This window comes from Podarcis raffonei, chromosome 9 (assembly GCF_027172205.1).
Source record: "Podarcis raffonei isolate rPodRaf1 chromosome 9, rPodRaf1.pri, whole genome shotgun sequence".
In the NCBI taxonomy this organism is placed as follows: domain Eukaryota; kingdom Metazoa; phylum Chordata; class Lepidosauria; order Squamata; family Lacertidae; genus Podarcis; species Podarcis raffonei.
This window is the reverse complement of record NC_070610.1, coordinates 14,295,884-14,584,241: the sequence shown is the minus strand read 5'-3', so window position 1 is coordinate 14,584,241 and position 288,358 is coordinate 14,295,884. Positions and strand designations below refer to the sequence as shown.

Sequence of the window (288,358 nt, the reverse complement as noted above, 5' to 3'; positions counted from 1 at the left end):
TGTTTACTTTCCAATATTCACCGAGGACTGTGAGAACCACAAATAGCAAGACAGCTTCTCTTGATGCAATCTGTGTTTTCACATAATGACTTTCTCAAATTAAACTGAAATTAGGCACTAATTCTGTCAATTGCCAGAAACTGCAAATACCTAAGAAGTGGGACAGAATAGATGTCCTTACCAATAGGACTGTTAATGTGCCCCAATTCTAATGCAGAGGCCTTTGGATTATAGAATTGTAATTTAAAATGAAACCCAAAATTTCCCAAGTGATTTGATCAGTATTCCATGGCAGCAAATAGGAATCTGTTCCATTTTTAATAAGCAAGTGTCCCCAAAAGGGGGGGAAAGGCATTGCCTATTAAAAAATAAATAGAATCAAAATTGTCGTGGTTTCTTCATAGCGTTATTAGAAGGCAAAACTGTTTTTAATTCATGGGGATAATACTAAGTTTAATGTCCTACCATTTCAACATTTCTCTGCATTTATTATGAGTTTAACAGATTGCTTTTGCTTATCACTACTCTGTATGCATTAGAACTTTCACTTGTAACTTTTGCTAAAGTACTTTAATTAAAATGAGACTGTTTACATTTGTTTATGGCACATTAATATTCCAGTGTGCATAAAATTTTTACTAAATAATATTAAATAATTAAGAAGTCATGCATTATTTATTGGTCCTGAAGAGTTTCCTATAACAATGTAAACCATGGTGCTATTCAGTTATTGCAAAGTCAAGTTGGTGACAGAAAATGAATTTGCCTCATAAATGCAGAGCAAATGTAAAATGACTAGGAAAAAATAAGATAAAAATGACAATAGTGTTAAAATGTTCCCTAAAGGTAGCATGCCTTTGAATTCCAGAAAAATAAATGTGGAGTGCGGCAAAAAGAAGGAAAGCAAAACTGCACCTGTAAAACACCTGGTTTCTTGTCAGCATTTTATTCCAGAAAGCTGTGAAGTGTTTATTGAAAAGTACCATACCTTTGAGAAGCAACAATCATAACTTTCCGCAAGAGCATTCTGATGAGAAACCAGTTTTTGATGGAATCACAATTAGTGGTCATTAAGCCATTTTGTTCCAAAGACCTAGTTCATATGTTCAGCTGGAAAACTTACAAAATCCCATACTGCATAGGGTGGGAGATGTGAGAAATAAAGGGAGGAGTATGGGGAGGAGCCAGCTAAGAAAACCTAGTTTTCTCTCCGCCCTCCCAATGATTGCCTCTTCCATCCACATGGTTTTCTCCAACTCCTCCCTTGGGAAAAACCATGCAAAGTCTTCTTCCCAGGGGAGTTGGGGGTGTGGCAAAGATTCCCCCAATAAAAGGCGGAAGCAGCAATCTCTAAGCCAACGTTACAAACTGTACTGTGCATGTGTGTGTCTGTTGGTCAGTTGGACAATCTGTGTGTTTTTTACAAAAAAAATTATATACCACTTAATTGTAAACAATAAACACGTCATTAAGTGAAAAGAAATTGTACCGAGCTTTAAGCAAACGATGATGGCTTTAAAACTACAATCAATTCAATTCAAAATGCTCCATAGAGTTGATTAGACATTTATATTACAGTGGTACCTCGGGTTAAGAACTTAATCCGTTCTGGAGGTCCGTTCTTAACCTGAAACTATACTTAACTTGAAGCAGCACTTTAGCTAGTGGGGCCTCCCGCTGCTGCCGTGCAATTTCTGTTCTCATCCTGAAGCAAAGTTCTTAACCCAAGGTACTATTTCTGGGTTAGCAGAGTCTGTAACCTGAAGCATCTGTAACCCGAGATACCACTGTACTTGCAGATAGAAACCCAATTTACCAATCTGTCCATCTGTTGGGGATCCCGTGCTCTGCACACTCATTTCATGCTGTGATCATGAAAATTTGTTTTTTGCTTTTCTGGAAAGAGGTCACAAGACATGGATTTAATCTGGTAAAGTGATGCCATTTAATACTTGTTTTCTAGCCCCAATTCTGGAGCATGGAAACTCCAGAATACACACCCTCATTGGAAACATAACTCTTGCAGCTGATAGGCTGCAAATGGGTGAAAAGGTAACTTTTGAAAAGGGGGATACATTTTGAGACTCTGAGGTTCGTTTATGGAGGGTTGCGGAGGGAATAAAAAGGTTCTTTTTCTTCTTCCTTAATTAAGAATATTCTATTTTTATCCATAAAAGTTTTTAAAAGCACATAATTACCAAGTTTTAAACCTTTAAGTATTTTTATATAACTGTATATGTTTTATTTAAAGGAATTGTTATCTACTTAGCAAGAGAATATATTTTTTAAAATAGTTCACTGGAATTAATGGAAAGCAAAACCACTTGTATTAATAGTGATGTGTATGAAGGATTATCTTGTTTTGGATTACTGTGGGCAAAAGGTTTCTAAACCTCCACTGAAACTTTGAACCATAAAGCCCATTACATAACTGGCAAGCCATGCACTACACTGTGCACACAGCTAGCCCATAGAATAAAGAGCTGTTACCAGCAAAGCAATTGCTGGTGGGATGCATTCTATATCTGCCAAGTAAAACTGCACTTCCTGCAGAAGTCAGTCCATTCATGTGAAGAGTTGGCAAACTCTACACAAGAATGGGCTAACTCTCATGGTCATTTGGGATGCTTACATGGGCAAACACATTACCTGTGGCTATTGTCATATCTGTTTTAGCCCTAGCATATTTATACAGTGGTACCTCGAGTTACTTAAAAAGTAGAGACATCACCTTGCCAACAAAGGTCCGTATAGTAAAAGCTATGGTTTTCCCAGTAGTGATGTATGGAAGTGAGAGCTGGACCATAAAGAAGGCTGATCGCCAAAGAATTGATGCTTTTGAATTATGGTGCTGGAGGAGACTCTTGAGAGTCCCATGGACTGCAAGAAGATCAAACCTATCCATTCTTAAGGAAATCAGCCCTGAGTGCTCACTGGAAGGACAGATCCTGAAGCTGAGGCTCCAATACTTTGGCCACCTCATGAGAAGAGAAGACTCCCTGGAAAAGACCCTGATGTTGGGAAAGATGGAGGGCACAAGGAGAAGGGAACGACAGAGGACGAGATGGTTGGATAGTGTTCTTGAAGCTACCAGCATGAGTTTGACCAAACTGCGGGAGGCAGTGGAAGACAGAAGTGCTCTGGTCCATGGGGTCACGAAGAGTCGGACATGACTAAACGACTAAACAACAACAACCTCGAGTTACAAACGCCTCAGGTTACAAACTCTTCAGGTTACAAACTCTTCAGGTTACAATCTCTGCTAACCTGGAAGAGTTACCTCAAGTTGAGAACTTTGCCCCAGAATGAGAACGGAAAATGTGTGCTGGAGGCACAGCTGCAGCAAGAGGCCCCATTAGCAAAAGCACGCCTCTAGTTAAGAACAGTTTCAGGTTAAGAATGGACCTCCGGAATGAATTAAATTCATAACTAGAGGTACACTGTACAAGGAAGAAACACATGCCACTCCTACATCAGGCTATTTTATAGTATCAGGCCCAGCTGAATATATGAACTTGGAGGGAGGTGTTACAGTAAAAAATCTGTGAGCAGATGACAGTGCTCTGTCAGGGCAGTGTGTATGGAAATCCCGGGCTGCCCAGGTGACAAGACCAACCCTCTCAGTCTCACTGATGTGGTCCAAGGAAAGCAGAGCAATATGTTTGGCAGCAGCTTGGCTGCAGTAGTTGCGGGAGGGAGGCGTACGTACAAGGTGATGCAACCATCTTAGGGATGCCACTCCAGATTTGTGTAAACCTTACTTCTTAGCCTTTTCTTCTCCTGAAGATATCTTGCAAGGCAGTGGAGCTTTGGGATCAGATTTTTCCATCTCCTATATGGACTACCTTCCCAGGTTGATGAGCACCATTTGCTCCTCATTTCTCACTACAGCACATGCAGAAACCACCTTCCTTACCATTAGATGGGGACCATTAGCAGGGCTTTTTTTCAGTCAGAACTCACCAGAACTCAGGTGGGCGCCATTGCCATTACAGTGGTATCTCGGGTTAAGTACTTAATTCGTTCCGGAGGTCCATTCTTAACCTGAAACTGTTCTTAACCTGAAGCACCACTTTAGCTAATGGGGCCTCCTGCTGCTGCCGCGCAGCCAAAGCACGATTTCTCATCCTGAAGTAAAGTTCTTAACCCAAGGTACTATTTCTGGGTTAGTGGAGTCTGTAACCTGAAGCGTATGTAACCTGAAGCGTATATAACCTGAGGTACCACTGTATAAGAGAACAAGGGAGGCGTTCATGGTGAGTTCCGGCACCTCTTTTTCTAGAAAAAAATAGCACTGCACGTATGGCAAAACTTGCTCTCTGTTCATAGCAAAGTGCTATATCTGTTTCATGGGTTTCTACTTTTAAAAAAAATCCACACAGAAATGTGAGTCCATCCTTGTGCAGCATGAAACACAGAAATGGGGCAAAACTATTTTTGAATGATACATTCATCTGTGTTCCAGACCTGTGACAGTTGCCCTGGATCCCAATCTGTGCACTGGCAAATCTGTCAGTTTTGGCTTTTCTCACTTTTTCATTTTATCAGTTCTGCATGCATTTCTCCATATTTTCATTATCAGTTTATGGGTTGCTGTTGTTGTTGTTGTTAAGTCCTTATGGAAATTCATCCAAATTCTAGGCTGAATTTCTCTTAATACACATAATTTTGCAAATCTATTTCCCCCTGATGCAGTTTCGTATGTTATTTTCATTCACATATGCATTCTTATGCACACTTTACTTTAGTCTATGCATTTTTGCACATTAGACTTGAACGGAGAAGTAGATTGAAAAATTCAGGGAAGTGTGAATTTCGAAGGATGGCCCTGTTTCGGTTTGCCTATTCTTTCGGAAAGAGTAGATTTGATGAGCTCACCTTTAAATGTGAACGGAATTGAATTTATCTTGCATCAAAGGGTACCCCTGCTTGCTTCTTCCCTCCTAGGAAGGGAGTCTTCTGGATATATATTTTTTAATTTTCATTTTTTAAGGGGGAGGAAATAATTGGAACATGCCTAAACAGCAATTTGTAGTTGCTGGAGATCTCATTATGAACTGCTCTGAAGCGAAATGAGCAAAGGGTTCTTTGCTATCAGATGGCACAGTGCAAATGCAAGGCGGATGTTGGGGGTGTGACTTCTCTTCTGAAGCAACATTTGCACATTACAAACCTGGCAAGTTAGCTCATTAGGATTCATCTCTATATGAAATGAACATGTTTTGCATAAAGAGGGAAATGAATGAGTAAAAAGAGCTCATTACTGATTTCACAGGAATTGCTATGCAGGCTTTCAATGCAACCCACAAAAGCTTTTTATATAGCCTATCTTCCTTTGAAATTAATAAAGAGTCCATTCCTTTCATACTTAGGATTGTGAAGTAGTTGGAAGACAAAAGGCCCACTCTCCACCACACGCCTAATTGAACTTGGGAATAATGTCTGAGTTTCAAAACTTATGACACATGCAATATGCGTGGCAAGTCGTTATCATGAATAACCTCAAAACAAACATGGATACCAGTATTAGAAGGGTGAGGTAAGCTTGTATTACTCTCCTTATACTGTAGATGGGTATAATAATTAGCAGTGTGTCTCAAGGATGAAGATTCAGTTTATACCCCATTTCCGTGCTTTGGAAAGTGGTCTGGTTTCGCTGAAATTGCTTCAGAGCAGGGCTGACATATGCCACATCAGAAACAGAATATTGCTTCACAAAACTTTGAGTATTCCCATTAAATATCATTAGGAAATGACAGGTGAGGTGGCTACCCACTACCACTGACATTTTGGGCAACTCCTTAAAGGGGGCTTAATCACACCCCAGTCATTTTGAGGGCTGAATGGATGTTTGTCCAACGCAAGCCAAGAATGTTCACATACATTGCATTCAAAAAGTACACCAACTGTTTTGTGCCTGTGTACACATGTAACTGAGCTGTAGACTTGCACAGTTATTCACATGCAACGTTGGATGTTTGTGTGGTCTGTGTGCACCATAGTTGATCTGTATAAATCAATCAGTGTGCACTTTTTCACACAAACACTTGTACAAGTGTGGAGATAGCTTGCGCCTGTCTTTAGTACAGTGTGTGAACAAGCCGACTGAGGTCTCTGGCTTGTTTGAATTGTTGGCAGGGGGTGGGAAAATGACTTAATGGGAGCACAGTGTTATGAAAAAGGAGCAATGCAGCAGCGAGCTCCAGGTGGCTGGAAAGCCAAACAGGATGTTGATGTTTTGGGACTGTTCCGTGGGAACAAAGGAACAGTCTATTCACACCACTGAGCACCGGATGTTAGCTCAGAGTGTCACCTGACCTGTACTGGAAGTACATGGGTGGAGTTATTCTCTCTCTGCTGTTGATGTTAAGAGAGTGCAGACACATTTTCTCTGTACTGCTGGAAAGACAGGAATAAAGGCATGTAAATACATTTCTGTCTGTCTCTCTCCCTCCCTGGGAATGGTAGGGGAGGAGTGGTGTGTTCTTCTCACGTTGAGGAGGATCGCCGATTGAGATCTCGCCTTATCTTGCCGGGAGTCGCAGACGGGGACGTCAACAAGGAACTCAAACCGGGCACCTGGAGAGTGGCCAATTCCTCTGACTAAGGCTTGATTCCGACACACAGGACATTGCTTTCAAAGTGTCACTCCTTGCACCAAGCGTAATGGCTAGAATTTCACTGCCTACCAACCATTGCCTCTCCCCAGTAAGTCACTGAGGCATACCTGCCCTCACTTACTTGCTCTGGGTAGAAGAAAACCTTTGCATCCCTGAAAAACAGCTGGTAAGGAGAGATAACGTGCTTCTTCAACAAAGACTGCAACACCAAGCTACTAAACTCTAACCACCATCACCCAGCTGCTATAGCAAGCAGTAAGAAGAACTTGGTGATATTATTTCTTTATTTGCTTAGATGTATATGTGGCTTAATAAACGAATAAATAATGCATCCAAGCAGTTTACATGAATTAGTAAAACTATATATATATTTGAAAATACTGGCGATATTGAAGATTGAGTAGACGCAATAAACATTCTGAAATACAGATAATATCAGCAGAGTTAAAGAACAAATATGCACAACGTAATTACAGGTCTGGATAAGCTTGCCGAAGGAAAAGAACGTTCTTAGCAGGCATCAAAAACAACAGCCTGAGAGAACAAGGGATACTTAAGGCCTGAAGGAAGGCAGAAACCCAGTCCAGCAATCTCAGGCCATCAGCTCCCAAAGGGATGCTCAGCCAGTCTGAGAAAACGGTTGTTTTGAATTTTGTTTGTTCGCTTTCGCGGTTTCAAACTGCAAACTGCCTTAATAGCAGAGAGGTGGTGAGGGCATGCAGTAGGCAAATAGATTTAATCCATTCTCACTGCAACAGAAGTCTCCGCTGGCATCCAATGGGAGCTTCCGTTGAAATGCAAATAGCAGCTTGAAAGTTGGGGGTTTTGTCAGGATTGTAGGCAGGCGGGAAAGAGAAACACTGCCTCCTCAATCATCCCATGGTTACACAAAGTTTCTCAACTCCCATGGAGCTTCATTCACAGCCATGCCATGCATTGAAAGAACATTTAATGCATGTTTAAAACACATGGTTTCTCACAGAAAATCCTAAGAGCTCTAGTTTAACTTTCACATAGCTACAGTTCCTGACAGTCCCCATGATTTTGGGATGGATTATATGAATGACACCCAAGAGTCAATATGCTCACCATTTTGGAAACCTATGTGTGTGGGTTGGCAGTAAGTGTTGCTAGGGATTCCATGGCCCTTGCTTTTCCTGAAGTTGACACATTGATATTAATGTATCAATGGTTAAGGTGAGGGAGCATGTCAATGGTGGATTGGGAGAAGTATTGGATTTGAAAGATCCAATACTCTCCCATTCCTGCCAGACTGGAGAGGGGAATATATAACAACTCTGGAGTCTTTCCCAGACCATGACTTTGAGAACATAAGAAGCAGCTGGGAACAGAGGAGCTGAGGGATATTCTTAAAAAAACAATTGTATAATTTGTGTGTTCTTGTTTCTCAATTTGATCCTTTTACGTAGTTTTGTATGTTTTGTGTTATTTGATGCAATGTGATTTGCAAGGTCCCCTGGCTTTTGTAAGCACTCAAAGAAAATGCATACACAACTCCAATCACATCAGTTTTGAGCCTGACATGGAGATGTTTGTGCCTCCTTATGTGTGTTGTTCTAAAAATGCTTCCCATTTTCACTTAAATTCCTAATGGAGTGCTTTGGCAACATTTATGGGATTTTTATGGGAGGGAAAGGGGGAATCAAAGCTCCTGTATCTGTAATTAAAAGTCTAGAACTTGATTTCAGTGGTGTGCTACTCTTCAATGAAACGTTCAGGCAGAATCAATAGGCTTATTATGACCCATCATTCCTCTAGGACTCTCATTTGCCCCTGAGCTTTATATTGCCTTTCATTTCCCTCATGAGGTCAGTTCGTTCGCCATCATACACTTTTGCTCTGTGTACGAGCTGGAAAAGAGCTGTTACTATATATACCGCATGTGCTGTCATTTGCTTGCTCCCAGACTGCCTGTAGTATCCAGGCACCACACAATGGAACCAAGCGAGAAAGTTAGAAAAGGGATGTTTGGAAGAGAAATGAAGAGACATAGATCACAATTCTGGCTTAAAGGTCAGGAAGGATGAACAGGAAAGGTTTTCGCACAATAAGGGACACAGAAAAGTAGAAGAGGTGCAAAGCAGAGCAGCGTAAGCCATCCAGGTACATGTCTGTGTTCATTCACACTAACCCGTGCAAAAGCTCATGTCTCGTTATTTAAGAGATGTGTCTACTGCCCTTTGTCAAAAAGACAGCAGGGCAGTTTACAGCATAATGAATATAAACAACATAGTATAAATCCATATTATGTACTAATCTCAGGTGTAACTATAAAACAGAATACATTTTTAACAACAGCAGTGCTATGAAAAATGGGGAGGGGGGGAATCAGTGTCAACAGTCCTATACTTCTCTCTCTGCAAAAGTAGCCCTTAAACATTGCCCTCAGATAAAATCTTTGACATGTTTTGAAGATCGCAGTGGATGCGGGTGGCGCTGTGGGTTAAACCACAGAGTCTAGGACTTGCCGATCAGAAGGTTGGTGGTTCGAATCCCCATGACGGGGTGAGCTCCCGTTGCTCGGTCCCTGCTCCTGCCAACCTAGCAGTTCGAAAGCATGAAGTGCAAGTAGATAAATAGGTACCACTCCGGCGGGAAGGTAAATGGCGTTTCCGTGCACTGCTCTGGTTCGCCAGAAGCGGCTTAGTCATGCTGGCCACATGACCTGGAAGCTGTATGCCGGCTCCCTCGGCCAATAAAGTGAGATGAGTGCCGCAACCCCAGAATCAGCCACGACTGGACCTAATGGTCAGGGGTCCCTTTACCTTTACCTTAGATCGCAGTCTCTTGGAAGTTGGACATGCCTGATATATTCTACCAAGAATAGGGACAATTAACAATAAGTTTAAAAATATGCAAATATACAGTCAACAAAGTAATGATGGACCCATACTGAGGATGAGGGAAGCCCCAATATATGAAAGAGTTTTATTTTCTGTGTAAAAAATTCTTTGTATGTGAGGTGATTTGTTTTCTTTTTTGTTCTTTTGTGGTGGAGGGATTTAATACCTAAAATCAATACAGATTAAATTTCAAAAAAAGAAGAAGCAATACACACATACTGTACACTCATTTACAGACCCTCCCAGCACCCATCTGAGAATTTTCCTGTCCTCTCCCAAACTCTCAACCTGGGAGATCTCCAGTTCCCTGTCACTCATCTCCTATGTGCCACTTTAAGTGGGGTGCTGTCCCTGCTTTCCAGTGGTGGCAAGAAGGGGAGACAGGAAAGGGATAATTTGCAAGCTGCCTTTTTCGACTAAAGAGTAAGATTAATATTAAGCGGGGGAAACCCACTAGATAAATAAATAAAACCTTGCAGGTCTTTGGGGGTGGGGAGAATTTTATTTCTCACCCTGCTTTCCATGGGGAGTAGCAGAAGTGCAGATAAACAGGCAGTGCCAAATCTACTAGCTTCCATCTCTGATTTATTCTTTATACATACCTGCCAATTGCTAAGTTTTAAATATATATATATATATATTTCAGTTTGGCTTTAGTTATCGTGCACCCTTTATGCTTCTGAAATAGCCTTTGCTTTCCTCAACCCCGTCAATTCCCATGCCATCAGCTGCATTTTTTCCTGCCGATACAATGATTTTTGTTTAATGCTACCTGCATTTGAGGGGAGTGATTCATCATACTGCTAGGTAGCCATTAAGCTGGTACACAAGGGAATTCCACTGATCCATGTTGCTCCATAAAAAAAAAAGGCTGTAAAATAGCCAAGGAATACAGTACAAAAAGGAATTGTCCTGAAAGTATGCAGAGCAATTTGTAAACTATTCTGGGTTATTATTTTTAAATATCTAAATTACATTTCTTTCCCCCAAGCCATTCAGGAAATATGCAACTTCCTCTGAATCCCACTGATCAAGCTACAGGCTGACTATTGAAAATGCTATTCTCCTTGTGAGTTTAGGCAATAACAGAAGCAAATTTTCTTTGGGTTTACCTGCTGGTGATGCAATACATATTTCAGGAAATATGTGATTTCTCCCTTATTGAGGTTGTAGAGGTTTCAGAAGGAATTACCTCTGTTTTATTCCTTAGTCTATAAACTAAATGGAAATCTGTCAATTGCTGAATTTGGCTTTTTCCATCCATCATCAGAACAACAAAAGCTTCCCTCACACCCAAATGTATCTACCAAATCCTGTTACCAACAGCAACAGCTGAAAGCCATCATTACTTTTCATTTCAGAAGTGCATTGTTGTTTATTTTAAACAACATAAAATTACAGCATCTATGACATACATAGAAGATACACAAATAATAGAAACTGATGAATGCAAAAGGTACATCACACCGTTTATGCCACTACCCAAAAATGTACGTGAAATTTCTGTCTCTACCAGCTGAGGGTGTGTTTTTTGGCTGCTAAACTGTCTTATTAAAATGCAAATTTTGACCTTCCACCTAGTATTAACCAGAAGCTTGCCTCCCCTGAAATCCTTTGGGAAAGATATATTTTGAAAGAGAGGAATGATTATCTTGCCGGATTGCAAGTGTTTATTTTAATTTTCTTTCCTCCTGGCCTTTTTGGCATTTGAAGGTACTTCAGCAAAATAAATAGGAGAAACTAGTTTGGAACTGTCATCATTTCAAGAAGGGATGCTTAAAAATAGAAGTCAGAAGTCTAATGAGAACAGAGCGGTGCCCCTTCTCAACTCAGGGAACATTTTATTTCTGAGCAAATCCTAAGGGACAACTCAAAATAGCAGCGAGGGCTTTTCCTCCCCAGGGGTGGCAAGTTTATTTGAACTGGCTGAAATGCAAGGCAATGGCAGGAGGGACAATGAGCGTGCAGTCTTGTATGTGTGTCCATCATTTGGTGACCACAACATTCAAATATGCAATCACACACTGCTGAAGGAACTTTGGTTATCACTTCATATTGCTTTGAAATGTAATAGTTTTCAGTTGCCATAGGAAACACCAACAAGGCAATCCGCTTCATGTCTGCTCATCTGCACTGAATTCAGTGGTACTTATTTCCAGGTAAGTCTGTATGGGACTGCGCCCTTAAAGTTTTTCATTCTGCCTCTTTCCGTAAGTCTGCTGTATGGACAGTGTTATACTTACAGATGACACTGAAATGCTTCATTGTTCAGTTCAGAGGCTGAATCAGATCCTCTCGCCTTTGTTTCTCTCTGCCATCACTTTTCACAAGCCTCCAACTGCACTCAAACCATATACGGAAACAACCCTGACTACTGAGACTCTTGCTCTGTGCATCTGATGAAAGGAACTGTAGCTCATGAAATCTTGTGCCATTTAAAGTGCCACAAAGCTCTTGGTTGTATTTACTGCTGTAGTGCACTAACATGGCTACCCTTCTGGTGGTAACCATTGCAGAGCCTGCAGGCAACCTACAACTACAAAATAATTTATAATAATAATTTATTATTTATACCACAGCCGAGACACTCTGGGCTGCTCCCAACAGAATATTGGGACTCCCCTGTGTGAGTGCCTGAGGGCCCTGCTCTTGCCACTTACCACCTGGCCCGGATTTGATCTTTGGCGTCGGTATAGATGTGATCATGTTTCCTTTGATGAAGGTGCCATGGTCTGATCACTACGCTCTGAAAGCCAGGATTGACTTTCCACCCCCACCCTGCTTAGGTGGTGAGCCGATTTGGGTTCGCCCGCAGAGGCTGATGGACCCTGATAGATTCCGCCAAGCCTTGCGGGACCTTGCTCCCCCTGGCGACTCATTGACTGAGCTTTTTGAGGGCTGGAATATCCAGCTCCTGGCAGCAATCAATGAGATCGCACCTAAGCGCCCTCTGCGACCCCGCAGAAACCGGGCTCCCTGGTTTACCGAGGAGCTCCAGAAAATGAAGCAGGACCTCAGATGGCTAGAGTGAGTATGGCGGGGTGCCCGTGATGCAGCTTCAAGAACATCTTATAGGGTTTTTATGAAAACCTACGAGATGGTGGTGAAGGCTGCTAAGAAGTCTTACTTCTCGGCCTCCATTGCATCCACTAGCTCTCACCCAGCGCAATTATTTAGTATAATCAGGTCTTTAACGTCCCTTGAGGGACAGCCAAATTTAAATAACAATTTGACACACAGCTGTGAGGCATTTGCAAGCTTTTTTGCGGAGAAGGTCTTGTTGCTCCGCCATGACCTCCCTGCCAATTTGGATACAATAAAGGAACTGGAGGCCCCTCGACTGTCCTCGGGTCCAGTATTGGACCACTTTGACTTGATATCCCCAGCCAATGTGGACAGACTCCTCCGAGCTGGAAAGCCCACCACCTGTCCTCTCGACCCGTGCCTGTCTTGGCTGATTAGAGCATGTCCAGACGAGGTGTGGGCCCTCCTGGGGGGATATCATCAATTTGTCCCTTGGCACAGGAACATTCCCAGGGGAACTGAAGGAGGCAGTGGTGCGCCCGCTCTTAAAGAAAACATCATTAGATCCTTTAGATCTATCCAATTACCGCCCGGTTTCGAATCTTCCGTTCCTGGGTAAGGTGATTGAGAGAGCGGTTGCTGAACAGCTTGGTGGGTTTCTGGATGAAACATCGGCTCTGGATCCATTCCAGTCCGGCTTCCGTGCTGGTCATGGGACCGAGACGGCTCTGGTTGCCCTAACAGATGATCTTCGTAGACAGCTGGATTGAGGCGGGTCGGGGCTGCTGATTCTTCTAGATCTGTCAGCAGCTTTCGACATGGTCGATCACGAACTTCTGGACCACCGCCTTGCTGACGTGGGGATCCAGAGCACAGTCCTTCAATGGCTGCACTCGTTTCTCTCTGGTCGGGGACAGAGGGTGGCGCTTGGGGGGGAATTGTCATCGCACCACTCCTTGGTGTGTGGAGTACCTCAGGGTGCGATACTCTCCCCGATGCTTTGCAACATCTTTATGCGCCCCCTCGCCCAGCTTGTCCAGAGTTTTGGGCTGGGTTGCCATCAGTATGCCGATGACACCCAACTCTATCTGTTGATGGATGGCCATCCTGACTCGGCCCCAGACACACTGACCAAATGTTTGGAAGCTGTTGCTGGATGGTTACGTGGGAGCCGTAGCTAAATCCTTTGAAGCTAAATCCTTCAAAGACAGAGGTCCTGTGGCTGGGACGGGACGATATGGGATTGGGGGGGCAACTCCCATCTCTTGCGGGGGTGCAATTAGTGCCAGCACCGTCCGTTAAGAGTTTGGGTGTAATCTTTGACACCTCCCTTTCCATGGAGGCGCAGATTGCAGCTATAACAAAGGCGGCATTTTTCCATCTCTGCCAAGCTAAGCAGTTGGCTCCTTACCTCTCTCGCCCTGACCTAGCCACTGTGATCCATGCAATGGTCACCTCCAGACTGGATTATTGTAACTCGCTCTACATGGGGCTGCCCTTGAGACTGACCCAGAAACTCCAGCGGGTGCAGAATGCTGCAGCGAGACTCCTTACAGGGTCTTCACTGTGAGATCACATTCACCCGGTGCTATACCAGCTGCACTGGCTCCCAGTGGAGTACAGGATCAGGTTTAAGGTGCTGATTTTAACCTTTAAAGCCCTATACGGCCTAGGACCCTCGTACCTACAGGACCATTTCTCCTGGTATGCCCCACAGAGAAACTTACAGTCTTCAAATAAAAACATCTTGAAGGTCCCAGGCCACAGAGAAGTTAGGCTGGCCTCAACTAGATCCAGGGCTTTTTCAGCCGTGGCTCTGATCTGGTGGAACACTCTGTCACAAGAGACTAGGGAGCTGCGGGACTTGACATCTTTCCGCAGGGCCTGCAAGACAGAGCTGTTCCACCAGGCCTTTGGCCAGGACACAGTCTGACTCCCTCCCTCGCCAATCTTCGCAGAGCTCTGGCCCAATGGTTGGTAGTGGCTTGAATTAATCAATTTTATAATGAATGATTTTTAGAGTGTTGTTTGTGCTGTACTTTTGTACGGTTTTATTGTTGTTAGCCGCCCTGAGCCCAGCTTCGGCTGGGGAGAGGGATATAAATAAATTATTTTATTATTATTATTATTATTATTATTATTATTATTATTATTTTAAAATCACAAAAAAATCAAACACTTCCCTAAACAGGGTTGCCTTCAGATGTCTTCTAAAAGTCAGATAGCTGTTTATTTCCTTGACATTTTATGGGAGGGCGTTCCACAGGGCGGGTGCCACTACCAAGAAGGCCCCCTACCTGGTTCCCTGTAACCTCAATTCTCACAGTGAGGGAACTGCCATTAGCTGGTGGACCTCAAGTGTCTGGGCTGAACAATGGGGGTGGAGATGCTCCTTCAGGTATACTGGGCCGAGGCCGTTTAGGGCTTTAAAGGTTAACACCAACACTTTGAATTGTGCTCGGAAACATATCAGGAGCCAATGTAGGTCTTTCAGGACCAGTGTTATATGGTCTCAACGGCCACTCCCAGTCACCAGTCTTTCTGCCAAATTCTGGATTAGTTGCAGTTTCCAGGTCACCTTCAAAGGTACCCCCACATAGAGTGCATTGCAGTAGCCCAAGTGGGAGATAACTAGAGCATGCACCACTCTAGCAAGACAAGATAAACACATTTTAATTTGAAATTATATTATATATTGTGACTCCATCTCTCCCTCCCTCCCTCCCTCCCTCCTTTTACATGTTTTTATCCTTTTAAAAACAGGGACAATTAACACCCAATTTCTGACTTATGTTGGCAATATAAGAAAATAGCTTAACTGGGCAGGGGAATGAGTCATGAAATCAAATGTTGGCAGTACAGCCCCAAAGAAGTCTATGTTTTATGTTCTATAAAGAACTATGGGACATGGCCAAGTGTTTTGAACATTGGAAAAATGTCGACTTTATATGCACTGTTGCCAGTGTTTGGCATCCACAAATGCGTAATTCCAAGAGAAATCAGAATTTCTTTTGTGCAAATGAAAAATCAACATGGTCATTACTTTAAATGCCATTGGCTATCTGTCAGAAAGTTCATGAGAAGGTCTTCACAGAAAACTATAAAAACAACAGGATGATGATTCATTCACTTATTTATTCATATGCTGCTCTTCTACTAAAAAGTAACTAGAGAGGCATGCAACATAAAAATAAAACCTTATATGGTAATCGATAAAAAGTACAACCATTTTTTAAAGCGACAACAAACTACAACCGGCACAAGGAAGCCGAACGTGAATCTGATAGTAGCTGGAAGAAAAGATGTTGCATGTTAAAACTTGAAACCATAAGAAGAGCCTGCTGAATCATAATAATTTTAATATTTGTACCCCACCCATCTAACCAGGTTGCCTCAGCCATTCTATGCTTCCAACATATACAGAAACATAATAAAACATAAAACATTTCCCTATACAGGGCTCCCTACAGATGTCTTCTAAAGGTTGTATAGTTACTTATCTCCTTGACATCTGATGGGAGGGCATTCCACAGGGTGGGCACCACTACCAAGAAGGCCCTCTGCCTAGATCAGGCCAAATATATTCAGCATACTTTTCTCACAGTGGTCAAATAGATGCCTCTAGGAAACCTGCGAGGAACACTGAGCACAACAGCACTCTCCCCAGTCTGTGATTCCCAGAAACCATTATTCAGAAGTGTACTGCCTCTGATAGTGGAGACAAACAATAAACTATGTGTTACACATTAAACACCCATTGACATAAAAGCATCCTCAATTTCTGGTGGAAAACACACACAGAGAGCACTTTATTCTGACATTTCCTTACCTGATAATTTCCAACATCTACATGATCGTTCACAGGACATGAAAGCCTTTTCTGGAAAAGTAGCATAATCTACCAAAAAGTTAGTGCACATTTCTGCTGTTATGCACTTCCAGTGAAATCTGTTAGCAACCTCCTTAACCTACAGATTACAGGCATTTTGTGTCATAATTTAACATGGCAAAGTTTGGGGTAGTGTTCCAGCGTTGAGTTCTTTCCCACTATTTAAAATGTAGCACAACTATATACCGTATTTTTCGCTCTATAACACGCACCCGACCATAACACATACATAGTTTTTAGAGGAGGAAAACAAGAAAAAAAATATTCTAAACGAAACAGTGGATGTATGATTTTTGTGGTTCATGCTGTGGCCACAGACATGTGATCTGACGGTGAGTTTGGGGTAGCCCAATGCAAAAATCCTGAGGATCCATGTGGATCCATGCTTTGTAACCACGTTTTAAGTGGGGAGTGAAGGAAAAGCACTCAAGGGACAAGGAACACGCATGGGGTGGGTGGAGAAGGATGCTGTTAATAATGCAGAAGAGGCCTATAAGAGGAGAAGGCTCCTCTCCTCTCCCGCTTTGCTCCTTTAAAGCAAGCAGGCTCTCTGGCCCTCTCTCCTCCCCACTCAGCGGCTCTTCTCCCGCTTTGCTGTTTCAAAGCGAGCCACGGAGGAGGGAAGGAAGGGGAACCATGGATCCTCTGCTCACGACTGCAGCAGATCCCCCCGCCATCCGTAGGCATTCGCTCCATAACACGCACAGACATTTCCCCTTACTTTCTAGGAGGGAAAAAGAGAGTGTTATGGTGCAAAAAATACGGTATATATATGCAGTGGTACCTCGGGTTAAGTACTTAATTCGTTCCGGAGGTCCGTTCTTAACCTGAAACTGTTCTTAACCTGAAGCACCACTTTAGCTAATGGGGCCTCCCGCTGCTGCCGCACCACCGGAGCACATTTTCTGTTCTCATCCTGAAGCAAAGTTCTTCACCTGAGGTACTATTTCTGGGTTAGCGGAGTCTGTAACCTGAAGCGTATGTAACCTGAAGCGTATGTAACCTGAGGTACCACTGTGTGTGTGTGTATATATATATATATATATATATATATATGTATGTATGTATGTATGTATATCGGCATATAATAGGAAAACTTACACAATAATTCCCACATCTGAATGTACCCACAAAGAAGGAGAGGGCATTCTAGAGTTGGAGCATTGCCACAGAATAGGCTGTCCCTCTCATGCTAACCAGCTGAACCTTCCAGAACAGTACTGACAGCAGGCCTTCAACGTTGCTCTTAATTTCCATGCAGTTTTAGATAGGAGCACTCAATCTTTGAAGGGCTTTGAAGGCTAGAACCAGCACTTTGAACTGGGCAGTTGACATAAGACTGGGGTTACATGCTCTGACCCACAAGCACCAGACAGAAGTCAGGCTGCTGCATTTTGGACCAGCTGAAGTTTCCAGACTTATCTTCAAAGGCAGCCCCATGTAGAGTGCATTACAATAAGGCAGGATGGATGACTGAAACCAAGTCTATCTTCTCCAGGTTAGTTTCAAAGCTGACACAAGCTGAAGCTGTTAAAAGGCACTGATAGGAACTCGCATTACCAAAGGGTTCACGGGAAGCCATGGATCAAGGCAAATGACACACCTGCTTCTTAATGGGGAGTGCAACCCTACCCAGGACTGCTCCATTTAGATAACCAGTGTTCTTAACTAATAGTACTTGAACAGTATACTGACCTGAACAGAACACTAAATCTTGTGTTAGCCCAGCTAAGTGCATCAGACCAGGTAACATCTGAGATCTGAACCATGAAGATCTCAGCTGCTTCCAACGAAGGACCTTGGCATATACCGTATGTTAAAGTACCCCAACTCTGATGACAGCAGCACAGCTATTATTGGTCCAGAGATGGAAAGAAGACAAAGTCCTGACTGGAGATGAATGGCTGATAAAGATGAAGGACTATGCCGAAATGGCGAAAACGACTGGAAAGATTGGAAACCAAGACGGTAGAAATGTTTACAAGGAATGGGAAAAATTTATAAGTTACCTAAGAGAACACTGTAAAGGTAAAGGTAAAGGAACCCCTGACCATTAGGTCTAGTTGTGGTCGACTCTGGGGTTGCGGCGCTCATCTCATTTTATTGGGCAAGGGAGCTGGTGTACAGCTTCCGGGTCATGTGACCAGCATGACTAAGCTGCTTCTGGAGAACAAGAACAGCGCACGGAAATGCTGTTTACCTTCCCGCCGGAGCGGTACCTATTTATCTACTTGCACTTTGACGTGTTTTCAAAATGCTAAGTTGGCAGGAGCAGGGACCAAGCAACGGGAGCTCACCCCGTCGTGGGGATTCAAACTGCCGACCTTCTGATCGGCAAGTCCTAGGCTCTGTGGTTTAACCCACAGCACCACCTGCGGCCCACAGAATGTTGTAAACAACTGAAAACTTTGGCGGGATTATAACAACACTTGTAATGTAACAAGAACCAAGGTAAAAATGGGTTTTTAAGTAAAAATGAAGAAACTATGATGCAGTAGAAAGAGATTGACAATGGAACCCATGGAGGGGTGGAGGGAAGTCTAAGAATTCAGGGAATCCTATATGTTTATGATGCTTATTCGAATATAAATGTAAATTTAAAAATTGAAAATATATATATATTAAAAAATAAAAACAATAAAAAGTACCGCAACTCATGTGGTCCTCCTCATCCTCTACCTCTTTTGTAGCTTTAACCAAACAGGCTGCAAGTTCCATCTGAATGCTACCCATGTACATATTCCATTTCTGTAATAAATCTGACACCTGAGGACTCTGGCTTATTGTCTTGTTGCTTATTCCATGCCCTAGAAATACCAGGTTTTGCCATGGACCTTGGTTCCACCATATGTTCCAAGGGTGTCCATGTGTCCATATGAACATGTAGTATCTAACTACTCCCAGAAGCAATCTTGAGTCAAACCACCACGCACCACAATGGAACAGAGGCTGCGTAAGTTGCCATAACAACATGCAGTGCCACAATGCGTGGATTACTTTCTGTGCCTCCTACCCCAGCCATAGCAGGGAACTGTTTTGTGCCCCCTCAACACACACACATTGCCAGATCAGTGCTGCAGAGATGTTCATCCAAAACAGATCTGGAACCAAGATACAGGTTGGGAGAGAGGCTGGCAAACTGGAGCAATTGGGAAGGGAGCAGGAAGACAAGGGGATGGAAGAGTAGCCAACAAGTGGACATATTTTGATCAAACTAAGAGAAAACAAGCAAGGCTCTGGATATTTGTCTGGCTACACCCTTTGCCTTGTATACCTGAGGGAGCTTCTCCACCCCTATCGTTCAACCTGGACACTGAGGTCCAGCTCCAAGGACCTTCTGGAGGTTCCCTCACTGCGAGAAATGAAGTTACAGGGAACCAGGCAGAGGGCCTTCTTGGTAGTGCCCTGTGGAACGCCCTCCCACCAGGTGTCAAACAGATAAACATTCCAAAGACATCTGAAGGCATCCCTGTATCAGGAAGTTTTTAATGTTTTATGTTTTGCTGTGTTTTTTATTATGTTAGAGTGGCTGGCACAACCCTGTCAGATTGGTGGGGTATAAGTAATGCTGTATTGTCCCGAATAAAAGACACATCCACAAATAAGACACACCTTTAAAATTCGGGACTTATCTGCGGGTGCGGTCCACCTCCCAACACTACCGCCTCCAGGCACTCCCAGCACTACCTCCCCCAAGCCGGTGGGTGGGCTGCATGCCTGTGCTCCTGGGCTGCTTCCTAATGGGGAGCAGCACCACTTTGCCAGCAGCCTCCCCCCCTTCCCCCTTCCCCCTTGAGGGAGGCTTGGGAGACACGGTCGGGATGGGAGCAGTTGTTCTGCACCCCCAATGGCCCTTGTGTGCAGCTGATTCAGCAGCAATACCGTAAGGTCATGAATATAAGCCACACTTTAACTTTTCACAATTGGAATTTGGGGGGAGGGGAGTGTGGCTTATATTCAGGCCAATACAGTAACTACTACTACTACTACTACTACTACTACTACTACTACTACTACTACAGTCATACCTCATGTTACAGACGCTTCAGGTTACGTCTTTTCAGGTTGCGTCCTGCGGCGACCCGGAAGTACTGGAAAGGGTTACTTTCGGGTTTCACTGCTAGCGCATGTGCAAAAGCACTAAATCACGCGTCGCACACGCGCACAAGCGGCAAATCACACCATGCACCTGTGCAGATATGGTGCTTCAGGTTGCGCTCTTTTCAGGTTGCGAACGGGCCTCCGGAACGGATCCCGTTCTCACAGAGGTACTACTATCCAGGTAGTAATAATTACCTAGGCCTGACCTAGAGGCATTTATAGACTCAATGGGCTATCTGGGACTGGGATGAGCTACAGCTATGAGCATTAAGTGGCTCATTTTGGAATGCACAGACCAAGAAGCTCTTGGTTCAGGAACTACTTCCTTCTTGCACACATATCACTAGCTTTAGCCACACTATATTCTCCCTGGATTTCTTGGCCTCAGATATTTATGAACCACAGTAAACTACAGGAAGCTTCTCTGTCTATAGTTCTGGGCCCAATAACTGTTGTCATATTCCAACTGCACTTGCCAATGGAAATTACATGCTATTTATCACTGCTGAGCATAATATGCTATTTCTCAACCATCTCTGAGCTTCTTTCCATCACCAGAAATTCTCTCCCAAAAATGACTCTAGTGGGGTCTTCTCGTTGCCACTTCTCTTTAACAGATCATGCACGATTTTAATTAGGTAACCAAGTGTCTAGATGCATAATTTCTACTTAAAGAAAAAATATTGCATTTTGGGAAGCTTCATTCCCTTTCACTCTGAAGTTTCATGCTCTGTGTAATTTCTTTCCTATCAGGGCAATTCTGGATATGTGCCTATTATGGACCTTAGATGGCGCTGGTCAGCAAATAATTTTTAAAGGGGGATCAAGGTTATTGGCTCCGCTGTACCTCAGAAAAAAATACTTCTATCTTGTTGGGATTAAACCTCAATCTGTTAACCACCATCCATCCTCCATCCTGGCTAGCAGCCACTGAGACATTGCTCTGAATTTGAAATGCAGGGGGTTGTTTTGTAGACCTCCCATCTGAAAGAGACACGCAAAAACAATTGGCTGGGTCACACATGATGATAAGCCAAACCATGACTTACTGGGACCAGGTAAATGTGCATAATTTCAGGGGAAAGCTCCTAGCCGCTATGTCCCCCCCCCCAGTGTGCCAGTGTGGTGTAGTGGTTAAGAGCGGTAGTCTTGTAATCTGGGGAACTGGGTTCGCATCTCTGCTCCTCCACATGCAGCTGCTGGGTGACCTTGGGCTAGTCACACTTCTTTGAAGTCTCTCAGCCCCACTCACCTCACAGGGTGTCTGTTGTGGGGAAGGAAGGGAAAGGAGAATGTTAGCCGCTTTGAGACTCCTTCGGGTAGTGATAAAGCGGGATATCAAATCCAAACTCTTTTTCTCCTTCTCCTGGTCTCTCTGTCTCTCCTTCTGCACCACACCTTGTCTTCTGAATCTGGGCTTGTAATTAAGCTATCTCCACACTAACCATAATCTGTAGTCCACATTCATACGGTCCTGGGAAGCCATGGCTTCGCTTTCTGTGACATACAGACCAGATCAATGCGAAAGCCATTTGAGAGCTTGTACAAAATCCTAAAAATAGAGAATGCTGCTAAAGATCTCCAGCATTGTGCAAAAATGCCAATGTGATGTCAGATCATTGTAAGCGGCTCCAAAGGAAACCTTTTGCCAGATCCAGGAAAAGCAACGCAATTTTACAAAATAGTTACAAAAAATATAACTTCTGCGCCAGCAACAGGAGGTGATTCAGCTCGCTAGCTGGCAATAAAGGTTGTTTACCAGGTTCTGGACTCCTAATTGGGTTGTTGAGCTTGCTAAGTAGCAGCTGGTCTTTAATTAGTTGAAAAATTATTACCACTAAAAGTTGCCATCGAAAAAAAAGGAAAAGGAAAAGGAGGATATAATTAAAATGTTACAATCCATATGGTGAGACACTTATCTCCACTTGTCAATAGTTCTTGCTTTCCTTTCCCCTCCTCTTGCTCAGCATTAACAACAGTCAAAAGAGGCGATTTTGGTTTCTCTCTCTCTCTCTCTCTCTCTCTCTCTCTCTCTCTCTGATTTTTTGTCAGAGAAAATATGTAGCTCCAAAATACTAAATGCATTGAGAGACCAAAGCTCAGATATACTAACTCTCTGACTATGAAATTATCTGTGTTCCTAGCTTCTAAGTATGAAGTGGAATGATTAATGAGTCATCCCTGCTAGCATATCAAACATAAAGTACTATAATGGAGCATCAGAACCCTTTTGGAGGGGGGCGTTTTAACAAAAATTAAAGAAAAAAATAATATAGCCTAGACATTTCTGACTTTGGGACAGGAAGATGACATTGTGGATGAGCTGCTTTCAAGAATAAAATAAAACCATTTTTACAACAACAACCCGTGCCTACACTGCCATTAACAACATTAACAAATAAAATCCTATGTGAAGCAATTTACAACCATAAACAAACCATGTGAGGACCCAGGTGAGGCTGCAGAATCAGACCTAGAACAGTTTCTGTCAAACTGATGCCTTCCAAATATTGTCGGAATGCAACTGTCAACAGATAGTGTGGGATGTAAACACAGGAGCAGTCAATGACAACATTCCTAGAGTGTACATGTGAGAACATGGGGAGGGATGTCTGTCTAGCAAGCAGGTAAACTTCCTGGGGACGGACTTCCTCCGCATGTGACCAGAGGTGGGTGTGGCCTCACCTGTGCAGGTAATGACAAAAGCACAGGGCAGGCAGCCACTCTCTCTCTCTGTGCCATCTTCCTTCGATGAGGAAACATCTAAGGATGCTCTCTTGGCTCCCAGCCAAGAGAGGAGATAAGGACTATCTTGCTACAAGATAGATTCTAAATGTATTTTACCTTTTTAAGCCTGTGTGCCTTCTGGGATCATATTGTGAACAGAACGTGAGTAAACTCTTTTATACTTTTATGAAGACTGTGTCGTGTCTTGTATTTTAAGAGGGAACAAAAGGGGAAATTACCAGAGTAATTATTATAGAGGTTCTAGCGAACCTGTGCACACGTTGCCGTTGCGAACTTAAAGGGGAATGTCTATAAACTCTGCTGATATTTTGGGAACTTGTTAGCACAAGTTGGATAAGGATATAATTAGTCAATATATCCTCTCCTGCGCCCCAGAACATTCCCACAAAGGGTTATTGGGGCCCAGTATTGCACATTTCGAAAGGGATGCGGGTGGCGCTGTGGGTAAAAGCCTCAGCGCCTAGGGCTTGCCGATCGAAAGGTTGGTGGTTCGAATCCCCGCGGCGGGGTGCGCTCCCGCTGCTCGGTCCCAGCGCCTGCCAACCTAGCAGTTCGAAAGCACCCCCAGGTGCAAGTAGATAAATAGGGACCGCTTACTGGCGGGAAGGTAAACGGTGTTTCCGTGTGCTGCGCTGGCTAGCCAGATGCAGCTTTGTCACGCTGGCCACGTGACCCGGAAGTGTCTCCGGACAGCGCTGGCCCCCGGCCTCTTGAGTGAGATGGGCGCACAACCCCAGAGTCTGTCAAGACTGGCCCGTACGGGCAGGGGTACCTTTACCTTTACCTTTATTGCACATTTCTGCGTATTTTTGAAGGATTGCGTTGGATTGTGATTTTAAGTTGAGTAGTATTTTTCTGAGTTAACTTCCTGGTAAGCACATGGTCCTTTGTTCCATTGTGCAGTGGGGATTAAGCACTACCCCCCCCCTTCCCTCAGAGTTCACAGTGACCCAAGGCAGTGAAGAATTGTTTTGCATTTTGAGATTTTCGAGATTTTGATTTTAAAATTTTGAGAAATTTTGAAATTTTGAAGAATTTTGAAATTTTGAATAATTTTCAAATTTTTGGATTTTAAGATGGCTAGAGCAGCTTTTGATAGTGATGCAAAGCTAGGAATGCCTGTGCTGAATGAATACAATTTCATACACTGGAAGCAGCGCTTGATAGCATGTTTAGATTATAAGCACATTTTGGAAGCTTTAGAGCCTCAGCCTACAGGATCGTCTGAGGAGGATTTAGCCAAGATAAGTGCTTGGAAACGCATGAACAGCGAAGCTAGACACATAATTTTGAGTGGACTTCGTGATGAGCAGCTATCATTAATAAATAGTACAGATGATGCATCTCAAATCTTAAGAGATATTGAGCGCGTGTATGGAGAATCTAGCATAAACTGCTTCAGAAACTTGGTGTGTAAATTAACCAGAGTGAGGATGAATTCAAAAGAGGAATTCACAGAGCACATCAACAAGTTTACTGAGATTATTCAAAGAATTGATCTGACTCCCAAAGCTTTTGATGAAGATACAAAGATAGCATTTTTGTTATCATCACTTGGACCACGCTTTAGCGCATTTGTAAGTTTGATGGAACATAGACAAGGTCTGACTTTTAAAGACTTGATTGGTTATTTAAAAGAAGAATGCAGAGATAGAGCTGAATCTCCAGTGAGAAATGCTAGAAGCAAAGACAGCAGTTATGCATCTAGGCAATTTACAAAGATGAAAGAAATGCCTAAGAAAGTGATTTGTTTCAATTGTAACAAAGAAGGACACATTGCAAAGAATTGCAGGGCTCCTAAAGCAAAGAAACCCCACCCCTTTCAGCCAAAAGGAGAAAAGAAGGGGAAATGTGAATGCACATGGCTACTGCAAGAAAGGAATTTAGCTGTCCAGAATCGTGTAAATAAACGTAATAAATGGATTTTAGATTCAGGTGCCAGTTCGCATTTTTCATATAAAAAGGACTATTTTAATGAGATAAATGATGAAGAAGGATCTGAAATTGAAATTGCAGATGGGAACATTGTTAAAGCAAAAGGTGCAGGTTCCATGAGTCTGAAATGCAATATAAACAATGAATGCATTGAGAACACAATCTCTAGAGTTTTGTATGTTCCAGAGCTGAGCTGCAATTTAATCAGCATGTCCACTTTGGACAAGAAAGGTTTCCAGATCACATTTGGAAATGGAGAATGTAAAGTGACTAGAAATGGCAAAGTGTTTGCTCAAGCAAAGCTAATAAATGGTGTATATGAGCTTGATCTTTCAGAGAACCAGTCTGCAAAAGTGGCACATTCCAGCCAGAAGGATGAAGCAGATCTGGACCTATGGCACAGAAGGCTTGGACACAGAGACACCAGCGTCATTCTGGATCTACAGAAAAGAGATCTTGTAAGAGGTTTGCAGGTAAAGCAGAGCAACAAAGCTCCAGCAAAGTGCATAAGCTGTATTACTGAGAAGGCTGTAAAACCTTCATTTCCACGTTGTGCAGAACAAAGAAGCAATAAAGTGCTTGACATAGTGCACACTGACATATGTGGACCCATGAATGTTCCCTCACTGGGAAAGAATAGATACATTTTAATATTTCTGGATGACTTTTCAAGATTTTGTGTTGTATATTTCCTCAAAGAGAAGAGTGAGACAGTGGACAAGCTCCAGGAATACATTGCCATGGTCAAGAACAAATTCCAAAGAGCTCCAGCTGTGTTAATGAGCGACAATGGAGGTGAGTACTGCTCAAATGAAATGCAGGCTCTCCTGGCCAAGGAAGGAATTGCACACGTAACCACAATTCCTTACACACCACAGCAGAATGCCATAGCTGAGAGAAAGTTTAGATCCATTATGGACATGACAAGGTGCATGCTAAAGGATGCATGTTTGCCACAGAAGCTGTGGGCCGAAGGAGTATACACGTCGGTCTATTTGCAGAATAGACTGCCAACTAAAGGTGCAGAGCGCACACCATTTGAACTTTGGCATGGGAAAGCTCCCAATCTGTCGCACATACGTGTGTTTGGAAGTCCGTGCTACTTCCACGTGCCCAAGGAACACAGACACAAGCTTGACTCCAGGGCAAAAGCAGGTATCCTGGTGGGATATGCCTCTGGAGGCAAAGGATACAGAATTATGGACTTACAAACTGGTAAGACAAATGCATACCATGCGGTTTATTTTGATGAATATGGAAAAGTAGACACTAAGAACACTGTTGTGGATTCTTCAGATGAGTCAGAAAGGACTCAAGAGTTCGTATATTTCCCTTTTGAGACCCCACAAAGTACTAATCTGCCTTCGAGTGTTACAGCGCCCCCTACAGGCGACGCGCCAGAAGACGCAGAGGACCAGAACCCTGGCGGCACCAGAGACGAAGATGAGGACTCAGATGGGGACATGCCTGCGTTGGAGGAGGATGAGGAAGCTGATGTGGTCGCAGAACCAGAGGTCAGGCGCTCGTCCAGAACCAACAAAGGTGTCCCACCATTACGGTTGTCCTACTTTGCAGGGTCGGCGTTTCCACAGGAACCTTCCACTTGGGAAGAGATACAGGAGATGCCAGCTGCAGAAGCCAGTCTCTGGAGGAAGGCCGCACAGGAGGAGATGGATGCACTGCATCAGAACAAGACCTGGACACTCACTGAGCTGCCTCCCGGTAAGAAGGCCATTGGCAGTAAATGGGTTTTCAAGGTTAAGAAGGGGTCAGAAGGAGAAGTGCAGCGCTACAAAGCTAGACTTGTAGCACAGGGATTTTCACAGCGTTTTGGTGAAGACTATGATGAAGTTTTTGCACCAACCGTGAGGTACAGCAGCGTAAGAATGCTTTTAAGCATTGCGGCCACCAAGAAAATGAGGGTGAAACACATAGACATTGCTACCGCTTTTCTACATGGGCAGATTTCTGAAGAAATTTACATGAAACAGCCCAAAGGTTTTGTAAAACCACATGAGGCACATTTAGTGTGCAAACTCCAGAAAGGACTTTATGGACTCAAACAGGCTGCTAGAGCCTGGAACCAGAAGTTGCATAAAATGCTGACGCAACTTGGGTACAAGCAAGGCGACGCTGACAAGTGCTTGTACAGTAAGTCAAATAATGGACAATTCTCATATATCTTAGCATTTGTTGATGACCTGATTATTGCCACAGCAAGTGAGAAAGACTATACACAGATAGTAAAACACCTTAGCAAAGAGGTGGAAGTCAAGGAGCTAGGAGATGTCCAGTACTACCTCGGGATCCAGGTGGAAAGAGAAGAGGACGGCTCATTTCTTCTCAGCCAAAGACAGAAGATCCACGAGCTAGTTGAGCACATGCAGATGCAAGACGCACATCCAGTTGCTACACCGATGGCTACTGACTTCCTGAAGAATCAGCAGGATTCGAAGCAGTTGCCAGACAACAATGACTACAGGTCGGCGATTGGTAAACTTTTGTATTTAGTTACCACATGTAGACCTGACTTGGCTAATGCTGTGGGGATTCTTAGCAGAAAAGTGAATTCTCCCACTGAGCATGATTGGGCAGGTGTAAAGAGGGTGGTGCGATATTTGAAGGGTACCATGAATTGTAAATTAAGGTTACCAGCCGTCAGAGACCCTAAATTGGTTGGGTATACTGATGCGGATTGGGCTGGGGATAATGCTGACTATAAATCAACAAGTGGTCATGTTTTCATGTTTGGGGATGGACCTGTTGCATGGGGCAGTTATAAACAGAGCTGTGTAGCATTATCTTCCACAGAATCAGAATACGTTGCAGCAACAGAAGCCTGCAGAGAGATCGCCTGGCTTGATCAACTCATAAAGGACTTTGGGTTGGTGAGGAAAGGGCCTGTCAGCTTGCTGGAGGACAATCAAAGTTGCCTGAAGCTGACGCAGAGTGAGAAGTTCCTGGCCAGAACAAAACACATTGGGGTTAAATACCACTACATACGCCAGATGATCCAGGATGGACTTGTGGAACTATCCTACTGCAGCACCCAAGAGATGACTGCTGACATCCTGACGAAACCCCTACCAAGAGAGAGTTTCCAGAATCTACGTGTCAAGCTGGGACTCTGGGTGGTTGAATAAAGTTGTTTATATTTTGTGTATGTTGTATTGCCTGAGAAGGGGTATGTGGGATGTAAACACAGGAGCAGTCAATGACAACATTCCTAGAGTGTACATGTGAGAACATGGGGAGGGATGTCTGTCTAGCAAGCAGGTAAACTTCCTGGGGACGGACTTCCTCCGCATGTGACCAGAGGTGGGTGTGGCCTCACCTGTGCAGGTAATGACAAAAGCACAGGGCAGGCAGCCACTCTCTCTCTCTCTGCCATCTTCCTTCGATGAGGAAACATCTAAGGATGCTCTCTTGGCTCCCAGCCAAGAGAGGAGATAAGGACTACCTTGCTACAAGATAGATTCTAAATGTATTTTACCTTTTTAAGCCTGTGTGCCTTCTGGGATCATATTGTGAACAGAACGTGAGTAAACTCTTTTATACTTTTATGAAGACTGTGTCGTGTCTTGTATTTTAAGAGGGAACAAAAGGGGAAATTACCAGAGTAATTATTATAGAGGTTCTAGCGAACCTGTGCACACGTTGCCGTTGCGAACTTAAAGGGGAATGTCTATAAACTCTGCTGATATTTTGGGAACTTGTTAGCACAAGTTGGATAAGGATATAATTAGTCAATATATCCTCTCCTGCGCCCCAGAACATTCCCACAGATAGCACATAGCTCAGTTAGTAGAGAATGAGACTCTTAATCCCTGGGTTGTGGGTTTGAGACCTGTGTTCGGCAAAAAATTCCTGCATTGCAGGGGATTAGATCAGGGTTTGCCAAGCTTGGGTCTGCAGCTGGTTTTGGACTACAATTCCCATCATCCCTGACCAGGGCTCTTACTAGCTAGGGATGATGGGAATTGCAGTCCAAAAACAGCTGGAGACTCAAGTTCGGGATACCCTGGACTAGATGGTCTTCATGTTCCCTTCCAACTGTACAATCCCATGATTCTATGATTCTTCAGACCTAGCCAGCATGGTGGAAGGTTGACTTAACATATGCACATTCTCTAACCCAGAGCCCTTGAAGTTTGCTTCTCCAGCTGCAGGGATGGGGAACCCTCAACCATCCAGATGTTGTTGGACTACAACTTCAATCATCCTTGATCACTGGCCATATTGAGTGAGGCTAATGGGATCCAACAAGGGTCATAGGGTCCTAAGCCCTGTTATAGGGGAATCCTCACCTACAGACATAAATTACTTCTCTGTTGATCAGGCCAGGCTGAAGACCAGGCAACCATTATAATGAACAAGAGAGGAATGGAAGCAGCGGCAGAAGAATGGCCAAACATGAAAAAGGCAAGAAAGAGAATATCTTTTACAAGAGAACTTAAAAATACTTGATTACGAAAGTGCATGCTCTAAATTAAAAGAAAACACCCAAGAAATGCTTAATACAATGCTCAACCATTACATGTGTGAGCGCGCGCACATACATTTTCACCCTATGAGACGTGGCCCTTATGAAAAGCAATATGGTAATATCACAAAGCCAGTTCTGAGTTAGAGCAAGAAGAACTTAGTTAGAATTGGTGTCCGGGAGTGAGCTGAGTTCCAAATACAGCCCTCTAGACACTCGTTCCAAGTGAAGTCAGTGCTTCTTGCCTTCACCCCAAATTGTGATTCCCAATTGGCTGATATCTGAAATTCTGCAGACTGTCACGAGCATTTATGACACTGTTTAATTAAATACTTTTAATTAAATACTACTTTTGGGGAAATTGTCAATACAAAACAATATGCAAAAGATGACCACATGGATATTAAGCTGACATTGATAAAATTAAGATTTGGGTGCATTTCGTTTGTAATTCTTCATTCATTCCAGATAGATGTCATGTGATTCATCTGTTTCATCACACCCTGTTATGTGTGTTCATCAAAGCCAGTCTAGGAAAAGGGATTTTTCAGGCATTTTATGCCTGGAACCTGGAAGGGATAGAAGTACCGGTAAGTCATGTTTATTAGCATCCTTATTTTATCCAATGCACAGTATAGAATTGGAAAGCCTTTACATGGTTCATTTTTCATGCACATTAATTATGTGAAATTAGAGCCACAGAGAGTGGGCTATTAAGTGCTGATTAGACCATAATATCAAGAACTCTACCAGTGCTGGTAATGATGTACCTAATTTTACTTCCAAAGGGAACAGAGTTCATTACAATTTTAATTTGTTTCCCCACAGTTCAATTATAACATGCTTAATGTGCTACATATTAACCTTCAGGGGCCTGAACATAAGTATAGCCCCAACCAAAATTACCTTTCTCACTTGCTTTATGGGAACAAAACAGACCCGGCTAGAGCCAAATCTTTGTTTTCTATCTCAACCATCAGTCATTTGCCTACATTTTCCACATGGTTAAAGCCACTTACAATTCATAAGGTTAGAAGGCAGATAGAGGGACAAAGGCTTAGTTCTCACTGAGAAAATAAGCCCGTGTTTCACTTGAACCACTTCAGACTGCAGCTGAGGTCTCTCATGGTGAAATGCTCTCCTGCCAACCAAAATGATTCCTACACAGAGCAAGCAAAGCATGCCATGAAAAATAACACTAAAGAGAAATCTTGATGTGTTTTTTAATATATGGAGAGAAGTTTCATGGTAGAACAGCATTCAGTCATCTCTGTCACAAGAGACTAGGGCCCTAAGGGACTTGACATCTTTCCGCAGGGCCTGCAAGACAGAGCTGTTCCACCAGGCCTTTGGTCAGGGCACAGCCTGACTCCCTCCTTTGGCAATCTTCACAGAACTCTAGCCCAGTGGTTGCCATCTATTTGATTTGAAATAATTTTATAATTAAATGATTTTATAATGTTGTATTATTTTATTGTTGTTAGCCGCCCTGAGCCTGGCTTTGGCTGGGGAGGGCAGGATATAAATAAAAAATTGTTTGTTTGTTTGTTTGTTTGTTTATCTGATCTCCCACCTGCAGCCTGAAATGATACAGCCCCAAATTCAGGTTTCCTATTTCAATGAAGGATGTTGTACCTCTGGTGTGTGTGTGTGTGCATTGTGGTCCTTCTGGGGTAATAAAATAATAAGTTATTATTTATACCCCGCCCATCTGGCTTGATTTCCCCAGCCACTCTGGGAGGCTCCCAGCAGAATATTAATAACAATAAAAGTGATAAAACATCAAACATTAAAAACTTCCCTAAACAGGGCTGCTTTCAGATGTCTTCTAAAAGTCAGATAGTTGTTTATTTCCTTGTCATCTTATGAGAGGGCATTCCACAGGGCGGGCACCACTGCCAAGAAGGCCCTCTGCCTGGTTCCCTGTAGCCTCACTTCTTGCAGTGAGGGAACTGCGGGAAGACCCTCGGAGCTGGACCTCACTGTCCGGGCTGAACGATGGGGGTGGAGATGCTCCTTCAGGTATACTGGGCCAAGGCCGTTTAGAGCTTTAAAGGTCAGCACCAACACTGTGAATTGTGCTCGGAAATGTACTGGGAGTCAATGTAGATCTTTTAGGACCAGTGTTATATTGTCTCGGCGGCCACTCCCAGTCACCAGTGCAGCTACCACATTCTGGATTAGTTGTAGTTTCCGGGTCACCTTCAAAGGTAGCCCCACATAGAGCACATTGCCGTTGTCTCGGTGCTGGACCTCAGTGTCTGGGTTGAACGATGGGGGTGGAGACGCTCCTTCAGGAATACTGGGCCGAGGCCGTTTAGAGGCCATTTAAAGGTCAGCTTGGTTACCTTAAAGGATAGTTTGTCCACTTTTGGTCGCCAGTCTGCACTCAGCTCTCACCTGTGGCTCCTAGAAAATGTCAGCATGTGACAAAAGCTACACCCTGGGAACAGCTTCAACTGGCTTCAACTGGCTGGCTAAGCCAGGTGTGGGTAGCCCATGGGTCTCAAACCCTCAGTGAGTTACGGACTTTACCTACATGCAAAGTCAGGCGCCGGTGGATTGTGTGGATGAGGCCAATAGTGGGTCCAATGGTTAATAAGGCAGTTTCTGCATGAGCTTTAGAGGGAAGTGAGTGGAGGATGGGATTCATCAATCTGGGAAGACTCGCACCCCAGGGTGGTCACTTTGGTGCTACTAACACAGCAGTTTAACTTCGCCCCACGGAGGTGCACTCTTGAGTCAGACAGATGGCGACAACAAATTTCTGCGAGAATTAGACCAACGGTGGAAAGAAGAAAGAGCTAGACCAGTCTTCTAGCAAAACTGGACACAAGGGGCTTTGGTTGGGATGTCTCAGTTTGCATCACAGTACAGGGGCCCAATGCTGCACAAGCTCAAGAGATTTCGGCCACACAGTCAGGCAGCCCCATTCACTTTCACTGGGTTGGTACCTTAGTTTTCGGACGCCAAAAACCCGGAAGTAACTGCTTTGGTTTTCAGGTGCTTTTCGGAAGCCGAATGTGCCACACTGCTTCCATATGGAGTTTTCCAGACATAAATGTTTCTGGAAATGCCTGCTTTGGTTTTCGAACATTTTGGAAGTCGGCCTTCCAGAACGGATTACGTTCGAAAACCAAGGTTCCCCTGTTCTAGTTGAATGGTGCATAAAAGGGTAAACATGCACACTCTACAGTGGCGCCATAAATGTCAAGACAATGATGTCAGCTATATAAAATGCTCCCTAACACTCTCCGAGGCATAGGTCATAAAGGAAAGGGAATCACGTATCCCTGGGCATGGTCAATGCCTAGGTGACTTTGGACAAATACAGAGAGCCATGTGAACATGCAATTATCACAGCACAAAGAGTTCAAATAAAGGTTATAGAGGTCAGATCACGACCACACAAGCCATCTTGAGCTATTTATGAAGAGATTTTATAGCTGATGTGTCAGACCTCCTGGTGACACATTGTACACAGATTTGCATTTCTGATATACAAGTTTTTCTGATGAACATAGGCTTGATGCGCTAGCAACCTCTCAAATTTAATGATTTTATGATCAACCCTCAGGCACATCAGTGGCATAGTATAGTTTGCCAAAATTGCTGCCGCACAGTGGGCCAGTCAGGGACTAAACATAGGATTGAACTATTTATTTACTTGGCCATTCATGTGCTGTTTTTCTGCCCTCAAGGTGGCTCGCAATGTAGATTCATATACTAAGCTCTGCCTCTTGCCTACTGAATCCCTTATTTAGCTTGGGGTATTCTAGATCTTGTGCAATTTGGTTTGAAATCAAATGTTCCTTCCTTAGTTTCATTCTGACAGTTCCGACATCCATTTTAAGCACCACAGAGCTTGACTTTATGTCAATGTCACTTTAACCCAAGACACAATGCACGCCAATTTCATGCCAGTTTTATTCAGAAGAACTCACTCCTTTAGAAAACTCCAGTATCAGTGAACTGAAATTGACATGAAACTGACACATCTAACCATTACAGAGTGACTTCAACAACCTTAGGAGAGTTCTCCCAAGATCCATGTGGACATGATGGAATGCCAGATGCAACACTAAGTGCAATAAATTCTATGCCCCAGTCAATCATGCTAACTTTCTTCCGATGTGATTTTCTGAAGGTCTGGAATGCTTTGCTTTCAGGATAAAACCTTCAATGCTGCTGCCTAAATACATCCATGCACCTTGTGGATCAGAGGTCGGCAAAGTTTTTGTGGCTTGGGATGGTTCATGGTCCCGCAGATGCCGCGGTAGACCGGAGTGTGCATGCGCAAACACTATTTCCGGTGCTTGTTCTGGCGCGGAGGAGGCGTGCACAGCTTCCCATTGGCTGCAGGAGTTTTCTGCAGCCAATGGGAAGCTGGTCAGCATCATGGAAGGCGGTCCCTGCTCTGCTCTGCACCGGTTTAGTGTGGCACACAGGACCAGACCAAGCGGGTGGTTGGGGTACATGGGCTGGTTAAACGACCCCTATGGGCTGTTGTGGGCCATGGGCCTTAAGTTGCTGACCCCTGTTGTGGCTAAAGGTAATGGAATGGAATGCAAGTGTTTCTGTCTATGCATACTTGGATCCATGGTCCTTTTCTTGGTTTGTCTGGGATTCAACTTTTCTTCATCAAAGAAGTTAAACTGAATATTTCATCCAAAATTTAGCAACCACGGGTTATTGTCTTTTCTTCACTTTTGTTCTACAGTTTTAGGAACTATTGTTCCCTTTTTTAAAAAAGAGCCTGAACTGTTAGTTTTAAGTAGTTAAAACTACAACCCTGTGCATATTTAGATAGAAGTAAAACACAGGTTCTCGAAGCTACCAACATGAGTTTGACCAAACTGCAGGAGGCAGTGGAAGACAGGAGTGCCTGGCATGCTCTGGTCCATGGGGTCACGAAGAGTCGGACATGAATAAACGACCAAACAACAACAACAACAAAAACACAGGTTAATAATAATAATAATACATCGTACCTCAGAAGTCGAATGGAATCCATTCCGGAAGTCCGTTCAACTTCCAAAACGTTCAGAAAGCAAGGAAGCTCCTGCAGCCAATCAGAAGCCACGGAACCTGCGTTGGACATTCGGGTTCCAAAAGAACATTCAAAAACTGGAACAGTCACTTCCGGTGTTTGTGGTGTTCAGGAGCCAAAACGTTTGACTTGCAAGGTATTCAGGATCCAAGGTACAACTGTAATAATAGTAATAATAGTAATAGTAGAAGTAATATTTGTGCCATGCCCATCTGACTTGGTTTCTCCAGCCATATGTTGGTGGCTTCCAACATATATAAAAACATAATAAAACATTACCCATTATGTCTTCTAAAGGTTATATAGTTACCTCCTTGACATCTGATGGCAGGGCGTTCCACAGGGTGGGTGCCACCACCAAGAAGGCCCTCTGTCTGGTTAAAACTGCACACATCCAAGGGAATGGGAATGCGGTACCAGAGATGTTGCTGAGCTTTGCCATGCAGGATACAAACCTTGTTGATTCTGAGTGTTACCTTAAAATCATAGCTAGCTTCACATGCACACACCTATTTCAGGACTACATTTTAAGAGTTCTTCCCTCCTGCCCACCATACATGATACCTGGAACCCTGTTATTCCCTGGAAAAAAACATTTAATATGACTCCTTGCACCTGAGTTCCTTTACTGGCTTTCATATACCATGGAGAAAAGAAAGGGAGATTCCCTCCATATAGAGTAACAGCTGATATCTGGTAAAAGGGGGTAGCGACTCACAGAGACTGGTAAAAGGAAAGATCCCAGTGCCACCACAATTATTTCATTGCAAGTGCAAAAGGGTCAAATTTTGTCCTATCCAAGACTTGAGCAGAATCCAACCATGAGGAAAGCTTAAAAGCTTAAAAAAATGATTAGACAACGTTCAGAAGCAGCAGCAATACTACAGTGGTACCTCGGGTTAAGTACTTAATTCATTCCGGGGGTCCGTTCTTAACCTGAAACTGTTCTTAACCTGAAGCACCACTTTAGCTAATGGGGCCTCCTGCTGTCGCTGCGCCGGCGGAGCACAATTTCTATTCTCATCCTGAAGCAAAGTTCTTAACCCAAGGTACTGTTTATGGGTTAGCTGTGTCTGTAACCTGAAGCATATGTAACCTGAAGCGTATGTAACCCGAGGTACCACTGTACTGAATCCCAGTTGCTGGACACCAAGGAAAGGGGAGAGTGCTCTTGTGCTCAAATCCTGCTTGCTATTTTCCCACAGGCATCCCATGAGCCTTTTCTTTTTAAATATATATTAATTTTTATTAATTTTCCAAATTTTAACAAATTGATCCAAATTATTTAAATTTAATACTTTAAAAAAAAAGGTTTCCCACTCCTGTTACAAACACATGTCCATTGCTTCCTGATGTTGCCACTTCATTGTTCTTCTTTAATCACCTTTCTCATCCTTCTGTTAATTTTAAATCATTTTGATAGCTGGCCTTTCTTGTTTCCTTACAATCAGCACCTTTGTTGTTTCCCAAACATATAAAAATCCATTTCACGTGTGTAGCCCTTCCGGCCCTCTGTTCCCAGACCTGGTGTGTAGAGCTAATTTATTGCCATCGTCTTTGTCCATTCACATCCCACTCCTTTGAAAACATTCCTTCCGTTGTTCAAGGACTTGGTGGGCTATAAATAACTCCAAGATGCCCACTGCACCATTAAAACTCTGGGGATTATTTCCCTCAGCCTGCACTTAAAGAACAAAGTCACCCCATGGGCATTTTCTGTGGTGGCTCCCCAGGGAGGATGACCTGGCGCCTTCAGTACATAGATTTAGGTGCCTTCAAATGAAGGGTGCTCTACAAATTAATGATATTGATAATGATGATGATGATGATCATCATCATCTGCTTAGTCATTGTGAAAACAGAATGCTGGACTAGATGGACCCTTGGTCTGATCTAGCAGGCTATTTTTATGTTCTTATGAAGCCTGAGGTAGTCACCCATTACTCAGCACACCAGATCCTTATTCTTGACTTGTTCTTTCTTCTTTCTTCAATAAAGAAAAGCGCTGTAACAGGCCTGTGACCACAGGGAAGGAGTGGGAGAACCGGCTTCTATTATGTCCACTGTAGCTCTCCCCATGCACAGGTGTCCATCATGATTGAACTAGATGGAACTCCCAGCATTCAGTATGGTTCTTAGTAAGTACGTGTAGGAAAGAGTCCCAATAATATTGAACCAAGCAAATAATAAATACCTAGATTAACAACTCCGAAATAGCTTTCTTACAATAATTGAAATATGTAAATAGAAATAGAAAATACTATTCCAACCCTAGCACGATTAGCCCTTAATTGGCACATATTGGAAATAAAGAAAACAGGTCATTAAACGTATTCATACACGGAATGAACCAACCCCAATTTACTCCTAATGGGTAGTGTAAAAATTGCAGCTCTTGGTGAATTAATGCTAAGATTTAAAAGCAGGGGAAAGGAATTATATTCTATGTTACAATTGGTAAAGTATTGTATTAACATAAACAATGCTCATTACCAAAGTCAGAATGACTTAAGGAAGAAGAAAAAAAGGTAAATCTCACTTCAGAATAGAAATTGGAATAATTAACAGCAGAAGCTCTTGTAAAAGGATGAAGCCTGCATCCAAAACACTCCGCCACTCAATCTGCACATCAAGGGAGCTTTGGACTGATCACAGGAATCAGTTAAAAAGCGCTAACAAGTGTACTGGGAACACCCAAATCCTTGGCCATGTTGAAAGTGGTTCTTTGGAGTCCAGCCACTGTCTGCTAATAGCTAGGAGGGGGACTTAATCAGATTGTCAGTACTAGTGAATTATTTACTTGGCAAGACACCACAATTGCCCTTTCTTCTTCATAGCAGCCACCTTTGCATAGCTACAGAACCCATATTTGAATAACTGGCTAAAAATAGCTAAAGGGTTGCTGACATCTGACCAAGCGAGTCAGGGATGCGGGTGGCACTGTGGTCTAAACCACTGAGCCTCTTGGGCTTGCCGACCAGAAGGTCAGCGGTTCGAATCCCTGCAATGGGGTGAGCTCCTGTTGCTCTGTCTCACCTTCTTCCAACCTAGCAGTTTGAAAGCCTGCCTGTGCAAGTAGATAAATAGGTACTGCTGCAGCGGGAAGGTAAACAGTGCACTCTGGTTTCTGTCAAGGTGTTCTGTTGTGACAGAAGCAGTTTAGTCATACTTCTGGGTTAGCGCCATCGCCTAATGGCGGATTCCCTCCGAGCTCCGAGCAGGGGTCGGTTCCTGCCGCCGCGGCGACGCGGGGACCCTCAGAAACCACAGGCGTTGAAGCCTGTGGACCTGGTGACTCGGCGGGCACCATTTGCGCCCCCCCGACCCACAAAGGAGCCTTTTTAAAGGCTCTGGAACGGGGGACGGAGAGCGGTGCGGTGCTGTGAGTCGACTGCTTCCCCTGCTGAGTGAAGCCGCATGCCATGGACGGAGAGCGCTGACTTCTTTATAATAATAATAATAATAATAATAATAATAATAATAAATTTTATTTATATCCCGCCCTCCCCAGCCGAAGCCGGGCTCAGGGCGGCTAACAACAATCAAATAATCAAACAATCAAATAAACCAACATTCTAAAAATATTTCATTATAAAAATTAATTAAAATCAAGATAATGGCAACCATTAAACAAAGCTCTGTGCAGGTTGCCAGAGGAGGGAGTCAGGCTGCGCCCTGACCAAAGGCCTGGTGGAACAACTCTGTCTTGCAGGCCCTGCGGAAAGATGTCAAGTCCCGCAGGGCCCTAGTCTCTTCTGACAGAGCGTTCCACCAGATTGGAGCCGCAGCCGAGAAGGCCCTGGCTCTAGTTGAGGCCAGCCTAACCTCTCTGAGGCCTGGGACCTTCAGGATGTTTTTATTTGCAGACCGTAGGTTTCTTTGTGGGGCATACCAGGAGAGGCGGTCCCGTAGGTACGAGGGTCCTAGGCCGTATAGGGCTTTAAAGGTTAAAACCAGCACCTTAAACCTGATCCTGTACTCCACCGGGAGCCAGTGCAGCTGATATAGCACCGGATGAATGTGGTCTCGCAGTGAAGACCCCATAAGGAGTCTCGCCGCGGCATTCTGCACCCGCTGGAGTTTCTGGGTCAGTCTCAAGGGCAGCCCCACGTAGAGCGAGTTACAATAATCCAGTCTGGAGGTGACCGTCGCATGGATCACAGTGGCTAGGTCAGGGCGAGAGAGATAAGGGGCCAACTGCTTAGCTTGGCGGAGATGAAAAAATGCCGCCTTTGTTATAGCTGTAATCTGCGCCTCCATAGAGAGGGAGGTATCGAAGATTACACCCAAACTCTTAACGGACGGTGCTGGCACTAACTGCACCCCCGCAAGAGATGGGAGTTGCCCCCTCAATCCCATATCGTCCCGTCCCAGCCAGAGGACCTCTGTCTTCGAAGGATTTAACTTCAACCGGCTCCCACGTAACCATCCAGCCACAGCCTCCAGGCATCTGGTCAGTGTGTCTGGAGCCGAGTCAGGATGGCCATCCATCAACAGATAGAGTTGGGTGTCATTGGCATACTGATGGCAACCCAGCCCAAAACTCCGAACAAGCTGGGCGAGGGGGCGCATAAAGATGTTAAAAAGCATCGGGGAGAGAATCGCACCCTGAGGCACTCCACACACCAAGGAGTGGTACGATGACAATTCCCCCCCAAGCGCCACCCTCTGTCCCCGACCAGAGAGAAACGAGCGCAGCCATTGGAGGACTGTGCCCTGGATCCCCACGTCGGCAAGGCGGTGGTCTAGGAGTTCGTGATCGACCATGTCGAAGGCTGCTGACAGGTCTAAAAGAATCAGCAGCCCTGACCCGCCTCGATCCAGCTGCCTGCGGAGATCATCTGTTAGGGCGACCAGAGCCGTCTCGGTCCCATGACCAGCGCGGAAGCCGGACTGGAATGGATCGAGAGCCGATGTTTCATCCAGAAACCTACCAAGCTGTTCAGCAACCGCTCTCTCAATCACCTTACCCAGGAATGGGAGATTCGAAACCGGGCGGTAATTGGACAGATCTAAGGGATCTAATGATGTTCTCTTTAAGAGCGGACGCACCACTGCCTCCTTCAGTTCCCCTGGGAATATCCCGGTGCCAAGGGACAAATTGATGATATCCCCCAGGGGGGCCCGCACCTCATCTGGACACGCTCTAATCAGCCATGACGGGCACGGGTCAAGAGGACAGGTGGTGGGCTTTCCAGCTTGGAGGAGTCTGTCCACATCGGCTGGAGATATCCGGTCAAAGTGGTCCAATACTGGACCCGAGGACAGTCGAGGGGCCTCCAGTTCATTTATTGTGTCCAAATTGGCAGGAAGGTCATGGCGGAGCAACAAGACCTTCTCCGCAAAAAAGCTCGCAAATGCCTCACAGCTGTGTGTCAGATTGTTATTTAAATTTGGCTGTCCTTCAAGGGACGTTAGAGACCTAATTATACTAAATAATTGCGCCGGGCGAGAGCTAGCGGATGCAATGGAGGCCGAGAAGTAAGACTTCTTAGCGGCCTTCACTGCCATCTCATAGGTTTTCATAAAAACCCTATAAGATGTTCTTGAGGCTCCGTCACGAGCACCCCGCCATACTCGCTCTAGCCGTCTGAGATCCCGCTTCATTTTCCGAAGCTCCTCGGTAAACCAGGGAGCCCGGTTTCTGTGGGGTCGCAGAGGGCGCTTAGGTGCGATCTCATCGATGGCTGCCAGGAGCTGGGTATTCCAGCCCTCAACAAGCTCAGTCAATGAGTCGCCAGGGGGAGCAAGGTCCCGCAAGGCCTGACGGAATCTATCAGGGTCCATCAGCCTCTGCGGGCGAGCCCAAATCGGCTCGCCACCTAAGCAGGGTGGGGGTGGAAAGTCAATCCTGGCTTTCAGAGCATAGTGATCAGACCATGGCACTTTCATCAAAGGAGACATGATCACATCTATACCGGCACCAAAGATCAAGTCCAGCGTGTGGCCTGCTTGATGTGTGGGGCCCGAAACAAACTGGGAGAGCCCTAGTGTTGCCATGGAAGACACCAGGTCCAGAGCCTGTGAGGAGGGAGTGGCATCAGCATGGATGTTGAAGTCCCCCAATACCAATAGGTTAGGGAACTCCAAGGCCCAGCCAGCCACCGCCTCCAGCAGGCCTGACAGGGTGGCTGCTGGTGCGCTAGGTGGCCGGTACACCAGCCAGACAGCCAAGCTCACCTCAGAGCCCCACACTAGGCCAACACATTCAATGCCGGGGATCAGTGGCGATGGTAGAGCCCTGAAAGAACAATCTTCCCGGATTAATAATGCCACCCCTCCCCCCCGGCCCACAGTCCGTGACTGGTGGAGGACGGAGAAACCCGGGGGCGCCATCTCTCGTAAGGTAACAGTTTCCCCTTCGCGCACCCAGGTCTCCGTCACACAAGCCAGATCGACCCCCTGCGAGGTAAAGAAATCTCGCAGGGTGGCGGTTTTGTTGCCTATAGACCTGGCATTGCACAACACCAGTGACGGAGGTGAGTAATCCTTGCTCACCCTACCCTCGTCCCTCTCTGAACATTTGGATTAAAAGCAACAACCTGTGAGTAACACGGAAATTGGACTTAAAAGGGAAATTTTCTTTGGGAATTAGGCACGACCGGGTAAGGTGTAAAGAGGAAGTCCGCCTACCCGCCTTGTAAACATCGTAAAGCAAGGATTTTATTACTAAGGTTGTGAGAATACCTTTCTTCTTTGTGGAGAAAAGCAATTAACTCTACGTTGGGGCAATTTAAGTGATTGTGCTGGAGGATAAGAGCTAACATTGAGAACGGAATTCACCCCTCCCCCAAGACCCGGGAGCGATTGGTGAGAGAGCCTGCGGAAGAGACATAAAGACTTTGACAGCTGTCAAACTAGCTGTCAAAGTTGGGAAAAAAGGAGAACTTTGTTTCTGCTGTCTTTGCTGGTTATATTCGTTACAATTTGGTAACAAATTGTTAAAAATAAAGAAGAACTTGACTTTTGGGTTGGAACTGGAAGATATTAAGAGACTAGAATCCCTCTAGAGGGGGTTTAGGACATTACAAAAATGACTGTAAGTGGAAAAATACTGGCTGAACTGGATGTTTTTTTCTCTTGGGAAAGTTGCAGGAACAGAGTGATGTTTTGGCTACAAATGTGACAATACTGAATGGAACAGTAAATAAAGTTGCTGAGCCTGGGAGGGACTTGACTCAAGTTTTTGCAGTTGAACAGGAAAGTTTTGCAGTTGATTTAAAAATTTTTGCAGCTGAATATGAAAAGAAATTTGAGAAATCTGAGAATGTGATGAAAGAGGAACATGATGATTCGAAGGAAAAAGAAGGAGGAGCTATAATGCAACAGATGATTGAGGAGAGCCAGAGGCCGGTTAAGATGGATATAAAGGAAAATAAGATCAGGATGATGAAAATTTGGTTTGAATTGAAGAATGGAGAATGGAGAGATCTCCCTATGTGGAGATCTGAAGACCTATGGAATACAAGCTTGGCTAAAGTGGAAACTGGAGCTTTTGGGACATTTGGACTTAAGAGAAGTAGGAAACAAGATTTTGGCTCCATTTTTAAATACGGAGGCCTGGCTGGAAGAAACATGGACCTTATTGGGACAGAGCTCCTTCGAGATTCGGAGTTTAATATAAAGGACTATCAAAAAAACCCGCAGAGAGGAATTGAGAGAGAATTGAGAGCCTTGGACGTGAGGTCGCCAGGCTGACTGCAGATGGACTGATGGACTTTTTGTTGGGGTTCGAAACCGGGAAAGGGGGTGGTGGGGCTTTGGGAATCCAAAGGGTGTATAACTATATTCTGTTTTAATTAATTTAGTTTTGCTACTAACATAAAAATGGGGATTTCGGGGAAGGGAATTGGGGCCGACCTTAGAAAAAGACTTTTAAGAATAAGTATTTACGTATAAAGATTGAGGTTTATAAGTTAAAATTGGTTAATGAAATTGATGGGGTGAACCTAGAAAAAGATTTTGAAGAATAAGTATTGATGTATAAAGATTGAGGCTTATAAGTTAAAATTGGTTAACTAAAATGAATTAGAGAAAATAAGGTAAAGTTTGGGGACAAGAACTTGCTGAGCTAAAAATTGGAACTGGAATACAAGAAGGGGAGGTGTGGGGAAGTCAAGGAAATTGGTCATTGACAGTAAGAAATGTAAATTGTATGTGTGTTTAATTGTTTTTTTTCCCTTTATGTTTTGTTTTTATTTTTTTGAAAATGTCAATAAATATCTTTAAAAAAAAAACAGAAGCAGTTTAGTCATGCTGGCTACATGAGCCAGAACAGTGGCGTAGCGTGGGGGGTGCAGGGGGGCCGGCCGCACCGGGCGCAACATCTGGGGGGGGGCGCTCGCCGCCTCCAGAGTCGCCGAAGAGCCTTGGGCGCAGGCTGTAGCAGAGCCCCATGTCTCGCGTAACCGACGAGCTGTGCGCGCGTCTGGGCTGAAGGTGTCCGGCAGGCAGCGGCTCTCAGCACTCGCCACGGTCCCCGCGCGTCAGGGCCGCGGAGCGGAGGGCGCGCCAGGCAGCCCCTCCTCACAGCCCCGCCGCCGCCGCTGCTGCTGCTGCAGCTGCTGGGCCATGTTGCATTTTCCTCGCCTCTTTGCCCTCCTCCTCCTCCGGGCAAGCGGCGTCGTTTGGGCGGCAGCGCCAGCGGCAACTCGCCTCAGATCACCTGACACGGACCCGCTGCCCCCGCTGTGGCTACCTTACCGTAAATACCCCAGCCCAGGCAGCAGCAAGAAGAAGCTGGCAGCAGCGGCAGGTTAGGGGTTAGGGGGCGCAAATTACTTGCCTTGCCCCGGGTGCTGACAACCCACGCTACGCCGCTGAGCCAGAAAGCTGTCTGTGGACAAATGCCGGCTCCCTCGACCTGAAAGTGAGATGAGTGCCACAAACTCATAGTCACCTTTGACTGGACTTTACGATCCAGGGGTCCTTTACCTTTTTACCTGCACTTAGCTCTCACCTGTGAGTCCTGGAAGCTGTCAGCATTCAATAGCAGCCATACCCCAGGAAACGGCTTCTACTGGTCAGCTAAACCAAGTGAGGCTGGCTGATGTGTCTCAAAGCCTTGAGAAGTTAGAACCTTCCCCTGCGTGTGAAGATAGGCTCTGGTGGAATGAGTGGATGAGACCAATAGTGGGTCCAATGGTCAAGATGGTGGTTTCTGGAGAGGGAAGTGGGGGAAGATGGGGCTCATTGACCTGGGAAGGTAGCCCATCTGGAAGAAGGAAAACTCTGATCCCAAACCTCCACTGCCTTGTGGAATATCTTCAGGAGAAGAAAAGGCTAAGGAGCAAACCCTACACAAATTTGGAGTGGAGTCCCTCAGATGGTTGGATGGCACCTTGTACGCCTCCTTCCAGCAACTCCTGCAGCCAAGCTGTTGCCAAATGTATTGCTGTGTTTTCCTTTGGACCACATCAGCAAGGCCAGGGTGTGTGTGTTATTATCTAGGCAAATACACTGCCCGGGCTTTCACCCTGGGGAGGTCACTTCAGTGCTGCTAACACAACAGTTTGCCTTCACCCCTGGAGGCACAGTCCATTGTCTCTCAAGACAGAAAGATGCCAATGACTACCGTATTTTTCACTCTATAGGACACACTTTTTCCCCTCCAAAAATGAAGGGGAAATGTGTGTGCGTCCTATGGAGTGAATGCAAGCTTTCGCTGAAGCCTGGAGAGTGAGAGGGGTCGGTGCGCACCGACCCCTCTCGCTCTCCAGGCTTCAGGAAGCTATCCGCAAGCCTTCGGAGCGCGGAATGAGTTCCCGCTGGGCTCCGAAGGCTTGCTGATTGCAGCCTGCAGCCCCAAGCCGTTCTGGGGGCTGGGGTCGGAGGGAGCTCTGGCTTCCCCCGCCCCAGCCCCGCAGCTAAAAACGAAGCCAAGACAGCTAGCGGGATCCATCCCGCTCTGTCTTGGTTTCTGCCAAAGCCGCGCGCAGCCTCTCCTGGCTGGAGAGGATGTGCCCGGCTAAAGAGGAAGCCGAGACAGCCAGTGGGATGGATCCTGCTAGCTGTCTTGGCTTCTTTGTTCTTTGGGGCTGGCGGAGGGGGGGAATACATTTTTATTTATTTATTCCCCCCCCCCTAAAAACTAGGTGCGCCCTATGAACCGGTGCGCTCTATGGAGCGAAAAATACGGTACCTTATCATGTGATGTACAAAAGGACAAGTGCGTCGTGACTATATCTCACTCTTATCAGAGTTATCAATCCTGCTACCTCAGAGTAACACTCAAAATGGAAGTGTGGCACTCAAATTGGAAGTGTAACACTCAAAACGGAGCACGTTCGGTTTCCCAAAAAAGGTTTGCAAACCAGAACATTTACTTCCAGGTTTGCAGTGTTTGGGTTCCAAGTTGTTTGAGTACCAAGGAGTTTGAGAACCAAGGTACCACCGTAGAGAGGAAGAAGATTGTCTTCCCTGGCAGTTACTTAAATGTTTTTTAAAATTATTATTAATTAGGTCAGAATTAGGTGATAAAAGAGATCTGTGGCTGCTGCATATTATTTTCAGCCCAACCCAAATTCTTGTCAGCAAAGTAAGTGGACTTTCAACAAAATGCTGCAGTGTGATGGGCTCCTGTTTCAGAGATTCATTTGAAGCTTCCATTCAGTTTTCCATGTCCACTGAGCATCCCTAGTAGTCATTGAGATTTATTTATTTTTTTGGAAGGGGAATCTTCTTGGGACTTCTCTGACTTACACAATAAACATTAGGAATAGAAGGATGTGTAGACATTATTATTACAAAAGGCAATAAAAAGGATAAAAGGTATACAATGCCAACAACCAAAATAAAACAGTATAAAATACAGGTTGAACTTCACAGTGGCCCATCAGATACAATAAAATACAATATACTCCAGCAAGGCCAAGATGAAAAAGTGAGAGGAATCTTTAGGATGTGCTGAAAATATAAGATTGTCGGTGCATGCCTTTCTTCGAGGGGAAGAGTGTTCCACATAGCAGATGCCTTTATAAAAAGGCCAAAAAAAAAGTATTTGAGATTCAAATTCATCCTCTAAAATAAGTGGTATCAATGAATTTGCAAGGGAATGGGAGCTATGAGGGCAATGGTATCACATCACTGCCTCGACAGCATGGTGGAGAAAGATGTGGCATTGCTTTTTTTTTGGCACAGCCATGCATATCTTGAAATGTCTATTTCTGCTCCAACAGACTGTGCAACTTTACTTTTGCAATTCAACAACCAGATAGGTTGATCGGTAAAATAGGGAGAAACAAGGAACTTTCTGAACTTTTTGCTCTTAAACTAGACCAACCCTTCCTGCAGACATTTTAAAAGCTTAAGATATTTTTAAATAAAATTTTAAAAAATCCCTCTCCCCAGAAACTCTACCACAACATGCAGATTTTGTTTATATAAATGCCAGCTTTCATTTTTCACAATGAATTGATTCAGTGCTAACCAGCATGAGAAAAAAGTGGTATAACAGTGATGGTAGAACAGTTGGCTTATCAGAAATTAAATATAAGTACAGTAGATTGATTTTTATTTATTTTTACTCACTGAGCTATTGAAAAGAGAGAGAAAATGCAGCAGCAATTCGCCATTAGCTGCAGTCTGAACCTCTTCAGGGATTGGATGTGCATGCAGAGCTCCTTTTGAGAATGTTTTTCTCCAGCACTGGGTAGAGTGGGATCAAAATTTGTATGTGCACCACAGATGTTGAATCGCACGAATAATCCTATATGCCCTTAGCTGGCCCTGCACATGATATATATTTTTCCATGTAGATTGAGACAGTTTGGGGCATTGCTGCATTACTGAACAGGCCAGCAAGCCCTGGTCTGGGATCCATTACTGTTCTAAAGGTAAAGGTAAAGGGACCCCTGACCATTAGGTCCAGTCGTGACCGACTCTGGGGTTGTGGTGCTCATCTCGCTTTATTGGCTGAGGGAGCTGGCGTACAGCTTCCGGGTCATGTGGCCAGCATGACTAAGCTGCTTCTGGCGAACCAGAGCAGAGCAGTGCACGGAAATGCCGTTTACCTTCCTGCCGGAGTGGTACCTATTTATCTACTTGCACTTTGACGTGCTTTTGAACTACTAGGTTGGCAGGAGCAGGGACCGAGCAACGGGAGCTCACCCCGTCGTGGGGATTTGAACCGCCAACCTTCTGATCAGCAAGCCCTAGGCTCTGTGGTTTAACCCACAGCGCCACCCGCGTCCCTATTACTGTTCTAACAAAGTGCTAATACAGTCCACCATTTTGTTTTCATCCAAAATGTGTTTTTATGGTCTGTATTATTTTCTTAATACTATAATCTAATACAAGTTTGCCATGGCCTTTGTCTAGAACAATAAACTTATGAACTTGAACTAAAAAAAAAATCAGTTTAAGGTTCATGATACTTTAATGACAACAAAAAAGTTCATTAAATGGACTGTTGAGACACCCAAGAGTTTTCAGGTAGTCTAAGGTGCAGAAATATTCCAGAAGTGCTCCTCTGCTCTTATTATATCTACATCAGTTACATTTAGAACTAACAGTGTTAAGATGACCCCTTATTCACTGCCAAATCCCATTAAACTTTCCCTTCTCTTCCAATTGCCTATAAAATGTTACATGAAATGACACAGCTTGGATTCGCAAGTGAAAAATGATGGCCAGTATCACTTTATTCTTCAGTATCTTAGCAGCAGCAAGTTGTACATAAATAGATATAAATCCACTTTTTAAAAAAAACGACGACGCAGTATATTACATTCAAGAGTTTTGGGTAAGGTGACGATAGTATCCTCGTCAAAATACAGGTCTGATCTGCGCATATGGCAGAATGTGAGGTGAGAATGAGATTGTTGTAACCAAATATGATGGACTGGACTGTTCTAATTCAGACTGCAGATGCGGGAGGATTTTAATGCTTTTGTTTGTTTAAAAAGTAAAATAAAATAAATTCTCTGCTCATGGAAAACTAGCACTAGCGGAAATAGTACAAAATCAATGACTTCTGCATTAGGGCCAAACTACATGGTTTGACCCTCAGTGTGTGATTCTTCTTTCAGAAACTGCCAATGTGCTGAGTGGCAGAATTCTGATTGGGAACTTGGTTTGCAATGATAGGGGAATTTAGCCATCTCTCCCTCCTGCCATCTAGATCAGTTCCTCACACACCTCCCAATGTGTAGGTGGGGACAAGCTCCCATTTCTCAAGGAAGAAAACATGAACTCAGGGGAAATCTTAATGCTTAAAGTCATACAACTTGGCTCTTAGTGAAAATTCTGCAGTCTGGTGTTCTCAGCCTTGCCTATGGGCAAGTTTGCAACCTATGCCATTGATAGGTTTCTAGGTCATCGTGTAGTTTCCTTGAATTGACAGATCACATTTCAAACTCCTCAAAGCTTTTTAAAAGAACGCTCTATGCTCTGGGAAGCTCTATACGACATACAATGAAGATAACCATGTAGTTGTGATCAGCGGATGAGTTGTTCATTCTTGTGACCACACAGTCAAGGCCCATGGATTGGTAGTCAACACCCACTTTCTCTTAGATCATCTATAAATACATTTCATAAGTCTGCACACTGTACACGGGCAACATATTGTGTTTCCTAGAATATTTTAGTCTCTGATGTGCAAATCTGAAGAACTGATTCTAAGTGTTTTCATGGACAATTCTGTGCCTCTGCAGGACACTGTTGAGTTCCTGAATAACATTTGCTGGAAGCTGCTTATCAGATTCCTGATGGGTTTGGCCAGTCTTGCTTTCATTTTTCTTTGGCGACTTGCATTCCTTGTAGGGTCTTTGGGGTAAGTCAAGAACGTCGGCCCCCGTGTCATCCAAACAGATGAGGCTCCGATGTTTTCTCGCACGGGTTCGGGCTTTTTCCTCCTTGCGTTCCAAACACTGAGCTACCAACGTCGCTTTTTGTTTTAAACCTTTCCTCTCTTCGGTTAAGTCACTTTCAAATTCCAGTTTTGAATTCTGAAGAAAGAGGAGCACAAGTTGAAATGCATGCTCAATACACCCCCAAATAATTATCTGTAGCTCATTTAGTTTGAAAGCAATTGTGGCCATTGTTTGTGAAGCAGACAAGAATTTTTATATAACTTTCCCTCACAAGCAAGGCTTTCCGCTGCTACCCTGGGATTGCTATATTTCCAAATGTGAAATTCCAGACAAAGTTGTTGACATTTTTTGGCTGAAGTTGTTGAATAAGCTTTTTTTTGGGGGGGGGGGATTTTAAAGCATTAAAAAAAAAAGCCCGCCCTAGTTGCCATATGTCCAGGCCTTCCCAGACATTTTGCTGATTCAGCGAAAATATGCCTGGACGCCATTTTGACATCCCAATTCCAGGACATGTCTGGGAAAACCAGGACGTATGGCAGCCCTCCTTCTGAGAGAGACATGGTTTGAGACAACACACAAGATTGATGTTGTCTCCCTCGTGGTGCCCTCTCTCTGCAGCTCTCTGTCTCAAGAGGTTCGGTAATCTCTTTTCTGGGTTCTATGGGAATGGAAATCTTTCCTTTTTTAAAAAAAACTTTAATTTTGTTGCTGCTTAATGTACTGAGTTCTTGGTTTCTGTGTTCTTACTGCTGCTGTTGCATTACATTCATTTAAATCCATTTATATTTATTTATTTTACTTTATTAAGTACTTTAAAAAAATCATTCAATTCTAACCCACACTTCATCAGTTGATCAGTTTTAATATTTTGTTGGGCGCTGTCCAGAGTGGGTGGGGCAACCCAGTCAGAAGGACAGCATAATAATAATAATAATAATAATAATAATAATAATAATAATAATATCTCAGGGTGGAGTCCAATACAAGCAAATGTGTGTTTTGAGAGCTGGATCACATTATGATGGTTTGTAAGCCATTTTATGGAGAGGAGCAACAGGGTATACTTTTTTAAAAATAAGCAAATAAAGAAGTTCAATACTGAGATGAGCTCCATTGCATGCTACTTCCTATTCTGCCGTACTGAGGCAAAACAGAAAAGGAGATCATTGTATCGTTAGCATTATGAATTTCTAAAGTGCTTAGAGCCGGGATGTCCCTTCAGATGTGGTCTAACTACAATTCCTATCATCCCTGACAATTGCCCCAATGTCAGCTAGGGCTGATGAGAGTTGGAGTACAACATCATTAATCTCAGGGTTGTGGATTTGAGCTCCATGTTGGGCAAAAGATTCCTGCATTGCAGGAGGTTGGACTAGATGATCCTCACAGTCCCTTCCAACTCCACAATTTTATGATTCTAAGATCATCTGTGGGGTACCAGGATTACCATCTCTGGAGAAAAAGAAACAAGAAACTACAGTGGTACCTCGGGTTAAGTACTTAATTCGTTCCAGAGGTCCGTTCTTAACCTGAAACTATTCTTAACCTGAAGCACCACTTTAGCTAATGGGGCCTCCTGCTGCCGCTGCGCCGCCAGAGCACTATTTCTGTTCTTATCCTGAAGCAAAGTTCTTAACCTGAAGCACTATTTCTGGGTTAGCGGAGTCCGTAACCTGAAGCGTATGTAACCTGAAGTGTATGTAACACGAGGTACCACTGTATAATGTGTACAAAAATAAGAAGAAGCTGCAGACCCTTCTCCCCAAGGCTTGTAACTTGAGAGACTGAACACATTAAAAAAAAATATTGAGAGAGAAAGGTCTGCTTGAAGATGCCAGAGTGAAAAATTAATTTTGAGAACAGTAGAATTTGAGCCAGATGAGCATCAGGAGGTCCTGAGTACTAATGCAATATGTGAGAATGGATGTAGTTAAGGAAGAGAAGATATAATTTAGGGTTCATAAAGTAGAAGGACATAAGAACATGGAAGGATTTGTGGAGGGACATGGAGAAAGAAGAAGAGAAAGAAGAGAAATCAGAACAATAAAGTCGTTAGAAAGTCAATAGAAGATTATCATCATTAACATCCGCTGTGTATGGAAAGTTTCTTTTGTATTCCCAAACTGATAACTCAAAAATGAATCATAACCACATAGGCAAACCATCTGTTATGCCCCCATGTGTATATGCAGTGATTTCTAGTCAAGTTGGATGGGTAAGTTAGAGCTATAAATTTTATTTTCTCCCTACCTCACCTAGAAACAGAACTAAACACTCATACCCAAAAGACACAACTGCACTTCTTGTGGGAGCACACGATTCATCTTGCAAGGCACATATGTTGAAGAAACAAATCCCAACAGACCCTAAATGTCTGCTGCTATACGAGGAGGCCTCAGTTGCTATGGTTCCAGCCAATTTCTTCTTCAAGTTGAACAACATTATAATGGAAATATATGGCTGCTAAGTTCCAGATGAGGCTTAATTTACTATTTCAGCTGTTTAGTGCAATTCTAGATATACATTTTTGAGAACTTCCCAGCTTTGGGGTGGAATAAGCAGTGATATGGCACAGGAAAAGAGTGAAATTATTCTTTGATGGATGCATTAGAGCTCTTGAAGTGCAATAATTTTTCATTTAATTCAAATGGATATTTTGTCCCCTAGATAAGACTTCTATTTAATGAAAAATTAATCTGACAGAAAAAAATAAATAGAATTATTTATGAGTGCCGATGCAGTTACATGAATCTCACAAAATGCGCCACAGATCTTTAACATCAACATGTTATTATGACATAAATTCAAATATTTAATATACAGAACTAATTCCATACAAAAGAGAGTGTGTATATTATCCTTTGCCTTCAGTTAATGGATGCCATTTTTTAAACTGTTAAATTTCTTTCTTTAATATAGGCCGGAGTGTGCTATGTTTGTGCAACTGCAAAGGTCTCTGCATTAGGAATATCTACTGTTCTAATTATCACTGGACTAGAACACCTACAAAAAGTGGAGTAAGATAAATGCTAATAACCAGATATATCCAGCAACCCACCTCTGATGTGTTGACTTTGGTTTTGGGCACACTTCTTTCTTGTTGGATTGGTATTAAAGGCAAGCCACCAATTTTTGGATTTTTAGTAACAGATTGCTTTCTTGTCTTCCCATCTGGTGGCCAGATATCACTGTGCTGTGGAAAATTTGTCAAGTCAGAGACATTATTACTGCGAACTGCAATCTCTTTAGTATACAAAATTAAAGCAGTATATTTTAGAATGCAGTGGGGTTCTCAAATGTGAAAAAAAGCAATGTGGTGACCTTTGAAGCCCTTCTAAGGCAATTGGTGACCAATGCATGCAGGGACTATTGAGATTAGGCCTGTCAGCACCCCAGCTACAAATTAGAGAAGCCCCCAGCAAATCTACGCTCATCACCAGTCAGAAAAAGGCCACACTCTCCATATTGCCTTAATGCATTCTCTGCTGTTAGCTTGCACTTGATATAAACAAGACTGCAAAACATCTTTTAAACTGACTCTTGTGGGAAAGTTGTCAGGAGCTGAGGAACATCTAGATCACCCCTGGAAGATGATCTGATATTTGGCAGGCTTTATCCCCTCAGATCATCTAGATCAGCCTTTCTCAACCAGTGGGTCCCCAGATGTTGTCGAACTACAACTCCCATCACCCCTAGCTAGCAAGGCCAGAGCTCTGGGATGATGGGAGTTGTAGTCCAACAACATCAGGGGACCCACAGGTTGAGAACCGCTGATCTAGATCATACCTAGAATGAGCTGAGGAACATCTAGATCATCCCTAGAAACCATCTGATATTTGGCAGGCTTCATCCCCTCAGAAGGGGGAACCATGTCTGCAAATCACATCCAATTCTGGAAGACTATTAAGAAGTTACAGACTTAAAAATATGTAAATGTTCCCAGCATGAAAACTCCTATATGTATTTGCCAAATTGGGGACTGGGGGACAGGCAGCTTTGCCTGTAAATTCCATTCACCTTTGTAAAAAGGAGTGTGTGTGTGTGTGTGTGTGTGTGTGTGTGTGTAGATAGGTAAAGGTAAAGGACTCCTGGACAGTTAAGTCCAGTCAAAGGTGACTATGGAGTGTGGCACTCATCTCGCTTCTCAGGCTGAGGGAGCCGGCATTTGTCCACAGAGAGCTTTCCGGGTCATGGGGCCAGCATGACTAAACTGCTACTGGCCCACGGAACACAGTGACAGAAGCCAGAGGGCACAGAAATGCCGTTTACCTTCCCACCACAGCAGTACCTATTTATCTACTTGCACTGGCATGCTTTCGAACTGCTAGGTTGGCAGGAGCTGGAACAGAGCAATGGGAACTCAACACTGCTGCGGGGATTTGAACTGCTGACCTTCTGATCGACAAGCCCAAGAGGCTCAGATAGATAGATAGATAGATAGATAGATAGATAGATGATAGACAGACAGACAGATAGATAGATAGATAGATAGATAGATGATGGATGGATAGATGATAGATAGATAGATAGATAGATAGATAGATAGATAGATAGATGATAGATAGATAGATAGATAGATAGATAGATAGATAGATGATAGATAGATAGATGATAGATAGATGATAGAGACATTTTCAGATTGCCCATTGACTAATGGGAATGAAACAGATTTTAGGATAGAATAGATAAGATTTGAACCCAAATATTGATTTGAAGCAGAATGGTGCCAAATAGATCTGAAACAGACCAGACTGCTTCCAAAGGTGCTGATTCTTGGGGTTTCTGTGCACCCCTAGGAGTGAGGTGGTGTCGCTCTGTATATCAAAGAGGCCATTAAGTGTAATAAATTAGAAATCTCAAATGATGTGAACATCTCCACAGGGTAGCAATAGCAGGCCCTCAAAATAATTCAGTAGTGGGGAGATACACCCCTCCCCCATGACCAAAACGGTGAGGGCAACCTTGAGATACAGAATGAAATCAGAGAGGTATCTAAAATGAGAAAGGTTTTATTGAGGAAATATGTCATGTGTAGTTTACAATTTATGTTGATAAGGTACATTTTTGTTTAATGAGTGTGTGGGTGTGTATGCATACAGACAAATGCATTAATACATACCTAACACATGCATTAAAATGCAAAATTATTTTCAAGAACCCAGAGAGTTTTTCTTTTGAATAATGATATAAAAGAACTAATACCTGTGCAATAAAAATGCTGCTTAGCCAATCCAATTGGGAATCCTGTCCATCACAGCACAAATGCCTAGAAGACACACATTAATTAGCGTGAATTCAGTTGCAGTGACATAATATACTACACAAGCAATGCCGGTGAGGTTGGCACTATAATTGTTTGCAATACTTCAGAAAAATCTAAGCAATAATGGAGAAGACATGGATCAAATCTGAAGATACATCACTATGCATGCTTAGCGGACAGATTCTGGCATTGGTAGAACTCATACTTTCAGTCCTTTAGTGTCTAGGGGAAAAGCAGTCAGTGTGCTATAGTAAAACAAGTGTTAGTCTTGAATTTGGGGTATCTGGTCTCAGATTCAGGCAAGAATCTCTTTGGGTGAGTCATTCTCCTCATTTAATTAAAAAAATAGTCATACCTTTCCAGATGCAATGAAAAATGGGAAATTGTTTCTGTGCCAATTACTTACCAGTGATGTTTTTCAGAATACAATGTAAGACCCCAACTGCAAAAAACAGTAAAACAATTAACACATACTTATTGTGTGTGTATATATAGAGGGGGGGGGAGAAGAAGTACACATTGGAGTTTAGGTAAAGGTAAAGGGACCCCTGACCATTAGGTCCAGTCGTGGCCGACTCTGGGGTTGCGGCGCTCATCTCGCTTTATTGGCTGAGGGAGCTGGCGTACAGCTTCCGGGTCATGTGGCCAGCATGACTAAACCGCTTCTGGCGAACCAGAGCAGCACACGGAAATGCCATTTACCTTCCTGCCAGAGTGGGACCTATTTATCTACTTGCACTTTGAGGTGCTTTCGAACTGCTAGGTGGGCAGGAGCAGGAACCGAGCAACGGGAGCTCACCCTGTCACGGGGATTCGAACCGTCGGCCTTCTGATCGGCAAGTCCTAGGCTCTGTGGTTTGACCCACAGCGCCACCCACGTCCCATTATGAAAGCGAAAGCCCTTCAACTTTGGATACCAAGATGCTGTAGGACCACAATTCTCACCATCCCAGACTATTGGCTAAGAATAATGGGAATTGCATCCCAGACTATTGGCTAAGAATAATGGGAATTGCAGTCCAGCAACATCTGGGGCAGAGACATAGCTATTTGGGGGGCCTAGTTGGGTCCCCCCATGAAGCCTCCAAAAGGGCTCCATTGAGGATCCTGGCCTCTGTATGTGTGTGTACAGATATGCGCATGGGGAGGGTGCCAAACTGGGTCTTTGAGTCAGGTGAAATAAAGCCTAGTTCTGCCCTGAGGTTGACAAAGACTGCAGCATAAGCCATGGGTTGTATCAAACATTGCCTGCGGACAATTGCCCTATCTGCCTGCGGACTGTCTCGCCAGAGTGGTGCATGCTCTGGTTATCTCCCGCTTGGACTACTGCAATGCACTCTACATGGGGCTACCTTTGAAGGTGACTCAGAAACTACAACTAATCCAGAATGCGGCAGCTAGACTGGTGACTGGGGGCGCCCGCCGAGACCATATAACACCAGTCTTGAAAGACCTACATTGGCTCCCAGTACGTTTCCGAGCACAATTCAAAGTGTTGGTGCTGACCTTTAAAGCCCTAAACAGCCTCGGTCCAGTATATCTGAAGGAGCGTCTCCACCCCCATCATTCTGCCCGGACACTGAGGTCCAGCGCCGAGGGCCTTCTGGCAGTTCCCTCATTGCGAGAAGCAAAGCTACAGGGAACCAGGCAGAGGGCCTTCTCGGTAGTGGCGCCCGCCCTGTGGAACACCCTTCCAGCAGATGTCAAAGCGATAAACAACTACCTGACATTCAGAAGTTTTTAACGTGTGATATTTTACTGTATTTTTGGTTTCTATGGAAGCCGCCCAGAGTGGCTGGGGAGGCCCAGCCAGATGGGCGGGGTATAAATAATAAATTATTATTATTATTATTATTATTATTATTATTATTATTATTATTATGGCCCTTCTCCCCTGTAGCCTGCTTAAAAATGCTTCTTCGCAGGGTCAGGAAGACCTACTGAATATTGTGGACACTGTGTAATGGGGCAGTGGGACTGCATGTTTCAGGCAACAAACCCAAGTGGATCGTTGGTGGGCCCTGATTCCAGTGGTGCAAAATGCTGATCAATACCACTTCAGGGCAAGGTCCCTCAGAAAAAAAATTTCAGGCAACTTTTTGAAGATTTCTGTGCTGTCTGGCCCCATCCTATTGAATGTACTCTACTCAATGTATTTTAGAGGAATGATCTCACACAACATATACAAAACAACAACAAATGGGGAATCTGTATTTGCGTATCTGCTCTTACTGCTCATGAATGGAAGGGTTTTTGGAAAGATTAGTGATGGGGGACAGTGGAAGACAGGGGTGCATTCTCACTGTATTCATTAGCTAGGAGCTACCTTAAGGTAAAAAGGTAAAGGACTCCTGGATGGTTAAGTCCAGTCAAAGGCGGGTTGAGGTGCTCATCTTGCTTTCAGGCTAAGGGAGCCAGCGTTTGTCCACAGACAGCTTTCCAGGTCATGTGGCCAGCAGGACTGGTGCAACGGGACACCGGAACATAAGTCAGAGTGCACAGAAATGCCGTTTACCTTCCCGCCACAGCAGTACCTATTTATCTACTTGCACTGGTGTGCTTTTGAACTGCTAGGTTGACAGGAGCTGGGACCGAGCAACGGGAGCTCACCCCATTGCGAGGATTCGAACTGCCGACCTTCTGATCGGCAAGCCCAAGAGGCTTAGTGGTTTAGACCACAGCGCCACCCACATCCCAGCACATGCACAGAAGTATGCACCCAGTTCTGGCCAGTATTTATCCCAAGTATGTGGCCTACAGAAAGTTAGCAAAGGGTGATTGTCATCCCTGGGCCAACTATCCTTTAGTCACTCCCAGTTTAAGTTTTTCATCCAGTGCTTTGAAATTTTGTTGAGTTATATGCAATAAACCAATAAAGACAAAATAAGCTACCATTTGCCAGCCTGAGGGAAATTATGGTCAAACTGTGGTTTGGTGCTAACTAAGGTTAGTAAAGGGACGTGGGTGGCGCTGTGTGTTAAACCACAAACCCTAAGACTTGCCGATCAGAAAGTCAGAGGTTCGAATCCCTGTGACGGGGCGAGCTCCCGTTGTTCGGTCCCTGCTCCTGCCAACCTAGCAGTTCGAAAGCACGTCAAAGTGCAAGTAGATAAATAGGTATCGCTCTGGCAGGAAGGTAAACGGCGTTTCCGTGCACTGCTCTGGTTCGCCAGAAGCGGCTTAGTCATGCTGGCCACATGACCCGGAAGCTGTACACCGGCTCCCTCAGCCAATAAAGCGAGATGACCGTCGCAACCCCAGAGTCGGCCACGACTGGACCTAATGGTTAGGGGTCCCTTTACCTTTACCTAAGGTTAGTAAAAATGCCAGTGCTGAGGTAACAATAGCTGAAGTAGTGGCGAGTCTGCAGGATTTGGCAATTGTGCAGTACTGTGCCTGCACCGAGTCAAAGTTGTACCTCAGGGAAGGCAAATGTTTCTTCTCTGGATCTGAGCTTGACACCGAGATGATCAAATTAGTGTGTTTTACTGCCTCCCACATTGAATATCTGCCTATCACTAGAATTCAGGTCAGAGGATCGGAGACAATTTAAGCACATAACCAATACAACCCACAAGAGACAGCATGCTGAGATAGAAAAGGGTGGTCAATAATGCAATTTCTTAGTACAGAAGCATTAGGACCACTTGGGTAAAAGAGCAACTAATATTATGGGGATGCAATTTAAGAGCAGGACGAAACGATGGATATAGATTAGCTTCCTTGTTTTCGTTGGTTGTTAAAAAGTTTTGTGTTCCTGTCTTGTCAATAATGCAGCATGCCTGGCTAGAAAGAAACCAACACAGCCTTTTCTTTCATCTTCTTTTCTTACTTTGTTGGGGGCTTCAGTTTCTTCTTCACTCCAAGATACAGTTTCAGTGATTTGACCGGCAGCACTTTCTCAGGCTTACTACTCTGTTGAGATCAGAAATGTCTAAATCAATGGAATGGAAATGTACTAACTGGAATGCTGGAGTATACACACACACACACACACACACACACACACAAACATATACATATCGCCCATTATCAGCTTTTCTTCTGGCTATCCCTTCTTGCCATTTCATTACAGGCCAATTTATTCCAAATCGTTCTCCCTTTCAATTAGCATGTAAACAGAAAGCATTCGTCCCTGGGGTGCATTTAAGACGAAATGCAGAAAACTGGTTAATTTTGCTTATTTGACTATGCGGTTTGTGGAAAGTAACGACCAAAGATAGTGGGGGGGGGGGATACAAAAGGAAAGAAGCGGAAACTCTTGAAATATGAAGAATACTACAGTCCTACCTCGGCTCCCGAATGCCTTGAGAGTCGAACGTTCTAGTTCCCAAACCATTGAAAACCAGAAGTGAATGTTCCCGTTTTCGAATGTTCTCTGATTTGAGTGCCACACTTCCGTTTTGAGTGTTACACTGACGTCTGTCTTTTTTTGCTATTTATTTTGCGTTTCTGTTTTTGTGGCTCTTATTTTGCTTCACTGACTGTGTGGAACCCATTTTAGCTACGGATTGACTGATTGTGTGACTACAGTACTTTGTTGATTGCTTTCATTTTATGGATCAATGGTCTTGTTAGATAGTAAACTTCATGTTAAATTGCTGTTTTAGGGGTTGTTTTTAAAAGTCTGGAACGGATTAATCCATTTTGCCTTACTTTCTATGGGAAAGCGTGCTTTGGTTTTGGAACGCTTTGGTTTTGGTACGGACTTCTGGAATGGATTATGTTTGAGAACCAAGGTGCCACTGTACTGGGAAAATACCATTAGAAAATGAGAAGAGACCTTCATTGGCCTATTTCTAAGGATATGACAAGCTAAATCCCCACCATAAATCATTACACAGCTCTCTTTTGGGGGATGGATCCACCAGGAATCCAGAAAAGCTGAACCCAGTTTCATGGGAGCCCCTCTACATTCTCTTAACTTCCTCAGGCTCAGGATGGCACACATGTACAGTAGCATCTCATGACTTTCAGGCAAATTCAACTCACTGCTGAGCTCTCTCTTTTCCTTCGTATTTTGTGGCTAATGGGCCTTGCAATGTTTCAAAAATAATTTTTAATCCAATTCTGCCACAGTAATAAAAACAGCCATTCATGCAAAAGAAATGTACTTATTAATCTAGGTATGCACAAGTGAATAAGTTTTTAAATGATAGCTTAGCAGTGTAATATAACATTTTCAGGCAATTGATTGGTAATATTGCACATAATGAAATAAACATATCTGTGCTGACATCATCTGATTTAGAGGACTTTCAGTGGCATGTCTGAAAAAAGGCATTAATTACAGGGTAAATAAAGAAGCATTAAAACAAAGAAAGGCGGTGGAGGGGTAAGGCAGCAGAAGGGGAAAGGTGGGGCAAAATTGGAAATGGGAAAGGGAATTTTTTTGCTGGAGCATTTTAGACACGCTTCTCATCAATTAAAAGGTAAAGGGACCCCTGACAATTAAGTCCAGTCGTGACCGACTCTGGGGTTGCGGCACTCATCTCGTTTTATTGGCTGAGGGAGCAAGCGTAAAGCTTCTGGGTCATGTGGCCAGCATGACTAAGCGTTTCTGGCGAACCAGAGCAGCGCACGGAAACGCCATTTACCTTCCCGCCGGAGCGATACCTATTTATCTACTTGCACTTTGACATGTTTTTGAACTGCTAGGTTGGCAGGAGCAGGGACCGAGCAATGGGAGCTCACCCCATCGCGGGGATTCAAACCACCAACCTTCTGATCGGCAAGTCCTGGGCTCTGTGGTTTAACCCACAGTGCCACCCGCGTCCCAGGTATGTTATATACTTGAAATTAAAAACTGCAGAATGACATCTACATTAGACTTCTTAGTGCAGAACCACAAAGAATTTTATAGTGCCAAATAATTCTTTATTGCAAAGAATTTGGTAGTGACACCACCGGGGAAAAAAGTTTGCCCAGGATTGAGATCGCTCACCTGTCCTATCAAGTTCAGAACAGACTACTCACTTATCCTGACATCACTACTATATACAGAGCACAGCAGTAATGTTGATCAAGAGCACAGAATTATAAAGGAGACCAACATCAGGACAATGGGGTAAATTAAAGGAGAGGTGAGGGGACTTGACAAGAGGATAGTTAAACACAAGTTCTTTGCAACGTTTTGTCCTGAAAATAAATGATTCAGTCATTATACCAAGGCAATATTTTATGCTTCTATTTTTTAAAATATGTTTCCATTCTTTTATAACAAATAATATGGTTTTCTGTTTTCTTTTTCTTATGTACACATCACCACGAGAAGTGAAATGTTAAGGGGAAAGTTATGAACAGGAGCAATTTAATGGTATGAAATGCAAAGTTTAAGGCAACTTATTAAATCAACCCAGTGATAAACACTTGCCAAGTGCTAATTAAGACTTCAGTCATGCCCAGTTACATGTGCACAAGTTTTAAAGGTGCCAATTTGTACTCACAAATGTGCCAATTTTAGATTGTAGCCCTAAATAATTAGACATCTTTTTTAAAACACAGCAGCCATGCCAATTAAAGGACAGTTTAAGGTTTTTTAGAAAAAAAATCTATGCTTAATACCATCAAAATATTAACACATACTTAACTGGTCAGCTAAAAAGAAAAAAAGTTCCATTTTTTCCTTAGGAAACACAGAAGCTGAGAAAGGAATTTCACTTTCTCCCTTAACATTTTATGAAAGGGCCATAAATCAAGATGTTCTGATGAAACATTGCTAACCAATTAATTAAAACACTTGAGAAAGCAAAGATAATACTAATAGTATAACTCTATACATATCTACTAAGATGTGGGCCCTTTCGAGTTCAATGGTACTTACTCCCAAGTAGGTGTGTTTAGGATTTCAGCCGTAAATATGTTAATCATCCTCTTGAACAATAGAATGTATAAGGATAAAAAATGTGATTGGCTAGTAAAAGGAGGCCACAGACCATGTTTAAATACTTCGGAGTCTGCCTTGCCAAGTCAACAGAGCATCCTTAATGCACTCTGATTTGGAGACCAAGCCTAACTTCTAATTTCAGCTCTTATTTCAACATTAACTATGGGAACCCTGGATTGGTGAGCACCCCATTCCAGGTTCTGACTCATAATTTATTGGACCCAGTATTCAATTCACACAATGGAACAGTTGTCCATTCAGGAAGCATGTGGTGTTAACTGAAGCCACATTAACAGCCAAAAAACATGGTGACCATGTTCACATCTTCTTTTTTGAGGAGGAAGACACATGCCTGGTTTATGTTGGACAGTTGGAAGCTTGTCTAAACCAAGCACCCATCACAATGGGTGCATGTCTGGTTCCACCATGGCTTCTACTTGGCCCTGAAAGGTACCAGTCTTAAGTCCATTAAATGGCATGATCAATGTGTGGATATGAAAGGTAAGGTACTTGTGCTTCCCTTTTGGATTTCAAGATTCCCTATCACGAAAACATCCCATCTTCAAAGAAGAGTAGATAACTAAAGAAAATTTGTCCTTAGAGACTGTTATTTTACAGCCTTGAACTTCACCCCTCCTACATTATCCAAAGCACTCTTTCCCAATATTGACGTTCCTCCTGCTATCGTTTTTCCTCTTCACCATCATAATTTACTCAGATTAGGCCCTCTCGCCTGTCTCACGCTTTCGCTTGGACAGACTCACTGATGGTGAGAATACAGAGAGAAGGGAACAAAATAATTTTTCCTTGCCATATGATTCTTTCTTTAAACAAACAGACTACTCAAGCTCCACAAATCAGTGAGGTGCCTATTAAAAGTGTTGGCAACACATTCGACATTCACTCAAGTGTGTTTGGATTAAATGTTACATTAATCTCCACTCTTGTGCAAAGCAGAATAAATTCCTTTTGAAACTCTGACTTTTTTATTTTTTTGTTATACTGTATTGTACTGGCAAAACCCAGAATGTTTTCCAACTTTTCACGTCGGCAAGCAGAACAAAAAGCGTCTAATGTCAGTTGTCAAACCCAACGTGAAAAGAAGGATTTTAAGCATAATTGCTCGTGATTTAAAAGGACTCAGTTTATACCTTCATATCCTTGTAAAGGAAAAGATTTCCTTCCCGCAGAACAAAATAACGCTCCTGAAACTTATTTCCAGACAGTAATTTGGATGGTTCCTCTTTGTATTTCAGATAGCTGGCTTTTACGGTGCCTTCTGCCTTCTTTTCTGTCAAGATGATAAAAAGAGCACAGTATTTTATTTTATTTTTTAAATAAGCACTCTGCGGAGTACCAAATTTCATAAATCCTTAACATTAATCTCCACAAACAGAATACAGAAAAAAATAAAGATCCTTTGACTGCCTCAATTTATTTTAAACACGGTTGCCCTTGGCAGACGAAAGGCTTATGCACAGTTTGATTACTTTAACTATGGTTACGTATTACACCCTGAATACCGGATTTAAAGTATTGGCCAACAAATCAGGATGTGAAACCCATTTTCATTCAACCAGAGTTAACTGTTCTGCCTGGATCAAGAGAACAAAGGTGAAGATAATTTCCTCTTCAGAACATGAAATGAGAAGTAGGTGTCTTCTTATACCTTACATAACTTTTAAAGGAAAGTGATGCACTCATTTTTCAAACAAAAGGCATGGATTAGTTTGACAAGTTAAACCATGGTTTTGCTGGATGCTTGGAATCTTAACCAGGGTAAGGCAACAAATGGTCATCAGCAGGGTTAAGGTAAAGGGACCTCTGACCATTAGGTCCAGTCGTGACCGACTCTGGGATTGCGGCGCTCATCTCACTTTATTGGCCGAGGGAGCCAGCGTACAGCTTCTGGGTCATGTGGCCAGCATGACTAAGCCGCTTCTGGCGAACCAGAGCAGTGCATGGAAACGCCGTTTACCTTCCCACCAGAGCGATACCTATTTATCTACTTGCACTTTGACATGCTTTCGAACTGCTAGGTTGGCAGGAGCAGGGACTGAGCAACGGGAGCTGACCCCATCGCAGGGGATTTGAACCGCTGACCTTTTGATCGGCAAGTCCTAGGCTCTGTGGTTTAACCCACAGCACCACCCACTACAGCTAATAACCAATCTCTGGACACATCAGCACCACTTTGCAATAGAAGGTCTAAAGGGAGGAGGCCTTTACAATGAGGTCTACGGGAAATGGGAGGGGTGTTGGAAGGTTTGGCAAGATCCAGGGGGTGGACCGTTTGGTGAGGACAATTGCACTGTTCCCACCCGCTATTGCCAGCGATTGGGAATTCTCAGTAGTGGGCATTCTGGGTAATGGCACCCACCCTATGGAACGCCCTCCCATCAGATGTCAAGGAAATAAACAACTATCTGACTTTTAGAAGACATCTGAAGGCAACCCTGTTTAGGGATGTTTTTAATGTTTGATGTTTTTAATATTCTGTTGGGAGCCACCCAGAGTGGTTGGGGAAACCCAGCCAGATGGGAGGGGTATAAATACATCATCATCATTCAGAAGAATGGTGAAGGTAGAACTTAACCCTCAGAATTAGCAGCCATTAATAGCTTTGCCCTCCATGAATGTGTCTAATTCTCTTTTAAAACCTTCCAACATTTCATTTTTGAAGTTTCCAAACCTCTCGTTTTCATCAGCCCCTGACTGAAGGAGTATAAATATGTCTATATTAGATGGGAACCACAATGAATTGGGGGGGGGAGGTGTTGGATGAGAAGGGTAAACTGACCTTCAAGGGTACACCCCCACAGAGTTCAATCCTCCACTTCTTTGAGATTGGAAGTAGCCTCCCTTTCTGGACTTTGCTATGGATTATAACCAGTTGCTGTATTTGGAGTTGGGGAGAAAATTTTCCCCTCACGTAAATTGACCAAACTGGTGTTTTTTGCCTGCCTCATGACAACTGTCACAACTTTGGAGGGTAAGGCATTGGATGATGCCTTAGTCGTGTTTGGAGGGGAAGCTATAAGCCTCTGCCGGCACCTCCAAGGAAACGGGGTATTTTGTTAAAGGGATCTCGGAGGAGCTGCTACTGTCTGAATGACCAGACAGGGCTAAGGCCACAACTCTCTTCCAAAAGGTCAACCAAGTATGGTAGCACCTATTTGATGTACAGTGGTACCTCGGTTACATACACTTCAGGTTACAGACTCTGCTAACCCAGAAATAGTGCTTCAGGTTAAGAACTTTGCTTCAGGATGAGAACAGAAATCGTGCTTCGGGGGCACAGGAGCAGCAGGAGGCCCCATTAGTTAAAGTGGTGCTTCAGGTTAAGAACAGTTTCAGGTTAAGAAAGCACCTCCGGAACGAATTAAGTACTTAACTCGAGGTACCACTGTACAGTCGTACCTTAGAAGTACGAACGGAATCGTTCCGGAAGTTGAACGGAATCCGTTCCGGAAGTCCGTTCAACTTCCAAAACGTTCGAAAACCAAATCACGGATTCTGATTGGCTGCAGGAAGCTCTTGCAGCCAGTCGGAAGCCACGGAAGCCCCATCAGATGTTCGGGTTCCAAAAGAATGTTCGCAAACCAGAACAATCACTTCCAGGTTTGCGGCGTTTGGGAACCAAAACATCCAAGTTCCAGGGCATTCAGGATCCAAGGTACTGTATGTCATAGGACATCCTCAACGTTGGTTCAACCTCTGGGTAGGCTGGTTTATATAAGTTACACCCAGGGCTTCTTTCTCAGGGGGAACTCACCAGAAGTCAGTTCCGGCACCTCTCAGGTGGGTAACATTGCCATTTTAAGTGAATGAGGGAGGTGTTCATCGGTAGTTCCAGCACCTCTCTTTCTAGAAAAACAGCACTGGTTATTTCCAATGCCTAAGCCAAAACTCCTTATATCCGCAATCAATAAAGCTGTAGCCTCATTTGAACCAAAGGATTGTTGCCAATAGCAGTCATTCAACTGCACTGCACAGAGTGGGGTGGCAGGATCACATTGTCTGGGCACGCAGTTCCCTTGGTTTATTTTATTCCAATAACATCTGGCTCCTTCCAAGACTGAGACTTATTTTCCTGCTGCCTATGATAGCAAGATAAGGGGCTGCTCTCTATTTTTCAAAAGAAACCTTCTGTAAGCACACTGCAGTTAATCTATCAGTCTTGGGAAATTATAGGGCAAGGTGATGGCTGCACTCCAATGGCCCCATACGACACTTATCTCACAGAAACCTCTTTGAAACTTGAAAGCTCAGCCAAGATTAACATATGAAAGTCTTTGTTGGGAAGTGACATGGAACATGACATTCTTTTTTAAAAATGAGTTTCTCTCATACATACCGTTGTATAGCTTCATTGTGTCTGCTGTCAGAAACTTCTTTACGACAAGATATGCACTGCTGGGGTTAGGCAAAGAACTCCAATGGAGAATTTGCTCTAGAACATTCTCAGTATAATGCAAAGGTCGTTCTGGGAGGGGAGAGGGACAGAAAAAAGCCGTAACTAAGTAAGATTAAATTCTTACTTTCCATTTACCATAGCTTCCGTTGTGGATCTTGCTATATCACGGAAGTCAAATTATGTATTCTGGCCAGCACAACTATGTCAACACAACTCTTACATCTGTCTATACATTGCATCTGAGCTATTTGTACATAAAATATACAGCCCTCTTCTCTGTTTAAATCAGGGGTCAGCAAGGTCTATCTTGTCTGGGCCGGATCAGTCCTGCGGAGATTCAACATGAAGTACATTCACTCCTGTCTTCATAGATTACATAGACCAGCTGTGATAGAGAGAATCACACAGCTACAATGTTGACTTAATAGAGGAAGGGCCATAGAAACTGTATCCTAAAAATCAGGTGTTGACATAAGGGTTGCAGAAAGAAAGAAGGGGGCCATAATATAGCAATAATGTCTCCTTTGCTACTTGCTCCCCCTCCTAGAAATCACTTTTATTTCTTAGATGTGAGGACACGTATGTGTGCAGCTGCCCATGCAATCGAGGACCAGACCTGAAGATGGGATCCTGTTCTACATGCAAAGCCTGCCTGAGTAATTAAGAGGCCTTATTAGAATCAAGTGTTGAGCCTGCACAGACTCCTCTCTTCAGGCTCTGTGTGCATGGACAGTGGGGAAGGACAGCGGATAACTCACTCGCTGGATCATCACCTTGTCATGGTGAGAGGTCTTGCACATTCCTAAGATCCTTGTGAGCAAAGCCGCCAGGAGTCTCGTACTCCCAGCAGGGTCACCCAGGGTGGTAAGGTCAAAGGGGAAGAGCTCGAGAAACATTGATCCAAGAAGTCCCCAATGGCAGAAGAGGTGGAGGATAATAAGTGGTATGTTGCAATGGCTGTGAAGGCAGATGAAGGCTGCAGCAGATAATAATCTACCCGTCGTCGTGATACTCATGCCTTACTGTGAAGACTGTGCGTTGGTCAGTGTGCACTGATCTCCACACATAAAACAAATTCATGCACAGGTGTCTTTGCCTTTACCAAAGGTGTCATGGGCTTTGAAGGTGCTCAAACTCGGGAGAAACGTGATAAGAGGAAGGCACGCTTGGCAAACCCTCACCATTTCCAACTCCCGCCCGGAAACCTATGTCCCCACTGTGGAAGGACATATGGATCCAGAATTGGCCTCCACAGTCACCTACATACTCACTGTTAAAGCCATGTTCATGGAAGACAATCTGACTTGGCTACAAGGGATCGCCAAAGAAGAAGACAACAGCGGATGAGGAGGAGGAGCAGGGGTGCCATCTCCTTTGGGTGCCCCCAATAACATTGGGCCCCCTCCCAATATTCAAAAGTAGCAGAGAAGACCAAGCATGGAGCTGAGCATGGCACAGCATCAGTGGCCGGCTCCTTCTCCTCCTCCTCCTGCCACAGAGGGATAGGAGCAGCCCCTGGAGGGTGGCAACAGCAGCAGCAGGAGCCATGGCCATTAAAGTCATGGTGCTGCCACATTCGGCTCCACCTCAAGCTCCTCTGACATCCTGACGTCTCATGTGCGACATCACATGCTGCATGATGTCATCACCCCCCACCCAGCAATTCTCCTTCGGAAGCCAGCACGAGGAGGAGTCAGTGGACACAGTCAGGGAATTGTGTGAGCTAAAACACCCCAAAAGGCCTTGTGAGAGTGGCTTGGTTCAAATGCCATGCTAAGCCAAGCCATGGCTTGGCATAAATATGGAAAGAGGTTGCAGCCGCTCCCTGGTCATTCTGCTGCTACTCTGAGCTAAGCCATGGTTTGGTTTAATGTGTTGTCTGATCCCGGGCAAATCACGACAAATCAGACAAATCACGAACTGCAAGCCATAGGACAAATCTTGGTTACAGTCGTACCTTGGTTGTCGAACGCCTTGGTGCTCGTCCATTTTGGGTCCTGAAAGCCGGAAACCCGGAAGTGAGTGTTCCGGTTTGCAAATGTTCTTTGGAAGCCGAACATCTGATGCGGTCTCCCCAGCTTCCGAATGAGTGCAGGAAGCTCCTGCAGCCAATCGGAAGCTGTGTCTTGGTTTTCAAATGTTTTCAGAAGTTGTACAGACTTCCAGAATGGATTCCGTTTGACAACCAAGCTACGACTGTATTTGGAGAGAGCCAAACCACGAGACCAGGTTGGGACAACATGCTAAGCCAAGTCATGCCTTAACTCAGCACAGAGCTCCAACCGGGAAGGAGCAAAGCAGTTGTGATTTTATTCCATGAGCCCACACACTGTGCTAAACCATGGTCTGGCTTAGCATGAAATGTGAACCACACTACATCCCAGTCTTGAGCTGGGATTCCACCAAACACGGCAATTCTCCAGCGAGTTCTTCAGTGTTTACAGGTCTTTACAACATGAAACACACACTCCCTTGTTGGCAGGGCAGAAAACTGATTATAGAATGAATTGTTGCATGTTTACACAGTAAAAGCTTCTGAAAAATTATAGCAGTTTTTGGAAGGGGGCGTACTGCCTTAGGAGGAGTTTAAAAAAGGATATAAATAAAGGGTTTTGTTTAACCCTTACAGCAGCTGTCTTCCAAAACCAGTTAAACTTAATGGCAATTAACTCTCACACAAATATAACATCTTATCTTCAGTTCCACCTTAAAGCAGAAGCTTCAGTAGAAAAAAGCAGCAAAACAAGACACATCCACTAAGAATGTGTGTGCTCCCAGAGCAAACACCTACTGCTTTATTTATAGTTGCGTTGAAGACCATCTGTCATAATGGATTATATGGTACATAAATCATCCTATTGAAATGCATTAGTTATTTTACTGGCAACACACCTCATTTGCAAACTATCCATCATATAGAAATTACTGCAGAAAAAAATAAAAATAAATTATATACTAGAGATCCCATTTTTACAGCAATCCCTCTGTATAAGACCAGATAATTTTGCCAATTATTTCTGCTGGTATATATGTAAATAATTCAGTTTATCTTTAATATTTCAGTTCCAATATTTCAGACATCTAAGCTGTCAAACTTACATATACCATTATTCGGCTCCCAAGGTCATTATGTGTCTTCCGGTAAACAGCAAGAGAGCTATTTGTTCCAATCCAACAATAAATATCAGATGGAAATTGCTTTCTTGAAAATGTAAGGTTTTAATATACTTCTCTTCCCAGAATTTGGTTTCAGCCAGTTAAACAAATTCTAATTTGAAATGAGATTTTTTCTTTTTTCTGTTTTTAATATTTAACTCCCCACAGAGCTGAATTGCACCTTAAGGTCTTTTTGCTTGGTCCAAGGTCCTACTGAGATGCATTAAGGTGGTATCACTTCAGAATGCAGATAAAGGAATGCTGAGCTCCAAGATTACATGTATACAGTGGGGTTTTTTGGACCTCAGCATTCCTCTATCTGCATTCTGAAGTGATACCCTTAAGTAGCCCCTGAAAAAAAAGCACTGCATCATAGAAGTCATAAAGAAGTCAAGATGATATGGCCAAGGTAGCCCTCAGCACTGTGCACCCTTAATACAGCTCTGGGCAATCCAATTAGAGTTAATATTTGCATTTATTAAAAAAAAAGTTTAAAACAAACTACCACAGCCTAGACAGCATCTTAAAAAGTAGAGACATCACCTTGCCAACAAAGGTCCGTATAGTTAAAGCTATGGTTTTCCCAGTAGTGATGTATGGAAGTGAGAGCTGGACCATAAAGAAGGCTGATTGCCGGAGAATTGATGCTTTTGAATTATGGTGCTGGAGGAGACTCTTGAGAGTCCCATGGACTGCAAGAAGATCAAACCTATCCATTGCGAAGGAAATCAGCCCTGAGTGTTCACTGGAAGGACAGATCGTGAAGCTGAGGCTCCAATACTTTGGCCACCTCATGAGAAGAGAAGACTCCCTGGAAAAGACCCTGATGTCGGGAAAGATGGAGGGCACAAGGAGAAGGGGATGACAGAGGACGAGATGGTTGGATAGTGTTCTCAAAGCTACCAGCATGAGTTTGACCAAACTGCGGGAGGCAGTGGAAGACAGGAGTGCCTGGCGTGCTCTGGACCATGGGGTCACGAAGAGTCGGACACGACTGAACGACTAAACAACAACAATACCACAGCCTTTTATACAATGAAAACATCACAGAACGAATAAATACAGATATACAAAGACAACACCAAAATAGGGAAGTCACAAACCTAGCTCTTCACTTTCAATCACTTCAAATGTAGCCCACATATCATCTTTATGGGGTGTGATGTTTTTTATTCCCAATATGTCATTTGTCAATTCTTCTGCTTCCATTATTGGCGATACCTGCATGGAAGACCACAAATAGTCTTGAAATCATTAAAATAAGCCCTAAGACTGTAAATTGTGCTGAAGGTTTATGCTCTCAGTCACAGGACAAATACCTGCCCAACTTCTATAACAAGGGCAACTGCAAAAGAATGTTGATACATTTATCAATTTTTTTACCCAATTCATCATTAACTGGGTAACAAAATATTGGAAAGGACTCATATTGTTTTAGAAAAACAGAGAGGGGGTCCTAAAAACATTCTTACCATAGCATTCTTACTTAATTAAACATTTCTCAAAGTCTAGAAGAAAAATTCTATCATAGGATTTCTGCTCATTTACTGCTTACTGTATTTCTCCAGGCTTTTAAAAGCAATTTCCCTCCTTTATTCTATATGCTTAAAGAATAATGGAAAGCGACAATATTTCATTTGATATAAATAAATGGTTGAATTTTTGTTTTTTTAAAAAAATCCTGGTGGTATGGCTTGGGGAAATGACATTTGGTTCACCATATGAGAACAAACTGGTATGCTTTTGCTATGTGTGTACATCCACGCATAGAGCACACTAAAGTCAGAAAGGAATAAATTTATTTTGCTTTCCAAAAGAGTAACTGTATTATTATTATTATTATTATTATTATTATTATTATTATTATTAAAAACACCTCTGTGTTGAGGTTTGAGAGCAACACCAACAAACCCACGGGTCTTGCTTCTGAGTAGATATGGTTAGGCTTAGTCATTTTAATCTGATGGTAGCCATGGCGAAAACTGAAGCACGTCAGTCTTTAATCCACATTAGCGTATTTTTCGTTTTATAAGACGCACCTGACCATAAGACGCACCTAGTTTTTAGAGGGGGAATGCAAGAAAAAAATATTCTTTAAAGGGGGTGCTGAGCAGAGCCTGTATGCATCCCAGGCTCTGCTCAGTGCTCCCTTTCATGAGCCGCATGGAGCGTGTGTGCGGGGCTTGCAGGCTTTTCCCCGAGGAGGGAGAAGGGCAGCCCGTCACTGATGGGCTGCCCTTCTCCCTCCTCGGGGAAAAGCCCCCAAGAGGACACACGCTCCACGTGGCTCGTGAAAGGGAGCACGGCTCTTGGGGGCTTTTCCAGGAGGTGGGAGAAGGGACTGAGGGGCTGTCCTCTGTCCCTTCCCCCACCTCCCGGAAAAGCCAGCAAGAGCCGCGTGCTCTTTAAAGAGCCACGTGGAGCGTGTGTGTGGCTCTTTAAAGGGAGCACTGAGCAGAGCCTTCTGCCTGCATTCACTCCATAAGACGCACACACATTTCCCCTTACTTTTTAGGAGGGAAAAAGTGTGTTTTATGGAGCAAAAAATACAGTAGTTAATCCTGAACAGTTTTCTCTCTGCTCATCATTGGGTCTCACCTGTGCCACACACACACACACACACAACAGATTACCCATAAGTAAAGCAGTCCTTGGCAGAAAAAGGGTGCCACCCTGGGGTGAAAGAGTATAGAAAAATAAATGATCCAAACCCGTATTATAATGCTGCAGTCCGGCTCCTTTCTTTCCACATAAACTTCAATTAGCATGTCTCCTGCCTGGGAAACCTAGAATAATAGGTAGTTTACAAAAATGGAAATGTTAAGAAGATATTCCAGATTTACGCAGCTACAATGTCATGCTTTCCTCTTGCATGCAAATCTGAGGGGGGCACAGGGTATTCCCATACAACCAAACGAAACTCCTATTGTTCTAGGTGTGTTTTGCAATGGAGAGTTTCATTCATGCAAGCAGTTTCTGAGCTCTGGGTGCAGTACTGCGCCTAAGATTTCAGATTAAAACTGCAGAGTGGAAGGAAAGATGGACCTTTTTCTGCCTTCCCACTTCCAGCTACTCTCTGAAGACTGGAGAAGAGACCCTCTTAAGAATATTAGGGGGTGGGCAGGTGAGTGTAAAAATCTAAATGTGGAAATATGGAAATAACGACGAGAGGCAGGATTGAGATTTGGAGGTATGCGTCAAGATCCAGACTATGGAAAGTCCCAAAAATTAATAATTGCAATTTGGAAGATAATTTGATCTTCTTTTTTTATTTTAGTTTTTTATTTTTATTGGATTATGATTTGATATGTTAATTGGATGTTTTTAATTGGAAAATTAATCAAAACAATTTAACAAGAGGGGATGGGCAGCTGAAGGACTAGACCATGTGAAAAATGAACATAATATTTTAGCTGCAGTTCCTTCATTTTCAGCTTTGTATTGTGAGCCCATGGGCTAACACACACACCCCAGTCCAGAATAAGGAGACACCACACAATGATGTATGGGGTAAATTAGGCCACAACTTTATTGATTTCAGATGTAGGAAACCTTGGCTTAGGCACTAGATGGCATCCCTCACATCCCCATTTGGGTCTGAGGATGTGCAGGATGTGAGGGACACTGCAAAACGAGAAATTTACACAGCATGCCACCCACTTCACCGATATTGGGAGTTCGATCTTACGACACCACTCAGGGCCAGTGACTCCCACAATCACCCTTTAACGGGCCCTGCAAACCCTGCAAACACCACCGCATGGGGGTGCATAATAATGCTACCCCCATTCCAAAGATAGACTATAGGATACCACCAAAGCCTAAAATTGCCACCCGAGACTGCGAATGAGGGGACAGTCGGCAGGAGCCTGCCCTCACATGACCCTCGCTTCGCCCCCCAGCCAGCCACTGATTGGTCAGCCGGGTACGGGGGTGGAGTGACAGCCAGCCCAAAGGTGGGGGTATCACCCAGGCTTGGGGAAGCCCCACACCAGGTCACAAACCCCACCCACCTCTTGATTGGTGAGCGGTAATTTTTGCTATTAAAAAAGTGTGCCTAGACATTCTATTGTTGCACCCATAACCTAGGTTTAAGGTGTTATTCAGCTCTGAGCTTTCATATCTCAGTTTCTAACACTGCTCCACACGCAATGTTCCTTTCTTATACATGGTGAACTGAGCTCGTGTGACTACATCCGTTGCCACATTTGGGGCACAGATTTGATATGGGTCTTGGGCACCCCTTCCCCATATGTGGTTTACCCTTAGATGCCCTTCCAGCAGATGGGCTGGAGTGGAACAGCAATGGCTCTACCCAATGTCAACGCCAAACCATTTTCTACTGTAACTGATGACGTTGTGGCCATATTCAAGCCCAGATCACCCAAAATGCTGTTGTTCTGTGTGGTTATTCAACTCCTTAGGGAACTGTGGGGTCACACAAGCCCCTCATCACCAAAAACCTGAAAGAGGGGGAAGTCTCTGCCTGATAGGAGGTAGAATTTCACCTTGGAGGAAATCAAACTACACATGCAAAAGAATGGAGGAAGGCAGGATTTCCAATTCACACACTTGGATTAGTTCAGATTGCCAGGGGTGCTAATTTGGTAGAGTATGCAGGAATGTTAAGTCTGACCCCCAAAAACTCCACACATGTAACAAATTGTGGGTGTTGCCCAACATGAGAGTGGAGGATTGTTACAGTGCATGAATTGGGGAGGGTAAATTTTCCATGGGATGGAGAAATATATCTGTGCTTCTTGGATTCTAACTGCATCTATTGGAAACAATGAGACTTTATTTAGAGGAATTTTCTGTAGAAATACTGCATTTTCTGCAGCTAAACCCACAACATCACTATGTTTGAAAGAGTCACATAATGGAGAAATTAGGACTTTAAGGTCACAGTGCCTTCTGAGAATTGAAACTAATGGAATCATTTGCGAGGGGAGAAAACATTACAAAGCGACTTTGAAGAAAGCTTCTTAATTATACTGGCAACGATTCAGAAAAAGCCTATTTCCTGGTGAAATTTGCTTTTTAGATGATATTACGGGAAAAAGGTTGGAGGAAAGAATGAAGTTGACATTTGATTTCCACTGGGCGTATGTAAACAACTGAGCATTCGAGGAAGGAAAAAAATGTGTTGCAAATTACGGCAGCAAACAAAAACAGCTGGCAAAGTGTTTGGTGGGCAGGAAAAAAAATGAAGAACCGTTAACGAAGTGCCAACTGGAACGGAAAACAAGGTCATCGTAAGTGACATGAGAAGTAGGAGATTTTTCTTTGAGTTGAAATAGAAGTTTGGGCTAAACGAGTTTTATTTTTAATTTGGCTTTCTATTTTTAATCACTCTGAAGATAGATTTACTGCTCCTACCAGACAAAAAAACGCTGTTAATTTTCGTATTGCCAGCTGCCTTTCACTTCTATACAGATAGGTGCTGTATAAATTGTACTGTAACATCTATATACTTTTATTTTTGACTTTTGAAGGTTGACAGAGAAGGTTGGCTCATGCAACCAAGAGCCAGAAGCATCACCTGAATAGTTTGTGTAAAACAGCTGGATATTGGCTCCACTTAGCGGATTCTGACTTTCTTTTTAAAATAGATAATGCCACGTACAGAGTCAGATCACTGCTCCATTTAGCTCAGTATTGTTGAAACTGACCATCAGGCAGTTGAGGCAAAAGTCAGCCCCAACTCTACCTGCCTTTCTGCTTGCAAAATATTTGCCTTACTGCTGAGTGACAGCTCTTCCCCTGAACAAGGAAGGAAATATCATTACTCACCTGAGTATCCTTCCATTTGGTAATAAAGCTATTTTCAATATCCATTTGCTTCACCTGATCTTCATGCACCTGTTCATAAAAAAATGGCAATATTGGTGCCTCTATTATTTATTACAACAACAACAACAACTTGTATGCCACCTTTCATCCGTAGATCTCAGGACAGTTCACAACATGAAAATACAATTAAACAAACACACATAATAAAAAGAAGAGCAGAAACAAACCAATAACCCCCCCTCCCAAAGCAAATTTAAGGGTATCAGATGTCAAGGCCTGATTGAAGAAGAACGTTTTCACCTGGCACCTAAAAGTGTATAATGAAGACGCCAGCCAAACCTTGCTGAGGAGAGCATTTCAGAAATGGGGAGCCACTGCAGAAAAGGCCTGTTCTCATGTTGCCACCTTCCTCTCCTGGAGGAAGCACACAAAGAAGGGCCTCGGATGGTGGTTGCAGGGTCTGGGTCAGTTCAGATGGGGAGAGGCAGTCTTTGGGGTATTGTGGTACTGAGGTGTTTAAGGTTTAATAGGTCAAAACCAGCACTTTGAATTTGGCTCAGAAACTAATGTGCAGCCAGGGCACTTGGGCCAGGATTGGTATCAGATGCTCAAACTTTCTTGCCATAGTGAGCAACGTGACTGCCAAATTCTGCATCAGCTAAGCTTCCTGAACTGCTTTCAGAGACAGCCTTATATATAATGCATTGCCCACAGACTGTCTCACCAGAGTGGTGCATGCTCTAGTTAACTCCCGCTTGGACTACTGCAATGTGCTCTACATGGGGCTACCTTTGAAGGTGACCCGGAAACTATAATTGATTCAGAATGCAGCAGCTAGACTGGTGACTGGGAGCGGCTGCCAAGACCATATAACACTGGTCCTGAAAGACCTACATTGGCTCCCGGTACATTTCCGAGCACAAAGTGTTGGTGCTGACCTTTAATGCCCTAAACAGCCTCGATCCAGTAAACCTGAAGGAGCGTCTCCACCCCCACCGTTCAGCCCGGACACTGAGGTCCAGCACCGAGGGCCTTCTGGCGGTTCCCTCACTGTGAAAAGTGAGGTTACAGGGAACCAGGCAGAGGGCCTTTTGGATAGTGGCGCCCGCCCTGTGTAATGCTCTCCCATCAGATGTCAAGGAAGTAAACAACTATCTGACTTTTAGACGACATCTGAAGGCAGCCTTGTTTAGAGAAGTTTTAAAATGTTTGATGTTTTATTCTGTTTTTAATCTGTTGAGAGCTGCCCAGAGTGTCTGGTGTATAAATAATATATTCTATTATTATTATTATTATTATTATTATTATTATTATTATTATTATTGCAGTAATCTAACCTTGCACCATTCCTAATACAATAAAACCAAGGTGGCTGTGTCACTGCAAGGCACACCAACTTTAAAAATGAGGAAGATAGTGCCCTGGCCGACACATAATGGAGGAAACATAATCTGAAAGTAATTCTTCAGGGATGCTTCTTCCATGTTGCTATTATCAGGTGGGGTTCAATCACATACTGGCCAATCCACATCGCACAATTACAGTTGCACAACAAGGCCGCCTCTCCCACAGATTGGACATTTGGCAATAAGGAAAGTGATGAGGCCATGCACTGGAAAATGTGGAATAACACTTGATGCAACTTCATCTAACCTCCCCACAAACAAATCAGAATGAATGCTTATAAATGACTGACATCATCTAAACTCCCTGCAAAGAAATTGGGATAAATGTTCAATCAACAGGTTGTCTGGAAGTGCCCTCAGGCACAACCAGTGCTTTTTTCTGGGGGGACATAGGGGTACGCATACCCCTAAACCTTTTGTGAATTAAGTTTGACCTCACTGAGTGGCAATATTTCAATATGAGTAGGAAAATGAGAGGGACACGGGTGGTGCTGTGGGCTAAACCACAGAGCCTAGGACTTGCCGATCGGAAGGTTGGCGGTTCGAATCCCCGCGACATGACCTGGAAGCTGTACGCCGGCTCCCTCGGCCAATAAAGTGAGATGAGTGCCGCAACTCCAGAGTCGGCCACGACTGGACCTAATGTTCAGGGGTCCCTTTAGGAAAATGAGAGTACCCCTAAACATTTTTTTTAAAGAAAAGAAGCACTAAGCACAACCAATGCCAGGGATTAGTCTCCTAATTTTGTCCCCACACCCATCCACTCTCCCTATACTTGGTGGCTTCTTAGCATTCTTTTTTGTGTGAAAAGAAAACCCTGCAAGTAAACAACTATGATAATGGTTGTAACTGAGACTATTCCCTGGGCTAGTTTTCTATCTACAATGAGTTTTGATACAAAAATGTGGGTCTGCCACAGAGTTGGGGGAACTTTGGTCCTCCACCTGTTGTCTGAATACAGTCGTACCTTGGATCCTGAACGCCTTGGTACTCGGGATGCTTTGGCGCCCGGACACCGCAAACCCAGAAGTGAGTGTTCCAGTTTGCAAACGTTCTTTGGAACCCAAACGTCTGATGGGGCTTCCATGGTTTCCAATTGGCTGCAGGAGCTTCCTGCAGCCAATCAGAAGCCGCACTTCGCTTTCTGAGCGTTTTGGAATTCAAACGGACTTCCGGAACGGATTCCGTTCGATTTCTGAGGTACCACTGTACAGATCACACCTTCCTTCACATTTGACCACATTGCCTGGTGGGAGATAGCAGCCTTTCATCAGCTAGAGAACTACCGATTATCCCTACAGTCTGAAGAACAAGCGCAGACCAGGACAACTTGAGGAAGTCAGAACTGAACTTGCTGCTGAAACGTTTCACACAGTTTAAATATACATAATTCTAAAACGCACACCTGTGTAAGTTTAACCACGCCACATTAAAAAATATAATAATATAATTTAAAAATATACAAAAAAATAAAAATATAATAATAAAAAATAAAAATATAATAATAGAAAAATAAAAAATAATAAAAAAATAATAAAAAATAAAAAATAAAAATGAAGAGTTGACCCCAGGTGAGCTAAGGGTCTCTTTCTAGCTGTGAGTATTTTTACACATTTTGGGCAGAATCTCTACCAGGAAATTTTCAAAAATAAGTCACATGAAAACAAATGGCAGCTGTGCACGAGCATAGCTAATAGTGCTCTTGTACAGCTCTCATTCATTTTCATAGGAATTACACAAGCAAATATCCTGGTGAATTGTGCACCCTGTTCTTATGCATTTGATTTTTATTGCTGCCTGTTTTACTGTGATCTTGCGTTCCAATGTTTATATTAGAACATTAATGTGGCCCATAGGTCATCTCGCTGGTGTAATTAAAGTGCAGAGGAAAATCTGTTTATCCCCCTCCAGGCGTTTCAAATTGACGTGCAGGTATTTCAGCTGTTGCCTTTTTTTTGGTACGGTTTTATCGCTGCTGCTTTTATTGTTGTTTTATGGCATCTATAAGTTATATATCACTTTGAGGACCTTGCCCAGAGGCAGAAAGGGAATTAACAAATTTTCTAAATAATAGATTTTTATTCCTATTTCACAGTGAAACAATTTGAGGGCCCTATCAGACCCAAATGCAGATGATGATGATAATGATTCAGAAAATAAACAGAGTAAAATTGATGTTCACGCTAAAGGATTTACAGTGCAATTTTGACCCCCTCCTGAAGCACAGCTGAAGGGAATTAGGGTGGAACATACATGCAACTCCAGCACTTCCACTCCAAAGACTCTGGAAAGCTTTGCAGGTGTCGATCTAACAACACTAATGTTCTCTTATTCCCATAGCACATCCACGGACTGGGTCTCCAACCACCATAGGTATTTTAACTTCCTTTGGTGGTGTCAGTGGAAGGAACAGTATTAAAAATGAATTAGTAACTGCCAGGGGTGGGGAGAGTGGAATTAAAAAGCCACCACCCGAATTTCTGCCCTGGCCTATGTAATAAATAAATAGTATGGGACGCAGGTGGCGCTGTGGGTTAAACCACAGAGCCTAGGACTTGCCGATCAGAAGGTCGGCGGTTCGAATCCCCACGACAGGGTGAGCTCACATTGTTCAGTCCCTGCTCCTGCCAACCTAGCAGTTCGAAAGCATGTCAAAGTGCAAGTAGATAAATAGGTACCGCTCCGGCAGGAAGGCAAACGGCGTTTCCGTGCGCTGCTCTGGTTCGCCAGAAGCGGCTTAGTCTTGCTGGCCACATGACCCGGAAGCTGTACGCAGGCTCCCTCGTCCAGTAAAAGCGAGATGAGTGCCGCAACCCCAGAGTCGGTCACGACTGGACCTAATGGTGAATGGTCCCTTTACCCTTTACCTTAATAGTAATAGTAATAATTGTACCTTGCCCATCTGACTGGCCTGCCCCAGCCACTCTGGGTGGCTTCCAAAATACCATATTGGCCTGAATATAAGCCTCACTTTTTCCCCAAGTTCCGACAGTGAAAAGTTAAGGTGTGGCTTATATTCGCGACGTTATGGTATGCAGCCAGGAGCACAGTGAAGTGTCACCCACCCCACACGTAATCCCCCACCCTCTCCCCCACGGCCAGAAAGTAAGAAAGTAAGGAAAGGGAATGCAGCGCAGATCCACCCCCCTCCATATGCAGCCAGGAGAATCGAGGAATGGAGCAGCTTGTATTCAGGTATTCTTTCTCCCCCCGCCCCAATTTTAAAGGTGCGGCTTATATTTGGATGTGGCTTATATTCGGGCCAATACGGTGTATAAAAACATAATGAAGCATCACACATTCAAAAGCTTCCCGATACAGGGTTGCCTTAAGATGTCTTCTAAGGGTTGTTTAGTTACTTATCTCCTTGACATCGGATAGGACGGCATTCCACAGGGTGGGCGCCACTACCAAGAAGGCTCTGTCTGGTTCTCTGTAGCTTCCCTTATTGCAGTGATGGAACCACAAGAAGGCCCTTGGAGGAGGACCTCAGTGTCTGGGCTGAATGCTGGGAGTGGAGGCGCTCCTTCAGGTATACAGGGCTGATGCTGTTTAGGGCTTTAAAGGTCAGCACCAACACTTTGAATTGTGCTCAGAAACGTACTGGGAGCCACTGTAGGTCTTTCAGTACCGGTGTTATATGGTCCTGGCAGCCACTCCCAGACACCAGTCACTGCTGTGAATAATGAACTTTAAAACAAACACAAAAAACACCCCTAACCCTCAGTTTTAAGCAGCTGTGGTTTGCTTCTCTCCATGTTCTTTAACTCTCTCTTTCCCTCCTTCTACTGTCTCCACTACTACTGCTTGTAATTTGTATACTCCTTGAGTGCAGGGACCTCTCAGTGTGCTAACTATATCATGGACAAGAAGATATACCTGCATACAGGTAATCTAAGATGACCATCAGGTAGTTTTTTTCCCCCTCAAGGGAGGACACTGGGTGCAACCCATAACTTTAGGTTTAGCTGCTCTGAGTCAGTCTAACTTCAAAAGGAAAATGCTAAAGTCGAAATCCTTTAGATTGAAAATCAAAGAGAGAGATAACAGTGTTTTTCAGGCCTGCTGAAAGCATTTCTGAACAAGAGACAAAATGCTGTATATGATGCCCTATTGCTGTTTTCAGCCATTTGCTAAATTATATTATTGGAGAAATCTGATAAATGTGCTGGTTACTTACATCAAAGAGATGCACATAATTTATAATCAGGTCTTCGATCACATCGACTTCTTCGCTGGTTTGCCCTTTGGTCTGAAACAAGCACGATGAAAACACCATGGCTAGATTGTGTGGATCCATGTGATTGATTTCCGAACACTTTTGTACCCTGTGGAAAGTTAATAAATCCATTTAGAAGGCTTCAGTAGGCATTGGCTTGTGTAAGGGAAGAATCCCCCAACCCAACCCCACGACACAGCATGCATTTCCAACACAGCAGCTCAACTTAAAAGCAGGCATCCATTAAAATGAAATTATGCATCTCATTTTTTCCTAGATCATTAACTCACAATTCTCTTGCCACCTGTTTTTACACAAACAGATTGTTCTGCCTTTACACAAACAGATTGTTAGAGTATGGTGAAGTTGCTCCCTCCAGCTAGGCCAGGGTACAGGACTGTTTGAAACAGTGAACAAGCCAGCTGCCTTGGGAAGGTCAGAAGCAGAGCAATATTATGGAAAAAACCAAAACTAGTTGCTTCTTCTCCCCATCTGGCAATCAGGGATATACTCTGGAGGGACGTAGAGCCCACCTTCTGACCACCGGCTATCTTATTCAGCAAAGGGGACACGGGTGGTTCTGTGGTCTAAACAACTGAGCCTCTTGGGCTTGCCGATCAGAAGGTCAGCGGTTCGATTCCCTGCGACGGGGTGAGCTCCCATTGCTCTGTCCCAGCTCCTGCCAACCTATCAGTTCGAAAGCACACCAGTGCAAGTGGATAAATAGGTACTGCTGCGGCGGGTAGGAAAATGGCATTTCTGTGTGCTCCGGCTTACATCACGGTGTCCCGCTGCACCAGAAGCAGTTTAGTCATGCTGGCCACATGACCCAGAAAGCTGTCTGTGGACAAATGCCGACTCCCTCGGCCTGAAAGCTAGATGAGCACCGCAACCCCATAGTCGCCTTTGACTAGACCTAACTGTCCAGGGGTCCTTCACCTTTACCCTTTTTTACCTTATTCAGCAAACAAACACTGCCACCACTAAGCTTATGAGATTTCATACCTTCACAACTAGAAGGGCTAGGAATTTTTGTAAATAAAATCAATGTGGAAATCTCAGAAAGTGGACTTTCCCCCATTCAATAGTATATTTGTATGAAACTACTCCATACATAGCCCTGGACTTGTAGAATATTAATGGTGACACAGATTGAAATTCCCAATTCCCAGACAGCTAACTGATGTGACTCCAATGTCAGCTACCTCCAAGTTTGAGAAGCAGTATATGTGGGGCTGCCACCGAAGACAGTTTGGGACATGGCAGTTAATTCAAAATACAGATGTTCAGGCTTTGTGAATAAATACACTTCTGGCAAGATCCATCACCAGGTGAAATGAACCACCATCTGGAAGCTATCAGTTGCTATGGATTGGATTGTCATGGCTAGCACTGACAGAGCATAGCGCCGAAGAGCTGCGAACCAGGAAGCCGCCAGGTTAAAATCTTGCCTCACCCATGAGTTCCCTAGATGGCCTTATGCAAAGTACTATTCTCAACCTTCAGGGGTGACTGCCATTGTTTATGTAGCCCAAACATCACCAGCTGTGCACAAGAGAAAGGTGTTGGCAGAAACTGAGGGCCTGACTGACAGAAGTACTGCAACAGCTTATTATTACTTATTACAGTTAATAAAATATTATATTTTATAATATAATAATATGTCATATAATACATTGTGCAATATATTCACACCATTGCCTAAGGGCTGTTATAAGAATTCTAAGGTCTCAAATAGAAATTAAACGTTCATAAATGTACAAGGCAAGCACATACAAAAGTATATGTGGGGGTTTGGACTGGGTGTCCATCAATATGCAGATGATACCCAGCTCTACCTCTCTTTCAAATCAGAACCAGTGAAGGCAGTGAAGGTCCTTTGTGAGTGCCGGGAGGCGGTTGGAGGATGGATGGCGGCTGATGGATTGAAGTTGAATCCTGACAAGACAGAAGTACTGTTTTTGGGGGACAGGGGGCGGGCTGGTGTGGAGGACTCCCTGGTCCTGAATAGGGTAACTGTGACCCTGAAGGACCAGGTGCGCAGCCTGGAAGTCATTTTGGACTCACAGCTGTCCATGGAGGCACAGGTCAATTCTGTATCCAGGGCAGCTGTCTACCAACTCCACCTGGTACGTAGGCTGAGACCCTACCTGCCCGCGGACTGTCTCGCCAGAGTGGTGCATGCTCTAGTTATCTCCCGCTTGAACTACTGCAATGCACTCTACGTGGGGCTACCTTTGAAGGTGACTCGGAAACTACAACTAATCCAGAATGCGGCAGCTAGACTGGTGACTGGGGGCGGCCGCCGAGACCACATAACACCGGTCTTGAAAGACCTACATTGGCTCCCAGTACGTTTCCGAGCACAATTCAAAGTGTTGGTGCTGACCTTTAAAGCCCTAAACGGCCTCGGTCCAGTATACCTGAAGGAGCGTCTCCACCCCCATCATTCTGCCCGGACGCTGAGGTCCAGCGCCGAGGGCCTTCTGGCGGTTCCCTCATTGCGAGAAGCAAAGCTACAGGGAACCAGGCAGAGGGCCTTCTCAGTAGTGGCGCCCGCCCTGTGGAACGCCCTCCCATCAGATGTCAAAGCGATAAATAACTACCTGACATTCAGAAGACATCTTAAGGCAGCCCTGTTCAGGGAAGTTTTTAATCTGTGATATTTTACTGTATTTTTGGTTTCTATGGAAGCCGCCCAGAGTGGCTGGGGAAACCCAGCCAGATGGGCGGGGTACAAATAAATTATTATTATTATTATTATTATTATTATTATTATTATTATTATTATATAAACCACGTGTCTGAAATAGTACAGGAGAACAATCCTGAAGCCATTTTGACTCTCTGCAAGGAGGAAGGAAATGCAAAAGCTTCCCCATTGTCTTTTGCTTACAAATCCTGTCTTGTGTATGAATAGAGTGAGCCTGTGACCTGGATTCAGGAACTAAAGTATTTACCATCACAAAAGAATGACCATGCTGCCCAGGTAAAGCAATCAGTGACCATTTTCAGGTATGCTGGCAGACAGGATTTCTGCTGTAGACCGCCTCTTTCTGTGGTGTATGTATGATGTTTTGGGGTGGTGGTCTTGGGCTACAGGGTGGGCAATTTCAAAAGTCTATATAAGGGCTTGCACACCTTTGTTCTCCTCCCTCCTGCATGTTTGTGAGTGGGGACCCTGTTGCAACAGTTCTTTGAGTAAAGATCATGCTTACTAGCTGCTTTGCTTCTCAATATACTCTGGTTGGCCTCTGTTATTTTCTCCTACCAATAGGAAACCCACCTAAGGACTGTATATGGGCTCTTGGATACCCCATCAGAGAAGAGGAGCAGTTTTTTTTTCTTATAACAGGGCTATCAGCTGCCAACTGGCTTGTGCTGATCCTCATCTTTAGTTGTCATCTGGTGATCCTGATTGCTAGTAATGTTTTGAGATTGCTTCTTGTGATTTTATTAACATATTTTGATGTTACATGGAAGCCCACCTGGAAAGATTTGCATTCTGCAAGGGAGGGGAAATGTCAACTATGATAATTCCCCCTTAGAGCATTCCAAGGATTCCTGAGATAGTATATAAATAAAATTTTGAACATTATCTGGTATATCTAACATTCATCTCTCCCCACAGACCTTTGACAAAGTTAAAAGAAGATGTATAAAGAGCTTTCTGTTATAATACCTTCTTTTCAGTAGATTTACCGACACACTGACCTGTAAAGGTGCTCCATTAAAGCTGCCAACGTCGCCCTATTGACTGGTGGAAGTGTTCGAATAAAAGTGCTGTACTTTTTCACTCTCTTTTTCTCATCCAGTGTATCTGATAGAGAAGTGGGAGGGGGGGGATTAAATTACCCAGCATTAACAGCAGTGCAATCCAAAAGAGAAGGATATTGATCCACCATCTCAGCAGCATCTAGTCATTTAAGATTATTATTCAGCCAATCCACCCCTACTTCACCGACACAATATTGGTAAATTCTCTTTTGACGAGCTATGTTTGAAGGAAAACAATTTTGAGAACAAGGAGGTTACGCCTTGCAACTTTTGTATTCTTGTACTGCCTGCAATGAGTCGCAGGCTAAGTATCCATAAAGCAGATTCTTCTGTTTGCTCATGGATGCACTTAATGGGCAGAGCTGATTAAAATACAAATGGGCAAGACATACAAATAGGTAGAATGGAAAACTTGAGTCTTTCATTGCTGGGAGCAGGTTACTTGGAGATCACAATATTGATTGGAATACATCCCTCTTGAATGACACCATTAACAACTCAGATGGTCTAGTCCACAGTCTGAAAAATATGTTTTTTCCTCCTCAGCTCGGTGTTTTCCCCCACTGTGCTTCTTTCAACAACCTGTTGTTCTAAAATGTGTTATACCCACTCGTCCCCATGTTCTGTTTACTGATAACCATATTTAATTAGAACCCACCCTTCTCCAAAGCTTAGAGAGGGGCAAAGGCACTTATAAGCCCTGTGATGACTTGGGAATGAATGAGACATCTCATTGCGTTTTGAGCCTCACTGAGGCTCAGCACAACATCAGAGAGAGCTCCCCAAAAAATTTCAGGCTTGGAAGGAGGACAGGGAGGTTCAGAAAACAGATGCAATGTCTCTACGGCTTCGTCAAAAACATGCAACACATTACCTAATGCAGAAATCCAAAATGGATAGAGTTCTTTGGTAAGCAGTGCGTCATCTATTTCGGACAGAAAGCATTTCAGTGCATCAGTGACATCTTCCAGCTGATTTGTCCCAGCCCTCAGCTTAACACTTCTTGCGTCTTTTTTGAAGCACTCCAGAAGTTCATTCACACGAGAAGGATCCCCTCCTTTCAGGTAGATGTGTTTGCTACCCAGACCTTAGAGAAAGGAAGACAAAATCACTTTCCAAAAAACTTAATTATGCCTTAAATCAGGGGTTGTCCACCTGGTCCCTACTGCCACTAGTGGGCGTTTCAGGATTCTAGGTGGGCGGTAGGAGGTTCTAGAGCACAAGCTGAATCCTTCTTCCATCGAGAACTGGTGGGCGGTAAGGAAATTTCACCATCAAGAAAGGTGCATTAGTGGGCGGTAGGTATAAAAAGGTTGACTACCCCGTCTTAAATAGACCAATACTTCAATATAAAAATATTGTACAGTTAGAGGGGGGAAACACAATTTGAACAAATGGTGAGACTTCAGGTTGCTCTGTATAATCATGATTTTAACACTTTATCACAGCTGCAGTTAAGAGGCAGCAACACAGAAGAAGAAGCTTTGGCTGCATGTATAACCAGTGGTAAGGGAGGGGGGAAGAAGGAATTCTAGGCTAACTGAAAGATTCTCCTTGTTCTAGTGGAGTGGGGAGCAAGTCTGTCACTTTCTGTTTCTCATTTTCCCACCACACAATACAGTCTTACCCTGGATCCTGAATGCCTTGGCTCCCGAACAAATCGGCTCCCAAACGATTGAAACCCGGAAGTAAGCGTTCTGGATTTTGAACAATTTTTGGAAGCTGAATGTCTGGTGCGGCTTCCGATTGGCTGCAGGATGCTCCTGCAGCCAATCAGAAGCTGTGGCTTGGTTTTCGAATGGTTCCAGGAGTTTCTCAGATGTTTTGCCATTCCAGCTACATACAGGACTGCTTGCAATCCTTTAAACTTTCAGATTACTCTCTGTACACCTGCTTGTATGCCACAGTACCCTAATGTTATGGACATTTCTTCGTTTCTTACATATCTTTTATGCACCATGCAAAAACATTCCCAGGGTTGGGCTAATTAAACAATCTATGATCTTTTAAATTGTATTGCTTTTTCTTTGCTACTATGGTACGTATTTTTTTAAAACTGCCCTGTGGTTTTTGGATGAAACCTGGTATAGAAATTTAAGTAAACAATAATACTTCAAGGACCACTTCTCCCCACATAAACTGTCCCAGATGCTGCGTTCAGCATCTGAGGGCCTTCTTTGTTTGCCTCTGCCACGTGAGGTGCAGAGGGTGGCTACACAAGAACGGGCTTTCTCTGTAGTAGCTCTCTGTTTGTGGAATGATCTCCCCAGGAAGGCTTGCCTGGTGTCATCATTATACACCTTTAGGCACTAGGTGAAAACATTCCCCTTCAACCAGGCCTTTGGCTGATTAATAGTCTAAGGTAAAGGTAAAGGGACCCCTGACCATTAGGTCCAGTCGTGACCGACTCTGGGGTTGCGGTGCTCATCTCGCTTTATTGGCCGACGGAGCCAGCGTACAGCTTCCAGGTCATGTGGCCAGAATGACTAAGCTGCTGCTGCTGCTGCTGTATTCTTGCAAGAATACTCATCGCAAAGTATTGGAAGCCAGAAGATCTACCCACCGTGGAAGAATGGCAGATGAAGGTAATAGATTATATGGGACTGGCAGAAATGACCGGCAGAATCCGAGACCAGGGAAAAGAGACAGCGGAAGAAGATTGGAAGAAATTTAAGGACTATCTTAAGAAACATTGCAAAATTATTGAATGTTAGAACGATGTTGATTTTGAAATTAAGGGGTTTTTAGCTGTAATGATTATGTAATTAAGAAAAGAAAGGTCAAAAACTATATAGAAATTAGGAGAAGGATTTGCTGAATTGAACTAATTAGAGATTGGAATACAGAGAGGGGAGGTATGAGGAGGTCGGGAAAGTAAGTTTTATGAATATAGGGGATTGAAATTATATTTGTTGTTGTATGTGTTTTGTATGTATTTTTGTTGTTTCTGTTTGTTCTTTTGTTTTTTCTATTTTATATAAATCTTTAAAACTTTAAGAAATATCTTATAAAAAAAAAAACAGAATGACTAAGCCACTTCTGGCGAACCAGAACAGCGCACGGAAACACCATTTACCTTTCCGCCAGTGCGGTACCTATTTATCTACTTGCACTTTGGCGTGCTTTCGAACTGCTAGGTTGGCAGGAGCAGGGACAAGAGCTCACCCCGTCACAGGGATTCGAACCACGACCTTCTGATAGGCAAGTCCTAGGCTCTGTGGTTTAACCCACAGCGCCACCCGCGTCCCCTGATTAATAGTCTACAGCCTTTTAAATGTGTCTGTTGGAAGGGCGGGGGCTATTGTTTTGTTGTTCTTGCTTTAATTATTTACTTGTGTTTTTATCTTGTCTTTTGTTCTGTGAACCACCCCGAGATCTTGTGGTGAAGGGCAGTATTCAAATTTAATAAATAAAAATAAAATAAATAATTTCCATGGAAGCAACTCTTACACAGCTAGGAGACCGTTTAAATGATCCAACTTGAATGAGAGCCATTCAAGTGGGCGTGTCCCACACAACTGGAACTCCACCACCACTCATGCGTTTGGATCATTCAAATGTTCTTGCTGGAGCTGATCACAGACTAGCGGCTCGGAGACATGCATGGCGCAAAGGGTTCTGGGTGATAGCCTAGAGCACACCTTCAAACCTTGTAGAGCACTGGCAGAGCTTCTTAGGTCTCCCTGTTGTCCATAAGATCAGAGATTGGATATTACAACACATCCAATGTTATTTTGTGGCTGAACAGTGCAGTGGGAGATCAGCAGAACAACCTTCCTCAACATGGCAGGTTCTAGCAGTCTTAGCCTTCTGGCTTTCAAACACCTTTTGAAAGCCACGGCCTGATAAGCTGTTGGCTTCACAGCATGGCAGCAGTTCTTAAACTAGGTACCAAAACAACATACGCTACTTTTTGGCCACATAGATCTTCATCTTTCAGTGAATAAGATCCTGCACCCAACAAAAATAAATGGACCTCGAATACTACTGGCCCAGAGATGGAAAGAGGACAGAGTTCTGACCAGAGACGAATGACTGATGAAGATGATGGACTACGCCGAAATGGCAAAATTGACAGGAAAATCAGAAACCAGGAAGAGAAGAACTTTAAGACAGAATGGGAAAAATTTTCAATGTATTTAAGAGAACACTGTAAACAACTGAAAACTTTGGCAGGATTTGATTAATGCTTGTAATGTACAAAAAATATGGTAAAAATGGATGGTGATTATTTTTAAAAATAGAGAAAATAAGAGAAGCAGTTGGGGAAAAGATTGATAATGGCAACCATGGAAAGGTGGAGCGGTGTCAAAGGATTCAGAGAATCCTAAATGACGATGTTGATGTTTAATGTTTGAATTCAAATTTGTTATGTAAAACTTTACACACACACACACACACACACACACAGGACCTCAAGAAGCTCCTTGTAAGGAGATGCTCTCTGCCTTGACTTGTACATTTTAGACACACACAGACACACACAGCCATGCAAATAACACAGTGCAACAGTGTGAACCTGTGACAAAGTGTGGTCTTTGCAAATAGCAGTTCAAGCCCAGCTAATGTAATCTGATATAGATGCTTCTTAAGTACTCTATCCGGATGCATCTCCAATTTTCAGGAACTTGAACAAATGCTCTGCTCCACTTACCATACTGCGTAACAAATGCAATACAGCTGTTCACTATAATTGGGACGTCATTTCTGCTGAGCTGCTGATCTTCTAACACGTTGCCATCTGTACCTGCTGCTTTTTCAATTGCGCTGTGCCAGACTGTGAAATCCAACTTTGTGTGGCCGTGGATGTATAATGTTCTGCAAAAAAAAAAAGTTTTGGGAAAATATTTTGAAAGGAGCAATAAGAGGGTGAGTGGAGAAAGCAATTCTTATTTTAGTGAAAAAGAGCAAGATGGATATCGTATGGATAGGTGAACACAGACCAACTGAACAGCTGGCCATAACCTAAGGCTGAAAACAGCCACAATGCTGCTTCTCTTGAAACACTCTCACTTTTGAGAGAATATTCAAAGAGAACATGAATATTTCTCCTCAGGGTTGAACCTGGATGACGGGGAGGGTGGAGTGAAATCACATATAGTTTGATCCTCTTCAAAATTTGTCAGCTTCTTTGTGCAAACTTCTCCCAATAAACACATAAGCAGTGTTGATTAATAGGCATATTGCTGCAAGCAATTCCCCCTAGTGTAATGCATTTTGGAAGGATGTTTTCACAAACGTATGCATTTTTATGGAGATTTTCCTCTAATATATGCATTGTGTACATACTGTTTGGATTTTAAAGGTTAACAGTTTGGTTCACATATCGGTTTGAGGACTGTGAGAAAGGTAGTCTCCAAAGTGTCCCAAGTAATTGCTGGAGGTGTGGATATAAATCAGGCAAATGTGGTGGCTATGTAAAAAAAAAAAATCCAGGCATTTTGGGAGCATATCCACTTAGAAATACAAAAAATAATAAAAATTTCATTTAAGAGAAAACCAGAAGCTTATCTCCGGGGGATCACAGATTTGGATATCCCGCAAAAAATGAAGAGTATATTTTTATACGCCACAGTGGCAGCAAGAGTTCTTATCGCTACAAAGTGGAAGAGTGATGAAATCCCCTCTACCCATGAATGGATCCAAAAGTTAACAGATTATGCGGAGCTAGATAGTTTATCAGAAAAAATAAAGAACAAACCAAAACAGGAATTTACTTCAAAATGGTAAGTCTTCAAAGTTTATTTGAAAAACAACTACAGTAGTTTAAACTCGGTTGCAGCATTTTAATAACTTTAGTAGTAGATTTAAGAAAGATGTGAAATTTAAGATAAATCAATGATTAGTTAATTTAAGACAAAAATGTGTTTTGGCAACAAATAATAGATAATTGAAACAAAGAATGGGCGGGAGGTTGGGCCTATAGTCCAAGGACTGCTTTTTACTTTATTGATTTGTAATTAATATTGTTGTTATCACTGTTTTGTTTGTATTCTTGTCTTGTTTTTTCCTTTCTTGAGTATCAAGAAAAGAAAAGAAAAGAAAAAGGTAGTCTCCCATGAAACGACAAAATAATTTTTATTTTTCCCTCCAACCCTACTTGACATGGAATTTTGCATGAATGACAAAATGCAGTTTGGACAACAAAAGCTCTAAAAATCCATGCTTTTGATAAATTTATTCAATACTCCTCTTGGATATATAAGCTTTTATTGCCCTTCATTAAAAATGTATTATTTCCACATCATCTGCATTTGGGGGCTATTTTAAGCCTTTTGAATCATAGTACCCCTTGTAATCTTGCTGAATTTCACAATATCTACGGAGGCACAAAAATGAATCAATGGTTGAGAAGATTTAAGATACTACATCCCATAAGATAGTATGACATTGTGCAGAATAGATACACTCAGGAATAACTAAGTGAGATCATGAGCAAAAGTAAAGTATAATAAATATCCATCAAACAACTGAGGAAGTGAACACATGAAATTTTCTTTTCTATTTCTTTTTACTCTGCCAATGTGTTTTCTGAGGAAATTCACCACTTAGGGTCAGGAAATGGAATCAACAATGGATTTAGTCCTGTGAGAGGGTGGGTGGGTGGGTAAGAGAGAAGGAGTTATTCAAGATGTATGTGGTTATTTATAAAGCTCTTGTATCCAACTTACTCACAATGTGATTCCAGCAACCGGTATAACTCTCTTCAACTGAACAATGCCTCAAGCTGCTTTGAATTCTGACAAGAAGTGTCAGGTGTCAGAAACAGTATAACCTCTGGAGAGCCTCTATCTGCTATAACTCCAATCCCCTCTGTGAAGTCTCCCCTCAGATTCTCCACCCCAGTCAAACTGGTTCATTGAAAAAGTATTTCTCAGTACAACCAGCCAAGAGATGTGCTCGGTTCTAGATATGCGAGTCCTTTTCTCTACATGCACATCAATCTGGAAAGGGTACAGAAAACCTGACCAAGCTACCACATAAACCCCAATGTGACTCTTTCCAGAGCACCCATGTGTTGTAGTCAAACAGCTTCTACAGTCAAACCTCAGTTCTCAAACGGCTCCGTTTTTGAACTTTTCGGTTCCCGAATGCCGAAAACCCGGAAGCAAAATGCTCCGGTTTTCTAACGTTCCTCAGAACTCGAATGTCGGACCTCGGTTGCTGAACGTTTCAGAAGTCGAACGGTCTTCCAGAACGGATTATGTTTGACAACCGAGGTTTGACCATATAGCTCAGTGAATAGCACTCTTGAACTTTATGAGAAACTGTTAGGCTGGCTAGTCACACAGTGGACATAGGGAGAGGGAAAGCTTTTCGGTGGAGGGGAATACAGTTAGACTCCCAAGGCAGCCGCTGAAGTCAGATAACACTGATTTCTTTGCAAGGTTTTCCTTGCAAAGGGTTTCAGAAGGTTACTGAAGTGATAGAGGAGTTTCTCTCTGATTTTCCAACATAATGCGCTGTTCCTCTCTTTCAAAGTCAAGTGTATGGAGTGTGAAAAGAAAAAATGCAGAAAAACAGGAGGATTTATCTTATGGGTTAAGAAAGAACTGAACAGAAACCTCAAATTACACTTTTCAGATGTCCAATATTCACAGGAAATGGAAGGTCAGAAGAATTTCATTTTCTGACCAGAAAGCTGCTATGTATATGAAGAGAACAATGGAAGTTCACTTTTTGCAGTAAGAGATTTAGGCTGCATACATAATGTACATTTATATCACATATGCACCCAACAAATCCTAGGAGATGAGCTTTGCTAGGTTACTGGGAATTGTAGCTCTGTCAGGGATACGCTTCAGTTCCCAGGACGGGAAGATGTGCTTTAAATGTACGATATGTATGCAACCTTTTAGGTGTGGGAAGGATTTAAAGTGCTGTAGAAAGGATTATATTAATCTAATGTTTATATCCCACCTTTCCTTCAAGGAACTGAAGATGGCATATATTTCTCTTCCCACCACACACACAAACACGACAGATATTCTCACAGCAACCTTGTGTTAGATTGAGAGATGTTAGCTAGTGAACTTCATGGATACTTGGGGATTTGAACCTGTTTCTCTACCAGACATTTTAGCTACACAACAACAACGGCTCTCGAGAAGCCATTTTGTAGCAATAAAGCAATTTGGTCCACCTTTTATTCAAAGTTATCCAAAATATAATTCAAAAGCAAAAGCTTTTGAATTATGGTGCTGGAGGAGACTCTTGAGAGTCCCATGGACTGCAAGAAGATCAAACCTATCCATTATTAAGGAAATCAGCCCTGAGTGCTCACTGGAAGGACAGATCCTGAAGCTGAGGCTCTAATACTTTGGCCACCTCATGAGAAGAGAAGACTCCCTGGAAAGGACCCTGATGTTGGGAAAGATGGAGGGCACAAGGAGAAGGGGACGACAGAGGACGAGATGGTTGGACCGTGTTCTCGAAGCTACCAGCATGAGTTTGACCAAACTGCGGGAGGCAGTGGAAGACAGGAGTGCCTGGCGTGCTCTGGTCCATGGGGTCACGAAGAGTCGGACACGACTAAACGACTAAACAACAACAACATCCAAAATATACACCTCAGCCAATACACGTTCCATGCATTATACCCACTGAGTTTAATACCCATTCCAGCAACACCTTCATAGTTCCAAAACAAGAAGCTATAAAGCCTACACACACACACACACACACACACACACACACCTACCTCCTAATAATTAGACTGGCTGCAGCAGTGAGAAGGTGGTTTTCATTTTGCTAGGTTCACAAAAACAGACATTACAATTTGCATAGCAAAAAAAGTGCAGCTGAACAGAAGACAAATCTCAGCAATGTCTACCTCAGGGCAGCATTTTAGAACTTCTCTGTCGCCTGCCCCAACGGGACTCATTAACATCAGGTATTCTCCTGGTGTAGGTGTACCATGCTCTGTTCTTGAGCAGAAAATACCAAGACACCTGTAAAGTAGCTACATATGTTCACATGAAAGGGCTGCACAGGATATCTTCAAAAGAAGCATGGGGAACCTCTGCCCCTGAGTCCTTCAACATTGTTGTGTAGCCTTATTAGACTATACCGATCGGTGGGGTCTGCATTGCTCCCAGGAGGGAGAAAGGAAGTCAAATGACACCGAGGTTGATTCAGAGAAAGAGTTTATTCTGCTCTCCGGATAGCAGAAGGCATTTGTGTGGTCAGTTCACAGCAAGTCCAAAGAAATGAGAAATTTCATGCAGTATATATAGCCTAGAAGGCACCCTCTCCCCCCTTCCCCAGGAATCCAACCACATCAGCTTATACACGTAAGTTGACATCCATGACCATAAACAGATATTCCTGTTCTGGTACTCTTGACTATAAAAGGTTGTTCCTGTTCCTATACTCTTATCTTGGGGCAGGATGTCACCAACTCTAACAGCACTCCTGGCGCCGTTGCCGGGTCTCTTGTCAGACCTGACAAGGTCTGTGCGTCTTTGTGGTCAGGATGTAGGATAAGACCTAGACATGCCATCCTTGCTCCACTTGGAACTGGCAAGGCCATCCATTGCTGTCATGGACTGATAAAGGAGAGGGCTTTGAGCACTTCTTTATACAGCTGGCTTTCTGTTTATACATTGACTCAAGAGCTCAAGTTAATGCATTTTAGAAATGCTCCCTTGGAGGAGGAAAAATGAGGATTTTGGGTCCCGTTTCAGACTGCACAGAAACCCATTGCTTCCCCCTTCAGTTGGACTCAAGCTCTCATCATTGGGAGTTGAAGTCCAACCATTTCTGGATGGTCTCAGGTTCCCATTCCTACTTTAGAGGCCAAAAACCCAGAAGGGGAGCACCTAAGTTGGCATGCAAAAGGACCAGACTTCAATCTCTGCCATTTCCAGTTCAATGGAACTCAAGGAGCAAGGCTGAGACCTTGGAGAGTTGCTATCACACAGTTGGATAGATAGATAGATAGATAGATAGATAGATAGATGATAGATAGATAGATAGATAGATAAGATAGATGATAGATAGATAGATAAGATAGATGATAGATAGATATAGATAGATAGATGATAGATAGATAGATAATAGATAGATGATAGATAGATAGATAGATAGATAGATAGATAGATAGATATGATAGAAAAGCAATTATGAATCTGGAATAAGATTTTGGATATAGGAGATACACATTTTTGCCTAACCATCCCTTACCTTCCTTTCTCAACCAAAAGCAGGACATCTATTTTTTCTCCGTTTTGGATTATGCTGCTGATTGCTGAAAAATGGACAAAGAAACCAAACCATTTACAATTGCCTAATGGAAGTTTAAAACAGACACACAGCATTTAAAAAAAGCAGAATCAATCTTTTGGAAGTTATACTGCAAAACAGCAACAGCAGCTGAGCCTGGAAATCTGCTTTAATAATCATTAGTCTCTGGGTAAGCATTAAATGGAAGCCGGCATCTAGTAAAGGTGAAACAGGCAGCCCTCTCTGTGAGTAATAATGAAGACAAGTAAAGCAATGAATATGTTTCCTATTAAGGACAGTCAAGTGAAGTCAACAGAAATATTTCAGCTCTTAGGTTGGGAACTACCGTATTTTTCGCTCTATAGGACACACTTTTCCACCTCCAAAAATGAAGGGGAAATGTGTGTGTGTCCTATGGAGCGAATGCAGGCTCCTTGGCTTCATGGCGACGCGCCTGACCTGGAACCTGGAGGAGGAACAGAAAAGTCTTCTTCTGTTCCTTCTCCAGCTTCGCTGAAGGGGCGCTGAGCAGAGAGAGAGAACTGCGCAGCGCCCCTTGAGTGACGCGCCTGTCCTGGAAGCCGGAGGAGGAACAGAAGGGACTCCTTCTGTTCCTCCTCCCGCTTCACAGCGATTTGCCTGTCCAGCGAAGCTGGAGGAGGAACAGAAGGGACTCCCTTCAGCGGCGCGCCTGTCCTGGCTTCTGCCTTAGCCCTGCACAGCTTCTTCGGGCAGGGAGAGCCTTCATCCCACTGCCCTGAAGAGGCTTGGCGTGGTTATCCCAGAAGCCAGAACAGCCACAAGGTATCCCAGAAGCCAGATCCCTCTTGCTGTTCTGGCTTCTGGGATTCAGAATATTTTTTTCTTGTTTTCCTCCTCCCAAAACTAGGTGCGCCCTATGGAGCGAAAAATACGGTATATACAAGGGTGTAAAAGGAGAGAGGGGTACATAAAGGTTGGGGTTCTATGGCAGTGGAATTCAAAAAGTATACCCTGTGGCAATTTAGTTGGAGCCCAAATGTATGCAAACTTCCCCTTCCTGGCAGGAACAATTGGTGATAATGCAATTATTTAGACCAGCTGAGTAAATTAATATTTCTATAGTGGGACAAGAAACTGTTAAGTCCTTTGGAAGTTGGTGAACTCTCCTTCATTGGAGGTTTTTAAGCAGAGGTTGGATGGCCATCTGTCATGGGTGCTTCAGTTGAGATTCGTGCAGTGCTGGGAGTTGGACTAGATGAAATAATGTCTCTTCATTCATGATACCAAAATGTGTGTGTGTGTGTGTGTGGATGTACAGCTATCTATTTATATATCTACTACATCTATCTATAGGGATGTGGGTGACGCTGTGGGTCAAACCACAGAGCCTAGGACTTGCCGATCAGAAGGTCAGCAGTTCAAATCCCCACGATAGGGTGAGCTCCCATTGCTTAGTCCCTGCTCCTGCCAACCTAGCAGTTCAAAAGCACGTCAAAGTGCAAGTAGATAAATAGGTACCGCTCCAGCGGGAAGGTAAACGGCGTTTCCATGCGCTGCTCTGGTTAGTCATGCTGGCCACATGACCCGGAAGCTGTATGCCGGCTCCCTCAGCCAATAAAGCGAGATGGTCAGGGGTCCCTTTACCTTTACCTTTATATCTATCTATCTATCATCTCACACAGTTCACCCATTACCATATCAGTGTGGGAGTCACTTTGTCATAGTTTGGAAATTTTGGTATTATTGTAATTGGTTTCTTCTCATGTGAATGTTGCTCAATACTCTGAGAATGACATCGTGCAGGAAGAAGCTATGTCATTGGCCTTGCCCGCATTTCCTTTATCCATGCATTGCTCAAGAAGAGTGGGAAGAAGTTACAGAGAAGTGACTCCCATACCACTGGATACCCAGTTATGGAAGTTTATTATGCCAACTCACACAGAGACACACACAGCATCTCTGTGTGTCTTGCCCTTCAAGCAAGTAAAGTTCTATGAACTAGCTCTTAACCCATGATGTTTCCGAAGTCTTACTTAACTCCTGGAGCCTCCGTAGATACATGGAATCCTCCTGAGAGTTTTCCGGTTCCAGGCAAAAATACAGGCTTGACTTCTCTACGGCAAACCAGCCTTTCTTCCAGTTATCAAGGTTCTGGCAGTCTTTGTAGTACAGCTGGCCAATCAGATCGTAGTCCCTCTCCAAAAGACATTTGCCAGCGATGGGTACAAAGTGCTATTCCACATGAAAATAAAGAAAATAAGTGAGCATAAAAATCAATACTAGAAACTAAATCAGTGCCGGATTTACGTATAAGCTAAACAAGCTATAGCTTAGGGCCCCACTCTCTTACCCCCCCCCCCAAAAAAAAATATACCGGATTTTTCGCTTCATAAGGCGCACCGGACCATAGGCCGCACCTAGTTTTTAGAGGGGGAAATCAAGAAAAAAAAACTATTATTTCCCCCCCCAGCCCCAAAGAGCAGCGTACAGGCTGTGCACAACCTCTACCTGTCAGAGGGGTTCCACGCAGCTATGGCACAAGCCAAGACAGCGAGCGGGATGAATCCCCCTTGCTGTTTTGGCTTTCTCTTTAGCCACGTGCAACCTCTTCCTGCCAGAAGGGTTGCGCGCGGCCATGGCACAAGTCAAGACAGCGAGCGGGATGGATCCCGCTCGCTGTCTTGGCTTGTGCCATAGCTGCACGCAACCCCTCCAGCAGAGAGAGGCTGCGCGGAGCTAAAGAAGCCATAACCACGTGCAGCCGCTCCCTGCTGGAGGCGCTGCACGCGGCTATCCCTGAAGCCTTCCGACCGCAGCGCAAGTTCCCGCTGCACTCCTCAGGCTTCGGGTTCCTTTTGCTGAAGCCGGGAGAGCAAGACTCTCCTGGCTTCAGCGAAAGGAACCTGAAGCCTCCAGAACGCAGCGGGGACTCGCGCTGCGCTCCAAAGGCTTCAGGCGGCTATCCCTGAAGCCTGGAGAACGAGAGGGGTCAGTGCGTACCGCAGACGCCTCTTGCTCTCCAGGCTTCAGCAAAAGCAACACAAAGCCTCTGGAGCACGGAGGGAGCGCTCCCTCTGCACTTCGGAGGCTTCGTGTTGCTATCGCTGAAGCCAAGGAGCCTGCATTCACTCCATAGGATGCACACACATTTCCCCTTAATTTTTGGAGGGGAAAAAGTGTGTCCTATAGAGCGAAAAATACGGTACTTCTTAATTGTATTTCAGTTCAAAAATTACTTTGATAAAATACATATTTTGTTATGTGCAAATGGCTTTAGATACCTATTAGGTCCATAAATTACCGTATAGCATATATTCAACACAAAAAACAACGGCAATTTGTTGTTGACAAAGGACAGCTGGACATATAAAGGGCCCCATTACCTTCAGTAGCTTAGGGCCTCATCAAACCTAAATCCGGCCCTGCACTAAATGCTATATGACCTGTTGAGTTTTAAGTAAAATTTAGATTGACTTTACTTCCCAAATATTGAAATGGTCTGTGGCCTATTTCTTAACTTTAAAATAATTATAGCTTGACTTTACATCACATATATCAGAGGCTCAAGGTTGCTTAAAAATAAAAATAACACCCAACAGAATTTTTTAAAGCACAGTAAAAACCAGCATAGAAAAACAATTAGCAGAACTATACTGATGATACTGCAACTCAATCTTTAGATGACCTCGACCAGAGGACTTGGGCATTTGTTAAATAGCAGGGTTGGTTTGTTTTTAAGCAATGAGGGCTGGAGGAAATCAATATTTTGAGACATCAGAAATCAGTGGCTGGAGGAAATCAATATTTTGAGACATCAGAAATCAGTGCCTCCTCATCCTGATTCCCCTTAATGTGTTCAACCAGTGCTTTTGAATACAGTGGTACCTCGGGTTACATACGCTTCAGGTTACATACGCTTCAGGTTACACACTCCGCTAACCCAGAAATAGTGCTTCAGATTAAGAACTTTGCTTCAGGATGAGAACAGAAATTGTGCTCCGGTGGCGCGGCAGCAGCAGGAGGCCCCATTAGCTGAAGTGGTGCTTCAGGTTAAGAACAGTTTCAGGTTAAGTACGGACCTCCAGAACGAATTAAGTACTTAACCCGAGGTACCACAGTACCTTAAAATTCAAGGTTATTATTTTTTTAAAAAAAAGCTTGAATTCTGATGTATGTTTTACGCCTGCTTCAGAAGCAATTGTAACAACAGATATTTTCCATTAAGAAGCTGTGGGCGGAAACACATTTCCACATTCTCAAGACCTGGTTTCTCCCAAGATTCTAAGCTAATAGTGCCAACTTCACACGCAGTGCAAACACTCTTGACTTATCTGGAATAGATAATTACCTTAGCAATTGCCCGAGTCCATTTTCTCTGAGTATGTGCCGCTTCAGCACAGAAGAGAAACACACGTTCTGACAGTAAGTAGATTTCAAAGGCAAATATAGCTCTAAAACCACCAAGGACAAGGAGAGTCAATGCTATTTAGTATAATCCTCATAAAAGTGAAGTAACAAACGTTTCAATTATTCCCCCAGATTTCCCTGTGTTGTTCTCATAATTGAAAAAGGGGAAAGCAGGTTGTAAGAGTGACACCAACTAAAAGGTTTTATTTATGGTTTATGTGTTTTTAAACAATATAAAATTAATCGCTCATCTGACTGTTTAACGAAGAGGGAATGGATGACAGGTAAGTGGTAGGAGGATATGCAAGTTTAAAAGAGAAAAAGATGGGACTAATGGGTTGTGGGTGGGTGAAGTTGAGTATTCAGTATATTCGTTAATTTAACTGCCACTCAGGTTATTTCAAGTTGAAGGTAGATCAAAATTTATTGAATCCCTTGGGATAGCTCAGTTGATAGAGCATGAGACAGCTGGTAGAGCATGAGGCTCTCAGGGTTGCAGGATCAAGCCCCACGTGGGGCAAAAATATTCCTGCATTTGGAATATTGGACTAGGTGACCCTTCCAACTCTACAACTCTGATTCTGAATCGTAAAGGGGCATGTCAAGGCACTGCCAAGGCTTTGGGAAGCTATTCCTCCCCCAGTTGCAGCAAGAGCAGAGAAAACAAGGAGAGGCCTTTTTTAATGAGTTTTATTCAGTCCTAATAAGGTAAAGGTAAAGGGACCCCTGACCGTTAGGTCCAGTCGTGACCGACTCTGGGGTTGCAGCACTCATCTCGCTTTATTGGCCGAGGAAGCCGGCGTACAGCTTCCGGGTTATGTGGCCAGCATGACTAAGCTGCTTCTGGAGAACCAGAGCAGTGCACAGAAACGCCATTTACCTTCCCACCAGAGCGGTACCTATTTATCTATTTGCACTTTTTACGTGCTTTCGAATTGCTAGGTTGGCAGGAGCAGGGACCGAGCAACGGGAGCTCACCCCGTCACGGGGATTCGAACCGCCGACCTTCTGATCAGCAAGTCCTAGGCTCTGTGGTTTAACCCACAGTGCCACCTGCCCAAACTGGGCTCCTCCTCCCTCTTTCCTAGCAACAGCACCTTCCCTGACGGTGGCTCCTTGTGGTCAAATGCCTTTGAGCCCTTTGTTTCTGTACTCTTAAAGAAACGGCGCGTTGTGGGAGAAGGGGGATCAGAAATACTTTCCAGTGACAACATGCCAGCTGGCTGCCCTACCACAGTTCCCTTCCCCTTTCTTCTAACACTGCCCAACTCCTTTGTTCACCTATCTCTGAGCTGGGACTTCCCTCAGGCTCTTTAAACCCCTGCTATAAATCAAATCTGCATTCCTCTTCTCCTGCAGTATTATTCTGCTTGCCCATTCTCTTCCGTAAACATTCCCCAGACCGCTTTATTTCTCCAGCTAAGTTCCGAAAGCTGAATTAAGCGAGAAAGGGTGGAGGGGAGGGTCATTTTGCAGGTGGCAAATCGGTCAGTGCAGGAAGAGTTAAATAACCCTTGCCAATTCTTCTCTGTAACTGTCCCTCCATGCCGCCCCTACAAACACATTATCTTCTATGTTTTGGAATAGGTGTCTGCATCATAGCTCTGCATTCTGCTTCCCCATCTGGAGAGAGCAGCGTTAGGCTATCTCAGCTGCCAGTTCTGGTTTTAAAAGGCCTGGAGGGATCTCGGGAAAGGCAAAGGAAAATGTAGTCACAGCAGCACTTGAAGCCAGCAGCTATAGATGGGAGGGAAGCAGCACATGAAACAAGAGCAGGAGATAAATATTTGTTTTCCAAGTCCCCAAACCGACCGTGCTTTGGGGAGGATATATTTCAAATATGATTATTTAAGAGGGTTTTGGGGGATGATCCAGAACTTACCCCATGTGTGAAAAGGAGTTTGCTTTGTGAATGACCAGGCAGATGACTTCATTAAGGTCAATCATCCCATTGGGGGAGGCAGTCTTCTCATTTTCATAGTAGCTCAAATAGCGACTTTCCAAAGCGCACCATCTCTTATTGCATTCTGCATTTATGTTAAAAAGGAAAAAGGGGAGATGCGTGAGTCTACAGATCAAGGAAATAGTGCATAGCAAAGTTTCCATATTTTTCCGTGTATAACACTAGGTTATCGTCATGAAACATTATTCCAAAAACTGGGGCTCGTCTTATACATGGGTAGTCGAGAGGTGGGAATTGTGATTGTTAGCTGCTGTGAGCAAGGGTTTATCAGAAGAAGAAGAAGAAGAGGAGGAGGAGGAGGAGGAGGAGGAGTGTGGATTTGATATCCCGCCTTTCACTCCCTTTAAGGAGTCTCAAAGCGGCTAACATTCTCCTTTCCCTTCCTCCCCCACAACAAACACTCTGTGAGGTGAGTGGGGCTGAGAGACTTCAAAGAAGTGTGACTAGCCCAAGGTCACCCAGCAGCTGCATGTGGAGGAGCAGAGACGCAAACCCGGTTCCCCAGATTACAAGTCTATTGCTCTTAACCACTACAACACACTGGGTTTTGTGGGTGAATAGTGGATGCGTCAAGGTCCGCCGGCTATTGGCTGCTGCGGCAATTGGGTGGGTGATTTGCGTTTGCTTTCTGTGATCGTGCAGATGATTGGCGGTTTGTTCGCTGTCCATGTGATCGGTATCTGTGGTTCTGCAGGTGAGCAACGGGAGCTCACCCCGTCATGGGGATCTGAGCCACCGAACTTCTAATCGGCAAGTCCTAGGCTCTGTGGTTTAACCCACAGCGCCACCCGTGTCCCTAATGACATTATGCTGCTACAAAATGACATTATGCTGCTACAAAAGAGGGGGTCTTTTCTATTGTGGCACCCATTTGGCTTGCCCTCCCAAGGAGACATGCCTGGTGCTAGCATTACAATTAAGACTTTCCTATATTTAATACAGGAGGGTTGTTGTGTGTTCTCTTTTTTCCCAGGACACGCCCTCTTTTTCATCATAGTGATCCATAGCTAAAAGTAGCAGTAGGCAAATGTGTCCTCTTTTTGGCTCTTCAAAATATGGCAACCCTACATATAGTCCCAAGCATTTTATATATGATTTGAGTCAGAACTGTGCTGTTCTTTAAGCTTTTTGTTTTTAACTAGCTCTTTGTTTTATTGCTTGTTGTGAAGGGGTTCATTGTTTTGGTTTGTTACTATGTTATGTATTTTTGTGTTTTTATATTGTAAACCGCCCCGTGCTCCTCGGATGCAAGACGGTATAGAAATTTAATAAATAAAATAATAAATAAATATGCAAAATACAGGTGGAAATCTTTGGAAAATAAGTTGTATTTTCTGCACTCTGCAGTCTTTGAGAAGGGTATGATTCAGACTTGGGATTAAAAACAAATATTGGAAATTGTGAGGGCTTCAATAGTACCAAAAGCTTGAAACAAAAGCAAAAATCCACAAAACGCATTAAATAAAACACTAATGTCATTCCCATTTGCACAAGCACACAGAGAGAGAAGTCAACAAAATGCAGCTGAGCTTCCTAGACATGCATCCTTTTTTTTTAGTAAACAGCTTCAAAGTCTGGTCTTGCCACAATCTCGGTGCACATTACAACTAAATAAGGATGTCTCAGCAAACAGACTTATGTAGACTGCTTGTTACATTTAGGCCTTTAGCAAATAAATATTACAGCTTTAAAGGACAAAATAGCTGCACACAGTAGTAAACTGCCCTCGCAATTCTTCAAGAGAACATAAAAGTAACATTCATTTATGTTTGTGCCGCATGTACATTTCTTGCTTTAACCATCACCCAGGTAACAAAACATTATGGTGTTTAAGGACTCATTTGAACTGCACCTCGTATTTAAAAAGTGTGTAGCGCCAAATAGCCATGAATAATTTCCCATAGGTGCTGGTTCGCTTGCTGAAAAGCTAATGGTCTTTATAGGAGTGCTATTTGGATAAGCCCCCGACACATGTATAAGCAATGGAAATTCCTTTTTTCCCCAGCCCTCTCTGCACCCCCCAAAAAATGGCACCCCTGGACAGGTACTGGGGGTGCATGGGAGGCTGCACAGAGGAAAATAGGAACAGGAAGTCCCGCCATGTGAGACGTCCACCCAGTAAGTAAGATGATATTATGATTGACATCCAACCATCCCTGCTGACTCCACCCCCAATGTCCATGCAATTCCCCAATCTACTTTATGGAACTGAATGTCAACTGAAGAAGGGACGCAGCTTAAACTTTTGTGGCCACAGGAGGGGGAAAGGCAAGCTGATGTTCAGATGATCTCGTGGCCACACCTTGCTTTTTTTCAACAAAAACAGTGGTGGATTCAAAAAGATGAATTCCAGTAATCATGAGCTAACCCTTTTCCAATTGAGGAATTTAGCACACAGGCTGCCCTCCTGGTTCTGCGGCATCTCCCATGATAGAACAAAAGTGTAGGCAACAAATGCACAGTGTTGGGAAAGGTCAGAGTTATGTAACAGGATTGGGGGGAAGCTAAGAGCAAAGTGTAGTGATGTATGGAAGTGAGAGCTGGGCCATAAAGAAGGCTGATCGCCAAAGAATTGATGCTTTTGAATTGTGGAGCTGAAGGAGACTCTTGAGAGTCCCATGGACTGCAAGAAGATCAAACCTATCCATTCCGATGGAAATCAGCCCTGAGTGCTCACTGGAAGGACAGATCCTGAAGCTGAGGCTCCAATACTTTGGTCACCTCATGAGAAGAGAAGACTCCATGGAAAAGACCCTGATGTTGGGAAAGATTGAGGGCACAAGGAGAAGGGGACAACAGAGGACGAGATGATTGGACAGTGTTCTCAAAGCTACCAGTATGAGTTTGACCAAACTGCGGGAGGCAGTGGAAAACAGGAGTGCCTGGCGTGCTCTGGTCCATGGAGTCACGAAGAGTCGGACACAACTAAACGACTAAGCAACAACAAACAGGGCTGCCTTCAGATGTCTTATTTATTTATTTATTTATTTCTGCCCATCTGCCTGGGTTTCCCCAGACAATCTGGGCGGCTCCCAACAGAATATCAAAAAACACAACAAAACATCAACCATTCAAAAGTTCCTTCAGATGTCTTCTAAAGGTTGTTTAGTTACTTATCTGTTTGACATCTGATGGGAGAGTATTCCACAGGGCGGGCACCATTACCAAGAAGGCCCTCTGCCTGGTTTCCTGTAACCTCATTTCCCACAGGGAGAAACCACCAGAAGGCTCTCAGCACTGGACCTCAGTGTCCGGGCTGAACGATGGGGGTGGAGACACTCCTTCAGGTATACTGGGCAGAGGCCGTTTAGGGCTTGAAAGGTCAGCACCAACTTTGAATTGTGCCCAGAAATGTACTGGGAGCCAATGTAGGTCTTTCAGGACTGGTGTTATATGGTCTCAGCGGCCACTCCCAGTCATCAGTCTAGCTGCCGCATTCTGGATCAATTGTAGTTTCCTGGTCACCTTCAAAGGTAGCCCCACGTACAGCGCATTTCAATAGTCCATCATAGAAAGGACAGACGGCTCTGAAGTTCATCTAAGTGGAACCAGCCTGACATCAGCCTCCATCTGCTTCTATAAATAGTGGCTGAAGGAAGGCAGGCACTAAGGAAACACAGGTATTCCCAGGTGTACTGGCATTCCAAAGCAGGGGGATGCCTTATGGGAAATTCAAGGTTGCATCTTGTGAAAATGGCATAGGCTCCTGCAATGCTTTTGTTCCCATCTAGAGCTGTGGAAATATGTAGAAATATGTGCTTGTCTACAAATACAGACAGATGCAAGCCTCCACTCCCATCAGGGATCTACAGATTTGCAACAAATTGCCTTGCTCTCATCTCCCGGATCATCTGGATATTCAAGTCCAATCGGTGTCTATTTTCACCAAGGCTTCCGATAAATCGATGGGTTTACACAGCTTGTTTATAGATCAAAAGCAGACAGAGGAATGTTTTCTGAAACATCCTCCTTTTAACACTTGCCACAACCTCGCTGGGTTTCCAAATAAGAAGATCTTTTAAAGCAGAATATCATATTTTGACAATTTCAGGTTTACCGAAACTATACAGACACGGATAGAAGAAAGAAAAACCTAAGTGGCAAAGCAAAAAAAACACCTCTGAACTTAGAAGAATTGAAAGCTGCAGGAAAAAACATGTAGCCTGACAGGAGCTGATTGCAAAATGAACAGTTGAATCATAGCACGCAGTAGCTAAAAGGTGGTGCTCTTGTTTTCCATGAACACTGGAAATAGAGGCCAAGACAGAGTCAATCTATTTTACGTTGGCAGAGGTGATGGTAGAAAGCCCACTCAGTATTGTGGGGCTATAGCTTTCACAAAAACACAAACACACACACAAAATCAGGCTTTACCTGAAGATATATGCGTAACAGATTTGTAACAAATAGGAGAAAAAGCCAAGGAACACTATAATATTTTAAAGCTTACCAATGCTATTCTTCCAAGAAACCACTACATGTCAAGATTTGAGAACCCATCCTATGAAAATATATACCTAGCATTGTCATGTACAACTATTATGGTGCCTGTTTTATCTTAAGATGAGCAGTAGGGGAAAACAGAGGGCTCTTGATTCTTTCTTCCTTCACCCCACAACACCACAGGTCCTTCACCTCTTTCCCCTTGGCCTTCCAACCAACTCTTTCCTTTCCCCACTGTGAAGTCCTTTGTCCAAGCCTCAGTCATCAACACTACAAAATGACTGAGGGTCATTTGCGTAACTCTCCTTGTCTCTTTGTCACAAGGGAATGTGACCAAGACATCATCTGTATTAATAGAAGGTACACAGAACTGCTTTGGTTTGGCATTGTAGTGACCAAGCACCTCCTTAAAGCAATCTGTTATGACCTTGCAACATCAAGAAGCAATTCTGCAGTAACTGTTGTCCTGTGGGATGATTAAATAGGACAATGGTTTCAAATACAGCGGAACCTCTACTTACGTTCTGGGGTGCGGTTCGCACCCTGAAAAGTCCATAAGTAGAGCGCCGCTTCTGCGCATGCACATGACGCGATAGAGCACTCCTGAGCATGCGTGAAGTGGCGAACCCAGAAGTAAACACTTCTATGTTTGCTGTGCTCATAACCTGAAAAAAACGCAACGTGAAGCAAACACCACTGTAGTGGTGAATTACTCATCATTCCTGAATCAAGCTTCCATGTTAGTGGCACACATCCTAGGCAGTGTTTCGAAAGGGTGCGAGCTATCTCCACTCTATGGGGCAGAAAGAAGTAATTCTTGCAACAGGGCAACACATTTCATTCTACCCCTGAAAACTGCAAGCCTCTATGTTGTGTAACAGCATTGAAACTCCTCTCCATTTTGCCATGTGGTAATCTGCTGTTCAAGAACTACAAATCTCCTGTGGGCATATGAAATTAATCCCACAATATATTTAAACTCAGGCTCTAATAAAAGTCATAGGACCCAACTCCACACCCAAACTCTGCCACTTTTTGTTACACCATTTGGTGCGCCATAAAAGGCTTTCAGAAAAACATATCTTTACAACCCAATTTTCCTTCTCTACGAACCACGAAGAAGTGAATAAATACAAATGAATTATAAATACAAATGTTTGGAATTAAGTAATTTCAAGAGGGGTATACTTTGTTTTGACTTAACTGAACTGCATCTTTAATCCCTATTAACTATCAAACTAATTTGTCATAATTTAGGCATTTTTAAAAAATGAGGAAAAAAAACTTTTTTTATTTATTCTTCTTTGGAACTATTGGACAAATAAAACCTAATGGATCTCTTATAATGTACACATGGAATTCATTAAGGTAAGCAGTATTTTAAAAGAAATCAAGTGTGTAGGAAGTATAATACTTGCTTTACGTATTACCAAATCATTCCCTCTCCTTCTACTCTTCGTTATGAACTTGTGATCAGAGAATCTTATTTTATTTAAGGGAACATTTCAGTCTCTTTGCATACACATCATTTCACAAAAACATCCCCCCCCCATTGTATTACCTTTAAGGTTCTAACATAAAACAGGAAAGGGCTGCAATCTGACCAATGGTCTAAAAACCAAGTCAAGCATTGGGGTGAACAGGATGGGAAAGAGACTGTAATACCTTCTTTTAGTTTCTTCTCTGTAAACGGCTTTGTAGCATTGAAGGAAACCTTGTATAAATAGTCACAAAGGAAGGAAGAAGAATCTCGACAGGAAACATTGTCTGAATGAACTTCATAGTTAGGGAAATCTGTAAAAGTCACAAAAAAGTATAATGAAAAGAGCCTGTTTCAGTGACTATGAAACATGTATCGATAAAAGAAACAAAAAAAATTATTAGCTATTGGAATTTTATGTGAAATTTGTGGGAATTTAATAAAATATATTAAAAAAAGATGTATACCTCAATTTCTTTCTCCATCCAGGCCCTCTGCCCCTTCCTTTTTTCTCTTTCTACCTCTCTCCCCCCCGCCTCCTCTCTCTCTCACACACACAAACAAACACACACATACACAAACATGTCCCAAGGCAGCAAGGTGCCAAAACCAGGAAAGTACAGTCATACTTGGATGTCAAATGGAATCTGTTCCAGAAGTCCCTTTGACTTCCAAAATGTTCGAAAAACAAAGCAGGGCTTCTGATTGGCTGCAGGAAGCTCCTGCAGCCAATTGGAAGCAATGGAATGTTCGGCTTCCAAAAATAGTTTGCAAACTGGAACAGACACTTCCAGGTTTGCGGCGTTCAGGAGCCAAAACATTCAGTAACTAAACTGTTTGAAAACCAAGGTACGACTGTAAAAGGGAATTTACCTGCAAGCGTACAGGATTCATGATTTTTATCTCTCTTACAAAAATCCAGTCACAGCATCCAATATACATCAAAGAGTTTTGCAAGTGGTGCTTTGACTTAGTGCTGCCACGTTCTCTCCGTTTTGTCATTATTTGATCTTCTTAAATCAGTATTAATTTAAAATACATTGCACCACGCAGTTACACACACACATTTCAAGTCTGTACCTGAAAACTTATTGTGGTGGAGGAATTCCATCTGCAGCCTTTGTCCTGACTTCTTGGCTAACAAGTATGGAGTACTGTAGACAGGATCTCCGGTAGCGCACATCACATCTGCTCCGCTAAACAACAACATCATTGTTTCCAATACGTCCTGCTTAACTACCGCAGCACACAGGGCCTGATCATAAAGATGAAAAGCATGAGCTACAAGTAGAACACCAAACAGGAAGGAATTAATGACTCTTATTGCAATGGGCAATCTCAGCGATCTCGTCACACTGTAGCCGATGCATTCAGCTGAAATTCACGCAGCAAGGTCAAAGCTCGCCACATTTCACAGCAAACTATCATAAGGTTATTAAATCACAATGTGCTACAATTATTGGGGGATTCGTAGGTCTGGACCAACATCCATTTTTTAAGAGAGCTTAGCTTGTACAGGAACTATTACTAGCCCTGTTCAGTAGGCAAATGGGTTATAAAAGGTAAAGGTAAAGGACCCCTGGATGGTTAAGTCCAGTCAAAGGCGACTATGGGGTTGCAGCACTCATCTCACGTTCAGGCCGAGGGAGCTGGCGTTTGTCCACAGACAGCTTTCCTGGTCATGAAGCCAGCATGTCTAAACCACTTCTGGCACAGCGGAACACTGTGATGAAAACCAGAGCACATGGAGATGCCATTTACCTTCCCGCTGGAACAGTACCTATTTATCTACTTGCACGGGCATGCTTTCGAACTGCTAGGTTGGCAGGAGCTGGGACAGAGCAACGGGAGCCCAACCCATTGCGGGGATTCGAACCGCCGACCTTCTGATCGGCAAGCCCAAGAGGTTCAGTGGTTTAGACCACAGGGCCACCCACATCCATTATACAGAATGTATATGTACACGTACACACCTAACCTTTGTTATTATTATTATTATCAATAATAATAATAATAATAAATTTGTATACTGCCCCATACCCACAGGTCTCAGGGTGGTTCACAATGTAACATCACAATATAAAACCACAAAATGCGTAATAAAAATGAAAACAAGAACCATCAAATAAACCACCCCCTCCCCAACACATTTTAAAAGGGCATTAGATGTCAATCAGCCCAAAGTACTTGTTTGCCTGTTGCCTAAACATGCATAATGAAGACTCCAGAATCCAGCCACAATTTTCACACATTCAGCTAGACTGCTGAGCAGAGCACATGTTGTACAATTTGTATGTGCACAGGGTCCCTGATCATGCATGCAAGATGCACATGTGTAGGCATTCTACAGGGAATTTGAGCTAGTATGTGGATGACAACAAGGCACCATAATATCACCTCTTCTCTGTACAGGCATTTATTTGCCATCTGAGCAGGGCTTCTACGCATGGAGGAAAATGCATGACACTTGGGTTTAGCCAGAAATGTAGGTCACAAATTTATGGGGTTATGCAAATACGTATTTTTCTTTTTTCTCTTTTTGAGCAACATTAACCGGGCTCTGACTTCTCAAGGCAGAGAACAGTAAGAAAACCTTATAAGGCTTTATTAAAAAATGCTACACAGGAAGCACAAACATTTTACTATTTGTTTCGGCAATACTGGTGACACATCGATGCCTCTAGAGGATACGCTAGCTCAACTGATTATGTTGCTGGTCCTTGTCAACCTCTGCAGATCAAAACAAAATCCTTTCTGAACACTTACATTTAGAAGTCACAGAACAGATGGAACAAACTGAAATATCTTCATTTAACCCTAGCAGTGTAACTACTGTCACTTGGCATTCTGGAATAAAATTGTAATAGTGCTGCATGCCCTACATATAAAATACAGAGCTCTCTTAGGTGAAGCCAAGGTCTTCCTTGAAGTTCTAACGTTCCTCCCTCTTTGAACAACAGACCTTCATGCCATATAACAAGCTATCTTTAAATCTCTACACCATTTCAAAAGCAATTTGTTATACAGAGCATGAAGACCACTGAAAAATTACAAGTTCAAAGCTCCCCTTGGAGGTATAGTACTAGCTATGTGATTCTCTGGATTCTGGCCTTCATAAATTGCATACAATAAAATTAACGATTAATTGAACTATTAATGTGAGTTCATCAACATACCTAACAAAAGCCAGAAATAATTGAATGGGGGGGGTGATTGTATCTAATATTAGTCCTAGTTTGATCCTCTGGCTCTGCAATGCTTCTGCCTGTGGGATTTGCTGGAGGGGGTGGGTTGGCCACTGGAATCATGACTTGTGTTTAATCAGTGATGTTTCTTAGGATTTGGGGTCCACCCAGGGACAGCTGTGAGCCAAGGCTTCCTGCATTGTAGGGGGGTTGGACTAGATGACCCTTGGCATCCCTACCAACTCTACAATTCTATGAGTCTATGAGCTGTGGTCTATATATGGGCTATATACCGAAACGCCATTTGGCATCGGTTGAAGTTTGGAAGGGCATGGTGTATCTATTTGCTCACTTTGGCAATAAAGCAAACTAGGTTTTGGCTAGTCATTTTTATTGCACATCTGTTTGGTTGTGCCTTTTTTTTATAAAAAAAAAACACCTTCCTGTAATCTTTCTTCTCCTGGGTGTGTCAGTTGAGTTGTGACAGAGAGCATCAACAGAGGACATCAACAGAGAACAGTCCAGTTGTGTGTTCAATTAGTTTGGGCTACTTATTCCTTTCTTTACATAGATATGACCATTTAATAAAGTTGTGGCCTATTTAACCCCACAGTTCCTCTAATCTTTTCACAGACTGGACTCTAATCTACAAAAGCACAATGTCATCCAGATGTTTTGTACCACAGGCAGCATGACCAATAGTGAACAGTGATGGGAGTTATGGTTCAAAACAAAATTGGTGTTAGTCTTTACTGTGCCCATATTCTTTGTGTGTGTGTGTATATACACAGTGGTACCTCGGGTTAAGTACTTAATTCGTTCCGTAGGTCCGTTCTTAATCTGAAACTGTTCTTAACCTGAAGCACCACTTTAGCTAATGGGGCCTCCTGTTGCTGCCGCGCCGCCAGAGCACGATTTCTGTTCTCATCCTAAAGCAAAGTTCTTAACGCTGGGTTAGCGGAGTCTGTAACCTGAAGCGTATGTAACCTGAAGTGTATGTAACCCAAGGTACCACTGTGTGTGTGTGTGTGTGTGTGTGTGTGTGTGTGTATCACACACAACAAAAAGAGACAGACAATCCACCACCTCAAAAAAGACTAGCCCTATACCCCAACATTTCTTCCAGATTTACCTGGTTTAATTCTTCTTTGGTTTTGTACAGCAAAGTGCTTTTTCTGAATCTTCCCTCTTTATATTTCTGTGTAATAAAAGTTAACCTCCGGTCTGTTGGGGCATCCATACGCAACTCCTCATCGGGCTGAATGTTTCCTTCCCAAAAGCTATTTGCCCTTTTATTCCCTATCACAATAAAAAGCTGCAGAAGGAAGAAAGCAAACTTAGTAAACATCTAACACTTTGCTGCCTTTCCATGACACCCAAAATCAGCTACATGAGGTGGCCGTTTCACTCTGTCTAAACATGGGACTTGCTCTGCTGCTTCTCCTAGCCAAAGGGACTATAATGGAGGCAAACTTCATCTTTGAGGACGGGGAAAGGGTTGTAGGTGAGTGGTAGAGTATGCAGAAAGTCCCAGGTAAATTTGCAACATCTCCAAGTGGGGCTAAGAGAGAATTCCACCTGAAATTCTGGAGAACCACTACCAGACATTGTAGACAACCCAAAGATAAAGGGAACAGTGTTCTGACTGTGTAAAGGCAGCTCTCCCATGCTTTCTTAGCATCTTATTGAACAAAATCTTGTTCGGCAGTTCATGTGACTTCAGCAGGCATTAGGTAACTGCACACATCATCAAGCACATCAGCAAAGCCATATGAGCTAGATATACACTTTTTAAAAATGAAACTCTCAGGAAGCTGAATTCTATGCTCTGCCATACATTCTGCAGGTTTCCTAAGCTCCTATCAAATCACATCATACGCATAGCCCTAGCAATATCCCAACACAGGATTCCAAGGAAAATGATGAAATACCCATATTTTTTGCTCTATAAGATGCACCAGACCACAAGACGCACCTAGTTTTTGGAGGAGGAAAACAAGAAAAAAAATATTCTGAATCTCAGAAGCCAGAACAGCAAGAGGGATCGCTGCAGAGTGAAAGCAGCAATCCCTCTTGCTGTTCTGGCTTCTGGGATAGCTGCGCAGCCTGCATTTGCTCCATAAGATGCACACACATTTCCCCTTACTTTTTAGGAGGGAAAAAGTGAGTCCTATAGAGCAAAAAATGCGGTACTTAGAAGGTACAGATGAATTAAGGGGCATCTGTAGAAAACCAATTATGTACCCCAACATTCCTTACAGACTGACATTTTGCCATTTTGGAAACTGGAAAATGTGGGGAAATAAATGAAAGTATTATGCCAGTGAAGTTCTTTAGAAAACAACAGCAAGCTCTAATAGCTTGGCATTAAGGAGAACTTTTCAAAGTACTGAAGTCACTTAAGAAAATAAAAAGAACGTGTTTTGTTTAATACGTGGTGACAATGAGCTTCTATTTCCACAGTAAAACATAAAACAGCCTTATTTTTTTATGTTAATATATTTATCCCCCACACTTTCTATTCTAAGAAATCTGGCTCAACACGGGGGGGAAATCCTCACTGCCATGGATCAATAAAAAGCAATAAAAAATTAAAAAATCAGCACAAAACAATGAAGCACAGAAGCATTTCTATCAAGTGGGAAGGGATTTCAAATTAATAGACAAATTCCTCAGGAGCATCATTACATGCCACGAAACTTCACAATAAATGTTTACTTTTCCCACTGATAAGGCTTGTCTCTCCTATTCCCCTTCCGCCCGACTGTTTCCTACCTCAATGAGTTCATTACTCCAAATGCTGGCATCCATTTTGAGGCTTCGGACCTTCGAATCTCTGGGTCCTAAGGATCTGTGCTGCCCTGGGTCAAAATAACAAGATGTAGCACGTTTCAGGGTTAGAAATTAGGGACAGAACTTTGATAAACAGATAAAGGAAAAGAAAGGGGTGCGCCTACATCATGTGGCTTACAATATATGGCTGGTGGGCAAGATTCTGAACTCCTTCACCTGTGGATCATTTTGACAAGCAGGTTGGATCATCTACTTGTCTATTACCTGACTTCAAGTAACCTATTTTTCCTTCACAATCTAGCTTGCAATCAAGCCATGCTGCAAAGGAACATTTGTCCTCAGCAAGGTGGATCGATTCAAGCTGGGATGTGAAGGAAAAATGGTCCTTTGAAGGGATCGATTGGATTGAAAAAAACCTCAGCAGTGGCTTCAAGCTCCATTTTCACCAGGGGTCAGCCACACTGTATAGAGTTCCCAATCAGGAATTCCAGAGTAACCAATCCTAGGGAGTGCCCAAATTTAAAGGTGCTGAATACAAGCCCTGCTTGCAAGGGAAAAATCAAGAGCACACATTCCTTTGCAGCCACATCTTTACCTGTTTCACATATTTGACATCAGGTGTAGGGCAGGTGGGCTTCATAAAATCGTAGAGTTGGGAGGGACCTTATGGAGAATCTCAACTAAAGCATCCATGACAAACGGCCTTGACTTTGAAAAAACAGTTTTATGGGCCAAACTATGATCCCTAGTGGATGTAGATTTGCCCCTGGGCTGGAATTTCCTTGTGCCTGATTCAACTGGTCTGTAGGTAAAAAGATAAAGGACCCCTGGACGGTTAAGTCCAGTCAAAGGGGACTATGGGGTTGTGGCACTCATCTTGCTTCAGGCCGAGAGAACCGGTGTTTGTCCACAGACAGGTTTTCAGGTCATGTGGACAGCTTGACTAAACCACTTCTGGCACAACGGGACACCATGATGGAAACCAAAGCGGATGGAAACACTGTTTGCCTTCCCACCGCAGCGGTACCTATTTATCTATTTGCATTGGTGTGCTTTCAAATTGCTAGGTTGGCAGGAACTGCGACGGAGCAACGGGAGCTCACTTCATCACGGGGATTTGAACCTTTTGATCAGCAAGCCCAAGAGGCTCAGTGGTTTAGACCACAACACCACCCGCATCCCTGCTCTGCTCTGTAGAACCCTCTAGGACATTGGGAGTCATTACAGATCCCACATACTATCCCTGCAAAGGTAAAGGTAAAGGTACCCCTGCCCGTACGGGCCAGTCTTGCCAGACTCTAGGGTTGTGTGCTCATGTCACTCTATAGGCCGGGAGGCAGCGCTGTCCGCAGGCACTTCCGGGTCATGTGGCCAGCGTGACAAAGCTGCATCTGGCGAGCCAGCACAGCACACAGAACGGCGTTTACCTTCCCACTGGTAAGCGGTCCCTATTTATCTACTTGCACCCAAAGGTGCTTTCGAACTGCTAGGTTGGCAGGCGCTGGGACCGAACGACGGGAGCGCACTCCGCCACGGGGATTCGAACCGCCGACCTTTCGATCGGCAAGTCCTAGGCGCTGAGGCTTTAACCCACAGCGCCACCCATGTCCTATCCCTGCAAAGCTGTACAATAATTTCCCATATCATTTCATATGCTACACTTAAAAGGGATTTATCAACTATATCACAATTTTGAAAAATTAAACTGGGCTCTTGGAGCTATAATAGGATTAAAGCCTTTGCACTAAATCAGAAATAAATATGGCTGAGACACACCATGCCCTTTAAGGTAGGCATGTTGTCTGATGGAACACTCAGTTTCTTAATTACCTGCACACTTCTTACAAATGACAACACAGAGATTGATGGATGCCCAGTCAGGATCCGGTTCCTTGCAGTCAGCACAGGACCTGTTTGAGTCATTGAACCAGATCTTCTCAGCTACTTCATAGTCAGAGAGAGTTTCCGCGATAGACTGCTGTAGTGCTTCGATCCACTCCTGCTTCTCTTTTTCAGACTCTGCCGTAAAGCTGAAACCCATTGACAAAGGGTCCTCCAATTAAATACAAAATAGATCAGGCCTATTTGTTTTACCAGCTATTAAGAGATGTTAGCTGCATGAAGATGAGAGCTGAGCATCAAGATAATCAAATTAATGCACATTAAATGAACCTTAAAATAAAAACCCTGCTTTGCTTTCTTACCTCAGTTAGTATTTGCCAACTTATACTCATCACCCTTATATATCATGCTTATGACAATATTTTATTCCCTTGTTAATTATGCTGTTTTAAATGTGCATTTTATATTTTACTTCACTTAGCAATGGTTTTTTTAAAAAAGTTTAAGATTTTTTAAAAACTTTGTGCTAAATATGTATTCTGTAGTTGACCTCCTTTGTAATGTTTTGTTTTGAAATCTTTAAGATATTTTAGTTTTCTGTTAATTATGTTGCTTTGACTCTATACTCTATATTTGACTTTCTTCAGATTGTTTTGTTGATGTTTTGTTGATGTTTAAATATTCTGTAAACCGCTTTGAGATTTTTCTTCAAAATATAAACAGTATAGAAATGAAATAAATAATAATAATAATATACAAAGGGTGTGCATTGGATCTGTGAGGAAACCAAATAATGAGGCTTTCCTCACTCTCGGAATCAAACTGTGATGTCAGGAAGCCTCCTCAATGCAGATCTGGGTTTCCACAAAGACTCATATGTTGCTCTGTTGTGTCTGTCCTTTCTGTCTTGTATACAGTGGTATACAGTGGTACCTCAAAGTGGTACCTCAAAGTCGAACAGAATCTGTTCTGGAAGTCCATTCAACTTCCAAAATGTCCAGAAGCCGCAGAAGCAGTGTCGAACATTCAGATTCCAAAGAACATTCGCAAACCAGAACACTCACTTCTGGGTTTGCAGTGTTCAGGAGCCAAAACATTCGACTTGCAAGGCATTCAGGATCCAAGGTACGACTGTACCTCTATCCTCTTCTATATCTACGCTTTGCAAGAAGTGAAGTTGTCTAAAATATTGCCTGTACACTTAGGAGTTCTGGATTTATTTCCTTTTGTCAAAACACAGCAGAGGACTTAAACAAACAAACAAACAAACAAAAAAGTCAAAAGATTCATTTAAGTTTTTCCATTAAAAATAATAATTCCTATCCTGCCGTTTCAAACAAAAGCAAGCAAAAAGCGAAACAGAGTTCTGAATTCTACAGGCAGCATCCTAGACAGCCTCGTGCTGTAAGTCTCATTGGAAGCCTACCAGAGGACACAAAACAAGGACCAGAAAAGATGGTATAAAGTATTTGTTAAAGTACAAGCAAGAACAGTATACGCCAAGTAGCCATCTCTTCATTATTATTATTTTATATGATTTTTATTAATATATGTGATATGTGATGAGTTTTTGATGTTTAATGATGTTATAAATTTGTCTTTATTGGAAAATCTCTTCATTATTTCACAGTAAGAAAGAACAAGAGACCAGTTGCCCTCCCATAAAAGGCAGCAAGCTGGAAAGAGGGTCAGAGCACAACGGTTGATTTCTGTTTGAAACAAGACCCTCTTGGCGGGGTCAATGCTGTGAACCACTGTTGTGAGTTCAGGTTGTATATATGTGTAAATAAACCATATATCCTAAAGATACTACAGTCTCTTCTGTGCCTCACTCCCGAAAGGAAACACAAACCCTAGGTTACCATGCTTGGAACCTCTAGAACAGGGATAGGCAACCTAAGGTTCGTGGGCCAAATGTGGCCCAATTGCCTTCTAAGAAGAGAAGAAGAAGAAGAGTTTGGATTTGATATCCCGCCTTTCACTCCCTTTAAGGAGTCTCAAAGCGGCTAACATTCTCCTCTCCCTTCCTCCCCCACAACAAACACTCTGTGAGGTGAGTGGGGCTGAGAGACTCCACAGAAGTGTGACTGGCCCAAGGTCACCCAGCAGCTGCATGTGGAGGAGCGGAGACGCGAACCCGGGTCCCCAGATTACGAGACTACCGCTCTTAACCACTACACCACACTGGCTCTCTAAATCTGGCCCGCAGATGGTTCGGGAATCAGTGTGGCTTTTTACATGAATAGAATGTGTCCTTTTATTTAAAATGCATCTCTGGGTTATTTGTGGGGCCTGCCTAGTGTTTTTACATGCGTAGAATGTGTGCTTTTATTTAAAATGCATCTCTGGGTTATTTGTGGGGCATAGGAATTTGTTCATTTTTTTTTTCAAAATATAGTCCAGCCCACCACATGGTCTGAGGGACGCTGGACCAGTTCATGGTTGAAAAAGGTTGCTGACCCCTGCTCTAGAATCCCTTACCACTCAGAGATTGGGATGGCATGCAACACTATTCTTGCGCTATAGAACAGGGTTGCCATACATATGGGAATTCCCAGGCATGTCTTCTCCTGGGGGTACTACATGCCCATCTAGGGGGAATTAAATATTTTAAAGCAAACATCCTGGATTTGGGGTTTAATAAAAAGAATTGTGTGCACAGGCAGCTCTGGTTCAGGCTCGAACTCTGCCGTGGGGGACCCGGGCTCTGGTTCGGGCGACCCGGGTTCTGGCATGGGCGGCTTCGGCTTGGCGGTGGTGGTAGGGGGCTATCAGGCAATTGTCTTGAAAAAGCTCAATGACTTTTTGTGTCCAGGTTTTTACCCTCTTGAAATATGGCAACCCTATGCAACAACAGCTGCACAGATGTTACTAGCCCAGAGGTGGAAGGAAGGAACAACGTGGGCCAGGGAAGAATGGCAAACCAAGTTCATGGACCACACTGAAATGGCAAAATTAACTGGGAAGCTCAGAAACCAAGAGGACAAGAACTTTAAAAAAGAATGGGGGGAAATTTTAATAGATCTACGAGACCATTGTAAACAGATGAAAACATTAGCAGGGTTTTAACCACATTTGTAAAATAACAAAAACTATGGAAAATTTAGAGGGACAAAATATTTGGATAATGAATTTATATGCAGGTGTAAATATTAGCATTAGGATCCATGAAGGGAGTGGGAGAAAGTCGTGAGATTCAGAGTAATCTATGTATATGGATTTTAAAATGATTTTGTTATATGTTGTTTATTTTTAAAAATCAAACAAAAATTATTATTTTTTTTTAAAAAAGAAATATGGCAACCCTGCTACAGAATAATAATAATAATACTTTGTGTAGGTGGTTTCAAAGGTTCTCAATAATAGTTTCCACAATTATTTACGTTTGCATTATCGGAACAAGTGTTCCAGGGACTTACCTAAAGCTCTTGTAAGGTGTGATTATTTCGAAAGATTGTTTGGCTGTGCGGTCTACCTGTCTCACATTAGCTACATTCATGGGGATTATAGTGATGCCATATCCAAGTTTAAAATCCTAGAAAGGGGGGGGAGAGGGAACACATAATTATGAAACGGCATATAATAGTTTTTAACAACAGTGATTTACCAAAAATGAGGGAAGGCAGTATTTGCCCACTCAGCTCCAGGTGACCTTGCTTGTCTTCCTGGGAAACACCTGTATCAAAGATCAATGCATTGGGAAGGCAAGGAGGAAGTTATTGTGATTCCCTTCAGGACTGGATCCATTGAGCTATAAAACTAGGGTTGCCATACGTCCAGAATTTCTTGGAAATTCATCCTTTGCAAACAGCGTCCAGGCGGAAATCGCTGGAATGTCTGGGGAAATCCAGTCACAGCCCATGTCGGTAGTGTAGATTTTGGCGATTTTCGTTTAAAATAGCTCAGAAACTTTTTTTGCTCAACAACTTTGCCAAAAACAAACTCAAAAACCTTTGTGCCCAGATTTTCACTTTTTGAAATATGGCAACCCGAATAAAACACCCAGCTCAGATAGTGTGCCAGGCCAACATGGGTGAGCCAATCTCAGCTAGTTGACCCTGAAAGACTACATCAAGTCTCCCCTCTGGAGTCACCATGAAGGTGCCACCTTCTTCTTTGAGCTTAATTTGAGTACCATTTATTTAATATATTCATACACTGTGTAATATTTAAGGCAGCCGGTAGCTGGTTTACAAAATAACAGAGGCAATATGTACAATATAACAAGCAATGAAACAGAGAAACTCTAATATAATATATTGCAATAAAACAATAACACCCCCACCAAAACAAAATAGCAGCAGAGTCTGAAACATATTTTGAGCCGGGGACTTTTTGCTGTCTTAGTTCTTTAAAAGAAAAAGGGGGAAAAGCTACGGTCTTATGTCGGGAGGTGGGGTATCCTGATTGATGGTTGGTTTTGCTCAGGCATAAGCAAACTTGGCCCTCCAGATGTTTTGGGACTACAACTCCCATCATCCCTAGCTAACAGGACCAGTGGTCAGGGATGATGGGAATTGTAGTCTCAAAACATCTGGAGGGCAGAATTTTCCTACGCCTGATTTTGCTATTGCTTCGATGCATTTATTGTACTTTTACTGAATGCTTCATTTCGTATTAGGAAGCATTTTCATTTGTTAATGGCTTGTTATTGACATGAGGTACTTTGAGTTCAACTTGATTGCTGGGGAAGCTACATATAAATATTAAATTAACTCAGATGTATCACAGTTGCCAAGCTATCCTTGTCTGGGTATGAGTGCAGCTACGTACAGGCACTACCAGCCACTGAGGCCACCTGGGCCTCATGTGTCAATGCAAAATTAAAAAGTACCCTCATGTTAAACACTTGATCCTTCAAGGAGAGTGTTGCCCCATCTAGAACAGAATGTCTACCCACATCTTGTAAAAGTAAAGGGACCCCTGACCATTAGGTCCAGTCGTGACCGACTCTGGAGTTGCGGGACTCATCTTGCTTTATTGGCCGAGGGAGCCGGCGTACAGCTTCCGGGTCATGTTCTGGCGAACCAGAGCAGCACACGGAAACGCCGTTTACCTTCCGGCTGGAGCGGTACCTATTTATCTACTTGCACTTTGACATGCTTTCAAACTGCTAGGTTGGCAGGAGCAGGGACCGAGCAACGGGAGCTCACCCCGTTGCGGGGATTCGAACCGCCAACCTTCTGATCGGCAAGTTCTAGGCTCTGTGGTTTAACCCACAGCGCCACCCACATCCCACCCACATCTTACACACCCCTATAAATCTTTTGTGCTCAAAGGAAATTCAGAGAATTAAGCACACGGCATCCTGGGAAGCTTATGTAAACTAGGTCTCAGACCGTAAGACTCCTAAGGTTGGTGTTCTTCAACCCCCAACAATTATTGCAAAGTAGGTATGCAAAATTTTCAGTAGAAGAGAAGAAGAAGAGTTTGGATTTGATATCCCACCTTTCACTCCCTTTAAGGAGTCTCAAAGCGGCTAACATTCTCCTTTCCCTTCCTCCCCCACAACAAACACGCTGTGAGGTGTGTGGGGCTGAGAGACTTCAGAGAAGTGTGACTGGCCCAAGGTCACCCAGCAGCTGCATGTGGAGGAGCGGAGACGCGAACCCGGTTCCCCAGATTACGAGACTACCGCTCTTAACCACTACACCACACTGGCTCTCAATCCATTCATCACTTTGGGTCATTTTTCCATTTCCTTTTCTGCGTTGCTAGTCCTCACTCACTTTTATGACTCCAATAAAACTCTCTCCTTTTGCCTTCATTTATTTCTTAAATCAATGGTGATCTACCTGATGTATCTGCTCTGGTACAACACAACGATTTCTCTGGAGACTCCATAGAGGCTTATTAATCCACTCCTATCAGTCGTATGGGTGGAGAATCAGCACTATAATCACCTGTCAGCTTGGGCTTGGCAGCACATTATGTAGCAATGATGTGTACGGTAAGAGGAGGGTAAACCAGACATAATATATAGACTTGGTATGAAGAAAGGCAGAAAGTTCCTGGGATATTTAACCACAATTTAAGCCCATCATCCTTAGCTAACAAGACCAGATTTCCATCTTCCAAGCCAGAAAAGCAAATGGTTTGGGGTCTGGCACAGGGATGACCTACTGGTTCCCTGTAGACCAGAACCAGCCTCCGCAGTAATCTTATCCAGTCCCTGCAACTCACTCCAAGTTTGGATCAAGATACACAGTAAACATCTTTCCACAATTTGCCAAGAACTGTCAATCACTGTCTCTGGCTCCATTTACCATTGGCCTCTTTGCCTTCTGCCCTGCCAGACTCAATGGGGACCAGCCACCATGGTGGACCAATTGTCAGAATCAATATAAGATGTTTCCTAATAAGCTCTTAGAAGCAATTTCAGTTGTCTTTAAGCAACATCTTCTTTATATAACTATTATTATGCAATCATTCCACAGACTACTGTGAATGCTACTAGATTATCTACAAGATTAAGCTGTATTCAGAGCATGGGACTTGAAACCACAGTTGTGGGGGCCATTCCAAGAAAACAACACCCACCCTATGCGGAGATCTTACTTTCATAGGCTTCTTTTTTTCCTTGTTCTTTTTCCCAATATACAGAAAGAAAACATCACATTTTATCTCACTACTCACATTTCAGAGTGCAGAGAGCTGCAAACTTTGGCTTTAAAAAGCCAAATCTATGTTAACTTTGCAGTTTATACTTTTAGCTAGGGCTTTTTATTTAGCCAGAACTCATCATAACTCAGTTCCAGCACCTCTCAGGTGGGCACCATTGCCATTATAAGAGAACGAGGGAGGCATTCATGGTGTGTTCCGGAACCTCCTTTTCTAGAAAAATGGCACTGCTTTTAGCTCTCACACTGCAGTATCTTTTAGATTTTGACTGCCAGTAGTAACCATTGCACAAATCTCATGCAACTCTGAGATCAAATTGGAACTAGAGGTTTTCCAGTACACAGGTCACACATTTAAACAGTACCCTATACCAGCTATCAGGAACAAGCCAGAAGTTAAGGTTAAAAGTGAATAGAATTCTCTGGAGTGATGAGGATACCAAGCAATAACAGAGGAAACACAAACATAAAGAACATAGTACAGTGGTACCTCGGGTTAAGTACTTAATTCGTTCCGGAGGTCCTTCTTAACCTGAAACTGTTCTTAACCTGAAGCACCACTTTAGCTAATGGGGCCTCCTGCTGCCGCCGCACTGCCGGAGCACAATTTCTGTTCTCATCCTGAAGCAAAGTTCTTAACCCGAGGTACTATTTCTGGGTTAGCGGAGTCTGTAATCTGAAGTGTATGTAATCTGAAGCGTACGTAACCTGAAGTGTATGTAACCCGAGGAACCACCTTAATCATGTTTACTTCAAAAATAACAGAGTACAGTTGCAGCCTGCAGCTCCTGCAGCCAATCAGAAGCCCCATCAGATGTTTGGCTTCCAAAACAACATTCAAAAGCCAGAACACTCACTTCCGGGTTTTGATCGGGAGCCGATTTGTTTGGGAGCCAAGGTATTCGAGATCCAAGGTACAACTGTATTTCCAGAAGTTTGTTCCCACAAGATGCAAGACAGTACGTTAAGAGGCACACTTGACACTCTGCAGATCAAGTACACAGTACGCAAATCAGTTGTCTAGCAAACATCCCAAATAATCTCACATAAGCAATAAGCAGAAGAGGATAACAACAGCCAAACTAGATAGCACACAGCAAGAAGGGCAACATACCGATGCAATCGAACAATCCCCATTTGCACAACAAGAGTGCAATTCCCTCTCAACTGGGCTTCTCTAGTATAGGAGCTGAACACCATAATAATTAAATGGAGCTTATTCAGAATTTCACACCCTGGTGACTAATGGACTCCAGCAATTGTGATCACATTACGTCCCCAGCTCTGTTCATTTATATTCAGATGTCTGAAGAGTCAATATCAATGACTGGCATTTGCTTAACAGCTAGCAATAATGAAAAGATTACAGAATCAAAGACCCATGAAAAGAGTCATTTCGTCCAGCCCCATCATTTTGACAAACCCCAAGATGTTCATCCCACCGGGCATTCATGCTGGTTGTTTAGAACAACCTCAGTCATGGTCAGGATCTCTTCGGGTATGTCAGGGGAAAAGAGGAAATAAGCTCTCTGTGAAATTTTCATGGATAACCGCAACCAGCGCCGCAGCAAATTTGTTTTATGTCTGAGCTGCATTTAGCCATTTCATTATTCCAGTCGCATAGGGCATTTCAGCTCCCTCTTTCCAGCAGTACCCCGGAAATTCACCCCAGGATTCAGGGGAAATGCAAAGGGATGGCAACAGAAGAGGAAATTTGCACCCTTTTCTCAGTGCTTCTGTAGAAAAGCTGTGTGTCCTGCTCTTCCTTGGATCCCTGGCAGACTCCAGCAGCCTTGTTCATCTGTTTACCAATTAGCATTCCCTTAACAAAACTATTATATCTGTCTCATAGCAACATGAGTCATGAAATCAGTTCCTTCAGGCCTCATTTGCTTGGTTCCTCTGCATCAAAACTCCTCAAATTTCTCTTAATCATCTGCTAATGTTGTCCAAGTTCTGAAATTGGACCAAACAGAATGGGACTTGCCACTTCTGAAAATGTATCAAACTCCATCACTACCCTTCCACTTGTCCTTCCTCCTCCCAGGATTGTAACCCTCAAAATGCATCTGGCTAAGCTGTCATTTTGATTATTCCATGCATCTCCTGTCTGGCCTCCATCCTTGTTGCTTCTCTAGTCGATCAAGTACACAGCTGCTAATGGCAAGTCCCTGTCCTCCTCTCCCCATTCACTTGCTCCCTGCTTCTTTTTCCTGCTGCCAATCAAATGGAGGCTTCTCACTCTCAAGAACCTCATCAAATCTCCATTTCTATCACACCCTCTTGCGGGGAGAGGAAGGGAGAGTTTTCAGATGGCAATGCTTTATTTTTAAAAAGAAACGTTTGTCACTATTTGAACATGAAGAGAACTTTCTTAGTCATCTTAATCAACAAGCACAAATTGAACAAAATCTTGTGGCACTTTAAAGAACAGAACCTGTGGACCTTCAGAGGTTGTTGGACTCCATCTCCCATGAGCCCCAGCCAGCACAACCAACACTCAAAAGATGTTGGGGCCACTGAAGTCCAACAACATATGCAGGGCCATCCATAGGTTCCTCATCCCACAAATCGATTGTGACATATGGCTTTATGGGTCAGAGCCCACCTAAGTAGTGGCCAAAAACAAGAAAGTTACACTTGGCATAATATTACGAGGCATTACTTTTTAGCATGAGAACCCTTTAACAACACCATGTGCATGTTTGCAAATCCTCAGTAGATAGTAAAAGCCAAACTAAAAATCTCAGTGAATGGTTAGGCCTATATGGGAAAACATAGTCACTTAGGTAAGTCAGTCCCATGTTGTTCAGGGCTATATATGTCAGCAACATCACCTTGAACTTGACCCAGTAGCAAGTTGGCAGCCAGTGCAATGCTTTAAGCAGCAGTATCACATGTTTGTGGTTGTATGATCCAATCAGCAGCCACACAACTGGGTTCTGCACCACCATTCTGGATCAACACCAAGGAAAGCCCCCCATGAGCGGCTTGTTGTAATCCAGTCTTGAGGTTGTCAATGCCCAAGTCACAGTGGAAAGCCTTTCCTGGTCTAGGAAAGGCTGTATCTGGTGCAGCAGGTGAAAAGGCTGCTTGCCACTGGGGCCATTGGGGTCTTCAGTGACAAGGATGGAACATGGATCACCCCCGGTGTACATACTTCATCCTTTGGAAGGAGTGCAGCCCCATCCAGAAAAGACAGTCTGCTTATCTCCCAGGCCCAGGAATCACCCGTCCACAAGACCTCCTTCTTGTCAGGATTAGGTTTCACATTATTGACCCTTGTCCTAGTCACCACTGAATCCAGAAACTCATCCAAGGCCACACCCAATTCAAATATAACTGAGAAACAGAGCTAGGTGTCAGCATGCAAATGACCAAGTGCTCCAAATCTCTTGGTGCCTGTTCACTGACCCCATTAATAACATGCCTAATATGATTTTTCAAGCACAGAACCTTTTAAAAAAATTAAAGCTTATATTTTAAACTCTTATGCTAATTAGTAATTAACCTAGAACTGATTATCTCCAAATCTGGAAGAGTTGTGTACAGCTATTAACCAAATGAAAAACAACAAAGCCAGCAGACCTGATGGGATACCTGCCAAAGTCTTCAAAGTGGGCGGAATTGAACTTACACAACAACTTCACAAGCTCATCGGAAAAAATCCGGGAGAGAGAAGAAATCCCAGTAGACTTTAGGGATGCCAAAATTATCAATCTCTTTTTTTAAAAAAAGTGACTGTGTAAACTATCAAGACATCTCTTTACTAGCTGTAGCCAGAAAAATTCTTACAAGGATCTTAGCTAACCATCTCCTAAGAATCTCCGAGGCTACCCTTCCTGAATCCCAAAATGGTTTTTGACCATCTAGGGGGACAGTGGACATGATTTTTACCACTCGACGGCTTCAGGAAAAATGCAGAGAGCAAAACCAATCCCTGTATATGATGTTTGACCTGACTAAGGCCTTCGACACTGTAAATCGTAATGCCCTGTGGACTGTCCTTCTGAAAATTGGCTGCCCAGATAAATCTTTGAACATCCTTCGGCTCCTCCATAATATTACAGCAACAATCGCGGATAACAATGGATCTCAATATGAACCATTCACAGTGGAATCAGGTGTTAAACAGAGTTGTGTTATCGCCCAACCCTATCTATTATTTTCATTGCCATGATCCTACACTTTGTCGAAGAGAAACTCCCCACTGGAGTAGAAATCATATACTGAACAGATGGAAAGCTCTTCAATCTGAGCAGGCTGAAAGCAAAGAGTTAGATCACCATCCGTCATAGAGTTTCAGTATGCTGATGATAACGGAGTGTGTGCACACTCAGAGGATGCCCTTCAAACCATCCTAAATATATTTCGCAGAAGCTTACGAAAGCTTGGCCTATCGCTCAACATCCAAAAAACCAAAGTGCTGCACCAACAATCACTAAACAACCCCTCTGCAATGCCACATATCCAACTCAATAGTGTAACATTGGAAAGTGTCAATCACTTTTCCTACCTGGGCAGTTATCTTTCCACAAGGGCCGACATTGATGCCGAAATCCAGCATCGCCTGAGCTCTGCAAGTGCAGCTTTCTCCCGATTGAAGTGCAGAGTGTTTGAGGACTGGGACATTCGCAGGGAAACCAAAATGCTTGTTTACAAAGCTATTGTACTACCAACCTTACTGTATGCTTGTGAAACATGGACCACTTTTAAATGCCATCTCCAACTCCTTGAAAGATTCCATCAATGGTGTCTCCAAAAAAAAATTACAAATCACTTGGGAAGACCAGCGAACAAATACCAGTGTACTGGAAGAAGCAAAGATCACCAGTGTTGAAGTGATGATTCTTCAACATCAAAATAGTTAGATTGGTCATGTTGTTCGGATTATCATCTTCCAAAGCAACTACTCTATTCTGAACTTAAAAATGGAAAGTGTAATGCTGGTCGTCAACAAAAGAGGTTTAAAGACTTTCTCAAGGCAAATCTTTAAAAATGTAGTATAAACACTGACAACTGGGAAACACTGGCCTGCGAGTGCTCCAATTGGAGAACAGCCTTTACCAAAAGTGTCATGGGCTTTGAAGACGCTCGAACTCAGGACGAAAGAGAGAAACGTGCTAAGAGGAAGGCACGTTTGACAAACCCTCACCGTGATCAACTCCTGCCCAGAAACCTATGTCCCCACTGTGGAAGGACGTGTGGATCCAGAATTGCCCTTCACAGTCACTTACAGACTCACTGCTAAGCTTGTGTTCATGGAAGACAATCTTACTCAGCTACAAGTGAGCGCCAAAGAAGATTTCTGATGTTGCCAATTTTCAAGTGCAGCTATTATCAGAACAGCTAAGAGTGGGAAAACGCACACACAGGATATTATGTGTTCCTAACACATTGAGAATATATGGGTCAGTTTGTTCTGCCTGAAATAATTGGTCAAAGTGACTTCCCAGGGGAGGTAAGTGTCCTCTTGCAAAGTAAGCAACACCCTCGCCTAAGCAGTGACAAGCACTCCAGGACTTGTGGGGCTTCCTTGCTGTGGGAATTAATGGCTATATATATCCAGGCCATGCTTTTGAAGAGACTTGGAAGGGACCTTAAAGCTAGGACAGTGCCCTCTGCAAACTGCCTCCACTCAGAGGAAAGTGAGTTAGGCCATGCTGGCAGTGAAAATTTGGTCTAAGGGGACTCCAAGTTATCTTGTCATTTTAGCCTACGTGCTTCCACTTGGCATTTTCTTCTTCTTTTAAAGAGGAATTCATCTCGGTTTGATGGAAAATTTTCATTTAGGGCAGTGCTACCAGAATAGGATGTGCACCCAAATTTCCCCACTGTTGTCGTGTTTACTACTGAAGAAAAAGACTAGTCCCCATCCACAAAGCTAAATATTGGTTTGTCATGAACGTTATATACGGCTTAACTCCAGAGAAGTGTACTCACATCTGAATCCCAAAATCATGTTAGGCAACACCTTCATTAGGACCAACTAAAAGGGCACAATATTTTGAGAAAAACTGAGTTCTCCAAAAAATTCTGTCAGGCTTGATGTTTTCCAAAGCAGTGAGCAAAGGGGAGGCACCAAAAGAAGAATAAATCGGTCTGATTGATGGCCATAAGGTTACAAATCTAGATTCAGTCACAAGATAGAGATTGCATAAATTCCTATGGGTGTTGCAGTTTTGTTATACATAGGATTCAGAGAAAAAGAGTGATGGGTGATCCCCGTTTTTGGAAGCAAATCTCAGAGGTTCATAATAATAATAATAATAATAATAATAATAATAATAATAATATTTATTTAAAAATTAGTTTACAAAAGTACATGCACTGTCTCTTTTTCAGGTTGTATTTTCTACAGATCTATTACATTTGTTGTGAGACATTAGTGTTATATGCAGTATAAGATTCAGAAGAAAAAAAGTTGGGGGAGGTTCTTTGCTAGGCAGAAAGCAAGCATGATGCTCCCTTCTTTATTTCTTACCTTCCCATGCCAGGAATAGAAACTTTTGATCTCAGTATGTAGCAAGCTATAGCTGTTCGCTTTGTCCAAACTCAACAAAGGATGATTCCCACAAACCCACTGTATGCTCACAAACCAGAAGGGCAAATCATAAACCATGGATTGCATTACTGCTGCTATAAAGTTACACAAACCATAGACTGCCTGTTTTGGACAAAACAATTAGGTTTGGCTGCAAATGAAGATTAGAAGTTTCTGAACTTAGCTTACGAGGAGAGGAAAAAGGCAAGGGGAAAGCTTGAGAGTTCAGTGTTTTGTAGTACATGTGAATAGCCTTAAACACAGATTGTATACAGTGGTACCTCGCAAGACGAATGCCTCGCAAGACGAAAAACTCGCAAGACGAAACAGTTTTCCGTTTTTTGAGTCGTTCCGCAAGACGAATTTCCCTATGCGCTTGCATCGCAAGACGAAACGTCTTGCGAGTTCTTGCGAGTTTGTTTCCTTTTTCTTAAAGCCGCTAAGCCGTTAATAGCCGCTAAGCCGCTAAGCCGCTAATAGCTGCTAAGCCGCTAATAGCCGTGCTTCGCAAGATGAAAAAACCGCAAGACGAAGAGACTCGCGGAACGGATTAATTTCGTCTTGCGAGGCACCACTGTACCTTTGTTCACGTAACATAGCATGAGAAGGTAAAAGTGGCTTTTATTTGCCCCTGATTGGGAAGAGGATCCAAAATAATGGTGCTTCCTCTGGACAACACAGAATAAAGGGTAAATTGCTCTGTGATTTTTAGATTCTCTTTCCTTGCTATGGCATCAGTGAGATAATTTTCATTTATCTCTTATAGATTGAATGTGGCTAAAATCAAAACCTCTTTAACGCTGTTTGATATCTATTTAAGTTACATAAGCATTTTTGATATATTCATGTGATTTTACTTGCCTCAACTCATCTACTTTCAGAGCTTGATATGAAATAACCTTGCTTCCTTCTATGCTAAGCATGGAGGGGTTACAGTCATGTGATCCATTTGCTTTATCATTTATGTTTATGAAAACCTATGTTTCAAATCCTATATCTGGCCTGCTCACAGAGATAAGAACTTCACTAAGCATGCTGGTTTAGCTACATCGCAATATACAAATTATTTTAATGTACATATATCATTTTAATAGAGCATTTTGCTTTCTTTTCTTATTTAATGTGGCCAGTAGTTTTTGTGTCAGTTCCATTTTTAGCTCTGAAAAGCGACTAATAAATTCATACGGTACTTAACAGACTGTGTTCAGATTAGAAATCTCTCTGTGTCAGAAGATTTTACCCTATCAAAAACTTTGAAGTTTGAAATTAACCTCAGACATGAAGTTGCACTATCAATAAACTTCGGAATGGACATGGGACTATGTTTAGCTTCATACTTTTTTTTTGAAAAATGCTGCAATATACTTTTGGACTTTTACCTATCAAATTTAAAAGCCATCAGTATATCAACTTGACCTCTTCTGCTTTCAAACACTGTTATTAGTCTAGACAGATGTCTTAACGCTACCATTAAAATAAACCTATGGGAGACACCATGGGAATAGTTCCCGGATAGATGAGGATTTCAGCACTCTCACAACACTCCGTGTACTTGCCCAAGTATCAATCAACAGAATATACTACCTCTTTCTAGGAGAAAAACTAAATAAAAATGCTAGATACCTCTAATGGCATCTAAGATATATTCCAGGGATGGGAGTCTTTGGTTCTATGTTGTATGGATACAACTCCAATCAGCCCTGGCTATGGGCCATGCTAGCTGGGGCTGATGGGAGTTTAGAGACGAAGAAGAAGAAGAAGAAGAAGGAGGAGGAGGAGGAGGAGGAGGAGGAGGAGGAGGAGGAGGAGGAGAAATGTTTCTATTTCCAAACTGATGAGATGGTGATGAACTCCATTCTCCTCTCATGGTCAGGGATAATGGAAGTTGCAGCCCAGCATCAAAGAGAGGCTACAGGTTCCCCAGAACCTGTAACCTGTAGCCTCAGAATTTGGCCAAGGAAGCATTTGGCCAATATTTAGTGATGTATGGAAAGCAAAAAATCAGAGAACAGGCTAGGATGAAGCTTACCTTACTAAGTTACCAACTCCTCTTATGTGAATCTGCTCTTTTGTGGGTGACTGCGTTCTGAGGCAAGGTTGACAGCAGCGCATGAGAGGGTTTTCTCTGTTGCGATGCCCCTTAATGAGGAACTCCTTCTCACAAGAGGTTAAATTCCTCTTTACATGTGTTACAGCAGAAAATATTGAACATTTTCCTTCTTAAATCAAGCTTTGGATTCAGTTGCTGCTTAGCATAGTAACTGAGAGCACTCAGAGTGTTGCTCTTTTTGGCCTTGTTTCTATGCCGCTGTTTTTAGTCTGATAATCTGTCTTTTAATGCCTGCTTTAAAAATAAGCCATTTCAAGGTACACCTTTGTGGAGGGGGGCAGCGGGACATTGATTTAAGTACAGTGGTACCTCTGGTTATGAACTTAATTTGTTCCGGAGGTCCGTTCTTAACCTGAAACGGTTCTTAACCTGAGGTACTACTTTAGCTAATGGGGCCTCCCACTGCCGCCGCGCGATTTCTGTTCTCATCCTGAGGTAAATTCTTAACCCAAGGTACTACTTCCGAGTCTGTAACCCGAAGTGTTTGTAACCCAAGGTGTTTGTAACCTGAGGTACTACTGTAATTAATAAATAAATAAATAAATAAATAAATAAATAAATAAAGGCCTCACTCATAATGCTATCAGTGGGAAGAAAGCAGTGTTAAAAAGGCCCTTACTGAATGTAACCCACCTAGCAGCTGTATGCCATTATTTTAGGACTGCAAAGGCTACATTATACCAAGTCAGACCAATAGTGTCTATGATGACTGGGAGGGACTCTCCAGGGTCTTGGGCTGTGATCTTCCCCAACCTCTCTGTATGGGGTTTTTCCCCTGGGCATGCTGGAGATTGAATCTACGACCTTCTGTGTTCAAAGCATATGCTCCACCACAAAGGTGAGTGCCTTCCTCCAGATATATATAATGGGTGCTGCTGTGGTCTAAACCACTGAGCCTCTTGGGCTTGCCGATCAGAAGGTCGGTGGTTTGAATCTCCATGACAGGGTGAGCTCCCATTGCTCCGTCCCAGCTCATGCCAACCTAGCAGTTCGAAAGCACACCAGTGCAAGTAGATAAGTAGGTACCGCTGCGGCGAGAAGGTAAATGGCATTTCCATGCGCCCTGGTTTCCGTCTCAGTGTTCTGTCGTGCCAGAAGCAGTTTAGTCCTGCTGGCCACATGAAAGTTGTCTGTGAATCAACGCCAGTTCCCTTGGCCTGAAAGCCAGATGAGTGCCACAACCCCATAGTCACCTTTGACTGGACTTAACCGTCCAGGGGTCCTTTACCTTTTTACATCAAGATTTATATATACACACACAGCACTTCTAATATTTCAGTTGCATTTGAATTCTTATCTCCTTCATCCATCAAAAATACATCGCTCCAAACCTTTCCTGGCCTTATCAGAATTATCCTCATTCTAAGGTGTGGTGGTGTTGCAGGCTGGCGGCACCTCGCCCTGGTCCTCCCCAGCAGGAACTGTCTAGCTGGTGGAATTCCTGGCTGGAAGGCCACACAGCCCTCCCAATGGCCGGGGAAGTTTGAATTCTGCCCAATTGCTGAATTGGCCAATGGCAGGCAGGCATAGGGGCGGGAACCTGGGAGAGGGATGGACCTGAATGGGCTTGAGGGCTTCACTCAGGGCCACTCATCCTGTATTTAAACAGGCCGCCTCTTCTGCTGGCATGCAGTTCTTTGGAGTAGTGGAAAACTACTCCAAAACTACATATGGAGTAGTGGAAAACAGGTTTATCTAAGACATCACCTTGCCAACAAAGGTCCGTATAGTTAAAGCCATGGTTTTCCCAGTAGTGATGTATGGAAGTGAGAACTGGACCATAAAGAAGGCTAATCGCAGAAGAATTGATGCTTTTCTTGAGAGTCCCATGGACTGCAAGAAGATCAAACCTATCCATTCTTAAGGAAATCAGCCCTGAGTGCTCACTGGAAGGACAGATCCTGAAGCTGAGGCTCCAATACTTTGGCCACCTCATGAAAAGAGAAGACTCCCTGGAAAAGACCCTGATGTTGGGAAAGATGGAGGGCACAAGGAGAAGGGGATGACAGAGGACGAGATGGTTGGACAGTGTTCTCGAAGCTACAAACATGAGTCTGACCAAACTGCGGGAGGCAGTGGAAGACAGGAGTGTCTGGCGTGCTCTGGTCCATGGGGTCACAAAGAGTTGGACATGACTAAACAACTGAACAACAACAACAAGACTATCAGATGAAAATCCATGGCTGCAAGTGAGATTTAATGCAGGGCCTTTCACCCACAAACCATGTTTTCTCATAAGAAGCACAATGCCACTGTCATTCTGCATGTAAAGTTTGAGAAATACTATACATAATTTTCATCTGAAGCACTAATACGATTACTGATTACAATTCAGGTTGGGGGGGGGGAGAGAAAAGCCAGACATTTTACCTGATCATTTTTGCAGATCCACACATTGTTTCCTTGCAGCAAGGTGAAGATTTTGGCTTTGTATCCTTTCAGTTCCAGATACCCGCTTTTCTCAGGAGGAACAGCGGTTCTCACTCGAGAGATTTCAGGTTGTGACTGCATAGCTCTGAGTATTGTAGCAATCCAGTCATTTCTTTCATCTAAAAAAATAAAAGGGAAGAAAATGGCTCAAAAACTACTCATTGCAAGCAACTATTCAACACGATTTTAATGCTGAATTTTAAAAATGTTTTGCTTATGACTTTGTTTCACAACACTGACATAAGCTTTGGGGACAAAATGTTGAAAGGCAGGACATTAATCTGGAAATAAGGTGGAAAAATGAACTTGAAACATAAGTAATCCTGCAGATGTATTGTGTCCCCAACTAGGCGTGTGAGACACAATTCATTCCATAATATACTGGTATGTCGCAATAAATGCCACTTAGATTAGTAAGTATCTCCTCTCCTGAAATATCTTTTCATAGTAGTGGTCTACTTGTGTGACCAACACAATGTCAGAGGGGAAGATTTATGAATAAGGACTTTGTCTTCCATGAATAGAGCCATATTGTGTGTGTGTTTTTCTCCTAATCACAGGAGATATGCGCTTCTGAGTCCCCTTTCTCCATGTTTCTATTGTCCATATCAATAGAGCACTTTCACAGTTGCAATTTTCATAGACCATCTGGTTGTAGCAAAGAAGGATAGGGCAATAAGGTCTGCATTGACTCCAGCTACAAAAGCTGAGGCTGCTGAAGAGGCCAGAGATCCGTCTTGGCTGTCTCTTAGTGCAGACTCAGGTCATCAGTCCTGAGCTTCCACAGCCACCACTGGCAGGATCGACAGCAACAGCAGCCTATGATAATATTTTAATATCTTGCTAATGATGCTGTTTTAAATGTACACTCTTTATTAGACTTCACTTAGTAATGTTTTCTTCTGAAATGTTTAAGAGAAAAAATTAACTTTGCTGAGTTAAATGTGCATTCTGTGGCCGACTGCCCTCTTTTTAATGTTTTACGTTGAAATCTTTAGCATAATACTTTACTTTCCCATTAATTATGCTGCTTTGAATGTATACTTTATATTTGACTTTCTCAACTGATGTTTTATTCTAGATAGCTTAGTTTGATGTTTTCATGTAGGTTGTAAACCACTTTGATATCTTTTCTTAAGTATAAAGCAGTGTAGAAATTAAATGAAGAAGGAGAAGGAGAGGAAGAAGAAGAAGAAGAAGAAGAAGAAGAAGAAGAAGAAGAAGAAGAAGAAGCAGCAGCAGCAGCAGCAGCAGCAGCTTTAACAGATTTGTGGGTACTATAATAAACATTAGCCAATTGTGATTCTTTGGTTTTAATGGCATATTTAACTATAAATCTTTTGGCTTAAATGGCTATAAACACTAATGAAATTATGTCCACCTTTAACAAACAAACAAGTGCCAGCACATATTAGCTACTTTGGGCAGCAAAAAAACAACAACAAAGAGTAACTGCAACTATCATTGCAAAAAGGCCATAGCACACAACACATCTTAATGAGGAAGGCAGACAACACTCCAATGCTATAGCTAACTTAATGGACAAAGGAAAAATTCTGCATGCATCCAATCTAGCCTTCTAGAAAAGCTAGGTTTATACTTGACAATGGAAGTCCTCAGCCAGGCAAACTCAACAGGGAGGCATTCAGTAATGTTGGGTTGTAAGATTGCCTTCTCCCCCAGTGGCACTGCCAGGTATCAGTAGACTGGAAACCTCTATGAGAAGACTTCTTCAAAGAAAAGGTTGGAAAGAAAATAGTCCCTTCCTCTTTGCCTGCCTAGTCAGCCATCCAGTTTCCTTTCTCCAACTCACCAGGCAAACCACTACAGCAGCAATTCTCATCAAGGAGGGAGCATGCTTGTTTTCTCCTCCTGGAGGGTAGGACTCAAACCAATGGCTTCAAGTTGCAAGAAAGGGGATTCCAACTAAACATTCAGAAAAACTTTCTGACTGTAAGAGCTGTCCAGCAGCGGAACAGACTCCCACAAGAGATGGTGGACTCTCCTTCCTTGGAGGTTTTTAAGAAGAGGTTGGATGGTCATCTGTCATGAATGCTTTAGCTGAGATTCCTGCGTTGCAGGGACTTGGACTATATGACCCCTGGGGTTCCCTTCCAACTCTAAGATTCTATGATTCTATGATTCATAGGGCCTTTGTGCATTGCTATAAACATAAAGGTAAAGGTAAAGGAACCCCTGACCGTTAGGTCCAGTCATGACCGACTCTGGGGTTGCGTACTCATCTCGCTCTATAGGCCGAGGGAGCCAGCTTTTGTCCACAGACAGCTTCCAGGTCATGTGGCCAGCATGACTAAGCCGCTTCTGGCGAACCAGAGCAGCGCACGGAAACGCTGTTTACCTTCCCGCCGGAGTGATACCTATTTATCTACTTGCACTTTGATATGCTTTCGAACTGCTAGGTTGGCAGGAGCTGGGACCGAGCAATGGGAGCTCACCCTGTTGCGGGGATTCGAACCGCTGACCTTCTGATCAGCAAGTCCTAGGCTCTGTGGTTTAACCCACAGCGCCACCCACGTCCCTGAGTCCTATAAACATAGCAAAGCCCCAATCAGTCACACCCAGCCTCCTCAGTTCTCTGGACCCAAGTGGTACTCCAGTACGCTGACCTTACATGTGATTTCCATGAATGAATTCACATCCAAGTAGTGCTTAGGTTAACGGCTCCTCCATCTTCCTGTGTGATTCACCTTTTGCCAGTAGAATGTTCAAGAGGTAACTAGCTGAAATGTTTCAACTCTTGTTCCCCTCTTAATACTCTATGGCTATCAGATTTCGCACACACACACACTCCATAAATAATTCAACCTGTACAATCATCTTCCATATTGATTCTGCGTCACACACGCGAAAGGTTAATAAATGAACAGAGAAGAAATTGGTCGGCGCTCCTTTGCTGAGCTTAAGCCCTGCTTTCGGTATCTTAAAAAAAAGTGGCTGGAAACACTGCCAAAAAATGACAGCGTATTATCTGTATTTATCTATCTATATGTGTGTAAGTCACAAGAAAACCTAAACCAGATTTTCTTCAATCTTCACACCCGAGCCATCAACTTCATATTGCTCTTTGTCAGTTCTGTACTGAATGGTGACTCACACCAGATGGCAGAAAGCACAGCTTTTAAGGGGTGTTAATACGTGCTAAAAAAGGTCCCAAGAAACTAAAACCATTTCATAAAAAGTCTTGAAAGTGCTACTTTACTTTTCTATCGTGACTATACACTAGAGTTTTGCACATTGTTAGTCCTCTCATGTATATTTTTCCTTGTTCCTCGTTCTTATATTGTAGTCAAAAATTATTATTCAGACTTTACATGACCAGAGATGATTATTTGCACTATCCAGACTCTCCTCTTCCCAGCCCTGGAGGAGCCAATGACTATAAAATAAGGCAAGGACCCTTTACCAGGCAACCAGCTCCTATGGAGAGACAAGGCTTGTTTCTCTATTGATCCAGTGAACATATACAGTGGTACCTTGGTTCTCAAATGCCTTGGTTCCCAAACACACAAAACCCAGAAGTAAATGTTCCGGTTTTCGAATGTTTTTCAGAAGCTGGACGTCCGATGCGGCTGTTGGCTATTGTTTCCGGGGCGCCTGCATCAATCAGAAGCCGCCCCTTGGTTTTCAAACATTTCAGAAGTCAAACGGATTTCTGGAACAGATTAAGTTTGAGAACCAAGGTACCACTTTATTTGGTGCTTTTGGTTTTGTTATTTATTTCTCGTTTTGTTTGTGTGTTTTTGAGGCTATTTCAGTTAATTTGTTTTTGTGACTGTGTGGGACCCAGTTCAGCTACTGATTGATTGATTGATTGGTTGTATAACTGTGGAAATGGATAAAAGCCCCCCATTCAAACAATGACTGTCATCAGTGCAGGTAAGAATTATTATTATTTTCATTTACAATACTGTCTTATTTATTTTATAGTACAGTACGTTGATTATTGCTTTCATTTTATGGATCAATGCTCTTGTTAGATAGTAAAATCCATGTTAAATTGCTGTTTTAGGGGTTGTTTTTAGGAGTCTGGAACGGGTTAATCCGTTTTGCATTACTTTCTATGGGAAAGCAGGCCTTGGTTTTGGAATGGACTTCCGGTATGGATTAAGTCTGAGAACCAAGGTACCACTGATCTAAGCTCTTGCAGAGACAACAGCTTGGATAGCTGCTTCAGCAGAACCCTGTGAACTGTCCAAGGTCCTGAAAGTGCTCCTGACTCAGAGGACCCATTTGACCTCTTGGATACTGCCAACTTTGACCTCTCACAGAAAAGGACAGTGAACAGACAGGAAGGTGTACTACCAAAAGAGTTTGGGGGCTCTGGGACTTGGCAATGGGCCTCATGCTGAGGCCTGGACCTTAGCAGATGTCCAACGACAAGCCCTAACACTATTTTTACCATCTTCATTTCCCTTGCTTTGGAACATGTTATCAAGAGAGATGAGGAGGAGATGTAAAGTTGCTGTTTTCAGTTACAGCCATATGTTTCAGGTAGCGCCTAGTTATTGCAATATTATGCGAACCATTGCAGTACAGCACTTACTAAAGGACCATCTGAGTTCACCAATGTTCCTTTGATCTTTATCCAACCCAAGTTAGAATGCTGACGACTGCCAAATTTATAAAGTTGTCTTAAAATAACTGTTGGGCTATGGAAAAATCCCTCAAAGACAGAGGTCAACTGTACAGTAGCTGTACAGTAGATCCAGACATTATCTGTTGGTCTCATAAGACCATAATGACTCATAAGACAAGCTACTCAAGGGCTTGGTGACAAATTGCATGTGTCTTTTCCTGAAAGATACAAAACTCAATATGACCAGAACCTCTTGAGTTCATTACAGGAATAAATGTTAGACTTATACCGAGCAAGCATCTCAAAGGAAATCACCAATCGACTGCTCCCATTTTGTTCTGCACTTCGGATAAAGTTGTAATCCTTGAATTGGAATAAAAGCCTCCTTAGCTTCTTAAGAAATATCATCCACAAAATATGCAACCCGGCACATGGAACACTTGGAACCGAACAGAAAAACAGAATGAACCAGCTATGGCCCTTAAATACATCCATCTTACCTTCCTTTTCAGCCCTGAAGACAAATACCCTGTGCGCTGTAACAACTTCAAGTTTGTTGTCCCCATGGGCTCTGACTGTAGACATAGCAGAGAGGAGGATTATTCCCTTAGAGTACACTTCCTGTATCAAATGCAACAAAAAGAGTCTATGAAGGTACAAGTTAGTCTCACTTGAAAAGCTCTATTTGAACTAATGGCACCAATGGCAAAGCGTAATTTTTGATACGGCCTGCAAAAAGGAGAGTCTCCAATCACAATCAGCCTAGCCCCTTTCAGGGTGTTGCTCATGTGCCGTACCTACACATGAGTAGGCCACACCAACAGGTTCTACCAGCTGATGTTGTCACATACAGCGTAAATGTCTGCAGAGAGGGAATCTTTGTGTACAGAAGGACACACACTAAGTCTCCCTCCTTGGAGATGTTCACACTGTATGTGTGGGTGCCAGGGGCTTGGACTAATTGACCTTACCCTACTCATTCATGCTACAATGTGCATGGAAAACTTCTGAAGGGCCTTTTCAACACTGGCCCCGGCCTGGTGGAACGCTCTGCCTCATGAGACCAGGGCCCTGCAGGATCTGATTTCTTTCTGCAGGGCCTATAAGGCAGAGTTGTTCCGCCTGGCCTTTGGCTTGGAGCCAATTTGATTACCTCCCCCTCTTTCTTTTTCCTTTCTCCTCCTGTGAAGAGGCTGCATTTTAATATTTTAATGTTTCAATATTTTAATGTTGTATTTTAATCTTGTTTTTAAGTTGTATTCATTCAACTTGTTTTTATTATTGCTTGTTAGCCACCCTGAGCCCGGCCTTGGCTGGGGAGGGTGGGGTATAAATAAAAATTATTATTATTATGTGCTTTAAAGGTCCAAAAAATGTTGCACGGCAGAAGAGATGAGCTCAAAGAGCAGTAGAAAAATTGTAGCGGAATGGCTGTTTTGTCTTACAGTGAAAGTAGTTGCATGAGCAGAACTACCAGCCTGAACTCAGCATTTCCTACCAGCAATCACAACAACCGCTATGTATGTGGGGGTTATTGTACACTACATGTACTTTGTTATTTTTCTCAGGGTAAAACTGGTTGCCATACACGAAGCATCATTGCTGTGTATTTCACCATAGTGGACTAGCTTGATTATAAAATTTCTGGCAGCTCTCCTTCCAGAAATTATGTACTGGTGTCTGCAGGCATCTACTGTCTGAATTTGGTACTGCTGCTGCATTACAGTCACAGTGAAAATATCCAGCACAGCTAAGTGTAAGCTACTGAGGATTCCACAATCTCTCCCCTTCCCAGTTTTGAAATGCATCCTTTAATCAAAATTTTAAACAATTGCCACACACACACACACACACACTTAAAATCACATCAGTGTCTCAACTGCTACAGAACAATGCTTTCAACTAGTCCTTAAAATGAAACCATAAGAGAGGTTCCTTTTCCAACATGTGAACAAAGAATGAAACTGTTACAATTATTAGTAGGGCATAAAATCCTACAGCCCGGGATTGTATTTTAGTGCTGTTTTTACAGTATTTTTCTTAATAACCATGTGTGTGATTTTGCAATTGTAAGCTAGTATCTGGAGTCTCCTCAAGTGGATGGGTATAAATGTTATAAACGAACAAAAAACGTAGGTTTATGGGGCTGCCACCCACTATGGCAGAGGTGGGGAACCTCAAGCCCAAGAGCAAAGTCCCTCAAGTCCAGACCTCTCTAGTCAGTCCTCTAAACTTTCCCCAGCCCTGATCCTTGACTTGCTTGAGTGCTTTGGCTGAAAAATGCCCTTGAACTCTGATAGTGCTTCTTGCTTGCACAGGCAAAGGCAGGTGTGTGTAGAAGCCTCTGTCCTTTGCATGGCTGGAGTATGGCCTAGTCTACTGAAGTTGAAAGTCATCTCTTTGGCTGCATCCACTTTGGCCAGTCCTCACACACCACTGGAATACAGCTGCCGCAAAGTTGCCCATTATGAAGTGCATCCCTTGGGCTGAAAAAGGTCTCTCAACACTGTGTTATGGCAACTGCTTCTTTCGTCCTTCAATGCACATTTAGCAGAATTGGAAGGTGTGCAACATTCCCCTAAGTTTGTACAACCAGTAAGCTGCGACTAAATACAGTTGTACCTTGGATCTCAAACACCACTTGGCTCCTGAACAAATCGGCTCCCGAACAATCAAAACCCGGAAGTGAGTGTTCTAGTTTTTGAACACTCTTTCGGAAGCCGAATGTCCGAAGGGGCTTCCGCAGCTTCCGATTGGCTGCAGGAGCTTTGGTTTCCAACTGTTTTGGAAGTCGAACGGACTTCCAGAATGGATTCTGTTTGATTTCCAAGGTACGACTGTACACACTAACAGATCTAACCAAGTACATATTATCTGACCAGTGCAAACTTACCTTGTCATTATTGTAATAAGAAATGCTTTCACCGTCAAATTTTACCCAGCGCTTCTGAAACACATGTTTTCTGTGTGAAAATCAAGAAAAAGAAGAAAAAAGTTATTTGGAGAGGTGGAACACCAATGGTGCAGATGAATCATCATCATCATATTTGTATGCTGCCTTCCCATCGTTAAAACTATGTTCAAGGAGGCTTACAACATTAAAAGATTTACATAATTACAAACATAAAAAGGCAAAAAAATAAAACACATCAGAAAGTACACAACCAAATCGAAACAATTTCCATGTAAATAATAAGAAGATCTAAAAATAAAGATACAAGAATTGTTTTTAAAAGGGCTATCTAAGGTATCTAACTGCTGGAGATGCAATAGGGATAATGCTTCTCTAAAACATATGTTTTTTCATTGTCCTATACTGAAAGTGTTTTTTGCAGAAGGTACCTGAAACCATCAACAGAACTGTACGGAACAACCTTACCTTTGCAGAGCAAAATATCCTCTTGAATTATATACCCAGCACATGGAACCTTACAAAAGGACAATACAAGTGGACTCTCCATGCCCTTACCACAGCAAAAAGACTGATACTGATGAATTGGAAAAATTAAAATGCATCTCCCTTCTACGATTGGGTTGAAGACTTATACAAACTCACAACATACAGACAACTTACATATAAATGGAGACTTGCCATGGGCAAATTCAATGATATTTGGAATCCATTCTTACAAATACTGTAATAGGTTAAGATCTGGTGAAGTACAATAACAATCTTGTAAAATATACAGTTTGGGGTTTTTCCCCTTCCCCCTTTGTTTTTCCTTCTGCACGGGTTCTGTTTCTTTTTTGCCTTTTCTCTTTTTTGTTTGCACAAAGTGGAGTCTGCTGATAGGCTGCAATCCCAGCCCCAGTTACTTGGGATCATACCCCACTGAATTCAATTGGATTTATTTCTGAGGAGACATAGTTAGGATTGTGCTGTTTGTCTACCATTTCTTACAAAGCTATTGGTGCCCATTAACCTCTCAGGCTTCTCAGAAGACAAAAAGGAGAGCAAGCAGAATCAGTCACCTACTGGTTACATGTTACAAAGTCCCATTAAGAAAGAAACATTCTCAGAGTTAAAGATGACATACCCCTGAGGAGACAACTTATCCAGCCATCCTTCTTTAGCCTTCTTTCCTGAAGGACCATAAAAGCAAGCGTAGGGTGATATTGAGTCTCTGGGGCTACTGGCCAATTCATCATGGTGGGAAGAATATGTCTGCTCCTTAGCAGTGAGGTCAAGCTTCCCACGTCTGAACCTTTTTGATGTTTTATATTTTCCTTTCCGTGTATATTGAGCATATTCTTTCACTGAAGAGTATTCTGATTCCCCAGCAAATCTGTTTGGCGGTACAAACGTATCCTCCTGGGGTACTAATTCATTGTTCGCCACATCTTCAGCGGTTTTCTGTTTCTGATTATTAAGAGTACTGAAAGCAAACACACAAAGTAACGCTACTTCAGACAATCAATCTTCCTCTTTTGCCACAGGGCGTTGCAATTTAATTCGGAACAACAAGCATATGAAAACAACAAAACATCCCACATAAATGTCGTAAAGAGACCTGCTGAAGTCCGCCGTGCTTTTGAAAGATAAGAGAACCCTTTTTTCAGGCTGAGGGCTAAACGTCAGAGCCAGAGGCACAAGTGACCACAGCAAAAAATGTAAATTATACTTTTTCTCAGTGGGCTGGTTTCTACACATGCAAACACACACACACACATGCCTCTATCCAGGCAAACAATATCACATTTCCAAGAAACATTCTAGCTAGGGAAAAACACTCAAGGGGGGTGCAAAGCAGAACTGGCAAGGGGTGTCAATTGGGGAGTTGTGGTTCGAAAAGTAGGTTATCCTGGGAAGACTCCACATCACAACTGTAATGGATGGTGCCTCCAGCTGAAAGATATAGGCAGTGCCATGCAAATATTTTTCCTCCTGTAGGTAAAAAGGTAAAAGTAAAGGACCTCTGGATGGTTAAGTCCAGTCAAAGGCGACTATGGGGTTGTGGCGCTCATCTAGCTTTCAGGCCAAGGGAGCCGGCATTTGTCCAGAGACAGCTTTCCAGGTCATGTGGCCAGCATGACTAAACCACTTCTGGTGCAACAGAACACCGTAATGGAAACCAGAGCGCATGGAAATGCCGTTTACCTTCCTGCCACAGCAGTACCTATTTATCTACTTTCACTGGCATGCTTTTGAACTGCTAGGTTGGCAGGAGCTGGGACCGAGCAACAGGATCTCACCCCATTGCAAGGATTTGAACAGCCGACCTTCCGATTGGCAAGCCCAAGAGGCTCAGTGGTTTAGACCACAGCGCCACTCATGTCCTGTAGGAGGAGCCACCCACCACCACCCAGACCAAACTGGAAGTAGTAGACAAGCCTTGAAGCCCAACTGGACCTATAAAACAAACCCCAGGCTACTCTTAGATACCTACAGGGTTTTACAATCAATTTCTGGCAAAAATAAGAACTGGGATGACAGTAAAAAAAGGGGGGGAGACAGGGTGGGCAGGGCCATATTTTTGCTCATGTCTATGATTCTACATCTCTGCTATGTCTTGTATTTAGAACTTTGTCAACCAATTGTTGGTCTCTGCTGTCTAATATAATGTCCAATGTTTTAAGATTACGCAAGGTTTTTATTTTTATATCGTTTTATATATTGTTGCTTTTCAAATGAAGATCAGTCTAGAAAGAAACCACTACGAATACAGTGGTACCGCGGGTTACATACGCTTCAGGTTACAGACTCCGCTAACCCAGAAATAGTACCTTGGGTTAAGAACTTTGCTTCAGGAGGAGAATAGAAATCATGCAGCAGCTCCGGCAGCGTAGTGACAGCATGAGGCCCCATTAGCTAAAGTGGTGCTTCAGGTTAAGAACAGACCTCTGGAACGAATTAAGTACTTAACCAGAGGTACCACTGCTACTAAACAGTTCCACTAGCACACGGTGGGGAAGTCCAAGTTGGGATTTTTGTTAAAAAAAAAAAAAATGGTTTCTTGTAAACTCCTTATTTGTTTGTAATGTTTAAAATTTGGAAAGAAACGTAATAAAAAATATTATAAAAAAAAAAAAACAGTTCCACTAGCACAAGTACTTTTGGCTGCGCAGTGGAACTTCTTCTCCCTCTTCCCTTTCTGTGAACCCCCTAACTATGTTCTGGGGGGTTCTCCCAACCCTCTGGAGCAGATTTAGGGGGCACATAAGGAGAAGATAAGTTCCTTTGCAGAGTGAAAAGTGCTTGAGCTAGCAGAATTGTTTAGTTGGATATCACCCAATGATAATAAATACAGGGCCTATTTTATGGGTGGTCGTACCAGTGACTGCGATCATGGATTATCAGCATGCATTTTCCCTATTTACTACTATTTTGAAACAAAAAAAATGATGACAGCAATAACGCCAAGTGAATGTTACTTCTCTCCAGTTTTCATCTTGTAAACACTTAGATCTGCTCCTAAGCATATTTACTGTAACGTAAGCCCCACAGAAGTGGGTGGAAATTACATCCTAGTAAGTGTGCTCGGGAGGACAGGCACTTTGTACAGGGAAGTGGGGAAAAGACACTCCAAGATATTAGTATTTGCAATGGGAGGATAATAATCTGAAATATACAACTAGCAGAGTTCTGGAGAGCCAGTCTTTCTCGCGGCACAATTTTCCTCTGACCATTCCATTATTAAAGATGTGTGCCTTGGGCCATTTTATCCCTGCTTCGCTAGGCACATCTTAAAGAGGCAAACAGAAAAAAATAAAAATATTTGAAATAGCCCTAATCCTCACTTCCACACCAGGTTTACCAGCTCAGAGGTGCCTCCCTTGGTTGGCAGTGATTCCCTAGAGCAGTGTTTCCCAAAGTGGGTGATACTGCCCTCGGGGGGCACTGCAATGATCGGGGGGGGGGAGCGGTAGTATCCTCAGGAGCAATTGGGAGGCATTGAATAAAAATAAGGGGCTGGTGGAAGCAAAAAGAAAGTAAGAAAATGGGCTTCACTCAGGCCCAGGAAGTGGATCGCAGCTTGCCTGTGCAGCAGGCTCAGCCTTCTCATTGGGATTATTTTTAATGTTATCCTTCGTTATCTTAATTTTCTGTATGTAATGCAAATGTTGCTACAGTTGAGCTTAATAAATAATTTTATGACTTCAAGCTTCAAGGTGTCTTATTTACAACATCTTTCTTTACTATGGAAATATAGCTACATAAAATGACATAAAATTTGTCACTGCAACTTTCTGTTTCCAGGGGGCGCTGAGTAATTATTATTATTTTTCTGAAAAGGGGGCAGTAGGCCAAATCAAGTTGGAGCACCTATGCAGCTGAACACTTTTGATCATTGTCAGCTTCTTATGTAACATCAGGCCTCCACTTTAGCACAAAGAATGGAAAAAAACTGAGATTTCTGAAAGAATTCTAGAAGAAGAGAGCAGCAGCAGCACATGGGTGTGCGAGAACCAGACCACGCTGGCTATTCCCATACTAGGCAAAAATAAATTCATTGAAATAGTGGTGATGATAATAATAATGTATATAGTTTGCAAATATAATGCAATTTGTCGATATTAAAAAAAACCCAGCCCACGAAATCTTGATTCTGATACACATGTTCTAATTCCAAGCATTTAAATCAAGAGAGGGATGTGTGATGTTTAACCAAAAGTTACAATCCAATACCGTGTTTTGTTCAGAAGGCTCTCCCCATGAGTGTTTTCATCGTCTCTGTTCTCTTCCAGTGTGCCTGAAAGTTCTTTGACGTAGTTTTCCTGCAAATAGAGATTCCAAAGCTGAATAGTTAAATGGGTAATTTTTGGAGAGCTAAAAGGCTTTCGGTTGCACCCAGAGATATCCATGCACAAGCAGAAGAGACTTCCAGTAATGCAACAGGATTTCTATCCCTCAAATTTCTATCCCATGAAACACAAACAGGGGGTGGGCAGATGTGAGGGATGTGAGTGGTCTTGAATGGGGTAACTGTGCCCCTGAAGGACCAGGTGCACAGCCTAGGAGTCATTTTGGATTTACAGCTGTCCATGGAGGCGCAGGCCAATTCTGTGTCCAGGGCAGCTGTCTACCAGCTCCATTTGGTATGCAGGCTGAGACCCTATCTGCTGGCAGACTGTCTTGCCAGAGTGGTGCATGCTCTAGTTGTCTTCCACTTGGACAACTGCAATGCGCTCTATGTGGGGCTACCTTTGAAGGTGACCCAGATACTACAACTAATCCAGAATGCGGCAGCTACACTGGTGACTGGGAGTGGCCACCGAGACAATTTAACACTGGTCCTGAAAGACCTACATTGATTCCCAGTACAATTCCGAGCACAATTAAAAGTGTTGGTGCTGACCTCTAAAGCTCTAAACAGCCTCAGCCCAGTATACCTGAAGGAGCTTCTCCACCCCCATCGTTCAGCCTGGACACTGAGGTCCAGCTCCGAGGGCCTTCTCAGTAGTGGCGCCTGCCTTGTGGAACGCTCTCCCATCACATGTCAAGGAAATAATCAACTACCTGATCAACTCTCCAATGGTTTGACTTTACCCCCAAGGCACACTCTTCCATTGTCTCCTGGGACAGACGGATGCCAACAACAACAATATATATAACTGCTAAACTAGTTCTACACATCCAAGTGCAGGGATTTTGAGATTGCGTCAGACGAGGCAGCAAACCTTTCCAAAACCAGTCTGTAATAAAGCTAACATGATGCCCTCCAGATGTTGATGAACTATAAGTCCCATCATCTCTGACCACTGGCAACGCCAGTTAATGGGAACTGTAGTCCAACAAGATCTGGAAGGAACCACATTGGCTAACCCTATAATAAAAGGGTGAGAGCGTTTGAACTTTGAATAGAGAGTGGGAGAATTAAAAAAACCCAAACTGGGCAAATCCTATCTCAAGTAATACTTCAGAACACGTAAATTGACCACTTTAAAGGGCAGCATGTTAAACAAGAGACTTTTTGTGACTGTCAACCTTGAGGTGGGGAGAATCATTGCTCACTGATGACTTCTTTCTTGGTTGAAATCACAGCCCAGTATCGCTAACATCGAAGCTCATTTTTCAGCACAGACAAACGCCTTAAGTTCCAACTGATGCACCTTCCTCCTCAAATTCCCCAGTGTCTCATTAATATGTTTCTCCAGGCATCCCTCCGATAAACTAAAACCTTCTGTTCTCCATGTCTGGCCCAATATCCTTCTTCAGTCTTACATCTAACCACACGGAAAACCTGTCTGTGAATAGCGCTGCCTCTTGTCTGCAACTCCATCTTAGTTTCATATCATTTTCCCTGTCATTAATCCTGCAAATGAAACTTGCATAAAGCGATGACTACATGGGATCTGGGTTTTACGCAAACTCAACAAGGCATCTATTTATTCGGAATATATGTTTAGGAATACAGTAGAAAACATCAGCCTTCAGTGGATATCTTTATCCTTGCTGGGCTGAAACAAGAAGTGAAAGCTAGCCCCAAGAGCAACATGGACCCAGACTGACAAGACAGTAGCTCTTCAGAAGCAAATGAAACCCTATGTCACCTGATCCCTACTGAAGTAGTAGCTGCCATGCCACCCTCTGACCACCCACAATGCTGGCATCACAGCACAGCAAAGAGCAGCTTCCTTCCCCAGTTCAAAAACCCTGGCATCCTAAACGCATGCATCATTTCTTAGCTGAATTAAACAGAGTACAAATCACCCATTTCGACCATAGCTAATTTTCTGTTATCTTCTTCTTCCCCTGTCTTAATGAGTCCAGTCTTCTAGATTGTTCCATATAAATAAAGTCAGTCTCTTTTAACTTTGTGGGCTTCCTAATAAGTAACGCAATTTATATGTCAACTCCTAGCATTCCACTCCTTTCTCCCAATGTTTTGTCACACTCTTATGTGACCAAGAAAAAGAACACAGGCCAAGACTAGATGGATGTTTGGTAAACACACTCAGCCCAGTATACCTGAAGGAGTGTCTCCAACCCCATCATTCAGCCAGGACACTGAGGTCCAGAGCCAAGGGCCTTCTGGTGGTTCCCTCCCTGTGAGAAGTGAGGTTACAGGGAACCAGGCAGAGGGCCTTCTTGGTAGTGGCGCCTGCCCTGTGGAACACCCTCCTATCAGATGTGAAGGACATAAACAACTATCTGACTTTTAGAAGATGTCTGAAAGCAGTCCTGTTTAGGGAAGTTTTTATTGTTTAATCTTTTATCGCTTTTATTATAATTATTATTAATATTCTGTTGGGAGCCACTCAGAGTGGCTGGGGAAACCCAGCCAGATGGGCTGGGTATAAATATTATTATTATCATTATCATTATTATTATTATTAATGAGAAAGCTTAACACTAACTCCAGTAGTGTTCATGCACAAGCCCCTTTACTTTATTCCATAACAGTGAATGGGCTATCATCACTAACATTTGTTGCCAAAAATGAAGTTCTGCACTTGACAAAATCTCTTCTGCAGTCTGGCACTGGGTGGCCCAGATGATGATAATTTTATTATTTTATGAATGTATATACTGTCCTATACCCAGAGGCATTAGGGCAGTTCACAGATCTCGCTAACAGGAGTTCCTACAGGGCCTATAATGTGCTTTTATCATCTCCACCGCACCCCATTAGAACAAAAGAAATTTTGCTAGTAAATGACAACTCACTGTGTCTTCTGGGCAGCTGATAAGGAAGGTTTCACCATATGGAGAGATGGGAGGTGGCTTTTCCTCCTCTGAGTCTCCTTTAAAAGAAAATAGGGGTTGCTTCAAATAGGCACACAGAATTGCTCAATTTCTCTAACATGATAACCTGCACATGCTCTCCCAAGATAAATGCATGTACTCTATGAAGAGAAGAGCACTGAGTTGCAATGAAGTGGTACCTGTGATGGCTAGTTCGCACAAAAAAGTTTCCACTTGATGATACAATCCTAGAATAGCTCATGTGGTGCCTTTCAGATGCTGTAGAATACAAGTATCGTCACCTCTGACCATTGGTTATGCTGGCTGGGTCTGATGAAAGATGTGACACAAAACATCTGGAAGGCAACACATTGGCTAGTCCAAAGGCAACCAATAAATTGATGCATGCATGCAACTCCTAAAAAGATTGTCACACAAATCTGTTCAGATTTTTTACATTTCCTATTGTCAACCATCAACTCTTTATTTAAAGCAGACTGAAACACCATCAGTGTACCAATGATACTAATTTAAGCAGATGGTACTTCAAGTCCTTGATCCAAGTATTAAGCTATACAAGTCCCCTTCAATATACACGTTTCAGAAAATAATATGGGTACCCTAAGCTAATCCCATTTACCTTATTTAACATTCATTTCACTAGAACCTGCTTCTAAGTAAGCCTCAGGGCTGCTGGCAATATTAATTAAAACTTCTGCAAAGGTTCATGTGCCTCCACTTTCTCAGAAACCTGTTTGTACTATTCAGCACATTTTTATTACACTCTAGTGAGGCACATAGCAGTCTAAGGTTGTCTATTTTTTTTTCCAAAAAAAGAGTATCACAATGTGGTATCAGTGAATTGTTCCCCAGATTACCACTGTTTAGGCTGGGAATACTGTTGCTAATGTAGCCAATATGACACACCACACAAGTGAGGTATCAACAGGTTTGGGAGAAGCACACAGTTTGGAAAAGTACAACAAATAGAGGGGGAAATCTAAAAAGGGAGAAGAACACCCAAATATCCAAATACTATTTGGGTGGACGTGGCAGAAAGACATGGAAATCCAAGTGGGAAAGGAATGGAATGGAGTAATGTAGAGGAAAATCTGGGTAGCTGACTGAAACACCAGTAAGCATGTGATGAACTACTATATTCTGATTTAGACTGGGCATGTGGGAATCGGGACCCCTAAAGAGGAATCCTATGTAGAATCAACAGCCTTGATTTTATTTCCAATCCACTTTCCAAGTTATAAGATATTTATTTTGCAGTAGCTGACTGGCTAGCTCTCTTGCAAAGGAAATGCAAACCCATCATAAAGGTGAAACCATGGTGAAAGAAAGTACATTTATGATTAGTTTCCTCGATCTTACACATCACTGATGGAGCTTCTTGCTTGTTTGGTCCAAGCTACACTCTTTACTTAGAAAAGAAACCTGCTTCAACTCATGATAGATTCCATAAATGTGGGCTAGAGCGCCGGTACCTTTGCTTCTTTGAAATCATGCAAGTAAGGTGATCAGAGATGCTATGCAAAGGACTAAGATCATCTTTTCTGAAAGGAACTCTACATCTGCTCTGAAATCCAAGACAGACCATGAGTTTATCAGTTCTAAAGCCCACTTCTCCAAAGGGTCCATTTGTGGGTCACTGAAACAAGAACGCAGTAATGGCTTCACAGTGGTGCGGTGCCATAAATTGAACCTGTTGACCTAGCATTCCAAAGATGCGCTACGTTGCTGTGAGAATGTAATGAAAATGCACCCTTTGTATTTAAATGAAGAGCATCTGTCTCTATTTAATCAATAGTTCCATTACAAACTTTTCTTCTCAACATCTTCTTAACATCTGCAGAATCTCCGGGTTGTGAGTTCAATCCCTGTGTTGGACTAGATGAATGAAGCTAAAGCGCTCCAGTCATTACTATTTCCAGCCAGAAAGCTGTGGATGTAAACTTTAAAAAGAATCAAAAGGAAAATCAAAAAACGAAACAAAACAATACCAGCTGCCTTCAAAGTCGTCTCATGGTTTCCAGGGTGCAAAGGAGTGGGAGGGGAGGGAGAATTGTTTGGTGGTTTTTAAAGGCCTAGAGCTGACAGCAGGGTTATTTTGCAGAGCACAAAATGTGCCTGAACATGTCCAGGTTAAGTCTTAAATATGAGCAGGCAGAAGTTCACTTCAAGCAGTTGTTTAGCCATCTTCACAGGAGGAAAAAAGTTGGAACGCTATTAACTCTCCTTAATCCTTTGCCCTCGGGGAGAGTGTCAGCTATTCAATTAAACACCAGAGCAAGGATTCAAACAGCCATGTGACTACTTCTGCACACCCAAGAGAGAGTCAGACTTCCCTTTGAAAACCAGGAAGAGTCTCAAAATAAAAACAAAAAACAGAGTGTCCTATGGAATAGGAAGGTTAAAGAATAAATGTTTGTAGGGGTGTGAGAGGGCGAACGAGGTGGGGGGCCTTTGATCCTATGGGACGGCCCACCGTGTCAATCATTTTCTCGGTCTGGGCTCAGAAACCCTCTCAACTTTAAACAGCATTTTCCAATTGATGAGAATATATCCCTGCTGCTCTTCTTGTTTTGTCATTTTCCACTGTGAAATTTAGCTTTGATCTTGTGTTATTTGGATAGCTGGTTTAACACTGGAACATTTTGTAGGGGCAGTCCTCTGTGCACCTTGGACTGAGGAGCAGGGAAATGAGCCAAAAGAAAACCCTCTTTCTCTCTGTCTCCTTTCATTCACACACACATACCAATTGAAACACATCTCAGTTTTTCCACTGTTAAACACACGTCCTTTTGTCCCATCTAGTCACAGTCCAAGAGCTTCTTTTTTATATATAACGGATTCTCATTCAGTTTTGACACATTAACTTCAAATTCAATATTCTTGCAAAATGAACAAGGTGATATCCCACCCGTACCTCTGTGGTGTTTTTTCCACCCATATTCTGCTGCTTTATATGTCAAACTACATCTAATACCTATTTCCTCTGTTACATTTATTGTCATCCTCAATCCGCTGCTCATAATTCAAATCCTGCCTGTGATTTCATTTGACTACACAAATTATTCCTCTTTTTTTTTTTGTCCTGTCGCTTTGCACAGGAAAAGCCACTGTTTACAAGTGTTCATCAGATTTTCTGCAGGTAAACAACAGGTTTTCCCAGAGAAAGTTGTGGGATAATTATTTTTTTTTTAAAGACCTCTTGGATCTGTGACCAGAAATCAGGGGACGAACAGAATGAGCTCCAAGTTTGCTCCTTCGCTCTGCACTGCCTGTATTACACTTTACTTAAGCATCTAATTTGTGGTGACAACATTAGGACCTGCATGTTTAAAATGTCAGCTGCTCAGAAGAAGTTTGAAGCAAAGTTTTTCTCCTGAAACTAGTTCCAGAAGCAGGCCCTGACTGTAGGATGAAGAAGAAGCTTTGAGAAGAGAAACTTGGGAACAGAACAGTTTGGCACCACCCCCTCTTTGTATGAATTATCCCCAACTGCCTGCCTGTCTGTCTGGTGGCACACATTTTTCTGAAAACAGATTCTGCTACCGTCACACATACTTAGACTATACATACACTCCCCTAGCATTTATCAAAGAAGGAAGAGATCAAAGGTTACTGATAAGTGCACAGGGTACGAAAAGTACATCGCAAGTGGCTTTGTGAAGTGTGATGAGAAGGCAGCATCAAAGAATGCACATGTGACTCACACATCCTGTTTCTGTGCTTCTTGGGTTTCACACCTGAAACAAACCTTGCACATGTTCTCCACAGAAGAACAGTAACAGTGAGCACATTTCTCCCTGGGGGAGATACAAGACATTTGAGCTATGCTCCAGCACTTTGCCTTCCTTACAACCGAAGCAAATCTACGCTATCCGGAAAAAACAGATATTAAGTAAAGCTAGCATATTTTCTTTATTTGAAAGAAATAATTCAAAAAATGTAAGATGTGCCAGCTTATCATCTATAAAGATATTTTGTTTATTAAGATGACCTTCTCAATATTATCATGCTATATTTCCCAAATAATAATAAATAATAATAAATTTTTATTTATACCCTGCCCTCCCCAGCCAGAGCCAGGCTCAGGGCGGCTAACACCAATAAAATTACAATAATGGGGGGAACAAACAAGCAAACAAAAACCAATTTATTAAGAAATCCAATCATCACCTTGCTTTCTTCTTACATTTTCCAATAACTCAGTATAATTTGCTCATAGCTGCAAAGTTCAACTTACTTCTTTGTGAAATATGGGTCTCGGAACAAAGGATACTTAAACCATTCACGTTTCTTCTTTCCTGAAGGGAGCTGAAAAAACACCAACGTGAAGAGATAAATATAAGGCAGAACATGCTTCTAATTACTCTGATGGAAATACAGACTTTAAATCACCAGATTAAAAAACCAGTCATGTTTATTCACAAAATGCTAGCACTAACGTTCTGTGCTGCTTTCAATTTTTCAGCACAGTTAATATTTCGCCATAGGGTTTGTCCACACTTCATAGGTCCATCAATAGAGCATGAGACCCTTAATCTCAGGGTTGTGAGTCTGAGCTCCATGTTGGGCACAAGATTCCTGCATTTCAGGGGGTTGGACTAGATGACCCTTGTGATCCCTTCCAATTCTACCATTCTATGATTCTATTATTCCGCCTGCCCTAGGCAAAGGTCTAAGGCAGTTTTGACTTTGTCCCACTGCTTTTTGCTAGATTCAGGTAGGTAGCCGTGTTGGTCTGATGCAGTTGAAAGAAATTAAAAAAAATTAAATTGTCCAGTAGCACCTTAGAGACCAGGACGTGGGTGGCACTGTGGGTTAAACCACAGAGCCTAGGACTTGCCGATCAGAAGGTTGGCGGTTCGAATCCCCGCGACGGGGTGAGCTCCTGTTGCTCGGTCCCTGCTCATGCCAACCTAGCAGTTCGAAAGCACGTCAAAGTGCAAGTAGATAAATAGGTACCGCTCTGGTGGGTAAAACTTGTGGGTAAAAGCCTCAGCGCCTAGGGCTTGCCGATCGAAAGGTCGGCGGTTCGAATCCCCGCGGTGGGGTGCGCTCCCGTCATTCGGTCCCAGCGCCTGCCAACCTAGCAGTTCGAAAGCACTCCCGGGTGCAAGTAGATAAATAGGGACCGCTTACTAGCGGGAAGGTAAACGGTGTTTCTGTGTGCGGCTCTGGCTCGCCAGAGCAGCGATGTCACACTGGCCACGTGACCCGGAAGTGTCTCCGGACAGCGCTGGCCCCCGGCCTCTTGAGTGAGATGGGCGCACAACGCTAGAGTCTGTCAAGACTGGCCCGTACGGGCAGGGGTACCTTTACCTTTACCTGGTGGGAAGGTAAACAGCGTTTCCGTGGGCTGCTCTGATTTGCTAGAAGTGGCTTAGTCATGCTGGCCACATGACCTGGAAGCTGTCTGCGGACTAACTCCGGCTCCTCGGCCTATAGAGCAAGATGAGCACCACAGACCCAGAGTCGTCCACAACTGGACCTAATGGTCAGAGTCCCTTTACCTTTACCTTAGAGACCAACAAAATTTGTTCTGGGTATAAGCTTTCGTGTGCATGCACAGTTCTTCGGATAGTGCTCAACTGGAGCAAATCCTGAGAAAACCCAACTGAAGTTCTCTCCTATTTAGCAGTAAATATCAGGTTTTTCTAGCGTTAGGGTAGGTGGGAGTGTAGATGAGCCCCCACTTTTCTATTGCAGCACCTAATCTAAAGGCAGCGCCGAACTATTGAAGCAAATAACTAGGAATTCAATGAATATCCATGGTACTTTTATTCCAAAAGGACACGTTTGCACTTCACACTAAATCAAGGTTTAAAAGGAAGTTCACAAGCTTCAAGGGAAGCTGGGTTTGTGTGCTGCCATTTCCTCTCCTTCCCCATACAGCTGGGAAGAGAAATACGTTTCTGAGCACAATTCAAAGTGTTGGTGCTGACCTTTAAAGCCCTAAATGGCCTCGGTCCAGTATACCTGAAGGAGCGTCTTCACCCCCATCATTCAGCCCGGACACTGAGGTCCAGCGCCAAGGGCCTTCTGGCGGTTCCCTTGCTGTGAGAAGCCAAGTTACAGGGAACCAGGCAGAGGGCCTTCTCAGTAGTGGCACCCGCCCTGTGGAACACCCTCCCACCAGATGTCAAAGAGAAAAATAACTACCAAACTTTTAGAAGACATCTAAAGGCAGCCCTGTTTAGGGAAGCTTTTAATGTTTAATAGGTTATTTTATTTTAGTGTTTTGTTGGAAGCCGCCCAGAGTGGCTGGGGGGACCCAGCCAGATGGGCGGGGTATAAATAATAAATTATTATTATTATTATTATTATTATTATTATTATTGGCAGTTCTGCATTTAATTAAGCACAGCTTACCATACTGTCTCCAGCCAGAGCTGTGATCAATACCAACTATAGATGGTTTTTTTAAAAAAAGCGCTTTCTAACCCATTGTTTGAAGTTGGTTTGTTTGAAATTGACCACTGTTAGTACTGGTTAAAACACGTCACTCAGGGCAACAGGATAAACCATGGCTAGCCAAAAGAAAAAGCTTCTGAACTCCTTCTGGCTATATGGGAGAAGTAATAATAACAATAATAATTGATTATTTATACCCTGCCCATCTGTCTGGGTTCCCCCTGCCACTCTGGGCAGCTTCCAACAGAATATTAAAAACACAATAAAACATCAAACATTAAAAACTTCCCTAAACAGGAAGTAGAGAAGGAGGGATGTTCATGGTACCTTATTCCTCCAGAATGTCATGCTATGATTTAGCATGATATGCAAAGTGACAATAGAATATTAACAGCTACTGATACATGTGCTGAACAAGGGATAAGGGCTGGATCTAGAAATGTCAAAGACTTGTCAAACGCGTTGTAAACTTTGTATGAGAAATCGGGTTGGCAAAAACGGGACTCCACAGCGCCATCTGGTGTCACAGGGTTACAATGCACATACAACACACATAAAGCGTTTTTTCTTTGCCAGTGTCTCCGAGTCTAAGGTCTCCAAACACTTGCCACACATCCACTAAAAAGCAAGTGTTTTGCTACTTTGTTAAGTCTATGGCAGAGAATGAATAACAATGTAGAATAAAACAGTCTTATTCAACGGCTCATGACTGTGCAAGGAATCAGCCAGTCGCTTTGACAGGAAGCATGATAAGCATCATCTCAACATCAAATGCAACGGCAAACTGATCAGCACTTCGGATGCAGAACAATGTATTTATGCAAAGTTGCAAACCAACCATTTCAAAAATCCATTTAAAAAATGGCATGTCTGTTTTTTTGCATATATATATATATATATATATATATATATATATATATATATATATATGTCCCAAACATGCTAATGTTAATTTTCAGGTGGAAGTACGTTCTGAATAATGGAAGCAGCATTATTCCTCAGCAATACATATTGAAAATGGAGATCCATGCCAAGAATACAGAAAGATAGACAAGGATATAAATCTTCTCAACGAAAAAGTTTTTTCAAAAAAATCAAAAAAGCAGTTTAGAATCCAAAACATATGCTTCGACATATGTAATGGGATGAGTGGATGAAACCAGTTGCCCTTACTTCCTTGAAAGAAATGCAAAATAAAATCTGTGATAAAATAAAAAAGCTGGCTTTCCAGAAAAGTCTTCACGTAAAACTTGTGAACTTGTTTATAACCCCCCCAAAATAGTATGATTATCCAGAAATACACTGATAAAAATCCACACAGAATGGGCATTAGCTTGCCCTTTCTTCCAAAAGGTGCCAAGGTATCTTAACTTATCCCCTTGTGGAAAGAGAAGACATAATGGACTCAAAAATATGTATACCCCTAGTTTCAAACTGCAATTCCCATCAGCCTCATCATGCTGTCTGGAGTGGATGGCAATTGCTATCCAAAACATGTGGATGTTGGGGAAGGCTAACTATGGAGTTTAGAGTATAAATTTGTCCATATTCACAGCTGTTGTGCAAGTGAATCAACTGTAGGCCTTCTCTGTTCCCATAAACTGAAAGGCTTTTTTAAAAGTCTTCAAAAATTGCAAAATAAGTGTCATCATGTAGGCAGCATGTCACTTTGATATTATCTCAATTAGGTTTCTCAGACAAGGAAACTGTGAGTCATTACTTTTATTAAAATTACAAAACAAAGTCTCTCTGAATCTTGTTAGGAAACAAAGGCAACGCTCACATCATGTCAAACCACTCATGTCTTGTAACATAACTGAATACAACATGACACTCTTGAAATTCTGAGAGCTAGTGCTATTAATTTGCTCTTTTCAAAATAGCGCATTAGAGTTTCTGAAAGATTTAAAATCAAGAAGTGATGTAATGCAGAAATGAGAGAGGATCTCTTTACAAAAGCACCAATGGAAGGTTGTCTAGCATTGGGCAATGTTCCCGGTCTCAAATTCCTATAATCCACCCAGTGGCATAGCGTGGGGATCCTGGCCCCGGATGCAGATTTTTGAAGGGTGCAATGGGGTGCAACCAAGCACCACTATGACAGGCTTCCTCATCAAGGCCAGAGTCGCGAGGAGGCAAGGCAAGCCGCGTCTGGGACAGCTAAACTGGTGTGCAACAAATACAAATTCATCACATTCACAGGTCTTAAGGTTCCTTCTGCAAGTATAAATTTGGCCATATTCACATATGCGGTTGTGCAAGTGAATCAACTGTGGGCCTTCTCTGTTCCCATAAACTAAAAGGCTTTTTAAAAAGTCTTCAAAAATTGCAAAATAAGTGTCACCATGTAGGCAGCATGTCACTTTGATATTATCTCAATTAGGTTTCTCAGACAAGGAAACTGTCTGAGAGCAACAAATACAAATTCATCACATTCTCAGGTCTTAAGGTTCCTTCTGCAAAAGGGGGTGGGGAGCACATGAACTGAAGCACCGTATTGATCCAAATACAAGCAGCACTCCCCCCCCCCAATTCCTATTGTGAAAAGTTAAAGTGTGGCTTATATTAGCAACCTTACGTTATCGCTGCTGAAACAGGGGGGGTGGAGGACAATGGCGCCCGTCCCGACCACATCGTCCAAGCCTCCCCCGAGCCACTGTAAGGAAGGGGGAAGGGGGAGAGGCCACCATCATCCCTAGCTAACAGGATCAGTGGTCAGGGATGATGGGAGTTGTAGTCCCAAAACATCTGGAGGGCCAAGTTTGCCTATGCCTGTGCTAGACTATCCAGTCCAGCATCCTGTTTTCACAGAGGCCTATGGGAAGCAAAAACTGAGCACAACAGCAACTCTGGTGTGAGTTGCTGTGAAGAAGTACTTTGTTTTGTCTGTCTTTCAACATCCATGATGTCCCCCAAATTCTAGTATTAAGAGACAAGAAGAAATACTTCTTTATCTCTCTTGATTCACTTTCTCCATAAATATTTTTATACACCTGTTTCATTTCGCCTTTTCTCTAACCTAAAAATCCCCAAATGGTGTAACCTTCCCAAGGCATTCAAGCTACAAAGTAACAGTCAGCTGGAATGCAGAATTGCAAGTAACATATTTTGTTAAGTAATAAGACACCAATTAAACAATACAGTCCATGACCTAGAATAGAAGTGGGAGTGGGGAACACAGAGTTATTTGCTCAATGCGGCTACTCTGCATGACAGATTTGGTATTGAAATTTCAATGAGGACATTTATTTTTATTTTTTTTAAACAAAATCTCTGCAGCACACTTTAAATAAGAGCGGACAAAACATGAGCTCTCTGTAGAATTCACAGCCATGCTGCTAGCACCGCTGCGCTGTTCCATATCCCCCAAAGTTCCTTTACATTTCTAAGGACACACAGACTTCTATAATCTGTGCTTAACAAGCTGGAGGCAATTTTCAAAGACAGGTAAAGGTCTCAGGGAAGTGGGGAGAGAATCTGTCCCTTAGCCATATGTAAGGAGAATAATAATATAGAAATTTTCTTTTAAAAATCGAGGCATGAAAGAACACTAGATAAGTGCACTACACAAGGACACTAAACTTTTTCAGAGCTTGGGGAGGAATCTAAGCACTAACAGACAAGCAGCAGCGTTAACTATAAAGACCTTAGCTTCAAATTCAGCAGCCTGCATCTCTTAACAGATCTCAGTGTCTGTGCATGGCATTTAATGCAATTAATTGAAAAAACAAAGGGTGACCACAGTTCTGCGGCTTGTGCATCATGACCACAAAATTGAGGGCTGCCTATTACAGGGCAGAGGTGAATACAGCGGCTGACAAAAATGGTTTGAATGCAGTTCTGGTTTTCCCCTCTGAAATGTCAAGTTCAACATCTCCCATATCCTGAAGTTATTGCAACGAGCATTGCCCATTCCCCCACTTCATGCCCCTGGCACCTGTTGAATGGGCATGGAAACATATCTGAGATGATGTCAGAGCACATAATCTCTTTGAAGGTGACCCGGAAACTACAACTAATCCAGAATGCAGCAGCTAGACTGGTGACTGGGAGTGGCTGCCGAGACCATATAACACTGGTCCTGAAAGACCTACATTGGCTCCCAGTATGTTTCTGAGCACAATTCAAAGTGTTGGTGCTGACCTTTAAAGCCCTAAACAGCCTTGGCCAAGTATACTTGAAGGAGCGTCTCCACCCCCATCGTTCAGCCCAGACACGGAGGTCCAGCTCCGAGGGCCTTCTCAGTAGTGGCACCCGCCCTGTGGAACAACCTCCCATCTGATGTCAAGGAAATAATCAACTACCTGACTTTTAGAAGACATCTGAAGGCAGTCCTGTTTAGGGAAGTTTTTAATGTTTGATAATGTATTATTATTATTATTATTATTATTATTATTATTATTATTATACTAGAAGTTACAGTGAGCGGGACTCAGGACATGTCTGCAGTTTTCAATACCAAGCCCACATGTCACATAAAATGGAGTTATGTTCTGAAGTGTATTGCTTTGTGATAGGTTTTTTTTTAAAAAAAAAAAAAGAGGAAGACGGCCATTTTTAAATTATGTGATATCTATTTTTGACAAGTCTCTGCAGAATGTCTGCCACTCCTTATCAGACTGACTTTGGCCATCACATACTTCATTGTAAGGAAGCAAACTTGGATGTTGCATCAGAAGAGTGATCAGAAGTGGTCACAGAGGAAATACTATACTGTTACTGATTGAGTAACATTATACTTTTACCCCAATCTCTGTGGAATGGTAGCAAGATATTCCAGGGCTCCAGGCACTTAGCCAGGGTTTGTATTTCCTTGGTATAATAAATAATAATAATAATAATAATAATAATAATTTTAAAAATCATGTCCAACAACTGAGGCGCGGCTTCCGATTGGTTGCAAGAGCTTCCTCAACCCTAACCCTAACCCTCAAGCGGAAGCCATGTTGAATGTTCAGCTTTTGAAAAACGTTCAAATATCAGAGCATTTACTTCCGGGTTTTTGGTGTTCGGGAGCCAAAACGTTAGAAAACGAAGCTGTTCAGCAGCTGAGGTTTGACTGTACACTTAAAGCAGTATCATGCCGTTTAAACAGTCATGGCTTCCTCCAGAGAATCCTGAGAACTGTAGTTGTTAGGAGACACCTATTCCCCCCATAGAACCACTATGCCCAGTGTTCCCTGGGAAGAGGAATTGGTTGTTTAGCCATTCTGGGAAATGTAGCTCAGAGAAGATGCAGGGGCTGGCAGTCACTGATACAGGAGGCAACCCAGTTTGGAGGGCACCTTTGAGCCTGAAAGTGCAAACTGCAGCAGAGGCAAGCACAGTTTTCATGCAGGAATGAGAAAGGCTACCCCTGCTAACACTCCAGGTTCTCTAACTGCACATATTAATAGTTACCGAAGCCTCATTCCCTTATACCTAGGCTCGCCATATGTCAGGAAAACTCCTGATATGTCCTGGTTTTTGGACGTAAGAATGGCGTCAGCAGTGGAAATAGATCCAAAAGCTAGATCCAAAAGATCCAAAAAACTGACAACTTTGCGGGTGTCAGAAATTTTACTTTTGAAATATGTCAACCCTACTTATGTTCTCACACGTTTATCCACATTTCTGCAATAAGCCACACTGGCCCCCATCACCATCCCTGTTCTTCAACTCAAGAGCTCAGTCAAGAGACTGAATTGTGAAGCAAGAAATTTCTGGTTCAAATATTGAATCAGACACGGACTCACTGGATGGCCGTAGGCCTCAGCCTCCCTGGCTGGAAATAGATAGATTATTAATAATAATACCCCATCCATCTGGCTGGGTTTCCCCAGCCACTCTGGGGAATAAAACTGACTAACCTTTAAGAATTGTAAGGATTACTGAAACAGTGTACACAAAGCACATTGAGCACTCCAAAAGCACCACAAAACATAGAAATTTATTAAAGTTTACCTCATGAAAGCCTTCACCGCTGAGGAAGAGCCAGGTATTTTGGGAACAGGACGGTGTCTGAGCATGAAGGAGCGCGTTGGCCTAGGAGTTCCCTTTGTACTCTGAGTACAAGTGCGGTACAAATCGTTCTCTACCATTTCGCCTTTAAACTCAAAGAGCGGGGAGTCTGGTGGAGTATCGGACAAGCTTTCCGGCTCTGAAAACTTCAAGCGCTCATCTCTGCCAGACTTCATTTCAGATGAAGAAAAACCAGAGGACAGAAATGATGTTTCTTCCGGTGTGTTACTTGGCTGAAAATCGATGGCTTCTGAGTGCACTTTTTCGCTGAGTGAAAGGGGTATCTTTTTGGACATCACATTTTTCACTGCATTCCTCGGAACAGAGTCAACATCTGTTGAGCATTTCAAGTCCTGACAGGATGAGCTAGGAGAATCCAAACCTGAAGACACGTTGTCTTTGACTTCTAATGACTCATGGTCTGAAAGTTTGCTATTATCTTCATACGTGTAATTACTGCCACAAGCTTTATCTGCCCATTCACTGGGTATCCAGCTTGTTTCACCACCGTTTGGATTTAGGATGTGCGTGCTGGAACTGCAGCAAAATGGCTGCGAACAGCTATTTCCCAACTCTTCGGCATCATCAGTTTTCTGGCTTTCAACAGGCACAGATTTTTCGAGCATTTTTGCAAACATGACCTCCAACTGCTTGAGAATCCTTCTGCGGTGCCCAGTAGGAGTTATTCCAATTTGTTGAAGCACACTGTTGTTTATCCCCACGCAGTCTCGCAAAGCATTATAGCCGAAGTCTTGGAAGTTCTGAAAGTACTGCCCCAGGTTGATGCTCACTAGGAATTCTTTTATATCCACATCAACGTCCCTGAATGACATACTGGCAACTTCATTCCTTAGTTTCAGAGCTCCAAAACAGCATACAGTGCTATCCACACATATTCAGAAGCGAGACAAAATGCTTCTTTAAGCCCCCTGGACAGAATGAAATGCCTTCCACGAGCAGGAACAGCATATATAAATTCAACACACACCTTCAAACCCTACAGTGCGTGGGGAGGAAAAGAATATATGTATTAGAAAGGTACTTCATAGTCCAAGTTCAGCACTTTTTTATTGCTATAAATAAAGAACTTGAAGCCCTTTGAATGCTTTGGTTGTGGAGTACGTATCATCACAGAGCAAATAAGCATCTGGGCTTTTATTTTGTGCCAGAAGATTTTAAAAACAGATATCAGATATGTGCTACTTTTCCTCTTAACGCTGGCTCCCTAAAGCTTGCACAATTACAGAAAACAACAAGAATGGAGTGAACACAAGCTTGCAATTAACCATTCGTCTGGTTGCCTGGGGTGAGGAGGTACCCTCTCCTAGCATTTCTAAACTGGAAGAAACTGAGTTCTCTTTTTCTTCCGACAGGCCCAGTCTTAAACAAATATATATTAAGGAGGGAGGGCAAGATGCTTAGGGGTGTGGGGAGGGAGTCTTTCGGAGATTTCATAGAAGGCTGCAACTAGGCAAAAGCTCACACAACCAAAAGAGCTGTATATAGCTTTCCTGTTCCCCTTGACTCCACTTCCTCTTAATATTATTATGAATTTGTGGGTGCCAGACCAGTTTGTGGGTTGGGGGGGGGAGGAAGTAAGCTGTATGTTCACAGATTCCATTGCTGTAATAGCCAGGCCAGCTGGAGTGATGGGCCATTAAGAGAACACAGAAAAGGGGGCTCTGTGCCAGGTGGTAAATGGGTGGGGGTCCTCTTCCAGCTCTCAGTTAGTTAGAAAGACAACAGCTAGACTGCGGCAGCTAGACTGCTGACTGGGAGTGGCCGCCGAGACCACATAACACTGGTCTTGAAAGACCTACATTGGCTCCCAGTACGTTTCCGAGCACAATTCAAAGTGTTGGTGTTGACCTCTAAAGCCCTAAATGGCCTCGGCCCAGTATACCTGAAGGAGAGTCTCCATCCCCATCGTTCAGCCTAGTCACTGAGGTCCACCTCCGAGGGCTTTCTGGTGGTTTCCTCACTGTGAGAAGCAAGGTTACAGGGAACCAGGCAGAGGGCCTTCTCAGTAGTGGCGCCCGCTGTGGAAAGCCCTCCCATCAGATGTCAAGGAAATAAGCAACTATCTGACTTTTAGAAGACATCAGAAGGCAGCCCTGTTTAGGGAAGTTTTTAATGTTTGATGTTTTATTGTATTTTTAATATTTTGTTGGAAGCCAAGGTCAGAGGAAGACTAGGTTGGTGATATCTGTGGCCCACACTGATCACCCCAGATCTCCTCCAAACTCGCTACCACTTCACCCTGACCCATCCCGATCCTGGCAAGTGGTAGAGCCACTGACACACAGAAGGTGATGCTGCTGCTCCTTCCTGCCTGCCTCTTCCCCACCCAGCTCACTGCTGCCAACTTCAACCTCAGACCCAGAGCCATCTTTCCCATACGGCTTAGTGGTTTGTTGCACTACGACGCTGGACTCTCAGGGGCACCCCAGCGAGTGGGGGAGCTGCGTGGCTTTGCCAGCGGCCTCCCCCTTCCCTGCATGCCCACCAGCTGCGCCCCTTCAACTATATGGCTGGCGGGCACGCAGCTTCCTTCCCCAGCCTCCGTGGGAGGAGAGTGAGTGGCATGAGGGAGAGGTGCGCACACACACACCATGGCTGGCAGTGCACAGCTTCCCTCCCCCCCCCCCACTATCCATGGTAATTTGGGGGCGCTGAGCAGATATTTGCACCCCGACATCGCATCTGCTAAAGACGGCCCTGCTCAGACCCTCCAAGTGTCCCTATTTTCCGGGGACAGTTGCCGATTTACAGAAGCCCTCCCAGTTTCTGTTTGATCCTGCAATGTCCTGCTTTTCCTTAAAGGGTAAAGGGGACCCCTGACCATTAGGTCAAGGCGTGACCGACTCTGGGGTTGCGGCGCTCATCTCGCTTTATTGGCCGAGGGAGCCGGCATACAGCTTCCGGGTCATGTGGCCAGCATGACTAAGCCGCTTCTGGCAAACCAGAGCCGTTTACCTTCCCGCCGGAGTGGTACCTATTTAGCTACTTGCACTTGGACATGCTTTCGAACTGCTAGGTTGGCAGGAGCAGGGACCGAGCAACGGGTGCTCACCCCGTCGCAGGGATTTGAACCGCCAACCTTCTGATCGGCAAGTCCTAGGCTCTGTGGTTTAACCCACAGCGCCACCGCTTTTCCTTAGGGCATCCCTATTTTCATCAGAGAAATATTGGAGGCTACGCAAACCTTGGTGAAGTCATAACACTGCACCGTGGCTGCCACCAAGAACGGAAGAAAATACACAAGGGAGACAGGATGGGAAAAGAATGCGAGTGACCTCAGTCTATGGGGCATTTTTGGTCTTTAAATATTACGTCTGCAACCAGCCACAGACTCATGGAATCGCAGAATTGTAGAGTTGGAAGGGACCGCAAGGATCATCTACTCCAACCCCCTGAAATGCAGGAATGGTTCTGTGATTCTTTGAAAAAGGGATCATTGGCAGCAATCACAGCCAATCCAACATTTGCAGGTCCCTGATCATCAGAAAAAATTATTTCATGGGAAAGATCCAGTTACGATCTTAGTCTTGGGAATCATGGGTGCAAGCACATGATTTCATTACAGGTACAATGCAGACTGCAAAAACAAAACACCAAGTTTCTTGCTAACTCGGTACTAAGAAACAGCTTCCCCAGTAATGACCAACTTCTTTAATGACCTATTGTGAATCGCTTCCCTCTTTTATGGAAAAGAGACAGGTCGTAACCTGTAGCAGTTTGCAGAAGGGTAGGTAGTAATTGAAGCAATATAATCATAAGCCTTTAGGAAGTACCTGAAATACTTGCCTCTGCCCCCCCCCCATATATATATTTTTAAACATGGGTAGTCAAACTAAGGCCCAGGGGCCGGATCTGGCCCAATCACCTTCCAAATCCAGCCTGCAGACATTCCGGGAATCAGGATGTTTTTACATGAGTAGAATGTGTCCTTTTATTTAAAATGCATCTCTGGGTTATTTGTGGGGCCTGCCTGGTGTTTTTACATGAGTAGAATGTGTGCTTTTATGTAAAATACATCTCTAGGTTATTTGTGGGGCATAGGAATTTGTTCATTTATTATTATTTTTCAAAATATAGTCTGGCCCCCCACAAGGTCTGAGGGACAGTGGACCGGCCCCCTGCTGAAAAAGTTTGCTGACCCCTGATTTTTAAATTCTTGATTGAGGGTTCAAACAGCAGCCACGCACCACTGCTTCCGAAGATCACGGTCACAGAGACCAGCCTAGCTATCTAGTTTAGCTGCCTAAGAGAGAAAGTGCTGCTCAAAGGGGGAGATTCTATGGCTTCCACTTGCTGCATCTCAGCTCCCAATGGCTAGAATTATATTCTTCATTGCCTTGGCAATGTTGGCAGCCATATTTGTAGGCTCCTGATAAGGACGCAAGAAAGCAAAGATTTCCATTTCGCCCTGTGTTCATTGCACACAGTGCTGTTTGCATTCCACTACAGTGCACCTTCGGGCATAACCTTTATTATTTGTGGCAGAATTGTACATAGCTGATTGCATTATGAACATGTTATTCCATACCATTCATTTCCAAATGTAACGGGAACCATAATCAATTTCATATAATTTGGAGAACTGAAAACAACAAAAGCGAATACCGATTGAAATCATTGAATTAATTTCTCCAGAAGCATTTTTACTTGGTATTATAGGTCAGGACATTAATAGGCAAGATGTTAAATTGTTTTTATATGCAACAACTGCAGCAAGAGTATTGTTAGCCCAGAAATGGAAACAAGAAGAAATTCTGATGAAAGGAGAATGGCAGACGAAATTAATGGTCTATGTAGAATTGGACAAAATGACAGGAAGGATTCGAAACCTGTGGGACCAGAGATTTACAGAAGATTGGAAGAAGTATATGAATTATTTGAAGAGCAACTGTAATCAACAAATTACGCTAGTAGGACTACAAGAAGTTTTGTAAGGAGAAATATACAAAGTGTTACAAAGTAGAAAAAGATAGAGATATTGGTTATGAGTTTGAAATGTAACAGGGAAGATAAGAAATGCATACTGAGAGATTAGATTGGAAAATTTTCAGACAGGATTGATGGAAGTCAAAAATTTGAATAAGATGTAAAAGTATGTTTAATTACTGTTGAAAATGATATGTTAAAAACACACACACACACACACACACACACACACACACACACACATATATATATATATATATATATATAAAATTTGAATTAATTTATGCTCTGGACATTAAACGAATAAGTGAACATTGACCATTTCCCACTAGAATTCTCTGACATCTCTAACTCCCCAGAGAGGCTTACCTAGCACCTTAATTACACATCTTTAGGTACCAGGTGAAAACATTCCTCTTCTCCCCAGACCTTTGGCTGATTAAACAATCTATGGGCTTTTAAACTGCAGGTGGGGATATTATTTTGTTTGTTGTTACCGTATTTTTAGCCCCATAGGGTGCACCAGCCCATAGGGCGCACCTAGTTTTTTTTGGGGGGATAAAGGGGGGGAATTATTTTCCCCCAGGCGTGGGGCTGGGGCGGGGGAAGCCCGAGCTTCCCCCGACCCCAGCCCCCAGAACAGGCTGCTATCCGCAAGCCTAGGGAGCCCGGCGGGAACTTTAAATTAAATTAAATAGATAGATAGATGATAGATAGATAGATGATCCTGAAGGCATGGCTGCACATAGAAGGTTGTATATGTTTTATATGAACACAACTGTATCTGCACAGCTCTCCTTCCTCATTTTTTTTTAAAAAAAACTAGGAATCGCGCAAAGAGCCTTGCACAAGACATTATCATATGTGTATGATGAAGTTGCACACTGCCAGGGTGAAGAGGTTATGTAGCCTAGGAAAGTTTATCAACCGGTTTGAAATTATCAGCTGATGATGGGTAGCTAACAACATCAAAGCATGCTGGTTTATCATCACTAGGTTGTGCAACAGTGCTTCTCTACCAGTCGTGTTTGCTTAGAGCTCTGATTGTTCAAGTTATTTTTAATGGTTTACTGCATTTTCATTGCATTCCTCAACAGCATCTATATATCCGGTTATTAGGATACAGAAAAAGCAAGCAAAATATAAAACACTGTTTCCTTGAAACATAGCTTTAATATATCCAAGAGTATGCTTCTGAACTTTGCAAGGAATCTTATCCCAAGACTGAAATGGCATCACTAGTTTAATATGAGATGTATATAATAAAAACCAAAGCTATTTATTATGTTTATATCTTGGCTTTCCACTAAGGAATTCAAGGTGGTGTTATTTTATTCTCCTATTTCATATCCTCCAACATTTCTCCAATGAAAAGAAGCAGTATCTTTTTTCTATTTAAAAAAAAACGTTTAGGGGTACTCTCTTTTTGACTCAAGAAAATCACCATTTTATAGTTCAAATCAGGGAAAATAAAAACAGTAAATGGACAAAAGTACAAAGATTCACAAAATGTTTAGGCGTATGCATAAAAGCACTGAAAATAGGAATGTCCTATCCAGCAACAACAAGAATTTTATTATTTATACCCCGCCCATCTGACTGGGTTGCCCCAGCCACTCTGGGAGGCTTCCAACAGATATAAAAACATAATAAAACATTAAACATTTTATTTAAAAAACCCTTCCCTAGTATATAAGGCTGCCTTCAGATGTCTTCTAAAGGTTGCATAGTTATTTATCTCGTTTAGAAAAATCTGAAGGCAGCCTTGTATAGCAAAGGGTTTTTTTTATGTTTAATGTTTCATTATAACTCTATACCCTCCAGCATTTCTCTGCTGAAAATAGGAATGTCATAAGGAAAAGCAGGACATTCCAGGATCAAATCAGAAACCGGGATGGCTTCTGTAAATCCGGGACTTTTCCTGGAAAATAGGGACATTTGGAAGGTCTGCTATTTTATCCTCACAGTAACCCTGGGAGGGGTAGATTAGGCAGATAGAGGCTCAAGAATAGCCAGTGAGCTTCACGGCAGAGTGAGCATGTGAAGCTGGGCATACATACATAGTCCTAGTCTAACATGCTGGCCTCTGATGACAGCCATATGAAGCAACTTAGGCAGCACACACACATGCTATCAAGGACCAACATGTATGTGCAAATGAGCTATCATGAATCTAACACACCAGGCAGAACATGCTCTGAATTCACCTTCCACACAATGCCCCGTAAGGAGGGAGCAGCTCTGAGTCACCAAATATTGTACGCGCATGTGTGAACCAGCTCTGTGTCTCCACTGAGGATGAGGCATAGGTTCCAGAGACTGCCATACACTCACCTAAGAAACATTAAAAATATTACTCAGCAAGATTGCTGCTCCACCCCTCTAACACACACACACACCGAGAGAGAGAGAGAGAGAGAGAGAGAGAGAGAGAGAGAGAGAGAGAGAGAGAGAGGCGTTTAGAGTTTCTGGCACTAGTGCAGGAAAGGAAAGACTTTATCAGCCCTACTGGCAAACTCAATTTCACACCATCCCACCCATGTAACTGAAGAGCCTTTTATTCCCCTGACAACGTTTAGGACATTGCTTGCAGAACATATTTGCCAGCTCTGATAATCAGAGTCATTTGATTGGTAACCATGACACCCGCCTTCTTTTCATCTCAGCCCCTCCCTAAGAAGAAAGCAAGTATTCAGCCTGCACTAATTCTCCTTCCCACGTTTCCAAGCTCAGCAAACCGGCATCTTACTCATTACTTTTTATAATGGATTTTAGAAAGTCATGGAAAGAAGGCCGCTGATTGAAATTAACCCAGCTATGCAGCTCTCGGTACGGCTTGCAGAGTTTCTAATGGCGCTGTCTCGTCTTAGGCGAAGCTTCAAAGAAAAGTTCAATGGTCCTTGAAAACACAGGGAAATGTGCTTCTCCAGTTGTGGGGTTCCCGCAATATATAGGAACTCCCATTATACACAAGCAGGCAAACAAAGTGCAAGTAGACAAATAGGTACCACTCTGGCAGGAAGGTAAACGGCGTTTCCATGAGCTGCTCGGCCACGACTGGACCTAATGGTCAGGGGTCCCTTTACCTTTACCTTTAACTAGTAATATAATGTTTATCAGTGACAGGCAATGCAGCATGAGATAAGGACATTCAACAGTCATGAGAAGAAGAAAAAGGGAAATGTAAAGTCTTATACAGTGGTACCTCGGGTTACATACGCTTCAGGTTACAGACTCTGCTAACCCAGAAATAGTACCTCAGGTTAAGAACTTTGCTTCAGGATGAGAACAGAAATCGTGCTCCGGAGGCACGGTGGCAGCGGGAGGCCTCATTAGCTAAAGCGGTGCTTCAGGTTAAGAACAGTTTCAGGTTAAGAACGGACCTCTGGAATGAATTAAGTACTTAACCCGAGGTACCACGGTAAAGTGAAGAAGTCTTTCAACACAGATGAAAGCTAAATTTCATTTAAATGCGCTCAGGGGCATTCAAACACAACAATACAGTTTTGGAGCTTTCAAAGCTGCAATTTATGTTCCTGCACCTATTCACATGAACAGGTTGAGGCCTGCTTCCAAGAGGTGCTAAAACCTGACAGTCGAAAGGTGACTGCCAATTAGGTGAAGTTAGCAATCAGAAACTTTTTTTAAAAAGAAAAGAAACAGCATCAGTTATGCTTTGGAATGTGCGGTCCATTGGCAAGCACATTTGAATGCAGAAGATGCTCCCAGATGACATCAGCTAGAAACTCCTGCTATACTCCTGTGAGTCTGATTCCTTGGTGATTGTGCATTATCTAGTTCTCATGTTGAGAAAAACAAGAGGAATACAGTGCTCTCTATGCCAGCAGTACCACCACACATTATCTCTGACCACCACCATTTTCGTAAAATAAAAGCAAGAGGGAAAGGATAGGAAGGTCTTCCATTTCAGCCCATTCCCTGGAGCAGAGCAAGTACATAAAGTATTATGTTTTTGTATATGCTGGAAGCTGCCCAGAGTGGCTGGGGCAACCCAATCAGATGGGCGGGGTACAAAGAATAAAAAATATTATTATTATTATTATTATTATTATTATTATTATTATTATTATTATACTTCTGTCAGCCACACAAGGGCAATGACTTAAGACTCCACCATTCATTCCATGTTATATTAAAGTAAGGTAGATGTCTCTATGATAATCTGCAATGTGCATTTGACTATCTGACTTTTAGAAGACATCTGAAGGCATGCCAGTTGGTGTTAAAAGAGGATAGAACTTTCTTTATGTATGCCACAACAGCAGCAAGAATACTTATCGCAAAGTACTGGAAAACACAAGATCTACCCACCCTGGAAGAGTGGCAGATGAAGGTGATGGACTACATGGAACTGGCTGAGATGACTGGCAGAATCCGAGACCAAGGAGAAGAGTCGGTGGAAGAAGAGTGGAAGAAATTTAAAGTTTATCTACAGAAATATTGTAAAATTAAGGAATGTTAGAAAGATGTTGGAATTAAACCATGTGGTTTTAGCAGAAAAGATATAAAGGATTAAGCAAAGATGAATTGTTAACAGGTGAAAATGTAAAGTTACAATATATTAAGATAAAATATTAAGATAAAAGCAAAAAGGGTAAGGATTTGCTGAAACAACTACTGAACTAGAATACAAAAAAGGGAGGTGTGAGGAGGTCAGGGAAACAAGCAAATGAAAGATAAGACTGATTTGTTTTTAATTGTTTTTTATTTTTCTGTATTTTGTAATTTTTGTTCTTTTTTATTTTTTCTTTTCTTTTTTCTATTTTTGTAATTTTTTTGAAACTTTAATAAATATTATTCCAAAAAAAAATAGAAGACATCTGAAGGCAGCCCTTGTTTAGGGAGGTTTTTAATGTTTGATATTTTATTGTGTTTTTAATAGTTTGTTGGGAAACCCAGCCAGATGGGTTGGGTACAAATAATAAATAATAATTATTATTATTATTATTATTATTATTATTATTATTATTGATGAGGCAGCTTTATATTGCTTTGCTTAACTCTCCGAGAAAGGCCCTTGCTTCCACGGTTTCCCAAACTTGGGTCTCCAGCTCTTTTTGGACTACAATGCCTAGCATCCCTATCTAGCAGGGCCAGCAGTCGGGGATGGTGGGATTTGTAGTTCAAAAACAGCTGGAGAGCCAAGTTTGGGAAACCCTGCTTTAGCCTAACAGAGCTGCTCCACTGCCCTTAGACCACCCAACAAAACACCCTCCACCACCCATCGCAAGTCCTTGGGCCAACAGCTATCAGTGAGTGAACCAACACTTGGGCTTCTATCAGTCCTTGCTTGGTCACAGTGCTGGCAACTATCTGGGAACGTGTTAGTCATGCAGGTGACATTCAAATGCTGGCAATGACTAACTCCCATGTCCATGTGACAAGTACATGAAGAAGAATAGGAGTTAGGCAATCAGTCCAGAGAGTGACCCAATGTGTTGGGTCTGAGATGTGTTGACTGAGGAGTCTAGTAGATTTTAGAGTTGCATACCATGCCATTGCAATCAGCTCTCCAAATTACCCGGTTTAACACTATCCTATGTACAGTTGTTCAAAATTAGGGCTGCTCAGTAAAACATGCAGCCACCAGGACCATGTAACACCGGTCCTGAAAGTCTTACATTGGCTCCCAGTACGTTTCCGAGCACAATTCAATGTGTTGGTGCTGACCTTTAAAGCTCTAAATGGCCTTGGCCAAGTATACCTGAAGGAGCAGGTAAGTAAAAACGGTAAAGGACCCCTGGATAGCTAAGTCCAGTCAAAGGCGACTATGGGGTTGCGGTGCTCATCTTGTTTTCAGGCCAAGGGAGCCAGCGTTCATCCACAGACAGCTTTCCCAGTCATGTGGCCAGCATGACTAAACCGCTTCTGGTACAACGGAACACCGTGACAGAAACCAGAGCACACGGAAATGCCATTTACTTTCCCACCACAGCAATACCTATTTATCTACTTGCACTGGTGTGCTTTTGAACTGCTAGGTTGGCAGGAGCTGGGACAGAGCAACGGGAGCTCACTCCATCATGGGGATTCGAACCACCAACCTTCCAATCGTCAAGCCCAAGAGGCTCAGTGGTTTAGACCACAGTAGGACCCGCATCCTCTATACCTGAAGGAGCATCTCCACCCCGTCATTCAACCCAGACACCGTGATCCAGCACTGAGGGTCTCCTGGCAGTTCCTTCACTGCGAGAAGTGAAGTTACAGGGAACCAGGCAGAGGGCCTTCTCAGTGGTGGCACCCACCCTGTGGAATGTCCTCCCATCAGATGCCAACAGAGATGAGTAACTATATATCATTTAGAAGACATCTGAAGGCAGCTCTGTATAGGGAAGCCTTTTAACGTGTAGTGTTTTATTATGTTTTTTAATGTGTGTTAGAAGCTGCCCAGAGTCGTTGGGGCAACCCAGTCAGATGGGTGGGGGTACAAATAATAAATTATGATTATGATTATACTCTGGATCAACAGTTCCCATTTCACATGTGTGGCCCCAATAGCAAGGAGAAGAAAATGGGTGAATTCTTGGTTCAAACACCACCGAGACATCTATAGCATGGAATGATGCAGTCAGGAAAAAAGACACAAATTTATGCGTTACCTCCACTTAATGCCTTAAAACATGGGCAGCAAATCTTTATATGCTGGCCACATGACCCAGAAAGCTGTCTGTGGACAAACGCCAGCTCTCTCAGCCTGAAGCAAGATGAGGATCACAACCCCAAAGTCACCTTTGACTGGACTTAACCCTAGAGGAACATCTGCAAAGGGATTGCTCCATTGGTCTCAGGCCTGTCAGCAACCCAAAATATACCACCCACATCCTGATTCAAGGTGTTTATTAATAAAGGTCTTATCTGTCCCATGAGAAAGAGCTTACAACAACCACATGTTGATGCAAGCAAATACTGAGATGTATTTCTCAATGAAACAGCAATGATATGGGAGTTTTATCTACTTACCTGGGAATAAGCCTCATTCAGCTCAATAGGACTTTATTCAGAGTAGACCTGCCATGTGTACGATTGCACTGTTAAGCATTTCCTCTGACTTTCAAAACATGTCAAGGGGGGTGATATTTGTGGCCTCTGAGCACAGCAACATGTTGAAAGAAATCCCAGGGAAACTAATCCCTGAAGAGGAACAAACAAGAATTAAAGAGACAGCTCCCTGTGAACAAGCAGCAACTCATCTCAAGAGCGGAGATTGCTTAAGTGCTGCCACAGTGTGCAGCAGAACTGTAGGCTGAGCTCTCTGTAACTATATCCCATATGAATGGTACTGCTCAGCACAATAGGTTCACATACAAATAAAAAACTTTTTGAGACTACAGCCTCCCCTCCCCAAAGATAGCATGTAGAAACAGCAATGCGGGGACTCAATAAAAATATCACTCTGCACATGCTCAAGAACACTTTCATATATCCATACTATATTCTGGCAGTGCCATAAGCAGATGCCATGGCTGAGCCCTGGAGAACCACAAAATAAATTAAACCCAGGCCGCCATTAGCCAGTCAGAGCAGAACTGTGTTCAGCTTTCAGATATACCAATTGCAACAAGTCTCCACGATGGTTGGAGAGACATGCTGCAACTTGCAAATCCTATTTGTTGTTACCTCACTGCCCAACGTGCAAATACCAGAAGCAGGAGCCGCCAACTTATTTTAATTGCCCCGTTCCTCTATCTTTACCTTCACATAAGGAAAAGCTTCATCTGTTAGATTTCCAAAAGTAGGGTGGAAAATTCTACACATGAAGGGGCTCAATAAAAGTATATTTCAAAAAGGTAGCAGCTCTAGAAAGCATTGTAAAATCTTGCTTTAGAGTGCCTTTGAACTAAGCCATGAACTCTCAAGCTGCTTTCTTAACCTTCAGCTTTTCCCTACAGTTTAGGGATAATCACAGCATCCTTCCTACCTCACAGGCTTGTTGCAAAAGGTACTGATATTAGGTATGCAAAGAGCTTGAACACTCTAAATCAAGCAGCTATACTCCAAGCACAGTTAATAAAAGTAAACAGGGGACTCATTAGTGCGTGCAAATTTTGAGGGGGAAATCCAGATTTTTATGTAGAAATCTAAATTTCCTATATTGCCCAATGGCTGCTAATCTATGGCTCATTTAACACTAATAGTTTTGCAATTCCGCACCGCAAAGTTGACTGAATCCCTCAGCCGTGCCCTAAATGAGACCATCTGCAACATCACTGTAAACAAGCTGCCGCTTCTCATTAATTGTGGCATTCGTCTCGTTAAAGTGAGCGACTTTTCAGACCCTCCAATGAAAACGTAAGAATGTAAACGAGAAACGGAGGGATTAAGTGTACTTTTTCCTCTGCGGCAATCCCACGGGTTAAACGCAAGTCAGCATTTCCCGGGACAGAGGTTAAGGAAGTAGGTCGGATTCCAAGAAAATTCCCCAAACATGGGGGGGGGGGGCGGGACGACGACTCGCTGCCAGAACAACCTGGCGGTGGTTTTTTGTTTTTCATTTCCCCTTTTTTCTTTCTTTTTAACCCAAGTCCACCCGCCCCTTTTTTGCAAACTTACCCCAAGAATTCGGATCCGGCAGGAAGCGAGGAGCTGAACTTTACGCTCGCTTTCTCTTTTCTTTTCCTTCTCTCCGCCACTCCTTCCTTCTGATTTGCTAGCTGGGCTTGGAGAGGCGCTCCTGCAAAGGGCTAGCTGGCCAGGCACGCAGGTAGGCAGGCAGGTGAAGGCGGAAGAAGCACCTGGAGCAGCCGGACTGGAAGCGCAAAGGCTGCAGCGTCTCCAGGGCGCTCGCCTGCGCATAGGGCCCGGAGAGGCGGCGGCGGCGGCTCCTCCGTGGGGCGGTCTCGCTCGGCGGCGGAGGGAGGAAGCAGGGGGAAGCGGAGGTTTTGCAAGCTGCAGAAAGTGTGCTTGTCCTGCCGCGTTCTTGCTGGCCCTGCTTCTGTTGTTCCAGCAGGATTTCTGCCTAGAATACCAGGCGGAAATTCAACAGGTGAAGTTTTTCCCCCTCCCTTAAGGTGAAGGGAGAAACTTTCTAACGCGGAGTAAGTGAACTTGACTAAATTATTATTATTATTTTCAATTTAATCTTTATTGGTTTATAAACAATACATCCAATGCACTTGCAACACCAAAACACCAAAGCGTTACAAGCAGACCACCACCAATAGCAAAAAGGACAATGTATCTCGAAAAGGAAACAATAAAGTTAGTTTCTTCTCCTCCTGATGATTTCCGACCTCCTCTGTGTGGGTCCTTTATTTCCTTGTTAACTGCATCTGTTTTTCAATAAACTTAACCAATATTGTATGCTGTTTATATTCTTTTTAACCTGAGTTTTTACAAGAGGTATTCAAAGCATATTAAAGATTTGACGCGGGGACAATGTTCTTTTAGATATAGGAGCTTTTTTTCCTGGGAGGAAACCCAGGGGGACGCATACCCCTAAACATTTTGTGAATCTACGTTTGGCCTCATTTGAGGGGCAGTATTTCAATATGAGTAGGAAAATAAGAGAACCCCTAAACATATATTATTATTATTATTATTATTATTATTATTATTAAGAAAAAAGCACTGGTTATGACCCTCGGGGTCCCTTTCAGCTCTACATTTCTGTGAATACCCTCCTTTACTTCTTGGATTTTGGTGTGCCAGAAGCTGCTGATTAAAACAGCAATCCTAAATCATGCTCAGTTTAGGCTGTGGATGTCACTTTACAAACCTAAAATTTAATAGGGTTTTGCTTCTGAGTAGATAGAAGGATTCTGCTGATAGTAATGTGGTTGGGTAAGTTTACACCAGGCATCCCCAACCTGCGGCCTTCCAGGTGTTTTGGCCTACAACTCCCATGATCCCTAGCTAACAGGATCAGTGGTCAGGGATGATGGGAATTGTAGTCCAAAACACCTGGAGGGCCAGAGGTTGGGGATGCCTGGTTTAGACGCTGGGCTAAATGGTCCTCACGGGCCTTCTTTCTCTTTAGATGGTGATGTGTATTAGTTCACTTGCTTCAAAATATGATATGCCAGCCCTGCTGTGTTTTGAACTGAAATAAAAAAGTTAAGGTCTTTTATATATATAATAAATGTTCATAAATGTACCAAGCAAACACGTACATAAATATATAAACCACATGTCTGAAGCAGCACAGGAAAACAGCCCTGAAACCATTTTGACTCCCAAACTGACCAAATGATTTCTCTGCAAGGTCAAGGAAAATGGAAAAGCCTCCCCATTGTCTTTTCATTCACAAATCCTGTCTTAAGGGTATGTCTGTGTATGAATAGGGTGAGCCTGTGACCTGGCTCAGGAACTAAGTATTTATCATTACAAAAGACTGGCCAGGTTCCCCAGGGTATCCAATCAAGTAAGCATTAACAGGTAACCTGCCAGACAGGAGGTAAACAACGCACTCAGATTTCTGTTGTAGACCACCCTTTCTGTGATGTAGGTATGTCGTATCTGGGGGTGGTCTTGGACTCCAGGGCGGGCAATTTAAAATGTCTATATAAAGGCGGGGCAGGCACACCTTTGTTCAGGGTCCTCCTCCTTCTCCTGCGTGTGAAGGGGGCACCCTGTTGCAACAGTTCAATAAAAATCAGGCTTACTAGCTGCTTTGCTTCTCAACATTCTCTGGCTGGCCTCTGTTATTTTCTCCGACTGATGGAGAACATGCAAGGGACTCTATAAGGTCTCTTGTGTCCCCCATAAGGGAATAAGGGCAGATTTTCGTTTATTACAGAAGCCTCTTGCTCATTCTGCTCAGTGGGACCTGGGACATCTTCCCCAAAGTCCTTCCATGATGGCAACATTAAGTCAAGGTTTCCAGCTTTTCAATGGGACACTGCCTTTATAATTGTAGATATTGTCAAGGTAGCATTATTAATCTCTATGCTGTCAAAAAGCCAGGTTGAATTGCATTATCATCAACAACAACAGTGTGGTGCAGTGGTTAGAGTGTCAGGCAAGGACCTGGGAGTAAAAGGTAAAGGTAAAGGTACCCCTGCCCGTACGGGCCAGTCTTGCCAGACTCTAGGGTTGTCCGCTCATCTCACTCTAGAGGCCGGGAGCCAGCGCTGTCCGCAGACACTTCCGGGTCACATGGCCAGCGTGACAAGCTGCATCTGGCAAGCCAGCGCAGCACACGGAATGCCGTTTACCTTCCCACTGGTAAGCAGTCCCTATTTATCTACTTGCACCCGAAGGTGCTTTCGAACTGCTAGGTTGGCAGGCGCTGGGACCGAACGACGGGAGCGCACCCCGCCACGGGGATTCGAACCACCGACCATGCGATCGGCAAGTCCTAGGCCCTGAGGTTTTACCCACAGCACCACCCGCGTCCCTAGGGATTAGGGTTCAAATCCCTACTCCAGCATGAAGTCCACTGGGTGACCATGAACCAGTCACAGTTTCTCAGTCTAACCTAATTCACAGGGTTGTTGCGGGAGTGATAGCAACGGAAAACTATGAATGCCACCTTGAGGTCTTGGGTGGAATATAAATGAAATAAAAAATAAAATATGTATTTCAGGGCATACTGGGCAGGTCTAAAGTATGTACCACTGAAGTCAGGGTTACTTGCTTCCAACTAACCGTACACAGACTGTGTTGGCTGTAGTTACTTGGGACTGAGAGCCCTTTGACCCATTGGGATTCACTATTAAACAGGATTGCACTGGCTGTATAGTTCAAGTGGGATTCAACATGTGCTTGCTTGGGACTAAAAACCCTTTCAATCTTACCCAAAAATGGAAAATGAGGTCCCAACTAAAGAAGAATGGCAACTTAAACTGATGGAATATGCGCAGCTTGCGGACCTAGCATATAGAATAAGAGAACAAGAAGAACATACGTTTAAAGAAGATTGGAAAATGTTTATTGAATATATGGGGGGAACTGTGTACACCTGAAAACGTTGGCAGCACAAAGATAGATCCAACAGTGTGAAGAAGTTTTGTTGGATGTAATAATGGAATACTGAAGGGTTTGGTTTATGTAAAATGTGCAGGGATTTATGATATGCAAAATGAACCATGGGAAGAAAAGAAGGGAAGTCATTGCCATATTTTTTTTGTTAGAGCATTTATTAATTTTCCAATAAGAACATCCAATTAACATATCAAATCAATTCCAATAAAAAACTAAAATAAAAAAGTCCAATTCTCTTCCAAATTATAATCTTTTTTTTTTTTTTACTTCCCATGGTCATTGCCATTTTAAGGTTGTTTAAAAGCATATTCTAAGGTGTGAAACAGAAGATTTAATAAAAATTATATTTAAAAATAAAAAAACCTTTGAATCTTTGAGATTTACTATTAAACAAACATGCATAGGATCAAACTGAAAGAGGGTCAGAAACCTATATTATTTGATAAAATATATGTACTTTCCCTTTCTTTGGGTAAACCCAAATCAGATATGTCATGTACTTAAAAATTATCCATACCACATTTTCTAATGAGTGCATTGAGACTATATGACCCTGGCAGGACCCCTAACATGGCCTGGTCTTACACTGTTAGCTTGAACAGCAGAAATTATCAGGCAAGGTTACACTTCAAGGCCTTGAGATAAGCTTTATCAGTGGTGATCACACAACTATGGGGGAAGCTCAGAAGCTGGCAATTCTAAATGCAATCTCCGAGCGAAAGCAATAAAGCAAAATCTGGGACACAGGAATATGTGGACAGCAAAACCCATAAAACACCTATGGGTCATAGGATTGTAGAGTTGGAAAGAATTGCAGGCGTCATCTAGTCCACCCCACTGCAATGCAGGAATCTTTTGCCCGATGTGAGGCGCAAACCCACGACCCTGGGATTAAGCGTTCCGTGTGTATATTAAAATAGAGGAAGTTTCACCAAGCAAGCCTATACTCATGTTGAGACCAGGTCCAGCATGGCCATTGTTGCAGGAATTTGCCCCTCCAGCAGATATCATGCAGATGCAGCCCACTGCCAAAACCAGCTCAATCGCTTTTGTGACTTTTGTGATTTGTCCCCACAAAACACTTCATCACAGTTTCTTCCTATCTGTTCAAAGGGCCTTTGCTGCATGATACCAAATGTAACAATTCACTGATAAATGTATCTATGTACTAGCTCACTGGGAAAACTTCAGAAATTCATATAGACATATGAGCTCAGCTACTCAGCAAGCCACTCTGCCTGAGTGATAATTCCTGGCATCCTGATACCTGAGTGCCAGAAAGGTAGCCATTCCAGAAATAACAAACCCAGATGAAAACAAAAGGGTGTGATTAACCTGGCTGGGAAACAGGGAAATGTAAATATCTTTTTTGTTACACTTGATGGGTGTTTGGTGGAGGGCAAGGAGAACCAGGGGGCAGGGCCCAGAACGCTCTGATTACTGCCACCAGACCTCCCCTTTCATGATGTAACCGTGATGTAGTTTGCGGGGGGTGTAACATGGGGATTAGCAGCTAATAAAAGTTTGGGGGCTCTTTTGTTCGGGGCTTTCATCTTGTTCCACCTTGTGACAGGTGGGAGTCCTTCAATAAAGACAGTCTTCAATAAAGACCAATTCTACTGGCTGCTGTTTTGCTCTGGTATTCCTGGCTGGTGTCCTTGTTTTTTTGTCCAAGGGAGCTCTCAGATTTCTCTGTTAACACCATTAATTCAACATAGGATGCAGTTTACATAGAACAAGAAAACTCTTAAGGGAGAGGAGGATGGCAAGACTATCAATATCTGTTAAATAATTGCAAACAGCACAGCCAAACAGGGGCTCCACCAGCGACAATGATCACATGCCACACACAGATAAAAGTGGCTAGCAAGCTCACAATGAATTTATACAAAGCCCTACACTTAATGAAGTTTTGGAGGAAAGTACTAGATTGTATAAATATTACTTTGGGGGAAAGCTAGTATTGTCAGAGGATAATATTATTTTAAATTATCTACCTGCCAGATGGAATTTGACAACTGGTCAATGTCAATGGATTCTCCGTGCCCTCATTACGGCTAAAAGACTGATATTGATCCCCTGGAAAGAAAAATCTATGGATCCCTTTATTCAATGGATGGAAGATATAACAACTCTTGCAACATACAAACGGATAGCTTATAGACATAAATTGTGTAGGGACAAATATATTGACATTTGGAGTGCATTTATAAAAAAACCTGAGTAGGTTATAAGTAAACAAACGTATTTATATTAGAATAATAATTTCACTTCCATACCTTTGTATTAGACAAGTATGTACGGAATTATTAAGATTTTTTGCCTTCCTTTTCTTTCTTCCTTTTTTTTGTATTTTTAAGCACTTTAGGTGTTTAGGCACATACGCTTCAGGTTACATACACTTCAGGTTACAAACTCTGCTAACCCAGAAATATTACCTCAGGTTAAGAACACATTTTCTCATATAGCCAAACTCATTTGTGAAGGAAGTTGTCTGCAGAAGGTTATTTTATAGTTTGGCTCCCTGCACAATAGTTTATATGTATTTCCTTCCATTTTATAGAAATGAGAAAGCACAGTTTATCAGATTCTATAAGACATCATTCCTTGTTGTAACTGAACGAAAGTTTCAGCACCTTGAAAATTCACTTACATTGCAGTAAAGCGAGTCAAAAAGAACCTTACAAAAATCAGAAAGGAAATTGCATTCTGTGAACCTGATGCAATGCTTATATTGCAAGGAGGACAAGACAACATTATTCTAGGAGCTAACAATGTTCGCAGCCTACTGTGGGTTTGCAAATGTCAGCTGACAGCTTTGAACACGCCAGAGATTTTATTATCTGATATTGGCCTTTTTTTTCTGCGCTTCCCCGTTAGCATCATTGGGAAGATTTTTCTTTCTCTCTCTCTTTTAAAGAAAATACAATTGCCCATTTGAAAAGTGATTTGAAATGGTGTTTGAAAATTCTCTGCAAGGAGCATTTTATTTAGCATTTGACAATCTGGAAATGTTGCATGCTGAACAAATGAAACAGACGAAGCACAATTATGGAAGGAACTGTTGGTCTGTTTGAGCATTGTCTCCAAATGTCTGCTTAACCATACTGGTTTGCACATCAATCCCATATACTGACACAACTTAAAGGTACAGTGGTACCTTGGTTCTCAAACGCCTTGGTTCCCAAATGCCAAAAACCTGGAAGTAAATGTTCCAGTTTTCAAACGTTTTTCGGAAGCCAAATATCCAATGTGGCTGTCGGCTATTGTTTCCAGGGTGCCTGCACCAATCAGAAGTTGTGCCTTGGTTTTCAAATATTTCAGAAGTCAAACAGACTTCCGGAACGGATTAAGTTTGGCGCTTTTGTTTTTGCTATTTATTTTGCATTTTTGTTTCGGGGGCTTTTTCGGTTAATTTGTTTTTGTGATTGTGTGGAATCAATCAGCTCAGCTACTGATTGAGTGACTGAGTGACGGCAGAAATGGATAAAAGCCCCTCATCCAAACAATGACTATAATCAGAGCAGGTAAGAAAAAGAATTAATTTTAACTGTTATCATCTACAATACTGTCTTATATATTTTATAGTACAGAACATTGATTATTGATTTCATTTTATGGCTCAATGGTCTCGTTAGATGGTAAAATTCATGTTAAATTGCTGTTTTAGGGATTGTTATTAAAAGTCTGGAATGGATTAATCCGTTTTGCATTACTTCCTATGGCAAAGTGTGCCTTGGTTTTGGAACGCTTTGGTTTTGGAACGGACTTCCAGAATGGATTAAGTTTGAGAACCAAGGTACCACTGTAGATGAAAGATCTTAAATATTTATATAACACTGACGATGGGCTAACTTCAACTCCGTGGTAGATACATTCATCACTGCCCTTAAGACAGGCTTCCTCAGTCTCGGCCCTCCAGATGTTTTGAGACTTCAATTCCCATCATCCCCGACCACTGGTCCTGCTACCTTGGGATCATGGGAGTTGTAGGCCAAAAACATATGGAGGGCCGAGGTTGTGGAAGCCTGCCTTAAGATATTTGAAGATGGCTATCATATCTCCTCTCACTCTCCTCTTTACCAGGCTAAACATGCCCAGCTTCTTCAACCATCCTTAATAAGTAAGGGTTGGTTTTCATACCCTTTACTATCTGGGTCACCCTCCTGTATTCAAGGTGAAACAACTTTTGTGGCTAAGTGAATAGTCCAAAGAATCAGTAAACACACTAACAAGCATGAGAAGAACCAAAAGAGACTTGGGCTTTTGTTGTGTGCTTCCGTAACTGATTGACACCTGTTGCCCTTTTAAAATGTGCTGTGGAATTCGGTTTATTCGGTTTATTCGGTTGTCTTTGTTTTGTTTTTCCTTTTCATTATGTATGTTGTGTTTTTGATATTGCGATTTTATGTTGTGAACGGCCCTGAGATCTACGAGTATGGGGCAGTATAATGAATTTAATGAATTAAATTTAATTAATAAGTTAATTAAATTAATTAATTAATTTAATTAATAATAATAATTGAAGTGACATGGACCTGCGCTTGAAACACAACGGACAGCATTTGTCACCAGCCTCAGAAGAAGATCCCTGTTGAATCAGGCCCAAGGGCCATGTTGTCCAACATGCTGTTCTCACTGTTGGCTCAACCAGAAGCTCATGGGAAATCTATAAGCAGAAACTGAGTGCAGCAGCACTCTCTGTGCCTGATATTCCCAGTAACTAGTATTCAAAGTATAGTGCCTCTTGACAATGAAGATAGAACATAGCCATCTATCTCCAGTAGTAGCTAGTGTATCCTTAATATATAGACTTATCCTCCATGAATTTGTCTAAAATCCTTTTTTTCTATAATTTTTATTAAATTTTCTGTTTTACATTTTCGAATATTCATTTAAAAAAACCTTAAAATATCAATGACTGCCCTTCTTCTCTTTCTATGGCTCCTTTTGCATAACATAAATCCCTGCATATTTTACATAAACCAAACCCAACTTTTTCAAGTGTACACAATTTCCCCCATATGCTCAATAAACATTTTCCAATCTTCTTTAAACGTTATGTTCTTCTTGTTCTCTTATTCTATATGTTAGGTCTGCAAGCTATGCATAGTCCGTCAGTTTAAGTTGCCATTCTTCTTTAGTTGGGACCTTGCTCATTTTCCATTTAGGGCCCTTTTGTAAGCTGTACAAGTTGGTGACCAGCACTACAACTTGTGATATCAAATTCCACAGTTTTACCTCACACTATGTGAATAAATACTTCTTTTTGCCTGTCCAGAATCTTCAAACATCCACCTACCTTGAATAACCCTGGGCTCTAGAATGATGGGTGTAGAAGGAAAAAAATTCTCTATTCACTCTCCCTGTACACCTTACTCAACTTTTTTTATAAACTAAAAAGCCCCAAATGTTCTCATTTTTCACCCTCATAGTTCTTCCCTCCATTTGATAATTTTGGTTGTCCTTATCTGAACCTTCTCCAACTCTGCAATACCCTTTTTGAGATGAATCAACCACAATACTGTACACAGTATTCAAAATGTGGTTGCACCATAGATTTGTGTAATGAAGTTATGATATTTGCTCTTAACCCATTAGATTTCGAATCATGTATTAGTCTTTTGTACGCCAGTTCTCTTTATTCCAGGAAGGCCACACCTATTTGTCACCTAGTAACTCCTTTTTCATTGTCAACAGTAAGTTCATGTTTCCTTGCCAGGTGCTTATTTTGCTATAGGACAAGTGTACACTGTTTCTTAGGCTTAGCAATAAATACTTGAGGACAAACTCTCTTCAAAAAACTGTTCTACTGGGAAATCTTTTGCTTTTAGTTTACAAGCTGGCCATGGAAGCTGCTACTGATAATCTAGGTCAAATACTGGAAGAGATTGGGCACCAAAACTTCAGTTTAGGAGAGCTTCTTAAAGGTGACAGTAAGGACAATGAGAAGATAGCGGAATTCCTTCCAAAACTGACTCCTCTCCTTCTAGAGCTCATGGAAGCCTTCAGCCGGCAACTGGAAGACACTTCTAAGATTCTTCAAAATACCTATCAGCTGCTGGGTGTTGTTCATGACAAAGGCTGGAAAAAAGCTTCAATTAAAGGCAAGTAAAGCTAAATATGTAAATCAAAGACTATGTAGCAACCAATTGCTCAAATGCAAGACTCAGCATACATAGTTGTATGCATTTTTAGAAATTGGTTTTCTATTACGAAAGTTCTAGAGAAAGCAGCAAACAGTTACAATTCAGCTTCAGTCAGGCCCGTAGGTGAGTAGAGCTTAAGGAATTCACAGAGAGCATCATAAATAAATATGAAATGGCAAAAAACCACTAAAAATAAGCAGTCTTTTTTTAAAAATAAGAAGTCTTAAAGTTGTTTAATTTACCAAATAATTTTAATAACATTATATTCAAAAATTGAAAACATGTCAAGCAAGATTGCCAACTTTAGAAACACATTTTGCTCTTGTTGCTTTAACAACCCCTCAGTCTGAAGAGATTAGGAGGTGAACACGATTGTCTCTATTCTATGACAAGCATTCATTCCTGCAGCTCATAAAGGCACCCCCTAGGGGTGGCTTATAATCACTTAAACATATATAGACAACAATAAAAATATTTTTTTTAAAAAAAGTCCCTTGCATGTAAGCCTAAACACAAAAAGGAAATTCACATAAGGGATCTGTGCCTGCTTCTCTATTTTGGGTACTAGTGTGTTGCCAAGAAGTAACAGGGGATGCGGGTGGTGCTGTGGTCTAAACCACTGAGCCTCTTGAGCTTGCCGACCAGAAGGTCGTTGGTTCGAATACCTTCAATGGAGTGAGCTCCCATTGCTTGGTCCCAGCTCCTGCCAACCTAGCAGCTCAAAAGCACACCAGTGCAAGTAGATAAATAGGTACTACTGCAGTGGGAAAGAAAATGGTGTTTCCGTGCACTCTGGTTTCCCTCACAATGTTCTGTTGTGCCAGAAGCGATTTAGTTATGCTAGCCACATGACCCGGAAATCTGTCTGTGGACAAATGCCGGCTCCCTTGGCCCAAAAGTGAGATGAGCACTGCAACACCATAGTCACCTTTGACTGGACTGAACCATCCAGGGGTCCTTTACATTTACCAAGAAGTATCTAGAGAGCTTTAATCTGATACATATTAAATACTTGAGCAAGGTATTAGTATGCTCACTCCAGCCCTTTGGAGTTCCTTTTACTGTCTCACAGAAGGAACCTCTAGAAGGCTCTTGGATCTGGACCTCAGTGTCCAGGCTGAACAAAGGGGGTAGAGACGCTCCTTCAGGTATACTGGGCTGGGGCCGTTTAGGGCTTTAAATGTCAGCACCAACACTTTGAAATTTGGTCAGAAACATACTGAGAGCCAGTGTAGATAATTTTGGACCGGTGGTATGGGGTCCCGGCAGCAGCTCCCAGTCACTAGTCTGGTAGCCACATTCTGGATTAGTTGTAGTTTCTGAGTCACCTTCAAAGATAGCCCTGTGTAGAGTGCATTGCAGTAGTCCAAGCGAGAGATAACTAGAGCATGCACCACTCTGGTGAGACAGAGCTCAGGCTGATAGGTCTCAGCCTGCGTACCAGATGGAGCTGGTAGACAGCTGCCCTGGACACAGAATTGACTTGTGCCTTCATGGTCAGTTGTGAGTCCAAAATGACTCCCAGGCTGCGCACCTGGTCCTTCAGGGGCACAGTTACCCCATTCAGGACCAGGGAGTCCTCCACACCTGCCTGCCCCCTATCCCCCAGAGACAGTACTTCTGTCTTGTCAGGATTCAACCTCAATCCGTTAGCTGCCATCCATCCTCCAACCGCCTCCTGACACTCACACAGGACATTCACTGCCTTCACTCGTTCGATTTGAAAGAGAGATAGAGCTGGGTATCATCCGCATACTGATGAACACCCAGCCCAGACCCCCTGATGATCTCTCCCAGAGGCATCATATAGATGTTGAAAAGCAGGGGGAGAAGATGGAGCCCTGAGGCACCCTACAAGTGAGGGCCCAGAGGTCCAAACACTCACTCCAGAACACCACTTTCTGGACGCAGCCCAGGAGGAAGGAACTGAACCACTGCATAACAGTGCTTTCTAGACAGTTCAGAAGGATACTATGGTCAATGGTATCAAAAGTCACTGAGAGATCCAGCAGAACAAGGAAACAGCTCTCACCTTTGTCCCTAGCCCACCGGAGATCATCAACCAGCACGACTAAGGCAGTTTCAATCCCATGATGTGGCTTAATCCTGTCTTGAAGGGATCCAAATTGCCTGGATTGAGTTTATTAATCATGTGAAATCAGTTCCAGAATTTTGCACATCAAATAATATTTAGGCTTACATTCAAATTGCAATAGGCTTTTGAAGTAAAGGTTAAGTAAACTGGACTGTAATGCACAGACGACCGGGCTGTAAAAATGTGTTGCTTTTGCTGCAACCAGACAAACAGCATTGCCCCTCTGGAAGTTGGGCAAAAAGAAAATGACAAAGCAACTGTAAAATAAAAATGAAAAGCTATTGTTTCATTGTCCCCACTTCTGCAAATTACAGGAAGTTGTAGATGTGGACATTGCAAGGTCAGATTCTTTCTGAGAGCACAAGGGGGTGGGATAGGCAACTTGTAATAAATTGGCTGTTTGAAAATACACAGGTTGAGAAAGACAGAAGCAATACACATGCACACAAGCTAAGTTCCTGAATGACATCAATTCAGCTTGCCAGTATCTTGAAAGATGCTTTGAGAAGTCAGGGACTGTTATGTACTGAGTTGAATAGGATCCAAAATGCAGCAGTCTGATTGGTCCTAGAACAATGCAGCAGTATGATTGGTCTGCAGGAGCCACCCAATCCAGCTCCAGTTGGAAGTGAATCCACAACCTCATTGGCCTACAGGATAATTCCGGAATTAGCCAATCACATGCAGCCCATTGTGTAAATAATGTATATAAAGCAGATACTTTGGGGGGGCTTTCATTCCTCCTCACCACTATGAGCTGAATAAAGAGCATGAAATCCACTCTCGACTCTGAGTATATTTCAGGGACCTTCACTATTTTGCCTCCCTCTTCCACCCAGAGCTAAATCCAAACTGAGACTGCTTTGTCTTCTTCCCTTTATCTATCTGCAATGTTTTCCCCCATCTCCATTCAGACAGGTGAGATCATGTTCCAGTTGGGATAGCAAGGGACCATCAAGCACGCATATATATATATATATATATATATATATATATATATATACATATATATATATATTTTACAACCTGATATCCATAATTTGTTTACGCCTCGGCTTCTGAGTCATGAGCCTAAAGAAAGCAACAAAACAAAAGGAGCTTTATTTTGAGAAAATGGTGACTTAGATTCACCTTAATGTAGGTGTTTGATCTGCATCAGTTCCTTTTTAGATTCTTCTCCAAGAAAGTACTCTCCTTCTCCAAGAAAGTACTCCTGGACAAAAGCCCCTGTCCTCCTTTCTTCCCTCCCTCCCTGCCTCTCTTTTGTATAAAATACTCCACAAGAAAAGAGGAGATGAGAGATGAGAACAGAGTCTGCCATTGTGTTACAAAACCGGGCAATCAAGGTCGGAGAGGAAAGAAAGCAGCAGCCTCAAAGGAGTCTGCATGATTCTGAAGAATAAAAAGTACTTTACTTGCTTAACTCTATAAAGAGCGACATATTGAAAGTACTGCTATGTTGGCAGACGGAAGCGACAGGGAAAGGTCTGATTGAAAAGGCCTCACTTGGACATACATTCTGTAAAACTTAGCTTTTCAAAACGTGTGGAAACATCCTTGGGAAAGGCTGTCATTACTACCAATTACAGTGGTACCTGGGTTCTCAAACGCCTTGGTACTCAAACAACTTGGAACCCAAACACTGCAAACCTGGAAGTAAGTGTTCCAGTTTGCAAACTTCTTTTGGAAGCCGAACGTGCTCTGTTTTGAGTCTTACGCTGAGGTCTGTCTGCCTGTTTTTGCCATTTATTTTCCATTTTTGTTTTTGTGGGGTGTTTTTTTTTGTGTGTGTGACTGTGTGGAACCCAGTTCAGTTACGGATTTGTTGGTTGTGTGACTGCAGTGCATTGTTTATTGCTTTCATTTTATGGATCAATGGTCTCGTTAGATGGTAAAATTCATGTTAAACTGCTGTTTTAGGGGTTGTTTTCAAAAGTCTGGAATGGATTAATCCACTTTGCATTAATTTCTATGGGAAAGCGTGCCTTGGTTTTGAAACGCTTTGGTTTTGGAATGGACTTAAAGAATGGATTAAGTTTGAGAACCAAGGTGCCGGCGTATTTGCAAATTGTCAACATTCACTCTCCTGTACTCTTCTAGCCTGCCCAAGAAACAGAATGGGGGATGGCTTTGCAGATTAAGAAAAAGTTAGGGGACTGAAGCAATCTTGCTGAGCAATCTTCTGTTAATTGCAGGTAAAGGTGGGGGGTGCTTGAATAAATCCACCTTTTCTGCAGCCTCCTTAAAAAAAAGCCAAAGGGCTGTAGAAAATAGATAAGGGAACCAAGTTGGGCAGTGATAACAGTGTATAAAAATGGAAGGACATGCTTAACCTTCTCACCCGAACAAATCACAAATAATGTATTACCTGTGACATATATTTCTGTTTGCTTCTTCAGAGGGGAGCAGCCTTGCAGACTGGCTTCAGAAATTAAACAAGCTCATCTTACATGTTGCCAAATACTTTGGAGACCTACAAAACAATCTTCTTGAAATGAGCTGCAGAAAATCGGATGACGTGCCGTTTGTTCCATGTATCCCTCGGAAATCTGTGCGCGATGCTGATAAAGAGAAAGCAAATGGCACGCAGTTATTGGCAGGTGTCAATCAACCATTTCATGAACCTTCATCCGTATGCAGAGGGGGGAACAAAACCCAGATGACAGAAGACAAAACGGTGGAAACTGAAACAGGTTCATCCTCAAATGAAAATATAGCTGGCAAAGAACAGGAATTTCCAGTACTTGTGAAAAATGAAGATCAGCAACAAAAATCCATTCCAGTGCCAAATCAGGACAATGGAATAGGTTCTCAATCAGTGCTATCTTCCACTCAGAAAATTTCAGAAAACAGAGATTTGGAAGACAGTTCAGGAAACAATGGGAGAAATGTAACTGTGTCCAGAAAGCTGGAAAACAGCAGTGTAACGCATCTGCAGACGCGTCCTAATCAGGAAAAACAGACAGAGATAAAGGAAGCCCTGAAGCAGATGGGAAATGGGAATTACAGGCTGATAGCCGAGCCAGGCAGGAGTGACAAAGATGTCAATCAAAAGGAGACAAGTAATGAAATTGCCCAAAGCTACCAAGAAAATTGTACAAGGTCAGGAGACTTGCATAAAAACAGTCCCATGCATCTGTCTTCCGGTGAGCTGGAAGGAAAGGACAATGAAAGTGGCTGGATGACTAAAGAGTAAGAGCAAGTGGTCTTTTGGGGGAGACTCAACAGTAGCCTTCGGGACATAATCCAGAGGGGGGGTCATTGTTAGTCTGTCGCAGTAAGGTAAAGGTAAAGGTACCCCTGCCCGTACGGGCCAGTCTTGACAGACTCTAGGGTTGTGCGCCCATCTCACTTAAGAGGCCGGGGGCCAGCGCTGTCCGGAGACACTTCCAGGTCACGTGGCCAGCGTGACAAAGCTGCTCTGGTGAGCCAGAGCCGCACATGGAAACGCCGTTTACCTTCCCGCTAGTAAGCGGTCCCTATTTATCTACTTGCACCCGGGAGTGCTTTCGAACTGCTAGGTTGGCAGGCGCTGGGACCGAACAACGGGAGCGCACCCCACCGCGGGGATTCGAACCGCCGACCTTTCGATCAGCAAGCCCTAGGCGCTGAGGCTTTTACCCACAGCGCCACCCGCGTCCCTGTCTGTTGCAGTAAAAGCAGCTAATAATAATAATAATAATAATAATAATAATAATAATAATAATTTATTTCTACTCCATCCATCTGGCTTGGTTTCCCCAGTCACTCTGGGCAGCTCCCAACAGAATATTAAAAATACAATAAAACATCAAATATCAAAAATATTTCGGCCTTGGGAGCCGAACATTCCAGCTCCCGAACGATCGAAAACCGGAAGTCATTGTTCTGGTTTTCGAACTTTCTTTGGAAGCCGAACATTTGGTGCGGCATCTGCGGCTTCCAACTGGCTGCAGGAAGCTCCTGCAGCCAATCAGAAGCCGTGCCTTGGTTCCTGAACTGTTTCGGGAGTTCAGCAGCTGCAAATCGATTCTAGCTATACGTCTTCTTTATAGATAATATGTGTACTGTTGTATTTTGTCTGCAGGTTTCTTGTGAAAGCGAATGATCTGAGTGAACCTGAAATAGCCTGTTGCATTAGAGCCCCTCTCAGTGTGCTGGAAAATCTAGTCATCCGAGTTGTCAATGATTTGAGTACATTGGTGGTGGATGGATCAGAAGAACTTGTCAGCAACGTCATCCATGCTGAGTGCTGCTCTTCCGTTGGCCCACCAGCCCTTCATTCCATCACCATCGCGATCCCATTTATTTCACGTTACAGAGGAATGTACAAAGATATTATGGTGAAGGTGACTGATGTCAACTTTCGGTCAAGTTATTTGACTCCTGTCTCCTTGGAAGGGAACCAAGGGAACCAGAAGGTTAGTGAATTATTGTCAAGGTTTGGTGCTCAATCGATCAATCAAATCTTTATTACGGTCACAGACCAGGGTGGGGTACAATCATTTACAATCTGTAAAACATTTTGGAAAGCTAAAATTATTAAAACAGAAGGTGTATATATAAAAGACTATAAGAATCTAAAAGAGCTAAAATAATCTAAAAGAAGGCTTAGGAGCATTAAACGGATGTGGAAGAGCATAAAAGGTTGGTATATAAAAGGCTATGACTATCAATTTACAAAGCACCCTGATATGGGTGGTCATTAAATCTAGTTTGTAGCGCAGGACATCAACCGACGGATTTTGAATGCTGCTATGCGGAACCTAGCAACACTGTATGTTGTAGGAGGGTTGGTATCTGAAAGCAGCAGGGAGGTATAGAATTGCCCTGTGCGCCCTGCGTACTTATGTAGTGGGGAGGTGAGGTTAATACGGATTTCTCTATAATATAGGTGCTGGAGAAGCACATGCTCTATTGTTTCTGTTTGTCCAGAATCACAGGGGACACCAGAAGGCTTTAGATGAAATCACTTCCCGTTTCTAATTCATGGGAAGAAAGCAGAGCTATCACACACCCTGAACCACAAGCGAAAGAGCTCACCCAAAACAGGGAATTTGTGGAGATCCTCCACCCCCTCTGGCCACATGTAACTTACTTTACCACAAAGGTTTTCTAGACGAGCATGCACAGAGTATCAGGGCCGTCACTGAAATCCTCCAAAAGAAACAAGCAGTTAGTCATGCTACAAATTACAGCAGCAGAGTGGGGAAAGGCCACAAAGGTGCTATTTAAGGTAGTAGGGGGTGCGGATGGCGCTGTGGTCTAAACCACTGAGCCTCTTGGGCTTGCTGATCAGAAGGTCGGTGGTTTGAATCCCTGCGATGGGGTGAGCTCCTGTTGCTCTGTCCCAGCTCCTGCCAACCTAGTAGTTCGAAAGCACACCAGTGAAAATAGATAGATAAATAGGTACCACTGTGGTGGGAAGATAAACGGTGTTTCCGTGCGCTCTGACACTCGTCACGGTGTTCCGTTGCGCCAGAAGCAGTTTAGTCATGCTGGCCACATGACCTGGAAAGCTGTCTGTGGACAAACGCTGGCTCCCTTAGCCTGAAAGCAAGATGAGCACCTCAACCCCAGAGTCGCCTTTGACTGAACTTAACCGTCCAGGAGTCCTTTACCTTTTTACCTTAAGGTAGCTCCTATCTAATGAATACAGTGAGAATGCGCCCCTGTCTTCCACTCTCCCCCATCACTAATCTTTCCAAAAACTCTTCCAATCATGAGCGGTAAGAGCAGATACGCAAATACAGATTCCCCAGCTGTTGTTGTTTTGTATATGTTGTGTGGGATCACGCCTCTAAAATGCATTAAGTAGAGTACATTCAATAGGATGGGGCTGGGCACCCACAATTTTTTGTGCCAGGGCTTCACATACCAAGGATGGTCGGCGCAGATGGAGCCCGCTGCCCCCAGCTGCGCAGGAGAATGTTGCTTCAGCAGCATCCTTGCGCTGCGCTGCCCAGCCAAGCAGGGGTTGACAATGCTGCCATGACTCTCCGCCTCCTGAATCAGACCTGACCTAGGAGCAGAGCTGTGGCTTGGTGTGTGCAGCCCTGTACAGGAAAGAGGCAGTGCAGCGGCAACACAGCTGCCATCTATTATTATTATTATTATTATTATTATTATTATTATTATTATTAGAATTTATATACTGCCCCATACCACAAAACCACAAAATATATAATCAAAATAAAAACAACCCAATAACACCCCCCCAAAAAACCCCCACCACATTTTAAAAGGGCATAGGATGCAAATCAAATCAACCAAAGGCCTGGTTAAAAAGGAACGTTTTTGCCTTGCACCTTCATTATACGTTATATTCTACTGGGGAGAGCATTCCACAGATGGGGAGCCACTGCAGAGAAGGCCCCTTCTTGTGTCGCCACCCTCTAGACCTCTCGAAGAGGAGGCACATGAGGAAGTGCCTCAGAAGATGATCTATTGGACCCGGTAGGTTCATATGGAACCTAGGTTCTTCTCCACTCCACCCCCGGGTCAGGCCTGGCAGAGCTGCCACTCAGAGCCAGGCTCCAATGAGGGAGCCAGGGGGTGGTACCTGGTCATGCCCCCTCTCAAAAATGTGCTCATGCATGTGACATCAGCACACGATGTAGGCATGCTGTGCACCCACCTTCCCCGGGCAAGTCGGCTGGCCTGGTCCCCAGATATTGTTGGACTACAACTCCCATCGTCACTGATCACCGGTGCTAGGGATGATGGGACTTGTAGTCAAACAACATCAGGGGACTCAAGTTTGAGAAAGGCTGATCTAGAATAAGAAATATCTTTAAATAATGTAAATATTGACCAACCAGGGGCTGCCATTAGTGTCACTTTAAAGCACTGGGGAAATTAGAATGGAGGTTTACAGACACCCCACTAGCAGGGCAGGGATCTGCACTCGTGATCCTACTGGGTCTCAAACAACTGCCCCAGGATGCCAGGTGCTGCTGTCAAGTCTGGGCAGTCCCCATCAGAATTGCTCCTTATTTGATATTGTTATGTACTGAGTTGAATAGGATCCAAACTGCAGCAGTCTGATTGGTCCTAGAACAATAGGATCCAAAAGGCAGCAGTCTGATTGGTCCTAGAACAATAGGATTCAGAATGCAGCAGTCTGGTTGGCCCTAGAACAATGCAGCAGTATGATTGGTTGGCAGGAACTACCCAATCATGCTCCAGATAGAAGTGAATCCACAACCTGATTGGCTTACAGTAGAATTCCGGAATTAGCCAATCATGTGCAGCCCATTGTGTAAATAATGTATATAAAGCAGATACTTTGAGGGGACATTCATTCATTCCTCCTCACCACTATGAGCTGAATAAAGAGCATGAAATCACTTTGCGACTCTGAGTATATTTCAGATATATTACCGAAGCAGAAGAGACCACAGGAAGTGATACTCATATCTCTGCGGTAGCTAAAACTGCAAAGCAGCTACATTTCTGTGGCTGTCAGATAAAGTTGCCCGGAAACAGAATGGAGAAAGCAATCTTTCTCTGTGGTTGTTAACTCTCAAGTTACTTTCCTTTTATACCTCTGATTCATGCTGGCTTCCCAGGTTAGAATTCGTTTATCATTATCCACTTTAACATCTTTCACTCATTTCTATCACGCAGGGGACTTTTGCGGAGGTGAAAACCAGCCAGCTTGGCCTTTTTTCGGTGGTTTCATGCTTAAAGACGGAAACAGTCACCATTCCAAAGAAAGGACTTTCACGAAAGCTAAGTATGGATCCCAGAATTTCATTTTGCTGGCCTCCATCAACTTTTACTTCTCGAGTAACAATGCACCTAAAGGTATGCTTTTTTAAAAAAAAACATTTGCCGGGGGGCAAAAGGGTATAAACACCTTGCTTTATTTTTTTTAATTTTTTTGAATATTTTATTAGTTGAATATAAGAACAGCATATAATCAAATACAAGCAATCAGATACAGTTTTCTCCTAACACCCCCCCCAAAAGAGTCCCAACTACATCCAGGTAATTACATTAGTAATATAATCAAATAAAAATTTATTTCTACAGTTGCTGGTTTAAGAAATATCATTCCACATGCTCCCATGTCTCTTAGGTGGTTTAAATGCATGTTCTTTCTTTGATGCATATGTAATAAAGGAGGACCACGTCATGTAAAAGTTATGTAGTTTCTCACGTTGTTTTCTTTAACGTACCTTTTCTGTTAACTTTTCCATCAAAATTAATTCCCAGACATAAGCCTACCAAACTTTATATAGGTTCACCTTTAATGTCCTCCAAGGTCTAGCAACAGCAAGACGTGCTGCAGTTATAAGATGCACAATTGAGTTTTTGTCTCTAAGAAACACATTGCTTTATTAGCAGAGATCAGGGAATGGCTATAGGAGAAGCTGGGCCAAACCCAAAATGGGTAGGAGTAGCTCATGGGCAAAATGGTTCCAACGGTGGAATGGCTCTTGGCTGCTCTGTCCACCTAAAGCCCTCATGAGATCCCTCATCCTCCTATGGGTTCTTGTGAGAGCCAGCAGAGAGGGTCAAACCCCCTATTTCCACCCCCAGAGTAGAGAAATGGTGCCCCACACTCAGAGCACACGGAGCTGTGGCTTTTCAGAACATAGTGAAGACCTACAGTAAACTGATACCCAAGAAAAGATTTGTTTCTGCATGGCCATGTTGGTGAAGTTCAGGTGAGGAATGGAGCACAGTTTAGTGCACGGGCCATGACTGAGAGGTCCAGTAGATGGGACCTGCTATATAACTTCCATGTAACTTTCTTTTTCAAAAATCATTTTCAGGGAATTGAGTTTGCAGATTCCCCTTACAACACAGGTGTAGGAAGAAAGTATGGCATAGTTTCTACTCCATATGACTCCATATGACTTTAGACACCTAAGGTTAGCAATCAGTGAAGGAAAGAGTCTGCAAAGTTTTGGGTTTTTTCCCCCTTCTTTAATATTAATATTATAATTATAATTTATTATTTATACCCCGCCCATCTGGCTGGGTTTGCCCAGCCACTCTGAGCAGCTCCCAACAGAATATTTTAAAAAAAGACAAAACAGCAATCATTAAAAACTTCCCTAAACAGGGCTGACTTCAGATGTACAGGTTAAGAACAGTTTCAGGTTAAGAATGGACCTCCGGAACGAATTAAGTTCTTAACCAGAGGTAGCACTGTATTCTAAAAGTCAGCTGTTTATTTTCTTGACATCTGATGGGAGGGCATTCCACAGGGCAGGCGCCACTACCAAGAAGACCCTCTGCCTGGTTCCCTGTAATCTCACTTCTCACAGCAAGGGAACTGCCAGAAGGCCCTCGGTGCTGGACCTCAGTCTCTGGGCAGAACGATGGGGGTGAAGACGCTCCTTCAGGTATACTGGGCCGAGGCCGTTTAGGACTTTCAAGGTCAGCACCAACACTTTGACTTGTGCTCAGAAACGTACTGGGAGCCAATGTAGGTCTTTAAACAAGTGACCTCTGTGCCATATAACAAACTGCTTTTGAAAGGCCTTTCAGGACCAAATTAGACTTTATTTTTATTGCCTTGTGCATGTGTGCGTGCTTTAAAAATGTAAAACCAGGCATGGCTTTGCGGGTGCAATTAACACTGAGACCACATCATGGGTGCAAGTAAGATTCAACCTGCCATTATCCTGATCCCAACTTGCATAATAATGAATCTTGGGGGGTTTCTATTAATACTAACGGGAGCTTTTCCCAACCCCAAAGATAGATTTTCTTTTTTGGTATGAGAATCATTCCTGGGGAGGAATGATCATCATACAAAAACCTCCCTGTATGTTGTGATCCCTAACCCCCCTCCCCAGTCAACCATGACTGGTTGTTGCTTTTTAATTAATGGCTGGTGTTAATTAAAAAGCAACAGCCAGTCATGGTTGCTAACAGCACAATAAAAATGGATTTTGGCCCTTGGTTTCAAAAGGGTATTGCTATGTGGCATAGCAGGCTACCATTCAAGAAACAAACTCAAACAATGTAGAACTAATTTTGCATTTCTTTAGACTTCGGGCAAGATCTCAAGCAATTCATAAATGCAACTGCCAATATGTTGCTCATCTTCCTTTTAGTACAGTGGCTGGGAGCCTAAGTTGTTGCTGTTCCTGTTAAGGGATTCTTGATATTGAGAAATAGAGGCTGTCATTCACTTCATCCCTGGGTGGCAGTAAAAGCTTGGGAAAGAACGGCTAGACATTTACCATTGCGTATTTATCCTGCAATGTTAACTATGCAGTTCGTTGTTCAGCTCCTGTGTGGCTGCATTTTTCCTGGGAGGTATTTTGGGTTTGTCTGTCGTCTTTATCATTCAATCACAGAGCCAGTGTGGTGTAGTGGTTAAGAGCAGTAGTCTCGTAATCTGGGGAACCAGGTTCGCTTTCCCACTCCTCCACATGCAGCTGCTGGGTGACCTTGGGCCAGTCACACTTCTCTCAGCCCCACTCACCCCACAGAGTGTTTGTTCTGGGGGAGGAAGGGAAAGGAGAATGTTAGCCGCTTTGAGACTTCTTAAAGGGAGTGAAAGGCGGGATATCAAATCCAAACTCTTCTTCTTCCATTATGCCCTACAATTCTGGGAGCCTGTCTGTGTGCTTGCTTTCTCCTCCTGAGACACTTTGCTGATGTTGGTTGGACAGGTACCGCCGGAACAGGCAAGCAGCATGATGTACTGTGTTTGGATAACCTACAAGCGAAAGAGCTCTTCATGTCCATTGTTCCCTAAGGACTCGTACTTGTTACAGAAAGGTAGCCGTGTTGGTCTGCCATAGTCAAAACAAATTTTTTTTTTCCTTCCAGTAGCACCTTAAAGACCAACTAAGTTAGTTCTTGGTATGAGCTTTCGTGTGCATGCACACTTCTTCAGATACTTCAGATACTTCTTCAGATACTTCTTCAGATACTGAAGATTCTTCTTCAGGTATCTGAAAAAGTGTGCATGCACACGAAAGCTCATACCAAGAACTAACTTAGTTGGTCTTTAAGGTGCTACTGGAAGGGGGAAAAAATTTTGTTTTGACTCGTACTTGGAAAGAGTTCTGACAATTGGGTGTCGAGGTCCCCAAGCCACCCCAAATAACTCACACATCACACAGAAATTCCGTTTAAGGTTTTTGGCATAATTTTGGCCACAACTTTATTAAAATACAAAAATGTGAGTGGTTGCTTAGGCATTGGTTGTGACTATCTGCCCCCGGTGGGGACAGACTGACATTTTGCAAGCCTGCGAAAGTCAGAAAAGGGGAATACATTTTGGGGATAGCGACGGAGCAGGGAAGCTGCCCTCAGCCCTCCCCAAAAGCAACCAGGGGCTCTTGCATGGCCCTAGCCTCTTGACAGGGTTCGGACAAAAGCAGTGGTGAGCCCCTGTATTCCTTTAACGGAATCCCTTGCAGCAGCAGCAGCATTAGAGGGACAGGCACAGCCAATCCATGCCCCTCAACCAACCAAACCAAAAAGCAATGCCTAACCACAACTCTACAAGCTGTGACGATTTGCTACGCAGTAGGCAAAAACCAAATGGCACCAGCTAATCAGCCAAATGGACAAAAATTCCTACCGGGCTCCTGCCCCAATAGCAGACAACCCCATGACAGGCATAGCAAGGTCAATGCAACAACCCTAAATATAGGAGGGGGGACACGGGCAATCCGATGCACGGAGTGAAAAGAGGAAGCTCTACGCCTCGTGCAGGGAGTTTTAACGTTTCTAGCTGTCAATCACAAAATGGCAACATTAACTTCTTCCCAACAACAAGGGAAGCCCAATCGCAACCGTGGCCAATGAACAATTAGCCCGTCCCACAATTTTGGAGTGTCTTGTTAGCCCCCACCGCAACCTGTGCTCTCCATGAAGGAGAACACGCTATAGCAATGTTGCTCCCTGTTTCGGGGAGGCATCAATTGCACCAACAGTCGTCGCACCAACCCACACCCTCCTATCGTACCTATTTCCATGTTTGCCCAGTAACTCTAACTAAATAAAGTGAGGAAAGATTGCCAGGCAGGGCCGGCCCAAGATATTTTGACACCTGAGGCAGACCCCAAAATGGCACCTCTCCTTCCCGCCAGGGAAGAATGGGTGAGGAAAGAACTATATCAGGAACAAATACACTGAGATCTGCTGCCCCTGTGGATTCTGCCGTCTGAGGCAGTTGCCTACCCTTGCCTCATAGATGGGCCAGGCCTGCTGCCATGCTTAACAGAACTGGAACAAAGGGTCAATAATTATTATAAGGAAGGGAGCAACAGCTAGCGCAGCTGCTCTGCAGATATTCCAACCATTTGGTGTGCATTTAATTAGTAAACGAATAAGAGATAATCTGACTCAAATGAATTCTTTATATTCCATGTGCTTTGGCAGTTGGTTGTTCTCTGTTGCCTGTTTTAATTTACATTTCGCTTTACAGTAGGCAGCAAAACAAGAGCAGAAGTTGTTGCTCATTCCATTCGGCAGATGCCCTCAGGAACTCAGTCCCATCTGCCAGAAGTATAAAGGGAAGTTCTCCATGGAGAGAAGGGGGATTCCCCTCTGTGCAGTCAGGCCATTCATTCGCTTATAGAAAAGGGAAGTCCTTGTATGTACATGAGAGCATTGGGTCATGGCCTGTGGCCATCGTTCTGTGCAGTCAGTGAGCTTTTGTCATGCGTAACGGGAGAACAGCCGCATGCGTTGCTTCATAGTGGTCTTAAATCGGAGGAAAGGATGGATTTGGTAAAAATGGCAAGTTTTTGGGCCATTATTTTTAGTGAAATGATGCATCTCAAAATGGAGAACTTGAAAGTAGTCCAAGGGCTGGGGATTGGCACAACCTTTCCTTGACCTTCTGAAAGTGCCCTCCCACTGCCAACAAAATGAGCTGCTGAACAGGACTTCGGATTGCAGTTGTCTGTGGGACAAGGAGTACCATTTTGCTGGTGTTATTCTCTATTATTAGATTTCAATTTGATCCTGACTTTTTTTTAGGAGGTAATTTAATTATTGTTTTATGCCAATGTTATATATTTGACGTTAGCCATCCTGAGCCCAGTTTCAGCCGGGGAGGGTGGGATACAAATAAAAGTTGTATTATTATTATTATTATTATTATTATTATTATTATTATTATAGCAGTGGCGTTCAAAGGGTGTGGGGCATCACACTGGTGTGGCAGGAGAGGAATGCAAGTGGAGCAGGAAGATTCAAGGACAGTCAAACAAACATTTGAACATTTCATTGTACAGTCAAACCTCGGTTGTCAAACATGATTCGTTCTGGAAGACCATTCGACTTCCGAAACGTTCGATAACTGAAAACTGAAAGTAGAAGTCTCCATACAATAGGGAAACTCAAAATGGAAGCTCCATAGCATGTTCGGTTTCTGAAAATTGTTCAAAAACTGGAGCAGTTACTTCTGGGTTTTCGGAATTTGGGAGCTGAAACGTTCCAAAACGGAGGCGTTCAGAAACCAAGGTTTGACTGTAATATAGTACAGCGGTACCTCGGGTTAAGAACTTAATTCATTCTGGAGGTCCATTCTTAACCTGAAACTGTTCTTAACCTGAAGCATCACTTTAGCTAATGGGGCCTCCCGCTGCCACCGTGCCGCTGCTGCCGCGATTTCTGTTCTCATCCTGAAGCAAAGTTCTTAACCTGAGGTAATATTTCTGGGTTAGCGGAGTCTGTAACCTGAAGTGTCTGTAACCTGAAGTGTCTGTAACCTGAGGTACCACAGTATAGTATAGTATAGTATAGTATAGTATAGTATAGTATAGTATAGTATAGTATAGTATAGTATAGTATCAAAATGAGAACAAGAGCATTAAGTGATACTGAGGACAATCTTGGTGTTTTTCAAGGTATTTCTTATCAATAAGAAATTCAATGTGGTGCCAGGAAATGTTTATTCTGAAAGTGTGGCCCAGAGAAAAAAGTTTGCGAACCACTGTTCTAAAGCATCATACTCATACAGCAGTATGGTGTAGCTGTTAGAGTGCTAGACTAGGACCTGGGAGACGAGGGTTCAAATCCCCACTCCCAGACCCTCCAAGTGTCCCTGTTTTCCAGGGACAGTCCTTGATTTACAGAAGCTGTCCCAGTTTCTGATCTGACCCCGAAATGTTCTTTTCTTTACGGCATCACTATTTTCATTGGAGGAATGTTTAGGGATATGGTAGGACGTCTCCATTTTCATCAGAGAAATGTTGGAGGGTATGGAATAGGACATCCCTATTTTCATTGAAGAAATATTGGAGGGTATGTGTGTATTTTCACCAGAGAAATGTTGGAGGCTATGGACTCTGCTACAAGGCTCACTAGGTAACCTTGGGCCAGTCAATCACTCTCAGCCTAACCAACCTCGCAGGGTTGTTGGGAGGATAAAATGTGGAGGAAGAGAAAGATATAGGGCACCTTGAGCTTTCTGGAGGAAAGTTGAGGTATGAATGTAACAAATAATACAGGACTGGTGCCACGTTTGGCAGGATCCTTCGGCATCCCCCCATAGAGAGGGTAGGCAGGTGCAACAACAACACACACACCAGTCAGTCTAGCTGGCCCTGGAGCAACACTGTGCCAGGGCCCCAGAGAAATTGTGGTGGGGGGGATTAAAATGTAGGATGCTGCCAGGAGTGTTAGGCCCAGGAATCTGTAAATCAGCTTGTTGGATTGGTGATGGGAACTCCTGATGGTTCAGGTCATCCCAATGGTTCTGCCCACAGATGTTGGGCCTGCTTGACTGTGAAGAATGATCAATAATAATGGTAATAACATGGACAATTCTCTTATTCTAACTCTTTTACACCAATCAGCGCTTTCTGTTGTACTGCTCTTTTAAACTAGTTGCGTGTGTAGGTCCCCAAGCCACCCCTCAAAATAATTCACACATCACACATAATTTTAGTTTTAGGTTTTTGGGCACTATTTTGGCCACAACTTTATTAAAATACAAAATCTGTGAGTGGTTGCTTAGACATTGGTTATGACTATCTGTCCCCCCGCCGGGGACAGAACTGACATTCCCAACTCCATCGGAAGCCAGCTGAAGGGAAAGACAATGTTGGGGATCAGTTGAGCTGAGCGTCAGTCCCTCACCGCTCACCCAACCAGCTCCCCAAGGCTTGCCGGCCCTGGTCCCATTTCAGAGATTGGACGAAATCGTGGCAGGATTCCTTTAATGGAATTCCCTTCCAGCACCATTGGAGGGGCAGGCACAGCCTATCCTGACCCCTCGACCACCAGCTTTTTATAACCAATGCCTAACTGCAACCTTACAAGTTGTGACAAATTGCTAAGTAGTAGGCAAAAACCAAATGGCACCAGCCAATCAGCCAAATGGCAAAATTCCTACTAGGCCCCTGCACCAAGGCAGATGACCCCATGACAGGCAAAGCAAGGTCAACCGGAACACAGGGCGAGTGGGCGGGTGATCCGATGCACTCTGCTAAAGAGAAAGCAAAAGGCAGAGTGCCCCAATATTTAAAGACTATGGTCCCACCCACCAATTTGCTAAATGAAATTTGCCCCAGCAACCCGGTCAGCCAATCATTGCACCAGGCAATAGCCATTAACCTGCCTGGAAACACAGGGCTGGCCTGGTGGCCCACACCGCAACCCGCGCTCTCATTTTAGGGAGAACACGCTTTCCCCTAATTCTGGTAGGTATTTGTTCCACAAACAGGCTGCCGTCCTGTGTGATCTCAGAAGGATGTTCCACTATGTCCAATGGGGTTTACTTCCTAGTAAGTGTGTTTAGGATTACAGCTGTAACCTATTGATACTATAACAGTGCAACTCATTAAAAGCTGCATGGCATCAATACAGACACATTGTGAAAGTTTTATTAAAGCATGCTTCATGTTGACTAATTAAGTATAGATAGAATGCCATTTAAAAACTTCCTGCTAGAAAGAATATTTGTAACAAGGTGAATGAAAGAGGGCGGGGAAGCATTTATATTTCACTGGTATGAAGGCAAATTTCAGAAATGTAGATTTTTCTGGCAACAAGTGATGCTAAAATCATAAATCCTAAAACCACAATATTTATGCAGGTGCAACCAATTGAGCCATCCCTGATTTCCATGTTAAAAACAAAGAACGACATGTATCATTCAGTGGTGTCTACTAGCCCTCTGGTGTATCTGCAACATCCTTCATCGCGGCCATTCAACAAATCCATCACAATTATTCTGCCTTGCCCTCCAAATCAAGAAAAGAAGATGGAAGGAAATGAGAAAGACCAGGGGAGAGCTATGAGTGCATCCATACCCAGAGTTACAACTGTGCATCAATTTCGGTGAGACAAAACAGTTCCTTGGAAACTATGCATGTACATTTTTTTTATTTCTTAAAAATACAACAGACACATTAAGTTTCCAAGCTTTTAATGGGTTTTTCATAGTATGGTTATTCTTTTTTCCCCATGCTGTTTTTTAAGTGATTGTTTTTAAAACTTCTCTTATTGTCGATTTTTAATGTATTAAGATGTATGCTTACATTCCAGAGAGCTTTTCTATGCCAAAAGCTGGTATAGAAATATAGTGGTACCTTGGTTCTCAAACTTAATCCGTTCTGGGAGTGCGTTCCAAAACCAAAGCATTCCAAAACCAAAGCACGCTTTGCCATAGAAAGTAATGCAAAATGGATTAAAAACAACCCCTAAAACAGCAATTGAACATGAATTTTACTCTCTAACGAGACCATTGATCCATGAAATGAAAGCAAGAATCAATGTACTGTACTATAAAATAAATAAGACAGCATTGTAGATGATAAAAATTAAAATAAAATAAAAATATTACCTGCACTGATGATAGTCATTGTTTGAATGGGGGGCTTTTATCCATTTCCGCAGTCACACAATCAATCAATCAATCAATCAATCAGTAGCTGAACTGGGTTCCACACAGTTACAAAAACAAATTAACTGAAAAAAACCCCAAAACAAAAACGTAAACTAAACAGCAAAAACAAAAGCACCAAACTTTATCCGTTCCGGAAGTCCAAGGTGCAGCTTCTGATTGGTGCAGGTGCCCCGGAAACAATAGCCAACAGCCAAATCAGACCTTCGGCTTCCAAAAAACGTTAGAAAACCAGAACACTTACTTCCAGGTTCTCAGCATTTGAGTACCAAGGCATTTGAGAACCAAGGTACCACTGTATTCTTTTTTCCCCATGCTGTTTTTTAAGTGGTGGTTCTCCTGCTGCCAGTTTTTATTGTATTAAGATGTATCCTTATATCCCGGAGACCTTTCCTATGCTGAAAGCTGGTATATGAATATTTTTTAATGAAACATATAAATATTTCAAACCCGTTCCTGTAGGTACTCACTTTGCAGAGAGGGCAACGTTTTGTGAGTGACAAAGCATCAGATATTACTGGACCCCAGAGTCAATAAGGGGTGCATGGAGGGGTAGGTGAGGGGTAGAACCTTTGGTGGAGGGACAAGTCATGCTGCTTCTGGTGGTAGTTTGTCCACTTCTAGGCCCCACCCTGCACTCAGCTCTCACCTGTGGCTCCTAGAGGCTGTCAGCATGTGACAGTGGCCACACCAAGGGAATGGTTTTGACTGGCCGGCTAAACCAGGTGAGGGTGGCTGGTGGGTCTCAAAGACTGGGTGAGTCACGGTCTTCCCCTGCAGACAGGCTCTGGTTGATTGAGTGGAAGGGACCAATAGTGGGACCAATGGTCAAAAAGGCGGTTTCTGCACTTGCTGCAGAGGGAAATGAGAAGGGCTCATCAACCTGGGAGTGGAGTTCAACTCTGCTCCTAAACTTCCACTGCCTTGTAGGTGTCAGGCTATAGGGAATCGGTTTCCTCCCCCCGTGGCAGTAGATAAGCAGAACAAAGGAAAGTCTTCTTACCAGTTAGAAACTTTAATAATCACAGCAAGAGAACAAAGAACTCATCTCCTAGAAATGGCGGTGCTCCCACTTAAGGTTCACACCCCCTTCCGTCCCTATTAATCCACATCACTTCTACATCTTGTAATCTGAGTCTATACCCTCTGTGCTTTGTGTGCTTTCTGTTCTGAGACTTTCTGAGCTCTTCTTGACCTTGGGGAGAGTGGATGAACGCTTTCCAGAGACAATGAATCTGTTAACCCTCTCTCTCCCAGTGTTTCTTCTCCTAGCTGTTCCCCATCCAGTATTTCCCAGCTTCTGCCTTCTGAACAATGTCCCTCTGCAAACCACTGTTCCAAATCTATAATGTCCTCCTGCTCCTGGGAAGATTCAGGATCCGGAGCAGGAGCAGGGGGAGGAGGAGGGGGAGGCTCCTACCATTCCTCCTCAGTGCCTGACAGCAGGACATCTTCAGGAGAAGAAAAGGCTAAGGGGTAAACCCTACACATATTCGTTTGGATGGAACCTTGTATGCCTTTTTTTGGCAACACAAGCCAAGCTGGTGCCAAATGTATTGCTCTTCTTTCCTTTGGACCATATCAGCGAGTCTTGTCCTCTGGGCAGCTCAGGACCTCCGTACAAAGTTCAGCCCCTTGTTGTTGTTTAGTCGTTTAGTCGTGTCCGACTCTTCGTGACCCCATGGACCAGAGCACGCCAGGCACTCCTGTCTTCCACTGCCTCCCGCAGTTTGGTCAAACTCATGCTGGTAGCTTTGAGAACACTGTCCAATGATCTCATCCTCTGTCGTCCCCTTCTCCTTGTGCCCTCAATCTTTCCCAACATCAGGGTCTTTTCCAGGGAGTCTTCTCTTCTCATGAGGTGGCCAAAGTATTGGAGCCTCAGCTTCACAATCTGTCCTTCCAGTGAGCACTCAGAGCTAATTTCCTTAAGAATGGATGCATTTGATCTTCTTGCAGTCCATGGGACTCTCAAGAGTCTCCTCCAGCATCAAGAGTCTCCTCCAGCATTCAGCTCCTTAAGAGCTTCAAAAGCCAGCCTGAAATTTCTCAGCAACCTTTCCTAGCTAGCTTCCACATTTGATTTGATTTATTTTTCTGTAATCAAATTAGATTCCCCCCCTCTAAAAATAGTATCCAGCCTGCTAAAAGGTGTGGCTTCAGATACATTCCAGAAAGTGGTTTTATTTAAACAAGAGGGGTGTACAACAAAACACTGCAATGTGGAATGCTGCTCTTCTGGATTCTAGTCACTCTGTTCCATTACACTCTGTCCTCTCAGGTTTCCATTTCCCCTGTCAACAGTTGGTCAACAAGGTGAGACTGGAAAGTTCAGTGAATGGTCACATAAATTGGACAGCGAGAAATATTCGAATATACAACCTTGCAGGCCTTCAAAATAAGCCCCCTCTGATACAATGCACTGTTGACAATGTTCGTAGAATTGTTGGAAACTTCTGGAGAAGTCCTCTTTTAATACTGCTTTCAGTTCCCTCATCACAGCAGTTGGATTTGTAAAATGTTACAGTTCTCAGTTTTGGAAATCCCGTGGGGCCAGATCGGGAGAATATGGAGGGTGGGACAACTCAGTAACAATTTCACGTGGAATATGCAATTCTTCCACCATCGGTCGGATGGACTATCGCTGATCCCGCATCAATAACTCACAAACTCTGTCAACATCTGCCTCTGTTCTGCTCATCAACGGTCTGCCATCTTTGATGGTTTTCCACCCTTCACGGAAACACTTAAACCACTCATATACTGTCTTTCAAGTTACAACTTCAACTCTGTACACAATTGTGAGCATTTCTTGGGCTTCCGATGCTGATTGTATGTTTGAATATTTCTCGCTGTCTGATTTCTGTGACCATTCACCAAACATTCTGGTCACACCTTGTATGTTCACTGAGCACATTCAGTTTCCACTGAGCAATTGTTGTGGGGGGGGGGGTTGCGGTGGAGCAAGTCTCTTCCACTTAGCATTTTTTCAGAAGTGTGGTTTTTTTTTGTGGTGTTTTTTTTTGTACTTCTGTAAATCTTGTGATTCCTCCAAGACTCCTGACTCTTGTGCATGGGTGGTACTATTTTGGCTACCCAAGCATTGGCACCCAGAACCTGAACACTGGAAATAATGTGAAATGCTAGCTTTAGCATAGGCCATTGGTGGCAGTTATGGAAACCACCAGTGTTGACTACTGACTAGAAAGGATGCAAGGATCTAAACAGAAGAGGTTAACTTTTCACTTTGGACAACAGAACTAGCTCAGTTGGTAGAGCATAATACTCTTAATCTCAGGGTAATGGGTTCAAATCCCATGTTGGGCAAAAAAATCCTGTGTGGCAGGGGGTTGGGCTAGTTGACCCTCATGGTCCCTTCCAACTCTACTATTTTTTGAAAACAGGCTATATAGCAGCTTATACAGAACAACAACCCCCTGTGTTGCAAACTTAACACAACAAACAATACAAGCAACATGAAGACCAGTATACTAGATAGCACTGCAATTCTTATTGCATGATATACATGATTTAGTACAACAACAACAAAATTGACACTTGTAAATTCTCTAATATATTTGAAATCAAATGAACGCACATCTGTCAATCTTTGAAAGTCCGTAGAAGTATAACATAGTTGAAACAAAGTAATAGATGCTATCCTGTGGGCTAAGCGGTAAAACTTTTTAGGCCTTCATGGTGCCGAAGTAGTAAGTGAATAACAACGTAGGACAGCAATCCTGGATAATCTGACTGTTCCGCTGGAATCTTCTACAGCACAACAACAAAAGAATTCAAATATGAAACAAGGACCTGTGTACATGAAAACTATATAAACTTCACACATTACAACCCATATGCTACAACTACAATAAGAAGAACGAAGTTTGACAGACGTGTGTTCATTTGATTTCAAATATATTAGAGAATTTACAAGTGTACACATTTTGTTTTTGTTCTACTAAATCATGTATATCATGCAATAAAAATTGCAGTGCTATCTAGTATACTGGTCTTTATGTTGCTTGTATTGTTTGTGGTTGTATATAGCAGCTTGTGCTATTTTACAGAAAGAGATTTTCAGATTCTCAGAAGTGTTTTGATTTCCAGAAAGCTGTGGTTGCTGTTGTTTTTAAAGTAACTATTGACTTTTGTGATTCTCCAGAGCGATGAGTGCCTCTCCGAGAAAGCATGGAGAGAATCTCCACGAATCCTTAAAATTACTGGGGTACAGAAGCAGAGAAGAAGAATGGGCCATGTTGGATGAGATCGCAGTGCAAAATGCACGTAATGGCCTCGTGTCGTTTGAACTGGATGAGCCCTTAGACAGGTGAGACAAAATCAAATCCTTTCCATCTGCAGATGTGGCAATGGACTTGTTGGGAGAAGACATTTGTCCTTGGGAGTGGGGCTAAAGCATCATCGCACTGCATCCATCTTCAATTTTGGCTTGGTGATGTCTAAATCTGGCTCAGCTTCCATTTGCATAAGAAAGTCATCAATATGAGGCTATAGAAAATGAATGAAGGAATGTGAGAACCAGCCCTGAAATTCACAGTGTACCATGTATTGGACACACTTCAGATTTATTTATTTTTAATAATGTTCTTTAATCGAATGATGTCCCTTCTTAATATATTTAAACAGGGAGACGGTAGAATGTACAGAGAAATGTTCTTGATCTATGTATCAGATAATCAAAGTATAGCTTCTAGTTTGTATACGTAGTAGCCTATGAATTAATTCTAAGAATTATAACATGCCGTTTGGAGGTACTGTAATTGTTTATTGTAAGAATATGTCTAATTTTTAAATGGGATTAAGGATGTCATTTATAAGTGCGCTCCCAACTCATGTAGCTTTCTTTAATATGAATTCTTGGATATGATTTACATCCTATGCCCTTTGAAAATGTTTTTTTTGGGGGGGGGCTATTGGGTTTGTTAGAAGGGGCACGGGTGGCGCTGTGGGTTAAACCACAGAGCCTAGGGCTTGCCAATCAGAAGGTCAGCGGCTCGAATCCCTGCGACGGGGTGAGCTCCCGTTGCTCGGTCCCTGCTCCTGCCAATCTAGCAGTTCAAAAGCACGTCAGAGTGCAAGTAGATAAATAGGTACCGCTCAGGCGGGAAGGTAAACGCCGTTTCTGTGCGCTGCTCTGATTCGCCAGAAGCGGCTTAGTCATGCTGGCCACATGACCTGGAAGCTGTACTCCAGCTCCCTCAGCCAATAAAGCGAGATGAGCGCTGCAACCCCAGAGTCGGCCACAACTGGACCTAATGGTCAGGGGTCCCTTTACCTTTACTTTTATTGGACTGGTTGTTTTTATTTTTATTATGTATTTTGTGGTTTTATATCTTGATTTTATTCTGTGAACTGTCCTGAGACCCTCGGGTATAGGGCAGTATATAAATTCAATAACAATAATAATAATAATATTGCACCAATGAAATGGTTGAACACAGTGAAATGGTTTTCCTAGTGACTTGACGCAAATGAAAACTGCATTGATCACAACTGACAGTTCTGTTTGCTTGCTTCAGCCCAAGAACACATGTTCAGATGCACATATATTTTCTTTCTCCCTTTTTAAAATGCAGCTTTATTATCCTTCGCCTGTCCTCTTCTATGGATAACACACATTTAGTTCAGCTTGTTAAAGATATGGAGAAAGACATCTACACCACAATGGTGAAAGTGGTGCTCTATCGGAAAAAAGAAGATCCGTACAAGGTCGCTGTCTTACTCGTTCCATCCAAGGAACTGAACTTGGAGCTGCAGGGACTGCGTGAGGAGGGTTTCTCTGGTCCTCCTGATCCCTCGCAGCAGTTCAAGCTGAGAGAAGGGGAGCAGGTTTATTTTAGATTTAGCGGAAATATTCATGCTTCAGGTAAATCCTTTTCCTGCTCCACAACTACATTCCATGTAAGTGGCCCATTCTGAAGGGTACAAATGCACGAGGGGGTAACCCTGTCCCTATCGCCTCCTACTGTGGCCCTACAAGCCTTATGTCTGGGCTGCATGTGAATGGACACAGTGTACTAATAGATGAACACACCTAGGACTCAGCGACATTAGGAAAGAAACAGTGATTTGAATGCGCTATAAACACACAACACCAGATGGCGCCAGAGAGCAGGAAATTTAAAAACGTGGTTTTCCATAGGGATTTTCTTCTTTGTTAAAACAATCTAATTTCTGCCTGTGTTTACATCCACACATAGAGGTCCTCTAAAGAAGGGAGGAGCTGTAGGTTCATACAGCCCCTTCAGAATGTGTGGGTGGTGATGGAGAGCAGTTGTGGCATTTGGGCATCGAGGAGAGAATGATTGAAGGGAGCTACAGCCAATGAGAAAACAAGTAATATTTGGGGGTTGGAGGAGGGTTTATGTTGTGTGCTAAAAAATCAAGCATGCAACATTGGTGAATACTGATCTGTTGCATCTACTTAATCTTTTCTCCTTCCCCCAACTTTCTCTTCCACATGGCGTATATTCAGATGATGGGGCGGCCTTTGGAAAAAGCTACAAGCTTACTTTTCATGCGCAGAGAAAGCCACGGCTTGACCTTCAAATCAAGGAGGTGGATGAATTTGGCAATTACAGCTCACCGCATTACAAAGGAACCGCCTTGTTCTACAAAGTGAGCAAAGAAGCCATTGCTAAAAGCTGGGAACAGCCTCTTTTGCCTGAAGACCAGCAGCAGGAAGACCTTGTCTGCAAATTGGCTCTAACCTTGCCAAAAGTAAGTCGTTTACCCACATTCTCAATTTATTTATTTATTTATTTTCTTTATTGGATTTATATACAGTGGTACCTCAGGTTACATATGCTTCAGGTTACATACGCTTCAGGTTACAGACTCCGCTAACCCAGAAATAGTGCTTCAGATTAAGAACTTTGCTTCAGGATGAGAACAGAAATCGTACTCCGCCGGCGCGGCGGCAGCAGGAGGCCCCATTAGCTAAAGTGGTGCTTCAGGTTAAGAACAGTTTCAGGTTAAGTACGGACCTCCGGAATGAATTAAGTACTTAACCTAAGGTACCACTGTACTGCCCTATACCCGCAGGTCTCAGGGTGATTCACAGAATAAAACCAAGATATAAAACCACAAAATGCATAATAAAAATAAAAACAACAACCCAATTGCACCCCCCCAAAAAAAATCACACATTTTAAAAGGGCATAGGATGTCAAACAGATCAACCAAAGGCCTGGTTAAAAAGGAATGTTTTTGCCGAGTGCCTAAAGGTGTATAGTGAAGGTGCCAGGTGAACTTCCCAGGGGAAAGCATTTCACAGATGGGGAGCCACTGCAGAGAAGGCCCCGTTCTCATGTTGCCACCCTCCGGACCTCTTGAGGAGGGAGCACATGAAAGAGGGCCTCAGAAGAAGATCTCAGGGTCCGGGTAGGTTCATATGGAAAGAGGTGGTCCTCGAGGTATTGCGGTCCTGAGCCATTTAAGGCTTTATAGGTCAAAACCAGTGCTTTGAATTGGGCCCAGAAACTAATCGGTAGCTGGTACAGTCAGATCGCGATGGGTATAATATGCTCAAACTGTCTTGCTCCGGTGAGCAACCTGGCCACTGAATTCTGCAGCAGCTGAAGTTTCCGAACTGTCTTCCGAGGCAGCCTTACATATAACGCATTGCAGTAATCTAACCTTGAGGTTACCAGAGCATGGACAACAGTAGTTAGACTATCCCTGTCCAAAGAGGGGCGAAGCAAGTGTTCATTTTTCATAAAAGGAGGGATAAAACTCTTTCTTTGGGGGGGGGTATGCTGTGCACACTGCAAGTCCGCCACAAAGCAAAACACACTCCATTCTTGCAACCCTGCGCTGTCTCTTACATTTAATGCTTTCCCTCATCCATCAAATTCCTGGATATGATCAGCATCGGTTGGCAGGTGCCTCCTCCTTGCAACTTAAAAGTGGGGAGATGGGCAGTAGGAAGGGGGTGCGGTAGCCAACTTTCCCCTAACGTGCTTTCCCCCCCCCCCTAAAAAAAATTTGACAAAAATGCACCTTGGGGAAGGGATTGTGGGTGGAGAGATAGCAGGCAGCTGAGGGAAGCCATTCAATGGGCAGCAAGTGGCACAAAGGGCCATTTTCTCTTTTTTTCTTTCCCCCCCTCTTGCTTGGCAAAAAGTGAGCTGCACTGTATCATTTGTAGCTTTAGACAGAGGCCCAGAGGCAATTTTCTTCTAACCACTGTTGAGCAGGAAAAAAAGATATTTGCACAGCTCACCTGACACATCTACAGGGAAATTAAGGTGAAGAAGACCTTGATTATGCTGTGATGTAAGGGCTTCCTATACAATGGTACCTTGGTTCGCAAACGCCTTGGTTCCCAAACGCCGAAAACCCAGAAGTACGCGTTCCGGTTTTCAAACTTTTTCGGAAGCCAAACGTCCTATGCGGCTGTCGGCTATTGTTTCCGGGGCGCCTGCACCAATCAGAAGCTGAGCCTTGGTTTTTGAACGTTTTGCAAGTCAAACGGACTTCCAGAATGGATTAAGTTTGGCCCTTTCGTTTTTACTATTTATTTTGCTTTTTTGAGGCTTTTTCAGATAATTTGTTTTTGTGACTGTGTGGAACCCAGTTCAGCTACTGATTGACTGATTGTGTGACTGCGGAAATGGATAAACGCCTCCCCTCCATCAGTGCAGGGAAGAAGGAAATTTATTTTTTTTATCATCTACAATACTGTCTTATTTATTTTATAGTGCAGTACATTGATTCTTGCTTTCATTTTATGAATCAATGGTCTGGTTAGATAGTAAATTTCATGTTCAATTGCTGTTTTAGGGGTTGTTTTGAAAAGTCTGGAATGTTTTAATCCATTTTGCATTACTTTCTATGGGAAAGTGTGCCTTGGTTTTGGGACGCTTTGGTTTTGGAACAGACTTCCGGAATGGATTAAGTTTGAGAACCAAGGTACCACTGTAGATGAAAAACAGTCTGCTCATACTGGGGGTGGAGAAAAACCTTCCGGCCACCTTTCCCCTCTCAGTTACCAGCAGCAGACTCCATGTTGGGAAGCCAGGAAGCCAAACTGCTCCATCCTGCCAGCTGTATTCTACAAGCATATGTATCTTAATCTATACAGCTTCAACAATGTCATTAGTTTTTTGGTCTATGGCACAAATGCCCCCATCTCCTTTGCTAAAGCAACACTGACTATTGTTTGCTTCATGTTTGCTTCTCTGATCCCTCAGTCATTATTGTTTCCCTCTCTGAACACCTTTTCTTGTACAGAGGGAAAAGCTTATCGTTCGTCCACAGAGCACAAAAATAATGTCAACTGATTCATCAGGTAAGAAGACTCCCTACTCTCACCTAGAGATGGAAAGGCCTGGGGGGGAACCAGAAAAATGGAGGGGGGGACCATTTTGTTCTGGAAAAAAATGAAAAAAAAAATGTGTGGAATGTTCAAACTATATCAAGCTGTTGTTATTTTTTTCAATTTTGGCAGAAAAAAACTGCTTTGGAAAAAACTGGGTTTTTTCCCTATTTTTTTCAGGGGGTTTTCCAGGCCTTCCCATTTCTACTCCTACCCCAGCAAATGGTAGGCCATGTTTTCACTCATGTTTCCTCTGAAATCATACCCTGTGAATTTAAGGACCGTCTGAATCCTAGCCGAGTAGCAACAGGATATGATGAAGGGTGGATCACAATTCTGGATCACATCCCCAGTGTTCTTAGTGTTTTAACCTCAGGGCTGAATGCCATGTTATTCATTCAGCTTGTGTCTTCAAGTCCTAGGGGGAATCTAAATGTAAAGGTAAAGTACCCCTGACAGTTATGTCCAGTCGCAAACGACTCTGGCGTTGCGACGCTCATCTCGCTTTACTGGCTGAGGGAGCCAGTGTTTGTCTGCAGACAGTTTTTCTGGGCCATGTGGCCAGCATGACTAAGCTGCTTCTGGTGAAACCAGAGCAGCGCACGGAAATGGCGTTTACCTTCCCACTGGAGCGGTACCTATTTATCTACTTGCACTTTGCAGTGCTTTCGAACTGCTAGGTGGGCAGGAGCTGGGACTGAACAACGGGAACTCACCCCGTCGCGGGGATTTGAACCGCCAACCTTCTGATCAGCAAGCCCAAGGCTCAGTGGTTTACACCACAGCGCCACCCGCATCTTTAGGTGGAATCTAGACACACAGAAAAAACGGTGTGAAAATGCTTTTTTAAATAGGGTTGAAAAATATATACCATATTGCCCCAAATATAAGCTGCACCTTTTTTCCAAATTCCTACTGTGAAAAGTTAAAGTGTGGCTTACATTCGGAACCGAGCGCTGGGCGCCCGCCTCCTGGCACTACCGCCCTGAACGGGGGACGGGGCAGCTGGCGCTGGCATGGGGAGGTAGTGCCAGGAGGCGGGCCACACCCACAAATAAGCCTTGAATTTTAAGGCTTTTATCTGCGGGTGCGTCTTATATTTGGTTCAATACGGTATATTGCATTTGCCATAAGCTCACAATCGCCATATAGTGTCACATTTGTATAATGCACTTAAAACGCACCGAAAATGTTTTATTTGCAGCTGTATAGCTGAGTCCCTCGTTGCTGCTTCTTAGTGCAAAATAGCTGTCAGAGGAGGGCATGTTTTACAAAGGAAAAATGGCAGGCAGGAGGTGCCTTCCATTATCCCGTTTTTTTTTCTTCCTGTGTGACTTCAACAGCACTTTGCACAGGTGGCGCAACAATGGCCCTGAAAACAGATGTGATGATTGTGCAACTGGCTATTGTGTGATTGTGGTTTGTTTAGTAAATAGCAGCCACGATAGAGTAGAGGGTGAATATGAATCAGAACTACACTGAGGGGAGAGAGGGGAACAGGCTTTAACCATTTGTCCCCACTGTGGTCCTGATCTAAGTTAGGTCCACCACAGAGCTGCAACCAAAGCCAAGCAACCGAAAAAGAATTGTGCAAAAATGCCAGTTGTGCAATTGTCGCCATGTCGGTTTTGTATCTCCGCCTGCTCTGCCCTTTCTTTCAAGAAGCAAAGAGGCTTAATTTCCTTCAAACCTTTTATGCTTATGATTTCTTCAATCCTTTAAAATACGATTCAGTGCCTTTAAAACAAAACCCTTAGCCACAAACTAGATTTAATGAACACTAACATCAGAGTGCTCTCTAAATTGATATAGTCTTTTATATACTAACCTTTTATGCACTTCCACTTCCGTTTAATGCTTCTAACCCTTCTTTTAGACTCTTTTCATTTCTTTCAGATTCTTATAATCTTTTATATATACCTTCTGTTTTAATACTTTTTAGCTTTCCGAAACATTTTACAGATTCTAAATTATTGTACCCCACCCTACTTATGCTGGTCTATGACTGTAATAAAGATTTGATGATGACTGTCTTAATATTTTTACTTGCAGATGCACTGTGGGACAATTTACTGTACTGGCTGTCACACGAGCTGTCGGAAGAGAACGCTTCTTGCCTCGCTCTCTGTCTGCCTCTCCACCGAAGCACTCTTCCGTTTATTAAACTGAAGTGCCCTGATAATCTCACCGAGCAGATCTATGAGTTCCTGTGCTTCTGGAAAAGGAATCTTCCGCGATCTGCTGACAAGCTCCAGCTCCTCTCTCGCTATCTCTATAAAAGCGGCAGGAGCGATCTTGTCGAGGATCTCCGGTTCAAATGGGAGAGCAAAGTTTTCTGGAGGAAAACTCATTGTCACCCTGATTTCTTTAGTAGGCCAGTTGGGGATGGGGAGTCTATGTAATTGTCTTTTTTTCCCTACTCTTTCTGAACAACTGCTTCATTTCAGTTGTGAAAAATGGAAACCATTTGGGAGGGAGATGTCAATAGTTAGATACGTATATTTTAACACTGCTTCATTTGCTCGGCAGTACAGTTCTCTGCCATGCCTGTAGATAGAAATTATACCTATGTGTGGTTTTGATGGGGCCCCCAAAATCCATGGGGTCACTGGGTAAAGGTAAAAGGACCCCCGACTATTAGGTCCAGTCGTGGCTGACTCTGGGGTTGCGGCGCTCATCTCGCTTTATTGGCTGAGGGAGCCGGCGTACAGCTTCCGGGTCATGTGGCCAGCATGACTAAGCCACTTCTGGCGAACCAGAGCAGCGCACGGAAATGCCGTTTACCTTCCCGCCAGAGGTTGGCAGGAGCAGGGACTGAACAATGGGAGCTCGTCCCATCGCGGGGATTCGAACTGCCGACCTTCTGATCAGCAAGTCTTGGCTCTGTGGTTTAACCCACAGTGCCACCCGCGTCCCTGGTCACTGGGTGCTTGTCAGCAAAGTTTTACTCAGAGCAGACAAATTAATGAACATTACAAACTTAGGCTTATTAATAGGTCTGAGTAAAACCTAGTTGAATACAGTGGAACCTCGGTTTTCGAACACTTCAGAAGGCAAAGAATTTGGAAGCCAAACGCCAACAATCCAGAAGTGAATGCTTCTGTTTTTGAACGTGCCTCAGAAGTCAAACAGCTTCCCAGGTGTGTTTCTCCATTTTTTAAAAGGAATTTGCCGACTGGCCATTGTACCTCAGTTGTTGAACATTTCGGAAGTCTAACAGTCTTCTGGAACGCATTACGTTTGACAACCAAGGTTCCACTGTATACCACTCATTGCAAGCAACTGCAAAAGCCGCTTAATGTATTTATATTAAGGATTGCATTTGCAATCCTATACCAACTTACCTGGGAGTAAGCCCCATAGAACTCAGTAAGACTTACTTCTGAACAGTGCTTTTTCTGGGGGGTACACAGGGGTACACATACCCCTAAACATTTTGTGAATCTTTGTACTTTTGTCCATTTATGGTATTTATTTTCCCCGATTTGAACTATAAAAGGGTGATTTCCTTGAATCAGAATGAGAGTACCTCTAAACATTTTTTTTAAAGCACTCACTGCATCTGAATGGCCACTTTAAACAGTTGCAGTCTCCCCCCGCCAAGAATCTGGGGGACTGTAGAGTGGTGATAATTCTTAGGAGACCCCTATTCCCCTTGAAAAGGTAAAGGACCCCTGACAGTTAAGTCTAGTCGCAAAGAACTCTGGGGTTGCGGTGCTCATCTCGCTTTACAGGCCAAGGGAGCCGGCGCTTGTCTGCGGACAATTTTTCCCCTGCCATGTGGCCAGCATGACTAAGCTGCTTCTGAGACAATTCCCAGACTTTACTGGAAAGAAGGATTGGTTATTAAACCATCCTAGGGATTTTTGCTCTGAGTGGGGAATAAGGACCTCCCAACTATTTTCAGCACCCTTAATGAAGTCCCCAGTATTTGAGCAGTTTGTTCCCCAAGTGCCTTTCCTCAAATACCCCAGGTACCTTTCAATGAGCCAGGGATTCATCTCATCCTGAGCCCCTCAGCCCAGCATATTGGAGCTCAGGATTTCTCCTGTTGATGGTACAGCAAGAAGCCAAACCATTCATGAGAAACGCCATTTAAATGTGGCAAAATACACTTCCAGACCCTATCCGGGAGAATAGAGAAGCCCACAGAAATACAAAAATTGGATTTTAAAAGTCAGGTTACGTTTCCAGCTTTCAATTAGAAGCACTCAGTGCTTTTTTTCTGGGGGTGGATGGATGCAGCGGGATGCATACCCCTAAACATTTTATGGATCTTTGTACTTTTGTCCATTTACTGTATTTATTTTCCCCAATTTAAACTATAAAATAATGATTTTTCTTGAGTCAAAATGAGAGTACGCCTAAACATTTTTTTTAGGGGGGAAAAAGCACTGAAAGTATTTATGTTTAACCACAAGATGGCCTCGGTGTCTGCTTTTTCAAAGAAAAACATGGTGCAATGTTGATACAGAAAGCTGAAATAAAAAAGGGACTTTCCTTTAAAAAGGAAGAAAGAAATCCACCAGGATGTTTTCCACAAGTGTTTTGTAAACCAAATGGTCATTTACACTGACAATGAAACAAACAGTATAAACAAAATCCACAATTGTGGTTTCAGGCTTGAAAAGGCTTTTTGTGAGTATATAAAGTGTTTCAGAACTCAACCATGGTGTTCCTATGTGTGCATAGACTTTTATCACCTCCATTTGGGTGCTCCAGAAGCAAACACTGTCATAAAAACCCGCATCTTGAATCAGTGGATGTATTCAGAATCCCTTTCTAGATGGTCAGATACTCACATGTGCCAAATAGATGCTTTATGTTTAATGCAAATGAAATTGACTTTAAAATCCGCAGTAACTATTCTGAAGCTTTGTGATTTAGGGCTTTCTCAGTTGTTTTCTATAATAGGTGGATCTAAGTATTAAGTCATCAGGGTGTGCATTTAACCACTTTGTAAGATGATGTTAGGGATGCAGGTGGCGCTGTGGTCTAAACCACAGAGCCTAGGACTTGCCGATCAGAAGGTCGGCGATTCGAATCCCCATGACAGGGTGAGCTCCCATTGCTCAGTCCCTGCTCCTGCCAACCTAGCAGTTCAAAAGAACGTCAAAGTGCAAGTAGATAAATAGGTACCGCTCCGGCAGGAAGGTAAACAACGTTTCCGTGTGCTGCTCTGGCTCACCAGAAGCAGCTTAGTCATGCTGGCCACATGACCCGGAAGCTGTCTGCGGACAAACACCGGCTCCCTCGGCCAGTAAAGCGAGATGAGCGCCGCAACCTCAGAGTCATCCGCGACTGGACCTAACGGTCAGGAGTCCTTACCTTTTTAAGATGATGTTAACAAAAATTAATACAGTGTACATAAAAGGATGATGAGCAGAAGGAAAAATGTTCTGGAGAAATCAAAATTAAGAGTGTTTCCCAATTATCTACCATTCATGATAATTCATTCATTCACAGCCATTCCCATGAGGTTACATGTTCCGGCTCTGCTGATATTCAGATTTTCCAAAAATGGATGAGCTGTATTGGTATCTGAAAATAGTCATGCTCCAAACAGCATACATACCTACTGCTAGTTCTACTTGCTTTCAAAATGAATATGTGCAGATTGTATTTTAAAAACACGAAGCAACAGGATGTAATGGGATAATTATTCAGTCTCTCTGTTTGCATCTTTAGGATCATGGTTCACAAAAACATTAGTATCTCCTAGGGATTGGCAAATCTACCCATCTCAGTTTCTCTTATTTTTTCCAGTCCTAAGTTCAGTTCTCTATATTTCCACATTCAAATGTGATTTTTTTAAAAAAAGGATTCATAAAAACTCACCAGCATTTTAATCCAAATTTCTCCTAATACACACATTTTTTGCAATGTTACCTTAAATACACAAGCAATCATCCCTAATATAATGCATTTTTGCAGACATTGCTTAACTGGAGAACAGCATTGCAAAAGAGTGGAGAAGAGCGAATTTTGAAGGATGGCTCTGTTTTGGTCCATGTATTATTTTGAAAAGTATGAATTAGGTAGGTTTGCCTTTAAATGCAAACTTAATTGAATTTTGCCCTATCTCTACCTTCGACTCACAATCAGTGTGACCAGTTATCTACTAATCCTGTCCCAGCAATGATATGAGCTCTGTGGACAAGAGCAAGAGCATATTACACCGATCCTGGTCCAATTGCACTGGCTACCAATTAGTTTCTGGGCCCAATTCAAAGTGCTGGTTTTGACCTATAAAGCCTTAAATGGCTCAAGATCACAATACCTCAAGGACTGCCTTTTCCCATATGAGCCTACCCAGACCCCGAGATCATCTTCTGGGGCCCTCTTTTGTGTGCCGCCTCCTCAAGAGGTCCAGAGGGCAGCAACACGAGAACAGGGCCTTCTCTGCAGTGGCTCCCCATCTGTGGAATGCTCTCCCCAGGGAAGTTCGCCTGGCGCCTTCATTATACACCTTTAGGCACCAGCCAAAAACGTTCCTTTTTAACCAGGGGTTGATCTCATTGACATCCAACACCCTTTTAGAATGTGGCTTGGGGGGGGCGGTTATTGGGTTATTGGTTTTGGTTTGATTTTATATGTTGTGGTCTTGTTTGTGAACCGCCCTGATACCCCCGGGTATAGGGCGGTGTATAAATTGAATAAATATTTTATTGTATTTTAGTGTTCTGTTGGAAGCCACCCAGAGTGGCTGGGGAAACCCAGCCAGATGGGTGGGGTATAAATAAATTATTATTATTATTATTATTATTATTATTATTATTACCGTATTTTTTGCCCTATAGGACGCACTTTTCCCCTCCAAAAATGAAGGGGAAATGTGTGTGCGTCCTATGGGGCGAATGCAGGCTTCAGGAAGCTATCCACAAGCCTGCGGAGCCCGGTGGGAATTCCCGCCGGGTACCGCAGGCTTTCAGATAGCTGCCCGTTCAACCTCGCCATCACTCCCGGACCCGTTCTGGGGGCTGGGGTCAGGGGAAGCTCGGGCTTCCCCCGCCCCCAGCCCAGCAAGCTCCGGGAGCGATGGCAAGGTTGAACGCAACCTCGCCATCGCTCCCGGACCCCCAGCCCCGAGGCTAAAGACGAAGCCAAGATAGCTCACTGTCATGGCTTCTTTGCTCTTTGGGGCTTGGGGGGGAAATAATTTTTTTTCTTTATTCCCCCCCCCCAAAAAAAATAAGTGCGCCCTATGGGCCGTTGCGCCCTATAGGGCGAAAAATACAGTAAATAAATGAACTAAAAAATAAATTTACTTCCCAGGAAAGGCAACATTCGCTGTGAGGAGCACTCAATGGCTTGCCATTTTCTACTCATTCCACTATGGTAAATAGAAGAGGGAGAGATTAGGCAGGCTGCAGGAATTTCTGCCTGCCAGAGCATATTTCTTTCAGGCCCTGTTTAGCAATCAGAAACTATTACAGGCTTCTCCGTTTCCCAAGTTCCCTCGCCTGTCGATTCACTGGAGGAAGGAGGAAAACAGCCCACGGTGGTTAATGACTGCCACCCCATGATCAGAAAGGACATGGTTAGCCTACAGTCAGGAAAGGGACGAATCCGTTCGAGGCTTGTGGCTGGACCTGGGAGGTTGTCCCTGTCCCTCTTGCCCTCTCGCAGGCTTCGCCCGAGGCCACCTTTAGGTCTCTGATGCAGATCTAGAATGGCACGCTATCATTCGCAGCTGCTAGCGGGCAACATTTCCACACGGGTGCCTCCGCCAACTGACTCACCCAGCGCTCAAGCTTCGCTGCCAAACGCAGAGATGAGATGGAATCCCTTTCTTCAAGGGGCTGTTCTGATGACTCAGAGGACCAAAAATAAGAGAACAGCTCACTTTGAAATGACTTCCTTCCGCACTCGAGTTCAGACAAATTTGTGTGGCAAACCTGCTCTCTATAGCTCAATGTCAAAAGCAATGGACGCAAGTTACTGTATTTTTTGCTCTATAAGACTCACTTTTTCCCTCCCAAAAAGTAAGGGGAAATGTGTGTGTGCCTTATGGAGCAAATACAGGCTGCACAGCTATCCCAGTAGCTGTGCAGTGATCCCTCTTGCTGTTCTGGCTTCTGAGATTCAGAATATTATTTTTTCTTGTTTTCCTCCTCAAAAAACTAGGTATGTCTTATGGTCTGGTGCATCTTATAGAGCGAAAAATACGGTAATACATAATCAGGATTTAAAAAGCAAACGTGTAATGTTATAGACAATGTTTAGATTCGGAGGTAATTAGAGATAAAGATTTTATTGACATGCATGATTGAAGATAATACAAAGGAGCCAGGGAAGAGAAGTCAATTCAAGTAATCCCATAATGTGGATTTAATATTGATTGTGTATGCAGTTATTTTAAATGTTTTCTCTTACGTTTGCCTTTCTTTAATGCAATGATTTTGTTTTTTGTGAAAATTACCGTATTATTCGCTCTATACGACACACCGGACCACAAGACGCACCTAGTTTTTAGAGGGGGAAATCAAGAAAAAAATTATTATCCCCCCCCCCCAGCTCCAAAGAGCAGCAGACAGGCTATGCGCAGCCTGTCCGCTTCTCCCAGAGCTTCTTGGGGCTGCAGGGGAAGCCTGGGTTTCCACCCCAGCCCCAAAGAGCAAAGAAGCCAAGACAGAGAACAGGATCCATCCCACTGGCTGTCTCGGCTTCTGCCATAGCCGCGCAACCTCTCCAGCCGGGAGCTAAACCTCTCCAGCGCGGCTAAAGAAGCGTGGCTAAAAAAGCCAAGGCAGCGAGTGCGGTCCATCCCGCTCACTGCCTTGGCTTCCTCTTTAGCCTTGCGCAACCTCCCCCGGCTGGAGAGGCTGCGCAAGGCTATGGCAATTCCCCCACCTCCCGCAAAAGTCCACAGGAGCCGCGCACCCTTTAAGGAGCGCACGGCTCCTGCGGGCTTTTCTACGAGGAGGGAGAAGGGACTGACTGGCCGTGTCAGTCCCTTCTCCCTCCTGGGGAAAAGCCTGCAAGAGCCGCACAAAGCTTGGTTGCGGCTCTTGGGGGCTTTTCCTGCCTGCCTCCCCCCTGCATTCGCTCTATAGGATTCACAGACTTTCCCCCTTAGTTTTTAAGAGGGGAAAAGTGCGTCCTATGGAGCGAAAAATACGCTAATAAAAATATTATACCCCCCCCAAAAAATATGTCAGACTGTTTCTTCCAGGTGAAACAGGTGCATTGTGTTCTACACACACACACAAGAAGAAAAGGCTATTTTGAGATTAAATAGGACCCTCTCACACTGGTGCAGGACAATCCTGGATTAAGATGAATCCTCAATCTGAGAGATCCTTATGTCAATCAAGGACCCTCCAAAAGTTTTGGCCAGCAGCTCTCAGCCGTGCTGGGAAAGGCTGTCTTATGCTCTCAACAATGTCCACCTCAATTTTATGAAAACTTCAGGTATAACAAGGTCCTTAGCCCTTTGTGCATCTCCTGATAGCAGATGTGGAGTGACCCACTTCCTTGTGTCAGAGGACCTCAGTGGGAGCTGTTGCCTAGCAACACCAAGTACCAACAAGAGAATATATGCTTCCATCATGGGCTGAACGAGATCGAGCTGCCCCATGGCCTTGGAGAACAACACCAAGGAAGGTCAAAGGTGGACCTGAAAAAACTTGTCACTGTAGGATGTAATCCATTGGTGCAGTCAAATGCAACATTCCTTATTTCCCTAGAGTGGGCACAGGCAGAGGGACATCCAGTCAGTGTAACTTCTTGTTCTTCCCCCTGCATGTGACCTGGGAGATGGGCATGGCTCTGGCTGACTCCATAAAAGAGCCAAGTCACACAGCCATTTTCTCAGTCTAGTCCAGCAGTCTTTCTCAGTCTAGTCCAGCCCTTGAGACTGACCCAGAAACTCCAGCGGGTGCAGAATGCTGCAGCGAGACTCCTTACGGGGTCCTCGCTGCGAGATCACATTCACCCGGTGCTATACCAACTGCACTGGCTCCCGGTGGAGTACAGGATCAGGTTTAAGGTGCTGGTTTTAACCTTTAAAGCCCTATACGGCCTAGGACCCTCGTACCTACGGGACCGCCTCTCCTGGTATGCCCCACAGAGAAACTTATGGTCTTCAAATAAAAACATCTTGAAGGTCCCAGGCCACAGAGAAGTTAGGCTGGCCTCAACTAGAGCCAGGGTTTTTTCAGCCGTGGCTGCGATCTGGTGGAACACTCTGTCACAAGAGACTAGGGCCCTGTGGGACTTGACATCTTTCCGCAGGGTCTGCAAGACAGAGCTGTTCCACCAGGCCTTTGGCCAGGACACAGCCTGACTCCCTCCCTCGGCAATCTTCGCGGAGCTCTGGCCCAATGGTTGCCAGTGGCTTGAATTAATTAATTTTATAATGAATGATTTTAGAGTGTTGTTTATGCTGTACTTTTGTACTGTTTTATTATTGTTAGCCGCCCTGAGCCCGGCTTCGGCTGGGGAGGGCGGGATATAAATAAAATTTATTATTATTATTATTATTGTCTTGCTGTTTTGTTGCTGCTCTCCTGCAGCCATTTTGTTATCTTAATGTAAGCTTTGCTGTCTGCTTGCTCTCAAAAAAACTTAACTAGCACACATGAAACACTTAACTAACAAATACTTTCCCCCAATGAATAGTCTTTGGACTATAATGTAACTTAAATAGAAAATTATCTTTAGAAAGATTTTTCCTCCGAATGCATTTTATTTTAAAAATCTGATTTAAATTTTTAAAAAGCCAATTAAAATCAAAACAATCCGATTAAAATTTAAAAAATTGATATATATATATTAAAAACATTTATTTTTATCCACCCTGCTACAACCAGTCTAGAGTTGGTACTGCCTGTTAGCTTCCTCCTCCTAAGTCTCAGTGTTGCTGTTAAATATCTCAGCATGCATGAGTAGGAGGGCAAAATGGATTGGCTCTGTCTGCCATTGGCTTTGGCTCTGCCTACTGTTGGTCTCCCTACCTCCCACCTTACCAGTTCCATGGGATTTCCCTTCCCCCACATGTCTGTGCCCCATTCCTTGGAAGAGGGGAAGGAATTTCTAGAGACAGCAGTGGCCTAAGGCTACCAGAAATGGATGTCAGAGAGAAGAAGGAAATTCTCCATGTTCTCACTCTGGGCCAGCAGGGGGATACTGTAGATAGTTCAGGTCCACATATGCAAATAAGGGATTGAAAGTGACGTTCAGTGATTGGATAGTTACAGAAAATGGTTACTGTTGCGTTCTAGTGCAGCTCTATATAAGCAGGCTGGCTGAACCCTTCAGTTCAGTTATGTTCTGGCCTGTGAATAAACAAGGGCTGTTTGAAGAATCACTGTGTCATCTGATATGTTCAAGCACAACTTAACACTCCACAGGAATGAGGGCAAAGACAGGAAAGAATCTGGAGGGGACACAGGAACCTAGGGAAAGAGGATGTAGAAGAGATGGGAGATCACAGGAACATGAAGGGTAGGAAAAGAATGCTTTCTGATTGGCTCCAATTACGACCTTGGTCGCTAGGTAACTGTAGTTATTGTCTCCATTCTTTCCTTGCATCTGCAGAATGACAGGCCTGCTTCGTACAGTCAAACAACTTAAAATGCAGCCACCTCTTAGGCGAGCAATGGTGCAATTTGATTCAGGGTTACTGTTAAGTTGTGGGTGAACATATCAGACGACACAGCGATTCTTCAAACAGCTCTTGTTTATTCAGAGGCCAGAACAGAACTGAACTGAAGGGTTCAGCCAGCCTGCTTATATAGAGCTCCAGTACAACGTAACTGTAACAACTTTCTGTAACTATCCAAACACTGACTGTCACTTTTGATCCCTTATTTGCATATGTGGACCTGAACTATCTACAGTATCCCCATTTTGGCCCAAGGTGAGAACTTCAGTACATAACAGTTACAGCCATTAAAAATGCAGTGCTATGATCGCAGTCTCAGAAAGTCTGCACTTCTGTTGTCACTTGGCAGTGGCAAATGTGAGGAGTATCCTGGCAAACTCTAAGGGAAATATGTCCATGTTCAATGTTTCCCTTTCAAAACCAATGAAGCAGTGCTACATATGTTTCCATGCAGTATCTTCTGTGTAGCACAAGAAAGAATCCCAGAAAGGGGCAGAAATGAGGAGGTAAGTAAGATATTGCATTCAAATACGTGCAGTCAGATGTTTTTTTTTCCCAGCAGTGGAAGAGGGGCCAAGTCCCTAATTTCCCTTGGTAAATAAAAGCTGAATTGGCTGTTGATGAAGACAGGGTGTGGCAGTTGGAATCGACCAAGATAGATCCCATTAGAGTCAGGCTCAACTCAGGACCAGATTGAGATGAAGAGAGGCCCTAGGCTACTCCACTTGTGAGACTCTTTCCCATCTCTCACCCTTACAACTAGAAGAAAATGGAAGAGTGTTATAAACAAAATTGAGTGAAGCCAAGGATGCTGACGGGTATTTAAAGTTCTACAATTCACAATTTCTCCTCTAAAGGACATACCATATTTACACCTGAGGATTCATTTATTCCCATGTCAACATTTCTCCTGCATGGATCATCCGCTGTCAGAATGTTTATTTTTCGTACACTTCTGTAGGGTTGGAAACACCAGTCTAATGTGAATGTTCTTTGTGTTCTGCCTTATTGAATCCCTTCATTATGTCGAACACTTCTGTCAACGTGCGTCGAGAGCCGCCTTGTTCCCATTCAATATATGCTTCATTGTCTCCGCAGAAAAGAACCAACTTTGTGGGAAATGAAAGGAGCAGGCATCTAATTTGGCCTCGTATCCTCTTTGTGAGGAGCAAAGCATTTGTCCGTGCTTTACATACTTCATCTCCACTTCGCTAGTTCAAGGTACAGTGTTACTTTTATCGCCACTTTCAGAGGGGGGAAACAGATACAGATGTTGTATAAGAAAACAGATTTCTCCCAGAACCAACACGCCAAGGCAATGTCACCCCTCTTTTCTCAGTAGTGGTATCTAAGATAAAAAGAGACAGCAGGCATATTTTATTTCATGCATCGTGAACAAACAAGGAACACTGTGGGAAATTCTCTTTTGTAACATTCCCGTCCGTTGCTTTTTTAAGAACAATGAACAAGGTGCATCTTTACATCACAGTGGGAGAAATTTTTATTCTCTGTGTTAAAACAGATGCACTAGTTCACTTTTACTACTATCTGAACTGGTTCCTTTATTATTTTTTCGCACTCCGTTTTCCCTTCTATTGTACAATATTTTAAGTACTTTTCTTATCAGATCCCTAATGTTATTTATAGTTTGGTTTAAGCAGCATGATAAATGTCGCTAAGAACTTATCAAGATTCTTTTACAATCACACTTAAACTTTACTGCCATGATTGGCAATGATGATGATCATAATTAGGTTCTGACTTTTCCATAAGACTCAGAATAGACCCATTGAACTCCATTGACTCAACTAACTGATTGTTAATTAATTTCATGAAGCCTGTTCTAAGTACCACTTATATGCAGTGGAACATTGGTTCTCGAACGTCTCCGTTGACAAACGATTCAGAACCCAAGCACTGAAAACCTGGTAGTAATTGCTTCCATTTTCAAACACGCCTCAGAAGTTGAACACCTTCTGCTGCATGTTTTTTTTTTTCATTTTTTCAATGGATTTTGCCGACTGCCCATTGATCCTCAGTTTTTGTATGTTTCAGAAGTCAAACGGTGTTCCGGAACGGATTACATTTGAAAACCGAGGTTCAACTGTACAACACAACAATGATAATTATTGAAGCAACTTCAGCACAGACACCCACTATGCGGACCATCCAAGGACATCAAATGTTTCCATTCTACATTTGATCCCATATCTAGAAGAAGGAAAAAAGGGGGCATCTGAATATATGGTGCCATCTTCCACTGAACCAATGAAACTGGTGCATCTAGCCCTAAAACATTTAATTTGTCCAGTTTTGACTCCCCAGAGACTTAGGCTGAAATCTTTTCTGATATTTTTAAAGTAGAAATATTGAGATTTGAACCTTGAACATTCTCTTCCCTGTTACTAAACTAGGGCTCCTCTGAACCATTAAGGCTCCTTCTCATCAGTCTTTGGCTGTTGGTCTTACTGGGAACCAGAATGTAACCACCTGCCACAGTTATTGTGTTTAGCCTGGATGTGAGAAGTCCAGCTTCCAATTCTCTATTTCATCTTGAAGCTCACAGGTGGCCTTCTGCAAGGGACTATCTCTAATCCAGACCTACAACACATGGTATTGTGAGGTTGAAATGCAGCTATGATCTCCTTGGAAGAAAGCTGGGGTATTTAAAAAGGGAAGCAAATAAACCCAACTGAAAAAGAATAGTCAGGAAACAGTTAATCTTCTATTGAATGCCATTTCCACATTTTATTCAAGTCAGGGGAAATTAGTCTGCCGCCTGAATGTTAAATCCCTTACGTTACACTGGTCTCCTTCTGATTTTATTATAAATCACGGATAAAATTCAATATCACTTAGCCAAAGAAATGTATGAAATCCAATCTCCAAATTAAAACTCATGAACATTATTGGAGACAACATTCATCTTATATAGATTGCAGCTCCTCTGTACACAATGCTCAAATAATATGCATTTATGTCTAATTAAAATAAATGAAGCAAGATGGCAGGAAAGACTATCAGAACTGTGTCCTCAAAATGAAAGAGGATGAGCAGAAGACCCAAAATACTTCAGTACATGGTGTATTGTGTTCAGTCATTTGAGGACATATGCTCTCTGAAGGAAAGAATGTAAATAAAACTTGGCCAAATATAATTCTTCCTAGGCATAAAGTTGGTCCTCCAGCTTTTTTCTTAAACTTATGAACTTACTCCCAACATTTCTGCAGAACTTTTTATTCATCATCATCATCAAACCTTTTATTGGCATCACATCCAAACATCCAAAACAAATCAATACAGAATTACCACTTCCCCAGTGGCACAAAACATTTGCTAAAAGAAAGGAGGCTGAGCAGTCTATCGTCACATCTCTAGGACTCCAGGGAATTCAGACGTCTGCAGTGTATTTCGACGACAAAAAACCAAATAGAGATATTTAGCCACTAACTTGATGAGCTACTGATCGTTCCCCAGTAATAGAAAATGTATGACCTCCAACTCTGGTTTCCATTTGGGGATGCAGAGTTGATCTAGAAATTGCTGGCGGAGATCAGCATATAGTTTACCATTAAGAACCATATGTGTGAGGGTTTCCACCAGGTGGTCTTCACATGGTCAAGTTCTTTCTCCTTCCACCCTGCCTGAGAACCTTCCTCAAAGAAGGTTTGATGGATTTGAATTAAACCTGGCCAGCGAAAATGCCCTTTCTTGAGGGTTAAGCAGAAATTCAAGGTACTTGTGGTTAGTTTCATGTGCCCAAGAAAGTTGAAAATAAAGAAGGGAACATGTTTTCTCTGCTGCTAATGTTAGTTCCTGGCGCTAAATATCCCACAACCTAGTTTTTATTATAGCCTTGGCAGATGGTAGGGACATTTATCACAAAAGTTCCACTGATAGTCTGAGTTGCTGCACCTTCTTGTTAAATTGTTGTAGCCCTGGGGAAAGAAAGGGGTCTTTTTATTATTATTTAATTTCAAGGATGGTGGGAGTATGTGTCCCTTAATTAAAGCAACCTAATGCCTATCCAATGGGACACGGGTGGCGCTGTGGGTTAAACCACAGAGCCTAGGACTTGCCGATCCAAAGGTAAGCAGTTCGAATCCTCGGGATGGGGTGAGCTCCCGTTGCTTGGTCCCTGCTCCTGCCAACCTAGCAGTTCAAAAGCACGTCAAAGTGCAAGTAGATAAATAGGTACCACTCTGGCGGGAAGGTAAACGGCGTTTCCATGTGCTGCTCTGATTCTCAAGAAGTGGCTTAGTCATGCTGGCCACATGAACCGGAAGCTGTACGCCAGCTCCCTCGGCCAATAAAGCAAGAGGAGAGCCGCAACCCCAGCGTCGGGCACGACTCGACCTAATGGTCAGGGGTCCTTCTATAACCAATACTTCCCAATGTCTGTATATCTTGGGTCTACAGATGGCAACAACTTCCACAATCCTTGGCAGAAGCCCAAAAATCCCCTTCGGTCGAGGCAGGTGAGTCTGAATGGTTTCACTGAAGGAGCACAGAAGCGGCAGGGCTGAACTTGAGCCGTGTGAAAGGGGGCCCATCTTCAGCCTGTACGAAGTGGCGAAGCGAAACAAGGACAAGGAGACCAGGCTGGGCTTCAGCGGACGCGTCTATGACATCCCCCGCTTCCACAGCAAGCATCCAGATGGAGAGGAGGTTCTGCTCGAAGAAGCTGGTAGAGATGCCACTGAGAACTTTGAAGATATTGGCCACTTATCTTGGATGCCCAAGAGATGCTCGGCGAATGCCTTATAGGAGTGGTTCATCCATGTGACCATAGTCCTAATGACTCCAGGGTTCCAAACAAGTCTCCATCTAAAGAATCAAGTTCTGGACAGCCTGGCTGATCCCTGTTTTGAGAGTTCTAGTCTTGGGATTGATATAAAAAAAGATTTTTTTGAAAAAATCCCTAACCCCAAGGGTCACAATTTCAGCAAAAATCTGAGTTTTGGCAATTCACTCAAAAATGGTGCGAAACGCTTGCAAATGCTCCCCTGAAAGCTTTGGCAGTCGAAACAGAAGGCTTTTTGTCACAGGAAAAGAAATCAGCCCTCAGCAACTTAATCGGCGGAAAATAATTTTTTGAAAAAATCCCTAAGTCCCGGGGTCACAATTTCAGAAAAAATGTGACTTTTGGCAATTCACTCAAAAATGGTGCCCAACGGTTGCAAATGCTCCCCTGAAAGGTTTGGCGGTCGAAACAGAAGGCTTTTTTTACAGGACTGGAAATCAGACCTCGACAACTTAAGCAGTAGAAAAATATTTTTTTGAAAAAATCCCTAAGCCCCGGGATCACAATTTCAGAAAAAAATCTGACTTTCGGCAATTCACTCAAAAATGGTGCCCAACGGTGGCAAATGCTCCCTTGAAAGGTTTGGCGATTGAAACAGAAGGCTTTTTATCACAGGACAAGAAATCAGACCTCGAGAACTTAACCGGCAGAAAAATATTTTTTTGAAAAAATCTCTAAGCCCCGGGGTCACAATTTCAGAAAAAAATGTGACTTTCGGCAATTCACTCAAAAATGCTGCCCAGCGGTTGCAAATGCTCGCCTGAAAGGTTTGGCGGTCGAAACAGAAGGCTTTTTTTCACAGGACTAGAAATCAGACCTCGACAACTTAACCGGTGGAAAAAATTTTTTTTGAAAAAATCGCTAAGACCCGGGGTCACAATTTCAGAAAAAATGTGACTTTCGGCACTTCACTCAAAAATGGTGCCCAGCGGTTGAAAATGCTCCACTGAAAGGTTTGGCGGTCGAAACAGAAGGATTTTTACCACAGAACAAGAAATCAGACCTCGACAACTTAACCGGCGGAAGATTTTTTTGAAAAAATCCCAAAGCCCCGGGGTCACAATTTCAGAAAAAAATCTGACTTTCGGCAATTCACTCAAAAATGGTGCCCAACGGTGGCAAATGCTACCCTGAAAGTTTTGGCGATTGAAACAGAAGGCTTTTTATCACAGAACAAGAAATCAGACCTCGAGAAATTAACCGGCAGAAAAATACTTTTTTGAAAAAATCTCTAAGCCCCGGGGTCACAATTTCAGAAAAAATCTGACTTTCGGCAATTCACTCAAAAATGGTGTCTAGCGGTTGCAAATGCTCCCCTGAAAGGTTTGGCGGTCGAAACAGAAGGCTTTTTATGACAGGACTAGAAATCAGACCTTGACAACTTAACGGGCGGAAGAAGATTTTTGTGAAAAAATCACTAAGCCCTGGGGTCACAATTTCAGAAAAAATGTGACTTTCGGCAATTCACTCAAAAATGGTGCCCAGAAGTTGAAAATACTTCCCTGAAAGGTTTGGCGGTCGAAACACAAGGCTTTTTTTCACAGGACTAGAAATCAGACCTCGACAACTTAACCGGTGGAAAAATGTTTTTTTGAAAAATCCCTAAACCCCACGTTCGGAATTTCAGAAAAAATGTGACTTTTGGCAATTCACTCAAAAATGGTGCCCACCAGTTGCAAAGGCTCCCTGCGAAGGTTTGGCGGTCGAAACAGAAGGCTTTTTTTCACAGGACAAGAAATCAGACCTCGACAACTTAAGCAGTAGAAAAATATTTTTTTGAAAAAATCCCTAAGCCCCGGGGTCACAATTTCAGAAAAAATCTGACTTTCGGCAATTCACTCAAAAATGGTGCCCAACGGTGGCAAATGCTCCCTTGAAAGGTTTGGCGATTGAAACAGAAGGCTTTTTAACACAGGACAAGAAATCAGACCTCGAGAACTTAACCGGCAGGAAAATATTTTTTTGAAAAAATCTCTAAGCCCCGGGGTCACAATTTCAGAAAAAATGTGACTTTCGGCAATTCACTCAAAAATGGTGCCCAGCGGTTGCAAATGCTCCCCTGAAAGGTTTGGCGGTCGAAACAGAAGGCTTTTTTTCACAGGACTAGAAATCAGACCTCGACAACTTAACCGGTGGAAAAATATTTCTTTGAAAAAATCCCTAAGCCCCGGGGTCACAATTTCAGAAAAAATGTGACTTTCGGCAATTCACTCAAAAATGGTGCCCAGCGGTTGCAAATGCTCCCCTGAAAGGTTTGGCGGTCAAAACAGAAGGCTTTTTACCACAGGACAAGAAATCAGACCTCGACAACTTAAACGGCAGAAGAAGATTTTTTTGAACAAATCCCTACGCCCCGGGGTCACAATTTCAGAAAAAATCTGACTTTCGGCAATTCACTCAAAAATGGTGTCTAGCGGTTGCAAATGCTCCCCTGAAAGGTTTGGCGGTCAAAACAGAAGGCTTTTTACCACAGGACAAGAAATCAGACCTCGACAACTTAAACGGCAGAAGAAGATTTTTTTGAAAAAATCCCTACGCCCCGGGGTCACAATTTCAGAAAAAATGTGACTTTCGGCAATTCACTCAAAAATGGTCCCCAACGGTTGCAAATGCTCCCCTGAAAGGTTTGGTGGTCGAAACAGAAGGCTTTTTACCACAGGACAAGAAATCAGACCTCGACAACTTAACCGGTGGAAAAATATTTTTTTGAAAAATTCCCTGGCCCCGGGGTCACAATTTCTGAAAAAATCTGACTTTCGGCAATTCACTCAAAAATGGTGCCCAAAAGTTGCAAATGCTCCCCTGAAAGGTTTGGCGGTCGAAACAGAAGGCTTTTTATCACAGGACAAGAAATCAGACCTCGACAACTTAACGGTGGAAAAATATTTTTTAGAAAAAAATCCCAAAGCCCCGGGGTCACAATTTCAGAAAAAATGTGACTTTTGGCAATTCACTCAAAAATGGTGCCCAGCGGTTGCAAATGCTCCCCTGAAAGGTTTGGCGATTGAAACAGAAGGCTTTTTATCACAGGACTAGAAATCAGACCTCAACAACGTAACCAGCGGGAGATTTTTTTAAAAAAAATCCCTAAGCCCCGGGGGTCACAATTTCATGAAAAAATCTGACTTTCGGCAATTCACTCAAAAGTGGTGCCCAACGGTTGCAAATGCTCCCCTGAAAGGTTTGGCGGTCAAAAGAGAAGGTTTTTTTACAGGACTGGAAATCAGACCTCGACAACTTAAGCAGTAGAAAAATCTTTTTTTGAAAAAATCCCTAAGCCCCGGGGTCACAATTTCAGGAAAAAATCTGACTTTCGGCAATTCACTCAAAAGTGCTGCCCAACGGTTGCAAATGCTCCCCTGAAAGGTTTGGCGGTCAAAACAGAAGGCTTTTTATCACAGGACAAGAAATCAGACCTTGACAACTTAACCGGCAGAAGATATTTTGAAAAAATTCCTAAGCCCCGGGGTCACAATTTCAGAAAAAATGTGACTTTCGGCAATTCACTCAAAAATGGTGCCCAATGGTGGCAAATGCTCCCTCGAAAGGTTTGGCGATTGAAACAGAAGGCTTTTTAACACAGGACAAGAAATCAGACCTCGAGAACTTAACCGGCAGGAAAATATTTTTTTGAAAAAATCTCTAAGCCCCGGGGTCACAATTTCAGAAAAAATGTGACTTTCGGCAATTCACTCAAAAATGGTGCCCAGCGGTTGCAAATGCTCCCCTGAAAGGTTTGGCGGTCGAAACAGAAGGCTTTTTTTCACAGGACTAGAAATCAGACCTCGACAACTTAACCGGTGGAAAAATATTTCTTTGAAAAAATCCCTAAGCCCCGGGGTCACAATTTCTGAAAAAATGTGACTTTCGGCAATTCACTCAAAAATGGTGCCCAGCAGTTGCAAATGCTCCCCTGAAAGATTTGGCGGTCGAAACAGAAGGCTTTTTATCACAGGACAAGAAATCAGACCTCGAGAACTTAACCGGCAGAAAAATAGTTTTTTGAAAAAATCTCTAAGCCCCGGGGTCACAATTTCAGAAAAAATCTGACTTTCGGCAATTCACTCAAAAATGTTGTCTAGCGGTTGCAAATGCTCCCGTGAAAGGTTTGGCGGTCAAAACAGAAGGCTTTTTACCACAGGACAAGAAATCAGACCTCGACAACTTAACCGGTGGAAAAATATTTTTTTGAAAAATTCCCTGGCCCCGGGGTCACAATTTCTGAAAAAATCTGACTTTCGGCAATTCACTCAAAAATGGTGCCCAAAAGTTGCAAATGCTCCCCTGAAAGGTTTGGCGGTCGAAACAGAAGGCTTTTTATCACAGGACAAGAAATCAGACCTCGACAACTTAACCGGTGGAAAAATATTTTTTAGAAAAAAATCCCAAAGCCCCGGGGTCACAATTTCAGAAAAAATGTGACTTTTGGCAATTCACTCAAAAATGGTGCCCAGCGGTTGCAAATGCTCCCCTGAAAGGTTTGGCGATTGAAACAGAAGGCTTTTTATCACAGGACTAGAAATCAGACCTCAACAACGTAACCAGCGGGAGATTTTTTTAAAAAAAATCCCTAAGCCCCGGGGGTCACAATTTCATGAAAAAATCTGACTTTCGGCAATTCACTCAAAAGTGGTGCCCAACGGTTGCAAATGCTCCCCTGAAATGTTTGGCGGTCAAAACAGAAGGTTTTTTTACAGGACTGGAAATCAGACCTCGACAACTTAAGCAGTAGAAAAATCTTTTTTTGAAAAAATCCCTAAGCCCCGGGGTCACAATTTCAGGAAAAAATCTGACTTTCGGCAATTCACTCAAAAGTGCTGCCCAACGGTTGCAAATGCTCCCCTGAAAGGTTTGGCGATCAAAACAGAAGGCTTTTTATCACAGGACAAGAAATCAGACCTTGACAACTTAACCGGCAGAAGATATTTTGAAAAAATTCCTAAGCCCCGGGGTCACAATTTCAGAAAAAATGTGACTTTCGGCAATTCACTCAAAAATGGTGCCCAATGGTGGCAAATGCTCCCTCGAAAGGTTTGGCGATTGAAACAGAAGGCTTTTTAACACAGGACAAGAAATCAGACCTCGAGAACTTAACCGGCAGGAAAATATTTTTTTGAAAAAATCTCTAAGCCCCGGGGTCACAATTTCAGAAAAAATGTGACTTTCGGCAATTCACTCAAAAATGGTGCCCAGCGGTTGCAAATGCTCCCCTGAAAGGTTTGGCGGTCGAAACAGAAGGCTTTTTTTCACAGGACTAGAAATCAGACCTCGACAACTTAACCGGTGGAAAAATATTTCTTTGAAAAAATCCCTAAGCCCCGGGGTCACAATTTCAGAAAAAATGTGACTTTCGGCAATTCACTCAAAAATGGTGCCCAGCAGTTGCAAATGCTCCCCTGAAAGATTTGGCGGTCGAAACAGAAGGCTTTTTATCACAGGACAAGAAATCAGACCTCGAGAACTTAACCGGCAGAAAAATAGTTTTTTGAAAAAATCTCTAAGCCCCGGGGTCACAATTTCAGAAAAAATCTGACTTTCGGCAATTCACTCAAAAATGGTGTCTAGCGGTTGCAAATGCTACCCTGAAAGGTTTGGCGGTCAAAACAGAAGGCTTTTTACCACAGGACAAGAAATCAGACCTCGACAACTTAAACGGCAGAAGAAGATTTTTTTGAAAAAATCCCTACGCCCCGGGGTCACAATTTCAGAAAAAATCTGACTTTCGGCAATTCAATCAAAAATGGTGCCCAACGGTTGCGAATGCTCCCCTGAAACGTTTGGCGGTCGAAACAGAAGGCTTTTTACCACAGGACAAGAAATCAGACCTCGAGAACTTAACCGGCAGATAAATAGTTTTTTGAAAAAATCTCTAAGCCCCGGGGTCACAATTTTAGAAAAAATGTGACTTTCGGCAATTCACTCAAAAATGGTCCCCAACGGTTGCAAATGCTCCCCTGAAAGGTTTGGTGGTCGAAACAGAAGGCTTTTTACCACAGGACAAGAAATCAGACCTCGACAACTTAACCGGTGGAAAAATATTTTTTTGAAAAATTCCCTGGCCCCGGGGTCACAATTTCTGAAAAAATGTGACTTTCGGCAATTCACTCAAAAATGGTGCCCAGCGGTTGCAAATGCTCCCCTGAAAGGTTTGGCGATTGAAACAGAAAGCTTTTTATCACAGGACAAGAAATCAGACCTCGACAACTTAACCGGCGGAAGAAGATTTTTTTTGAAAAAATCGTTAAGCCAGGGGGTCACAATTTCAGAAAAAATGTGACTTTTGGCAATTCACTCAAAAATGGTGCCCAGCGGTTCAAAATGCTCCCCTGAAAGGTTTGGCGGTCAAAACAGAAGGTTTTTTCACAGGACTAGAAATCAGACCTCGACAACTTAACCAGTGGAAAAATATTTTTTTGAAAAAATCCCTAAGCCCCGGGGTCACAATTTCAGAAGAAATGTGACTTTCGGCAATTCACTCAAAAATGGTGCCCAACGGTTGCAAATGCTCCCCTGAAAGGTTTAGCGGTCGAAACAGAAGGCTTTTTACCACAGGACAAGAAATCAGACCTCGAGAACTTAACCGGCAGATAAATAGTTTATTGAAAAAATCTCTAAGCCCCGGGGTCACAATTTTAGAAAAAATGTGACTTTCGGCAATTCACTCAAAAATGGTCCCCAACGGTGGCAAATGCTCCCCTGAAAGGTTTGGTGGTCGAAACAGAAGGCTTTTTATCACTGGACAAGAAATCAGACCTCGACAACTTAAACGGCAGAAGAAGATTTTTTTGAACAAATCCCTACGCCCCGGGGTCACAATTTCAGAAAAAATCTGACTTTCGGCAATTCACTCAAAAATGGTGTCTAGCGGTTGCAAATGCTCCCCTGAAAGGTTTGGCGGTCGAAACAGAAGGCTTTTTACCACAGGACAAGAAATCAGACCTCGACAACTTAACCGGCGGAAGAAGATTTTTTTGAAAAAATCCTAAGCCACAACTTCACTCAAAAATGGTGCCCAGCGCTTGCAAATGCTCCCCTGAAAGGTTTGGCAATTCATACAGAATGCTTTTTATCACAGGACAAGAAATCAGACCTCGAGAACTTAACCGGCAGAAAAATAGTTTTTTGAAAAAATCTCTAAGCCCCGGGGTCACAATTTCAGAAAAAAATCTGACTTTCGGCACTTCACTCAAAAATGTTGTCTAGCGGTTGCAAATGCTCCCCTGAAAGGTTTGGCGGTCGAAACAGAAGGCTTTTTACCACAGGACAAGAAATCAAACCTCGAGAACTTAACCGGCAGAAGAAGATTTTTTTGAAAAAATCCCTAAGCCCCGGGGTCACAATTTCAGAAAAAATATGACTTTCGGCAATTCACTCAAAAATGGTGCCCAGAAGTCGAAAATACTCCCCTGAAAGGTTTGGCGGTCGAAACACAAGGCTTTTTTTCACAGGACTAGAAATCAGACCTCGACAACTTAACCGGTGGAAAAATGTTTTTTTGAAAAAATCCCTAAGCCCCACGGTCGCAATTTCAGAAAAAATGTGACTTTCGGCAATTCACTCAAAAATGGTGCCCACCAGTTGCAAAGGCTCCCCTCAAAGGTTTGGCGGTCGAAACAGAAGGCTTTTTTTCACAGGACAAGAAATCAGACCTCGACAACTTCACCTGTGGAAAAATAGTTTTTTGAAAAAATCTCTAAGCCCCGGGGTCACAATTTCAGAAAAAATCTGACTTTCGGCAATTCACTCAAAAATGGTGTCTAGCGGTTGCAAATGCTACCCTGAAAGGTTTGGCGGTCAAAACAGAAGGCTTTTTACCACAGGACAAGAAATCAGACCTCGACAACTTAAACGGCAGAAGAAGATTTTTTTGAAAAAATCCCTACGCCCCGGGGTCACAATTTCAGAAAAAATCTGACTTTCGGCAATTCAATCAAAAATGGTGCCCAACGGTTGCGAATGCTCCCCTGAAACGTTTGGCGGTCGAAACAGAAGGCTTTTTACCACAGGACAAGAAATCAGACCTCGAGAACTTAACCGGCAGATAAATAGTTTTTTGAAAAAATCTCTAAGCCCCGGGGTCACAATTTTAGAAAAAATGTGACTTTCGGCAATTCACTCAAAAATGGTCCCCAACGGTTGCAAATGCTCCCCTGAAAGGTTTGGTGGTCGAAACAGAAGGCTTTTTACCACAGGACAAGAAATCAGACCTCGACAACTTAACCGGTGGAAAAATATTTTTTTGAAAAATTCCCTGGCCCCGGGGTCACAATTTCTGAAAAAATGTGACTTTCGGCAATTCACTCAAAAATGGTGCCCAGCGGTTGCAAATGCTCCCCTGAAAGGTTTGGCGATTGAAACAGAAAGCTTTTTATCACAGGACAAGAAATCAGACCTCGACAACTTAACCGGCGGAAGAAGATTTTTTTTGAAAAAATCGTTAAGCCAGGGGGTCACAATTTCAGAAAAAATGTGACTTTTGGCAATTCACTCAAAAATGGTGCCCAGCGGTTCAAAATGCTCCCCTGAAAGGTTTGGCGGTCAAAACAGAAGGTTTTTTCACAGGACTAGAAATCAGACCTCGACAACTTAACCAGTGGAAAAATATTTTTTTGAAAAAATCCCTAAGCCCCGGGGTCACAATTTCAGAAGAAATGTGACTTTCGGCAATTCACTCAAAAATGGTGCCCAACGGTTGCAAATGCTCCCCTGAAAGGTTTAGCGGTCGAAACAGAAGGCTTTTTACCACAGGACAAGAAATCAGACCTCGAGAACTTAACCGGCAGATAAATAGTTTATTGAAAAAATCTCTAAGCCCCGGGGTCACAATTTTAGAAAAAATGTGACTTTCGGCAATTCACTCAAAAATGGTCCCCAACGGTGGCAAATGCTCCCCTGAAAGGTTTGGTGGTCGAAACAGAAGGCTTTTTATCACTGGACAAGAAATCAGACCTCGACAACTTAAACGGCAGAAGAAGATTTTTTTGAACAAATCCCTACGCCCCGGGGTCACAATTTCAGAAAAAATCTGACTTTCGGCAATTCACTCAAAAATGGTGTCTAGCGGTTGCAAATGCTCCCCTGAAAGGTTTGGCGGTCGAAACAGAAGGCTTTTTACCACAGGACAAGAAATCAGACCTCGACAACTTAACCGGCGGAAGAAGATTTTTTTGAAAAAATCCTAAGCCACAACTTCACTCAAAAATGGTGCCCAGCGCTTGCAAATGCTCCCCTGAAAGGTTTGGCAATTCATACAGAATGCTTTTTATCACAGGACAAGAAATCAGACCTCGAGAACTTAACCGGCAGAAAAATAGTTTTTTGAAAAAATCTCTAAGCCCCGGGGTCACAATTTCAGAAAAAAATCTGACTTTCGGCACTTCACTCAAAAATGTTGTCTAGCGGTTGCAAATGCTCCCCTGAAAGGTTTGGCGGTCGAAACAGAAGGCTTTTTACCACAGGACAAGAAATCAAACCTCGAGAACTTAACCGGCAGAAGAAGATTTTTTTGAAAAAATCCCTAAGCCCCGGGGTCACAATTTCAGAAAAAATATGACTTTCGGCAATTCACTCAAAAATGGTGCCCAGAAGTCGAAAATACTCCCCTGAAAGGTTTGGCGGTCGAAACACAAGGCTTTTTTTCACAGGACTAGAAATCAGACCTCGACAACTTAACCGGTGGAAAAATGTTTTTTTGAAAAAATCCCTAAGCCCCACGGTCGCAATTTCAGAAAAAATGTGACTTTCGGCAATTCACTCAAAAATGGTGCCCACCAGTTGCAAAGGCTCCCCTCAAAGGTTTGGCGGTCGAAACAGAAGGCTTTTTTTCACAGGACAAGAAATCAGACCTCGACAACTTCACCTGTGGAAAAATAGTTTTTTGAAAAAATCTCTAAGCCCCGGGGTCACAATTTCAGAAAAAATCTGACTTTCGGCAATTCACTCAAAAATGGTGTCTAGCGGTTGCAAATGCTACCCTGAAAGGTTTGGCGGTCAAAACAGAAGGCTTTTTACCACAGGACAAGAAATCAGACCTCGACAACTTAAACGGCAGAAGAAGATTTTTTTGAAAAAATCCCTACGCCCCGGGGTCACAATTTCAGAAAAAATCTGACTTTCGGCAATTCAATCAAAAATGGTGCCCAACGGTTGCGAATGCTCCCCTGAAACGTTTGGCGGTCGAAACAGAAGGCTTTTTACCACAGGACAAGAAATCAGACCTCGAGAACTTAACCGGCAGATAAATAGTTTTTTGAAAAAATCTCTAAGCCCCGGGGTCACAATTTTAGAAAAAATGTGACTTTCGGCAATTCACTCAAAAATGGTCCCCAACGGTTGCAAATGCTCCCCTGAAAGGTTTGGTGGTCGAAACAGAAGGCTTTTTACCACAGGACAAGAAATCAGACCTCGACAACTTAACCGGTGGAAAAATATTTTTTTGAAAAATTCCCTGGCCCCGGGGTCACAATTTCTGAAAAAATGTGACTTTCGGCAATTCACTCAAAAATGGTGCCCAGCGGTTGCAAATGCTCCCCTGAAAGGTTTGGCGATTGAAACAGAAAGCTTTTTATCACAGGACAAGAAATCAGACCTCGACAACTTAACCGGCGGAAGAAGATTTTTTTTGAAAAAATCGTTAAGCCAGGGGGTCACAATTTCAGAAAAAATGTGACTTTTGGCAATTCACTCAAAAATGGTGCCCAGCGGTTCAAAATGCTCCCCTGAAAGGTTTGGCGGTCAAAACAGAAGGTTTTTTCACAGGACTAGAAATCAGACCTCGACAACTTAACCAGTGGAAAAATATTTTTTTGAAAAAATCCCTAAGCCCCGGGGTCACAATTTCAGAAGAAATGTGACTTTCGGCAATTCACTCAAAAATGGTGCCCAACGGTTGCAAATGCTCCCCTGAAAGGTTTAGCGGTCGAAACAGAAGGCTTTTTACCACAGGACAAGAAATCAGACCTCGAGAACTTAACCGGCAGATAAATAGTTTATTGAAAAAATCTCTAAGCCCCGGGGTCACAATTTTAGAAAAAATGTGACTTTCGGCAATTCACTCAAAAATGGTCCCCAACGGTGGCAAATGCTCCCCTGAAAGGTTTGGTGGTCGAAACTGAAGGCTTTTTATCACTGGACAAGAAATCAGACCTCGACAACTTAAACGGCAGAAGAAGATTTTTTTGAACAAATCCCTACGCCCCGGGGTCACAATTTCAGAAAAAATCTGACTTTCGGCAATTCACTCAAAAATGGTGTCTAGCGGTTGCAAATGCTCCCCTGAAAGGTTTGGCGGTCGAAACAGAAGGCTTTTTACCACAGGACAAGAAATCAGACCTCGACAACTTAACCGGCGGAAGAAGATTTTTTTGAAAAAATCCTAAGCCACAACTTCACTCAAAAATGGTGCCCAGCGCTTGCAAATGCTCCCCTGAAAGGTTTGGCAATTCATACAGAATGCTTTTTATCACAGGACAAGAAATCAGACCTCGAGAACTTAACCGGCAGAAGAAGATTTTTTTGAAAAAATCCCTAAGCCCCGGGGTCACAATTTCAGAAAAAATATGACTTTCGGCAATTCACTCAAAAATGGTGCCCAGAAGTCGAAAATACTCCCCTGAAAGGTTTGGCGGTCGAAACACAAGGCTTTTTTTCACAGGACTAGAAATCAGACCTCGACAACTTAACCGGTGGAAAAATGTTTTTTTGAAAAAATCCCTAAGCCCCACGGTCGCAATTTCAGAAAAAATGTGACTTTCGGCAATTCACTCAAAAATGGTGCCCACCAGTTGCAAAGGCTCCCCTCAAAGGTTTGGCGGTCGAAACAGAAGGCTTTTTTTCACAGGACAAGAAATCAGACCTCGACAACTTCACCTGTGGAAAAATATTTTTTTGAAAAAATCCCTAAGCCCCGGGGTCACAATTTCAGAAAAAATGTGACTTTTGGCAATTCACTCAAAAATGGTGCCCAGCGGTTGCAAATGCTCCCCTGAAAGGTTTGGCGGTCAAAACAGAAGGCTTTTTTTACAGGACTGGAAATCAGACCTCGACAACTTAAGCAGTAGAAAAATATTTTTTTGAAAAAATCCCTAAGCCCCGGGGTCACAATTTCAGAAAAAATCTGACTTTCGGCAATTCACTCAAAAATGGTGCCCAACTGTGGCAAATGCTCCCTTGAAAGGTTTGGCGATTGAAACAGAAGGCTTTTTATCACAGGACAAGAAATCAGACCTCGAGAACTTAACCGGCAGAAAAATAGTTTTTTGAAAAAATCTCTAAGCCCCGGGGTCACAATTTCAGAAAAAATCTGACTTTCGGCAATTCACTCAAAAATGGTGTCTAGCGGTTGCAAATGCTACCCTGAAAGGTTTGGCGGTCAAAACAGAAGACTTTTTACCACAGGACAAGAAATCAGACCTCGACAACTTAAACGGCAGAAGAAGATTTTTTTGAAAAAATCCCTACGCCCCGGGGTCACAATTTCAGAAAAAATCTGACTTTCGGCAATTCAATCAAAAATGGTGCCCAACGGTTGCGAATGCTCCCCTGAAACGTTTGGCGGTCGAAACAGAAGGCTTTTTACCACAGGACAAGAAATCAGACCTCGAGAACTTAACCGGCAGATAAATAGTTTTTTGAAAAAATCTCTAAGCCCCGGGGTCACAATTTTAGAAAAAATGTGACTTTCGGCAATTCACTCAAAAATGGTCCCCAACGGTTGCAAATGCTCCCCTGAAAGGTTTGGTGGTCGAAACAGAAGGCTTTTTACCACAGGACAAGAAATCAGACCTCGACAACTTAACCGGTGGAAAAATATTTTTTTGAAAAATTCCCTGGCCCCGGGGTCACAATTTCTGAAAAAATCTGACTTTCGGCAATTCACTCAAAAATGGAGCCCAACAGTGGCACATGCTCCTCTGAAAGGTTTGGCGGTCGAAACAGAAGGCTTTTTATCACAGGACAAGAAATCAGACCTCGAGAACTTAACCGGCAGAAAAATAGTTTTTTGAAAAAATCTCTAAGCCCCGGAGTCACAATTTCAGAAAAAATCTGACTTTCGGCAATTCACTCAAAAATGGTGTCTAGCGGTTGCAAATGCTCCCCTGAAAGGTTTGGCGGTCGAAACAGAAGGCTTTTTACCACAGGACAAGAAATCAGACCTCGACAACTTAAACGGCAGAAGAAGATTTTTTTGAAAAAATCCCTAAGCCCCGGTGTCACAATTTCAGAAAAAATCTGACTTTCGGCAATTCACTCAAAAATGGAGCCCAACAGTGGCACATGCTCCTCTGAAAGGTTTGGCGGTCGAAACAGAAGGCTTCTTACCAGAGGACAAGAAATCAGACCTCGACAACTTCAACGGCGGAAGAAGATTTTTTTGAAAAAATCCCTAAGCCCCAGGGTCACAATTTCAGAAAAAAATCTGACTTTCGGCAATTCACTCAAAAATGGTCCCCAACGGTTGCAAATGCTCCCCTGAAAGGTTTGGTGGTCGAAACAGAAGGCTTTTTACCACAGGACAAGAAATCAGACCTCGACAACTTAACCGGTGGAAAAATATTTTTTTGAAAAATTCCCTCGCCCCGGGGTCACAATTTCAGAAAAAATCTGACTTTCGGCAATTCACTCAAAAATGGTGCCCAAAAGTTGCAAATGCTCCCCTGAAAGGTTTGGCGGTCGAAACAGAAGGCTTTTTATCACAGGACAAGAAATCAGACCTCGACAACTTAACCGGTGGAAAAATATTTTTTAGAAAAAAATCCCAAAGCCCCGGGGTCACAATTTCAGAAAAAATGTGACTTTTGGCAATTCACTCAAAAATGGTGCCCAGCGGTTGCAAATGCTCCCCTGAAAGGTTTGGCGATTGAAACAGAAGGCTTTTTATCACAGGACTAGAAATGAGACCTCAACAACGTAACCAGCGCGAGATTTTTTTTAAAAAAATCCCTAAGCCCCGGGGGTCACAATTTCATGAAAAAATCTGACTTTCGGCAATTCACTCAAAAGTGGTGCCCAACGGTTGCAAATGCTCCCCTGAAATGTTTGGCGGTCAAAACAGAAGGTTTTTTTACAGGACTGGAAATCAGACCTCGACAACTTAAGCAGTAGAAAAATCTTTTTTTGAAAAAATCCCTAAGCCCCGGGGTCACAATTTCAGGAAAAAATCTGACTTTCGGCAATTCACTCAAAAGTGCTGCCCAACGGTTGCAAATGCTCCCCTGAAAGGTTTGGCGGTCAAAACAGAAGGCTTTTTATCACAGGACAAGAAATCAGACCTTGACAACTTAACCGGCAGAAGATATTTTGAAAAAATTCCTAAGCCCCGGGGTCACAATTTCAGAAGAAATGTGACTTTCGGCAATTCACTCAAAAATGGTGCCCAGCGGTTGCAAATGCTCCCCTGAAAGGTTTGGCGATTGAAACAGAAAGCTTTTTATCACAGGACAAGAAATCAGACCTCGACAACTTAACCGGCGGAAGAAGATTTTTTTTGAAAAAATCGTTAAGCCAGGGGGTCACAATTTCAGAAAAAATGTGACTTTTGGCAATTCACTCAAAAATGGTGCCCAGCGGTTCAAAATGCTCCCCTGAAAGGTTTGGCGGTCAAAACAGAAGGTTTTTTCACAGGACTAGAAATCAGACCTCGACAACTTAACCAGTGGAAAAATATTTTTTTGAAAAAATCCCTAAGCCCCGGGGTCACAATTTCAGAAGAAATGTGACTTTCGGCAATTCACTCAAAAATGGTGCCCAACGGTTGCAAATGCTCCCCTGAAAGGTTTAGCGGTCGAAACAGAAGGCTTTTTACCACAGGACAAGAAATCAGACCTCGAGAACTTAACCGGCAGATAAATAGTTTATTGAAAAAATCTCTAAGCCCCGGGGTCACAATTTTAGAAAAAATGTGACTTTCGGCAATTCACTCAAAAATGGTCCCCAACGGTGGCAAATGCTCCCCTGAAAGGTTTGGTGGTCGAACCAGAAGGCTTTTTATCACTGGACAAGAAATCAGACCTCGACAACTTAAACGGCAGAAGAAGATTTTTTTGAACAAATCCCTACGCCCCGGGGTCACAATTTCAGAAAAAATCTGACTTTCGGCAATTCACTCAAAAATGGTGTTTAGCGGTTGCAAATGCTCCCCTGAAAGGTTTGGCGGTCAAAACAGAAGGCTTTTTACCACAGGACAAGAAATCAGACCTCGACAACTTAACCGGCGGAAGAAGATTTTTTTTGAAAAAATCGTTAAGCCCCGGGGTCACAATTTCAGAAAAAATGTGACTTTTGGCAATTCACTCAAAAATGGTGCCCAGCGGTTCCAAATGCTCCCCTGAAAGGTTTGGCGGTCGAAACAGAAGGCTTTTTATCAAAGGACAAGAAATCAGACCTCGACAACTTAACCGGTGGAAAAATATTTTTTTGAAAAATCGTTAAGCCCTGGGGTCACAATTTCAGAAAAAATGTGATTTTGGCAATTCACTCAAAAATGGTGCCCAGCGGTTGCAAATGCTCCCCTGAAAGGTTTGGCGGTCGAAACTGAAGGCTTTTTACCACAGGACAAGAAATCAGACCTCGACAACTTAACCGGCGGAAGAAGATTTTTTTGAAAAAATCTCTAAGCCCCGGGGTCAAAATTTAAGAAAAAATGTGACTTTCGGCAATTCACTCAAAAATGGTGCCCAACGGTTGCAAATGCTCCCCTGAAAGGTTTGGCGGTCGAAACAGAAGGCTTTTTACCACAGGACAAGAAATCAGACCTCGACAACTTAACCGGCGGAAGAAGATTTTTTTGAAAAAATCCTAAGCCACAACTTCACTCAAAAATGGTGCCCAGCGCTTGCAAATGCTCCCCTGAAAGGTTTGGCAATTCATACAGAATGCTTTTTATCACAGGACAAGAAATCAGACCTCGAGAACTTAACCGGCAGAAAAATAGTTTTTTGAAAAAATCTCTAAGCCCCGGGGTCACAATTTCAGAAAAAAATCTGACTTTCGGCACTTCACTCAAAAATGTTGTCTAGCGGTTGCAAATGCTCCCCTGAAAGGTTTGGCGGTCGAAACAGAAGGCTTTTTACCACAGGACAAGAAATCAAACCTCGAGAACTTAACCGGCAGAAGAAGATTTTTTTGAAAAAATCCCTAAGCCCCGGGGTCACAATTTCAGAAAAAATATGACTTTCGGCAATTCACTCAAAAATGGTGCCCAGAAGTCGAAAATACTCCCCTGAAAGGTTTGGCGGTCGAAACACAAGGCTTTTTTTCACAGGACTAGAAATCAGACCTCGACAACTTAACCGGTGGAAAAATGTTTTTTTGAAAAAATCCCTAAGCCCCACGGTCGCAATTTCAGAAAAAATGTGACTTTCGGCAATTCACTCAAAAATGGTGCCCACCAGTTGCAAAGGCTCCCCTCAAAGGTTTGGCGGTCGAAACAGAAGGCTTTTTTTCACAGGACAAGAAATCAGACCTCGACAACTTCACCTGTGGAAAAATATTTTTTTGAAAAAATCCCTAAGCCCCGGGGTCACAATTTCAGAAAAAATGTGACTTTTGGCAATTCACTCAAAAATGGTGCCCAGCGGTTGCAAATGCTCCCCTGAAAGGTTTGGCGGTCAAAACAGAAGGCTTTTTTTACAGGACTGGAAATCAGACCTCGACAACTTAAGCAGTAGAAAAATATTTTTTTGAAAAAATCCCTAAGCCCCGGGGTCACAATTTCAGAAAAAATCTGACTTTCGGCAATTCACTCAAAAATGGTGCCCAACTGTGGCAAATGCTCCCTTGAAAGGTTTGGCGATTGAAACAGAAGGCTTTTTATCACAGGACAAGAAATCAGACCTCGAGAACTTAACCGGCAGAAAAATAGTTTTTTGAAAAAATCTCTAAGCCCCGGGGTCACAATTTCAGAAAAAATCTGACTTTCGGCAATTCACTCAAAAATGGTGTCTAGCGGTTGCAAATGCTACCCTGAAAGGTTTGGCGGTCAAAACAGAAGGCTTTTTACCACAGGACAAGAAATCAGACCTCGAAAACTTAAACGGCAAAAGAAGATTTTTTTGAAAAAATCCCTACGCCCCGGGGTCACAATTTCAGAAAAAATCTGACTTTCGGCAATTCAATCAAAAATGGTGCCCAACGGTTGCGAATGCTCCCCTGAAACGTTTGGCGGTCGAAACAGAAGGCTTTTTACCACAGGACAAGAAATCAGACCTCGAGAACTTAACCGGCAGATAAATAGTTTTTTGAAAAAATCTCTAAGCCCCGGGGTCACAATTTTAGAAAAAATGTGACTTTCGGCAATTCACTCAAAAATGGTCCCCAACGGTTGCAAATGCTCCCCTGAAAGGTTTGGTGGTCGAAACAGAAGGCTTTTTACCACAGGACAAGAAATCAGACCTCGACAACTTAACCGGTGGAAAAATATTTTTTTGAAAAATTCCCTGGCCCCGGGGTCACAATTTCTGAAAAAATGTGACTTTCGGCAATTCACTCAAAAATGGTGCCCAGCGGTTGCAAATGCTCCCCTGAAAGGTTTGGCGATTGAAACAGAAAGCTTTTTATCACAGGACAAGAAACCAGACCTCGACAACTTAACCGGCGGAAGAAGATTTTTTTTGAAAAAATCGTTAAGCCAGGGGGTCACAATTTCAGAAAAAATGTGACTTTTGGCAATTCACTCAAAAATGGTGCCCAGCGGTTCAAAATGCTCCCCTGAAAGGTTTGGCGGTCAAAACAGAAGGTTTTTTCACAGGACTAGAAATCAGACCTCGACAACTTAACCAGTGGAAAAATATTTTTTTGAAAAAATCCCTAAGCCCCGGGGTCACAATTTCAGAAGAAATGTGACTTTCGGCAATTCACTCAAAAATGGTGCCCAACGGTTGCAAATGCTCCCCTGAAAGGTTTAGCGGTCGAAACAGAAGGCTTTTTACCACAGGACAAGAAATCAGACCTCGAGAACTTAACCGGCAGATAAATAGTTTATTGAAAAAATCTCTAAGCCCCGGGGTCACAATTTTAGAAAAAATGTGACTTTCGGCAATTCACTCAAAAATGGTCCCCAACGGTGGCAAATGCTCCCCTGAAAGGTTTGGTGGTCGAAACAGAAGGCTTTTTATCACTGGACAAGAAATCAGACCTCGACAACTTAAACGGCAGAAGAAGATTTTTTTGAACAAATCCCTACGCCCCGGGGTCACAATTTCAGAAAAAATCTGACTTTCGGCAATTCACTCAAAAATGGTGTCTAGCGGTTGCAAATGCTCCCCTGAAAGGTTTGGCGGTCAAAACAGAAGGCTTTTTACCACAGGACAAGAAATCAGACCTCGACAACTTAACCGGCGGAAGAAGATTTTTTTTGAAAAAATCGTTAAGCCCGGGGGTCACAATTTCAGAAAAAATGTGACTTTTGGCAATTCACTCAAAAATGGTGCCCAGCGGTTCCAAATGCTCCCCTGAAAGGTTTGGCGGTCGAAACAGAAGGCTTTTTATCAAAGGACAAGAAATCAGACCTCGACAACTTAACCGGTGGAAAAATATTTTTTTGAAAAATCGTTAAGCCCGGGGGTCACAATTTCAGAAAAAATCTGACTTTCGGCAATTCACTCAAAAATGGTGCCCAGCGGTTGCAAATGCTCCCCTGAAAGGTTTGGCGGTCGAAACTGAAGGCTTTTTACCACAGGACAAGAAATCAGACCTCGACAACTTAACCGGCGGAAGAAGATTTTTTTGAAAAAATCTCTAAGCCCCGGGGTCAAAATTTAAGAAAAAATGTGACTTTCGGCAATTCACTCAAAAATGGTGCCCAACGGTTGCAAATGCTCCCCTGAAAGGTTTGGCGGTCGAAACAGAAGGCTTTTTACCACAGGACAAGAAATCAGACCTCGACAACTTAACCGGCGGATGAAGATTTTTTTGAAAAAATCCTAAGCCACAACTTCACTCAAAAATGGTGCCCAGCGCTTGCAAATGCTCCCCTGAAAGGTTTGGCAATTCATACAGAATGCTTTTTATCACAGGACAAGAAATCAGACCTCGAGAACTTAACCGGCAGAAAAATAGTTTTTTGAAAAAATCTCTAAGCCCCGGGGTCACAATTTCAGAAAAAAATCTGACTTTCGGCACTTCACTCAAAAATGTTGTCTAGCGGTTGCAAATGCTCCCCTGAAAGGTTTGGCGGTCGAAACAGAAGGCTTTTTACCACAGGACAAGAAATCAAACCTCGAGAACTTAACCGGCAGAAGAAGATTTTTTTGAAAAAATCCCTAAGCCCCGGGGTCACAATTTCAGAAAAAATATGACTTTCGGCAATTCACTCAAAAATGGTGCCCAGAAGTCGAAAATACTCCCCTGAAAGGTTTGGAGGTCGAAACACAAGGCTTTTTTTCACAGGACTAGAAATCAGACCTCGACAACTTAACCGGTGGAAAACTGTTTTTTTGAAAAAATCCCTAAGCCCCACGGTCGCAATTTCAGAAAAAATGTGACTTTCGGCAATTCACTCAAAAATGGTGCCCACCAGTTGCAAAGGCTCCCCTCAAAGGTTTGGCGGTCGAAACAGAAGGCTTTTTTTCACAGGACAAGAAATCAGACCTCGACAACTTCACCTGTGGAAAAATATTTTTTTGAAAAAATCCCTAAGCCCCGGGGTCACAATTTCAGAAAAAATGTGACTTTTGGCAATTCACTCAAAAATGGTGCCCAGCGGTTGCAAATGCTCCCCTGAAAGGTTTGGCGGTCAAAACAGAAGGCTTTTTTTACAGGACTGGAAATCAGACCTCGACAACTTAAGCAGTAGAAAAATATTTTTTTGAAAAAATCCCTAAGCCCCGGGGTCACAATTTCAGAAAAAATCTGACTTTCGGCAATTCACTCAAAAATGGTGCCCAACTGTGGCAAATGCTCCCTTGAAAGGTTTGGCGATTGAAACAGAAGGCTTTTTATCACAGGACAAGAAATCAGACCTCGACAACTTAACCAGCAGAAAAATAGTTTTTTGAAAAAATCGCTAAGCCCCGGGGTCACAATTTCAGAAAAAATCTGACTTTCGGTAATTCACTCAAAAATGGTGTCTAGCGGTTTCAAATGCTCCCCTGAAAGGTTTGGCGGTCGAAACAGAAGGCTTTTTACCACAGGACAAGAAATCAGACCTCGACAACTTAAACGGCAGAAGAAGATTTTTTTGAAAAAATCCCTAAGCCCCGGTGTCACAATTTCAGAAAAAATCTGACTTTCGGCAATTCACTCAAAAATGGAGCCCAACAGTGGCACATGCTCCTCTGAAAGGTTTGGCGGTCGAAACAGAAGGCTTTTTATCACAGGACAAGAAATCAGACCTCGAGAACTTAACCGGCAGAAAAATAGTTTTTTGAAAAAATCTCTAAGCCCCGGAGTCACAATTTCAGAAAAAATCTGACTTTCGGCAATTCACTCAAAAATGGTGTCTAGCGGTTGCAAATGCTCCCCTGAAAGGTTTGGCGGTCGAAACAGAAGGCTTTTTACCACAGGACAAGAAATCAGACCTCGACAACTTAAACGGCAGAAGAAGATTTTTTTGAAAAAATCCCTAAGCCCCGGTGTCACAATTTCAGAAAAAATCTGACTTTCGGCAATTCACTCAAAAATGGAGCCCAACAGTGGCACATGCTCCTCTGAAAGGTTTGGCGGTCGAAACAGAAGGCTTCTTACCAGAGGACAAGAAATCAGACCTCGACAACTTCAACGGCGGAAGAAGATTTTTTTGAAAAAATCCCTAAGCCCCAGGGTCACAATTTCAGAAAAAAATGTGACTTTCGGCAATTCACTCTAAAATGGTGCCCAAAAGTTGCAAATGCTCCCCTGAAAGGATTGGCGGTCGAAACAGAAGGCTTTTTATCACAGGACAAGAAGTAAGACCTCGACAACTTAACAGGTGGAAAAATATTTTTTTGAAAAAATCCCTAAGCCCCGCGGTCACAATTTCAGAAAAAATGTGACTTTCGGCAATTCACTCAAAAATGCTGCCCAGAGGTTGCAAATGCTCCCCTGAAAGGATTGGCGGTCGAAACAGAAGGCTTTTTTTCACAGGACTAGATATCAGACCACGACAACTTAACCGGTGGAAAAATATTTCTTTGAAAAAATCCCTAAGCCCCGGGGTCACAATTTCAGAAAAAATGTGACTTTCGGCAATTCACTCAAAAATGGTGCCCAAAAGTTGCAAATGCTCCCCTGAAAGGTTTGGCGGTCGAAACAAAAGGCTTTTTACCACAGGATAAGAAATCAGACCTCGACAACATAACCGGCGGAAGAAGATTTTTTTGAAAAAATCCCTAGCCCCGGGGTCACAATTTCAGAAAAAATCTGACTTTCGGCAATTCACTCAAAAATGGTGCCCAACGGTGGCAAATGCTCCCCTGAAAGGTTTGGCGATTGAAACAGAAGGCTTTTTATCACAGCACAAGAAATCAGATCTCGAGAACTTAACCGGCAGAAAAATAGTTTTTTCAAAAAAATCTCTAAGCCCCGGGGTCACAATTTCAGAAAAAATGTGACTTTCGGCAATTCACTCAAAAATGGTGCCCAACGGTTGCAAATGCTCGCCTGAAAGGTTTGGTGGTCGAAACAGAAGGCTTTTTTTCAGAGGACTAGATATCAGACCTCGACAACTTGACCGGTGGAAAAATAGTTTTTTGAAAAAATCTCTAAGCCCCGGGGTCACAATTTGAGAAAAAATCTGACTTTCGGCAATTCACTCAAAAATGGTGTCTAGCGGTTGCAAATGCTCCCCTGAGAGGTTTGGCGGTCGAAACAGAAGGCTTATTACCACAGGACAAGAAATCAGACCTCGACAAATTAACCGGCAGAAGAAGATTTTTTTGAAAAAATCCCTAAGCCCCGGGGTCACAATTTCAGAAAAAATCTGACTTTCGGCAATTCACTCAAAAATAGTGCCCAACGGTGGCAAATGTTCCCCTGAAAGGTTTGGCGGTCGAAACAGAAGGCTTTTTAAAACAGAACAAGAAATCAGCCCTCGACAGCTTAATCGGCGGAAGAAGAATTTTTTCAAGAAATCCCTAAACCCCAGGGTCACAATTTCTGAAAAAATCTGACTTTCGGCAATTCACTCAAAAGTGGTGCCCAACGGTTGCAAATGCTCCCCTGAAAGGTTTGGCGGTCGAAACAGAAGGCTTTTTATCACAGGACAAGAAATCAGACCTTGACAACTTAACCGGCGGAAGATATTTTGAAAAAATCCCTAAGCCCCGGGGTCACAATTTCAGAAAAAATGTGACTTTCGGCAATTCACTCAAAAATGGTGCCCAACAGTTGCAAATGCAACCCTCAAAGGTTTGGCTGTTGAAACAGAAGGCTTTTATCGCTGGACTAGGAATCAGACCTCGACAACTTACCTTGCGGAAGAAGATTTTTTTGAAAAAATCCCTACGCCCCGGGGTCACAATTTCAGAAAAAATGTGACTTTCGGCAATTCACTCAAAAATGGTGCCCAACGGTTGCAAATGCTCCCCTGAAAGGTTTGGCAGTCGAAACAGAAGGCTTTTTATCACAGGACCTTGACAACTTAATCGGCGGAAAAATATTTTTTTGAAAAAATCCCTAAGCCCCGGGGTAACAATTTCAGAAAAAATGTGACTTTCTGCAATTCACTCAAAAATGGTACCAAACGGTTGCAAATGCTCCCCTGAAAGGTTTGGCGGTCGAAACAGAAGGCTTTTTTTCACAGGACAAGAAATCAGACCTTGACAACTTAACCGGTAAAAAAATTGATTTTTGAAGAAATTCGTAAGCCCCGGGATCACAATTTCAGAAAAAATGTGACTTTCGGCAATTCACTCAAAAATGGTACCCAAAAGTTGCAAATGCTCCCCTGAGAGGTTTGGCGGTCGAAACAGAAGGCTTTTTATCACAGGACTAGAAATCCGCCCTCGACACCTAACCAGCGGAAGAAGATTTTTTTCAAGAAATCCCTAAGACCCGGGGTCACAATTTCAGAAAAAAATCTGACTTTTTGCAACTCACTCAAAAATGGTGCCCAATGGTTGCAAATGCTCCCCTGAATGGTTTGGTGGTCGAAACAGAAGGCTTTTTATCACAGAACAAGAAATCAGCCCTCGACAGCTTAATCGGCGAAAGAAGATTTTTTTTCAAGAAATCCCTAAACCCCGGGGTCACAATTTCAGAAAAAATCTGACTTTCGGCAATTCACTCAAAAATGGTGCCCAACGGTTGTAAATGCTCCCCTGAAAGGTTTGGCGGTGAAACAGAAGGCTTTTTATCATAGAATCATAGAGTTGGAAAAAACCACAAGGGCCATCGAGTCCATCCCCCTGCCAAGCAGAAAACACCAACGGAGCACTCCTGACATATGGTTGTCAAGCCTCTGCTTAAAGACCTCCAAAGAAGGAGACTCCACCACACTCCTTGGCAGCAAATTCCACTGTTGAACAGCTCTTACTGTCAGGAAGTTCTTCCTAATGTTTAGGTGGAATCTTCTTTCTTGGAGTTTGGATCCATTGCTCCGTGTCCGCTTTTCTGGAGCAGCAGAAGGAGAACAGGAGAAGAAATCAGACCTTGACAACTTAACCAGCAGAAAAATAGTTTTTTGATAAAATCCCTAAGCCCCGGGGTCACAATTTCAGAAAAAATGTGACTTTCGGCAATTCACTCAAAAATGGTGTCCAACGGTTGCAAATGCAACCCTCATAGGTTTTGCGGTCGAAACAGAAGGCTTTTTATCACAGGACTAGAAATCAGACCTTGACAACTTAACTGGCGGAAGAAGATTGTTTTGAAAAAATCTCTAAGCCCCGGGGTCACAATTTCAGAAAAAATGTGACTTTCGGCAATTCACTCAAAAATGGTGCCCAACGGTTGCAAATGCTCACCTGAAAGGTTTGGCAGTCGAAACAGAAAGCTTTTTTTCACCGGACAAGAAATCAGCCCTCGACACCTTTACAGGTGGAACATTTCTTTTTTAAAAAATCCCTAAGCCCCGGGGTCACAATTTCAGAAAAAATGTGATTTTCGGCAATTCACTCAAAAATGGTACCCAACGGTTGCAAATGCTCCCCTGAAAGGTTTGGCGGTGGAAACAGAAGGCTTTTTATCAGAGGACAAGAAATCAGATCTCGATAACTTAACCGGTGCAAAAAGATTTTTTTGAAAAAATCCGTAAGCTTCGGGGTCACAATTTCAGAAAAAATGTGACTTTCTGCAATTCACTCAAAAATGGTACCCAAAAGTTGCAAATTCTCTCTCCTGAAAGCTTTGGCGGTCGAAACAGAAGGCTTTTTATCACAGGACTAGAAATCAGACCTCAACAACGTAACCAGCGGAAAAACAATTTTTTGAAAAAATCCCTAAGCCCCGGGGGTCACAATTTCAGGAAAAAATCTGACTTTCGGCAATTCACTCAAAAGTGGTGCCCAACGGTTGCAAATGCTCCCCTGAATGGTTTGGCGGTCGAAACAGAAGGCTTTTTATCACAGGACAAGAAATCAGACCTTGACACCTTAACCGGCGGAAGATTTTTCTGAAAAAATTCCTAAGCCCCTGGGTTACAATTTCAGAAAAAATCTGACTTTCGGAAATTCACTCAAAAATGGTGCCCAACGGTTGCAAAAGCTCCCCTGAAAGGTTTGTCGGTCGAAACAGAAGGCTTTTTATCACAGGACAAGAAATCAGGCCTCGACAACTTAACCGGCGGAAGACGATTTTTTTGAAAAAATCGCTATGCCCCGGGTTCACAATTTCAGAAAAAATGTGACTTTCGGCAATTCACTCAAAAATGGTACCCAATGGTTGCAAATGCTTCCCTGAAAGGTGTGCAGTCGAAACAGAAGGCTTTTTATGACAGGACAAGAAATCAGACCTCGACAACTTAACCGGCGGAAGATTTTTCTGAAAAAATTCCTAAGCCCCTGGGTTACAATTTCAGAAAAAATCTGACTTTCGGAAATTCACTCAAAAATGGTGCCCAACGGTTGCAAAAGCTCCCCTGAAAGGTTTGTCGGTCGAAACAGAAGGCTTTTTATCACAGGACAAGAAATCAGACCTCGACAACTTAACCGGCGGAAGACGATTTTTTTGAAAAAATCGCTATGCCCCGGGTTCACAATTTCAGAAAAAATCTGACTTTCGGCAATTCACTCAAAAATGGTGCCCAACGGTTGTAAATGCTCCCCTGAAAGGTTTGGCGGTTGAAACAGAAGACTTTTTATACAGGACAAGAAATTAGACCTCAACAACTTAAACGGCGGAAGATATTTTTCAAGAAATCCCTAAACCCAGGGTCACAATTTCAGAAAAAATCTGACTTTTGGCAATTCACTCAAAAATGGTGCCCAACGGTTGCAAATGGTCCCTGAGAGGTTTGGCGGTCGAAACAGAAGGCTTTTTATCACAGGAGAGGAAATCAGCCCACGACAACTTCATCCGTAGAAAAAGATTTCATCAAAAATCTGACTTTCGGCAATTCACTCAAAAATGGTGCCAAACGGTTGCAAATGGTCCCCTGAGAGGTTTGGCGGTCGAAACAGAAGGCTTTTTATCGCAGGACAGGAAAGCAGCCCTCAACAACTTAACCGGGAGAAAAAGATTTTTTTGAAAAAATCGCTAATGCTCCCCTGAGATGTTGTCCACCGCCTGTGCACCGTCCCTCAGACCATGTGGTGTAAGAAAAAAATGAACAAATTCCTATGAGCCACAAGTAACCTAGAGATGAATTTTAAATAAATGCACACATAAAGTAGGAGTAAAGTAGGAGTAAAGTAGGTGTAAACTAGGAGTAAACTAGGTGTAAAGTAGGTGTAAACTAGGTGTAAACTAGGTGTAAACTAGGAGTAAACTAGGAGTAAGGCAGGAGTAAATTAGCCAATCACATGCAGCCCATTGTGTAAATAATGTATATAAAGCAGATACTTTGAGGGAACATCCATTCGTCCTCACCACTGTGAGCTGAATAAAGAGCATGAAATCCACTCTCGACTCTGAGTATATTTCATTCTCAAACCCTCCAACACTTCTCTGAGGGAAAAAGGGATGTCCTATTCAATAATAAATAAATAATAATAATAGTTTTATTATTTATACCCCACCCATCTGACTGGGTCGTGCCGGCCACGCTCAGCAGCTTGCAGGATAAAATAATATACAATAAAACATGAAACTTTTTTTAACTATATGCCTACTATATGGAAGTTAACAACTGGACAACAGAAATGGATTGTACACACTCTAATGGTAGCTGAGAGGCTGATATTGATAAACTGGAAGAGTAAAGAGATGATCTCCTTTAAACGGTGGATTGATAATATGGTAACACTTGCAACCTGTGAACGGACTGCTTACAAACATAGACAGCTTGGATAAATACGACAGTATTTCGAATGAATTTATACAAAATGTAGTTGACTAATTTATATTAGGGCGCGGTCACAATTTCATCAAAAATCTGACTTTTGGCGATTCACTCAAAAATGGTGCCAAACGGTTGCAAATGCTCCCATGAAAGGTTTGGCGGTTGAAACAGAAGGCTTTTTATCACAGGACAAGAAATCAGCCCTCGACAAGTTAAGCGCTAGAATTTTTTTAAAAAAAAAAATCGCTAAGTCCCGGGGTCACAATTTCATCAAAAATCTGACTTTTGGCAATTCACTCAAAAATGGTGCCAAATGGTTTGAAATTCTCTCCCCTGAAAGCTTTGGCGGTTGAAACAGAAGGCTTTTTATCACAGGAAAAGAAATCAGCCCTTGACAACTCAACCGGGATAAATTTTTTTTTGTTTTTGAAAAATCGCTAAGCCCCGGGGTCACAATTTCATCAAAAATCTGACTTTCGGCAATGCACTCAAAAATAGTGCCAAACGGTTGCAAATGCTCACCTGAGAGGTTTGGCGGGGGAAACAGAAGCCTTTTTATCGCAGGACAGGAAATCAGCCCTCGACAACTTCATCCGTAGAAAAAGGTTTCATCAAAAATCTGACTTTCGGCAATTCACTCAAAAATCTTGCCAAACGGTTGCAAATGGTCCTCTGAGAGGTTTGGCGGTCGAAACAGAAGGCTTTTTATCACAGGACAGGAAATCAGCCCTCGACAACTTAACCGGGAGAAAAAGATTTTTTTGAAAAAATCGCTAATGCTCCCCTGAGAGGTTGTCCACCGCCTGTGCACCGTCCCTCAGACCATGTGGTGTAAGAAAAAAATGAACAAATTCCTATGCCCCAGAGTACCCCAGAGATGCATTTTAAATAAATGCACACATAAAGTAGGAGTAAAGTAGGAGTAAAGTAGGTGTAAACTAGGAGTAAACTAGGAGTAAAGTAGGTGTAAACTAGCAGTAAACTAGGTGTAAACTAGGTTTAAACTAGGAGTAAACTAGGTGTAAAGTAGTAAACTAGGTGTAAAGTAGGAGTAAAGTAGGTGTAAACTATGAGTAAACTAGGTGTAAAGTAGGTGTAAACTAGGAGTAAGCTAGGTGTAAAGGAGGAGTAAACTAGGTGTAAACTAGGAGTAAGGCAGGAGTAAATTAGCCAATCACATGCAGCCCATTGTGTAAATAATGTATATAAAGCAGATACTTTGAGGGAACATCCATTCCTCCTCACCACTATGAGCTGAATAAAGAGCATGAAATCCACTCTCGACTCTGAGTATATTTCATTCTCAAACCCTCCAACACTTCTCTGAGGAAAAAAGGGATGTCCTATTCAATAATAAATAAATAATAATAATAGTTTTATTATTTATACCCCACCCATCTGACTGGGTCGTGCCCGCCACGCTCAGCAGCTTGCAGGATAAAATAATACACAATAAAACATGAAACTTTTTTTTAACTATATGCCTACTATATGTAAGTTAACAACTGGACAACAGAAATGGATTGTACACACTCTAATGGTAGCTGAGAGGCTGATATTGATAAACTGGAAGAGTAAAGAGATGATCTCCTTTAATCGGTGGATTGAAATATCGTAACACTTGCAACCTGTGAACGGACTGCTTACAAACATAGACTGCTTGGATAAATACGACAGTATTTCGAATGAATTTATACAAAATATAGTTGACTAATTTATATTAGGGCGCCGTCACAATTTCAGCAAAAATCTGACTTTTGGCAATTCACTCAATAATAATAATAATAATAATAATAATAATAATAATAATAATAATAATAATTTATTATTTATACCCCGCCCATCTGGCTGAGTTTCCCCAGCCACTCTGGGCGGCTCCCAATCAGTGTTAAAAACAGTACAGCGTTACATATTAAAAACTTCCCTGAACAGGGCTGCCTTAAGATGTCTTCTGAATGTCAGGTAATTATTTATCTCTTTGACATCTGATGGGAGGGCGTTCCACAGGGCGGGCGCCACTACCGAGAAAGCCCTCTGTATGGTTCCCTGTAGCCTCACTTCTCGCAATGAGGGAACCGCCAGAAGGCCCGAGGTGCCCAGCTGTTGCAAATGTTCGCCTGAGAGGTTTTTCAGTCAAAACAGAAGGCTTTTTATCACAGGACAGGAAATCAGCCCTCGACAACTTCATCCATAGAAAAAGATTTCATCAAAAATCTGACTTTCGGCAATTCACTCAAAAATGGTGCCAAACGGTTGCAAATGGTCCCCTGAGAGGTTTGGCGGTCGAAACAGAAGGGTTTTTATCACAGGACAGGAAATCAGCCCTCGACAACTTCATCCGTAGAAAAAGATTTCATCAAAAATCTGACTTTCGGCAATTCACTCAAAAATGGTGCCAAACGGTTGCAAATGGTCCCCTGAGAGGTTTGGCGGTCGAAACAGAAGGCTTTTTATCGCAAGACAGGAAATCAGCCCTCGACAACTTCATCCGTAGAAAAAGATTTCATCAAAAATCTGACTTTTTGCAATTCACTCAAAAATGGTGCCCAACGGTTTCACATGCTCCCCTGAAAGGTTTGGCGGTCGAAACAGAAGGCTTTTTATCACAGAACAAGAAATCAGCCCTCGACAGCTTAATCGGCGGAAGATTTTTTTCAAGAAATCCCTAAACCCCGGGGTCACAATTTCAGAAAAAATCTGGCTTTCGGCAATTCACTCAAAAATGGTACCCAACGGTTGCAAATTCTCTCCCCTGAAAGCTTTGGCGGTCGAAACAGAAGGCTTTTTATCACAGGACTAGAAATCAGACCTCGACACCTAACCGGCGGAAGAAGGTTTTTTTCAAGAAATCCCTAAGACCCGGGGTCACAATTTCAGAAAAAAATCTGACTTTTTGCAATTCACTCAAAAATGGTGCCCAACTGTTGCAAATGCTCCCCTGAAAGGTTTGGCGGTACTGCCAGGGAGATAAAGTCCATCTGAGCCCCAAGCTCGGTGCCGGACGATCCATCGACCTCCCGTAGTCAGGCAATATAAGCAATCAGCGGCACGAAGCCTCAGGCTTAGTGCACACTCTGACAGCAGAATTCGCACAGCAAAAGTTGCACAGCAGGACAGCATATTTACAGTTTATTCAGCGTAGGTCAGAACAAAAGAAGACATGACCGTCTGCTCCGACTGCTCAGGCAAACAGCCGAAAACGAAAGGAACAGACAACATAAACATCCTGTGAGACAGGAAATGCGCAGGCTGTGACACAAACATCCTGCTCCCTTTTAAGGTGGAACGGAAATATCCTAACATCCTCCCCCTTTCCGTGTAACCTGTAGTACCTGTGGTTCAACCCAATTGCAACCTTTGTGCGTAAACCTTAAGTTGTTCTCTGTTAACAACCTTAGACAACAGATCAGCAGGAATTTCATTTCCTGGCATGTAGGACACCTGAATGAGTCCTTTCTGAATACACTCTCTTGCACGATGTAGCTTAATCTGCAAGTACTTGGTCCTTTGCTTGCAACTTTCCGAGTTCAGCAAAGCCAAACAAGATCTATTGTCTTGATACACTTGTATAGGCCATTTCACAGAAACCCCGATGTCCTTAAACAGTTGCATCAACCATTCACAATCCATGAGTGAAAATGACAGAGCATTGAGTTCTGCTTCACAGGAACTTAGGCTAACTGTCGTCTGCTTTTTGCACAACCAGTCAAACAGGCAGTGGTTGTACATGTAGCATACTCCAGAAGTGCTTGTACCATCCGTGGTGTCACTTCCAAAACTCGCATCTGCAAAGATTTCAAGACCTCCAGTCTTCTGACTGGTGAACCTCAGCCTGTAGTGCAAAGTCCCTTTCAAATAGCGGGCTATGCGCTTCAGAGCTTTCCAATCCTGAACAGTAGGATTGTTAGCATGTCTGCTAAGCAGGTTAGTGCTTACAGCAATGTCAGGTCTTGAACATCTAGCAATGAAATTCAACTTGCCTAGAATGCATCTGTACAGCGTTGTGTCAGAAAACGCTTCAGCAGTACTATCTACCTGGTAACCTGTCACCATCAGTGTGTCTGCTGGGTTTGCATCAACCAAATTCAACCTGGTTAATACATCAGCAATTTTCTGTGTTTGGTGTACCAGAAAATTACCTGCTTGGTCCCTCTCCACCTGCAGAGAAAGATAGTTGGATACCTCACCAAGATCCTTCATGTCAAAGTGCTCCTTCAGCTGAGCTAGGGTGCTTTGGTAAAAAGCCTGATTCTTCCAAAACATCAGAAGATCATCAACAAAACATAAACAATGCAGTTTGTTTTGCCCCTCCTCCTTGACAAACACACACGGATCAGCTTTGCCCTGGTGAAAACCTAGAGAAAGCAATGTCTCAGTGAGTTTTGTGTTCCAACACCTGGCACTCTGCTTGAGACCATATAAGGATTTCCGCAGTTTACAGACCATTCTCTTCTGTATCTGCATCCCGTCAGGTGGAAGCATGTACAGCTGCTCATTCAAAATCCCGTACAAAAAAGCTGTATTAATGTCATGATGGGAAACATGCAGTTTCTCCTCCGCAGCGATCTTGAGCATCAGCCGAATGCTCTCATATTTGACCGTGGGCGAGTAGGTCTCGTGGTAATCCTGCCCTGGTACCTGTGAAAAACCTCTGGCAACCAATCTGGCTTTGTGTCTGACAACCTTGCCATTCTGGTCTGTCTTGGCCTTGAAGACCCATTTGCTGCCAACCAGTCTCATCCCTGGGACTACCGGTACCAGCTCCCAAGTTTGGTTCAAGGAATCAACTTCAGCCTTCATGGCATTTAGCCAAGGCTCAGCATCTTTAGAGGTTAACTCCTGAACCTCTTTGAAGCTTGAAGGTTCCCACACCTTCTCTGAGCTACTAAGAACAGCAGTTGCTGTCTTAGCAAACTCATCAGCAAATCTCTTCGGAGGTTTGCCTTTGGTCGCCCTTTCAGACCTGCGAACCAGATGCAAGTCTTCTGGACTCATCTCCTCTTTCTTAGGAGAAAAATGACCAATGGTGAACAGTGGTTCTTCCAGTTCATTGTCAGACTCATCAGATGGTCTGACTGAGGCCTTTGCGCTCTTGTAGTCTGCTGTGTCTTCACTGTCACTGACACCAGCAGCAGCGCCGCCCACTGAACTGGAATCCGAACTCTGATCATCATCATCATCATCATCCTCAGTTTCCTCAGCTTTCTCAGCATGATCTGCTTTCTTCATATCACCTTCATCCTCCTCTGGGTAACTCTGGAAAATTCCCACATTTCCCCCCCACTTAGGATTGTACTCAACACTCCTTGTGAACTTAATGGATTTAGAGTTAGTCATCCATACTCTGTATGCACCTTTTTCGTACCCCATGAACAAACCATGTGCCCCACGCTTCCCAAGCTTGTTGCTTTGTGGGGTGTGTACCCACATGTCAGAACCAAAGATTCTCATGTGCTTGACATTAGGTTTCCTCCCATACATCTTCTCATAGGGAGTACAACCAATAGGCGATGACAGTCTCCTGTTAAAAGAATAAACAAAATTCGCCAGAGCCTCCCCCCAGAACTTCTCAGGGAGGTTGGCATCATGCAACAAGGTTTTTATCCCTTGCAGCAATGTTTGATTTGCTCGCTCCGCAAGCCCATTCATCCATGGCGATCTAGGCGTTGACAAGTCATGCTGGATTCCCTTCTCAGTCAGGAAAGCTTCAAACTGCTGAGAAGTGAACTCCCTGCCTCGATCAGTAAACAGACAACCGATACGTTTACCGTGAGCATTCTCCAACCAAGCACAGAATGCCTTGAACCTAGGAAATGCTTGCGATTTCTGCTCGAGCATAAACACATGAATGTACCTGGAAAAAGAATCAATTAGAACCATGAAGTACCTTGCTCCTCCCAAAGAGGGCGCAAGAGGCCCAACCAGGTCTGCATGCACTAGCTGGTAGGGTTTGGAAGCCTGCCTGCTAGACTCCTTGTCTTTTGGAGCAACCTTCACCTTGTTCTCTGCACAAGAGACACATTTCATGTGAAATTTACAGGGTTTGATGTTCAAACCTTCAACCAACCCAGGCATCTTGGCTAGCACTTGCCAAGATAAGTGACAAAATCTTCTATGTGCAGCATGAATACATCCTGCATGAAGAACCTTGTTAGTTTGTGCAACACAACAAGAATCAACATCAGATATAACAGCATTGTCATCATAAGTTAGACAGAACAAACCATCCATCAACTTTGCATGCAAAAAGTCCTCTTTGCCTTTTCTGATGACACAGACAGTCCTCTTGAAGGAAACCTCAAAACCACGCCCAGTCAGCTGTGGGACACTAATCAAATTGTCTGCAGCTCCTGGAACAAAAAGTACATTTCTGATGGTAGTGTGCAGACTTGCAAGTTTCACAGTCCCAACTCCTGCAATTTGCAAAGTCCTTCCATCAGCCAGGTGGATCTCTCCATCTTGAGGTGTGAAGGAGATAAACAGATGGCGGTCCTTGGCAAGATGGCGACTGGCCCCAGAGTCAATAACAAACCTGGCCTTCGCTTTTAGAGCAGGTGTGCTGGCAAACATAACCTTGTTTTCCACCAGCTTGGGCTTTTGCAGCTTGCCATCAGACGTGCCTTTAGCCTTTGGTGGAGCTGTGCCAGCAAACATAGCCTTGTTTTTCCCTGGCTTTCCACTCCCCTTCTGCTTCGGGCCATCTGCAGGCTTTTTCCTTTGTTCACATCTGGCCTTCCGGCCTCTGCATAGGCTCTGACCTTGGTTCTCACGAGAAACAGAGCTCTCAGCTGCTGACTCCTTGGCTCCCCCTGGAGGCTGGAATGCTGCCTGGGATGACGTGGCAGTCTGCTCCCCCTGCAGCTTGCAATCGGTGCCCTCAGCATCCCTGCATTCACTCGCATTCTGGGAAACAGCCAGGACCTCCGATGCATTCAAACACTGGGCTGGGATTATTGGCTGGTGGGCCTTTTTCAAAGCATCCCACATGTCACGTGCCGTGAGATTTCCAGCAAGCGTCTTTATTTCCTCCAGAGAGACGGATAAGACTATTATATCAATGGCCTTCGAATTCTGGCCCTCCCATTTCTCTGTCCGAGGAACTGGAGTGGCTTCAGACACAGTATGCCAGACTCCAAACTGACGCAGCAAACTCTCACACCATTTTGCCCAGGTCTGATAATTGTGCCGATTTAACTTTGGGCACTCAGTGGCCTCAGAAGCTTGGAAAATCTCCATTCCAGCTTTTTACGTGAGCCTTGCGTCTTTTTGCCTTCAAAGACGTCTTATCTCGGCAGCACATAAATCACGATGCCTCTGGCTCGGCTCCCAGGCCAATTAGACTTGCCGGACATCAAAGGCTCTCGCCGGCATTCAGAAAAGCCTCTGCTTTCACTTTTCCAGCACATACCTCAGCAGTCTGTCGCTGTCTTACTCTACTGTAAATGCCGTGAATCTGGGCCCGAAACCTGTTGTTGGGATACTGCCAGGGAGATAAAGTCCATCTGAGCCCCAAGCTCGGTGCCGGACGATCCATCGACCTCCCGTAGTCAGGCAATATCAGCAATCAGCGGCACGAAGCCTCAAGAAAAGATAGCCACATTCTTGAACTTGTGCACACTCTTTCAGCAGAATTCACACAGCAAAAGTTGCACAGCAGGACAGCATATTTACAGTTTATTCAGCGTAGGTCAGAACAAAAGAAGACATGACCGTCTGCTCTGACTGCTCAGGCAAACAGCCGAAAACGAAAGGAACAGACAACATAAACATCCTGTGAGACAGGAAATGCGCAGGCTGTGACACAAACATCCTGCTCCCTTTTAAGGTGGAACGGAAATATCCTAACAGAAACAGAAGGCTTTTTATCACAGAACAAGAAATCAGCCCTCGACAGCTTAATCGCCGGAAGAAGATTTTTTTCAAGAAATCCCTAAACCCCGGGGTCACAATTTCAGAAAAAAATCTGACTTTTTGCAATTCACTCAAAAATGGTGCCCAACGGTTGCAAATGCTCCCCTGAAAGGTTTGGCAGTCGAAACAGAAGGCTTTTTATCACAGAACAAGAAATCAGCCCTCGACAGCTTAATCGGCGGAAGAAGATTTTTTTCAAGAAATCCCTAAACCCCGGGGTCACAATTTCAGAAAAAATCTGACTTTCGGCAATTCACTCAAAAATGGTACCCAACGGTTGCAAATTCTCTCCCCTGAAAGCTTTGGCGGTTGAAACAGAAGGCTTTTTATCACAGGACTAGAAATCAGACCTCAACAACGTAACCAGCGGAAAAATATTTTTTTGAAAAAATCCCCAAGCCCGGGGGTCACAATTTCAGGAAAAAATCTGACTTTCGGCAATTCACTCAAAAGTGGTGCCCAACGGTTGCAAATGCTCCCCTGAAAGGTTTGGCGGTCGAAACAGAAGGCTTTTTATACAGGACAAGAAATTAGACCTCAACAACTTCACCGGCGGAAGAAGATTTTTTTGAAAAAATCCCTAAACCCAGGGTCACAATTTCAGAAAAAATCTGACTTTCGGCTATTCACTCAGAAATGGTGCCCAACGGTTGCAAATAGTCCCCTGAGAGGTTTGGCGGTCGAAACAGAAGGCTTTTTATCACAGGACAGGAAATCAGACCTCGACAACTTCATCGGCAGAAAAAGATTTCATCAAAAATCTGACGTTCGGCAATTCACTCAAAAATGGTGCCAAACGGGTGCAAATGGTCCCCTGAGAGGTTTGGTGGTCGAAACAGAAGACTTTTTATCACAGGACAGGAAATCAGCCCTCGACAACTTAACCGGGAGAAAAAGATTTTTTTGAAAAAATCGCTAATGCTCCCCTGAGAGGTTGTCCACCGCCTGTGCACCGTCCCTCAGACCATGTGGTGTAAGAAAAAAATGAACAAATTCCTATGCCCCACAAGTAACCCAGAGATGCATTTTAAATAAATGCACACATAAAGTAGGAGTAAAGTAGGTGTAAACTAGGAGTAAACTAGGTGTAAAGTAGGTGTAAACTAGGAGTAAAGTCGGTGTAAAGTAGTTGTAAACTAGGATTAAACTACAGAAGGGTTTTAAGTAGGAGTAAACTAGGTGTAAACTAGGTGTAAACTAGGTGTAAACTGACTGGGTCGTGCCAGCCACGCTCAGCAGCTTGCAGGATAAAATAATATACAATAAAACATGAAACTTTTTTAAACTATATGCCTACTATATGGAAGTTAACAACTGGACAACAGAAATGGATTGTACACACTCTAATGGTAGCTGAGAGGCTGATATTGATAAACTGGAAGAGTAAAGAGATGATCTCCTTTAATCGGTGGATTGATAATATGGTAACACTTGCAACCTGTGAACGGACTGCTTACAAACATAGACTGCTTGGATAAATACGACAGTATTTCGAATGAATTTATACAAAATGTAGTTGACTAATTTATATTAGGGCGCGGTCACAATTTCAGCAAAAATCTGACTTTTGCCGATTCACTCAAAAATGGTGCCAAACGGTTGCAAATGCTCCCATGAAAGGTTTGGCGGTTGAAAAAGAAGGCTTTTTATCACAGAAAAAGAAATCAGCCCTCGACAACTCAATCGGGATAATTTTTTTTGTTTTTGAAAAATCGCTAAGCCCCGGGGTCACAATTTCATCAAAAATCTGACTTTCGGCAATTCACTCAAAAATAGTGCCAAACGGTTGCAAATGCTCACCTGAGAGGTTTGGCGGTGGAAACAGAAGCCTTTTTATCACAGAACAAGAAATCAGCCCTCGACAGCTTAATCGGCGGAAGAAGATTTTTTTCAAGAAATCCCTAAACCCCGGGGTCACAATTTCAGAAAAAATCTGACTTTCGGCAATTCACTCAAAAATGGTACCCAACGGTTGCAAATTCTCTCCCCTGAAAGCTTTGGCGGTTGAAACAGAAGGCTTTTTATCACAGGACTAGAAATCAGACCTCAACAACGTAACCAGCGGAAAAATATTTTTTTGAAAAAATCCCCAAGCCCGGGGGTCACAATTTCAGGAAAAAATCTGACTTTCGGCAATTCACTCAAAAGTGGTGCCCAACGGTTGCAAATGCTCCCCTGAAAGGTTTGGCGGTCGAAACAGAAGGCTTTTTATACAGGACAAGAAATTAGACCTCAACAACTTCACCGGCGGAAGAAGATTTTTTTGAAAAAATCCCTAAACCCAGGGTCACAATTTCAGAAAAAATCTGACTTTCGGCTATTCACTCAGAAATGGTGCCCAACGGTTGCAAATAGTCCCCTGAGAGGTTTGGCGGTCGAAACAGAAGGCTTTTTATCACAGGACAGGAAATCAGACCTCGACAACTTCATCGGCAGAAAAAGATTTCATCAAAAATCTGACGTTCGGCAATTCACTCAAAAATGGTGCCAAACGGGTGCAAATGGTCCCCTGAGAGGTTTGGTGGTCGAAACAGAAGACTTTTTATCACAGGACAGGAAATCAGCCCTCGACAACTTAACCGGGAGAAAAAGATTTTTTTGAAAAAATCGCTAATGCTCCCCTGAGAGGTTGTCCACCGCCTGTGCACCGTCCCTCAGACCATGTGGTGTAAGAAAAAAATGAACAAATTCCTATGCCCCACAAGTAACCCAGAGATGCATTTTAAATAAATGCACACATAAAGTAGGAGTAAAGTAGGTGTAAACTAGGAGTAAACTAGGTGTAAAGTAGGTGTAAACTAGGAGTAAAGTCGGTGTAAAGTAGTTGTAAACTAGGATTAAACTACAGAAGGGTTTTAAGTAGGAGTAAACTAGGTGTAAACTAGGTGTAAACTACGTGTAAACTGACTGGGTCGTGCCAGCCACGCTCAGCAGCTTGCAGGATAAAATAATATACAATAAAACATGAAACTTTTTTAAACTATATGCCTACTATATGGAAGTTAACAACTGGACAACAGAAATGGATTGTACACACTCTAATGGTAGCTGAGAGGCTGATATTGATAAACTGGAAGAGTAAAGAGATGATCTCCTTTAATCGGTGGATTGATAATATGGTAACACTTGCAACCTGTGAACGGACTGCTTACAAACATAGACTGCTTGGATAAATACGACAGTATTTCGAATGAATTTATACAAAATGTAGTTGACTAATTTATATTAGGGCGCGGTCACAATTTCAGCAAAAATCTGACTTTTGCCGATTCACTCAAAAATGGTGCCAAACGGTTGCAAATGCTCCCATGAAAGGTTTGGCGGTTGAAAAAGAAGGCTTTTTATCACAGAAAAAGAAATCAGCCCTCGACAACTCAATCGGGATAATTTTTTTTGTTTTTGAAAAATCGCTAAGCCCCGGGGTCACAATTTCATCAAAAATCTGACTTTCGGCAATTCACTCAAAAATAGTGCCAAACGGTTGCAAATGCTCACCTGAGAGGTTTGGCGGTGGAAACAGAAGCCTTTTTATCGCAGGACAGGAAATCAGCCCTCGACAACTTCATCCGTAGAAAAAGATTTCATCAAAAATCTGACTTTCGGCAATTCACTCAAAAATGGTGCCAAACGTTTGCAAATGGTCCTCTGAGAGGTTTGGATGTCGAAACAGAAGACTTTTTATCACAGGACAGGAAATCAGCCCTCGACAACTAAACCGGGAGAAAAATATTTTTTTGAAAAAATCGCTAATGCTCCCCTGAGATGTTGTCCACCGCCTGTGCACCGTCCCTCAGACCATGTGGTGTAAGAAAAAAATGAACAAATTCCTATGCCCCACAAGTAACCCAGAAATGCATTTTAAATAAATGCACACATAAAGTAGGAGTAAAGTAGGTGTAAACTAGGAGTAAACTAGGTGTAAAGTAGGTGTAAACTAGGATTAAAGTAGGTGTAAAGTAGGTGTAAACTAGGATTAAACTACAGAAGGGTTTTAAGTAGGAGTAAACTAGGTGTAAACTAGGTGTAAAGTAGGAGTAAACTAGGTGTAAAGTAGGAGTAAAGTAGATGTAAACTAGGAGTAAACTAGGAGTAAACTAGGAGTAAAGTAGGTGTAAAGTAGGTGTAAACTAGGAGTAAAGTAGGAGTAAACTAGGAGTAAAGTAGGTGTAAACTAGGAGTAAACTAGGTGTAAACTAGGTGTAAAGTAGGAGTAAAGTAGGTGAAAACTAGGAGTAAAGTAGGTGTAAACTAGGAGTAAAGTAGGTGTAAAGTAGGAGTAAACTAGGTGTAAAGTAGGAGTAAAGTAGGTGTAAACTAGGAGTAAAGTAGGAGTAAACTAGGAGTAAACTAGGTGTAAACTAGGAGTAAACCAGGTGTAAACTAGGAGTAAAGTAGGAGTAAAGTAGGTGTAAACTAGGAGTAAAGTAGGAGTAAACTAGTAGTAAAGTAGGTGTAAACTAGGAGTAAACTAGGTGTAAAGTAGGAGTAAAGTAGGTGTAAAGTAGGTGTAAACTAGGAGTAAGCTAGGTGTAAAGGAGGAGTAACCTAGGAGTAAGGCAGGAGTAAATTAGCCAATCATATGCAGCCCATTGTGTAAATAATGTATATAAAGCAGATACTTTGAGGGAACATCCATTCGTCCTCACCACTATGAGCTGAATAAAGAGCATGAAATCCACTCTCGACTCTGAGTATATTTCATTCTCAAACCCTCCAACACTTCTCTGAGGAAAAAAGGGATGTCCTATTCAATAATAAATAAATAATAATAATAGTTTTATTATTTATACCCCACCATCTGACTGGGTCGTGCCAGCCACGCTCAGCAGCTTGCAGGATAAAATAATATACAATAAAACATGAAACTTTTTTAAACTATATGCCTACTATATGGAAGTTAACAACTGGACAACAGAAATGGATTGTACACACTCTAATGGTAGCTGAGAGGCTGATATTGATAAACTGGAAGAGTAAAGAGAGGATCTCCTTTAATCGGTGGATTGATAAAATGGTAACACTTGCAACCTGTGAACGGACTGCTTACAAACATAGACTGCTTGGATAAATACGACAGTATTTCGAATGAATTTATACAAAATGTAGTTGACTAATTTATATTAGGGCGCGGTCACAATTTCAGCAAAAATCTGACTTTTGCCGATTCACTCAAAAATGGTGCCAAACGGTTGCAAATGCTCCCATGAAAGGTTTAGCGGTTGAAACAGAAGGCTTTTTAACACAGGACAAGAAATCAGCCGTCGACAAGTTAACTGCTAGAAAAAATTTTTTTAAAAAAATTGCTAAGCCCCAGGGTCACAATTTCATCAAAAATCTGACTTTTGCCAATTCACTCAAAAATGGTGCCAAACGGTTGCAAATGCTCCCATGAAAGGTTTGGCGGTTGAAAAAGAAGGCTTTTTATCAGAGAAAAAGAAATCAGCCCTCGACAATTCAATCGGGATAATTTTTTTGTTTTTGAAAAATCGCTAAGCCCCGGGGTCACAATTTCATCAAAAATCTGACTTTCGGCAATTCACTCAAAAATAGTGCCAAACGGTTGCAAATGCTCACCTGAGAGGTTTGGCGGTGGAAACAGAAGCCTTTTTATCGCAGGACAGGAAATCAGCCCTCGACAACTTCATCCGTAGAAAAAGATTTCATCAAAAATCTGACTTTCGGCAATTCACTCAAAAATGGTGCCAAACGTTTGCAAATGGTCCTCTGAGAGGTTTGGCGGTCGAAACAGAAGACTTTTTATCACAGGACAGGAAATCAGCCCTCGACAACTAAACCGGGAGAAAAATATTTTTTTGAAAAAATCGCTAATGCTCCCCTGAGATGTTGTCCACCGCCTGTGCACCGTCCCTCAGACCATGTGGTGTAAGAAAAAAATGAACAAATTCCTATGCCCCACAAGTAACCCAGAAATGCATTTTAAATAAATGCACACATAAAGTAGTAGTAAAGTAGGTGTAAACTAGGAGTAAACTAGGTGTAAAGGAGGTGTAAACTAGGATTAAAGTAGGTGTAAAGTAGGTGAAAACTAGGATTAAACTACAGAAGGGTTTTAAGTAGGAGTAAACTAGGTGTAAACTAGGTGTAAACTAGGAGTAAACTAGGTGTAAAGTAGGAGTAAACTAGGAGTAAACTAGGAGTAAATTAGGTGTAAAGTAGGTGTAAACTAGGAGTAAAGTAGGAGTAAACTAGGAGTAAAGTAGGTGTAAACTAGGAGTAAACTAGGTGTAAACTAGGTGTAAAGTAGGAGTAAAGTAGGTGAAAACTAGGAGTAAAGTAGGTGTAAACTAGGAGTAAACTAGGTGTAAAGTAGGAGTAAACTAGGTGTAAAGTAGGAGTAAAGTAGGTGTAAACTAGGAGTAAACTAGGAGTAAACTAGGTGTAAACTAGGAGTAAACCAGGTGTAAACTAGGAGTAAAGTAGGAGTAAAGTAGGTGTAAACTAGGAGTAAAGTAGGAGTAAACTAGTAGTAAAGTAGGTGTAAACTAGGAGTAAACTAGGTGTAAAGTAGGAGTAAAGTAGGTGTAAAGTAGGTGTAAACTAGGAGTAAGCTAGGTGTAAAGGAGGAGTAACCTAGGAGTAAGGCAGGAGTAAATTAGCCAATCATATGCAGCCCATTGTGTAAATAATGTATATAAAGCAGATACTTTGAGGGAACATCCATTCGTCCTCACCACTATGAGCTGAATAAAGAGCATGAAATCCACTCTCGACTCTGAGTATATTTCATTCTCAAACCCTCCAACACTTCTCTGAGGAAAAAAGGGATGTCCTATTCAATAATAAATAAATAATAATAATAGTTTTATTATTTATACCCCACCATCTGACTGGGTCGTGCCAGCCACGCTCAGCAGCTTGCAGGATAAAATAATATACAATAAAACATGAAACTTTTTTAAACTATATGCCTACTATATGGAAGTTAACAACTGGACAACAGAAATGGATTGTACACACTCTAATGGTAGCTGAGAGGCTCATATTGATAAACTGGAAGAGTAAAGAGAGGATCTCCTTTAATCGGTGGATTGATAAAATGGTAACACTTGCAACCTGTGAACGGACTGCTTACAAACATAGACTGCTTGGATAAATACGACAGTATTTCGAATGAATTTATACAAAATGTAGTTGACTAATTTATATTAGGGCGCGGTCACAATTTCAGCAAAAATCTGACTTTTGGCGATTCACTCAAAAATGGTGCCAAACGGTTGCAAATGCTCCCATGAAAGGTTTAGCGGTTGAAACAGAAGGCTTTTTAACACAGGACAAGAAATCAGCCGTCGACAAGTTAACTGCTAGAAAATTTTTTTTAAAAAAAATCGCTAAGCCCCGGGGTCACAATTTCATCAAAAATCTGACTTTTGCCAATTCACTCAAAAATGGTGCCAAACGGTTGCAAATGCTCCCATGAAAGGTTTGGCGGTTGAAAAAGAAGGCTTTTTATCACAGAAAAAGAAATCAGCCCTCGACAACTCAATCGGGATAATTTTTTTTGTTTTTGAAAAATCGCTAAGCCCCGGGGTCACAATTTCATCAAAAATCTGACTTTCGGCAATTCACTCAAAAATAGTGCCAAACGGTTGCAAATGCTCACCTGAGAGGTTTGGCGGTCTAAACAGAAGGCTTTTTATCACAGGACATTAAATCAGACCTCGACAACTTCATCCGTAGAAAAAGATTTCATCAAAAATCTGACTTTCGGCAATTCACTCAAAAATGGTGCCAAACGTTTGCAAATGGTCCTCTGAGAGGTTTGGATGTCGAAACAGAAGACTTTTTATCACAGGACAGGAAATCAGCCCTCGACAACTAAACCGGGAGAAAAATATTTTTTTGAAAAAATCGCTAATGCTCCCCTGAGATGTTGTCCACCGCCTGTGCACCGTCCCTCAGACCATGTGGTGTAAGAAAAAAATGAACAAATTCCTATGCCCCACAAGTAACCCAGAAATGCATTTTAAATAAATGCACACATAAAGTAGGAGTAAAGTAGGTGTAAACTAGGAGTAAACTAGGTGTAAAGGAGGTGTAAACTAGGATTAAAGTAGGTGTAAAGTAGGTGAAAACTAGGATTAAACTACAGAAGGGTTTTAAGTAGGAGTAAACTAGGTGTAAACTAGGTGTAAACTAGGAGTAAACTAGGTGTAAAGTAGGAGTAAAGTAGGTGTAAACTAGGAGTAAACTAGGAGTAAACTAGGAGTAAACTAGGAGTAAATTAGGTGTAAAGTAGGTGTAAACTAGGAGTAAAGTAGGAGTAAACTAGGAGTAAAGTAGGTGTAAACTAGGAGTAAACTAGGTGTAAACTAGGTGTAAAGTAGGAGTAAAGTAGGTGAAAACTAGGAGTAAAGTAGGTGTAAACTAGGTGTAAACTAGGAGTAAAGTAGGTGTAAAGTAGGAGTAAAGTAGGTGTAAAGTAGGAGTAAACTAGGAGTAAACTAGGAGTAAACTAGGTGTAAACTAGGAGTAAACCAGGTGTAAACTAGGAGTAAAGTAGGAGTAAAGTAGGAGTAAAGTAGGTGTAAACTAGGAGTAAAGTAGGAGTAAAGTAGGAGTAAACTAGGAGTAAAGTAGGTGTAAACTAGGAGTAAACTAGGTGTAAAGTAGGAGTAAAGTAGGTGTAAAGTGTTGGGGTCAATGACGTCCAGGGGTCCGGCACACTTCTCTTGCGCAGCTCTGGTCTTCCCCCCTGGGACCTTTGACTCAGCAGAGCGTAAAACACAGCGGAAGCAGAAGCAGGAACGTTCTGTCGTGTGGTAATAACTCAGGCTGGACGCAGCAGTCTCCTTATCTTAAAGTCTTTATTCCTTAGCAAAACACAACAGCTATAAATCTCCTGGCGATAGTTCGCCCATGTTGCTCCTTTCTCCACGGAGCTAACACGCACACTGAAAGAACACAGAGAAACCACTCCCTTCAGTGTTCTAAGCCCGCCCTCAGAATGTGAGGCGTCATCACTCAGAACTCTTAACCCTGTAAGTTCTGAGCCTCTCCTAACACCCCCTCTCGAATCACGTTCTGAGAGGACCTCTGAGTGTTCAACACCTTCCCCATTGCCTTCCGCCCCTTCCTGGCATCGTTGTTAGGCACCTGTTGAACCTCACAAACCTCAGGTTCGCACTGTGCGAAACCAACCCACGCATTTGTGACCTGAAACCTCTCAGGTGGAATTCCCTTTGTAGCCCGCGATGACCGCCTGGGCACAAACTGGGGTGCTCCTTTTGACCCACTGGGGCCAGCGTGTGCGTCATCCTCATCAGAAGACTCCCCCTCTGACTTGACACGTCTGTGAGCTTTCTCCATTATGCGCACAGGAGATGAGGGCTCACTCTTGGACACTCCCTTAACAACCTGTGGAGACGCCCTACTCTGTTCAGGGACCTGGTCTCCACCAGCAGGTTCAGGCTCTGGCTCTCCTTCCTCCTCAGAGTCAGACAGACAATCTGAGTGAATGTCAGAGCGCGCTTTGCGCCTTGCCCAACCATCCTGCTCAAAGAACTCAGCCTGTTTACTGACCAGAAGCTTGGTCTGATCACCTTCTGGGTATGCGAATCTCCACCCTTTTGTCGCAGGCTCATATCCACAGAAGATCATTTCCTGGTACCTTGGGCCACCCTCCTGCTGCAGAAACTTTGGTACAGGCACCATGGCTCTGCTACCAAAAGTGCGAAAGAAATGCACAAGCGGCTTCTGCCGATGAAGCAGGAAATACGGGGTGTCACCTACCTCTGCATTGTAGCACCTGTTCATCGTGAAATTGGCCGTTTTTACTGCCTCCCCCCAGAAACTGTGAGGCAAACCAGAGTCATCCAGTAGAATTTCGGATGCTCGAACCAGAGCTTTACTCCTAAGCTCTGCCACGCCACTCTCCTGAGGAGAAGTCACCTTGTGACGTATCCCCCTCTGGCGAAAGAAACCCTTTAGAGCAGACCCAGTGACCTCTGAACCTCGGTCACATTTGAACCCTTGCACCTTGGTGGAGAACCGTAGTTCCACCTCTGCAACCCAATCTTTGATCAGTTGCGTTGCCTCCTCCTTCGTTTTCAGCGTGTACGCCCATGCGTTCTGCGTATAATCATCTGTCAGCACCATCAGCCACTTGGCCTTGCCCAGACTTGGCTGTGGCATACCAAAAAGGTCTGCATGCACAAGCTCAAAAGGCTTTGTGGTTACTCTCTCCACCCTGGGATTATTAAATCCCTTGTTTCTGGCTTTTCTGCAAGCCTTGCAATTCAAAGGTTGACCACATTCTTTTACCTTGCAACCTTTGGTGCACTCTGATAACATCTGGACGTCCTCACAGGACCCATGTGACATCCTCTTGTGCCACACGCAAGCACACGACACATGAGTGTGATCAGTGGCTTTCCCAATATTCCCCTCACCCTCCAGTGGTGTTTCCAAAACAAAGAGGTTGTTTTGATCCTTTCCAACACTTACGAGCTCCTTCCCATCTCTGGAAATTGTACAAACATCCTTTTCAAAACTCACAGAATATCCCTCCTGTAAAAGGCATGGTACAGATAGCAGGCAATGTTTTATCTCAGGGAAAACATAAACCTTCAATTCAGCCTGTAAAAAAGAGACAAACATGTTAGAAACATGGGTTACACGTCCCTGTGAACCTGTAGCAAATTTAACTGTTTTCTCAGTTGAAACAGCCTTGCAGTTCCACATTTGTCCATCAGGTGGCGCTGTGACCAAATGGGCATTCGCAGCCGAGTCCACAACCCAACGTAGGACTCTCCCCCCTCCGGAGTTGTCCTTTGTTGCCTTGGCGACTGACTTCCTGCTGCCCCCGACCTTGGGGCTCTCGCTGCAGGTGGTGTTGTCCAAAACCGCCATCGACGCAGTCAGCTGATAAGCCTTCTCACGCCTGCCCCCTCTGTTGCCATGGAAACCCGGCTGGTTCCCATGGGAAGCAACCTTGGAAATGTCCTGCCCTGGCTCCTTTGCTCTCTGTGGGCAGCTGCGACGCAGGTGTTCAGCCGAGGCACAAACAAAACATCTCCGAGTGGAAAACTTTGCAAACTTGCCTTTGGTCTTCTCTGCCCCCCCAACCTTTCCAGCAGCACTCCTCCTCGAGGCTTTTCTGCCGTTGGGAAAATGGCCTTTGGCTTCTGCTGTGGTTTCTCTGCAAACCCCTTCCAGCTCCTGCCAAACAGCCTGGGCACTCTCAAGACCCTTGGAATGGCCTGCAACCCCACTCTCAGGTGCAAAGCTCTTCTCTTCTCTCAGCTGCTCCCCAGCATGCAGCTCACGTGTAGGGGCATTCCGGCAGCCCTCCAACACAGTCCCAGCCCCCTCTGGGCCTCCTGGGCGTCCACCAGCCCCTCCTGGGCATGGCGCTTCCTCAGAGCAATTCTCAGCCCCCTCTGGCCTGGCTCCCACTGCTTTCTTCAGTGCCTGCCTTCTCCCGGCCCAGGGCTTGCTCCCATCCACCTTATCAAGAGGGATTGAGGACCTCTGGCTGTCTGCCATCTCTCCCCCGGGGGCCCAGCCTACTTACGAGTACCTCCCGGTCCGGCAGATCCTTCCCAGCGAGCTCCCTTCGCTCCAGCTGGCTCCAGCTACTCCTTAGCTGGCCTTTGGCTGCTCCTCAGCCTCTTTGCCTGCAGTTTCACTTCCCAGCGTCTCATCAGCTGGCCTTTGGCTGCAGCCTCCTCACACGCACGAACGTTGCTTATCTTAATTGCTGACCTCCATAACCTGTTGGGGTCAATGACGTCCAGGGGTCCGGCACACTTCTCTTGCGCAGCTCTGGTCCCCCCTGGGACCTTTGACTCAGCAGAGCGTAAAACACAGCGGAAGCAGAAGCAGGAACGTTCTGTCGTGTGGTAATAACTCAGGCTGGACGCAGCAGTCTCCTTATCTTAAAGTCTTTATTCCTTAGCAAAACACAACAGCTATAAATCTCCTGGCGATAGTTCGCCCATGTTGCTCCTTTCTCCACGGAGCTAACACGCACACTGAAAGAACACAGAGAAACCACTCCCTTCAGTGTTCTAAGCCCGCCCTCAGAATGTGAGGCGTCATCACTCAGAACTCTTAACCCTGTAAGTTCTGAGCCTCTCCTAACATAAAGTAGGTGTAAACTAGGAGTAAGCTAGGTGTAAAGGAGGAGTAACCTAGGAGTAAGTCAGGAGTAAATTATCCAATCATATGCAGCCCATTGTGTAAATAATGTATATAAAGCAGATACTTTGAGGGAACATCCATTCGTCCTCCCCACTATGAGCTGAATAAAGAGCATGAAATCCACTCTCGACTCTGAGTATATTTCATTCTCAAACCCTCCAACACTTCTCTGAGGAAAAAAGGGATGTCCTATTCAATAATAAATAAATAATAATAATAGTTTTATTATTTATACCCCACCCATCTGACTGGGTCGTGCCAGCCACGCTCAGCAGCTTGCAGGATAAAATAATATACAATAAAACATGAAACTTTTTTAAACTATATGCCTACTATATGGAAGTTAACAACTGGACAACAGAAATGGATTGTACACACTCTAATGGTAGCTGAGAGGCTGATATTGATAAACTGGAAGAGTAAAGAGAGGATCTCCTTTAATCGGTGGATTGATAATATGGTAACACTTGCAACCTGTGAACGGACTGCTTACAAACATAGACTGCTTGGATAAATACGACAGTATTTCGAATGAATTTATACAAAATGTAGTTGACTAATTTATATTAGGGCGCGGTCACAATTTCAGCAAAAATCTGACTTTTGGCGATTCACTCAAAAATGGTGCCAAACGGTTGCAAATGCTCCCATGAAAGGTTTGGCGGTTGAAACAGAAGGCTTTTTATCACAGAAAAATAAATCAGCCCTCGACAACTCAATCGGGATAATTTTTTTTGTTTTTGAAAAATCGCTAAGCCCTGGGGTCACAATTTCATCAAAAATCTGACTTTCGGCAATTCACTCGAAAATAGTGCCAAACGGTTGCAAATGCTCACCTGAGAGGTTTGGTGGTGGAAACAGAAGCCTTTTTATCGCAGGACAGGAAATCAGCCCTCGACAACTTCATCCGTAGAAAAAGATTTCATCAAAAATCTGACTTTCGGCAATTCACTCAAAAATGGTGCCAAACGTTTGCAAATGGTCCTCTGAGAGGTTTGGCGGTCGAAACAGAAGACTTTTTATCACAGGACAGGAAATCAGCCCTTGACAACTTAACCGGGAGAAAAATATTTTTTTGAAAAAATCGCTAATGCTCCCCTGAGATGTTGTCCACCGCCTGTGCACCGTCCCTCAGACCATGTGGTGTAAGAAAAAAATGAACAAATTCCTATGCCCCACAAGTAACCCAGAGATGCATTTTAAATAAATGCACACATAAAGTAGGAGTAAACTAGGAGTAAAGTAGGAGTAAAGTAGGTGTAAACTAGGAGTAAACTAGGTGTAAAGTAGGTGTAAACTAGGATTAAAGTAGGTGTAAACTAGGTGTAAACTAGGATTAAACTACAGAAGGGTTTTAAGTAGGAGTAAACTAGGTGTAAACTAGGTGTAAAGTAGGAGTAAAGTAGGTGTAATCTAGGAGCAAAGTAGGAGTAAACTAGGAGTAAAGTAGGTGTAAAGTAGGTGTAAACTAGGAGTAAAGTAGGAGTAAACTACAGAAGGGTTTTAAGTAGGAGTAAAGTAGGTGTAAACTAGGAGTAAACTAGGTGTAAAGTAGGAGTAAAGTAGGTGTAAACTAGGAGTAAAGTAGGAGTAAACTAGGAGTAAAGTAGGAGTAAAGTAGGTGTAAAGTAGGTGTAAACTAGGAGTAAACTAGGTGTAAACTAGGAGTAAACTAGGTGTAAAGTAGGAGTAAAGTAGGTGTAAAGTAGGTGTAAACTAGGAGTAAAGTAGGAGTAAACTACAGAAGGGTTTTAAGTAGGAGTAAAGTAGGTGTAAACTAGGAGTAAACTAGGTGTAAACTAGGTGTAAACTAGGCGTAAGGCAGGAGTAAATTAGCCAATCACATGCAGCCCATTGTGTAAATAATGTATATAAAGCAGATACATTGTGGGAACATCCATTCGTCCTCACCACTATGAGCTGAATAAAGAGCATGAAATCCACTCTCGACTCTGAGTATATTTCATTCTCAAACCCTCCAACAATTCTCTGAGGAAAAAAGGGATGTCCTATTCAATAATAAATAAATAATAATAATAGTTTTATTATTTATACCCCACCCATCTGACTGGGTCGTGCCAGCCACGCTCAGCAGCTTGCAGGATAAAATAATATACAATAAAACATGAAACTTTTCTTAACTATATGCCTACTATATGGAAGTTAACAACTGGACAACAGAAATGGATTGTATGCACTCTAATGGTAGCTGAGAGGCTTATATTGATAAACTGGAAGAGTAAAGAGATGATCTCCTTTAATCGGTGGATTGATAATATGGTAACACTTGCAACCTGTGAACGGACTGCTTACAAACATAGACTGCTTGGATAAATACGACAGTATTTCGAATGAATTTATACAAAATGTAGTTGACTAATTTATATTAGGGCGCGGTCACAATTTCAGCAAAAATCTGACTTTTGGCGATTCACTCAAAAATGGTGCCATCGGTTGCAAATGCTCCCATGAAAGGTTTAGCAGTTGAAACAGAAGGCTTTTTATCACAGGACAAGAAATCAGCCGTCGACAAGTTAACCGCTAGAAATTTTTTTTTAAAAAAAATCGCTAAGCCCCGGGGTCACAATTTCATCAAAAATCTGACTTTTGGCAATTCAATCAAAAATGGTGCCAAACGGTTGCAAATGCTCCCATGAAAGGTTTGGCGGTTGAAACAGAAGGCTTTAGTTGGTACTAAAGGGTTAAGAGGTAACTAGTCGCTCTAATCACTGAGCAGCTGGAAGTCATTAAGCATCCAAGAATGTGAGTTAGTTTGTATAAATAGTCAGTTCACTCAGTTTGTGGCCGGTGGGCTGATATGGGTTAGGTTTAGAGTAAAGTTTTCTTTATGCCGGAGATAAGAGCATGTGTGCTTTATCGCCAGGGTTTTCTTTTGTAAATAAAGTTTTTTTCTGAGTTCCAAAGTGCTTGCTCCAGGATTCTTCATTGAAAGGTACTGTCTCTCCTGCCTTCTTCACCGCTGCACGAAATTCTCTGCTGAGATATGATTTATGGCGTTGGAAGCGCACTGGACGTTCACTTAACATTAAACTAATTAAAGTTTAATGGACAGGTTATGGTGGAACGGAAATATCCTAACTGTTTGTACGTCAAGAAGGAGATAAGGAGTGCAGTTCAGAGTGATTTATGAAAAGGACTGGAGCGAAGACAGAAGCGGTTGCCGACAACGAAAGCCTTCAAAGCAGCTTGAGTCCTGCAACGTGCCTAGAAAAAGTTTTAAACAGGCACTGCGCAGTTTGTACTCGCTGGAAGATGTCTTATTCCTCAAGGAGCCACCTCAGCAGCTGGGAGACGGTCTACAGGTGTGTGAGTATCGTTCCTAAGCCCCAGGGAGGATGGCAGAGTCCCACGAAAGTTTTGCTGTCCCGTTTACGCGACTCAATGGGAAAAATTGGCAAGATTGGAAGCCTAGAGTAAGGGTTTGGTTGCAAGCAAAAGAGTTGTGGAGTTGTACTGAAGCACCGCCTTTGCAGGCAGCTGCAGACGCGTCTGCAGAAGACAAAGCAGCAGCAGCAGCTTCACAGAAACGTGACAGGAAAGCCCAAGGTTTATTAGTTTTGGCAGTGGGACCAGAGCAAATGCCTTATGTTTCTGAGTTAAAGAACACGCATGAGGTCTGGACGGTTCTGCAGAGGCTAAATTCCAGAAACACTGCGGGGGCCAAGATCCATGCAGATGAACAGGATAAAAGGCAAAGAGAAAGAGGTTTGTCTTCAAAGGGGAGTTGTGCTGTGCCTAAGAGTGGGGATGCTGAGTTTGAGAACACAGTAAATGCTTTTGCAGCTAGACACTGTTTTCGCTGTGGTTCCTCTTCCCATTTAATCAGGAACTGCACACGTGAACCTGGTCAAGACAGCACCAAGGCCGTTACCCCTAGTTACCAGACAAGGAGTTCCAGGGGACGTCGAAGAAGAGGAGGAGGCCGTGGCTACTCCCACAGCACACAGCACATGGCTTCAGCAATGGCGTTGATGCAAGGGCGTGACCAAGGCAGCAATCTACGCTGGTTGATCGACAGTGGTGCATCTCACCACCTGGTGGCGCCATCTAGTGTCCGTTTGCAGAATTGCAGACATTTGCAAACCCCTAAAGTTGTGACAATGGCAGATTCAACTAAACGTTCCTTAAAGACCGTAGGCACAGTGTTCTTGAATTGTTTGCATACAGAAATTGATGCCTATGTGCTAAAGGGAATGAAGGGGTGTATTTTGTCTGTGTCAGAACTTGATAGAGATGGGTTTAAAACTGTGTTTGAAAATGGGGTTTGCACTATTTCAAAGAATAACGTATCTCTTTTGCAGGTGGAATGCAGAAATGGGTTATATTATTTTGAGACAAGTCCAGATGAAGTTCAACAGGTTCATGCTGGTTGTGTGAACTCGCCTACCCATAATTCTTGTGTTCATTTATGGCACCGCCGTTTGGGACATATTAATTTTCAGTATGTTAAAAGGCAACCTGAATTATTAGAAGGGTGCAAAATGAACAAATGTACTAAGTATTTGGATTGTACTGCATGCAAAAGGGCGAAGGTTCATAGCTGCAGCTATCCCAGTTCAGATAGGAAATCTGACAAAGTATTCCAACTTGTGCATATGGACCTATGTGGCCCAATGCCTGTTGCTAGCATGGGAGGTTCGAGGTATGCACTGTGTCTCTCGGATGACAAAACAAAAGTCACATGGTTTTTTCCTCTCAAAACAAAAGCAGATACTGCAGAAACAGTTAAAAATTGGGTTCATGCAGTAGAACTTGAATTCGGTACTAGAGTACTTGCTTTTCAGACAGACAGAGGGTCAGAATTTACCGGGTCTGTGTTGCAGAATTTCTTTAAGAAAAAGGGAATTAAGCATCGTCTGTCTACACCTTATTCCCCCCAAGAAGGAGGCGTGGCCGAACGTAAAAACAGGGTTCTGCAAGAGTTGGCAAACTCTATGTTGTTTGATTCTAAACTCCCTCAAAGTTACTGGGCAGAAGCCTGGCAGACGGCTACTCATATTCTGAACCGAGTATATAATTCAGTAATTGATACTACACCATATTTTGCTTTATATGGGAAGAAGCCCAAAGTTAATTACTTTCGGGTGTTTGGATCTCAAGCCTATGTACTTATCCCAAAAGCGTTAAGGAAAAAGGGAAGTCCAAGGGCTAGGAAACTCATCTTTTGTGGGTACGAACCACACGCCAAATCTTGGAGGTTCGTGAACCCAGATGGGGATACTACAAGAGTGGTCATCAGTAGGAGCGCTGAATTTTGTGAGCAATCCGGATGGACTCACTTACATGCTAACCCTGACATTTTGAGAGATGATTTAGGCATTTATGCTGAGAATGAAAGTCCAGAGGGTAGTGAGCCAGAAGGGGATGGTGCACATGGTTCAGATGCAGATTCTGACCAGGCACAAGGTTCTTCTCCTAAGGTAGAAAAGCCAGAATCTAGGAGTGTTCCAACATCGCCAGTCAGTAGGCCTAGCAGACAGCAAAAGGGAAGCAGATCGCCTGCAACACCAAGCCCAAGGGAGGTATCTAAACGGAGGTCTTTATCCCTAGGGGCGCATCCAGATATAAAGTCTGAGACAGATTCTGACAGCCAACGGTCAGAGGGGGCACAAGAGGAACAATTGCGCAGATCAAAACGTGCCACAAAGGGCAAACCACCAGTGCGGTTTAAGGTGACAAGTGTATACGTAAATATGGCACAGTGTGAGCCAGATAGCTATATAGATGTACAACAGCTTCCAAGCTCAGAAGCCGTAAAGTGGCAGGAAGCAATGGAAAAGGAGATGGCTTCAATGAAGTCTCTCGGTGTGTTTACAAGTACAGAGCTTCCGAAAGGGCAACAAGCTGTAGGTTGTCGATGGGTATATCGTTTAAAGCCCACAACTACTGAGGAGTTGCAATATAAAGCCCGACTAGTTGCAAAAGGTTTTTCGCAGCGCAAAGGTGTTCACTATTCTCAAATCTATGCCCCTACTTCAAGATCGGAGTCATTAAGAATGCTTTTAGCCTCTTCAGCTAAGAAGGGAAATAAGCTGTTTCATTTTGATGTCAATGTGGCTTATTTAAATGCAGACTTACAGGAGGAAGTCTATATGACACCACCACCAGGTTTTGAAGGAGACAAGCCAAACCAGGTCTGGCGCCTACACAAATCCATTTATGGGTTGAAACAGTCACGCCCGTAATTGGAATTCCTGTTTAAACGATGCTCTAGAGAGCATGGGGTTCAGAAAGAGCGCAGCAGATGCGTGTCTTTATCTAAAAGGCTCTGGATGTGAACAAGAAGCAGTTTTGATATTTGTTGACGATTTATTATACAGTGGAAAGAACGATAAACTTGCACAACAATTTGCCACAAAGCTTGGAGAAAAGTTTCAGATAAAATCACTAGGCACTGTATCTGTTTATCTAGGAGTTAAAATTCAGCAAGATGAAAATGGGAACTATTGGTTCAGCCAAGAAGCTAAGATCCAGCAGTTGCTGGAAAGGTTTAAAATGGACAACTGTGCTGGTGTTAAAACCCCAATGGAGTTAAGTTACACAAAGGATGCTCAAGCCGAGCAACAGGCAGAGTTCAGTAATCCCGGGGTTTACCAGTCAGCGATAGGCAGTCTACTCCACATTGCACAGTGGACTCGGCCCGATATAACATATGCTGTCAACATGCTGTGTAGACAAGCTGAAAAACCATCAATGCATGCTTGGCAAGGAGTAAAAAGAGTTTTAAGGTATCTCCAAACTACCAAAAGGTTTCGCTTAAAACTATCAGCAGAGGGCAGCACACAACTTGAATGTTGGGCCGACAGCAGTTGGGCAGATGCTGGACCAGATAGAAAATCAGTGTCAGGAATGGCGATAAAATTTGGAAATGCACTAATTGGTTGGAGATCAAGAAAGCAATCACTTATAGCTTTAAGTTCAACTGAATCTGAGTTCAATGCATTATCAGATGTATGTAGAGAACTGGAATTTTATAAGCAACTGGTACAAGAATTGTTTGGAGAATGTTCCCTACCTATCAGAGTGTGGGAAGACAATCAACCTTGTATTAAACTAGCTAATTCAAGTCAATTCAAGGCACTCACAAAACACTTGGGTATCCGTTATCAAAATGTGTGCCAAAGTGTAAAACAAGGTTTAATTGAACTAAAGTATTGTCCAAGCAAAGAAAATCTCGCAGACGGTTTTACAAAAGCTTTGAGTCCGCAATCTCATAAATATTTCTGTTCAGGTTTAAATTTGAATTAAGGTTGGTACAGCTCAGTGTTACGAGCGAGAGGGGGTGTTGGTACTAAAGGGTTAAGAGGTAACAAGTCGCTCTAATCACTGAGCAGCTGGAAGTCATTAAGCATCCAAGAATGTGAGTTAGTTTGTATAAATAGTCAGTTCACTCAGTTTGTGGCCGGTGGGCTGATATGAGTTAGGTTTAGAGTAAAGTTTTCTTTATGCCGGAGATAAGAGCATGTGTGCTTTATCGCCAGGGTTTTCTTTTGTAAATAAAGTTTTTTCCTGAGTTCCAAAGTGCTTGCTCCAGGATTCTTCATCTCCTGCCTTCTTCACCGCTGCATGAAATTCTCTGCTGAGATATGATTTATGGCGTTGGAAGCGCACTGGACGTTCACTTAACAATAAACTAATTAAAGTTTAATGGACACTTTTTATCACAGAAAAAGAAATCAGCCCTCGACAACTCAATCGGGATAATTTTTTTTGTTTTTGAAAAATCGCTAAGCCCCGGGGTCACAATTTCATCAAAAATCTGACTTTCGGCAATTCACTCAAAAATAGTGCCAAACGGTTGCAAATGCTCACCTGAGAGGTTTGGCGGTCTAAACAGAAGGCTTTTTATCACAGGACATTAAATCAGACCTCGACAACTTCATCCGTAGAAAAAGATTTCATCAAAAATCTGACTTTCGGCAATTCACTCAAAAATGGTGCCAAACGTTTGCAAATGGTCCTCTGAGAGGTTTGGATGTCGAAACAGAAGACTTTTTATCACACGACAGGAAATCAGCCCTCGACAACTAAACCGGGAGAAAAATATTTTTTTGAAAAAATCGCTAATGCTCCCCTGAGATGTTGTCCACCGCCTGTGCACCGTCCCTCAGACCATGTGGTGTAAGAAAAAAATGAACAAATTCCTATGCCCCACAAGTAACCCAGAGATGCATTTTAAATAAATGCACACATAAAGTAGGAGTAAAGTAGGTGTAAACTAGGAGTAAACTAGGTGTAAAGTAGGTGTAAACTAGGAATAAAGTAGGTGTAAAGTAGGTGTAAACTAGGATTAAACTACAGAAGGGTTTTAAGTAGGAGTAAACTAGGTGTAAACTAGGTGTAAAGTAGGAGTAAAGTAGGTGTAAACTAGGAGTAAACAAGGTGTAAAGTAGAAGTAAAGTAGGTGTAAACTAGGAGTAAAGTAGGAGTAAACTAAGAGTAAACTAGGTGTAAACTAGGAGTAAACTAGGAGTAAAGTAGGAGTAAACTAGGTGTAAACTAGGAGTAAACTAGTAGTAAACTAGGAGTAAAGTAGGTGTAAAGTAGGTGTAAACTAGGAGTAAAGTAGGTGTAAACTAGGAGTAAACTAGGAGTAAAGTAGGAGTAAACTAGGTGTAAACTAGGAGTAAACTAGGAGTAAACTAGGAGTAAATTAGCCAATCACATGCAGCCCATTGTGTAAATAATGTATATAAAGCAGATACTTTGAGGGAACATCCATTCGTCCTCACCACTATGAGCTGAATAAAGAGCATGAAATCCACTCTCGACTCTGAGTATATTTCATTCTCAAACCCTCCAACACTTCTCTGAGGAAAAAAGGGATGTCCTATTCAATAATAAATAAATAATAATAATAGTTTTATTATTTATACCCCACCCATCTGACTGGGTCGTGCTGGCCACGCTCAGCAGCTTGCAGGATAAAATAATATACAATAAAACATGAAACTTTTTAAAACTATATGCCTACTATATGGAAGTTAACAACTGGACAACAGAAATGGATTGTACACACTCTAATGGTAGCTGAGAGGCTGATATTGATAAACTGGAAGAGTAAAGACATGATCTCCTTTAATCGGAGGATTGATAATATGGTAACACTTGCAACCTGTGAACGGACTGCTTACAAACATAGACTGCTTGGATAAATACGACAGTATTTCGAATGAATTTATACAAAATGTAGTTGACTAATTTATATTAGGGCGCGGTCACAATTTCAGCGATTCAATCAAAAATGGTGCCAAACGGTTGCAAATGCTCCCATGAAAGGTTTAGCGGTTGAAACAGAAGGCTTTTTATCACAGGACAAGAAATCAGCCGTCGACAAGTTAACCGCTAGAAATTTTTTTAAAAAAAAAAAACGCTAAGCCCCGGGGTCACAATTTCATCAAAAATCTGACTTTAGGCAATTCACTCAAAAATGGTACCCAACGGTTGCAAATTCTCTCCCCTGAAAGCTTTGGCAGTCGAAACAGAAGGGTTTTTATCACAGGACTAGAAATCAGACCTCAACAACGTAACCAGCGGAAAAATATTTTTTTGAAAAAATCCCCAAGCCCCGGGGGTCACAATTTCAGGAAAAAATCTGACTTTCGGCAAGTCACTCAAAAGTGGTGCCCAACGGTTGCAAGTGCTCCCCTGAAAGGTTTGGCGGTCGAAACAGAAGGCTTTTTATACAGGACAAGTAATTAGACCTCAACAACTTAACCGGCGGAAGAGGATTTTTTTGAAAAAATCCCTAAACCCAGGGTCACAATTTCAGAAAAAATCTGACTTTCGGCTATTCACTCAGAAATGGTGCCCAACGGTTGCAAATGGTCCCCTGAGAGGTTTGGCGGTCGAAACAGAAGACTTTTTATCACAGGACAGGAAATCAGCCCTAGACAACTTAAACGGGAGAAAAAGATTTTTTTGAAAAAATCGCTAATGCTCCCCTGAGATGTTGTCCACCGCCTGTGCACCGTCCCTCAGACCATGTGGTGTAAGAAAAAAATGAACAAATTCCTATGCCCCACAAGTAACCCAGAGATGCATTTTAAATAAATGCACACATAAAGTAGGAGTAAAGTAGGAGTAAAGTAGGTGTAAACTAGGAGTAAACTAGGAGTAAAGTAGGTGTAAACTAGGAGTAAACAAGGTGTAAACTAGGAGTAAACTAGGAGTAAAGTAGGTGAAAACTAGGAGTAAACTAGGTGTAAAGTAGGTGTTAAGTAGGTGTAAACTAGGAGTAAAGTAGGTGTAAACTAGGAGTAAACTAGGTGTAAAGTAGGTGTAAAGTAGGAGTAAAGTAGGTGAAAACTAGGAGTAAAGTAGGAGTAAAGTAGGTGTAAAGTAGGAGTAAACTAGGTGTAAAGTAGGAGTAAAGTAGGTGTAAACTAGGAGTAAAGTAGGAGTAAAGTAGGAGTAAACTAGGAGTAAACTAGGTGTAAAGTAGGTGTAAACTAGGATTAAAGTAGGTGTAAAGTAGGTGTATACTAGGATTAAACTACAGAAGTGTTTTAAGTAGGTGTAAACTAGGAGTAAACTAGGTGTAAAGTAGGAGTAAAGTAGGTGTAAACTAGGAGTAAAGTAGGAGTAAAGTAGGTGTAAAGTAGGTGTAAACTAGGAGTAAAGTAGGAGTAAACTAGGAGTAAAGTAGGTGTAAACTAGGAGTAAAGTAGGTGTAAACTAGGTGTAAAGTAGGAGTAAAGTAGGTGAAAACTAGGAGGAATCTAGGTGTAAAGTAGGAGTAAACTAGGAGTAAAGTAGGTGTAAACTAGGAGTAAACAAGGTGTAAACTAGGAGTAAACTAGGAGTAAAGTAGGTGAAAACTAGGAGTAAACTAGGTGTAAAGTAGGTGTTAAGTAGGTGTAAACTAGGAGTAAAGTAGGTGTAAACTAGGAGTAAACTAGGTGTAAACTAGGTGTAAAGTAGGTGAAAACTAGGAGTAAAGTAGGAGTAAAGTAGGTGTAAAGTAGGAGTAAACTAGGTGTAAAGTAGGAGTAAAGTAGGTGTAAACTAGGAGTAAAGTAGGAGTAAAGTAGGAGTAAACTAGGAGTAAACTAGGTGTAAACTAGGAGTAAAGTAGGAGTAAAGTAGGAGTAAAGTAGGTGTAAAGTAGGTGTAAAGTAGGAGTAAACTAGGAGTAAAGTAGGTGTAAACTAGGAGTAAACTAGGTGTAAAGTAGGAGTAAACTAGGAGTAAACTAGGAGTAAACTAGGAGTAAAGTAGGAGTAAACTAGGAGTAAACTAAGAGTAAATTAGCCAATCACATGCAGCCCATTGTGTAAATAATGTATATAAAGCAGATACTTTGAGGGAACATCCATTCGTCCTCCCCACTATGAGCTGAATAAAGAGCATGAAATCCACTCTCGACTCTGAGTATATTTCATTCTCAAACCCTCCAACACTTCTCTGAGGAAAAAAGGGATGTCCTATTCAATAATAAATAAATAATAATAATAGTTTTATTATTTATACCCCACCCATCTGACTGGGTCGTGCCAGCCACGCTCAGCAGCTTGCAGGATAAAATAATATACAATAAAACATGAAACTTTTTTAAACTATATGCCTACTATATGGAAGTTAACAACTGGACAACAGAAATGGATTGTACACACTCTAATGGTAGCTGAGAGGCTGATATTGATAAACTGGAAGAGTAAAGAGATGATCTCCTTTAATCGGAGGATTGATAATATGGTAACACTTGCAACCTGTGAACGGACTGCTTACAAACATAGACTGCTTGGATAAATACGACAGTATTTCGAATGAATTTATACAAAATGTAGTTGACTAATTTATATTAGGGCGCGGTCACAATTTCAGCAAAAATCTGACTTTTGGCGATTCAATCAAAAATGGTGCCAAACGGTTGCAAATGCTCCCATGAAAGGTTTAGCGGTTGAAACAGAAGGCTTTTTATCACAGGACAAGAAATCAGCCGTCGACAAGTTAACTGCTAGAAAATTTTTTTTTAAAAAATCGCTAAGCCCCGGGGTCACAATTTCATCAAAAATCTGACTTTTGGCAATTCAATCAAAAATGGTGCCAAACGGTTGCAAATGCTCCCATGAAAGGTTTGGCAGTTGAAACAGAAGGCTTTTTATCACAGAAAAAGAAATCAGCCCTCGACAACTCAATCGGGATAATTTTTTTTGTTTTTGAAAAATCGCTAAGCCCCGGGGTCACAATTTCATCAAAAATCTGACTTTCGGCAATTCACTCAAAAATAGTGCCAAACGGTTGCAAATGCTCACCTGAGAGGTTTGGCGGTGGAAACAGAAGGCTTTTTATCGCAGGACAGGAAAGCAGCCCTCGACAACTTCATCCGTAGAAAAAGATTTCATCAAAAATCTGACTTTTGCCAATTCACTCAAAAATGGTGCCAAACGGTTGCAAATGGTCCTCTGAGAGGTTTGGCGGTCGAAACAGAAGACTTTTTATCACAGGACAGGAAATCAGCCCTAGACAACTTAACCGAGAGAAAAATATTTTTTTGAAAAAATCGCTAATGCTCCCCTGAGATGTTGTCCACCGCCTGTGCACCGTCCCTCAGACCATGTGGTGTAAGAAAAAAATGAACAAATTCCTATGCCCCACAAGTAACCCAGAGATGGATTTTAAATAAATGCACACATAAAGTAGGAGTAAAGTAGGTGTAAACTAGGAGTAAACTAGGTGTAAAGTAGGTGTCAACTAGGATTAAAGTAGGTGTAAAGTAGGTGTAAACTAGGATTAAACTACAGAAGGTTTTTAAGTAGGAGTAAACTAGGAGTAAACTAGGTGTAAAGTAGGAGTAAAGTAGGTGTAAACTAGGAGTAAAGTAGGAGTAAAGTAGGTGTAAAGTAGGTGTAAACTAGGAGTAAAGTAGGAGTAAACTAGGAGTAAAGTAGGTGTAAACTAGGAGTGAACTAGGTGTAAACTAGGTGTAAAGTAGGAGTAAAGTAGGTGAAAACTAGGAGTAAACTAGGTGTAAAGTAGGAGTAAACTAGGAGTAAAGTAGGTGTAAACTAGGAGTAAACAAGGTGTAAACTAGGAGTAAACTAGGAGTAAAGTAGGTGAAAACTAGGAGTAAACTAGGAGTAAACTAGGTGTAAAGTAGGTGTAAACTAGGAGTAAAGTAGGTGTAAACTAGGAGTAAACTAGGTGTAAACTAGGTGTAAAGTAGGAGTAAAGTAGGTGAAAACTAGGTGAAAACTAGGAGTAAAGTAGGAGTAAAGTAGGTGTAAAGTAGGTGTAAAGTAGGAGTAAACTAGGAGTAAAGTAGGTGTAAACTAGGAGTAAAGTAGGAGTAAAGTAGGAGTAAACTAGGAGTAAACTAGGTGTAAACTAGGAGTAAAGTAGGAGTAAAGTAGGAGTAAAGTAGGTGTAAAGTAGGAGTAAACTAGGAGTAAAGTAGGTGTAAACTAGGAGTAAACTAGGTGTAAACTAGGAGTAAACTAGGAGTAAACTAGGAGTAAAGTAGGATTAAACTAGGCGTAAACTAAGAGTAAATTAGCCAATCACATGCAGCCCATTGTGTAAATAATGTATATAAAGCAGATACTTTGAGGGAACATCCATTCGTCCTCCCCACTATGAGCTGAATAAAGAGCATGAAATCCACTCTCGACTCTGAGTATATTTCATTCTCAAACCCTCCAACACTTCTCTGAGGAAAAAAGGGATGTCCTATTCAATAATAAATAAATAATAATAATAGTTTTATTATTTATACCCCACCCATCTGACTGGGTCGTGCCAGCCACGCTCAGCAGCTTGCAGGATAAAATAATATACAATAAAACATGAAACTTTTTTAAACTATATGCCTACTATATGGAAGTTAACAACTGGACAACAGAAATGGATTGTACACACTCTAATGGTAGCTGAGAGGCTGATATTGATAAACTGGAAGAGTAAAGAGATGATCTCCTTTAATCGGAGGATTGATAATATGGTAACACTTGCAACCTGTGAACGGACTGCTTACAAACATAGACTGCTTGGATAAATACGACAGTATTTCGAATGAATTTATACAAAATGTAGTTGACTAATTTATATTAGGGCGCGGTCACAATTTCAGCAAAAATCTGACTTTTGGCGATTCAATCAAAAATGGTGCCAAACGGTTGCAAATGCTCCCATGAAAGGTTTAGCGGTTGAAACAGAAGGCTTTTTATCACAGGACAAGAAATCAGCCGTCGACAAGTTAACTGCTAGAAAAATTTTTTTAAAAAAATCGCTAAGCCCCGGGGTCACAATTTCATCAAAAATCTGACTTTTGGCAATTCAATCAAAAATGGTGCCAAACGGTTGCAAATGCTCCCATGAAAGGTTTGGCAGTTGAAACAGAAGGCTTTTTATCACAGAAAAAGAAATCAGCCCTCGACAACTCAATCGGGATAATTTTTTTTGTTTTTGAAAAATCGCTAAGCCCCGGGGTCACAATTTCATCAAAAATCTGACTTTCGGCAATTCACTCAAAAATAGTGCCAAACGGTTGCAAATGCTCACCTGAGAGGTTTGGCGGTGGAAACAGAAGGCTTTTTATCGCAGGACAGGAAAGCAGCCCTCGACAACTTCATCCGTAGAAAAAGATTTCATCAAAAATCTGACTTTTGCCAATTCACTCAAAAATGGTGCCAAACGGTTGCAAATGGTCCTCTGAGAGGTTTGGCGGTCGAAACAGAAGACTTTTTATCACAGGACAGGAAATCAGCCCTAGACAACTTAACCGAGAGAAAAATATTTTTTTGAAAAAATCGCTAATGCTCCCCTGAGATGTTGTCCACCGCCTGTGCACCGTCCCTCAGACCATGTGGTGTAAGAAAAAAATGAACAAATTCCTATGCCCCACAAGTAACCCAGAGATGGATTTTAAATAAATGCACACATAAAGTAGGAGTAAAGTAGGTGTAAACTAGGAGTAAACTAGGTGTAAAGTAGGTGTCAACTAGGATTAAAGTAGGTGTAAAGTAGGTGTAAACTAGGATTAAACTACAGAAGGTTTTTAAGTAGGAGTAAACTAGGAGTAAACTAGGTGTAAAGTAGGAGTAAAGTAGGTGTAAACTAGGAGTAAAGTAGGAGTAAAGTAGGT

At 43.0% G+C, this 288,358-nt stretch overlaps 2 protein-coding genes and 1 pseudogene across 4 annotated transcripts; 2 read left to right on the top strand and 1 right to left on the bottom strand.

Annotated features, from left to right (window-relative positions):
* Positions 1-47,330: 47,330 nt before the first annotated feature.
* ARAP2 (ArfGAP with RhoGAP domain, ankyrin repeat and PH domain 2) lies at positions 47,331-172,883 on the bottom strand. 3 transcript variants are annotated; one of them, XM_053402548.1, is made up of 34 exons: positions 172,640-172,881; positions 171,050-171,220; positions 159,065-160,118; positions 150,951-151,021; positions 146,675-146,751; positions 143,693-143,781; positions 140,103-140,441; positions 138,959-139,028; positions 136,566-136,686; positions 131,409-131,587; positions 117,184-117,299; positions 113,753-113,952; positions 111,905-111,990; positions 110,262-110,444; positions 107,025-107,199; positions 106,130-106,258; positions 99,941-100,085; positions 98,000-98,102; positions 95,685-95,883; positions 93,631-93,694; positions 88,100-88,263; positions 84,320-84,532; positions 83,383-83,488; positions 79,630-79,777; positions 74,044-74,112; positions 70,962-71,036; positions 69,354-69,471; positions 65,035-65,163; positions 61,829-61,968; positions 57,624-57,706; positions 54,198-54,233; positions 53,731-53,794; positions 51,587-51,721; positions 47,331-48,663 (listed from the first exon to the last, which is right to left on the bottom strand). In XM_053402548.1, the coding sequence occupies exons 3-34, from the start codon at positions 159,952-159,954 to the stop codon at positions 48,334-48,336; spliced, it is 5,046 nt and encodes a 1,681-aa protein (XP_053258523.1). In that variant the 5' UTR covers positions 159,955-160,118; positions 171,050-171,220; positions 172,640-172,881; the 3' UTR covers positions 47,331-48,333. The 3 variants fall into 3 exon arrangements, with proteins under 3 accessions (XP_053258523.1, XP_053258522.1, XP_053258524.1); XM_053402547.1 differs by lacking the exon at positions 171,050-171,220; XM_053402549.1 differs by lacking the exons at positions 51,587-51,721; positions 171,050-171,220 and having other exon boundaries at positions 172,640-172,883.
* Positions 172,884-186,664: 13,781 nt separating this feature from the next.
* On the top strand, positions 186,665-212,993 carry DTHD1 (death domain containing 1). Its single transcript, XM_053403126.1, has 9 exons — positions 186,665-187,447; positions 188,322-188,655; positions 191,864-192,043; positions 200,265-200,509; positions 205,240-205,404; positions 206,672-206,961; positions 207,571-207,815; positions 210,330-210,387; positions 212,467-212,993. Exons 1-9 carry the CDS (start codon positions 186,750-186,752, stop codon positions 212,814-212,816), a joined length of 2,565 nt encoding a protein of 854 aa, XP_053259101.1. The 5' UTR covers positions 186,665-186,749; the 3' UTR covers positions 212,817-212,993.
* Positions 212,994-226,510: 13,517 nt separating this feature from the next.
* On the top strand, positions 226,511-226,919 carry LOC128420677 (cytochrome b5-like; annotated as a pseudogene).
* The last annotated feature ends 61,439 nt before the right edge of the window (positions 226,920-288,358 follow it).

What these genes read in the sequence shown, in the direction of transcription:
- ARAP2 (XM_053402548.1), bottom strand. Translation starts at nt 159,954, where the DNA reads ATGTCATTCAGGGACGTTGATGTGGATATAAAAGAATTCCTAGTGAGC. An exon ending in GACCCATATTTCACAAAGAA is followed by an intron (nt 146,752 to 150,950) that starts GTAAGTTGAACT and finishes TTTCTTTTAAAG; the next exon opens with GAGACTCAGAGGAGGAAAAG. An exon ending in ACTGCAGCATTATAATACGG is followed by an intron (nt 69,472 to 70,961) that starts GTTTGGATCATT and finishes TCTTCCATGCAG; the next exon opens with GTATCGCCAATAATGGAAGC.
- DTHD1 (XM_053403126.1), top strand. Translation starts at nt 186,750, where the DNA reads ATGAGCTGCAGAAAATCGGATGACGTGCCGTTTGTTCCATGTATCCCT. An exon ending in GGAACCAAGGGAACCAGAAG is followed by an intron (nt 188,656 to 191,863) that starts GTTAGTGAATTA and finishes TCTATCACGCAG; the next exon opens with GGGACTTTTGCGGAGGTGAA. An exon ending in CGGAAATATTCATGCTTCAG is followed by an intron (nt 206,962 to 207,570) that starts GTAAATCCTTTT and finishes GCGTATATTCAG; the next exon opens with ATGATGGGGCGGCCTTTGGA.